This window comes from Anas platyrhynchos, chromosome 29 (genome assembly GCF_047663525.1).
Source record: "Anas platyrhynchos isolate ZD024472 breed Pekin duck chromosome 29, IASCAAS_PekinDuck_T2T, whole genome shotgun sequence".
Lineage (NCBI taxonomy): Eukaryota > Metazoa > Chordata > Aves > Anseriformes > Anatidae > Anas > Anas platyrhynchos.
In genome coordinates, this window is record NC_092615.1 from 68,180 (window position 1) to 336,159 (window position 267,980).

General features: G+C 54.5%; 20 protein-coding genes across 49 annotated transcripts in view; 8 read left to right on the plus strand and 12 right to left on the minus strand.

Annotated features, from left to right (window-relative positions):
- Window positions 1-3,103: 3,103 nt before the first annotated feature.
- LOC101804703 (scaffold attachment factor B1) lies at window positions 3,104-19,412 on the minus strand. 7 transcript variants are annotated; one of them, XM_038169277.2, is made up of 21 exons: window positions 18,939-19,412; window positions 18,042-18,129; window positions 16,981-17,045; window positions 16,614-16,892; window positions 15,434-15,496; window positions 14,749-14,776; window positions 13,313-13,811; window positions 12,845-12,894; window positions 12,036-12,136; window positions 11,180-11,329; window positions 10,983-11,083; window positions 9,954-10,093; window positions 9,158-9,246; window positions 8,469-8,605; window positions 7,525-7,818; window positions 6,552-6,689; window positions 5,737-5,776; window positions 4,811-4,932; window positions 3,983-4,095; window positions 3,719-3,785; window positions 3,104-3,499 (listed from the first exon to the last, which is right to left on the minus strand). In XM_038169277.2, the coding sequence occupies exons 1-21, from the start codon at window positions 19,125-19,127 to the stop codon at window positions 3,373-3,375; spliced, it is 2,880 nt and encodes a 959-aa protein (XP_038025205.2). In that variant the 5' UTR covers window positions 19,128-19,412; the 3' UTR covers window positions 3,104-3,372. The 7 variants fall into 7 exon arrangements, 6 of the variants coding, with proteins under 6 accessions (XP_038025205.2, XP_038025206.2, XP_038025210.2 ...); XM_038169278.2 differs by having other exon boundaries at window positions 5,737-5,773; window positions 18,939-19,263; XM_038169282.2 differs by lacking the exon at window positions 18,939-19,412 and adding an exon at window positions 18,736-18,932.
- LOC101803767 (scaffold attachment factor B1) lies at window positions 19,340-36,595 on the plus strand. The gene is made up of 21 exons (XM_072029299.1): window positions 19,340-19,848; window positions 20,655-20,739; window positions 22,241-22,305; window positions 22,391-22,601; window positions 23,300-23,358; window positions 24,014-24,041; window positions 24,940-25,438; window positions 25,861-25,910; window positions 28,178-28,278; window positions 29,296-29,445; window positions 29,538-29,614; window positions 30,591-30,730; window positions 31,064-31,155; window positions 31,540-31,646; window positions 32,267-32,560; window positions 32,841-32,978; window positions 33,500-33,542; window positions 34,801-34,922; window positions 35,662-35,774; window positions 35,894-35,945; window positions 36,230-36,595. The coding sequence occupies exons 1-21, from the start codon at window positions 19,660-19,662 to the stop codon at window positions 36,357-36,359; spliced, it is 2,745 nt and encodes a 914-aa protein (XP_071885400.1). The 5' UTR covers window positions 19,340-19,659; the 3' UTR covers window positions 36,360-36,595.
- A 1,141-nt stretch (window positions 36,596-37,736) lies between these two features.
- On the minus strand, window positions 37,737-41,123 carry MICOS13 (mitochondrial contact site and cristae organizing system subunit 13). Its single transcript, XM_027472589.3, has 4 exons — window positions 40,974-41,123; window positions 39,803-39,959; window positions 39,015-39,066; window positions 37,737-37,957 (listed from the first exon to the last, which is right to left on the minus strand). Exons 1-4 carry the CDS (start codon window positions 41,000-41,002, stop codon window positions 37,860-37,862), a joined length of 336 nt encoding a protein of 111 aa, XP_027328390.1. The 5' UTR covers window positions 41,003-41,123; the 3' UTR covers window positions 37,737-37,859.
- On the plus strand, window positions 41,062-49,292 carry HSD11B1L (hydroxysteroid 11-beta dehydrogenase 1 like). Of its 2 annotated transcripts, XM_027472582.3 has the most exons (8): window positions 41,065-41,137; window positions 42,955-43,128; window positions 43,765-43,895; window positions 44,911-45,022; window positions 46,699-46,790; window positions 47,409-47,502; window positions 48,089-48,254; window positions 48,544-49,292. In XM_027472582.3, exons 2-8 carry the CDS (start codon window positions 43,044-43,046, stop codon window positions 48,728-48,730), a joined length of 867 nt encoding a protein of 288 aa, XP_027328383.3. In that variant the 5' UTR covers window positions 41,065-41,137; window positions 42,955-43,043; the 3' UTR covers window positions 48,731-49,292. The 2 variants fall into 2 exon arrangements, with proteins under 2 accessions (XP_071885401.1, XP_027328383.3); XM_072029300.1 differs by lacking the exon at window positions 42,955-43,128 and having other exon boundaries at window positions 41,062-41,137.
- Window positions 49,293-49,954: 662 nt separating this feature from the next.
- CELF5 (CUGBP Elav-like family member 5) lies at window positions 49,955-88,283 on the minus strand. Of its 4 annotated transcripts, none has more exons than XM_027472567.3 (13): window positions 87,995-88,283; window positions 81,511-81,593; window positions 70,915-70,966; window positions 62,432-62,560; window positions 61,767-61,846; window positions 60,484-60,630; window positions 56,492-56,636; window positions 55,684-55,830; window positions 55,113-55,175; window positions 54,949-55,029; window positions 53,729-53,872; window positions 53,453-53,617; window positions 49,955-51,596 (listed from the first exon to the last, which is right to left on the minus strand). In XM_027472567.3, exons 1-12 carry the CDS (start codon window positions 88,281-88,283, stop codon window positions 53,490-53,492), a joined length of 1,488 nt encoding a protein of 495 aa, XP_027328368.2. In that variant the 3' UTR covers window positions 49,955-51,596; window positions 53,453-53,489. The 4 variants fall into 4 exon arrangements, with proteins under 4 accessions (XP_027328368.2, XP_027328367.1, XP_012954947.2 ...); XM_027472566.2 differs by having other exon boundaries at window positions 70,918-70,966; window positions 87,995-88,139; XM_013099493.5 differs by lacking the exon at window positions 87,995-88,283 and adding an exon at window positions 85,268-85,438.
- Window positions 88,284-90,954: 2,671 nt separating this feature from the next.
- On the minus strand, window positions 90,955-94,820 carry LOC106017109 (SUB1 regulator of transcription). Its single transcript, XM_021272418.4, is given in 4 exon segments — window positions 90,955-91,596; window positions 93,451-93,566; window positions 93,788-93,909; window positions 94,809-94,820. Coding segments are annotated over 4 exon segments (330 nt in total). The 3' UTR covers window positions 90,955-91,516.
- Window positions 94,821-98,537: 3,717 nt separating this feature from the next.
- Window positions 98,538-106,200, minus strand: NCLN (nicalin). 3 transcript variants are annotated; one of them, XM_027472561.3, is made up of 16 exons: window positions 105,933-106,200; window positions 104,038-104,228; window positions 103,659-103,803; window positions 102,969-103,063; window positions 102,698-102,778; window positions 102,425-102,528; window positions 101,907-101,995; window positions 101,599-101,738; window positions 100,992-101,170; window positions 100,693-100,780; window positions 100,566-100,604; window positions 100,290-100,453; window positions 99,627-99,680; window positions 99,462-99,540; window positions 98,966-99,065; window positions 98,538-98,779 (listed from the first exon to the last, which is right to left on the minus strand). In XM_027472561.3, the coding sequence occupies exons 1-15, from the start codon at window positions 106,111-106,113 to the stop codon at window positions 99,006-99,008; spliced, it is 1,689 nt and encodes a 562-aa protein (XP_027328362.1). In that variant the 5' UTR covers window positions 106,114-106,200; the 3' UTR covers window positions 98,538-98,779; window positions 98,966-99,005. The 3 variants fall into 3 exon arrangements, with proteins under 3 accessions (XP_027328362.1, XP_027328363.1, XP_027328361.1); XM_027472562.3 differs by having other exon boundaries at window positions 98,538-99,065; window positions 100,290-100,450; XM_027472560.3 differs by having other exon boundaries at window positions 98,538-99,065; window positions 105,933-106,199.
- Window positions 106,201-106,329: 129 nt separating this feature from the next.
- S1PR4 (sphingosine-1-phosphate receptor 4) lies at window positions 106,330-110,303 on the minus strand. Its single transcript, XM_005019523.6, has 2 exons — window positions 110,168-110,303; window positions 106,330-109,402 (listed from the first exon to the last, which is right to left on the minus strand). The coding sequence occupies exon 2, from the start codon at window positions 109,221-109,223 to the stop codon at window positions 107,997-107,999; it is 1,227 nt and encodes a 408-aa protein (XP_005019580.1). The 5' UTR covers window positions 109,224-109,402; window positions 110,168-110,303; the 3' UTR covers window positions 106,330-107,996.
- A 5,009-nt stretch (window positions 110,304-115,312) lies between these two features.
- Window positions 115,313-117,358, plus strand: LOC101802752 (mast cell protease 1A). Its single transcript, XM_013099492.5, has 5 exons — window positions 115,313-115,466; window positions 115,557-115,701; window positions 115,893-116,028; window positions 116,317-116,568; window positions 116,884-117,358. Exons 1-5 carry the CDS (start codon window positions 115,406-115,408, stop codon window positions 117,016-117,018), a joined length of 729 nt encoding a protein of 242 aa, XP_012954946.3. The 5' UTR covers window positions 115,313-115,405; the 3' UTR covers window positions 117,019-117,358.
- A 141-nt stretch (window positions 117,359-117,499) lies between these two features.
- On the plus strand, window positions 117,500-123,169 carry LOC101802373 (granzyme G). The gene is made up of 5 exons (XM_005019522.6): window positions 117,500-120,246; window positions 120,355-120,502; window positions 121,372-121,513; window positions 121,669-121,902; window positions 122,475-123,169. Exons 1-5 carry the CDS (start codon window positions 120,060-120,062, stop codon window positions 122,610-122,612), a joined length of 849 nt encoding a protein of 282 aa, XP_005019579.2. The 5' UTR covers window positions 117,500-120,059; the 3' UTR covers window positions 122,613-123,169.
- Window positions 123,170-130,587: 7,418 nt separating this feature from the next.
- On the minus strand, window positions 130,588-145,811 carry GNA11 (G protein subunit alpha 11). The gene is made up of 7 exons (XM_027472572.3): window positions 145,564-145,811; window positions 141,410-141,594; window positions 139,633-139,787; window positions 138,929-139,057; window positions 137,488-137,617; window positions 136,515-136,668; window positions 130,588-134,916 (listed from the first exon to the last, which is right to left on the minus strand). Exons 1-7 carry the CDS (start codon window positions 145,697-145,699, stop codon window positions 134,726-134,728), a joined length of 1,080 nt encoding a protein of 359 aa, XP_027328373.1. The 5' UTR covers window positions 145,700-145,811; the 3' UTR covers window positions 130,588-134,725.
- Window positions 145,812-156,483: 10,672 nt separating this feature from the next.
- Window positions 156,484-164,935, plus strand: TLE5 (TLE family member 5, transcriptional modulator). Of its 2 annotated transcripts, none has more exons than XM_027472586.3 (7): window positions 156,484-156,700; window positions 157,118-157,215; window positions 158,387-158,450; window positions 160,945-160,989; window positions 162,370-162,432; window positions 163,266-163,340; window positions 163,893-164,935. In XM_027472586.3, exons 1-7 carry the CDS (start codon window positions 156,674-156,676, stop codon window positions 164,109-164,111), a joined length of 591 nt encoding a protein of 196 aa, XP_027328387.1. In that variant the 5' UTR covers window positions 156,484-156,673; the 3' UTR covers window positions 164,112-164,935. The 2 variants fall into 2 exon arrangements, with proteins under 2 accessions (XP_027328387.1, XP_027328385.1); XM_027472584.3 differs by having other exon boundaries at window positions 156,486-156,700; window positions 163,890-164,935.
- Window positions 164,936-169,352: 4,417 nt separating this feature from the next.
- Window positions 169,353-179,806, plus strand: TLE2 (TLE family member 2, transcriptional corepressor). 7 transcript variants are annotated; one of them, XM_038169294.2, is made up of 20 exons: window positions 169,353-169,382; window positions 169,486-169,583; window positions 169,765-169,828; window positions 170,457-170,501; window positions 172,248-172,310; window positions 172,503-172,577; window positions 173,006-173,195; window positions 174,130-174,146; window positions 174,338-174,439; window positions 174,628-174,672; window positions 175,495-175,644; window positions 176,408-176,537; window positions 177,202-177,362; window positions 177,589-177,665; window positions 177,914-178,163; window positions 178,319-178,566; window positions 178,698-178,845; window positions 178,912-179,062; window positions 179,166-179,242; window positions 179,328-179,806. In XM_038169294.2, exons 1-20 carry the CDS (start codon window positions 169,368-169,370, stop codon window positions 179,433-179,435), a joined length of 2,214 nt encoding a protein of 737 aa, XP_038025222.2. In that variant the 5' UTR covers window positions 169,353-169,367; the 3' UTR covers window positions 179,436-179,806. The 7 variants fall into 7 exon arrangements, 5 of the variants coding, with proteins under 5 accessions (XP_038025222.2, XP_027328356.3, XP_071885222.1 ...); XM_027472555.3 differs by having other exon boundaries at window positions 173,009-173,195; XR_011805240.1 differs by lacking the exon at window positions 179,328-179,806 and having other exon boundaries at window positions 178,319-178,561.
- Window positions 179,807-180,187: 381 nt separating this feature from the next.
- LOC101804149 (transducin-like enhancer protein 1) lies at window positions 180,188-190,106 on the minus strand. Of its 3 annotated transcripts, none has more exons than XM_027472553.3 (21): window positions 189,956-190,105; window positions 189,407-189,524; window positions 188,640-188,788; window positions 187,907-187,970; window positions 187,522-187,566; window positions 185,395-185,457; window positions 185,243-185,284; window positions 184,493-184,688; window positions 184,211-184,227; window positions 183,841-183,945; window positions 183,679-183,723; window positions 183,326-183,481; window positions 182,940-183,069; window positions 182,649-182,833; window positions 182,500-182,576; window positions 182,033-182,282; window positions 181,630-181,877; window positions 181,380-181,527; window positions 181,163-181,313; window positions 180,841-180,917; window positions 180,188-180,688 (listed from the first exon to the last, which is right to left on the minus strand). In XM_027472553.3, the coding sequence occupies exons 2-21, from the start codon at window positions 189,428-189,430 to the stop codon at window positions 180,581-180,583; spliced, it is 2,280 nt and encodes a 759-aa protein (XP_027328354.3). In that variant the 5' UTR covers window positions 189,431-189,524; window positions 189,956-190,105; the 3' UTR covers window positions 180,188-180,580. The 3 variants fall into 3 exon arrangements, with proteins under 3 accessions (XP_027328354.3, XP_027328353.3, XP_071885221.1); XM_027472552.3 differs by having other exon boundaries at window positions 185,210-185,284; XM_072029120.1 differs by lacking the exons at window positions 182,649-182,833; window positions 182,940-183,069 and having other exon boundaries at window positions 185,210-185,284; window positions 189,956-190,106.
- A 6,081-nt stretch (window positions 190,107-196,187) lies between these two features.
- PLPP2 (phospholipid phosphatase 2) lies at window positions 196,188-200,564 on the minus strand. The gene is made up of 6 exons (XM_027472574.3): window positions 200,387-200,564; window positions 198,253-198,404; window positions 197,745-198,022; window positions 197,554-197,611; window positions 197,301-197,477; window positions 196,188-197,121 (listed from the first exon to the last, which is right to left on the minus strand). Exons 1-6 carry the CDS (start codon window positions 200,436-200,438, stop codon window positions 196,984-196,986), a joined length of 855 nt encoding a protein of 284 aa, XP_027328375.1. The 5' UTR covers window positions 200,439-200,564; the 3' UTR covers window positions 196,188-196,983.
- A 3,203-nt stretch (window positions 200,565-203,767) lies between these two features.
- On the minus strand, window positions 203,768-219,777 carry MIER2 (MIER family member 2). Of its 5 annotated transcripts, XM_027472565.3 has the most exons (14): window positions 219,686-219,746; window positions 216,832-216,960; window positions 216,176-216,263; window positions 215,470-215,621; window positions 214,602-214,727; window positions 213,825-213,948; window positions 213,065-213,174; window positions 212,321-212,390; window positions 210,538-210,689; window positions 209,708-209,789; window positions 209,516-209,610; window positions 208,588-208,715; window positions 207,474-207,610; window positions 203,768-206,903 (listed from the first exon to the last, which is right to left on the minus strand). In XM_027472565.3, exons 4-14 carry the CDS (start codon window positions 215,611-215,613, stop codon window positions 206,428-206,430), a joined length of 1,644 nt encoding a protein of 547 aa, XP_027328366.1. In that variant the 5' UTR covers window positions 215,614-215,621; window positions 216,176-216,263; window positions 216,832-216,960; window positions 219,686-219,746; the 3' UTR covers window positions 203,768-206,427. The 5 variants fall into 5 exon arrangements, with proteins under 5 accessions (XP_027328366.1, XP_027328365.3, XP_027328364.1 ...); XM_027472564.3 differs by lacking the exon at window positions 216,832-216,960 and having other exon boundaries at window positions 208,612-208,715; window positions 219,686-219,777; XM_027472563.3 differs by lacking the exon at window positions 216,832-216,960 and having other exon boundaries at window positions 219,686-219,777.
- A 12,413-nt stretch (window positions 219,778-232,190) lies between these two features.
- On the minus strand, window positions 232,191-236,197 carry C2CD4C (C2 calcium dependent domain containing 4C). Of its 2 annotated transcripts, none has more exons than XM_027472308.3 (2): window positions 236,119-236,197; window positions 232,191-235,691 (listed from the first exon to the last, which is right to left on the minus strand). In XM_027472308.3, the coding sequence occupies exon 2, from the start codon at window positions 235,670-235,672 to the stop codon at window positions 234,422-234,424; it is 1,251 nt and encodes a 416-aa protein (XP_027328109.3). In that variant the 5' UTR covers window positions 235,673-235,691; window positions 236,119-236,197; the 3' UTR covers window positions 232,191-234,421. The 2 variants fall into 2 exon arrangements, with proteins under 2 accessions (XP_027328109.3, XP_071885358.1); XM_072029257.1 differs by having other exon boundaries at window positions 236,105-236,137.
- A 3,643-nt stretch (window positions 236,198-239,840) lies between these two features.
- Window positions 239,841-245,336, minus strand: SHC2 (SHC adaptor protein 2). 2 transcript variants are annotated; one of them, XM_072029196.1, is made up of 13 exons: window positions 245,171-245,269; window positions 244,602-245,138; window positions 243,600-243,670; window positions 243,222-243,282; window positions 242,934-243,053; window positions 242,756-242,809; window positions 242,526-242,577; window positions 242,245-242,371; window positions 241,943-242,123; window positions 241,795-241,861; window positions 241,510-241,671; window positions 241,113-241,414; window positions 239,841-241,028 (listed from the first exon to the last, which is right to left on the minus strand). In XM_072029196.1, exons 1-13 carry the CDS (start codon window positions 245,267-245,269, stop codon window positions 240,900-240,902), a joined length of 1,962 nt encoding a protein of 653 aa, XP_071885297.1. In that variant the 3' UTR covers window positions 239,841-240,899. The 2 variants fall into 2 exon arrangements, with proteins under 2 accessions (XP_071885297.1, XP_038025169.2); XM_038169241.2 differs by having other exon boundaries at window positions 244,602-245,336.
- Window positions 245,337-248,804: 3,468 nt separating this feature from the next.
- LOC101801206 (hippocampus abundant transcript 1 protein) lies at window positions 248,805-257,922 on the plus strand. Its single transcript, XM_027472533.3, has 12 exons — window positions 248,805-249,074; window positions 250,772-250,867; window positions 252,039-252,101; window positions 253,196-253,323; window positions 253,801-253,915; window positions 254,485-254,703; window positions 255,200-255,313; window positions 255,639-255,710; window positions 256,116-256,228; window positions 256,389-256,486; window positions 257,054-257,220; window positions 257,306-257,922. Exons 1-12 carry the CDS (start codon window positions 248,991-248,993, stop codon window positions 257,513-257,515), a joined length of 1,479 nt encoding a protein of 492 aa, XP_027328334.1. The 5' UTR covers window positions 248,805-248,990; the 3' UTR covers window positions 257,516-257,922.
- A 39-nt stretch (window positions 257,923-257,961) lies between these two features.
- The window catches only part of MADCAM1 (mucosal vascular addressin cell adhesion molecule 1), a 10,199-nt gene continuing 180 nt past the window's right edge, over window positions 257,962-267,980 (plus strand). The window contains exons 1-6 of one of the 3 annotated variants that reach the window (XM_072029194.1): window positions 257,962-258,100; window positions 262,227-262,323; window positions 265,653-265,919; window positions 266,038-266,352; window positions 266,657-267,322; window positions 267,444-267,980. The exon at window positions 267,444-267,980 is cut by the window's right edge and continues 180 nt beyond it. In XM_072029194.1, coding sequence (XP_071885295.1) covers window positions 265,670-265,919; window positions 266,038-266,352; window positions 266,657-267,322; window positions 267,444-267,568 — 1,356 coding nt within the window. In that variant the 5' untranslated portion in view covers window positions 257,962-258,100; window positions 262,227-262,323; window positions 265,653-265,669 and the 3' untranslated portion in view covers window positions 267,569-267,980. Of the gene's footprint in view, window positions 258,101-262,226; window positions 262,324-262,348; window positions 265,168-265,652; window positions 265,920-266,037; window positions 266,353-266,656; window positions 267,323-267,443 lie in introns of those variants that run through there. The other 2 variants (XM_072029195.1, XM_027472530.3) reach the window with 2 other exon arrangements.

Consider the following 267,980-nt stretch of genomic DNA (forward strand, 5'->3'; position numbering starts at 1 on the left):
ACCCCCGACCCCCCAACCGATCTAACCCTAACCCTAACCCTCTAACCCTAACCCCCCAACCCTAACAACCGACCCCCCAACCCTAACCCCCTAACCCTAACGGATCTAACCCTAACCCTAACCCTCTAACCCTAACCCCCCAACCCTAACAACCAACCCCCCAACCCTAACCCCCTAACCCTAACGGATCTAACCCTAACCCTAACCCTCTAACCCTAAACCCCCAACCCTAACAACCGACCCCCCAACCCTAACCCCCTAACCCTAGCGGATCTAACCCTAACCCTCTAACCCTAACCCCCCAACCCCCTAACCCCCCAACCCTAAGCCCCTAACCCTAACGGATCTAACCCTAACCCTCTAACCCTCTAACCCTAACCCCCTAACGCCCCAACCCTAACCCCCTAACCCTAACGGATCTAACCCTAACCCCCCAACCCTAATAGATCTAACCCTAACCCTAATCCTCTAACCCTAACCCCCCAACCCCTAACCCCCCAAGTACCCAACCCCAACCCCCAAACCCCCTAACCCTAACCCCCCAACCCCCTAACCGCCAACCCTAAACCCCCAACCCTACCCCCCGACCCCCCAACAATAACCCCCTAACCCTAACGGATCTAACTCTAACCCCCCAACCCTAATAGATCTAACCCTAACCCTAATCCTCTAACCCTAACCCCCCAACCCCTAACCCCCCAAGTACCCAACCCCAACCCCCAAACCCCCTAACCCTAACCCCCCAACCCCCTAACCCCCAACCCTAAACCCCCAACCCTAACCCCCGACCCCCCAACCCTAACAGATCTAACCCTAACACTCTAACCCTAACCCCCCAACCCCTAACCCCCCAAGTACCCAACCCCAACCCCCAAACCCCCTAACCCCCCAACCCCCTAACCCCCAACCCTAACCCCCGAACCCCAACCCTAACCCCCTAACCCTAACGGATCTAACCCTAACCCTAACCCTAACCCCATGGACCCCCCCCGGTGCGCCCCGCAAATGCGTCCCCCCGGCAACCGCACCCCGCAAACTTGGTTCCCCCTCATTTTGGTTCCCCCCCCCGGTGCGCCCTGCAAATGTGTCCCCCCGGAAACAGAACCCCGCACACTTGGTTCCCCACTCATTTTGGTTCCCCCCCCCTGTGCGCCCCACAAATGTGTCCCCCCGGAAACAAAACCCCGCACACTTGGTTCCCCCCTCATTTTGGTCCCCCCCCCCCGGTGCGCCCCACAAATGTGTCCCCCCGGAAACAAAACCCCGCACACTTGGTTCCCCCCTCATTTTGGTTCCCCCCCCCCCCGGTGCGCCCCACAAATGTGTCCCCCCGGAAACAGCACCCCGCACACTTGGTTCCCCCCTCATTTTGGTTCCCCCCCGCTGCTCACCTCAAATCCATCCCCCCGGCAACCGCACCCCGCACAGTTGGTTCCCCACTCATTTTGGTCCCGTCCCCCCCCCGTCCCCCCCCCGTCCCCCCCCCCCCCCTTGGGGTCCCCTTAAGCCCCATGGACCCCCCTCCCGGTGCGCCCCACAAATGCGTCCCCCCGGCAACCGCACCCCGCACACTTGGTTCCCCCCTCATTTTGGTTCCCCCCCACCTTTGGGGTCCCCCCACGCCCCATGGACGCGCTAAAATGTGTCCGGGCAGCGCCGCGCTTAAATGTGCCCAGGCGGCGCCGCGCTTAAATGTGTCCGGGCGGCGTCGCGCTAAAATGTGTCCGAGCGGCGCCACGCTTAAATGTGTCCGGAGAGAAACCCGTCAAGGTTAAGTATTATCCTTTGAGGATAGAAGACAAGAAAGGAATTAAAGAGATAATTGCTAAATTTTTACAGTATGGATTATTGATTGAAAGCGAATCAGAATACAATACACCCATATTGCCAATTAAAAAGGTAGATTAAAAAAGCTATAGGTTAGTTCAGGATTTGAGGGCCATAAATAAAATCACTGAGGATATACATCCAGTAGTGGCAAACCCTTATACTTTGCTGACTAAATTAAAGAATAGTCAAGTCTAGTTTACCGTACTGGATTTAAAAGACACCTTCTTCTGCCTGGGCTTAGCCACAGAAAGCCAAAACCTATTTGCCTTTGAATGGGAAAATCCCGATTCAGGCAGAAAGACGCAGCTTACGTGGACATTACTACCTCAAGGATTCAAGAATAGCCCCACTATTTTTGGAAACCAATTAGCAAGGGGACTCGAAACATGGATGCCTCCAGACACTGAAGGTGCTTTGTTACAATATGTAGATGATCTCTTAACAGCTACCGGGACTAAAGGGAGTTGTATTCAATGGACTATAAGTTTTCTTAATTTTCTGGGTTTAAAATGGATATCAAGTCTCTTGACAGAAAGTCCAGCTGGCTCAACAAAGTGTGAGCTATCTGGGATTTGTAATTTCAGGAGGACAACGAGAACTAGGAACTGAACATAAGGAAGTCATTTGCCGGACTCCAAAACCTCAAACGGCAAAGGAGCTACAAACCTTTCTAGGAATGACAGGTTGGTGTTGCCTTTGGATTTACAATTATGGACTAATGGTAAAGCCTCTATGTGATTTGATAAAGATTAACCAGTCAAAGTTAGTCTGGCCTGGAGAAGCACAAAAAATCTTTGAACAACTTAAACAAGAATTGGTGATTTTAAAATATCAAGCAATATTAGTAGACCAAGATGATGTGGAAATTGTGGTCACTAACATCGTAAATCCTGGATGAACCTGTAACCCATGCCTGTATAGAAACAATGGAGACTGTGTATTCTAATCGACCCGATCTTAAGGAAGAACTTTTAGAAGATGCTGATGAATCTTGGTATACCGATGGAAGCAGTTTTGTGAAACAAGGACAACGTAAGGCAGGGTACGCTGTTACCACCACTCAACAGGTAATCGAGTACAGTTGCTGTTATGCGAGCACCTTGAAGCCCCCTGCACTCTGGTAGCAGCATTCTCCCTCCACATCGCCCCCGCTGCCTCTCCCGACCTACAGACAACACTCTCCCCCCACCGCTGCTCACCATTTCCCCAGAAGTAGCTGACTGCACAGCACCTCATCCTGTGCGCCACCAAGGAAGACTACAGGAAGATGGAATTGTTAGCCATAATCTGGTTTTATTGTTTTTGAAAAATGGAATGTTTCACTAAAAGAAACTTTAACTAATACTTGTCCAAGAACACATTCACAACAACAAAATAAACAGCTGATATATTTGGCTACAATATGGCAGCAATCTTGTTTTTTGTAATCACAAATTCAAGGTGACCCTGCTCAATAGAATTCACCACCATTGTCATCTTGTATTAAAAAAATATATATATTTATATATATATATATATAAATATATATTATTTATAGTGCTTTCAGTAGCGGCGGGTAAAACGGCTTTCAGTCAGTCTGTTTGTTCTCTCCTGGCCTGCAAAACCTCCTTGTATTCCACCACTCTGCATCATCTGGCTCTGGTTTCCACCTTGTGTGAAGCCTCCACGCCTAAAACAAGAACAGGCAAATTCAAAATTGGACACAACTAAATACTACTACAAATCTGAGAAAAAGCATTTGCTTGTTGTTTTTTTTTTCTACTTGCAAATCCATACTTGGGTAGAATCTGAAAGTATTATTTTATATTTTTGACACAGAAATTTAGTGTTTTATTCAGATGTCAGCTACTGTGAAACATTCATAAGCAGTCCAAACACAGCTTCTTACCCTGGTATCCCTCCTCGATTCATCACATGGCCTGGTCCTGACTGACCAGGCATGCTTCTATCACCACCTAATTAAAAAAAAAAAGGGGGGGGGGGAGGAGGTATTCATGTTTTCCTATTAAAAAAGCAACATTTTGTTTCCAGAATTGTATTTGCTTTCTTGCCAATGTTGTTAAAGCTCTGTAGGAATTTTAACTACCACTAGAAGTTCAGAAGCAGTAATTCATAGAAAAACCACAATCACACTGGTAAGCAGCAAGTGTACCTTGCCATCTCTCATGATCCCGTCCCATCATTCCTCCATCCACATTTCCCTGCCATGAACGATCTTGATGCCCCTCTAACTTTCGACCATGATCTCCCCAGTCACGTCCATCTCTTAAAAAAATAAAAGAAAGTCTTCTAGGTGTGTCCCTTATCAATTTAACAGCATAGGGTAAGGCCAAATACCATATCCCATAAAAGAGTGTATTAAGGCATTAGTCAAGCTGTATCTATATCCACCCAATCATTGCAGTAAGAACTGTTCAAATTCAAACAATGAGAAACTTGCTGAACAACATCCTCCACACAAAGCCCATCTTTTTCCAATCTACAAACATACTTAGCATCACAATATACTAAAGCACTTACACAGGGAGCAATTCATCAGCCACTATTCCTCTATCTGGTGTATTTACGTAGAACTGAACATTATGCATCTGAAATACACCTAGCTTGACGACTCACTGATTTGAAGACCACTAAGAACAGTCTCAGTCCCCCACTACTGCAGGAAAGAAAATCAATTTCCTTAAAACGTGTTAGTCACAAATGCAACTTTTGTGGGCACTATTGGACCATCTAGCATAGGACTCAATCTTATCTGTAGAGAAGGAAATTTACAAGAGAACCAGTTACCAACTGAGCTACCTGAACAGTACCTCTTCACTAAATTCCTTGCTTATTCAGACGAGAATAGATATTTGAAGAAACTACCTGGAGAAAGTATTCACGCTTGGGAAACTGCTTCCACTGTCACCCCCTTCAAAGGTTTACTGAGAATTAGAATTAAGATTCAGTAAATTGCTTCCCTTATTTCTTACGCACTAACCGGGTTTGTGGAGGTATCCCTCTCCCTTCATTCATTCTTCTGTCAGACCCATAGCCACCCCAACTATCCCGGGAGTCCCGCGAATGACGGTCTGGCCCTCCATGGCGTTCATCTGGGTAATGCTGGAAAGCAAATGGTACAGAGTTCTGGTAAGAATTGATACAGGTTTCATTTATGGTATCAAAATTTCAGCTTCTCAGAGGTTGCAGTTTTATGTGCCAGAAAATAAAAACAGCTGTCTCATGCTTCACTGTTTCCATAGTTGCTACTAGGTACAGTTCACCTGAGGCACTAATTTCGTTTCACAGCACATATTCTACTCCAATTGTTGGTAGGTGAAAGCTTTATATTTGGTTGTGCTGGTGCTCTGTTGTTTTGTTTTTTGAGGCTTAGATTCTGGCTACACGTTTTCTTTTCCCTTTACTAGAATGCCTGCCTCATTTCTGAAGAGAGGAAGGAAGGAAAGTTTTAGTATACCTCTGTGATACCAATGTTCACACTTGTCCTTTTTATAGTCTTCTTGTCGCATCATGGCATCACTTGTTTTCTACATATTGTTTAGATACACATCAGAGAAGGGAATCCTTGCCAACTATGGACACATTACTACAGCATTTACCTCTTTACATACTGCAGTCACCTACGACTGTTAAACAGAGAACTTCTATCACCACATATCATATTCTGGTCTGAAGAAACACCATACTGCAGCTCTAATCACTCAGGATTTTTTCCTCAACTATGGCTAAATGCCCTAGTGACTTATGTTAGCACATTACTAGATTAAGTCAGTTACTGACTGAACACATACTGTTTAATTCTAGTGGCAATTCCATTTAAGAAATGGGTATCACGCACATTGTGCTTCTTCTGCTTTGGGATTACTTTGTTTTTTAAACTGAAGTGATTGTTTGGGTATGACCCACCTGCCCATCTCGATCTGGTATCCCTCGCGAACCTTCTCTTCTTGAAGAAAATAAGAGAAATTTCAGTCAAATCAACATAGCAATCATAGTTCTGGTGTTTGTATGAAGTAGCATGTGGAAATTTATCTTTGTTAGGCTTTGAAACTGAGAACACCGATACTTGTTTGGCTGTAAGATATTTAAATGATTTTTTGTTTCAACAACCTAGCATACAGAGACATCAAAGTAATGCTTACAGTAATATTAGTAAGCAAGTTGTCACTGAGACACGGTCAGGAACCTGAGGGAAGAACACTGTGCCAGGCCTTGAACCAAGGAATAATATAGCGCGAACCAACCAGCATCAGAAATGAGTTACAAGCAAAAGCAAAGTGGAACAGTTCTTGCCAAAGCTCCTTTGAGAATAAACCAGAAGTGTCAGCAGCACTATGCAGAAAGCATTTTTGTAGTCTGTGGAAGTAAAGTCAGTGTAAGCTAGGCTGTGAAGATGAAAGCAGGGAAAGTTTTAAAGCAAAGGAAACTACTAAATCTTTGGCTAATGGATTCACAAATCAGATTTCCATCCACCTTGATAGAAGTTACAGGATCTCCCTCAGCACCACTGCAGACTACAACAGAAATTAGCTTCTAGTATTTAAGCAACCTTTTTTGATATATATTAAGTGAGGGAGACAGAATTGCAAGCATGTATAAACTTAGACACAAGAAATGCAAAAGGCTCATTTGTTTTTATCACTGTTCAAGCCATTAGTAAGCCAGGAAAAGACACCTAACTTCCATAAAGGCATGGAAAGAAGAGCCACCTCCTTACTGACCTGTCCAAAGAATGATCTTGGTATCGGCCACGATCCCTGTGGTCAAAGTCATGGAAGCGGTCCTGACGACCAAATTCAGAGTGGTACCTATCGTCCATTGCCATTCGCTTTGCCTCTGGCCAGTAAGGATCATCTCGCCTGAAAGAAAATACACAAAAGAAGTCTCAAAGCAGTCTTCCTTTCTTGCTCTCTTGAACAAGATCTTGAGATCAAACCTCATTCAATTAAATTATTCAAAAACTTATTTTTGATTTATAATTAAAAACTCTGAACTGTTAAACTGCCATCACATTTCAGTTTCAGAAAGGAAGCTAGTTGCATGAACACCATACAAAAAGTGTAACCTCAGCACAGCTGGACATGAGAGGAGTCTAAGAAGTACCTTTTCCTGCTGGCATCCCTGTTTTAGAGTTTAGAAACACAGAATAACCCAAGCTGGAAAAGACCTTCAAAATCATCAAGTCTAGTTATCCACCTGAACTACCAAGTCCCATAACTAAGCCGTGTCCCTTAGTGTTACGTCTACATGCCTCTTAAAATACCTCCAGGGATGGGGACTCCACCACTTACTTCCCTGGCAACCTGTTCCAATGCCTGACCACCCCCCTCCATGAAGAAATTTTTCCTGATGTCTCATCTAAGCCTCTCTTGGCACAACCTGAGACTGTTCCATCACATTCTATACCCATTTAAGTGAAGGATTTCTATTCTCAGTCACTCGTCTTTGAAAAATAGTTCCCAATTCTTTCAAATCTGCTATAATAACGTTGTGCTTACAGGTACTTAAGTACGACATTTACTTTTTCTAAAGATCAATATCGATCTGTTAACAGCAACAAAATAGAAAGCTTTCAGTTGTAAACCCCAATGACAGTTACAGCAAAAGTATTTTCAAATTAGAGTATTCTAAAGCCTATGTATCTGTAAATGGATGTGGCCAAAAACTTCAGGATCTCTTCCTAGTTGCTATTACCTGCCATCAGGATCATATGGCCTTCTCATTGCAGATCGCCGTTCTTGTTCATAGCGTAGCTGTTCCTGCTGACGTCGCAGCTCTTCCCTCTCTCGCTGGATTCGTTCCTGTTCTCTCCTTCTTTCCTGCTCTATGTGCATTCTTTCTCTCTCCAATCTCTCCCTCTCCAAGCGTTCCCTGTCAAGACGCTGTCGTTGAAATTCAAGTCTTTCCCGCTCTCTCTGGAGCCTCTGTCTTTCATCCCGTTCATGAATGGCTTGAAGCCGTTGTTCTCGTTCTCGCCTCTCTCTCTCTCTAATTAAAAGAGCAGATATTTTGTTTTCAGTCAATTATCTTGAGTCTAGGCTTTATTACTTGTTTTGGGTGTTTTTATTTGTTTGCCTTTTTTTTAAAAAAAAAAAAAAGTTATATTCGTCCCACTAGCTGCTTAAACACAAATGGTGTATACTCAACTAAATCACAGCCACCTGAACAAAAAATTCGTCCATATAGGTTAGAAAAAAAAAAAAAAAAGTAGTAAGTATAAGGATTCTGCATAAGTAACACAGTAGCTACTCTAAGTTAGACGGAAAAAGTTTTCATAAGCATGTCCTAATGCAGAACTGAGGAAGTATTTAGAAAGTAGTTACAAACTTTCAGGGAAAACACCCCTATATGAAAATCCACTTCCAACTGAGTAGAGTAACAGACCTGAAAGTACCTACAGAGCTGTTATTCATCTAGAGTCTCCTTAGATGCACAGACTTAGAGACAACCGGTTTCAGTAATAAAAACCTTCATAATTTGGCATTGCATCTGTTCTAGCAATAATTTAATATCAAATTCATCCGATATACAAATGTGGAAGGTCCTGCACACAACTTATGTTGAAGCCTGTTCAAAAAACATGGTTAAGAGAGGTACAAGTAAATGCCATTCAAAGTTTAGAGAAGTGAAAAACTCACCGTCGCCTCTCTGTTTCTCTGATTTCTCTCTCTCTCTGTCTCTGACGTTCACGTTCTCGCTGTTCTTTGATTTTATCAAACGATAAAATATCTTGTTTCTCTTTGCTCTCAGATTTACGATCCTGGCTTTTCGTACTCTGAGTTAAATCAAAACAGTGCATTAGCCAAACACTTTTAGAGCCCTTGTAGCTACATTTCCTATGCAAAACACCCACCTTATGCCAACGTGAACAAAACAGGCTCTCACACTTGAACAAAACAGGCTCTCACACCTTCCCAAAGGTAAATAATATTGAAATTCCACAGAAAAGTCAGGGAGAAGCACCCAGAATTTGGCTAGAACCTCTAAAGAGTTTAAATATATAGAGATATTAGAGGCACAAGATCTGACTTGCACTGGTGAGAAATAATATACCACTTTAAAGGTCACTGGTCACCATACTGGCTGAAATATATTAACTTCACTTACAAATTACATTTCTACTACCTCAACTACAACAGCAGCAACTGACTATAAAGTGGTGAGATTCAAGTATTTACTTTCACATCATCATCTTAACATTTTGTAAAATGCAATTAAAAGATAGCTGTTCCCAATACGCAAGGCAAAAAAAAAACTTCAATTATTTGCATATAACGTTGGTTTACACTTATTATTATAAAAATACTTCTCTGAAAGCTGTACTTACCCTCTCTTTTGATGCAGAAGTTTTCACACTGATAACTGGCTCTCCTTTGGATTTATCCATTACCACAGTCCTTTCAGTTCCTCGACTTGCTAGAAAACAAAAATATGCCCAAGGAATAAATAATACTCAAGACATTAAAAACTCTTGCAATAGTTTAAAACCATTATGATATGAAGTAGTAAAGAGTTATTTTACTGAGGTTCTTGAATGTCCTATGGAATAACATATTTATGATTTAAATAACTTACTGACGTTTTGCTAAGTTGGGGGTGTGGGCAGTAAACTTTTAAGTAGCACTTTCTACCTGGGATGGCAGTTAGAAGAAAGCAAATTTAAGTTTGTTCTTAGGTCTGCAAAATACATGCTTTCGGGAGCTAGGGGAGCGGACACTGCATCAGCTCTAAACCCAGTGACAGTTCCATAAAATTCACAGATTACGATATGCATCTTTTAAGGCCCACTAACGAAAACTGTGTTGCTAAGCTACTAGCATTCAAAGTTGGAATAAAAAAAAAAGTTCTAAGATATTTTCTGGCATGGCTTTTTTGTCAATCAGGAAAACAAAGTATTGCAAAGTCCATTTCATTCTTTTTACTAAATTATGAATCATGCAGAAGTTGGAAGTTTTCTGACCAGCCACAGTTCTCCATGTTTTAATACTTGTTAGCCAATTAAGGAAACTTTTTTGTATGTGAAATACAGTATAAGCAACTGTGATGAAGCTTTTATCAACTTCTTTTCTTTAAAAATAAAACAAGTATCTTTGAATGTATTTCTGAAGAACCACCAGAATTACCTGATTTGCTTGCCCGTGATCGATCAGAGGGCCCAGCTTTCTGATCATCTTTCTCTTTTCCTTCATCTTTTCCGTCTTTTTCTGATTTCTTAGCATCATCTTTTTTGTCAGTCTTCTCCTCCTTTTTAATACCTACAGACCTACAGACAAACTTTGCTTTAATAGAAATTCTAACAAGTGCTACATAACCATTCTTACTGATCAAGTCAATCACGTAAAAGAAAAAACACTCAAAAACATAGTCCAGTGTTTTCCATGCTGGTGAGCATTTGCAGTATGTCAATGCATACTTGTACGCATGTTTAAGACTAGCAAACAATATTACACTAAAGCTGTCTAGAAGAAAATACAGATGGTCTGAGTATTTGGCATTTGAGTGCCAGAAGTAAAGGCCTCCTGTTCTGCCTATAAGTAACATTCACACTTAGAACAGGGAGAAGAGGGCCCACCCAGGTATAGGTTGATCCCCCCCCCCTTTTTTTTTTTTTTTTGAAACAGTGGAACAGATACCTTTAGCACCTGATACAAAGCAGTCTGCCAAGGCATTTATTTTACCAAGTCTTTTATAGTTTTATGAGAAAACAATGTGTAGTAAAGCAAAATGCCTCTTTCAAAAAAAGCCAAAGCACTTGAAAAACAAGTATTGAAACATTGCTTACTAGAAACAGTCCATCAAAAATACAGACAAGTTACTAGAAAGATTTGTCAGTTTAAAGAACAGGCCAAGTCAGAATCAGATTATGGGACTAACAGTTCTGATAAAAAATACTGGTTAATGTAAAAATAAACCATCTCCTCATGTAACTGACAAATTTTGATAATAAAACCTGAAAAGCTTTGTATTTCTGAACAGAGGGCCAATCAAGATGTGCTTATTGCTAAAGAAGAGCAATTCCAGATTTCCCAGTATTATTACTATTTCAGATGCAGCATGAAGCAAATCAAGACTTATTACAATTACTGTTCCCTTCTGTCACATGGCTGCATTTCAAACGAGTTTTAAACAGGAAAATATAAAGAACACTTTACTTCTCAGATTTGCAATCTGCTGAATGGTGCCTGTCTTTTTCCTTCCTTGCTTCGCCTTCCTTTTTGTCTGCAGGCTTTTTCCCAGCTGGTTCATTTTTTGCCTAGAATTTTAGCCAGAAATATTTTTAATAGAAGACAGGCACTAAACTTACACACTTTTATTTTCATTATACTATCACACAATAGCTACCATTTACCTTTTCCACAGAAATCATTTTTCCATGCAGCTCTGTTCTATGGAGATGACTGATACACTTGGTGGCTTCTTCAGATGTTGACATTGTAACAAAGCCATAACAGCGTGCACCAGGACTGCGAGCATTTGTTACTACTTTTGCACCAACCACCTACAGGGGAAAAAAAAAAATATATAGATAGATACACACATATATATATATACACACACACACATATATATACACGTGTTCTACATTTGCAGCTCCATCACAAAATAAATTTTACCTTATCATTTGAGCAGCTCCATGTATTGGTAATAGTATAGTACCTATCCACTTTTAACAGAGAGGAAACATTCTTGGCACACAATATTCCATTTGTGTTCTAAGACAACAACATTGTTAAGCTTACTTCACATTTTCGCCTGACCTGTATACTGTCCATGATCTGTATCATGTCCATGATGTTCTAGAAGTGCTTCACTAAGGAACACTTGACAGAAATATCAGAATCACAGGATCGTCTACGTTGGAATGGTCCTCTAAGATCATCTAGTTCCACTCCCACCACTCCAGGGGCAGGGACACTTCCTACTAAACCAGGATTCTCAAAGCACCATCCAGTTTGGCCTTGAACAATTCCAAGGATGGGGCATCCACAATTTCCCTGGGCAGCCTGTTCCAGTGCTTTACCTCCCACACCACAAAGAATTTCTTCTTTATATTTATTCTAAATGTAATGCTAACAGTGTTACACCTAAGTCAACAGCAACATGAACACAGCTAAAAAGGTTAAAGATTATTGCACACAAGGTCTGAAAAACTATAAACTAAACACCGATTAAACAATTTGTTAGTTTGCATATCCACTACATACCTTTCCATACTTGCTGAAAAGATTCTTCAAGTCTGTAGCTCTAGTAGATGAAGAAAGTCCACTAACCCACAAATTTCTGCCAGAACCACTACCTGCACGACCTAATTTAAAAAAGAAAAAAAAAAAAAGCCAAACATTGAATAAGGAAAAACACATTTACACAGGAATGCAACAGTGAAAAAGCAACTGCTCTTTAAACTCCACTTTTTCTCTTCATGAACCTTCTTTAAGCACAATTTTAACTCTACCTCTCCCAAGCAATCTTAAAATCACCTAACACATTGCACCCTTCAAAAACTAACTGTTGACCTCCACACCTGACGTGCATTTCAACAGTTTTAATGAGTTTTCATCTACACATTGCCCCCTACATTTCAATCACTTTGGTGAGAACTACAAAGTATTAAACATTAATTCACAACAGAACTTTTTCTACTTTGTCAGTTAGGGACTGAAATTCACGGTTCACCAGAAACACCATACAGAGTATAGCGATTACATATCTTTGACATTTTCTGACAAATACCAGTCTTGTCAGTACCTACCACCATTTCAGAAACCTAGTGGGAGACTCCAGTACAAAAACTACAGTAAAGATATGTGCACACTTACACACTAAAAGGAAACCAAAAATCACAAAAAAAGCAAGTCGAAGTATTTAAAATTGATCATTACAATTGCTCCATTCACTCTTTCATCCATCCACTTATAAAAACTGACTTGAAAGAAATGGTTAGATTTGACAAAAAAAAAATATAAGTCACACGTACTTTTTTTTTTAAAAAAAAAAAACAAACAAAAAAACATACCTTTTTCATCTCTTGAGATTATCTTTGTATCTCTGTCCTCCTCAACAGGGCTAAAGACAAAACATCCCGTTATTCAACCAAGCAAAAGCATAAATAAAATTCTAGATTGCACACTAGAATTTGATACCTACCAGTGAATTATTTCTGAAATACAAGATACCGTTCAAATTTTTTGAAAAACAAGAAAAAATATGGGACTCGTATACTTAAACAGACAATTAATTCTGTTTTGCAGATGACTGAAATTAAAATAATTTAAGAAAACAACCTTTGAAGGTTGAGGAAGGAAAGAAATCAAACCCCCTGCGTTTAAAAAAAGTCTGCACAAGGAGAAATAAAACAGATTCTTTAGGAATAGGCTACAATTTCATGAGTCTTGGTGGCCAATTGAAGGAAACAGCTTATTCGCATCACTTAACGACCAATGAAAAAAGATAGCATCTGGTCTATAACGGAGAAAAAACAAACCTCTTTTTCTGATCACCGCCCTCACTGGTTGAGGACTCTCTAGTAGCAGGGGATTCCTCAGAATTAGCTTTGTCTTCTGTTTTCTTGGCATCTTCTTTGCTATCTTTGCCTTCAGGACCTGCGCCTTTTTCCGCTGTTTCCCCACTAGAGGCTTCCAGGCCTTGGAATCGTTTGCTACTCTGATCGCTTAGGGTCTCTAATACTAAAGATTCAGAGTCCAGTTTCTCTTCCTCTATTGTCTGTTCACTTCTCTCCCCTTTTGCTACAACTAAATGCTTTGCCTCCTTCCTTGACATAGCTTGTGCCGATTTGCTGTCCAAATCTAAAGCATCTTCCTCCAACTGAGCGGCAGCAAGAACATCCTCTTCTTCTGCTAGCCTCTTGCCTGGCACCACGTTACTTGCTTCCTGTGCATGTGGCTGCTCCACTTCGGAAGTTTCTTCGTTAAGTAGTTCAGATTTACAAGTTTCCCCCAAAATGTCGAGTATTTTCTCATTTTCTACGGATTTAACAGGAATAGAATGGCACAAGATTTAATCACCAGGGAAATACAGCAATCACAAATGTGGAACTGGCATGGCTGCCACACTAACACCAAGAGAACTTCTAAGCTACACAGAGATTGGAAAACCCTAGTGTACACAGTGTTAAAAGTGCTATGCTAACTGCAGTCTGACAAACTACCTTATCAGCCCTAAAATGTTAACAGGGAAGAAAAACGTCCCCACAGATTTAACAAAAACCTTCTGGCTGGATCCTTGGTTTTCTTCATGAAATCGTTCAGCTCTGTTTCTTCTCTAGTTAGCTTCCAAAGTCCAAGATGCTTAACTGAATATATCAATGCACTGAGAGTTCAATTTCCGAATTTCTGTGAAATTCTTTTAGCAGACAGTCCAACACGAAAATTGGGCATCTTCTGATGGTGCATGAGTGTGTTCGCAGTCCCAGAATGTGAGTATGATCTGTAGAAAATTCCCATGACGACACTCTATTCCTTCTTCTGAAGTTCAGTCACCAGAATTTATGTTCTGTACCAAAGTTTTATATTACCTGCATTCCTTTATTTATATTCACAGAACTGTAATACAGTGTGATATCACAAGATCTGTTTTATACTCAGAACCTTTGCATCTTTAAGGCTCATTCTTTAAATCCGTTGTAGTTGAGAGCTCTATACAACTATTTCCTCCCATTAAATACAAGTTTTCAAAAAGTAGGTCTCCACAGATCTGGTGATATGACTGGGTTTCCAATCTCTATGATCGTGCATGACCTGGATTGTCCACCATAATATAAGGTACACTATGGTAATGCATTAAAAAATAAACAGGAATACAAAAAGAATTAAATGAAAAATGGAACTGTTTCAAAGCCCTGGACCCTCCCCCCCCAACACAATACACCTATAAAAAAAAATAGGAAAAACACCACAGTACCTGGCTCCAAAGGTAACTCTTCAGTTTCCTGGGGAGAAAAGCAGCAGAGGTAGAAAAATATCAGTATTCAAAAAAAAAAGTCAAGATGTTACTGCTTACTCCCTACACCTTGGAGGAAAGCATTACTATGATCTATAGTATTTCTACTTTGAAATTATTGAATTTTAAATGAATTTCTCACAAGATGGTTTAACATTACTTTTTTTAAGATTTTCATGCTTTATGAAACATTAATATTTCAGTATTTCTCAAATTCAGACACCACAAACTGGAGGTCAGTTTCAAGCAACTACAACACTGATAACATTTGTTTTTTTAAACATACAACACAGTAATCCTTTTACAACCCTACTCACGTTAATATGGGTATATAAATTACCACATGTAAGTGACATAGACCATATTTTATCTTTGTGTTATCCTTCTCTAGGGTGTACTTTACAAAGTCTGCCTTCTGAAAATGGTATTGAAAGAACCACCAGCCTCACTTGAAGCTACAATGTTCTTACTCAGCCATGAATGATCTCGAAATGAGGCCCGTATTTCAGAACAGATCAGTTTCAGCTTTATTGCCAAAACAGGATACATACTCTTGTAACGAAAGTTAAATATAATATAAGGTATCAAGATCATTTATACAATGGATAACAAGACTGGAAGCTGTACATGTACGTACACAATTTACCTTTATTACAGTTAAATCAGATGAAGCAGCATTGAAACTGTTTCCAACATCTTCAGCCTCTACCTTGAAAAACAGAAAGCATGTCATTAGCTATAAAAGAAGAGTATTCCAAACAAAATCTGAATGAGAAATCAAATATTAGAAATTATTTCCTCTGACAACTGTCAAGCAAATCTCTCAGCATGCAAAACAACCAAAGAGGTTAAAAACCTGACTGGTGACTCCCACACATCTTACCCATCCCCACCATATCAATAAGCTTTCCCATTACCCCTGAGATATGTTGGTTGCCTCAAAATCTTTTAAGGTCTTTGATTCTTGCAGCAATATTTATTTTTCTCTCTTATTTACAGCAAGAACATAGAGCCAAGAAGTCTATGTGACTAGATAACCATATTTTTTACTGAGAAAAGAAGAGAAGACTGCAGGAATTGACCTAAACTCTGGCACTTTTGAAACTGAAAAAAACCCTTTTTCATTATTCTCCCTTGGCTTGCGTGAGGGAAAGGGTAAATGACCGGAGATAGAGGGTTGTTTACTTCTGCAGCTTGAAGATTTAAGAGGGAAAAAAATACCCATTTTGGAATTTTATAGTCTAGACTGATGAAACAATGTGTACACACAACAAAGAACTACACTTCCCTATCAGACTGGATACAAATAACTTTCTTTGAGCCTTTTGTTGTATGTTTCAGAAGGTAAACACTTGACTTTGAGGAAAAAGTTTATCTTCTTGCCCCTACGAGCAACTTCATAAAAGCAGTGTAACAAACATAGAAAGCCAATACAAAAATACTTTCAAAACCTAAGTAACCTAAAACCATATCCTAATCAAAAAAATATATATCCAGAATATATCTATGCTGCTCTTTAGCTTAAGTGAAACAAATGCTGCAGCCTTATTTGTCTCACATATCCTCCTACATAAAGATATGAAAATGTGATTGTAAGTATAAAGGGAAGTACTGACTTCAAAGCATTATTAATCTGTACAGTAATACAATGCACACAAACAACATCTAAGCATTTAAAATCAAGAATGGTATTTCCACATATATGTAAAAGAAGAAAAAGCAATGATTATGAGAACCAGTATAGACTCAAATCGCTTCAGCTACATTCTAGCTGGTTATACTATTTAAAAAAAAAAAATGACTCCACACACATAAGAGATGCATACCATCGCTACTGGTATTTCTCTTGATTCTTCTTTAATTTCAGAAAATTGCAGGGATGCCTCCACGTTACGTACAGCATATGCTGTAGGCTGATCTGGAAGTTCTTTCGTTTCTGCATCAGCATTTTCTCTACTGTCAGACAGCGAGTCAAGAACATTATCAGCACTGCAATCCTCTCTGCAATCTACAGCATTGCCATTATCTATTTCAGCTTCATCTAACACACTAATATCCATCATGTCAATATCCTGCAAGTTATCCAAACTTGCTTCGATATCCTCCTGTAAAAAGAAAAGTAGTATATATAATAGTCATTGTAACTTGAAAACAACACCATTATTGCTTCACTTCCAACACAGCTTCACATACCTGTCCATCTCCAGAATCCTCTTCCAGGCCATTGTCTTCAACCCCCTCTTCATCTGGTCTACGTCCTAGCAACATCATTAGAATATAAAAAGGTACAAACATGCATCTTCAACTTACATTTTTCCACCAGAATGCACATTCCATTCAACTTAGTTATCTACTTTTTCTTGTTTTTCCACAACTGACTGACAATTATGACATTATCTTTGCAGTTATGATTACCCATTTTAGTTTGCAAGCAAATATAACATTGGATGCATCAACAAAAATCTGAGTAAAAAAATAGTAAAATGTTTAAGCTTCATCTCAGAAATTTACATTTTATATAAACCAAAATTAAATAATTATAACCTTTCATTTTAAATAACTATTCTGTTCAGCTCTAATATGAAAGCAAGTTTCAACATTACTTGATTACAACAAAAGCTCAAACTGTGCTAACGTAACTAAATTATAGAAAATATAGCAAACTATTTATAGAAAAATAAGCATTATGTGACTATTTCTCACCATCCAGAAATTATGTCTACACATGTCTTTCCCTATGGAAAGCCTTGAAAAAAAAAACTTCCAATACTAATTAAAATCTGGTTTTCTAGGGGAAAAAACAAGACTGCTACTAGCTATGAAACATAAGCACAACAAACTACAGAGGTCATTTTGAATTTGCTAGAAGCTCTGTATTTCTACCTTGGGGGAAGAAAAACAACTTTACACTGTTTCTCAAAAGTAAAGGTACAGTCACGTAAAGAAATAATCATCTATTTTAAAATAAGGCATTATGGCATTAAAGGTCAGAACCAAGGAACAGAAACTTCAGCTGTGTTCCAGCTTTTCCAGAAGACTGGCTTTATCCAAATCTGGCTCAGACAAGTACTATTAGCTACAGCCTTGCAACTGCTAAACATTCAGTGCACAACAGTACCAAAATTATACAGTGTGTTTTTCCAAAAGGCAAAGCAGACTTAAAAATAGATTAGCAAGATTCTGGTTCACGGATAAAATCTAACAGAAAACCCAGTGGGGAGGCAGGTGAATATCTTCTCTAAATCCCCTTGTACCTTTGCTGCTTCTTTTTGAAGTTTTCTTGTTGACAGTTTCTGAAACTACCGGAATTTCATCAGGATTCCCCCCTTCCTCCTCAATAGCCTATTAAGGAAAAAAAATAAGGATAGATATCAAAATAGATATAAAAAATCTATTCTTGTTTCTCGGCTGATTTTATACACTGAACACCAACCAACAGGAAAAAAAAAAAAAGAATTTAACACTTAGAATCAAACAGAAGGAACTTGGATAATAAAGAGACACCAGCTTCAAAGCATTTAGCACACACAAAGTTGTAACGTGCTGGTTAAACACAGAGCAGAAGCTTGGGAAGTAAAGCAATATCCGATCAACTAGGTTGTGGTAGTCAGTGGTACGGAATTCGCAACAATGCACAGGTACGCAAGCACCAGGGTGTCATGACACAGTAAGAGCCTTGGATCCTAGAGACAGCATCCTGTGAAAGATGCCAACGTGCAACTTGCATCCCAAGGATTCTGATTAGGATGCCACTACTCAGAAAAAAATCAATACGCTGCAAAAGGTCCAGTGCACAGACCTGTAACTGCAGGAGCTCAACGGCCGGCAGACAGCCCAGCGCTGCACGGCACTAGAAACACCTGAGCCGAGAGCAGCAGCCCGCACGGTGCTCCGGGAGGGTCTAGGGCCTGGAGCAGGGCTCGCAGCAGAGTCGCCAACGCCACTCACCCCCTCGCTGCCAGCAGCGGCCACGACTCTCCGGGACGCTCGTCCCGTGCCGAACGCTCGCGTCGGGCGCAGCCCCGAAGCGCGCCCGGGACCCGGCCGCAGCCGCTTGGCGCCATTTTCCTCAGCGGTGCCGGGAGGGCCGGGGCCGCGCAGGCGCCGGCTGCGTCTCGCCCTCAGGCGGCCCGCGCGCAGCGCCCGCTCACCTTCCTGAGGCGCTCGGTCAGGACGCTCTTGTTGCCGCCGCTGTCCAAGTTGCGGCGCCGGAGCTCAGCGCGCAGGTCGATGACCCGCAGCTCGCTCAGCCGCCGGGTCTCCGGCTCCGAGCTGGGGCCTCCGGGCCCACCCGGGGCCACAGGCTCGCCCTGTCCGGCCGCTGGCTGGCTCTCCGCCATGGGGCCGTCGTTTCGGCTCGCACGCGCGGAGCGAGGCGGGTTAAAGGCGACGGCAGGCAGCCGGAGTCGCGACACAAAATGGTGGCGGAGAGGGGACGCGCCGAGGAGGAGGGGGGGGGAGGGAGGGAAGCGCAGCCCGCACGCGCGCAGAGCCGAACGCCCGAGCCAGGAGTCTGCGCGCGGAGCCGCGCCCGCCCGGAGCGACGAAGCGACGAGACGCGCAGGCGCGCTGCTCCTCGCCCCGCCCCGCCCTCGCCGCAGGAGCGCGCAGCCGCAGCCCGCCCGGCGCTAGGGCCTCAGGGCCGCGCGAGCCGCCCCGCGCCCGCGCCGCCGCTCACGGCTGCGTCCCGGGCCCCGCCTTCCCCCGCCCCCCCTCTCCTCCGAGCCTGCGCGCAGCGGGCTCCTCTTCCCCCTCCCCTCAGTGCGTCTCGGCTTCCCCACCATTTTGTGCCGCGATCGCAAGGTTAGCTCCCCGCTCGCGCCGCGTCCTCTCGTGCGCTCGGGCTCGAGGCGGGATACCGAAGGGGCCGTGATGGCGGAAAGTCAACCCGCGGCCGGGCTGGGGGACTTAACCACCCTCGGCGGAGCCCCAGCTCTCGGCTCGGAACCCGAAACCCGGCGGCTGAGCGAGCTGCGGGTCATCGACCTGCGCGCTGAGCTCAAGCGCCGCAACCTGGACAGCGGCGGCAACAAGAGCGTCCTGACGGAGCGCCTCAGGAAGGTAGGGCGCGAGCCGGGGGCGGGGGCGCGCTGCTCATCCGGGCCCTTTGTTCCCTGCCTGAGGCCCCCTCAGCGCACGCGCGCTGGCGACGCAGCCTGGCGGCGGGCGGGGGGGGAGGGGGGCGCGGCCGCCGTCGTCTCCTGGCCAGCCGCTACCCTGAGGCGCCGCGGAGTTCGTCCCTGCGTGGGGGCTGCCGGCATCCCTGCCGCGGTGCTGCTTCCTGCTGTCCCGCCGAGCCCACCCGCGGCGTTCCTCGAAGCCGTTCCTTTGACGTGCGGTTCTCTGATCTCGCACCCCAAGCCCGCGGTCTCCCCCTCGCGTCCTTCCCCCGGCCCTTTCTCTTGCGTACTCTGCGCGCCCTTCACCCCGTTCGCCTCCCTGCCGAGGGTGTACCCCTTTTTGACAGACTTCTGCAAGGCCAGAACGGCGTCATTGGTCCTGGTTTCTCTATGGCTTCTAATAGGCACGTTAAAGGGGGAAAAAAAAAAAGTGTAGGAGTTGCTGTAGTGGTTGTTGTCAGTTTTGGTTTTGTTTTGTTTCATTTTTTTTGTTTTTAGATAAAATGCTTATGCGCTGGATAAAGAGCCTTGTTTACAGATGGGGGAGGACTTCGCTCCTGACCCGTAGCTTGACTTGTCCGGGGGGGGTTGTGTTATAGCACCTTATTGCTTGTGTGTCTGATGGCTGATGTGGCTGCCAGACTGCATGATCTGAGCTAGAGAGAGATGCTGATATTTCCTTCTGACACTCTTAAAAGTGCATACCAGCAAACAGTACAATAGATATTGTATTGCTGTCTTCAACAGGCAATTGAGGATGAAGGAGGAGATCCTGATGAAATTCCTGTGACCTCAGAACTGACCAAGAGAATGCCAAAAAGAACTAGCAAAGGTACAGAGTCCAGACAAATACAGCTCCTGTATTTTATTGTAGCTGGAACTTAACAGTACAATGGTCATTCATTTTATTTTGCTGGGTTATGTAAAAAATAAAAGCTTTGTGCCTTTTATTGTGCAGATAATGGTAAAACTCTGTTGCATTAGCAAGCAAGGACAACAATAATAGGACAACTAGGTGTAGTTCCATTAGCACATCTTGAGACCTGTAGACAAGGACTTAAGTTGCAGGTGTTTCTCTACTTGCGACAAGGAATGCAGAATTGTGTTGGAACAGAGCAAGCAGCTCTGATGTGAGCTCTCGTTGAAAGCTCTGCCAATGTATATTAATCTGGGTCCACAACATCCCAGTTACTAATTTCTTTGCCATAACTATGCATGTAGTTTTTCCTTTTTTCGTTGAAGCTCTTGAACCTCCATCATCACAACACGTTTTTAAATGCAAGAAATTACAGTAATTAGGAATAATCAAAAAGCACTGTTGCATAAATAAAAACAAGTATAAATTTTGTTAGTGTCATGCTTCGTTTTATAACTTTATTGTTTTGAAAAACTATTTTAAAATACTCTTTGTTGATTGAAGTATATTTTGCCTCAAGAACTTTAAATATTGATGTTGGTCATGTTACGTATGGCTTATTGTCATTGCTCATAGCCAGTTTTTGAAAGACACTTTCTGAAATTTATTTTTAAGCTGCTTCCTTTAAGGTAACACAGGAGGGGGAAAAAAAAGAGCAGCTGATTTTTAGCAGTGTTACAAATTTGCTGGTGACCAACGTGGCTGAACACAGTCAGTGTGTCCAAGATCTTAAACATGAAGACAAATTTTAAATCAGTTTAATTATTTAATTTCTTATATGAAAAGAGGGAGGTTTTGTAACAACACATCTTTCTGAATGGAACACCTTCCTAGGCAATGCTGCCTTTTTAAGTCTTGGTAGTGTTGTGTCATGAGAGGTGCTTAGCTGTTGAAAAATAGAATAGAATAGAGTAGTTCAGTTGGAAGGGACCTAGAAAGATCATCTAGTCTAACTGCTTGATGACTTCAGGGCTAACCAAAAGCTTAAGCATATTAATGAAGGCATTGTCCAAATGCATCTTGAATACCAATGTGTGAAGCATCAACCACTTCTAGGAAGTGTGTTTCAGTGTTTGACCGCCCTCGGAGTAAAAATAAATTTCCTAATGTCCATTCTGAACCTCCGAAGTGCAGCTTTGAACCGTTCCCACATTTCCTGTCATGGGTGAACAGGGAGAAAGACCAGCACCTGCCCTGCTCGAGATGTTTCACCTAACTGGGCTACTTCAATTTCATGTTTATGCCATGTACTTACAGAGAGTGGTTAGTCTTCACTTACATCCAGACAGACCTGGACTTCTGAATCAGGGTCTTAATGATTATTCATTGAAACAGTATTGACTAAATGATTCAGCAAAGAATTAATGTGTTACAAAATTTAGTCCTAGTTTTCACTTCAGTTACATCTTTTTTTCAGGAAGAAAACCAGAGGAGGAAGGTGCTGAAGACAATGGACTAGAAGAAAACTCCAGAGATGGGCAAGTAAGTGAAACCAGGATTGCATTTACTAAGAATGTGCATTATGTAAAACTCAATAAATAAACACCTACCTTTTCTGTTTCTATAGGAAGATATTGAAGCAAGTCTGGATACCTTACAAGATATTGACATGATGGATATTAGTGTGTTAGATGAAGCTGAAATAGACAACAGCAGTGCTGTAGACTGTGGAGAAGACTATAGTCCTGATAATATTCTTGATTCACTGTCTGATAATAAAGACAATGTTGATGCAGAAATGAAAGAACTTCCAGATCAGCTAACAGAAAATGAGGCAAGTAGAGGTCTTTGAGAATTTTAAGATATTTGCTATGTAGATGGGCACGTGAATGAGTTACTTCCATAAAATATAGGATATGCATATAATGTGGATTCTGTTTCATTTTTAATAGTTCTTGTGTCCTGTGTTTGCTTGGGCCTATTAGAGGTTTAAAATGTTGACAAAGTCACAGCCTGCTTTACCTTGCAGTAACATCTTTCTTTGCTGTGAAAGAAGTGCAGTTAGTCTGGAATTGAAAGTAATGTGTTAGATAAGGGAGATTTTGGGGGCATTTCATTTTTTGGAAAAGTGGAAACCCAAGTCAACTTCACTTCTAGCTTATGTAAGTTAGAAAATACATTTAAAAAATGGAGGGGGGGAGGGAAGAAATTGAAAAAAAAAGTTATGCAAAATAACCAAAGAAACATGAAATCCCAGGCTTCCTTCTAAATCTGAGTAACTTTGAAGTATACAATATTATATTGAAATTAAAGGTAACTGGAAAAAATACTCTCCTGCTAGTATTTAATGATCAAGAATATTTATATGTTAGTCCTCTTGGTAACATTCTTAACTAGCAATCGAGATCTTCTAAGTATTGAAAAATATTTCTCATATTATTGCTGGGGAAAATGGAATTACAGTAGTATTTCTCAGTAAGCTAACCTTGTGTTTTGTAAGGAATTCTATAATTTCTTCTTTAATCTTTTTAGGAAGATTATGATGAAATTGAAAACAATGTAGATTCCTCTTCTTCTGATTTAATTGAAATGAAGGTAAATTGAAAATGCAACCATTTCAGATTGGTTTTTAATGCTATTCACTCTGTGGCCATACTACAAAAAAGAAAATAACGACTAATATGAATTTTTAACAGAATCCAAGCCATTAGTAATCTTGCTTAGAGTACAGCCTGTCAAATGAGTGTTATGTTTGTGTTTTTTTTTTTCCCTACTTTCCAGTCTGCTATCAAGACTTTGACTTTTCTCTCAAATAAAAATATTGTACTGTAAAGGAAACTGTGCCCCCACCAAAACAAAACGTATACCAAAAGTATTCTGATGAAACCATCCTGCTTGGGAGAAGTGATGTTTTAAAAATTAAATATTTATTTCTCCTGCTAATTACATGAAGTAGTATCTGGGTCTGATTTTCACTCTACTTGATGTGGTACATAAGCCCCCTTTTTTTGCTCCTCTTGGTTTAATATTCCCAGTTATGAGGATAATAGTGGATGAAATTTTGGCTTTAATTTGACCAAAACTGCTTATATAAAATATTTATTTCCACTGGATGCTGAAAAGCAACACTAAATGCAGCAGTTGAACCGGTGTATTTTTAAATCTTGGAGTTGGGTTGGGGGGTTGGTATTACTCTCTGTTACAAAATACATACTATAAAATTCTTATTCTGTGTTTATTTCCTGAACAGAAAACGGAGAAACTACACTTGGAGCCAGGTACTGTTAAAGAAAAGCATATTCCTGTCTTTTCAACTAATACTTTTTAAACCATTAACTATTTTAAAACAAACAAACAAACAAACGTATAATTTGCATTATTTTTATGGTGGACAACCCAGATCATGCAGGGTCATAGAGATTGGAAACCCAATCATATCCCCAGATCTGTGAAGTGATGCTTGTCATTTTTGAAATATTTTCAGTGAAATGAAATGGTTTAAAAACCTGTTAAACTACATAAATGGATTTAGAGAAGTTAATCACAGTTTAAGAGTTAAACATTCTACCTGTAAACAGATCTTGTGATATCGCACACACCTTAACTCTTTAGAGAGCAGTGAAAGCAGTAAAAAGCTATTTTAGGGCATTAAAAAGTAAAGATTAGTTACTGGATACAGAAGAAAGAAGAATTTCTTCATGGAAATTTCATACAGATACTTTTCACTTTCTGGACTGCAAACACACTCATGCACCATCAGAAGATGCCCAATTTTCGTGTTGGACTGTCTGCTAAAAGAATTTCACAGAAATTTAAAAATTGAACTCTCAGTGCATTGATATGTTCAGTTAAGCATCTTGGACTTTGGAAGCTAACTAGAGAAGAAACAGAGCTGAACGATTTCATGAAGAAAACCAAGGATCAGCCAGAAGGTTTTTGTTAAATCTGTGGGGACGTTTTTCTTCCCTGTTAACATTTTAGGGCTGATAAGGTAGTTTGTCAGACTGCAGTTAGCATAGCACTTTTAACACTGTGTACACTAGGGTTTTCCAATCTCTGTGTAGCTTAGAAGTTCTCTTGGTGTTAGTGTGGCAGCCATGCCAGTTCCACATTTGTGATTGCTGTATTTCCCTGGTGATTAAATCTTGTGCCATTCTATTCCTGTTAAATCCGTAGAAAATGAGAAAATACTCGACATTTTGGGGGAAACTTGTAAATCTGAACTACTTAACGAAGAAACTTCCGAAGTGGAGCAGCCACATGCACAGGAAGCAAGTAACGTGGTGCCAGGCAAGAGGCTAGCAGAAGAAGAGGATGTTCTTGCTGCCGCTCAGTTGGAGGAAGATGCTTTAGATTTGGACAGCAAATCGGCACAAGCTATGTCAAGGAAGGAGGCAAAGCGTTTAGTTGTAGCAAAAGGGGAGAGAAGTGAACAGACAATAGAGGAAGAGAAACTGGACTCTGAATCTTTAGTATTAGAGACCCTAAGCGATCAGAGTAGCAAACGATTCCAAGGCCTGGAAGCCTCTAGTGGGGAAACAGCGGAAAAAGGCGCAGGTCCTGAAGGCAAAGATAGCAAAGAAGATGCCAAGAAAACAGAAGACAAAGCTAATTCTGAGGAATCCCCTGCTACTAGAGAGTCCTCAACCAGTGAGGGCGGTGATCAGAAAAAGAGGTTTGTTTTTTCTCCGTTATAGACCAGATGCTATCTTTTTTCATTGGTCGTTAAGTGATGCGAATAAGCTGTTTCCTTCAATTGGCCACCAAGACTCATGAAATTGTAGCCTATTCCTAAAGAATCTGTTTTATTTCTCCTTGTGCAGACTTTTTTAAACGCAGGGGGTTTGATTTCTTTCCTTCCTCAACCTTCAAAGGTTGTTTTCTTAAATTACTGTTATTTGTAAACTTCTTCCTAATATAAATCTGTTTAAGAATCTGACCTCCCTTATTTCTTGTCAGATTTCTTAAATCAAGTATATAAAGGTGTGTTTTTGTTTACAACGTATATTCTGGTAGGTATTTAATTTTAGCATTTTTAATAATTTATAGTTAGTCATTATTCTCTCTGACTTGAATAACGGGATGTTTTGTCTTTAGCCCTGTTGAGGAGGACAGAGATACAAAGATAATCTCAAAAGATGAGAAAGGTATGTTTATTTTCAAAAACAACGTTTGAAAAAAATATTGATTGGTGAAGCAGTTTTTGTATTGGACGGAGTGTTTTGGCATGAGAGTGTTGGAATCTGTGCAATTGTTAAATATCATGTTACATTTTTTTCTGAACTTTTAAAAATGCAATTAGAGCAAACATTTTCCTTTTATATAAGGATATCTGTGTCGCACACTTTTGTTTTTTATTATCTTGATCTCCAAAGGTAGATGTTAATACGTGGCAAATATGTCCTTAATTACACTGAAGATACTTACCAACAGCAGTTAGTGAGTTAAGAGCCTTTATTGATTGTTTGGTTTGCTATATACTTGTGATTCTTTATACAATCTTCTGTTTTGTGAAAATAATTTGAAATCTGGTATTCATGTATTTAAATGGCACTGAAACATACAACTTAATGTTGTCTTCCAATTAAATTTATGTTATTAAATCTTTATCCACTCAGATCCTATTTACAGTGCAAATTTGCACAATAAACAAGATGTAAATTTCTTGATCAACAGTGCCAGGTGGGGTCTTGCCTGCTTCTTCTTTTCATCGTACTTCCTTGTTTTAATATGTCAGGCTGCTGAATCTTAGTAGCTCACCCTTCTTTTCTTTTCTCTCTTGCCCATTCAGGGCAGAAAACTTAGCACTGGCTGTTAAATTCTGCTCACCTGATGCTGGCAAGTAGTTCAGTACAACAAGCATGGAATTCCCATAATTTCTTATGACCATCAAGAAATTAATTGAGATCTGTCTACTGAGTGAAAAGAAAGGAATTGTTTGGTTTTTGTTAAGTTTTACAACACAGTATGAGCTCATCGTCAGCTGCTTTTTCCAAGATTCTGGATTATGCTTATCTGTACAAGCTACCAGACCTTGCCATCAGCTCCATTAGGATCTGTTTACCTCTCATCTGAACTCCATCAGGATCTGTTTACCTCTCATCTGTATTGTTTTGTTCTCTTATTTTGGAATATTTAAAGAACCATTGAAAGGACTCTCATTTACCAAAGGACTTAAGGGTTTCTGGGGAGGGGGGATAACTTGGAAAACTCTTCTAGAAGTTTCTAGAAGTCCTCCCTTGTTTTCAGGTCATTCCCTTGGGTCCTATCTCTGGTCACCAGAGAGAAGAAATCAGTGCCTGCCTCTCCACTCCCCCTTGTGAAGAAGTTGTAGACCATGATGAGGTCTCCCCTAAAGCCTCTTATTTTCCTGGCTGAATAATCTAAGTAACTTCAGGCGCTCCTCATATCTCTTCCCCTCTAGATCCCTTACCATCTTTGTTGCCCCAATAATAACAGAATGTTTTTTAAAGATTTTAATTTAAAGATTATTCCCTGGTTTTATTTTGTTTTGTTTCCAATAGTACATTTATCAATAAAAGAAGAATTCAACCAGGAATCAGTGAAATCATGGAAGAGCTGGTCAGACTTGCTTGTCACAATTTATGGAGATGCTCCTGAGTCAGTCACATACCCACATATCTGGGCAATGAGGAACCTTCTCTCACTGTCTAAGATACAATTACGAGTGTCAGAGTTTAACTTGGCCCCTTTTTAATCACTAGGCCATGGATTTTCAAGTACCTACGTGTTTATAATACTGTTTTTCCATTTTGGGTGCCAAACTGGGAAAGTGATCTGTAGTTCTTGCATAGCTGAAGAATAGTTGCATAGTTGAACAATGCTAGGTCTTTTCTGACTCCAGTAACTGAAGTCATATGTGTGTGAACCATTCATACCCCAGCTGTGGAATGCATGTAGGCAGACATTCAGGAAGAGATTTTCTTGCTTTTATGCTGATTTTTTTTGCTTGAGAGGTACAGTTAATCTGCATCCTGCTGTCATTCCTTAAGAATTGAGGAGCTAAAGGCAAGACATGAGCATATGTGGGTACTATCACAGTTCCCACAACCCTAGCAGGTCTTCAGCCTTCTCCTGTAAGTGCAAAGTTACTGGGATCTATCCTAACACATTCTGAACAGCCACAGTGATTTCAGAGATGCTATAGTTCAGTTTCTTTCTCGAGGAATGATCTGACATACCTCTGTTGCACAGAACAAAGCCTGTAGTTCCATTTTAAAGATTCTGGATTTTTAATACTAGTTGCTTTCAGGAATGTGAATTATTGGGAGATGACCGTTACGCTTTACATTTCCTTTGCTCTATGACTTAATAAGATTTGTGGAACTGTTCCTTTTAAAATCTGAAATAATTAGGATTTGAGGTGTGTATGTGTGTTTGTTTTCCTTATTAGGTCGCACTTCCAGCAGTTCTGGTAGAAACTTTTGGGTGAGTGGACTTGCTTCTACTACCAGAGCTACAGATTTGAAGAATCTGTTTAGCAAATATGGCAAGGTAAGGGTCTTCCTGTGTTTGTGTCCTGTCCCCTCCCCTTTAACTGTCTTAAGACTTTATATGATTTTGTCACTACAAATGTCAGTGGGATAACAGGAAAATAGCCTACACAAGTCCATGCCAAATGACTGCTGTTTTATTTTATCTCTTACTTCCAAACAAAAGTAAAAATCTTTTTTCCAGTCCCTATGTAAACAGCCAGTCATTGTTGATGTATTTTTCTGTGTCCTGTGATGTAGTATAGTATCTTTGCTCACTGGAAGTTCACAGTAAACAAAGAACACTTATTTATTAAAGACATACTTAGGACTAAGTTGAGAAAAGTTGGCAAGTTGAATATGAGTCAACGGTGTGGCCCGGCCACCAAAAGAGCCAATTATAGCCTGGGATTCATCAGGCACAGCACTACTAGCCAGTTGAGGGAAGGGATTGTCCTGCTGTGCTTTGGTGTGGCCTCACCTCATGTAGTGTGTGCAGTTTGGGGCACCACGGTATAAGAAGCGCATAAAACTATCAGAGGGTGTCTGCAGGAGAGCAAAGAAGATTGTGAAAGGTCTAGAGGGAAAGATGTGTTAGGAGTGGCTGAGGAACGATGTGTGAGGAGAGGCTCTTCAGCCTAAAGAGACTGAGTGGTGACAACTTTGCAGCCTTACAGCTTCCTCATGAAGGAAATCGGCAGACACCGATCTTCTCTCTGGTAGCCATTAATGCGACCAAGGGAACAGTGTGAAGCTGCATCAGAGGAGGTTCAGTTTGGATAACAGGAAAATGTTTTTCACTGAGAGGGTGTTCGGGTACTGGAACAGGCTTCCCAGGACAGTGGTCATGGCACTGAGCCTGCTGGAGTTTGGGAAGCTTTTGGACATGTTTTTTGATTTTTGGGTGGTCCCCTGCAGGCCCAGGAGTTTGACTTGATGATCCTTATGGGTCCCTTCCAACTCCAGATATTCTACAATTGTACTTGTTAAATGGTGGGCATTCATTACGGTGAGTGTAACATATCTTTATTTTGGAAAGGTGGTTGGTGCAAAAGTGGTCACCAATGCTCGCAGCCCTGGTGCTCGCTGTTACGGCTTTGTTACGATGTCTACAGCTGAGGAAGCAACAAAGTGTATTACTCACCTCCACAAAACAGAGTTACATGGGAAAATTATTTCTGTAGAAAAAGTGAGTATTGATCCTCAAAGATATCTCATTACCATTGCATTGTACAAATAATTGAAACCACAATCTCAGCTGATGTGCAAAATAAATTTCAGGCAAAAAATGAACCTGCTGGGAAGAAGCCAACTGAAAAAAAAGAGAACGAGGTGAAGAAAGAAACAGTCAGTGAGAGGTACTGTTTGAAAAATTCTGTGTTTAGAGGTTTTGCTGTTCTTCAGTTTATGTTGACTTGTCAGGAAAAAATCACAGTAAGAATTTCTGTGACAAAAAGATTTTCTGTGACAAAAAGTACATTTTTCTAACTGTTACTACAAGATTGCTCTTGATGTTCCATGTCTAACTTAGTTGTTTCTGTTACATGCTTTAAGGTAGGCATTGGAAGGGTTGCATTTGCAAGCATACCTTTTCATTTAACCTGTTGTTTGTTTCTTTCTGGTACAGACTGGTGCTTTTGTGTCATAAACCTACAGGATATTTGAAATTTTTGATTGATACGTTGCTGTTTCCTCATTACATTAGAGAACAGGGCTTTATCATGTTGATGTGATCACAGTGAAAGATCAGTTGCCCAAGATCATGTTTCCAGAATGCGTTCCTCTTCAATGTTATGCTATTTCTCACTTCAGAACTACTTAAAGTAGCTGAAAAAAGACACTATAAAAGAGTGAATAAAACACTAATTATCTTTAATAATATTCTTGAGGTGTAACACCTATTAAATGCTAGTTGCTGAGAAGTTTTTGCCTTCATTTCACCTAGTCCTTGGGAAGGCTTGCCTGGGCACTAATGTTAACTTACTGGTGGCTTGGCAGTTGCCCTGCAAAAATGGTTCACGTTTACATTTCATAACTGTCGTGTCTTATAAGAATCTTTGTGGGCATTAAACACGTACTAGTGTGATTTATTTATTTCCGTTTTGCCTCCAGTTGAGATATCTGAATCTCAGCCATGTTTTTATGATAACTGCACAGCATGGTCTGATTGTCTTACATTATGGTGGAAAAAGTTGTAGAAAGAAGTCTGTGGGAATTTAACTATGTCTATCTTAACAAATCAGAATTCTACTTTGTTAATATGTTGCTAGCATCTTCCTTTAATTTTTTCTCTTACTCTGTATCAGTCTAATCTATATCAATATCTATTTATAGACCAGGCAGTATTAAAAGGGATGACAAATCTGACCAAAAGGATGATTCTAAAAAGACTGAAGACAAAGATGAAAAAGAAAAAAAAGATAAAGATGAACTGAAGCCTGGTTCATCAGATCAACCTAAAACTAACAAATCAGGTAAATTGTTTATTATATTTTATTAGAATAAAAGATACGGTTAAATATGAACAATTATAGATAGTTGTTTCCAGAGTCTATCAATATTCTAGAATGATTTCAGGTTCTAACTTGGAAGTCCAGATAGTGTAATGGAAGGCTGTTGACATTTTATCAGCCTTAACAGAAATGCTTGGAAGAGGTGTAGTGAAAAAATGCTTTTTGAAGAGAGATTTCAATGCCTATTTTCACATTGCAGAGGAGGTAGCTTCTAGCATAGAAACATGTGGTTTATGCTATGCAGTTTGACTGTCTTTTTTCCACCTCTTTCTGCTCAACCTCTGGTTTATATAGGAAGTAAAGGAACAGAGAGAACTGTAGTAATGGATAAATCCAAAGGAGAACCTGTTATTAGTGTGAAAACATCAACTGCATCAAAAGACAGAGTAAGTAACGTTTTTGCATAGGAAACATGATGTATAAATTCTCCTTCAAAACAGATAAGGAATCCCACAAAGATACATCTCTCTACACTTGTCTTACTGATCTGTCTAATCAGAGTTTCTATAATCTGGATTTAGATCTTAATTAGTAGAATACTTCTCATACAGCTGATATATGCTCAGCAATGAAATCATGCCAAACTAAATGTGGGAAGGTAAGTACTGTGTTGTTCTGTGTCTGCAGTGTTTAGGAAAAAAAAAAGTTGGGCCCAAGCTTTGAGACATGGTATGTATGAATGGAAACAGAGCATTGAGTACTGCTTGTAATAGTTGTCCTTTTATAAATGTACTCCATTAAGTTTTTCTGTACTTCAATATTAAATACAGAGCATTAAGAGCCAGGATCGCAAATCAGAGAGCAGAGAGAGACAAGGCATTGTGCCATTTGACAAAATTAAAGCACAGCGAAAAATGAGAGAGGCAGAACAGCGCCGGTAAGAGCAACGGTTAAATTGTTTTAAGTGTTGTTTTGTTTTTTCATAGAATTAATGCAATTTTCTTTTAATTAAACTGTCTAAGAGTTTGTTTTATTTATTTTTTTCACTTGTCATTTGTTATATGTGTGTGTATCACATACCTACTGAACTGGGAAGGTATGGATTATTGACTATTAATACTGAGCTTGAATTTGTTTGGGAAGAAAATGCAGTTTCTTTTTTGGTCTTCTTCCATTCTCTAGATTTAGATATTCAGCTCTCCTTAGCTGAGCACCTGTTATAGTAGAGGTGAAATAATCATTCTAAACTTACCACACTGAAATACATAGGGAAAGAACAGGAGAAAGGTTGTCTTCCTCAGAATACTCTCCTGAAATTCTCCTGACCATATAGGATTATTTGCCCCAAAGGTGGGTTTTGTGGGAGTACTAAGATCACTCTCTAAATATAAGTAAGCAGTGCGTACACTGAGTGTCTTCCCTTACTGCCCCACACCCCAGAACTAATTTACAGGAGCTCACACAAGTTTGCAGTCACTCTGGTTTAAACTTTTCCCATTTTTACTTCCTTTATTTGTTGAAGTATCAGATCTGTAACCTTTCATTCTGTTAAAATAGTACACGTGAGCGTCGGGAGAGACAGCAGCATCTGCAAACTATCCGGGAACGTGAGGAAAGGGAGAGGCTTGAGATTGCTCGTGAAAGATTGGAAATTGAAAGGCAGCGTCTTGAACGAGAGCGAATGGAAAGAGAGAGACTGGAGAGAGAACGGATGCACATAGAGCATGAAAGGAGAAGAGAACAAGATCGCATTCAGAGAGAAAGAGAAGAGCTGCGACGCCAGCATGAGCAACTGCGCTATGAACAAGAACGTCGGTCTGCAATGAGAAGACCGTATGACATAGATGGCAGGTAAAGCCAACTAATACAAGTGGTACAAGCAGAGAACGTTTTGCTGCTAGGTTGTGTCTCGTCAGCCTGCGCTATGAAAAACTCTCCATATAGACTCAGCTTCAGTTAATCTGCTGTCATTGACTGCACTGAGATGATAGTGTGTGAAAACCTCCAAATATCCTGATATTTTTCTGCTGCCTTTTTGAACTTATGTGCTCTTGGTTTGCATAGTGTGGAGGGAAGGAACAATATCAAAAGTTATTTAACCTGACTAAAATTAATGTACCTTTTATTTCAGGAGAGATGATCCATACTGGCCAGAAGCAAAACGAATGGCAATGAACGATAGGTACCATTCAGATTTTGGTCGCCAGGATCGCTTCCATGACTTCGATCACAGGGATCGTGGCCGTTATCAAGACCATTCAATAGACAGGTTGTTGTCTTACCTTCACTGTGTTGTTTGAAATCAAGGGGAAAAAAATTATTTGATGTCATATTTTGCTGCTTTTTCTTCACTGTATGTTTATTTTGCATTTCATTATTTTAAGCATAATTTAGTGGCTGTGGACTTCAGCTGTGGTTTAAGCATGATTCAGTGTCTGTGGCCATATGCAACCATGAAGAGATCTGTGCCATGAATTAAACTTTCTGGCAGACTTTGTTCAGAGTGTTATGCTTGTAACACTGTTTGACAGATTTGTAGGATTCTAAAAAAAAAAAAAAAAAAAAAAATCTAAATAATATTGTAGGTACCTAGTGTCTTAGCAGAGAATATTCTGTTTCATACCTTAGAATTAAATGTGTCAGAACTTCTGTATGTTCCTGCTGTTTTTCAGATTTCTCATTTTTCATCTGTAACAACACCAATTTTTTTATCGGTGTGGCTACACACATACTATTATATACTGCTGTATGTTTTACTACCATGGTCTGATTTTAATTGCCTGTTTGTAGGAGAGATGGATCAAGGACAATGATGGGAGATCGGGATGGACAAGTGAGTTGCTTTATAAAGCTACAAAAATAACTTCCTATAAATTGGTTTTCCATAGTGTGATTCAAACCAAAATTTAGTAGTTAATAAGTAAATCATAATGCCAGAAGTATGTATGCATAACAAGGTTGTCTCGTTTTCATTAATAAGAAGAAATGTACTTCAGAAACATGCTATGTAAGATAGTTACTCTAGTACTCAGTAAACAAAACAAGTGAAGTATGTCAAACTAGATTATAGAAGAGAGAGCTATAGAGAAGGCAAAAGTACAGGAACACAAAATTTACAAGGTAGTATGGAATGCTCAACTGCCCTTCACTGATGGCTAAGTGTCAGATTGGAGATTCAGAGAGACCTGGACAGGCAGGAGAATTCAGCAAAGAATTTTATTCAACAAGAAGAAATAAAGTCCTGCCACTGAAGAGGAATAATGCTGTGTACCAGTGCAGGCTGAGGACCAACCAGCTGGAAAACAGCTCTGCAGAGCAGGACTTCAGACATCCTGGTAGACAACAAGCTGGTTGTGAGACAGCAGTGCATCCTCACAGCAAAGGTCAGTAGCATCCTGGGCTACATCAGGAAGAATGTTGCCACAGTAGGTCAAGAGAGGTGATCATTCCTCTCTCTTTAGCACCGGTGACTCTCTTTAGCACCGGTGAGGCCACATTTAGAGTACTGTGTCCCAGTACTGAGTCCCCACAACAAGAAAGAACAGAACTTGATGGAGCAAATGCAGCACAGGGTCACAAAGGTGATTAAAGGCCTGAAGCATCTTTCCTGTGAGGAGAGGCTGATAGAGCTGGGACTGCTCAGTCTGGAGAACAGAAGATCCAGGGGGTATCTTCCAGTAGTAGTTGCTACCTAATGGGAGGCTATGGAGAAGATGAAGCCAGGCTGTTCTCAGTAGTGCCTAATGGAAGACAAGAGTCAACAGGCATATGGAAACACGTAAAATTTCATCTGAAGGAAAAAGGAGACACAAAAAAACCACCTTATTTAAACTGTGAACGTGGTCTAACACTGGAACAGGTTGCATAGGGAAGTTGTAAAGGCTCTAGCTGTGGAGATACTCAAAACCCAAGGATGGTCCTGGACAGCCTGCTTTGGCTGACCCTTTCTGAGTTAGGAAGGTTAGACTAGATGGTCTCAGGAAATGCCTTGCATCCTAAACGATTCTGAGATTGAACAATTATGGCCAAGCAATTTTCAAGAACTATAGAGTCAGTTAGGGGCACTCATATAAATGTTCTTTGCTTTTTAGCATTATCCAGATGAGCGCCACGGAGGACCAGACCGTCACTCACGAGACTCTCGGGAAAGTTGGGGTAGCTATGGATCTGACAGAAGAATGAGTGAAAGTAGAGGGATACCCCCACAGTCACGGTCAGTACATTTAACTGAAAATATTTTTTTCTTGTGCATCTAGTGAATATTTTCGTATGTGAAAGTGTAATGTGGTTTATGAAAGTACAATTCTTTTTTTCCAAGATCCACTCCTGAGTTTGTTCTCTTTTGGAGGGGACTACAATTGAGTAGCTCTCTCAGCTTGCCTTGTATATTGAAATACGTATCTTGGCATGATTTTTTTAAAGTAACTTCTTGTCTGAAATTCCTCATGTTTTCAATTAATTTTACTTAACATTTCTGTCAAAGCTTGACATTTTTAGGGTAGTGGTTCTTGCAAGGTTTGTAGTTGCTGACAGCACCATCCTGTCAGATGTTTGAAAAGAACACCAGTCAAGGAAATGCTTACAGGATGGGGAAAGGGTGTTATTGTGTGTATTGTGGATTTTTTAATAAACACTATGAGTAAGCCAGCTTACAGAAAACACCATAAACAAATTGACTGGTCAAAACCACGATCTAGGATTGTTTGGAGGAAACGAGGACACCAGCTTAGCATAAACCCGATGGAAAAAAAAATCTGTTTTCATATTTGTCCTCAGAGAGATTGGGACTAAAGGTTTATTACTGAGATTAGTCTAAATAGATAATATAAGATTGGCATATACTTTGGTAAATTATTTGAATAAATTTGTGACGTAAGTGTTTTCACTTGAATTTATTTTGTGTGCTCTACCTACCTACTGTGAAAAGGTATGATTTTTAATACTTTTTGCAGGGATGGACGTGACTGGGGAGATCATGGTCGAAAGTTTGAAGGACATCAAGATCGTTCATGGCAGAGCAGTGTGGATGGAGGAATGATAGGACGGGATCATGAGAGATGGCAAGGTATGCTTCTTGCACAACAGCTCATTAGGTGTAGTACTTACAGCAGAAAATACAGGCATTATCCTTGGAGATGAAGTAAAATTTACCGTGGATTAAAAGGAATTACTTTTTTTTTTAAGGTGGAGGTAGAGGGAGACCTGGCCATGTGATGCATCGTGGAGGAATGTCAGGGTAAGAAGTTTAAAAAGAGCAAAGCATTTCTTCATGTTAGTTCTTTTCCTTTTTAAGGTGTATCTCTTGTATTTAACTTAACCAAAAAAAAGCATTTTATGAGAACATCAGTTATCTAATTTATTTAAATCTCAAGGAATAATAAAGTATTCCTGTGGTTCTTACATCGTACATCTTGAAGAGAACAAAATTGCACAAGAAGTATTAAAAAAAAGCCACTCACTATTTCAATCTGACTACTGGAGTCAGAAGAAAAAAATAAAAACTTCTGAATCACTTTCTAGGCGTGGAGGTTTCATCCAAGGTGGCAACCAAAGTCAGATGATGCATGGAGGAGGAATGCAAGGAGAAGGATTTGCTGGCCAGGAGAGAGCAAGCAGACCCAACGATCCCCGTTTCAACCGTCGCTATTGAATGTTTTAATTTTTAATGCAAGGTGGCAACTGAAATGAATTTGTCACCCAGGGTTACTGTTAATTGTAACTTAAGGGTTACTGTAAGTGTATTTTTTTTAAAGCTGCTGCCGTATTATGTCACTCAATCCAATGTGAACTCATTTGTTTTTGTAATGTGTTGTTCATATCCCATTTTAAATGTCTGTTAATGAAGCATTCCATTTTCCATAAATAAAAAAAAAGGTTTACAATTAATTGTTTTGTTTCAGTAGTCTGTGGAAAACTAATTTATTTAGCTATATGTTAAACGATGTAATTTTCTTTCAAAGATTAAAGAGTAGAATGCCTTACAGGCCTCCCTTTGCAGTTTCAGTAGCAGACAGCTCCCAGAAATACACTGAAATAGAGTGTTGCTTTATAAGTTTTAAAATCAACTAGCATACACACCAGCACGACAAAATTAATACATATTGCAGTTTGAGCAATCTGCCACTGCAAAACTGATTTAAAGATCCTGTAGGTGAAGAAGGCCATCCAGCCTGTATGCTCAGCAAAGGAATCCAATTCATATTGTCTTACCTACTTTTATTTCTATAGGTCACAAACCAGACTTGGCAAAACATTTGACTTAAACTCACCAATTTTGTGAAAGGATGAGTTGTTTACTGAATATATTCATTGCCATTAAGATGTAGTAAGAGGATTATACGTGGACTAGGTCAGATCAGAAAGCTCTTCCCACTCAGTATTCTTTCCCTTCTAGTGGCAGATACTTACAGCAAAGTATGTCAGGATAGAGTACATACAGAGCAATCCTATTGTTACTGAATTGGGTGATAAGCTCCCAGTTTGTGGCACTCCAAGGTTTACTGACCTTTGGCTTCCACCTAGACAGTTAGGTTTAAGAGCCACTGACAGATCTAGCCTCTAGGAATTAGCTTAAGCACTTTTTAAAGCTATTTATACCTTAACCAACTCTGAAATCCCTGGGCAGAAAGTTTCATCATAAAACAATTTTTAAAAGGGAAAAAAAAAAATCCTACAAATCCCTTTTCCTTCTTGTGTTTTAAATCTGCTGCCTGATCTGAGTAAGCATTTGTCCTATTCTGTTAACACCCTGTGTTTTCTGCCTTGTTCTTTTGTCTTAGCTCAGTCTGCTACTAGCAGACAAAAACAACATGGCCATGTCGGCACACCAGTGTGAGAGAAATGCTGCCTCCACTGCCAAGATCAGGTGCAATCTGTGTCCCTCTCTTGGGAGCATAGCTGCAGAGGCTGTACCTCAGCATACAGCCAACACTTCAGTACAACTGATCTGTGATCTCTGCTGAAGTGTCTAATTAGTAAGGCACAACACAATCATTAAGGTGCATGCTAAAACCAACCCAAACAGAAATGGATGTTCCACAGTCTTTTATTGTAGCCCTTGCATGGCTGAGCTGCCATCTAGAGGGATGGACTACATATCATCCCAAGAAGAACACATCATAGAGAGAGCCATGAATCCTGGAGAATGTTTTCATTTGACAAGATCCTTCATATACTTCCAGCCTTCCATAGTGTATTCACAGGCCCTGGTGGGAGCTACAGATAAAGCAGACATGACTGTCTGCACTCCTGCAAAGAAAGCAGAGAATTATTTTCCCAGGAAGAGTATCATTCAAGCCATAATTCCCAATGTTACTCTAGCATCACAGATCTCTTTAAAGACAGAGATAAAGATCTAGCTTTTTCTGAGAAGCTCAAGCACCTGAGGCCTGAGTAATCCTTGGTTCAAATGCAGTTTTATTGTCTCAGTATCATGTGACAGAGAAATTCCAGCTTCAGGACCAGTATAAGGGATAGACAATTTCAAGGTTAAAACAAGGAACTGATACTCATCTAAGTTCAACTTCACTTCTGGTCTTGCCACAGGCTCCACATGTGATTTTGGGTATGTCACAGTGTTTGTGGCTGTTTCCTCACAGTTAATTAAGACTTTGCTGCACCATAGGAACTATAAATTATTTGGTATTTATAACATGCATTGGACTTGAAACGTGATCTCTAAAATCCTAGTAATTACAGGAATACTCATCCCCTCCCAAAAGTCAGAAATGGAGTTCAGACACTAGTATATGAAGAGTTCATAAAAGATTCACCTTTTTCAAGAGTAAGCCATGATTTATTTTTTATGCTCTAGTTTCCCTGATCACTATTACCACCACTGATGACCTCATGTTACTGGTCCATAAACTCTTTGTCTATTTATTGTTGGAGCCACAGACCCCCACCCCGATACTTTACTGAAACATTAAATCTTACATTCTGGGATACAAGAGAGTACCTTGGAGCACTGGCAGTACCCACCAGTAGGCAAGCAAGCTATGTAGGTAAAAGAAGTATTAGCTCCTCCAGTTAGAAAAGGCAAAGAGGTTTATGGGCACACATTTTCCTCTTGATTTCACAATTGGAAATTAAGATAATGAGATTAAATGAACTGCACAAAGTCACTCAGTGTGCTAGTTGTGGAACCTGAAGCAGAATACACATCCCTAGTCCAAGATCCAGTGCTCCCTCTACCAGACTACACAATCATCCCCTTCTTGATAATTCGCTTAAGGATGGCAGTACTGAGATAAGCTGCATCACTGTTGGTCCTCTGCCCCTTTCACAGTTTAACGAAAAATTTTACCTTTATTCCAGGAATCAGAGGGGGAAAAGTCAATTTTTGGAGTGGGCGGGAGCTAGAAAGAGAAAGACAAAATATCAGCACTTGGAGGTTTCACTTATAAGAAAAGCCACATCACCTTGGAAAAGCTTCATGTCCTCAAATCTTGAACATATTTCAGTGCTTGCTGTCTCTAAGTCTCAAAAAGCATCAGACATGTGCCCTAAAGCCTAGACTTTTTTCTTTCCTACAGTGTAAAGTAGAGGCAGAAGGCAGTACTTAACATTTGAGTACTCTGAAAAATCACCTCCGTAAATAAATAAATAATTACTTATTCCTTAAGTATTTCCCATATTGGAAACTATAATAAGCAAATACTTTTCCAACTTTCAGCAAAGGCTTGTCCTGAGGATTTTTACAACTAAGAATTAGTTAAAGACAAGGGTTTCTTCAGGCAATTTAAATTCAACTTGACTGTTAGCAGTCAGACAAATCAGAAGAAGAATCTTTTCTTTAATTTTTTAAAAGTATGTAGGATCCTTCAATAAAAAGCCTACTGAAATATCTCCCAGATCAAGCATGTAGTCTCTCCTCTTTGACCCTGCATAAGCTAGTTACCTTGTCTGCTTTCAAATGACATCAACAAAGAATTTTCTCCCCTAATCCTCTTCAAAGACTTCTTAGTGTGAAATTCAGATTAAACAGCAAAACTTCTGCCAACATCACTGAACCTGAATATCATCCCAATGTTTTCTCCTCCTTATTCAGAGAATATCCAATTTGCTGACAGTGTTTATCTGCATGGTCCTTACCTCCCAGCCTACGTAACTTGTCCATTCTTTGATAGCTGGAGGCAGTACTGTTTGAGCTTTTTTGAGGGCTTCAGCACCTTCTGCACCACTGCCCAGCAACCCCTGATCATATGCCACATATACAGCAGCTCCAGCCAAGCTTCCTTTGATGATAAACCTGAAAGAATCAAAAGCAGCAACATTTCAGTTCATATTAGGAGTATTGTTGCATCTCTCTCAGCAGGTTGTGACTGTAAAACGGAGGGGATCAATAAAGAAATCAAAGGTCACAAATGCTTTCCTCTGAGGTCTTACTTCAGACAAAAAGCAGCAGACAAGTATCTGGCTATCATCCTTTTTTTTTTTTTTTCCCTAAACCAAGTAGTCCCTATCAACTGTGAGAAAGCATATTGTTTGCTTTTTTATCAGCAAGAATTTTTAAGAATAAAAAATGTGGAAGCATCAAAAATCTCTAAGTATGAGCCGCTTTTCTAAGTATGAGAACCACTGGCTTAGACCCTTGATAAAAGAGACAATAGGATTCAGCACATTAATTATGGGGTTCTTGCCGTCTTGTTAATAAGTAATCTGATTAATTTGATAGGTACCAACATCTTACTTATCTCATTACAATCTGGGTAACATTTAGCCAAGCCTACACGGCCAAGGCTTTTCAAGCTTCCCAGCAGAGCACTTGCTGTCCTAACACTACAGTTTTACAGCTGTGGTGGCACCCCACAAAAGATGCGAATACTTGACCCTTATTTATTTTTTCATTATTGATGAAAGATCTGAGAAGAGCACCTTTTCCAGGTTCATAGACAAGAGCGCTATCTCCTCTAAATAAAATAAAAATATACAAAGCTACTGCACACCTGGGGAGGAGGGGAAGAACCTCGCCAGATCGCAGCAACGCAACAGAACTTATGATAGACACAGACACTGGGAGAGGCAGGAGTCAATACTTAAACCCACGTATCCGCAAGTACTTGGGGGAAGAAGGGCTTCCCCACCGAGGATTTCCCGTTCGCTCCCCAACGCGCCCTTCCAGGCCTCCCCCCGCGCCCCGGCCGGCCGCACAGACCACAAAGCGTCCCCTCAGCACACGGCGCCCCAGGGTCTCAGACCGGCCGCGGGGCTCCTGCCGAGCGCAGCGGCTGCCTGGGCCAGGCCGGGCCGGGCCGGCACTCACCGGGCGGCGGGCAGCAGGCGGGCGGCCATGGCTGCGCCAAGGGCAGGGCGCCGGGCCCGGGGCCGCCGGGAGCCGGGCACGTGGCCGGGCCGCCCCTCCCCCGGGGGGCGGGCGGGGGAGGCGCGAGGGGGGTCACGTGGTGCCTGCGCCTGGGTCCCCGCGCCGTAAGTTGGGGGCGGGAAGCTGCGGGGCGGGGGCTGCAGGGGGCTGCCGGGGCGCCGGGGCGCCGGGGCCGGGGCCGGGGCCGGGGCCGGGGCCGGGGCCGGGGCCGGGGCCGGGGCCGGGGCCGGGGCCGGGGCCGGGGCCGGGGCCGGGGACCACCAGAGCCCAATGCGAAAAGTTTTGTGAACGGACAGAACGAACTGAAGCTATGTTTAGTTAGATGGAGGGAAGAGCAGGGAGTTTGTCCCTCCGGTGCTGCCTTCCTGGCTAATTAACGAGCCAGCCTCGTCTGTGAGGCCGCGCGGAGCTGTCCCGGAGCGCGATTAGCCCCGGCCTGGAGGCTGAGCCTGAGCAGAGCAGGCGAGGGACCCACAGCATGCACAGGGCCCTGCGCATGTGAACGGCCGAGCCCAGTACATGCACCCAAACTGAAACAAGGAAAGAAAGACGGAGATGACAGAACCACAGCGTGTCAGGGACTGAAAGGAACCTTGAAAGATCACCCAGTCCAGTCCTCCTGCCGGAGCAGGAGCACCTGTATCAGGTCACACAGAAACTCATCCGGGTGGGTTTTGAATGTCTCCGGAGAAGGAGACTCCACAGCCCCCCAGGCAGCCTGTTCCAGTGCTCCTTCACCCTCAGTGTGACAAAGTTTCCTCTCACATTTAAGCGGAACCTCCTTTGTTCCAGCTTGCACCCATTGCCCCTTGTCTCATCATCGGCTGTCACCCAGAAGAGCCTGTCTCCGTCCTCCTGACACTCGCACTTTACTGATTTAGAAGCATTAATAAGGTCACCCCTCAGCCTCCTCCAAGCTAAGGAGACTCCCTCAGCCTCTCCTCATAAGGGAGATGCTCTGCTCCCTTAATCATCCTCATGACTGCTGGACTCTCTCACGCAGTTCCCTGTCCTTCTTGAACTGAGGGGCCCAGAACTGGACACAATATTCTGAGTCTTAGAGAGTTTTGTTGACCGACTTTGATGGGAACAGTTACAGCCACTCTCAAGGCCTCCAGACACATCCGTGTGCAGCCACAGAATCCCTGCCTCCCATGACAGTTGCCCTGTTTGCAGTTTTTCATTTTTTCATGCTGCGCAGTCACACCCATAAGCAGTCTCTTGCCGGGCTTCACCCCCAGCCTGTTTGCATGGAAGTTCATCCAGGTCTTCAGCATCAATGCTTGTAGCAAGGCTTCAGCCTGTTATTCCTGTCTGCTGCTTCATTTCTGCAGTGTGCAATAGGATGTGCCAGTTATCCTGAAGCACTGGTTTTATGTGGTGAATATTCTCAGCTATGAGCATAATAATTCTTTCATTAATTAAACATTCTGTAAGATTAGATGCAAGTTTTTGTTTGTTTTCTTTCTACAGAGAGAACTCTTACTGTATAGAGGCTGTCTCAGTTCAGAGAGCTGTGGAAATTGACAGCAAAAGGCCTCTTTCTTAGAATCAGATGTATTTTCTTTGTATTTTCTTTGTCTTTCCTTTATTTCCCTTTTTTAAAGAAATTGAGCTCCAAACCCTTTAGTCTTTGCAAATGCCTGCATAAAATTGGCATAACCAAGTTTGTATTTCCTGGGCAAATTCAAACCATTTGCAGGACTGTGGTGTCTTCTCCCTTCTGTGGGGAAACAGCAACTTTGCAGCACCTTATTCAAGGGTTAAAAGTCAATCTTCCTCCCATCTTTCATTCTCAGCAAAGGTGACTGGCTGTCAGTGGAGAGACACCTCAGGTGTCTCTTTCAGTTCCACACAGTGCCTCACATATGTAAATTCCTTTTTTTTTTTTTTGTCATGCAAAATCTTTTGTCTCTTGCAGGTTGGCTGACAGCATCAGAGGAAGGAGATTACAGTATTTTGGCTGCAGTGCTCAGCTTTGAGGCTTCGTTCTTTACAACTTTGAGGGATATGAGGCCACTTGGAAAAGTGCTTTGTGCTACAGGGATTATAGCTGTACTTCTAGCTTTCTTCTGGAAAGACACTTTTAACCCAGGTAGACTCACCACAGGGTTCAGTCCAAACTAGAATATAAAATGTGTAAGAGAAGATACTCTATTTCCAAACTGACTGGTGGTCTTTTTCTGCCCATGGTTTACCCGAGGTGGAGCCAGGTAGCATGTCAGCTACTGTCTGAGCAGGGTGGGTCAGACTGAGCTTCCTACTCTGTGACTGATAGCGAGCCTGGGGTTGCCAGGATGAAGGAAGGAACTGTCTGTTACATATCAGAAGAGCTAGGCTGAGCTGACTGCTATGTGCCAGGGCTCATGAGCTAGGTGAGCTTTCCTGTGACCCAGTCCAAAACAGGTCAAGGTGGCTCGCTACTTGACATGAAATGGCTGGTTATCTGATGACTAGCTTTTTGCTACAGGCACCTGGCAGAAGGGAAAAGTAGCTCATTCTTCAAAGGTTAGGTGATCCTTGATTATTTTCACTCTAGCATCAGAAGGCATTGTTAATCTCATGGCTTCTTTGGGATAGTCCTGCTTCATTACTAGTTATGGAAAAGCACTGAGTCTTTTGAGAACACACACACACCTTCCTACTTTAGAGCTCTGCCATTAGCCAGGGGCAGCTGCTCTGCTGCTTCCTTTACTTCTATACCTTGTTTTTCATTTTTCCCATGAATAAGAGAGCCTTTCTGGTGCCCGTGTTCTCCTGACTGGAGCCAGTGCTGGGATTGGAGAGCAGATGGCATACCATTATGCCAGATTTGGTGCTGAAATTCTTCTGACTGCTAGGAGGGAAGCTGTGCTGCAGAAGGTAAGAACTTCCTTGTTTGAGGGAAAACATGAGAGTTTTGGACTTTTGCACACACATGCATGCACACACAAACAAATGTTGGCATTTTCCTATGCAACTGTTTTACTCACCAATTGAATTACTGTAAGAAATTTTTAACACTTTCTGGAAAAAAAAAAAAAAAGGTGTATCAGCAGTACATTTTGAGCCTGATTCACTGTTAGTGTCCTCTACCATTCTATCTGTCACCTGGATGGGTTGCTCTGTCTGTGTTATCATACGCCCATGTCTGCTGCAATATACCTTTTTCTTACCAGAGGGCATACTGGGGAGAGGTAATCTAGAAGGAAAATGTTATTTAGAAGGGAGTTTGGCCTGTATGGGAACATGGATATATGTTGTCTAAACTACAGTTCCTATGAGATACTGTGTACCTCTTCGGTGTCCAAGCAATTCTGTTTGTATCTTTTTTGTTAAAGACTACAAACTTTTTGTAATAATGTTTGAACAGCTCAAATAGATGAGACTCCTTTATCTGTAGTATATAAAATGAGACAAAATTGAGAGGTCTCTTTCAGACTGTGGGGATAAGTGACTTGACTGGAAAGTTCTGCATTATGAAATGATGCAAAAGGAAGGTCAGGGACAGTGAGCATCGTACGCATTAGGACACTTCCTAAAGCCTGGCAGGCGTTATTTCAGCAGATAGCTAGATGTACCATTCGCACCTTCACATACTCATCACACTTCTGAAGATTGTCTTTTTGGATGATTCTTGATCCTTTTCCAAGATTTATAGAATCTGCATCTTGCTAAGAGTAACCTCTGTTTAAGTGGGTAGATGAAGTCTTGATGTAAAATGAGCCCTCTGCAGGCTGAATAGTGTTAGATTTAGAATTAAAGTGTGTGTCTTTGTCTAGAATTGACTGTTACTGACTGTAGTGTGGGGAGAAAAAAAGGTTCCTTACAGTGCCCTTCTGTTCTTTCCCCTCCCACCCCATTTTGTTTAATCTCTGGGGGAGTGTTGTTTTTCAAGGTGATGGAGAAATGCCTGACACTTGGAGCAAAGAAAGTCTTTTATGTTCCGGCCGATATGTCTTCCCCTTCAGAGCCTGAAAAGGTGGTTCAGTTTGCTGTCCAAAAACTGGGTAAGCAGAAGAAAAATGGCAGATACAGAAGAGTGGAAACAAACTTTGCTGGTTGTTTCAGTTTATACCATGTTCCTTTGTTCAGCAAAGGTGTAGATGACACCTTGCCCTGGTCACCCTTCAGGGATTATAGTTCTCAAGCCATATCTTGCTTTATACTGACATCCAGGTTTGAGGAAACTGATTAGAAATAAATCTGATAACAGTCCTCATCCCAGCTCCTCTGGCCTTGCCAATCTTGGCTTCTCTTTGATAACCCTGGAGTCAAGAGATGTGGCTTTCTGTAATTTACCTGAGTTCAGGAAGCTATGAAAGGTGAGGTGTCATAATTTTTCAGATGTTCACCGCTTGCCTGGTCAGAACCAAGCCAGAACCCAGGAGGGGTTCTGATTGTGATCTTAATTCTGTTCTGGCTTCATCTTTGGCATCTCTCAGGCTCTCAGATACACAGATAACTCACATTCCAGTAGGAGCTTCCTGCTTCAGCTTCCACATGTCCCTCACTGAGGGGAGTGTTTAGGAAGAGAGGATGTGGCATTTGTAAACACCAGTCTGGGAGTGGCTGACTTTTCAGTTGCTTTTCGTGAGGAGGACTCTTCAGGCAGCATATACAAATGTATTTTGCTAGAGGAGAAAAATATGCAAAAAATATTTGCTCAAAGTACTTTGCTGAAACCATGCCCTCGTAGCAACAGCTACAGTACCTCATACATTCACTATACATGAGCAGGTACCAGCTGCACACACCCAGCCCTGAGCAGACACAGCGTCTTGTGTTGAGAGAAACAGAAACTAGGAGGTCTGAAAGCAGTGACCTGTTCCTTTAGCAAAGCTGAGTCCAAGACTTCATAGGAGGTTCTTATTTTAACCCATTCGCACATCTCATACTCGCAGAGATTCTCAGCCACTCGTTCTTTTGTACTAACAGGCAACAAGATGTGTATGACCAAGTACCCTCTCCAGGCTTACTACTGGTGATAAAAAGGACAAGGAATACCAGCTGTAGAGTCCTCATCATGTTTCCTGGGTTTTGGTTGGTGATCACATGCTGCTTTTTGATTGTCTTTCTTGCCCTGTAAGAGTGATTATAATCATTCACCTCTCCACCCCATCTTATTAGGTTAAGGCTGTTATTAGGCAACATTTTCTATTATACTCACTGTCCGTTTGTCCATTGCCTGAGTGTCTTAATTACTTCATTATTTTTTTGGTTTTCTTGCTGTGAGTGTCTTAAGAAATTGTCTTAAAGTGTGCTGCAATCTGGATGACCTGCCAATCCAGCAGCCATCAATATATTATCATTCTTAGGCCTTTTGCTATTCCTGCTGGTGTTTTCACACATACACATTCTCATACCAATCTTAATTTTTCTGTTATAATTCTCTGTACTTAAAACTTTAAAAATAGAGCGCACCACTGGAATTAAATTCCAAGTCTGCATTACCCTGAAATATCATTACAGAAAGCATCTGTTAAAGAAAAGGAGCTTTCATTCCAGTTCTACCCTTGAAAAGCAGGCACAGCTGCTGTCAGATGGACGTGTTTAATGTCTCCATGCTGAAGCATTTTCCAGCCTCCTCAGGGGCTGGTTCAGCCCTCCTGCTGGCATTTCTGAGTTCCTCAGTGACTGACTGGGGACAGCCACCCTATTTCACTGTTTTTTCTCCTGTACACAGGGGGACTGGATTACCTAGTGTTAAACCACATTGGCAATTCCCCTTTCCAGATGTGGAATGGAGATGTGGAATACACCCACTGGCTCATGCAGGTGAGGATTCCCAGCAGGAAGAGCTCATCTGGAACTGAGTGAGTCTAACCTCCTGGGACAACTTCAAGAGGCTTAAAGACAAATTCAAGCCTGTGGCAATAGTTTAGAACAAACCTTTTATTTCATTTGTGTGTCAAGTCAAATGGTTTGTCACTGGACTAGGTGTTTTGCTTAGTTATGCTGGTGTATATATGTGCAGAAGAATGTCTAGGAAAAACTTAAATTCTTCTCTCTTTCATTCTGTCCTTCTTATCTCCCATTAGCCCAGAACTGTTAGAAATTGCTATGGTAGGTATAGGCAGTTGCACAATGTGGAGTAAAGAATGACATACAGAGAAATCAGGGACAGATAATTATCTCTTGTCAAGACATTTGTATGTTATAGCCCAGGAATAACCTTCATTCTGACTCTTCTCCATTGCATTTTCTGGAATCTGAAAGGTTTACATATGCACTACCTAGCCCTGTTCTCACAGAGATGATTCTTTCCTCCTGATGTTTGAAATCGCAAATCCAAGCCATGCTCCATTTAATATGAACACTGAGTTAGCTTTCTGGCTCATGATGACCTTCTCTCCAAACAATCTTGCTCCTTCCATGACTACTTTATCATTTTAGGTGAATTTCTTTAGTTATGTGGCCCTTGCAACAGCAGCTCTTCCCACCCTGGAGAAGAATAAAGGCTCTCTGGTGGTCGTCTCTTCCCTCACAGGTTAGTGTTTGTAACTGGCACAAGTGCTGTTCTTGTCAAAACCATGTTTCCCAGCACACACTGTTTCTCTGTGTCCTTCAACAGATGTTCAAGCTGTGCTTTTTCTAATATTAAGCAGGATGGTGGCTGGCTGGGCTTCTTGCTTTCTGGAAGACCTTCTCTGTGTTGCATCTTTTTGTATTCCCTTGTAATTTTTCTCTTTACTTAGCATGCACCCTGATCTACTTGTTTGGCTCCAGTCCCTCACACCCAGGCCCATTTCCTGCTTTTCTGACACAGCATTAAAACCTTCCTGCTGCTCTAAGGCCTTCTGGCTTTGGCCAGCCTAAATAGCAGTCTGCCAAGTAGCTGTACCTACTCTACGGGATGGAAAGGCAGGAAAAAGCCTTCAGTGTGTCTGCTCAAGGGCACTGCATTCACCACAGCTGTGGTCCTTCCCTGCAACCTAATGTGCTTGGGTGACTGGGAACTACCATGGCTAGATATACCACCATGTGACCCAGTCCCTGTGGTTACATGAAATGGGGCGCCATCCATCCTACAACCACTTTCCTGGTCTTTTCCATTCTCTTCTTCTCCTTTCCAGGGAAAATACCCACTCCCTTCACCACTTCTTACTCTGCCACCAAGTTTGCTTTGGATGGATTCTTCAGCTCACTGCGCCATGAACTCATCATGCAGAAGAGAAACGTATCTGTCACACTGTGCATCCTGGGCCTGATTGATACTGATACGGCATTAGAGAAAACCAGGTATGTATTTGGAGGAGGGTATGAGTCTGCAAGGGAGTGTCTGCAGGAACACATCCCTTGAAAGCATGCAAAGAAGTGCAAACAACTGTATTTAAGATGGTGTGGGCATCTGTTTGGATGTGCTTGAAAACTAACAAGAAGAGTACATCTGCTTGGATACATCATATGGGTTGTGTGTGTCCACCTCTGCGTGGAACATGAACATGCGGAACCATGTGGTAGTCATTCTGCATAGTTAAAACCACAACAGGGACTAGCTTTGAGTGATTCTCTGATTCTTTCTTTCCAGGGGTAAAGTGTACCTAACTGCTTCTCCTGCTGCTGAAGCAGCACTCGCCATCATCCAAGCGGGTGCCACCAAGGTGCAGGAGGTTTTCTACCCGTGGTGGCTGCAGTACACATGCAGCCTCTGGGTTTTGTTCCCCTGCCACCGGAATCAGGTTTTACAGAGTTACTATAACTACAGCAGCCCTTGAAGGCTGCACAGTCTCAGTCTCCTCTCCTGTACTACACCCCTTCTAATTATAGTCACCCCTGTCCCACTAAGCATTCCAGTCAACCATCACTATCAGTTGGGAGCAAGACAGCAGTGGTGGAAAAGTAAGCTTAGCTCATTTCATAAGACTCTGCTTGAACTCCCTTTCATCCTTTGAGGTGCAAAAACCTGTGGCTTTTTGAGTCAGCCCCATTGTCCGGTCCCTGCTTCTGTGCATGCAAAACTCCAGCATGGTTGACACAGGTGAATCTGGAGCTGGGAGTGTTTTCTGAGTGATTTGGGCAAAGTGTGCGTTTGTTTTTTCATCCCCACTGTACCTATTCCCTCACTGGAAGGACTCAATCCTTTAGCCTGTTCTTCCTTCCCTCACCCCTCTGTCTTTTCCATCTGCTTTTTGTCTCCAAGATGCTCTTATTTAGCCCCTTTACTCACGATTGTCCCATCGAGGAGGAACAGCAGTGTCTGGAAGCCATGCAAGGCTGGTTACTAACCTGTGTTTTCAAAGGTGTTAAAACTAGAATAAAACTTAGGTTTATGGCTTTTTCCTCGTCTACTTCACTAATTCGGATACGGATTGTCTGTTACTAGTACACCAAATCTTGGGTGTTGAGAAAGCTGCTTTGGTTCGCTGCCGGTGGCAACAGAGGAGCGCTGGGAGCGGGGGGGCCCGGGAGCGGGGCCGAGCCCGGCGGATGCGGGGCCTGAACCCCCGCGGGGCGGGGGGCGGCGAGAGAACGGCGCTGAAGGGGGCGCCCGGAGCGGGGGCCGGGGGAGGCCCCGCCCCCTCGGAGCGGGCCGGGCGAGCGGCAGCGCCGGATTGGCTGAGCCGGAGGGATATGCAAATCGGCCGCGGCCGGGAGCTTCTCCGGTCGGCGGGAGGCCCGGAAGCCCCGCCCCCTGCCTCGATTGGCGGGCGGCTCCTCCAACCGCCAACCGCCACGGCCTCGGGGCCGACGGCCCGGAGCCGGGGGGGGCGCGGCTGGAGCGGCTCGCGGCAGGGAGAAGCTTCGGGAAGCGGCACCGGGCGCCGGGGCTGGCGGCGGCTGGGCGGAAACCGCGCGCGGGGCCGAGGGGAGCGGGAAACGGCGCCGGCCTGCGGGAGCAGCGGGCCCGGCCGCGGGGCGTGCGGTGCCGTGAGCGGTTGTCTTCGGGTGTAAGCACTGGGTGAGAGCGGGTGCAGCCAACACACGGAGTAAAACCCAAGTGACTTAGGAAGTAAAACTTTTATTAAATAAATTTAAGATTTTTTTAGACCAGAGCAAGGCATTGGACATTGATGAAGCTTGTATCACGCCTGTACCGGTGTACAGTCACATCAGTAACTGTGATGGAAGAAATTGTAAATGCTTGTTTTAAACGAGCTTGACCTAGCATTTCCAAAATCCCCCCTTTTTTTTCTTCCCATTTTGCATTTGTTGGTCGTTTTATTTTTTTTTGTTCAAAATTAGGTTAAACTTCATGAAATTAATTGTAGCAGAAATAAAGTACATTATACAAATCACATACATAATAGATGTTAAGTATAAAAATGGTATTTACAATAAGTAAACATGGACTATAGAAACACACAGACTCCCACAGCTTCATCCATCTCTCTTGTAAACTCTCAGCATTAGATACAGAGGGGTGGTTCAGGAGATCTGAAGGTACTTAAAGAACTATGCCACAGACATCTGAACAAAGGGAAACTGGAGGAGGATGAGAGGTGGCCGAGGTCCTCTCAAGTCCCTGGATCTCTCTTCAGGATCAATTGCATCAACCTTTCTCCACCAACCCTCTGTTCACATTTGAACACAGACATGCACATACATACACACAGAAATGTTCTTGACACCTTATCAAATTCTGGAATAATGAAGCTATTTATTCAGGAGGGTTTTTGTTTGTTTGTTTGTTTGTTTTTCTTCTTCCTTCTTTCCTCCTTATTTTAATAGAAACTAGAAAAGACTGAAGTCATTAAAGGGTTTTGCCTTGTCAGTATGGCCCGCACACGCTCAGGGATCTTTTTTAAGCTCTGAATTACGTTCTGTGCTTAAGTGTATGTATATATGTGTGTGTATATATATTCTGCATAATCCCTCCCTTGGAGGGAGTGGTGGGGGAAAAAAAAATGACAACCACCTTTCAACATACTATCCTTGTGTGTGCTTGCGAAAGCTTTGCAGAGGGTGCAAGAGGTGAGTCTTCTTGCCAAATTTAGATGGAGAATATGTCCTGCGTGGTCTGTGAATCAAAAATGCCTGCTAGCCAGCTTTAGGCCACTTCCAATACATGGAAGCAGCGTGTGGCCCCTGGGAGGTTTCTGTCACTATTTTGGAGATGGCATTTGCTCACACTTTCATCTTCTCCCTTGATCAAAAAAATGCCGTTACCACGAAGAGCTATGAAGTTGGGCCAGTACAATGTGTGGGGAGGCAGTACAGTTCTTGTAGGTAAAAGGGTTGATTTCCTGTGCTTTCAGCCTAATTGAGGAGTGCTCACGATAGGCTTTGGCACCAAATTCCAGGAGCTTGGTCTGCAGAAGCCCTTGGAAGGGTAAGACAGAAGCTCTTGAGATCCTTAACCAGGCTGGTGCTAAGGTTGGTGGGTGAGTGACTTGAGCTGAGCAGCTGGCTGTGCCCTAATCCTGGAGGTATGTGGTTCTCTTTCTCCTTGCTTCTTGTTAATGTTGAGTAGAGAGATGTGCTCTCTCTCTTGCTCTCTGTCCATCCAGGCATCCTCTCAAAATGTTCAGGTCTATTTGCAGTGCCTCCTGAGAAGACACTGCTGCAGAGGTAAACCCTTAGCTTCCAGCCCCTCTTGCAAGGAGTCAGTCTCTGAATGGAAAAATTTGGTCCTGTGAGTCACTTCAAAAACAAACAAAAAAGAGACTGTTTAATACTTATATTTATCTAGGAAAGGGGCAGGAGATGGGGTGGGTGGGAGGAACAAAGCTGAAGTTCCATATGCCACAGCAGTAACCTAGAGACACACCAGTGGGTTTTCTTGGTCCATGCACTCCAAGCACATCCCAAGAGGAAGAGCTTTGGGTTCCCAGGGGCTGCTCATTTTCTGGTCCCTTTTGCTATACACCACATTAGTAGCAAATATGTGAGTCTGTTGTGGCAAGAATCTTGCTGCTGGGCAGATACTGATTCTTCTCTTCAATTTCCATGATTTTAGGAAGGAGGGCAGAAGGAGGATGGGGTGAGTAAGTGGGGAGCAGAGGAAGGAAAGAGGTGGCATCAAAAGAGTTGATAAATTGACAGGCCTGTCTGTAAATCAACTTGAAGGCTAAATTCTTCCTATAGCTTTCCCTTCACCTGAATAGAAAGGGAGGAGGGAGGGAATTGGGAGATTAGGAGGACATCTGTGCAAACGTCAGGCTTTGAGTTGCTGCTGCTTAAATGTAGAGGAAGATGACCCCAATTAGATGGGATCAAGATCGGCCCCCTCTTGCTCCCAGTCTGTTGGCTCGCGGGAACTAGCTCTATGACAGCCAGCTCTCACATCAGGCAGCTCTTCTGTGGCCCTTCAGAGCATCACCTGGGGCTCATAAGCATCTCTTGATGATGTGGCTACCAGAGAAGGATTAACAGATCCCTCAAGGCTCAGCTGACATTGTAGCAACCATTGAGTGCAGCTGTGTAGCTATGGGGATAGGCACTGCAGACCACAATACAGGCTTAGCTGTGCTCCAGACTCTTTCCATAGGCGTTAATTTCACAGGAGATAAAAGAAATAGGAGCTAGCTGTCATGAGTACACTGAACTGTTTCCAGACATAGCCCTCTCTTGCCCCAATTCTAGTTTATTGTCCCCACCTGAGACAGGAGCACTTGGTTTCTCTGTGGTAACTGCTGTACTGGGACTGCCCTGAACAAAGCAGAAAATCATTGTGTGACTGCATCGGGAGGCAATTGTCTTCTGAACAGTTTTTCTGTGATCCTTACAAGGCATGGGATTGTCCCTTCTTACCCATGAAGCATTGTCTCCAGGTGAATTTCAGGGCACATGCAACAGGTGAGAATAGACCTATTGGATTTTAAGACCTTTTTAGGAAGATTAATAGTTTATGGGATGTGGCAGAAAGTAAACTGAAGCCTTACTTAGACTACAGGCAGGTAATCTGAACCCATCTGGCTAACAGGGACCTGACTGTACTGATAGGTCTTGCCTAGCCTCACCTGTGTCCTCTGCCCATGGGTCCCGGAGCCTCACTTCAGCTCAGGCCTGTGCCTTCAGTCCTTGTCTGATCTGTGTGTCACAGATGTGAGAGTTTCCACCTTAGCCATAGCTGTGAACATGCCCAGTCATGCAGCTGGACCTCAACCCCTGGATCGTCTTCCTATCTTGATGTTGGATTTGTCTAATACATTTGCTTGGCAATCACTGGACTACGTCTGACCCTCTTTACCAGTCCTGATAGCGATACTGGGCTGCAGATTAACTACCTAGCTTGGCCTTGGCTTTGCCTTATTGCCACAAACTTGCCTGATGATCTTGGCTCTTGTTGAACCCAGCTATTGTCTCCAGGCTTGTCCTGGTCACTTGCTCAAGTACTGTAGGCCTGGGCCCTGGCAGGAAAGGTCTCTACATTGCCATCTGCACCACTGTGTTCAGCTCCTGGCTCCCCACTCCTCAGGGAGAAGCCAGCTCTTGCTGCCCCCACCAGCAACGGCCAGCACCATGTAGGAACTGGACTGTGATGGTGCTAGATTTACCTGTGCTGCAGAAGCAACTCCTGATTGTTCACTCCTGTCAGTAGGGATGGTTAGCATCCTTGGGTCGTTTCAACTGGACCTTCAAACGTTTCATGCCAATCTGGAAGCCATTCATGGCCTGAATAGCAGTTTGTGCACTGGATGGGTTGTCAAAGCTTACAAAACCTGAAGGACAGGACACAGACACAGATAGTAGTAGCACTGCTGGTTCCATGCTCAATGCATGTATGTCCTAGTTATGTCATGCTCCCTTTGCCTCAGGGCAATAGCACTCACCAAAACATTTGCTCTGGTTGGTGGCACGATCCATGAACACCTTGGAGGAGATGATATTGCCAAAGGGTAGGAACATCTGCATCAATTCATTGTCTCCAAACTCCTGAGGGAGATGGTAGATGAAGAGATTGCAGCCTTCAGGACCTGCAGGCATGAGGGTAATGGAGAGAGACAAAGTACACAGACAGCCCCCAAAGGGACAGGGAAAAGGGCTCAACTCAGAGCACAGCACTGATAGAGAACCCCAGCACTGCCTCTTTTTGTCTTGACCTCCCCTTGCTTGTCTCAGTTACTGGATCAAGGGTACAGAGAGCTCTCCAAAACCATCTGGGAGGCAATATAGAGAGCTAAAGGTTCTGGAGAGCAGACTCACTTTCAGAGCTTGCCCAGTTCCCACCTGGAGTGCTGGAAATGACAACTCTCTGTGAGCATACGGGTGCTGTTGTACTGGAAGGGAATCAGCTGAGGTAACAGCTCCATGTTCATAGCTTCCCCAGGCTTGCTCAGCACTGCCCCAAGCAGTAGATAGCTCTATGTGAAAGCTGCAACTCCTCCCTGCCGACAGCCATGCAGTGGTTGCATTCAACCCTTGAGTCACAGCCCAAACTGGAAATCTCCTGGATTGCCACACGTCCTACTTATGGGCTAACCTGGTCCTGCCAACTGCTTCACTTGGTCCATGTGAGTGTGATAAGCACGGGGAGCTGTTCCCTTGCCAACACCTGCTGTGCGAAGCAGGAGCAGACAGAGAATTCACTTGCCTTCAAGTTCTGTCCAGGCCAGTTTTGAAATAAGCTGAAAAACAAACCCTGATGCTAGGAAGACCAAGGAGAGAGGACAATACATTGGAGACACTGGATTGACTGATACCAATGTGGTATCTGGCATCAGCAAAAATAAAGTGTCCTTCTCCCCAGCCCGTGTAGGGAAGGTGCTGACTTTCCTTTGCTAACCGTTGGTGCCAAAGCTTGGTGGTCTAGTGATTCTTGCCTGCATTGTATGAGGCAGCATCTGGCCAGGGATAAGCTCAGAAAGTTAGCATTGACCAGCAGCTTGTCTCTTCCAGTCCACTCACTGCAGAGACAAGGCCGGTTCTGTAACCCAGATCCAATATAAATGATGAAAGATTTGTGCTGCTTCCTTTCCATCAGCTCTGGGTGCAGGAGCTGAGCACAACCCCCAGCCCCATCCTGCACACGCATTCCCACCCTAATCCTCACCTTCACGCTGCTGCTGCAGAATGGGAGGTGGCTGAGGGATGCTCTGAGCGATGGGAGTGATGGAGGTGGTTGGATACACAGCTGTATTCCAAGGAGACAGAACAGTTTACCTGAGGATCTTATCAGCCGCACAAGGGCTCAAGGAAGACAAGGGAAGCTGGTACCTGCATACTGCTGAACTCCTGTAAAGGCTGGGTGCAAAGTCTCTGCTACCGAGGGACTCTGGGCTGCAAAGAAGAACATAATCAGACACACAGCTAAGGGAATCTCAGACATAGGCTCCAGTGAATCTCAGTTTCTCTTTGGAAGGGGGCTAGAATCATAGAATCATTAAGGTTGGAAAAGACCTCCAAGATCATCTGGTCCAGTTGTCTCCCTACCACCAATATTACCCACCAAACCACATTCCTAAGCACCACATCCAACCTTTCCTTAAACACCCCCAGGGACCATGACTCTACTACCTCCCTGGGCAACCCATTCCAATGCCTGACCACTTTTTCTGAGAAAAAAATTCTCCTGATTTCCAACCTGACCTCCCCTGGCGCAACTTGAAGCCATTCCCTCTTATCACATCACTAGTTATCTGCAAGAAGAAGCTGACCCCCAGCTCCCCACAACTCCCTTCCAGGTAGTTACTTTGAGGTAGAAAACGTGTTTGGTGCGGGAATCCAGAAAAAAGAAGCTAACTGCAGTTGCAAAGGTCTCTGGATGTTTTCTTCCTGTGCTCCATACCTGAGTATGGTACAAAGCCATTGGTGTAAACCGTTTCCAAGGTTGGGTGGCCACTTGCGAATGGTACCACACTAGTAAATCCATTTGAAATGGGTGCCACCAGTCCGGGCACACCTGTTGTTCCCAGGAGAGGAGGTGAATGTAGCCCTGCAGAGCAAGAAAGGAGATACCATGTGAGACAAGGTCCCGCAAAGCCTGTGCTCCCTCATATCTGCCTGTCAAGACTGCTGTGTATGAAGCTCTTACTTCTAGTTGGCACTTGCAGGTGTCAGATAATAGCACTGGAGCTTTCACAAAATTCGAGGCAGCACTGGTAAGAAGAGTGTGTACAGCATTGCTAGTTCTGGCTGCTGTCAGAGCTTTGGGTTACAACACTTTTAATCCAGGTTTGTATAGCAGCTAGAGTGCTACAGCCCTGTTCTTGACAAGTGTTCAAACCCAATGTGCATTACGACTGATATTGTTATTGGGGATGATGATAACGAGTAACAGCACTGCTGTACTCAGTCAGGTGCGATCCTGGGAACTTGGTCATCCTTTACTATAATATACTGAAGGGACCAACTGTTCCAGAGAGGAATGTAAGCTAAACACACAAGGCTGTCAGGGAGGGTGCAGGAAGTTGTGCAGAACTAAGTACTACCACCTGCAGTGGCTCACTGTTAGAAAATAAGGGGAATAATGCAGAGGCTGATCCCAGAAGACTGTGGTAACTTTTTACCTGCGTGAGCACCATGCTTAGTGCTGGAGCAGTGGGCTTAGCAGTAGGCAAAGGTCTTGCTGCGTCCTGGCCCACGCCAGGCCTCACCTGATGTCTGTGCAATAGGAGTGGCTGGCAGCCCGTTGAGACTGACGGCACCAATCTGCTGGATGTGGCACGGGGAAAAGGCGACGCCGGGACTCAGGTAGCTGCCGTGGGAGGTGGAGAGGACGGTCGTCTGCTGCTGCATCAGCTGCAAAGCAGGGCCACGGGCCGTCAAAGCCCTGCGCAGCCAGGGCCAGGCACCACTCCGGGCCTCGGGTCACCCTGGGCCTCGCGCGCTTGGGGCCAGCTGGCCGCTGGGCTCCCGCTGTGTGCCCCAGAGCTGCCCACATCCCAGCAGGCCCTGGCAGTACCAGCTGCCTTGCAGCCCTTGGAGCCCCGTGACGACCAGGTGCAGCCCCAGGCCAGCACTCCTCAGCCAGCAGCCGGGGGCGGTGTCACACAGCAAGGCACAGGGAAGGTGATGTGGCCCTCCCTGCTCAGGGAGCTCCACAGTAAGGAGAGATGGGGAAGGGGCGCTCAGCCCCCTCTCTCAGCACTGCCTCTTTTCCTGGGGCTGTGCCAAGTGTTAAATAACCCAAGGGACTCGAGAAGCGCAGCCCAAACCCCTCTCCTTTTGCCCAGCTTCTCCAATGGGCTGTGAGACACAGCACCCATTCTGGTAGACGCACAACCCAATGTCTGCCCAGGTCACGCAGGACGTGCGATTCCCTAAGCTTGGCAGCCTGCACCTGGGACTGGAGGCTGGCTGCTCTTCTGGGTCCTGTAACACAGCTGACTGTGCAGAGGTGTGTGCTGCAAAAGAAGGGGACTAAGTTTGGGCATGGGGATAGAAGGAAGACAAGAAAAGTCCTTCTTGTCCTGTTTGGCCATGAACTACTGCCATGGGGCGTAAGACTAAATCAGACTATTCTCAGGGTGCGGCAGCAACAAAGATTATCTTCTGGATGCAAAATGATCTAGACCCCTTTATAAGCCCTGTCTTCACTGTCAGGCAAGATGAGCTGGGGATGCATAGGTGCAATGCTCTGGAAACTACTGTTCCACAGAAGGAGCTGGGGTGGCACATAGCAAAAACAAGAAAAACACAAATCATCTTTATGTTAACTACAAGTGTATCCCACTGCCTCCTTTGCAACATTAATCTACCACACTCATGTAACCTGCCACCTCTACAAGTGGCTGAGTCTGCCAGCCTGGTTCAGGTCTCAGCTGGAGGACCTGGTAACTGACAAGTTCACATCTAGCTGAACCTTCTCTTCATTTCCTCCATACCACAGTTATTACTGGTGCAGGAAAAAAAGAAAAAGAAAAAAAAAAGAGTAATTGCCTAGTTCCATGTCATTGCTGTCTCTCTATGTTGACACAAGCAAAGCAGCTGGGGTGGAACTGGCTGCACAGGGTGGCGTAGGTTCGGGGGAGAGCCCTGTGGTGCCTCCTCCTGCCTGGGGGGTTGAGGCAGCCACCCAAGCTCACCATGCAGCAGTTTCTGCACTGACAGCAAAGGGGTTCACTACCACTTGCCCCCAGAAAGCAGGTGCCCTGGAATCATTTCATCTGTTAGCATCCACGTTGTCTTTGGAGTGATTCCCCTGAGGCAGGACTGAACTCACATTACTGGGAACCACTCACCTGGGGCCACAGCAAAACGCGATCTTCCTGAGAGCGTTGAAGTCCTGCTAAAGAAGGCATCCCTTTGACAAACAGCCTGCACATATTCCTAGTCCTATCTTTACACTTTCTCCATTTAAGCACGCAGAAACCAATGCATTTCTTACCTACTAGATGAATATTGATTTTTTTTTTCTCATTAATGCCTGGTCTTTGCCAGGTTCTAGCTGGAACAAGACCTGCAATCAAATGCAAATGCACCAAACTAGCATGCTGAAATAGTTTTCATTATATGAATCAAATTACTTTAATGAGCCATAATAACCATAAAAAGGTGTGTGTGTGTAAACAAACTATGTTTTGTGTTTAGAACTAACTGATTTATGAACTACAAGAAATATTCAACCACTGTATACAGTTCGTAAATTGCACTCACTGCTTCTTCAGGCCTCTTCTGTATTGACATTTTTTTTCAGTTTCCCAACTGATTTCATCTGAACTAATCACTGAATTCAACTTGTCGAGTAAACTGAAGGAAATATTCACTTTTCACTTGCAGAAGAGACACCTGGGATCAAAATCTGGTTCTAGCATTTAAACAAACTGTTTTCAGCTGCTCAGCCAGTCCTATTGCCCGGATAAAGATGCAAATTTTTCTTTAAAATTCTATCAGCTAACATGCACTGTTTGCCTATTTTTTAATTAATCTTATTTGAAAATCAGAATAACTTTAGACCTAATATAGCCTGGGATGACACTTGCGAAGAAACAATCAGGTGTGAAGTCAGTGCCTTAGAAAGAAGCAGAGAGAACCCAAACCAGTGGAAAGTAAAATGTAAAGGAAGAAAGGTATTGAAAGAGTGGGAGACAGGCTGAGTCCTGAATAAAGAATGAAGGCAAAACAGTCACAGAACAGGAAGGTTGGTAAAGAAGCAGAGACAAAGCAACAAATTCACAGACACAACTGAGGAGAAAGAAGATGCAGAGAAGCAAGCAGCTCAGCTGAGGACTGACTCTGTTGTCATCAGCAGGCTTTTCTGAAGATTGGAGGACATTTAAAAACTGAGTCCAGAAGACCTTGCTGCTTTCCCACCTTACACAGTGTGGGCCATAAGATAAAAAAGTACTTTCTGCCATTAATCTCAGCGTGCAGCCTATTCCTGCTTCCTTCACCACCACACCATGCACAAGTCAGCACCACCTCTGTGATGCCAGAAGATACACCAGAATGTTCATGCCAGAGCTGTCCCACAGCTGAGCAGACATACAACCTTGGATGTGTGATGTAGATGGTTTGTGGACATCAGAGCCAGATAGAAAAGACTGGCCCTGGCAAGAGACAGCAGTGTCCATTCGGAGAGGGCTCTCCCCTCCAACCAATTTATCTGCTGGCAGCCTTGGTGCTCGACATGGTATAACCACACTCAGCCCCATTTCACAAGAAGAATCAAACAGTCTCTGCTAGACAACAGGGAAACAAATCCAGTAGCCACTGAAGCCACAGGTGAAAGATGTGTCCACGTATATGTGGGAAGATAGTTATTTGTCACCCAGGGAAACAGTAGCAGCACTGACTGTCTTTGTTTGACACAAGCATCTCTCATACCTTGAGCAATTTCTGAGCCCCTTTGCATGGGCTTTATACTTGGTAGCAGAGAGACTTAACTGATGGTCACCAATACCTGAAAGATGCTCCACCACAGCTGATCAGGGACTTGTTGACTTTGGGACATACCTCAAACATCAGTGGAAATCCCTACCATCACCACAAGGCATTGAGGTTCCCAAACTGAGATTCAAAAAAATGTCAGTCTTGCCAGAGAAGAAGTCAGACAGCTGCAACACCTCTGACCCTCTGCTCACCACCACTCCCTCTCCAGCATTGTGCAAACACCACAGTCATGCTAGCTGAGAGAGAAAACCCTGGGAGCCAAGCACAGCACTAGGGGAAGATTAGGGCCCTCCTGAGAATTTCAGCAGAGAAGGAAATGCTTGAGGTTGTGCCCAGGGCTCTCGTGGTTCCTCAAAAGTGAAAGTGAGACACACATTTGTGCCATGGACCCTGAAAAGTTTACAAGTTGGCAGGCTGCCCTGTCTGGCAGACACCACCCAGGAATCATGCCTCTGAGCTGTCCACAAAACAAGACAGGACACTGGATCAGGCTCGACCTGTTCCCAGACACCTCCGCCAGTCTACACCACATCAGAGAAATACAGCCTCATTTTAAGAAGGTTCCACATCTCTCCTGTCACCCCTTCCAGGCTGTGCTGCTGACTGAGAGACTGAAGCCAGGAACAACTCTCGGTGCTGGGAAGCTTTCACACATTTGTTCTAGAGATCTGCCTGTGGTCTCCCAGCCCAGGTATGGTGTTGCCCCACAGCCAAGAGGGCAGCCTTCCCCCCCACACACACGCGTGATACTCACAGCCTGCGCATAGGCGCTGTATGGGCTGAACGGCAAGGTGAGAGATGGAGTGAATATCCCCAGCTGCCCCACCATTTGCTGCATACGACGGAGGGTCCTCTCCTTATCTGTGTCAGCAAACTTCACCACTAGACTGGAGGAGGCGCCCTAGGCACAGAGAGAGACAGAGAAAGGAGGCAGGGGGAGAGGAGGCTGGGGGACAGCCAGAGTCAGCAGTCAAAGTGGGACGGGGCATAGCAGGCAGCAGAGAGGAGTGGGAAGAGGAGCAGAAGAGCAAATATTGGAGTGAAAGTGCTCAGGAGCTGCCTGGAACATGTGCCACACCCTTCCCCATCCATCCATCCATCCATGCAACCTTCCCTGTCCCACCCTTCCCCTCGCACACAACTTTGCACAGCTGCAGCTTGCAGACATCCCTGGCTGCCTTCACTGTGAGCTTGGTTGGACAGGTAGAGCAGTTCCCAGCAGCTGAAAATAGCCCTGCTGCAGCAATGCACTGTTCTGTCCACACATTGCTCCAATCCTGGTTAGAGATTCATAGGATCACAGAATATCCTGAGTTGGAAGACACCCACAAGGATAATCGAGTCCAACTCCTGGGTCTGCAGGGGACCACCCAAAAATCAGACCACGTGTCTGAGAGCGTTGTCCAAAACGCTTCTTGACCCCCGGCAGGCTTGGTGCTGTGACCACTGCCCTGGGGAGCCTGTTCCAGTGCCCAACCGCCCTCTCGGTGAAAAACCTTTTTCTGATATCCAACCTGAATTGTGAGAGACAACTGCAGCTCCGCATGCATGAGAGGGCACAGCTGTGGTTACACAATCCCACACTATGCACAAGGCATTCCCACCTACTCCCAGCCTATCCCGGAGGCCTCCTCCGACACCTACGTGGGAGAAGGCCAGGGAGTATGCTCAGCACTGAAGTCCTGACTTCACACTGCTGAAGCCCTAGGTTGTACCTTACTCTGATCTGAACTACTCTGGGTAGCTGTTTCCAAGACAGATTCATGGCTTGGTCCTTGGCTCTCTTTTATTTAGCCTTTACAGATAAAAGTACTGTCGCCACCAGTCTGGGCAAACATAGACACACACCAGCCCAGGAGACAGGATGTTTCCCAAAGGCAAGAGCACAGATGTGCACACATGCACCCAGCCTACACAATCGTATGAGCTGCAAACTGCAGTTGAACCTGTCATAGTTGTGGACAAAGGGAGTTCCCTGCAACAGGGCGATGGGAAGGAGAATTAGGAAGCAGGTAGGTACCCTGGCCTCATACTCACGGGCATTGTCTGGCTGCCATGGAGTGCGTGGATTGCTGCCTGAGCCTCTGTATGAGATGAGAACTTTACAAAAGCACAGCCTGGAAAGGGACAGAAAGAGCACAGGAAACGCAGTGATGGGACTGCTGTGACAGTGCCCTCTGCATAGCCACACAAGAGACAGTATCCGAGTCTCAGGCAGGGCAAAGGAAAGCCACCCTGAGAAAGTGGGGAACAAAAGGATGACCACGTACTCTATCCTGAAAAAAACAGGAAGGGTTTCAAATTGTTGTTTCAATGATGCACCCTAGATATGATGCCACTATCTCCACCTCTGCCCCTGATTACCTCTTCCCCAAACTCTCTGCACTCCCTGTTGTGGGTACAAACATTTCAAACTGCAGACCCAGACTGAGCCAACAGGCTCACGAACAATTCTGGTAACTCAGCTACTCACTGCTCTCTGCTTCCCCTCCTTTCATCTAGATCTCTGCCCATCTTCCCCAGTCTTTCCTTGCAGCAGACAGCTCTTCCTGCCTTTCTCCCTATGCCTGTCTGGATTACAGGTTCCCATAAAGATGTAGTGAGGGAAGAAGCGCCCCAGTGGAAAGGAGGCACTATTTGTGAGGCAGGTGAGCACTACCTGAAGAGCAGGGAGGAAGGGTACGACACCGAGGGGTTCACACCTTTGCTGTTACCATCAGGTCCACGCAGCACTGTACATTCATCAATGACCCCAAACGGTTCAAAGAGCCGGAGCACGTCATCCTCAGACTGCTGCTTATTTAACATGCCCACAAAGAGCTTCCTGTCCCCTAGGGGCAAACAGAAACATCAACCTTCTATGAGGCACACAGTCCAAAGCAGGGAAGCTAAAGCACAAAGCAGCCTCGTGTTGAAAACATGCCTGGGATGGAAATGTTTTGGTGTTGACTGAAATGCATCTCAGGCTAAGTCTGCTGGATCTTCCTGAGCTCCTCACACATGCAAAGGTTTCTGTGGCTTCCCCTGTCCTCCCCTCCCTGAAGAAAAGCAAAAGAGTAATAATTTCCTGTTCATCAGCCCTTTCCTTTGGATGATCCAGTGCAAATGGTAATAAGAAAAGCTGCCTGGGCAATTATACTTTTATTATACAATATCTGAAGCTCAAGAAGGTACTTCAGGAAATACAGCAGACCATCCCAGGCAGGGTGAATAAATACAGAACCCTTGGCTTCTGTTTCCCTATATCCAAGATCACCACTTCCACAGCTGCTACATACCTAAGCATCTTCACTTTAATTTGCTCTTCCCAGCCCCAGTCTAACCAGTGTGTCTCCCCAGCTGTCCTCTAAGACATGGAATAAATGAGTCCCTGTTTGTCTCAAAACAGGATCAGCCGAATGCAAGACAGTCAGGTGAGAGTCAACAAACAGCTCCATGTTTCCCACCTACCTCCCTCTAAAGGCATTTTGTACCCAGGTCACACTGGGGAGCCAGGGGAGAGGCTGGCCAACACATCCAAGACTTGTGTGCAGGGTCTTTCTGGGTTCTTCCACCAGAAGGGAGCAGCAATGATTATGATTTCGTTGGGATTGGCAAATGTGGAGGCGGCATGCAGGGCTTTCTCCCCCTATCCATCAGTCCACACAGGGGCCCATCACACAGCCTGATGCCATTCATTCAAGCACAAACACACCAGTGGCTGGGGCAACATCCTCCACAGATTGTTGGGAACAGCTATTAAAATCTCAGCCCCACTGCCAGCCTGATTTATACTTTTGCAAGATGGTTGTGTCAACTTAAGAGTTAACATTATCCCACTGCTTCAGACATGCACAGGGAGACATAACCCACAGGAGCGAACATGTCAGGATGCAGCTTGGGAGGAGCAGTGAGGGAGGATTCCTTATTGTTAGTGACAGGATCGGAGGGGCTGGCTTCAAACAAAACCAATGTAATGTGACACATGTCAGGGAAAATAGCAAGGAAGCCGTTATCTGTTTGAGTGCAATGACCTGAAAAACAACAGGTCTTGAAGCTACAACACTAGAGCAGGCTGCAGGGGTGGTGGTGTCTGTGTATGGCCGAACGTCACACTGCAGGGAAAGCCCCAGCTCAGAGCACGACTCCCTCCCAGGTGCATGAGCACACTGCCTTCCCGCTCCCCTCCTACGCCACGCACTTGGGAAGACGTGCAAGAAGTGTCCACGTGTCATTGCTTCCTTGCAGAAAAGCACGTGCATGTGCACAATGTTCACGGACAAGCACATGGGAATGGAAGGCTCATGCATGGGGCAGGAACATGCCTGCACACGGACCCACGCCCAGCAAATACACTCATAGAGAGACCTCCTCAGCAAGCAGAATGGTTGTGCAGACAGATGCACTCTTCCACCATGCAGACAGCACAGCAAACCACTTTCATGGCTGCAACATCCTGCTGAACCCAAGCACAAGCTCATGCAGGCACAGTACTCCTCTGGGCACTAGATATACATGCAACACAGATGCCACTTGGATCCACCGTGGGTAAAGGGCTGAGTCTAAGGCTCTTATGCAGTCCTGAACACATACTCAGGATTTATATCACTGGAAGTGGCTGAAATATATGGTCCAGTGTATTGTTAAAAGGCCAAATTACCCAGCTTCCCATTTTCGTAATTCCCTGAATAACTAAACCTGTGGGAATTTCATCACCTTCTATTTTTCTTCCTATTCTTTCTACATTCCTCCCTGCACCTGCATAGCAGTGGTTGCGTTTTGGAGCAGTTCAGTTGATCGAGTCCATCCACAATTTAGTGCTCTGGCAACACCCAGGCACAGGAGCTAATAGACCAGGTGCCATACAGCTGCATTAGCAATACAACAGCATCTGCCCCCACCCAAGGGTCAGATAAATGGTTCTAGTTTTGGCTGATGACTAAGTTGGTGCAAACACCTGGCAGTTACCACAGTCACACAAAGCTTAAGACTCCACCAAGCAGCAGTTTAACAGATGCAAGAGACCACAGCTTTGCAAGGGAGGCACTGAACAAAAAGGAACCTCATCAACTTGTAATCCAGACAACATTAAACCATGAACTGCTGTTTTCTCCTTCAGAGGGCCTTGAAATTTCCAGGACAATTCTTGTGGTTTCATCCTCATACTGTTTCTGTCACACCAAAAGCATTTTTCTTAACCCTGTACTTTGAGAAAGATCCGCTGAAATAGCATAACCTGGTCTCAGTCCTTGCAGCTTTGCTGCAAGTCTTCTGTTGTTTGATAGAGCTTGCTGAGAGAATGCTTTGGAAGTCCTGTTTTTATTTGGGTATTTCAGCTTTTCTTTTTTTTTGAGTTTGGAAGAAAAAAAATACCAGCTTTTCTGCCTATGCATAACAGCTTAAAACTGTGATTAAAAAAAAAAAAAAAGAAACACATCCGCTGGTTTTGAATCTCTTCTGAATGCTCTGAATGGCAATATTAGAAGGGGGTGGAATCACTGACAATATAAGAGAAGGCTTTTCTTCACCGTTATTCTCATTTCGTACAGCCTAGTTCTAGATCGCATGTACGGAAAGAATCCAGACTTGTGCCCCTAGGAAGTAGTGATGGGACCTGCTAACAGGCTCCTCTGCTGCTGAATCTCACCGATGTGTTGGAACCCAACGACCCTTCCAGTGCCCTCTTGCTCTGGGCAGCTTCCAAGCAGGGCCATTCCCCTACCAATGACCAAGCTGCCTCATCTCTGCAACTGGGGTGAAATCCTGTAAGCTCTCTCACCTGATGTTTGCTGCCATCACTCCCAGTGATGTAGATCCCAAATCAGCTGTCATCTTTAAGTGACAGCGGTGGTCACTGGCTCCCCAGCAGGGACTCTGGCAGCACTGCAAGAATTTCACTCCCCGACTTATAACAACAGCACACCCTCCTCCTGTAATTTGTCCTCCATTTCTCTCCAGATCTTGTTTTTCACCTTCTGATTGGCAATTTCCCATGCTGTCCAGCAAGCAGGAAAATTGTCTCTGATCCCTGGCTGTTGAGTTCCCATGGAAACGTGCTCAGCGCAGGCAGGCAGCAGCAGGAGGCGGGTGAGTGCAGAGCAGGTCGGGATGATGATACCATGGGAACAGCCAAGGGGTTAAGGCTGAATGCTTCAGCCACGAGAGGGAGGGCACGCAAGCACTGGCCACTGCTCCCGTTTAAACCCAGCGGATTTGTGCCATCTGGCCAGCAGCTGTCGGCAGCAAGGACCAGGGAGAGGGAGGCAGCCCGCTCAAGCGGTTGGTTGTGGATGGGATGGGTCCTGCAGCAAATCTCCTCGGGTATGCAGCGAGCTTTCTGTACTAATGCAGTGCTAATGGGCTTGGGCTAGCTGTCAGATCAACTCAGTGCAGCGGAGTGCTCCAGGTCTCACAAGAAGCTCAGACAACCTCCTCTGCCCCCTCACTTCATCTCTTCTTGGCCCTCTAGGGTTCACATCAGAGGCAGAAGAGAAAGGAGGAAGGAGTTGACAAAGCCTGTACCAGAATGACAGGTCCTCCTCTGAATTCATGCAGGCGGCATCTTTTTCCTAGCAAATTCCTTCTGCAGGGTGTAGTAACACTGAGCATCCAGATATCCCCACAACAACCTTTCCAGGGCTTGGCCACATCTGCCACTTCGGCACAAGGAATACCATCCCTTAGATCAGGAGACAAATGATGGTGCTCCAATGTCATGTACTTAATTCAGCATGCTTCATTTGAGAGGTGTGAGCCCCTGGAGAGGATAAAGGAAGTTCCTTTCAAGAGTAATGCAGAGCAGAGCTTCATAGATGCATACAGCCATTCCATTGTCCAAGTTGTTCTGCCCTGCCCCAGTCTTTCTTTTACCTCCTGCCAGCATGGTTACAGGGAATGGCTCTTTCCAAATCTGCAAACTTCCTCAGCCACTTCTCTGACAAGAGGAGCATCACAACGGAAACCTTTGGAAATAGCAACCTGATTTAGACAAATGTAGGATGCTGTCTTGACGCTGCTTCCACCACACGGAGAACTCCATTTTTTTGTTGTTGTGGATCCTGCAGGAACCACTGTTTTCTGAGCCCTGCAATGAAACTGGAACGAAGCAAGGCACATGGGCTGGAGGGAGGCAGGTGTTCAGACTCCAAAGGACTGCTTTTCCCTATAATAAGCCCCCCATCTGTCTGCATGGTTTTCCAGACACGAGTTCTCTTGGATATGCAGCCTCTAAGAAGCAATCCAGGAGCCAAAGCTGGGCTCCGCTCTGTTGCTGGGAAGCAGAGTCGATGCCCTGACACCTGAAGTCATCACAGACTGTGGCACTTTCCATAAGCTTAGAGATTTCAGAGCCCACTGCATTTACCAAAAGCATGCCTCCCTGTCCTGTCTCCCTGTGTTCACCCATGCTTTTTTTTTTGCTCTGCTACTCCTCTCCTCCAGCCTACCACAGCATGGCTGGCAAACAACAACTGCTGTGATTCCAGAAGTGGATGCATTTTTGTGGTGAGCAAAGGAAACAAGATTTCTGTCACGTGCAAGGTGTGTGCCCTCTGGGATGAAATTTACTAAGGCAATGGCACACTCCAGCTGTGAGAAAGCTAGCAGGAAACAGTGCCTTGGCTACCATCTTTCCCTTTATCCTTTTCACCTGGAGACTGCTGTTTTTCTGTCCCTAAAAGGTTCAGTGCCCAGAGGGTCAGCAGTTTGGGGATGTCATCCATCATGCACTGCCTGCAAGAACAATCTGAGGCACCACAATGACTCTCAGCTTCTCTGGTAAAGCAGATTTCAGTACTTTGGCTGCATCTGACTAGGATTTCACTTGAAGGAATACCAGCTTTAATAGGCCACAGCCTAGCTGAGTCATGGGTGGCTCCAGCGGCAGAGCTTCACCAGTATGATTGCAGATTATGACCTGCTGAAGAGTCATGCGTTTTCCTAGTCCCTGCTGCTTCCCTAACAAAATCCTCTGCTTATAAACATGAGCTTCTGTGCTGGCATTTCCAGATAGGAAATTAGCTCCTCTTATCTCCATGGGCATTAGATGGCAAAGCTCAAGGATGCCTTGGTTAGGCTCAGCCAAGTTTCTTGACGAAGTGTGAAGAGAAAGCTGAGCAGGAATGCAAAGTCCAAGCATTTCAGAAGCCAAAGTATAATGGGGTTTGATGGGGAAAAGCTATGCTAAAGGTAGCAGCTCTGCAGAGGTAAGACGTGTGTTCAGAGCACAGCAGGGCATTCCAGGGCCAAGCTGTCTCATTTCCACACTTAGCCATTAGCCCAGCTAATTACCAGCCCTGTCAACAGGCAGGCAGTGGCAATGGATGCAGCACAGGAGCTGCCCATCTGCCTTTCTCTAGGCTGTAGGACGCACAGGCCTCAGCACAAAAGTCTCCCAGAGACAGGTCCAGGGTTCCCTGGCAAATCCGCATCAATAGCTGCGTCCCAGAACTGCGGTCAGACACAAGGTGGAAGTTACTGGGAATGGGGACAGAAATGAAGACCTGGGAAAATGAAGACTGCTGCCTCTCAAATGACAGTAAGACAGACAGACAGACTTCCCAACGCTTCACTAAGAACGGCTGTTTCTGAGATTCCCACTTGGGAAAACAGCGATCCCTAGGGAGATGGGCAGCAAAGGGAGAGTTTGGTCCAAAAAGACCATTTTTTCTCCTACCACGAAAAACCTCAGCAGGATGAAAACAGGAAGAAAGCCTTTTTGAATGAGAAGAAGGAGTGCTGAAAAAATGGTAAATTCTTCTTAGTTGCTTTTTCCTTGAAAGACAAAAAAATTGCCACTTTTGTACCAATTTTGTGGGAAGGGGAAAATAAATCTTTCTTTTTGGCATGGTGAAATAGAAACACATTTTTTGAAGTTAATGTATACTTTTTGCCCAGCTCTGCTAGATTAGGCGGCATCTGAAATACTTTGCGGCGAATGTTGCTAATAATATAACAATAAAAATTAATTCAAAAATCACTAAGGTTTTTGTTTGTTTGCTTGTTTTTCCTCCCTTAGAAATAAAGCTCATCTTGCTGTAGGGAAAGCAAAAAATAATTGGCAGACTAAGATCATCTTACTCATGCTGTATAGTGGCTTTTCACTAGAGAACTGATCAAAGGATGCCGATTGAGCTACTTGTAGAATAATGGGACATGAGCTGCAAGGAACAGAATGAAACACTTGTTATCATTATTACTGGATCCGTTACTGTTCTATACTTCTGTCTGTGTCCCACAGACACAGACAGGTGCACAGCCCTGTCCAGAGGACGTCGCTGGACTTCACACATGCACCAAGCCCCAGCACCCCCACCCCACCCCTGCAGCAGACCCATGCAGGGTCTGCCCTTGGGAGGGAAGGCCAGAGCAAGGACAGGATGACGGACTGGGGAATCTGCAGGAAGGTGCCGGACTACAGGACAGGGCATCACTCACATTAGGCTGGACTAGAAAGTGTCAACAATCAGAGTCAGTTCCTCTGCCTGCTGTGTTGCTGTGCAGCAGCTGGCAGCCTGGGGGGAAGAGCTCACTGCGTGCTGGCTCTCCGGGGCACCACAGCATTTTCGGCATCCAAAAGCCGTGTAAGCAAGGAAGCCCAGACAGCACTAAGCAGTTCCTCTCAGAGGCAGCAGATTTTATCTACGGAGTCTTTCCCACGTTGCTGTCATGGAAACATTTCCTGTCTGAAAATGCTCAGAGAAATGTGCAGCAGTGCTCTGTGTGTGTGTCTGCATCCCTTACTAACAACTTTTGAATCTGTTGACCTGTTTCAGCTCTCTTTCACAAAGGAGAAAGGCATCAGAGATGTTAAGTTCCAACACGTTTTGTGACACTAAACAGAGCTGCGTATAAAAGAGAAGCCATGGCTCTTTTCAAAAGAAACATATCCATAGGTGCAATGGCCGGGATTTTCAGCATAGACAAAGGGAATAAAAATGGCCAGTTTTCAGTAGAAGTCAGATGTCTAATCCCTCAAGTAAGTATGAAAACCTACAGATTCTATTTGGAAAAAATGATCTGACTTAAACAGGTAAACATTTTTTTAAAGGAGGATCACACAGACATAAATACACATGTTTGTATACAATATTACAAAATATATCTCATGTTTCTGCTGGTGCAACAAACCAAAGTCACTACAAGCTGCTTGGAAATGACACCTGAAAATCCAAAACAAAAGGATTCCAAATCTAAACACAGCATGCAGGATATGCTGCCCTACAGGAACAAAGAGACTCAGAAACATTCTCCCCACCAAGAAACTGCTTTCAGAGGCAGTGCCAACAGCACAAGGAATGGAGAGGCAGATGCAGGAATGAAAGAAGGGGAAAAGAAACGTACCAGTAAGACGAGGAAAAGCAGCAAAATGAGTTCATGTATTTGGGAAGAGCTGGAGCTGCAAACCTTCTCCACCTGAAGGAGGCATCTGAGCTGCTGTAAGCTCCCCATTACTTTAAGAAAGATTCTCCAGTTCTCAGTCTTCCAGCTCTGCACTATTCAGTATATGCTGCTCTAAACAAGCTGGCCCCCTGCAGGCTGCCAGCACCTCCATCTCAGGCTTAAACTCAGGATCCTTTTCCTTCAGAGACATTTCCACATGCTATTTTTTGCAACAGCATTTGGACCATGGCAGTGTGATGGGGGCCGCTGCAATACTGAGAGTGGAGGGGCTGAGAAAGTCCAACAGTGATGGGGGAGGCAGAGGGGTGAGCTGCAGATAGGAGAATCAGCCACAGAGCACCAAAGCTGAACAAGTTAAACGGCCAGCACAGCTGCACTGATCTGGCTTTTATTGGGCTGAAACCCAATAAAAGCAAGAAAGGAAATAACAGGAAACCTCTTCCCAACTGCTTACACCTTCAAGGACTCCATGCCACACACAAATGTGCATGCCTGCTTCAGCAACCCCCTGGGGCAGACAGTGCCAGGCTAACAGCACCCCCCAAGGACTGGGAAGAGCGGTCAGCCACGCTACGGCCCGTACAGCTTGGGGTGGTCTCAGCTGCCCGCTGAGCCAAGCTGAAAAGTCCTCACTAAAGCCTATTCCTCACCTCTCCCTCCCATCCACCCCCCAAATCCCTGACACATACAAACATCCATTCATACAGAATGCTGAAGGGGAAGGCCAGGTCAGGACTCTGTCTCTCTGCTTCATCCCCCTCACAACCACAAAGCCACCAAAGGAGAAACAAGGAGAGATGACAACTACCTCCACGGCTCTCGCTGTCTGCAGGTTTCACCTGAATCGGGCGTGCCATCTGCAATGAAAAAGAAATGCAGAGGGTTAGAGTTTGGCCCATCTGCCTGGCACATGGTGCTGATGACACTGGTGCCAGAGCTCCCCTTTCTGCCTGCTGTGTGGGATAGGAGAGTATCAGAAAGGAACAACGGCATTGTGATGGCAACCAGAACCCTTGGCAAATGGACCAGGTAGATTTCAGATATCTCACAAGGAAACCAGGCACTTCTCCCTGCTCAGCTGATGGCCTGCAGGGAACAGCTCTCCTAGAGATGTTCACCATGCACAAACCTTCATTTCCTCCAGACACAGCTAATGGCAAAGAAAGGACTCCAATGAAGCAGGTCATCATCATGAGACTGGGGCCTGCAGGATGGTTAGGGTGGCCTCAGGTCGGACCGTGCCTGGAAGCTCTTGCGATGCCTGCTCTGATTCAGTGCAGGCATGTTCACCTCACCTAATTGAGCCACTCACTTTCTTAGCAGGAAGGAACAAAGAATGCCTCTGAACAGCAAGCTGGCATGCTATATTTCCCCCTCCCCAGCCCTCCTGCAGTCAGAGCAAGCTCTGTGCCCCAGGCCGGCACTAGAGAAAGGCAGTGCTGCTCTCCAGCTGTGTCTCCTGACCACAGAAGGAATGTTATGGTTGAAAGTGACAAAAGATCCTTACACATGGTTGTGGAGAACAGCCGCTTACCTCCCTTGCACCCATTAGTGTCATCAGCAATAATCCAGCCATAAGCAACGAGCCAGAGCAAGCCCACCTGATATAAGCCCTCTCCAGGTAAAACAGACGGACGCTTCTACCCAGGAGCAGCTGGATTAAGTAACTCACAGCTTTAACTGACTGAACTGCAAAGCAGGGCAAAACTTGTCAGCTAGATGGTATGGTACCGTCTCTTCCCAGAAAGGGAAGCGACAAACCGTAGCCTCTTCCACAGGCTATCAAGATCTACCTGAGCCAGAAGTCCTCCAAGGAACAGTGTACAAAGCAGATTTCCACATTCACAGCTCATCTCATGCCATGTCTCTATCAGCATCATTCACAAAGGCTGACAGTGACTTGAACCAGCAACATTCAGAATACCAAAATAATCAGGAGTATTGCAGGCTAGACCTGCACAGAAGTTGCAGGTCCAGCAATATTCTGCCCCCTCTCTTAGGAAACACCCTCTGGAAAAACAGCAACAGAACAGAAAAATGAAAACAAGCCATAAGTAACAAACTGAAATGTGATTAGAAGCCAACACACAAAAAGTGCACTACTGTGAGGCTCCAGGGGGTGGCTGAGCCACACCTGCCAGGAAACCGAGGTAGAGACTATATCCACAGCAGCTGGAGGCAACCTGTCAAGTAACTCAGCAGCTTACAGGTGATGCCAGCCAGCAGGTAATGGGCTGCTGTGCACAGCTGCCAAAGCCTGACTGCTGGGCATGGCAGAGCCTGGGGCTGTTAGCTGGCTTCCCCTGACCGGTGGATCTCAGGCAGGATGAGGAGCCCAAGCTGGGATCAACCCCAAGTTACCCTGCCCAAGCCCCATGGAGCGATACGGGGCTGCAGGGGCTGCCTGGCAGTACCCAGAAGAAAGGCCAAGCTGCCACCACGCTGCACCCTGGCAGAGAGCAGCACTGACTTCAGCCCCATTTCGCAGGATGTGCTGTGTCAGCCAGGGAAGAAGGAGAGGCTGAGGGTACCCTTCCTGCTCGGGATCAACTGCATGGACCTGCAGAGCTCGCGACATCGTGCTGTGCTGCCAGGTGGCCCCAGCCGGTGCAGCTCTGGCACTCACCGGCCTCTGGGCTCTGCCTTTTTCAGCCTGTGAGCTGAATGGGATGCGAGGCAGGTTTCAGGAAGTGGTGAGACATGGCTGCAGAAACCCCCAGAATTTGTCACTGAGATACAGTGGCCCTAATGGCCACTCACATCCTTTGGTTATAAGCCTGCACAAGACTTGGCCAGGGTGTTTGGGCAGCAGGCTGGGTGAGAGAGGGCCGGCAGCCCAGATGTGTGCTGAGCCAAGAGGAGTGGCGGGCCACCTCCCTCCTCACTGCTCCCGCAGCTCTGAGAAGTAGCCTTGTCTCTACCCAGAAAGCAAAACCAGGATTAAGCTAAACAGATGGGGAGGGAGATGGAGGGGCAGACTCAGATCACATCTCCTGTGTGAAGCAAATCCATCTGGGGGGAGGAAAGGAGGGAGAGAGGGAGCAAGGGGTGCTGCTGAATCAAGAACACAGCACCCCCACAAGAGCACAGGGGCAGCCGGGGCTGCCAACCTGGGGCAAGGAGGTGGAAAGCATTGGGGTGGGGAGATGGGGGGGCTTGGTACCTGGGGACAGCTTGCCCATCCCCTCCCCCAAAAGGGCCATCACTCCAATTCCTGCACCTTGGGTAAAAGAGCTGTTGTCATAGCGACGGTTATTCACCACATGGAGCCTGACATTTGTGGTTACCTTGGAAACCAGCTCTTGGGGCATTCCCTCTGCTTTGCAGAAAAGAGACATTTCAGTAAGATCTCTGGGGAGGGGGCCCCTCCACCCATCTGTCCACCCCTTCACTTCCCTGCCCCCTGCCTGTGCCCAGGGCTGGCCCTGCGGGGTCACAGGCAGGCAGCAGGGCCCTGCCACAACGGCTGCAAGGCAGCAGAGGCTGCTGAAGCGCAGGTTTGCACCAGTGCCAGCCTGGGAGCAGTGTCTGCATGTGGCGACCCAAGGCAGCGCAGCAGCCTAGGGAGAGAGCAAGCACACAGCCTGACCCGCACCCTGCAGGCTGATCCGTGCCCCTGCGCTGCGGCCACAGCCTCTCTCTTGACTACGAGACCAGCACCTCGGCAGGGTGCAGGAAGACTCGCCCGCTGCCCGCATCAGACCAAGCCCTCAGTTGTGGGAGGCACATTTCCAGAGACCTTGCAAGCTCCAGGGGCCTGAGAACCAGTCACTGATCTGAAGTCTGGTCTCTGGGCTGGTCCTCATCTGCCCTGAAAGTTGTGGGTAGAGAGGAGAAAACAAGAAAATTGTCCAGATGCTGAGGCTGGAGGAGAGCAGCAGGATTCCCTGCTGCTACCTGAAATGAGAACTCTTCCAAAGGCAGGAGGGGCAGGCATGATCCTCCTTGCAGGGACTGGGGCACGCAGAGGCTGCCACAAACAGGACACCACCACAGCTTTAATCCTTCTAAGTCCCATTTTGCCACTGAAGGTGAACCAAAATATCAAAGGCCTCTCAAGCAGAGATGTGAGCCTACAAATGTAAAGGGAGTCCACAGCTGCTTTATCTCGATACCACAGGTCACGAGGCCTTGAAGCATCTCTGTGGCAAGCAAGACTTGGACAAAGAGCTCAGTGCTCTCCAGGGTCTCAATACACAGAAAGGATGGTCAAATGTTACCTCTTCCATTTGAGGAAGGAACCCAGGAATGGGACAGCAGGGAGGACATGCTTTTACTCCGAACAGCCAAACTCCCGAAGTGCAAATTCTTTTGTCCTCTAGTCATTATCTCAGGCTGCTCAGTAATCAGAGACACCCGAGTCTAAGAAAGATGTATTTGTACAGGCCCAACTGGCTCCAGCGTCACAAACTGAGGCAGATTGTGCATGCTTCAAATCCCAAGTGCTAAACAGATGCACGTGCCCAGACATGCATGAATATAACCCCCAAGCACACATACGTGAACACGTATGTGGCACATAGGAAGAACAAATGATTTATGAGGCTGTGCCTGCCTTGCAAGCTGAGCTTAATTTTTCTCGTTGAATTATTTAGTTGAGCATTATAATTTAACCTATTTGTTCATTTCCGTAGAATACCACATTACATTTAGCACACACTGTCAGGCGCGCGTGGGCCAGTTGCACCCCGAGTCCCTCTCCCCCACACCTTGCCTACCTGCTATTCAGGACAGACCAAGAGCTGTCAGCCCCGTGGTCTGCTGGACCCATGGAAGCTTCCTGGCCCACACACAGCAAGAGACCCCCAGCGAGCCACACACAAGAGGGGGGCAAAGCACCCACTGCTGCCTTTGGCTTCTCCCTCACATTTGGCCCCCACCCAAGGTAGAGGCACCCCTTGCCATGCTCCCTCCAACAGCCCCTGCAGAGCAATGTCTGCCTGCATTACTCTCCTCCTCACACACAAGCAGCCTTTGCAACTTGTGTGCTTCGGGGTTACTGGTGGGAAGCAACTAGATGGTCGTGTGGGGGCACAAAGCTACCCTGAGCACAGAAGCCAGGCTTTTTGATGCTACGAAGCACAGCAACCTTATTTCCTACGTAGCCCTCAGGGAGCAGGGATGAGAACCCTGCTGGAAAGAGAGCCACCGCAGGCCAGAGGAGCCTGGAGCTTCCTGGTGAAGCAGTAGCAATGGGTGCCCTTGCTGAAGAGTGTCTGGACTACATCCCACCCGACCCTTGGCATCTGGTCAGCAGAGAAATTGTGCTCCGTTTCAGCTTCCTCCCTCATTTCATAGAAATGCTTCCAGCCTTGTAGCACTCTTGGGAAAATTCCTCATCCTGCTGAGGTCAGAGGAAGCTTCCCTACTTATTTCACTGAGGCAGAAACATGCTGTTTCTCTCCCCCCTGCCTTGGCCTCCCCAAAGCCCCCTCTGGGTGGTCTGGCTCCCCACATTTACAGCAACACCCAGCATGAGCTGTCATCTCAGCAGTCTGGTAGCCACACTCCCCAAGGAGGAACAGTGATTGCTACCTCTTGCTACTCTAGTTTTCAGACTGCAAAAGCTGGAGAGAAGACAACCCTCACAGACGGCAGGGCAAGCCTCTCTATTAATTAGGAGTCAAGCGATGTAAGTGATGTAGAATAGCCCCCCAGGTGCAATGAGGAACCTCATATTGTTAAGTGGGTCAGAGGCAGAGCAGAGGAAACACACAATGCAGGCTGGCTCCTCTGGGACTTCAGGAAACAAAAGGCATCCAAGGCCATTGTCAGAATTAGGTCCTGAGATCTTAGGCTTTGCAAGTTGTGGCCTCAGCCTCCGCGAGCCAGTTAAAAATGCCCTGACTGACTGATCCAAACCAATTCTAGCGGTGCAGAGCAGACAAAGCTAAATGCTGATTTGCTCATTTGCACTCTGCACGTGGTTGGGAACACAAGCAGTGATGGACTGGTGCCAGTCTCAGTGCTCAAGTCTCCTGCTTGCATCTTCCAATGATGTCCTGATGTCTCAGTCCTACCCAGAAAGACCATCCTTCAGGGAGAAAGGTAAGTGGTCTCACACAGACCAACAAGCAGCTTTCCGGAACAACTGCAAAGGCTGTTTAAGATATTCACCCCATCCAATTCCATTCTGAAGGGGACAAGGGTAACGATGAGGTGGAAGAATCCAAAGTACGTGATGATGAAGGTCAATGCAGAAAATCTGTGGCAGAAACAAAATGCAATCTCGAGTCCAAACCACAAAGCTGCTGCCCACGTGGTTATGGCCTTATGTTTTCAGATGAACAAGGAAGACTGCTGGATTTCACCCCACTATTTTATGCCACTTGTGCTTCTTTATTAGTAAGAGCTAGTAAACTCCAACCAATCTCACAAGCTTCTTGGGGGGTATTTTCCCTAACTGCAGCACAGAGGACAAATCAGGCTGAGCAGGAGAGCTATCTCCCCCTCCCTCTCAAAGCCGAATGCATGCAGAAATCAGCCAGCAGCCACCTGAGCGTATGGGCCACAATACACATGGACGGGCTGTGTTACTTCTTGGGTTGTCTGCTGTGCTGTTCCTTCTCCCTTAACACAATTAGTCATCCTTGTTCCCACTCCAGCTAGTGCTGCTCTGGGAGCAAGGCAAGAAGCTTACTGCCGTGACTCAAAGCCTTTGGATCTTCTTGACAGTTCTATGGAAGTGACATTGATGCATTAGCATCAGACAACCAGAGCGGACGCCAGCCCAGTATAGCAATTACAGCCCCTACCTCGTGCATGACTTTGGCAGACACATCAGTTCAGTCTCTCGGGAGCCCATGGTCAGTCTGTTCTCACAGGGCTCCTTCCTTGATGCTTCAGCGCATTGCACCAAGGAGGACATTAGATGATCATCCCTGTTGCCCTAATCTCTTCTTGTCACTTGTGATCAGTGTCACCGAAGGTCAAAGGTCCTTTAAGGTGAGAAGAAAGTGCCAAATTCCTCAAATCCTTTTCTACAGGTGCTAGGACACCAAGAAAACAAACACTTGGAATACAATGCAGTCACTGGTCACAGACAATACAGGTTCACAAGGGTGAAGTCCCATTTAACTTATTTCTTTTTATGACAAGGTTACCCACCTGGCTGACCAAGGGAAACCAGCTGATGTAATCTTTTTGGATTACAGCAAAGCTTTTGATAATATTTCTCAAAGTTTCATTCTGGACAAAATGCCCAGCATACAGCTACATAAACACATAACGCGACCAGTGAACACTTGGCTGATGGGTTAGGCTCAAAGGGTTCTGGTAAATGGGGTTACATCAGGCTGATGGCCAGAAGAAGAAGCTATTTCAGAAATACCACTCCAGACTGGTTTGACACCAGGATTTGTGCAGAAGAGAAGGAAAGGGGAGAATGAGATGCTTTGACCTCTCTACCAAAACCCCTCCAGTTGCCCGCGTTCCCTTGTATGGTCACTCACTGTGGATCCTGACAGCCCATAGTGAGCTCTCATTGCTGGCAGCACAGCAGACAGCCTGCCCACAGGGATGCCCTCCACTCAGTTGCTGTCTCTGCATTAATCCTTATGCCCAACCATGTGAGTTACTGCTGCTGCATCTCAACCCCTGGTGCATTCCCAGAGTTTTGCTTTGTTCTAACGCTGCTGCTGTCCGTAATTTTCCATTCCTGTGTCCCTGTATTCCCAAGTCCTCACTGCAACCATGAGTTCTCCCCACAGTGTAGCCATATCTGAGTACCCCCACTGCTGCTCTTAAACTGCCCACATTTCCAGCTTGGATCAATACCAATTTCTGCCACTTACTTGCCTACCTTTCAGCAAGCCCTTCTTTGTTCTGCATAGAAATAAAACTGTAACTGTATCTTGCCAGAAAAAATACTTTTTTTTTTTTTTTTAAAATCCTCCCTCCCCTTCTCTCCCTCTATTCTTCTTTCCCTTCTTCAGCAGCAATTTTATGTAATTTGCAACTGTCTAGCTGCAAATGAAAAGAGACACAAAGCATTTCTGTGAAATATTGAAAAGCTGGCTGCTTTTCCCTCAAATTTCACTTAGCAAGAGGCTTTAACTTGGTGTGTGATCACTGCATGTCATTAATAACCTCTCCAGTTCCTTTCAGAACTCAGCAAAGTGAAGGTACAATCACGAATCAAAGGCATGGTTTATTGAGATATAATATCGTTTCACTGAGCTAGGGAGGAATGTGCCAGGGAGCAGTGAGAAGGTGAAACACTGCACTGCTAGGCTGGCTGGCAGCTGGAGAGGACAACAGATTTAGGAAGGAGCGTGAGGGCTTGATTTTCTCTCTGCATTTCAGATCCAAAGAATTCGCCTCTGTTCAGCGTCCATGGGCTGTGTGTCTTTCCCCAAGCCCTGTAGACTTAGGCCACAAAGGAAGATGGTTTCTGTTTTGCTACGCCGGCAGATCTCCCTCCATCTCTTTTGAGTCTTTGGAGAGAGTCAAACTGCTTTACTGGGACTGATTCAAACTTAACTGTGCAGTTCCCCAAGCCATTCTCAGGGAACACAAAGCAGGACCTTTCCACGTGCACGATGCCAAGAGCACTCTGCAGGGCAGGGAGGCAGCTGCTGGGCAGGGAATTGGCTGTGAGGTTGGCACTGTGCACGCTGCACAGCACGGGTCGCTGCTCCTTGTAGCTTGTTGCGCCTACCAGCAGTGTTCTGGGCAAACCTGCCTTGCTGCACAGCACTCCTTCGGTGTGTGAACCCTTCAGGTTCACAAGTTGCTGGCCCCATCCAAGGGCCCACACCACAGTGTCTGGGAACAGGCTCCCTGTCTGCACAGCCAAGAGGCTGAGCATTCTTCCTGATCTCCCCAGCTGTCAGCAAGGGCAGAGATCTTTAGCATCCTTTTAAACTCCTTAGCAAGGCTGGGTGATCAGACACTTCTGCTTATTCAGTGATGACAACCTTCACCTCTCTTTTCTAGGAAGCTCCATCATTCCTTCCCCAAGAAAAGATCTGCACACATTTGTTACTTCATAACTGGCCTGACAGCAATTCACCAGCTCTGACGGCAACACAGGTGTTTTGTACTCTGAACACAAGTTTCAGATAATGCAATACCAGCTGACAGTCTTCTCGCTTTATGCCCTGAGTACACCAACACCTTACAAAAGGGGGGGTAAACTGAAAATCTGTCTACTTTCAGAAAAAGATGTTAATTCTCACTGTCCAAAATAAGCTCTTTGGGGTTTAACTTTTGCATTCTATTGAACTACCACACACCCAACAGCCCTCAATTTAAAGATAAACAGATGAAATGTGTTTCATCAGCGCAAAGAGAGCTTGATCCCCAAATGAAAGAACTTGCCAGAAACACCATAAAAGCCTGTAGAGACCATGCTTACTCCTACTGATTTATGTAGGAAACCTACAGTAATCAGCAACCACGTAAAACGTCAGCACAGTCACACTGCAGGTATGGCTCTGCGGGAACAATGTGGCAGTGTTCCCAGATGTGCTGACAACCCTAGCATCCAAACCCAGAGGGCATAGGCAATACACCCATGGGCACAGGCGCCAACCCACTGACAGGCTTGGAAGGAGAACCCAGAAACTCTCCTCCAGTTCCCCTACCGAGCTGCCTGAGCACAGTCTAAGGACCCATAAGAAACCATATCAAAGCACTTCCATAAGTCTGTTATTACCAAATGTCCAGTCTAGGTTAAGAAATTCATTTGTTTCTGTTCAGATTTATAAACTGTTGAGATCAACTCTACCCACATCAGGATGGACATCTGATTTATCCTGGTAGTAAGCATCTCTGAACAACCACTTAAATGACCAAAGAGAATCCTACGTTCTTGGTCACACAGGGAATTCCCAAAAGAGAAATTAAATGTGAAGTGGTATATTGTCAGCCTGAAGAAAGACAGATCCAAATACAGCACAGCTCATCTTCATCTTAATCGTGAAGCTTAATTACAGCACATTACTCATTAACTGTCTAAAGACTCACATGTTTGAAAGCACTTAGCTAGCACACACCTCTTACCACTTGATAAGCAGTTTCTTACGTCTCCCATAACATAAAAAGCCTTTAGATCACCACATCCCAGATAAATGTGCTTTGCATTGATGCTTTAAATGCCACCCCATGCAGGACAAATAATAAAGAACATAGTGAAACACGCAACTAATTCCGAATGTAGACATGCAACAAAACTGAGATTGCCTTGAATCCCCCGAGCCTCACAGGAATAATCTGTCAGGGCCCCTCTACTGATACGAGACAGGGACGTACCCATCTCTTCCCCAGTGTGTTACAGCACTGTTTCAGGACTCATCACGCTGCTCCTCCAACCTTCAACTTGTTATAAGACTGCCCAGGACCACCACACACAGAAGATTACATTGCTTTAGCTCAACGGCTGGTCTTTTCCCTCTCACAAAATTAACTCAATTAGTATTTGAGTACCTTGTAACCTGTAGGCTTCCCCCTCGCTGCCTTGAGGTAACAGAATCTTTACTGGTTGAGGTTAAGTGGTAGTCAAGTTAGGTTCTTTGTCCAGCCCTCAAATGCCAACACAGGCCCATGCAAAAAGGGAGTACAAGTAAACAAACATGAAAATATTTGTGTGTGGAGGGGCGCTGGGAGAGGTAAGGGAAGCTGTCTAGACCAAGACAAAAGAGGAAATGTTATGGTTGATAATTCCTTCCCCCCTCTCCAGAGACCCCTGGTTTACATTAATTATCCCGTTGCCTTGAGCACTCAGGGCCTCGTGTGAGCTTCTGTCTCCAAGTATCCAGTGCCTCCACCTACTCAGCTACAAACGAATCTCTCCAATGCATTTGCTCAGCCCCCTCAGCACAGCAAGGGAACTGCCCAGCCAAAGCCCTCACAGCACACCAAAGCAGGAATGGCAACAACTCAAAAGCTCCTCTCACTGTGCCAGCAGGTCCCAGGGAAGCAGAAGGCTTGCCTGCAATGAGGGGCCTGATCCACTCTACCTCATCACCTGGGATCCCAACTGTACTTTGCTCCCAACACCAGCTGTAGAGTGAGGAGGACTCAGGAATAAGCCACAGGTAGCTCAGCACACCTGGAAGAAAAGGGGCTGGTACCTTGCTGGGCACATGCACTGCACCCCAAAGCATCAAAGCTCCTTAGTGCCAGCAACAGATAGCTGGAGAAGCCACGTCACACCACAGAGACCAAAGAGCAGCACAGAAACAGGCTTGGCTGGACTTACATGGGGCAGCCTTGGCAAGGCAGATAAAAAGCAGCAGCTCTGAAGAGCAGCTCTGTACTTTGGCTCTCCCCTCCCTGTTCTAACCCTCAAACCATACTCCTCTTTCACAAGCCATTTTCCACCCTCGCTCCCTCCCCCACAAACCCCCTGTTTGCCAGCCCACGGTATGAACTCCAGGCACAATTCACTGGGACTTACCCCTGGCAAAGTCTTCTGTTCGTGTAATGCTGTCTGGGCTTTGATGGCAGAGTCTCTGGCACAGTATGTGAGGAATGCACAACCTGCAGTTGGACACAGTAAGCATCGAGTTAGATGTGCAGTTGCAGATGCAAACCAATGCATTGTTTCTCTTTGGTAACAGCAGGTGACCAAGGTACATGAACTACACACATGCTGGCCTGTTCCAGCAGACCTGCATCCCAACTGTTCTGCTAAGGTGAAGCGCGCAGGACAGCCCTCACGTGAACCTTGACTGCTTTCTTATTTTAGTTAGCATCTTAGTGGATGGAGAGGGAGAGGTTTGCTGATTAAAGGGGCACACATTACCAAGTCTGGATGTATCGCCAACTCTAGGGAAACAGGCAAAGAAACAACAGTAAAGGTCTTACAGGCCTCCTCCAAGGTCTGTTTAAGTTGTGGATACTAGTCCCAGTGAATGAACTAAGTTTGAAACTGGTGTTGAGAAAGGTGAGAAACAACAGGAGAACAAAATGCAGGCTAACATTACCTGTGGGAGAAACAGCCCAAAAGACAAAGATCATAAGGGAGGCAGGGACCGCTATGATTACTGATACCAAACAAAATAACCAAGAAAAGTGGAAAAGCATCCAAGATTTTAGGCTGATACAAAGAGCCACAATCCAGATCCAGGCAATCACAGAAAGCCACAGAAGGAGAGGCTTGGCTCTCTGTGCCATACTTACACCTATACAGTGTGTGCACACATCAGTATACGTACCCATGGCAAGATCTGACCCAACATCTTAGCCTAAAACTGGAACTATCGCGGTAGAGGAGGAACTGTAGCCCCTCCAGGAAAAAGAGGGATCATCTTTGGGTGCTCTGATGCTAAGAACAATCAAATGAAACCAAACAAAGGAAAAAGTTGGCTGGTTATCAAGAAACATTTCCTAGCAGAGGGAGGATTTATTAGACTGTGGAATGATCTCCCCTGGGAGGTGCCAGGAGCTCTGTCACTTGAGTTGTTTCAGATGAGGCTGGGCAAAGCGCTGGAGAATAAACTCAAATGCTAGAACACATCTGACCCCCTCACTCACACCCCTCCAACTCCCTGTGGCATTTCACATCCTAAGCAAAGGCAAGACACGTCCCTTCAGCTTGTTACCGAATGTCAGCATGGATACAGTCGTGTCAGGGTTGCAGAGGCATCGTTAGAGCCCAGAGAATCCTGTTCTTTTGCCCTCGCTTTCTCATGCCTTGCTTGACGTTCTCCAAAGCCTCTTTAGCTCCCTTTGGATCCAGTAGTGAAGACAGGAGAAGGCCTGCCTGGATCTCTCCCCCCGCCTCAGAGGAGCTCCATGGTACAGAACATTTTTAGGCCACGGGGAAGCCAGCTGCTCAGGACAATGCCAATCCACGGCAACAAGATTATGTTATTCTTTTACCCCAGCTCCCATCAGTTGCTGCAGCTGAGCAATTCTTACCTGTCCTCATAGCTCCTGCTAGAATCCCCCCTCCACAAACATCACAGGAGTATTAGATATTTCAAACAAATCATTAAAGCTCCTTATTGGACAGGTTTTGAACTGAGAATGCTGCACCAAGGCAAATATGGGATCACCAGCTAATTTAACAAATGCAACAGGAACAGAGAACATGCAGGTAAACTTTACTTCTCATGGCAGAGGCAGCTAGCCCTACCATGGGGGAGAAGCACCCCTTTGCTTTCTCTCTCCCCTCTCAGACAGCCGTGATGTCAAGCATGAGGAAAAGCCTCAAAAGCACCTGTATAACCAGAGAGACCAAGCCCATTTTTAACAGATTTGGAGGCCCGGTCACCATAGTTCCAAACACAGATGCTGGTCTGTTTGCTTCCAGCTGCTGCACTGAGATAATCAAGGTGAGATTTAGCACATAAAACTCTCAAGTCAGGAGCTGTGAATTAGCAATTTATCAGATTTGTATGAATTGGTACCACATCCACACATAATGATGACAACATCCTTGCCTCAGCCTGACAGAGCCACCCGGACACAGAGAAGAGTGCCCTTCTTTTATCAGCAATCTACTCAACAGTGGGAAGACATCCACGGAGCTGCAACAGGGCCCAAGCCACTCTCACTTCCACGTTTCCTGCTTTAGTTAACAGCAAATTCAGGTCACTGGCCGACAGGCTCACGCCACCCTGGGCACTTGTAACGCCCGGCCCGTTGTGCCTGCTGAGACAGTGTTAGAAATGCCTGGGGCTGCCAGGAGCTTCAGAATCACTGGCTGTTTCCAACATGCTCACGCCAGACAGAAACAGAGAGAGCGGAGCCTCGGCCTCTGAAACAGCGAACCCACCGGCTCCAGCACTCGCTGCGTCAGACAGAGCTGGGGAGCCTGACCAAACCCACCAGGGGCTGAGTGCTGTTTCACGGTGGAACACACGGCACGACAGGTCTGACGCCCACTCACCAGCTGTGCCATAAGTCGCCAAAGGCTCCACAACATGCCAGAGGGAAAAGGATGAGGCAGAGAGCCCCAGGACTTTGCCAGCCATCCTTTGGCAGCAGAAACAGCACCAGGGGCTGCTCCAAAGGATCACAAAAGCCTTCCAAAGAGCTACCAGCCAGGAAATGCCTTTCCCACCTTCCCAGACGTCAAACACAGACCATCCAACTGAAAATCCTGGTGTAGGTTGTCAGCTCCCTTTGAAACAAGAGACACGGCGTGCTGCTACTGCACAGACACTGCACAGGAAGTCACCCTGTCCTCCAGCACGAGTGTTTGTTAGTGACAATACTCTGCTCTGCCATCCTCTGGCACCTGCCCTCCCTCAGCTCCTCTGTGCATGTGACCATGAGTAATTAGTTCATTAAAATGGAAAAATTCATTAAAATCTTGCAAAAAGATAAACGGACAGGGAGGATGGACTTTACCAGTTGCTGGCCTTCAGGGACTTGTCTGCCAGCCTGCAGCACAGGAAAAATCATGGAAGACAGCAAAAACAACCAGAGGGCTGGAATTTAAGGAGGCTGAACACTGAAAGAAAACAGGACTCAAAAGTCAGCAGGGAACCCACTCCACAGGTCTTCCCTGGCTGTGTGCTTGGGTGTATGCCTATCCTACACCTGTAACTGAATGCAGGTGGTGTCCCATGAATTACAGGCTTCTTCTTGGGACTACACCACACGTCGGTGCCAGGCCTCCCAGAATGAGCTACCACCTAGATGGACAGACCTGCCCTGTGATCACATTTTGCTTCTGCTTTCAAGAGGCAATGGGGTACGCTGCCTTCGGCTGACTCCAGAAGAGGCTGCATGGTTTGCGTGGGTGCTGCCCTCCGAAGGCTGTGTGTGGGTCAAGGTGCCTCACACTATTACCTACCCATCCTACTCCCACCAGCTCCAGAAGGGTTTTCAGCTCCCTGCAAGCAAAACCCAGCCTTTCTCCACTTGCAAGACATTGCAGCAAAAACATAGTATGTGCCAGACTCTCCCTACAAACCACACATTGACTCTGGGATTTGCAGTTCCTTCAGATCCTAAGCATTACTCTAGACATCATCAGTCTAAAGCCTTGAGTAAGAAAAGGCTGTCAGTTTGCAGAAGAGAGGGTTTTCCAGATTCAACTTAGAATTTAAAATCTCGTCAAATACTTCAGCAAGGGAAGCAGGGAGTCAGCAGGGAGCTTATCTACAAGCCTACAGAAGCTGAGTCAAAATTCAGCTGCTAGCAAGGCACAGGACACTGAGATTGTTATTGCATCCTTGCCCTTTGGAAAAGTCACCCACCTGTCCCCTGATGCCCTGTGAGAGGGTTGCTCCTGCCACTGCGATTTCCCAGCAGTTCAGTTCCATATCTCATACTACGGAGTCTCTCGGCTTCCTCTCTTGTGGCACTGCAAAGAAATCCATGCAGGAGAGCACAGCAGACACTCTTGTAGGAACTGCATTCTGCCCAATCCTGGAACCTGAGGCCAAAAAATTCCACTTGATTCTCCCTGATCAGTCTCCTCTGACCCATTGCAGAAGCCTGTTCAAATGCCTCCCTCTTCTTTACGTGAAAATATTAGCTTTACAAGAAACACAGCCATTAAAATGCAAATACATCTGTGATTAACATAAACGGAAACACTGCCTCATGAATGCTATTAGGAGACTGGAATAGCATCAACTACCAATAGCCAGGTTCCTGAGGCCATTAACAGTCAGGCACTAACAAAGCCACTTCATAACTCTGTTTGTTTCTGCTACACCTGTAAGATCTTCCTCCACCTCCAGAGGATTCTTCAGTTCTCAGCCCACGTACAAGACAGTCCACAGGGGACAGCTCTCGGACTCCACAGTCCAATTCACACCTTCATGCCCCCAGCCAGCCCTTTCCGTCTTTCCATCCTCCCTGGGGACGGGAGGAGCTGCTCAACTCCCAGTGTTAAGCTGCAAGGGATTGCAAGAGGAGTTGTTGGTCTTTACTGGTAGTGCTGGCTTCTCAGACAAGTGTTTTTCCCCATTTTGTAAAAGAAAAAGAAAAAGCAGATGGAAGATGCACGCAAGCTCTCAATCACTCCTTGCTGCAGATCAGGGAATGGGGGGAAAGAAAACTTAATCTGCTGTTTCAACTGCCCCAGAAAGATTCTGTATGGTGCAGGGATGAGTGTGTAAGATTTGCCAAAGCCTTCCACAGCCCAGGGGCTGCGAAGCCCTGACCAGGCCCTGTGACAGTGCTTCCCCTGCTGCCGGCACCCTGCAGGCCTGCTGATACCACAGGGAGCAGAGCAGCTCCTCGCCAGCTTAGCCTTCTTGCATGCAGCCTGCACTGAGACTCAGTAAGATGGGAGGGGAAGTCTGGGGCCAGGGATGCCTGGACTGTGGGTCGAACTTGTTCACTGGATATTAAACCCCTCTGCATCCTTGTGGAGGAATGACATGCATGGCTGAGTCCCTGCACATAACCCAAGCCAGCAGGAAAGGAATCCCACTCTTTCCATTTGTACAAAACAGAGGGACCAAAAGAAATGGAAGATGTGTGGAGATGGCTGTACAGCAGCCACCAGAAGAACCTGCACATCCGAATGGCCTTCTCTAGCCAGAACAGAGAACAATGCCTGACCAACACCCGCACCCACTCAAAAACATCAAAACCAAAGGAACATTTATTTTGCTGCATGAACCCTGCATTTAGCAAGTTCCTCTCACACCGATGCAGCTAATACCAGTGCTGCCCCCTCTAACTCCCCATCTCCAGAATCTGCCTCCTGCCTGGAGCACGACCTCAGAGCACACAGCCTGTACTGAATAAGCAACCGCAATGAAACGTGTGATCACCTCTTGCCTTGGGCCCATTCTCTTCCTGCTGGGTTTGGAACCTGGCTGCTCGTTGTCAGACGGTACCAGGTTCAGGCTTGGTCCCACACACACACCAACACGCGAGCACACGACATTTTGGTCCTCCAGTCCCAAGTCAAACTTGCTTCTTCAGCTAAATTCAAACCAGCCCAACTCTGACAGGCTTCAATGAGGAACTTTGTCCTTTTATGCTGGGGCTAGATTTGACTTTTTGTTTGGAAATAAACTCATTTTTCTGTCGTCCCCTTCTCTCTCTGCTCAGTTTGGAAGTACTGGACTAGCCATGGCACCCACAATTTGGGTTGTTTTTTTGCATTTTGTCTGTTGATTTTTTTTTTAAGTTTTCACCGCAACATGAAACCAAAGGCATCAGGACTGAATGCAACTCCCCCCCCTCTGGTGGGCACTGCCACACAGCCCCATCACAAATCATCTTAAGGCACAGAGGCCCAGGCCAAGCACTGACAGCTGTATGGGCACTTACTGTAGGTTACCTGCAGGCTCTGCACGTACCAGGAAGCGGTGCTGAGATCGCTCTATCAGATCTCACAGCAAGCGGGCTCTGTGAATTCCCATTCATTGCTGGAGCAGCAGCGATCCCAAGATCCTGAACGCCTGCTACGGGTGGGCTGGAACTGCTCCACAGAGGGAGCTGACATACTGAACGCGACAGCTATTCAAAATACAGCTTTCAGACGCAACAATGAAGGTAGCTAAACAACCTCCTCAAACTTTCCAGCATACACTAAAGCTCTCCCAGCGACCCAGTGCTCTGGAAGGCCCCTTCTCTCTGCCAGCCGCCCCCGTGAGCGGCAGCTCTGGCCGCTTCCATTCTTTGTCACGCAGACTTCGGCTCCGTGGCACCGTACCGCGGCCGGGGAGGGGGTCCGAGAGCACGGCGAGCGCTGCTGCCCCTTTCCCGAGGGCTCCTCCGAGGGCTCCCGGTGCGGGCCTCGGCGACCCCGGCCCGCTCGGCGGCGCTTTTGTCACGGCGGCCCCGCTCCGGGGCGCCGGGGGTCGTCGGGGCCTCCGGGGGCCCGGCGGGAGGGAGGCGGCGCGGGCCGGGCCGGGGCTCGGGGCCGCCCCCGGGGCAGCGGGCGGGGGGCGCCGAGCCCCGGGGACGGGGGCGCGGGGGCAGAACCGGGGCGCGGGGAGCCGGCGGCGGCCGCTCACCCTTGTGCATGCCGGTGTAGCGGTCCTTGAGCACGGTGAGCTCGTAGATCTTGCCGAACTGCTCGAAGAGCGGCTTCAGGTCCTTCTCCTCCAGGTTGCGCGGGATCTGCCCCACGAACAGCTTGATGGCGTCCAGGTCCTTCATGCCGCCGGGCTGCGCGGGGGGCTCCGCGCCGCCGCTGCTGCTCATGGGGGAGGCTCGGCGCGGCGGCGGCGGCGGCGGCGGGGCGGGCGGGAGCGGCGGCGGCGGCGGCTGCCTCCTCGCCTCGCCCTCGCGGAGTCTGGCCATGCCCCGCGCCCGGCGCGGCTGCGGGCGGGCGGCCGGGGGAGGCAGCGCGGCTGGGAACGGCCCCGCCGCCAGCGCCGCCGCCGCGGCGCCACAAAGGAGCGCTCGGCAGCGACCCCTGCGGGCCCGCGGCGGCGGCGGCGAGGGGCCGGGGCCCCTCGGCCGGGGGAGCCGCGCGGCTGCGGGCGGCTGCCGCGGAGGAACCGGGGGGCCCCGCTCCGCCCGCGGCCCCCGGGCCCAGCCCCCGCAGCCCGCGGGAGAGCTCCCGGCAGCCGCGGGCGGGCCCGGGGCTCTCGGCAGGAGCTCCCACAGGAGCCGGGGCCGCTCCCGGGACGGCCTGCCCCGGGCTCTCGGGGAACGAGGCGGCGCCGTTCCCGGCGGAAGGGGAGCTCGCTCCGTGCTGCCGGCGGGGGAGGCGGGCCGCGACCCCCTGCCTCCGCGCTCGTCTTCGGAAATCGGCAGCGAGCCCCCTTCCTCTCGGTGCCTCGGCACGGGGGGCTGCAGGCGAAGCAACTGCTTGAAGCAGAAAATTGCCGGAGTGCAGCGGGGCAGCGAGCACCACCCCGAGCACCTGTCCCGAGGCTGAGCTGCAACAGCCCCCCCCCGGCCCCTTCCTGACAACCCCTGGCCAGGTCCCTCTGTCCCAGGCCGACCCAGACAAAAGCCCCCTGCTCCTGGAAAGCTCAGCTGCTACCCGCAGCCTGGCAGCAGTATTTCCAGCCAGGTCCTGTTCAGGCTGCAGTGGATGGTCTGAAGCAGCTGGCACGTCCTTGTTTCAGCAGCCATTGTTGCTGCCAGGGGCAGATCTGCCTCCTTGCATCACCACGGGGACTGCTCTCCCACCAGCTCCTCCAGCTCACACAGATGCTGTGAGGCAGCAGAGGACATTAGCTGTCTAAGCACATTCAGGTGGCCCAGGCCTTCTCATCATTGCTCCCATCTCTGCTACACCAGGGTGATGCTCAGGCACCCGACACCCGAGGCTTTTGCTCCACGAGGAACAGCTGCCCTCACTGGCGCAGTCGCAGGGATGCAGTCGCAGGGATGCAGCCCAGGCCCAAGGCTTCACAAAGGAGCAGGGTGCAGGCACAGTGTGGCCTCTCTCCTCCACCTTGCTCTGCATCTCTGCCAGCAGCTCCCAGTACTCTTGTCCTGGATCCTGAGGGTGGATGGAAGCAGTGGGCAGAGGAGGAGGGACCTGCTATCCAACACATGCACCCGGTGCAACAACAGCTCAGTGCTCCCAAACACAGCAGCCCAACTCAAATTCCCCTCATGCCTGCTCCTCACATCCTATCCTCCCTCCTTCCTGCCCTCTCCCCACAGTGCCCTACATACTAGCTCACACAGCTCAAATACTGCCCAGATATTATGCCTGATTTTACAAAAAGAAGTCTGAAAATACCCCAGCAATAGTTTGGTATCTGAAGAAAATATCAGTTCCTTCGTGTCACTTGAAGGTTTCTGCTCTGGAGTAAGAGGTTCTGCAGAGAAAACTGCTTCAAAACAGACAGATTGACAGTGTAAGAGAAAGACAAGCAAAAGAATACAACTTACTGCTGTAACCTTTCATCCTCTCATTTACCAAGACTTTGTTGGTTACTTTTGGTTGGGGTAACAGATATCCAATGAATCTCGCATTAACTTTTTAACATTTTAACTTTCCGACAAACCAAAAATTAACTATTTTGTGACTTTATGAAAGTTTACAAAGTTCTTTATCTTCCCATTACATTTAGCCTCTGAAGAGTGTATTACGGCATTATATCAGTGATACTCCCTGGGAATAAGCTTGCAGCACAAACAACCTGCCTCTGCGCCACTGTAGTACACTGGTGCTCTCGCACTACTGGAGTCAAAGAAATACAACGCTGAGCTAGAGACTAGCTGAATGCAGGATCAGAGGGGAACGCCTCAGTCATTAAGTCTGCCCATTTCCACCCCACCCACGCAGCTACAGGACCAAGCCCTTCAAAATTTAGTTAAGAGACAATTTTATGGGGAAAGATTTTTTTTTGCTCTCTTGCTCTCCCTAGCAAAAGTTCAGCAGTTACAAGCTCAGCATTTAGGAAAGCTTATTTTCAATTCACAGCTCTACCCCGCATCTTCCACACAATCCTGAGCTGTTGCAGCCCCAGCACCTCTACAGAGCAAGGGCCTTAGTACCTCCTACTTCAATGAGGTGTTGCAAGTGTCAGATGGATATATTTAAGAGTAGGAAGTATTCGGATACTATGGAAACCAGGGCAAGGGAAGAACCTAAAATAGATGGAAGACGCAAGCTGTTGCAAAGTCTGGAAAAGTCTTGCTGAGGAAGGCTGTGCTTGCCACAGCCGATATCAGAGTGTGAACCGTTCAGAGCTCAAGGAGAAAACACCCTCTTTCTACTCTTTCCATAGCTTGTAATTTTTCCTCTTTCCATCTTAGGCTTTTAATTTCCCCTCTGTTTAATAAGCCTCCTACTTACAAGCTCCTTTGAATGATTTACATCCTAGCTTGCCTTTCCCATGGCCTGGAGTAGACTGCCGTCTGACTGCAGGATTATTGGGACTATGTCATAAGAATAAACACTAAAGAGCACTCTCTTGAAAGAGAAATACGACAGCAACCTACAAACAATGGTGCCTGAAACAAGGAGTTAAGTTGCCAGCCTGTGAAATGCTACCTCTCCTTCTTATAATGCAAACACATTTATTGTACATATTCAACCTCTACAAACAAACCAGTTGCTGAAGTATAACAACTGCTGCACTCAAAAAAAAAGAAAAAGTCACACAAACACAGAAAGCACTTGGAATAGCCAAAACAGCATGTGGAAGAAACACAGAAGATGCCAACATGAAGTATACAAAAGCCATCTTACTCAACACCCAACCAAGTGGAAGACAGTAACAGATGCGGAGCAGTCAAAGCACTCCACAGGGCAGACTGCCAGCCATCCACCCCTGGAAAGCCAGGCTGGAGTTATGGTTCCCTCACTGGCACAGACCTCAAGGCTGCTTGAGACCAGAAGTGCTTCAGTCTTACTTCACAGCACTGGCTCTGGTTCCACCTGCTCCTTACAAGCTACTTCTTGAAAATAAGAAGAGTCTCTGGCCTTTTCAGCATTACCACCGCCTTAATGACAAAGCCCCAGCCAGGCGAGGGAAAAACTCCGGGCAGGAATTCTTGGCCCTAGGATTCTCAGTGCATTCAAGGGGAAAGAAACTGATTGAAGGTGTCCAACATTCTTCGTCTTAGAATATCTTGACTGCAGCATCAATATGAGGAATGATTTCCTTCAGCCGGTTCCACTGTTCTGCAGACAGGGTGATCCCTAGAAATAGAGGAAAAAGAGGTTTCAGAGCAGGTAAGGGGTAAGCACCAAGTAGCACCCCCATACTGGCTCCTTCAGACTAGCTGCAAAAGGGAAAGCTGGAATCTGAGATAGAGGCCCAGACCAGAAACAGAGGTAGCCTTCTGAGCATGGTAGTTGTATCTGTGCTTCAGCACCCGCATCAAGAAGCACCCAGTGCTATCACAGAAACACAATGTCAGAACGTAAGCTCATGTTGCCTTTCAGGGAGTCCCACAGCCCCTTAAGAGTCTGTTCCCTAGAAGAATACCCACTGATATGAGCTGGAAAGGGATTCTAGGAAAGTCTTACTTCACCCAGTTCAGACGCCATCCTTTCCACTGCCCAAAGGGAGTGCCGGCTGTAGCTCTATTTAGAAAGCCTGCTGCTAACAAGAAATTGGTACTATAGCTTCAACACTAGAGAAGAATTGGCTTCTTTTTAGATCCAGTAGAGATAAGGTCTTCATCTCCCTTAGGAAACAAAGATGGTGGAATTGCTGAGTGTGTTCCAGCAAGATATTACCGGCTTGTTCCTTTTGGATCTGTTAAGAAGTACATTAAAGAACTAGGGCCTGAGCTTTATTAATTTCTCTAGATAAAAGTCAGGGGCCAAGAACTGAGAAAAAAATAGCAGAGGCATTACTTAAATGAAGAATATTTCTTCACGATTTCTGTTGTAACAGGTCTTCTGTCTTATTTTGCAGCTGTGCTTCTTCCAGCCTGGAAGGAGCCCACAATGCTCCTCTCCTTCTCTGCTCCAAAGGCACAGAAAGCCTTCATGGCTCTGCTTCCAACTTTCATTACAGCATACCCTCTTTGTGAGTAATTCATAGCTTTAACTTCTCTGAAGAAAATTAATTTCTGTAAGGAAAAACACGTTTAGTGGTTGTGAAGCAAACCAAGCTGAAAGTCATCTGCCTTGACACAAAAATCAATAGCAAGGGCCAAAAAGTTCCTCAAGGAATCCCACATTATCTGAATCTTTGCTGAGTGCTACAGCACACGTGGCAAGAGAGAAGAGTGACCTAACAGCCTGGAGCCTGTGAACTTTGAGGCAAGCTGGCAAGTCATCGTCAAAGTCTCAAAGCAAAAGGCCTCCACTAAACAGTGACTCATCAGTTAAAGAGCTCTGAAGAAAAATGTGTTTTCTCTGTTGCAGCTCCCTTTGCTTGCATTGCCTGCTCAGGTTGCACTGCTGCAATGAGCCACCAAGTTGTGCCACTCTATTGCATCATCAAATACCTTGCCAGGAAAAGGCACACCTAACCCAGTGACATGGAAGTCTCAGCAGGGATCCAGGAGAGTCTTAACATTTCCACCTCCATGTGGAAGGGGAAGGATGGATTTGTTTCTGAGAGGCTCTCCTTGCCAAACACAGCTCCACCATCGGATTACAGGCAAACCTACAAAATGCCACCTTTCTGTCCTCAGCATCATCAATGCCAAAAGAGAAGTTTGTCTGTTAGCAGTAGGACACTAGGACTAGTAGGCAGCAGAGGCAGTGATTTCAGCCTCCTCCACCACACAGTTCTGCCCCTGCCAACAGCCCAAGAAGGGACTGTTGATGAGAGGTGGAACCAGAGTCCTTAACAGCAGCTGCCAGCACCTCTCCTCATAGCAGTCATGCCAACCTCGAGATCTCACTAGAGGCTTGTACTCACCCCTGCTTTGTGCTTTCTTCAGCTTTTGCCACGCAGACTGAGAAAGCTCTAAACGCTCTGAGCTGTTTGCTCAGCACCCCAGCCCCTCAGCATGGCACACACAGATCTCCCTAGTGCTGAGAAGGCAATGCTAAGCCAGAGGCAGAACCACCGCCTAAAGAAGGTAGCTGTACCTTTCCTCCCCAGCTTCATGTCTCCCTCCTTGTCCACACAGAACTCCCTGATGTCCACGAGGACCTTCCCCTTGAAGCGGGACACTCGGACGTATCGCATCTTCCCAGTCTGCAGGTGTACAGAACCAGCATTAAGCCCAGCTCCATGACAAGCTCCTCGGCAGCCCGGAGGGCTCTGGGTTATTCACAGCACGAGGAGTGGTGGAGGAACAGCAGGCAGCCAAGGCGCGCCCCAGGAAGTCAGCCCAGCTAGGAAACACTCCGTCCCAGCACAGGAGGTGCCGGCAGGGAGCCCCGGACGAGGGGCAGGAAGGTGCATTCTGGAGCCAGGCCCTGCGTCCCCTCTTCTTTGCTGTCTTAACCCTGGGGCTTTGCTGTCACCCCCGGAGGTCTGGCCTCACTTTTTGGCCTTTTCTCTGCCTTAGAAGACATCTCTTTCTTTCCTTCTTTCCTTCTTTTCTAGAAAGAGGGACCACCAGCTGCAACAGCCACGGCGAAGGAGCCGCAGCCCTTCGTCCCGTAGCCAGCGCACACCGCGGCTGCCGCGCGCCCCCCCACGACCCGAGGGAGGCCGGGCCCGGGGCCGCCCCCGGCGGTGAAGCGGCGGCCGGGCGGCTTCCCCCGCGCCCCGGAGCGGTGGCCGCGGTGACCTCCCCCCCGCCCCCGTCCTCCCCCGGGCCGCTCGACCCCACTCTCCCCCCCGGCAGCGCCCGGCCCGGCCCCTCTCGCCCCCGGCGGAGCGCAGCGCCCGCAGCCGCCCGCCCGCTCCCGGGCCGCCGGGAGGGGCCGGCCGGGAGCGCCCCGCTGCAGCGGCCGCCGAGGGGCCCGGCCGGCGGGGCCGGGGCTCGGGCCGGGGGCGGAGGGGCCGCAGCAGGCGGAGCCTCCCCGGGCGGCCGCAGGGATCGGGCGCGGCGGCCTCCCGCTCAGCTGCCCCACGGAGCGGGCCGGCCCTCGCCCCGCCGAGCTGCCTGGGAACAGCCGGGAACCGGGGATTTGCTCGCTTCGGGGTGCCAGCAGCTGGCTCGGGCTCTGTAAGGTTTTCTGTCAAACTCTGTTACTGGTGGCAGCGTAGAAGGGATGCCGGCCGCCTGCCTCTAAGCACGTGCGTGTCCTCTCTTTCTGCAGGGTGTCCGTTCCCCCCCGTTTTGTATATAGCCCAGCTTTTTAAGTTTCCAGCACCGCATCGTTCTCCAACAAATCTGTTCGTCAAACCTACTCACACTTGGTTTATTTTTCCAAATGAAAAAGGGACAAAGAAGGAAATGAAAAATGCTAAAATATTTAGATACCATTACATTTATAATCAGAAAAATGTTAATAAACTGAATTGACTCTGCTATTCGTTTTTAAATACTCACCTCAATATACATTTGTTCTTGAGGACACACGAGAGATAAATGAGTTAACATTACTAGATAAATCAACACTTTTTCCTGAGCTGCAAACGTTTCAGATTACAACTTTTGAAGTTGCTATCCAATAACTACAAGTGAAAACTAAGCAAATCAAAGGGAGCAAGTAAGAGTCCACACTTCAACACCCAGAGGCCTAATCTACTGGGACACATGGTAGCACCCCCATTATTTCAGATCAGGAAGTCAAACTGCACAGCTCTTAAATGTGCTTAAAAGCTTGGCCATGAGGTGTTGGAGCAGCTCTGTTTTGGTTTGTGTTATGAACACGAGCAAGTGTGATTTAAAAAACAAACAAAACAACAACAAAAAAATCACCCAAACCCAATGCCCACAATAATTTGGGGGTAGTTGTGATTTTAAAGGTTTAAAATAGATTGTAGTTACTCTTCCAGCCACAGGTAGTGGGGTACCTAGATCCATTTTGACTTCAAGGTCCTTCCTCTTAGCACTCTGTGAGTACAGGGGTGGAACTCATATTGCACAGCAGTACTTATAGCAGGGAACCTCTCTGATTTGGGAGACAAATTACAGGAGTCCAAACTACTCACATGTAATCCCTAGTGCCTCAGGTAGGGGGGAGAGAAGTGGACAGAAAGAATGAAACAGCTTCAGTGTTTAAATCCTGTTGGAAACGCAAATTTCTGCAAACCACACACTTTGACAGCATCAGTACAACAGGTGAAGTCAGATAGTAAAGAATACTGGTTTATGGCTAGGAAGGTAATTGCTAGCTAGTTGTGTATATGCAGACGTGTACTTTCATGCTTCTTCCTTCCAGGCCAAGGAAACTCATGATAAAAGGATAGGTAAAAATAGGGGTGTGAGGATCTGCTACACAGAGCTCCTGTGTAATGTGGTGAACTTTATTGTACCAGAACAGCTGCTGCATTTCTGCCTCTGTGTGTCACGTTGGTAACAGGAGGAATGGGATGTGCTGCAGTATGCATCAGCACCATTATTCTTGTTCTTTTAAAACCTAGCAGAATAGTAGGGGCTATTTACATGCTTCTCTGTCAACTTCCCAAAGGAAACATAGCAACATTGGAACTAAGTTCACTCCCAGGATGGGCACTCTGTTCCAGCTACGATAAAGTTGGAATTTGACCATCTCAGATTTGAGTATAGAATGTTTCAACATATACACACTTTGATCAGAAGCATAAACCCTTATCTGTATCAGGAAATACTTTCTATGGCAGTCAGGTAACTATAATGAAACACGTCTAATTACGGGATAAATTACCCTCGTGCATGACAGGACAATGCACTGTCCCAACTGCCCCTGAAGTTTATGAACTTTCTCCATTTACCTCTTTCAACCTTTCTCTTACACAGATGCCACTGGCTTCTGGCACTGCACCAGAAGAGTTATTTTACTGTTTAAGCCACAAGGAGATAAAGCGTTTCCTTTAATGCTACAGCCCTGCCAAGGACATAGCTGGAAAACTGAAGGTTGATAGTCTCCACTGCAAGGAAGGAATGCTCTGGGCCTGTTCTGCCTCTAAAATTTACAAGTAGTGGCAACTGAAAGTGCATCAAGTTGAGCTGAAGCAGGATCGCTAATAATTTTGGCTTTCTTATTTGTTTCTATTGAAGTAATAGAGTTTCATTAAGCTTGGTTAAGCAATATGCTGGACTGGAGGGGACACACCCTGTCCAAGAGTAACATGCTAGAAACATACAATACAGCTGGAGGCCTCTGGTATCACTTCCAGCTGTTCAGAACCTAGAGAGAAGCTCTCCAGATATCCACTGCACCGTGTGTGTTCTATACCTACACAGTCCAGATCTACACCTTTCCAGAGCACAGTACGTACAGTCCCTCAGTGCAGAGCATAACGATCAGTGGAACACAACCAAAGCTCATCTTCTAGCCACCCAAGAACAAGCAACCACTTTCTGAAGTCATTATAAATTCATTTGGCAGAGAAGCATCACAAATGCTTCATACATGCAGAGAGACACATTTCAACAGCACAAAAAAAAAAAAAAAAAAAAAAAAAAACATGCTAGAAAAAAGGCAAGTTTTCCTGTAGGGCTGATATTTCAGGAGTGCTTGATACCATGCCACCTGCTGATATTACAGGGAGCCACAGACAATAGCATGCTCTCCTTGAGAAGAAAAGACCCTTTAAAGTACAAGTTGCTATGCATTAGCAGAAAGCATGCACAATGGGGCAAAGGTACTCCAAAGAGACTACAGCAAAAGAAACAAAGATGGATGGAAACCCATGCTTTTGTCATCCCCCCCTACAGACAATGGCACATGTGTAATGGCCTTAAAAAAAAAACAAAAACACTTCAAGGAGCATGCACACAGCAGCTGTGGTGCACACAAGGATGCACAGCTTTAATTTTCCTTGCGTAAAAAAAAAAAGTGACGCCATCATTCAAATCCACAAGAGCTTTCAGCCTCTGTAAGAAATGCTACTTTAAATAAAAGCAGTTGTTTAAAATAAAGAAAAAAAAATAAGTAGTCGACATAGCTTGTCATAGCTTTCTGCATATGAGGAAGCAAACTAAAGAAAGGTCTCAAGGAGACATTGTTGAGTGGCAGGACAGTGGTCTTCATTCAGTCCACCCTCTAGAACTACAGCTAGCCTAAGACTTGTAGTCAAAAATCTTGATACATTCCAGAAGAACCTGGGGGTAAACGAAGTACAGCACTGCCCAGAAAGCATACCCACTTCTCACCAGAACCTGGTAAGAAGTACCGTCCTGCTTCTCTCAGTCAGCAGAATGCAAGAAAAGCTTAAACTTCAGATGACAGCAGTGCTGGAGCAACTGGCTACCTGGCCCTCAACAGCTTCACGCAGCACTCACAACGAGACTGCCAATGCTTCTGGACAGCGAGAGCTAACTACAGACAAGGCTTGGCCGAGTATAAATGTAAAAGAGTGAGTTCCAAGATAGGATCTCATGGTTACAGTCCTCAAAACTGACACTTAAAATGACATTCATAAAACTTGTGTGTTTTGTTTGTTTGTTTTGTTTTCTAATAGCCAAGTGACCTGCCTCCCTTTTTACATACTAGCGGCAGAGTATGAAAGGAGACAGTGACAAGCACTTTGGAAATTTGTGTATACATGCAGGCCAGGAACCGTGTTTTCAGAAATAACAGAGCTGAAAAATGTGAAATGAGACCCTGAGATGCAGGTGGACACAGCAAAACAGCCCAAAACCCAGAACCATCTGGAAGCGTAAACTGAGGAACAATAATTAACCAGAGCTCAGCTTGAACTGTGCTGCTCTTGCTATTAATAAAACCAGCTTGACTAAATACATGAAACACCACAAAACATGGTCCTGCAGCATTTGGGACTGTAGAACACCTCTTAAAAACCATGCAAGAGTTTAGCACAGAGTGGTGGCAGCAGCAAACTGTTCAAGGGCAAGCTTTAAGAGAAATCAAGTACACAGCAAAATGCATCCTCCAATAGAGGCAGGACAATATGTCCTGGTAAGAACCCTACTGCAGGAACCCGTTTTAACACTCTTTCCTCATTCCCTCTATAACAGTCAAAACTGTTTACAGTGCACCTCTGAAAAGGGAATGAGTTATTGCACTGTCTAAACAAAATGCAAAAAGATGCTTGCTGGAGATACGGCTTGCTCAGCACACCTTCCTAAAGCCAGGCAGCAAACTTAAGGAAGAGGTGCCATAAGAAAACATACTAATAGCATTCTCTTTAATTTGCATATGCACATTTTCTTTTCTTTTAAGCAAGTGCTCTGAGTCCTTGTTTGCTGGGCAGAGGTAATACATCTGCTCTGTAGTTTCAGCTTCCAAGTTGGCTGTACGGCACGTATGTCCTTGAATGTGCTGGACTTTGTTCTACCCTCATAAAAGCTGCTCAGCATCAGCTGTTCAGCATTTAAACAACTGCACAAACGTCTGAAGTCTGAGCTTCTCCCTTGCAAAAAAGCAAAGTAAAACAGGCATGGTGCAAGTAAGTGGAAAAAAAGCACCTGAAAGGTGCACAGGAGTTGAAATTTCATTTTCTTTCTGCCTTCCTCCCCTCTCTAGAGTAGTAAAGAGGAGAGAGAGGAACAGAAACAGCAGGATTCACTGGAAGGCAGAAGGTTCCTGATGGGCTCACCGATGGCTCAGTGCTGCTGTAAGGATCATGACTTGTTGCTTCACTGCTGCTTGGTTTTAAGGGATAATCTCTGTATCATCTTGTAAAGGAGGCCAAAATGCTGGAAACGGAAGGAAAATAAGTAGCCGTGAGTCCTTTTAAGTTTTAATAAAAATTACTCTGTTCTACACAAGGATTGAAAGTTTAATAGAAGGCTTAAAACAGTAATAATGCACAAATGCAATTCCTCATTTGCATCATCTACAAGCACTCTCAATGTGAGGACAGAATGGGACTTAGTTAATTAAGAGGAATAAGGAATCACTATAACAAAGCCAGTTAACTGAGGTTGTACAGAAAATGGTGGCTTACAAAAATGTTTGTGCCACCTGTACCACTGATGCTAGTAGTTTCAAGAATATAACAGTGAACCAAGCAAACACTGAGATTCCCAGTCACTGTGGCTAATTGGATTTAAGAGGAAAATAAAGTTCATTTCCTGCTTCTTTTCTCCTACCTGCACTGCAACGTAGGCAACACCAAGGTAGGCTGCAATACAGACAGCCAGGAGGAGGTCAAAGATTGCTGGCTTCACCCTGCCATAAAGAAACAACACATGAAATTGCTACAACAGTTACTGCCACAGAGACAGACCACAGCCCAACGTGCCCAAGGGCCATACCTGTACGCATTCATCACCTGTTTCAGCTGGTCATAGAAAACAAACTCTGGGTCCCTGTGGAAAGCAGAAATTCTTCAGGACACATTGCATTTCTAGACAGTGCAGTAAGAACAGCCCAGACCTCTGCTCCCAGTAAGTTAACCCAATGACAGACAGGTGGTATGATCTCGCCTAACCGTTTGGAACTTATTTTTGTCGTCAGGTTTTTGTTTTTATAGAGGTAGAAGCCCAAGGATGAGATTCTGAACATGCTGATCGTTTAAGAGGCACACAGACAACGCCTTGCTAGGTTCATGAAACTGCCTTAACCGAAGCAGGTTAGACAGGAAGGAAGCTGCCTCTTCACAAAGAAAGCTTTCTAAGGGACCTTAGTTCTTTCCTGCAAAGAGAAGCAGCACTCAGAGCGGAAAGGGTGGAACCAAAGCAGGGAAAAAACAAGTTCTTCAGATGGAGGGAACTGCTGAGGCTTGTTACTGTGTTGAATGATAAAGAGCTTTCTCTAGCAAAACAGAGCACAAACCAGAACTGACAGGAGAGCAGAAAGAAGCAATCACTTCTAGCCATATACCAAGAAGTCAGAAAAGCCGCAGCTCAGAGTCAAGACTCGTTGGAGGGAGGGGTGAGTTTACATGCCCCAGCTGGTTCTTTCATCTCTCTTCTTACCGTTTGTCTGCCTTTACATGATGCTGTTTGACATCTTTCAGGTAGCGACCCATATAATATTCTAAGGTGCTGAGAAAGGTGCTGTCTTTATCAATCAGCTGAGCAGCCCTGGGCTGACTGCTCAGCCAGTCCATCACTGATTCAAGTTGCTCCTGCTGGATCTGCTGCAGAAAAATATCACCAAAGAAAGGGAGTTCATCACATGTGCTGAGACCAGAACTCTCCCAAGCTCCTACTCCCTCCTCTCCACAGGTTACAAAAACACGCTGTGCTTACCATCTGATCTGTGAAGATCTGCAGATCTGCAGGTGCTCCCTGCAAGGGAAAAAAGAGGCTGCCAGTGAGAGCAAGCCTCGCTGGGCAGGACAAGCCTGGCTAGCACTGCAGGATGGGCAGCTCTTACCTTGTCTGTCAAGTTGTAGATGACCCTTGTCAAAGCCTCAGCAATGATCCTAGTGTTCCTGGTTAGTGCCTTAGTGTCTACTCGTGCCCTAAAGAAAAAGGGGGGATTATGCACTTGTCAATAGGACCAGCTTCCTCCAGCCACCACCCTTTTGAACTGTGTTATGCATAAGACTTAATCCAGAGCCTAACTCCCCATGTTTTCTCCCCCATCCTGTGACTGTCAGAACAGTACCACCACAAGGCCAATTTGCTTTTAGGGGCGGGATTTCAGCTGCAGCCTTCCCCAAGGCCTCTAACCTCCTGTCCATGATGCTGTTGCGCAGACTGTCCCGGTGGCTCTCCAAATGGGAGATGGTGAACGCTGGCAAGCGTCGAATCGCAAAACGCTCGTGTTCCCATGCCAGCATGTCCTCAGCCAAGTTTATCTTCTTGTGCACCATGGAAAACTTCACTTCTGGGAACTGGCTGGCAACAACCTGAGGGAAAGGCCAAGCCATTCAAGGGTGTCATGCTTTCCACTGCACTATCCCATCTTGGACAGTCCAATCCATCTATACCCAATTCTTTTTTATTTTTTGGCTACCAACGGTAAATATACTTGACCTGTAAGATGCAGCTAATGTCATTAAAAAAAATGTCTTAATGTCACTACAGAAATCATCTGGGTAGCTTTTGCAAGCCACAACCCATAAGGAAGCACAGCAGGAAATGCAGATCTACTGTGCTTCATTCAGCACTGTGGTGTGACGATGCTTTCGCTCCAAATCAAGTGACCGGAAGCAACATACAAAATATTTCAGCGGCGCGCTCTTTGGTCATGTCTTACTCCCTTTCTATCACAGAGAGCTGCAGCTCCCCATGGTTAAGTCCCAAGTTCCCACCTGCCCAACATGCTTTTCATTACCAGCTCCAGTTCTCTCAGAAACGCATGCTGTAAGGTCCCTTCTTTGGGAGGCTTGGAGACATGAAGATGAAGGCTATTGCCTCGGCCTAGAGTGTCAAGGCAGAGAACAAACGCTACATTGTCCTGCAACAGGCTGGAATCTGCAACAGAAAAATCCAAGAACTTTCAGGCTATGCTTTGTGCTCGGAGTTTCATAGAGACACACACACGGCCCTGCACAAGAGGATTCTGGCATATGAGACACTTATCACAATGATATTAAGAGGCCTTGCCAGGGAACATACTGGAATGTCAGCTCCTTAACTCACCAGTGTGGTCCAAATTGTCTTCCAGCCATCGCTTGGTTCCTTGATAATTAAACTTGCCACCTCCAGATGCAAAGAATAGTAAGTTATACCTGCCCATCAAAGACAACGGGAAAGTGTTAGCACATGACACTTCATGGCTACAGAACTGATTTATTCAGACTTAGAGGTGGGGTGAAATCACAACAGTTAGCACCCAACATCCAAGGCAAACTGCCCATTAAAAAATGTTTCCTACATGCCACATAGGAAGGTAGTGGCAAGACAGGGGCAAAGTAGAGGAGTTCCCAGTGCTTGAGGATGGAATCTAGTTCTCACATCATTCCCTCCACTTTCCCCTACAGTTATGTAGATCTACCTTAAAGAAACCAAAGGAAAGAGCTCAGCCTTTAACAACTGCTGTGCTTGGAAGACAGCAAAACAGGGAAGGAAGTAAACGACTGCTACGGGTCTAGAGAAAAAGCCCTTCTTTACCTGATCTCAGCTACATACATTCAACCAAGAAGAGGGCAATGGCTTACCCAGCATGAGTTCGTCTGTAAGTGTAAAGCCGTGAGAACAGCCTGGCTAATTCCAGCAGCACTGAAATACCACTGCCATTGGAGTCAGCACCGTGTGACAGCCACTGCAGGACAAAGCGGGACAAAAAGTAGCAACCCTGCCTTTAACACACCACCACGCCCCACTTAGAACTACCCCTGGTCCTTAAGACCAAGAAAAAAAAATAAACAGGGTCTGAGGCCACAGGGGAAAAAGGCACAGACAGGAAGAGAGCTGCAGGAAAAAATACTCACTGGGGCCACTCCGAAGGAATCATAGTGCGCAACTATCACAACAGTGGGTAGATCTTCTCCACCCAGCCCCGTCAGCCTTCCCTGCGGAGGAATGGGATCAGCGTCACTCGGCATCTCCCCTTGCATGACTCTCCAGTGGTCTCAGTTCTGAGATACTTCAGACACTGGAGGAGAATCCCCTGACTTCCCCCATTAGTCCAAATGCCTGATGAGGTCTCTGTAAAGGTGGCGTCACACCAGTATCTCCAGTTTGGATCTATTCAGAACTCACCTCTACGCTGGGTATAAGCCAGTCATTGATGGCTTTGCTCTGAGCCCCACTGGTCACCATCTGGAAGCCATTGGCAGTTGCAGTGTGCAGCAAAACTAGAACAAAAAAGACAGGTACAGCTGGGGAAGTTTTGTCCCTTTATCTTCCTTGTTAACCGAGCACTGGAGAGATTAGTTTTAAGGCACTTTATCCCTGTCACTTGTGTTTATGTACCAATGTGGGATCCTGGTGACCTTACACTTTCATTCTGTTCTGAAATCCCCATGTTTCAAACTAGCTAAACCAAAAACTTTTCTCCAACAGACTTAAAGCTCATCATGATCAGCAGGCCACTAATACTGTAGTGGGGAACACAAGGAAGCACTGAAGTGACTTGTGGTCAGACAAAAAGCTTCAGCTTTTGTCCACAACTGTAGTCACTTAACACCTTCAGTGTTGTTTTCAACTTGAGTCTTGCTTTCTGTCTTACTTGCAACAGCGTGAAGTTGCACTCCCATGCAACTACACTTCCAGAATAAGACACTCTTACACGATGTTTTTATTCCAGTAGACCTCAGAGAACTTTAACAAAGACAGAATAAACATAAAGGTAACAGAATGCTGGGCTATGGTGCATACAATACAGAAGATTGCTCCTGCAGGTCGGATCAGGACCGTCTTCCTGTAAACTTTTCCCCCACTAGAACTCACCTTCCGCAGCTGAGGCAGATCCCTGTGATGCAGAAGCAGCCCGTGTTTGTTCATAGATAGATAGCAGCTCTTCATCTTCCACTGCAAAGTAGACTGGCACAATGGTTTCCATAGCAAGCATTTCTGGCTCTATCTCCATGAATTGCTGAGGATTTAAGCGAGACAAAAAAATTAGTATCTGCTAAACGTGCAAGAGAGCAGAGAAACAAAATCAGAGAGAAAGGTCAGTTTCAAAATCAGAATGTGATCTGCCATGCATTACAACAGGAACTTTCAGTCCTGCAGCAATCCAAGCCTCCCCCCCCCCTCAAATACATCTCCAACCAGAAGAGAAAAGGAACATTGTTGTTGTTTCTGTTTGTTTGTTTGTTTGATTTACCCTTACGACATCCTGTGGGACAGAAGAAATAGACCGTGGCAAGATGATCACCACAGCCCCAGCTGACTGGCGAAGAGCCTTCTGGTACTGCTCATACGAGAAATCCACCAGCCGCATCATGACACAGCGGCGGCTGAGCACATCCGCTTCTACTGTGCGGGCCTCCGTGTTAAGCACGGCACTCCTGGTGCCTGCAGAGAGAAAGCAGGGGGAGGTTTAGGAAGCGATTTCATCACATCCCCTTTGCTGTGCCTAGCTCCTTCTCAAAACAGTCTTGGTCACAGCCCAACAAACTTCAGAGCAGCTAGGATCTGCAGCAAGCTAAGTTCATCTCTTCCCCTTGTCCAAGGGGGACAACAGGTCTGTCTTTTCTGTCTGTGAAAGGACACAACAAAGCCACCCCACATCCATTCAAAGGGATGTTCTCGATCATCCACCAGAATGCCTCCGTAACAGACAAAATCAAAACTGCCTCCTGCTCTCAACTTCAGCATCTTGAGTCACCCACGTAACAGTACAGTACTTGACACAACAGCAGGCCAGAAGCTTGCCAGCAGCTCCAGCGTTTTGGAAGAGAGGACCACAAGAGAAGAGCGTCTGGTATAGTCAGGCATGTTCAAAGCTACCCTACAATTTAAAATGCTCTGAACCACTTTCTTCTCCCGCAATCCTGGCACCTACATTGAAGACTTCATCACACTGAGGTCATAAACAGGCAAGGTAAGATAAGGTGCTCCAGAAGGCATCTCAGACTACGCCAAAGCAGGCAGCCACTAACAGCTAGGTTTAAATGTAGCTCAGCAGGACTCTAACGCTAGTTTGATCTCATCAAAGGTCAAATCAGCTAAACCAAGAAAGGACTTGTACTTCCACTGCATGGTATCAGTGAGGGCCACACACACAAAGAGGTAACGCACACTGAAGTCTCCACACAGAGCTCACACTCCACGAAACAAACAAGTATTAATTACAAGCCCCTCAGACCACAGGAACAATTCATAATATGGATAACTACTCCATCATCCCCAAACAACGATGCCTAAACAATGCAAACTGTGATTCAGTGATGTTCTCAACAACGGAGCTTTCAAAATGTGGACACAGTCAGAGATACTGTGATGGCAGAACCCAGAAATAATTTCAGATATTCAGAAGTAGAATCTGTTGTATTCACAAAGCGTGCGGGCACGGCTTGCATTTCATAACTTCTGCTGATGTTTAATCTTACGAAGCCCTGAAAGATCTAGAGACTGAGCATAAAATAAACATGTGCCTGCAATTCTCAACTGTCATCAGGAGTCTGAAACTTAGGCCACAGAACAGCCACCACGGAAGAGCCACTCACAGGCAGAATGCGTGCCCCGACACAGAACAAACGTCTGCAGAAGACTCAGATAAAATGCTTGGTTCTGAGCTGGCAAGGACGAGGGGGTGGGGGCTGAGAGTTACGGCACTGCCGAGATTCCCAGAGCAGGTCACGGCTCGGACTCGAGGGAAGGCCTCGCACAAGCGGCAGGCCACATACAGCCAGAAGAACCGGAGGCCGAGGCCAACACGAGGGAAGAACCGCAGGAGGCCTCCCCAGCAGGCGGCGCTGCAGCCGCGAGGCGCAGCTGGGACGGACGAGGCGCAGCGGAACCGGCCCGGGCACGGAGCCGCGGGCGAGGGAAGAAAGCGGAGCTCGCGGCCCAGCCCCCGGCCGCACGAGATGGCCGCGGCCGCTCTGCCCGCAGCGGCGGCGCGGGGCTCAGCCCCCGGACCGGAGCCTGCGGGGACCGAGCGGGGCCGGGCGGCGAGGCTGAGCCGCGCCGGGACCCCCCCAGGCCTCCTCCTACCCCCGCCCCCCCCGCGGCGCCTCCCCTCTCCCCGTGGCGGAGGAGCGGGCCCCGCCTCACCGTAGGGCTGCCCGCCCAGCTCGTACTGCTGCATGCGGTACACCGTGAACTCGTGGGCGGCCTCGGCGGCGGGCGGCGGGCCCAGCAGCAGGAGCACGGCGGGCACGAAGAGCAGGAAGCTGAGCGGCAGGCACGAGGCCTTCAGCACCGACTCCAGCACCTCGCCCGCCTCCTCCAGCATCGCCGCGGCCCCGGCCCCCGCCCGCCGCTGCGGCCCCGGCACGCACGGCCCGGCACGGAGCGGCGTGACGTCACGCCACACGCACGGAGCGCCGTGACGCCACGCGCACCGCCCGGCCGCGGGGCGCGCCGGGAGCTGTAGTTCGGGGACACGGGGGCGGCCTGCAGGGGGCCTCCGCCCGCCCCGGGCCTTCCCAGCCCGGCCTCCCGCGGCGGGACCCGGCCCCCTGCAGCCCGCGGGCCCGGGCGGCGCCTGGCGGACGAAAATAAAGGCGGAGCGAGCGGGGCTTTCAGCACGGTTTATTGCGGACGGAGGGGCCTGCTTTCCCCCGGCCGGGAGGAGGAACGGGGGCAGCCGCGGGGAGCGGGGCGAGCCCCCGGCGGGCGCGGGGCCGTTCCGGGGCCGTTCCGGGGCCGGGCGTTTTTCCGGGCCTGGTCTCGCCCTCCCGGTGCCGGCGGCGCTGCTCGGCCGGGCCCAGCCCAGCGCCCAGCTCTGCGGCGGCAGAGGGAGAGGGGTGACCGCTGTGAGCCCGGCTTCCCGGGGCCCTTCCTTCTCTAATGTTGATGACCCCCAGGACAGAGCGTGGGTTATTCCCCTTTTCCAGATGCGGGAGAGCTCCGAGCTGCTGGGATTCCTTTCCCCAGCTGTGCTGAACTTCACAGGGCTTGGGGCAGGCTCCACCCCACTCTGCCCTCAAGGTGATGACACAGTTCCAGGCCGTTGAAGTGATTCTTGCAAATCTGTTCTGTTGCAAAATGTTCTTTTTCAGAAAGGTTCTTGGAAGGATGCAGCCTTTTTGTCCCAGAAAGGAAGAGGAAACGAATCATGCTGCTTACGTTCAGGTGTAATCCAGACCCCACAGGAGACAATAGGACACAAAGGCATCTGGAAGCTGCTGCTCAGCCTCCTGGCAGTGCCTACTGTAATGGGCACCGCCGCTGTGCAAGGAACTTGGTTTTGCTGGAGCACGACCCACATGGCACTGCAGCTGCTCTGCTCTTACCCAAAGGGTTTGGCCAGATGCCATGGTGGCACCAGACACCAGAGTCATCATCCTGTCGTACCTCCCGTTGCACACAGTGGTGCTAGGGCTGTCAGTGCAGGTGCAGACCCGTGCCCAGAGGCACAGCAGAGCTCTTCTTGCTTCCAGGCCAGAAACAGTCACAGCGCTTGGCTGGGCACAGTGCCCACCTCTGCACTCCTGCGAGGGATGAGGCTGCTGCTGCTGCCCTTTGCCGGTCCTGTGAGAGGTTTGTGCTGCACAGCAGGTGGGCACGTGGCTCCTGGCCAGGGACCTCTGAGGTGACCCCAGCCATGCACATTTTCACTTGCAAACCCAGTTCCTGACTCCCTGCGAAGACATCGAGCCCACATTCCTTTCCAGCAGCTGTGCCCACTGCAGTGACTCCAGAGTCTATAAGCTACAGGAGAAGACTCAGGTGTCACCTCCAGCCCTGCATGACATGCTGGGGCAGCACTAACAGCCTAGCCTGACCCTAAAGGGTTGGGGCAGTCTAGATGGGGGTAGCCATCCCATCCCTCATCGTGTCTTGGGGCAAAATTGGGGCAGGTACAGCACCTATGTCCGTGCACACACAGAGCAGGGCCCACCTGGAAGCTGGGCACAGCAGTTGTCTCAGCATGGCATCGATCCCAGACCATGCCCATATCCCATTGGGGCAGCAATGACTGTTCCCATGCTGCACCCACAACGAAGCAACGTCCTGGTCAAAAGGGGCTGGGAAGCCTGGCCACGGTTAACAGCTGAAGTGAGGCAGCACCCGGTGAGCCCAAGCTGAACATCAGACAGTTCTGACAGGCCAGAACCAGCAGCGTGAAGTCCTGGTGGGCTGTCTGGCCATCTCTTCTCTCCCCATGGCCTCTCAGAGGCTGGGGAGGTTGCTCATCATGCTGGAGTTGCTGGAGAGAGGTGCTCTGGGCCGGGCATTCAGAGCCACAGAGCTGCGGAAGCTCTCCCGGTAGCGCAGGGAGCTCTCTGTGGATGAGCCAGAGTTGATGTCTGTGATGACCAGGCAGTCCCCAGGCTTGCAAAGCCCAACCCTGAGGCAGCAGCAGCACAGCAGGCTTCCCACAGCACGGCGCACCTCCACGCTGCGGAGGGAGTAAATGATGGGGTTAACGCCCGAGTTGAGCATGGCCAGAGCCAAGGTCCAGTCCAGGCTGTGGAGGAGTCTGCAGGTTTGTGTCTCACAGAACACATCAAAGAGCATCAGGGCAAAGAGAGGGCTCCAGCAAATGATGAAGGCACCCAGGATCATCAGCACAGTCTTGAGCAAGCGCAGGGATCGTTTGCGGCTGTGCCGAGAAGTGGTTTGCTTAGAACTGGCCTGGACCAGCTGGAAGATGGAGATGTAGAGGCCGATGATCCCCAGGAGGATGATGCTGAACATGACCACAGAGAAGAGGATGTAGTTCTTGGAGTAGAGAGGCAGGAGAACAGAGCAGGCATTGAAGTCGCACAGACAGTTCCAGCCCAGCAGCGGAAGCAGCCCAATAATGAAGGCCAGAAGCCAGCAGGAGATAATGAGCCCGCGCAAGCGCAGGGTCTTGCTGGCTTCGTTCTCAGCAATTGGCCTTACCATGGCACTGTAGCGCTCAATGGCCGTCACAAGCAAGCTGAAGGTGGAAGCAGCCAGCGCGATGAAGAGGATGCCTTCCCGGAGGAACCAGAGCTGAGGTGAAAGCTGGAAGGTCTTCTTGCCTGAGAGGCAGAGATTAGAAAGGTAGGCAACGCCTGCAAGCAGGTCGCTCACGGTGATGCTGGCAATGCAGGAGTAGACCCAGCGCCGGGCTCGCAGGCACCGCAGGATGGCCAGCAGCACGAGCAGGTTCTCCAGGATGATGATGCAGCTGATGATGACAAAGGTTGTGCGGATGAGGCCCATGCCCTCGTCCCGGGACTGCCGGTTGGTCAGCTTTCCTGTGAAGTTATAGTGCTGCAGGATGATGTTCACATTCCTCATGGCAGCCAGCTGCAAGCAGGAACCTTTCCTGTCGAGGAGGTCCAATCTGAGCTCAGGATATTGAGCAGAGCCCAGTGGAAAGGGGAAGGAGCGATTCACCAGCCAGCTCAGCCCTGGGCCATCCATCTTCCAAGCCTATGTCAGCAGCCGAGGGATGCACAACGGAGCAAGGGTCGAAGTGGCGTTGGGAGCAGGGCAGACCTTCTGTTTGAGGGCTGGAGGCAGGTGTGAGTCTGCCCCTGAGGCCAGCAGCTCTGCCCAGCGTGGAGATGAGAGTTAGACCCCTGTCTGCCAGCCCTGCGGCACTGAAAGAGCAATGGGAGAGAAGGGTGAGGTGTTTTGTAAGGCCACGCGTGAGCATGGGCTTCCTGTTGTTTAATAAAGTTTCCTGTTGTGAACTAGAGTATTGACATGGTCTCTGGCAGCTGTCAACATTTCTCAGTAAGGAGAAATGAGAGGGTGGGATCCGTTGGTTTGATCAAAGCCAAACGCTAGCAGGAGCACCCAGACAGCCGAGGCACTAACAGCTTTGCCTTTTGTGGCGTGAAATTCACTCCTGAGCCTGGCTGAGAGCAACTGCCCCATCATCGAGTGCCCTGCGCACCACCCGTGCCCAGACTCATCCTTCTCCAAGAGGAAGCTCCATGCTCCCATGCAATCTTCTGGGCTCCCAAGTCCTGTCCTATCGAAGCAGCAAGTCCAGGCACCTGGGTGTTTGAAGCTGGGGCTCAGCTACTCCCAGCTCAAAGGAAACCAGCTGGTCAAAGCCTTACTTGTGCCCTGGTGCTGCACACTCCACCTTCTGCTCTCCAAGCATCTGCTAGAGATGGGTCAGGGTCTTCCCACTGCCTAGGTCCATGCAGGGAAACTGAGGCACAAAGCTGCTGCCTCTTGCCTCGCGTTGCAGAAGGGGCATGGTGCCATGGCTGGGACCAGAAGCCCGGGGTCCTGACCTGACTGCAGCATTAACATCTACCACTGATCATTCCCTATGTCTGCAAAACCTGACTGGAGATGTGTTCTTGCAACACGTTATTCCCAGCCCAGCTGTTGTTTGCCTCGTGACTCACCTGTCACGGCTGGCCCGAGGCTCTCGCTGCAGGAGGGAGGCTCAGCAGCCAGCAGTGCTCTCCAGCTGCTCGTCCAAGGCCCAGCACAGAGTAGGTAGTGGGGAGAGCTCCTTGTATGAAATAAGTGAGATTTCCACCTACCGAAGTGAAAAAAGGGAAGTTACAACATCAACCACATTTCTCTGGCAGGATGGACCCACCCAACAGATGCAAAGAGACATAGAGAAAAGAGCATCTTTCAGCTCAAGATCATGGCAGAAGCTTTGCCCTGCTGTCTGCTTTCACCTTTGTTCTCACTCTAGACTGGCACAAAGTCAGGGAGAGGCCCCCAGTTTTCTGCTTTCTGCTTTCTCCCACTGGCATGGCGAGCAGGGATCCTGGGAGCCAGCCCCTGCTTGAGGAACAGAGAGGTCCTAGCCTGGGTCATGACATGGGCAAGTGGAAAATGCAAAGGGGGCTCCTGCTGCAGGAACTCGTGCAAGCAAGAATGGTTCTCATTGAGAGCTGAGGGCTCGGTCCTCCATGGTGGCCCTTTCTGCTGGCAGTTTGGGCTTTTCTGTCAGCAGAGGTCAGAGCACAGCACTGTATAGGCTGCTGCAGGGAAGGTTAACAGCCCAGCCAGACCCAGTACAATAAGCTCACGCTGATAAAGTCAGCAGACCCCAAGCTTGAGGGAGCAGAAATCAGCAGGAAGGCTGGGCTGTGAGCACAGTGCAGGCCAGAGGAGAGGAGTTCAAGGGCACACCTTCAGCACCCAGAGCTCACTCCCAAAGGGGCTGGACAGACACTCCCAGCACAGCACTGGAATCAAAAGGGCCAATGCGACTCTTGTACATCCTTCCGCGTCGTTCTTGCTTCAGGTTGGGCCTCCAGCAAACACGTCTGCTCCTGTAGGCAGAGGACAGTTGGCAGGAAATCCCTAAAAAGATCCCAAGGGTCCAGAGCAGCTTCTCCAATAGCTGTCAGAATTAGCAGCCTTAGAAAGGAGATGGCTGGCAGGAGTGAGCTCTTTGCCAGGGAGATCTGCAGAGAGCATGGTGCAGGTGGGAGGCAAATGGTTTTGATGGCAGGAGGCAGATGAGCACTGGGAAGGCTCCGTGCACCCTCCAAAGGGATGCTGGGCACGCTCAACCAGCCAAATATCACAGGCTTGTCCTTGTGCCCCTTCCACGAGCACGCCAGGTGCTACACGAAAAGCAGGGCTGATTACTTTGTAAAGAGATGTTCCAGTAAAATAAAACCCCATTCCTTGCTCTGCCCTAGCCTCTGGCTTGTTCGGCCTTTTAGTAGAAGAGGGGACCAGGTACCTGTGAAGCTCGCCACGGTTCTACAGCACGTCCGCAATAGGTAACTGTCTCTGGGAAGATGCTGGAGCTGCACCCCAGCACCCGTGGGTCCCCTTGCCCCATGCGGCTGGTCCGCAGCAGGGCCTTGCACAAACCCAGCCCCCGTGCCTGCCACAGAGCTGCTGCTCCCAGCCCCCACAGGGATGTCCCCAGCTTTGCTTGAGGGCACTGAGGCTCCCCCTCAGCAGGGCACCACTGGGGGACAAGTTCCTGTTGTTCTGCAGTGGCTCCCCGTTGCTATCTGCACAGGCACCAGCTGAGCTTCATCTTGATACGTCTCCTTCACTGCCGTTTCAGTTCAGATGTTCTTTCCTTGAAATGAAGGGGCAGAGGAGGGACATGCTGTCCTGCAACATTTGTCATCTCTTTCCTGCAGATCGAGACCACAAGTTACTTGAATCTGCCTGATAGCTGCCAAGTGCTGGCCTTGGAAGGACCGGGGAGGTGCAGGGGCCAGCAGCCACCTCCTGGACCCTCTGCCAGAGCTGTGGCCATGCAGGTGTCCTCAGATGCTGAGATGAAGCAGCTCCATAAAAGAAGCCGCAAAGCCCTCTGCAGCCTGCAGGAAGGCAAGAGTGCCATTGCAGACAGGGGCACCCAGAGATGAGCAGCTTGCAGCATGGCAGGGCACCTGGGCACTCTTGCCCTGCTCCCAGGAGGGTGTCAGGCTCCAGGACAGCTCTGGAGATGGAGGGGTGGGGGGTCTGGCTGCAGCAGCCACAGCCACACCCCACCTCCCTTTGGTGCTGCTCACTGTCCTGTCCCAATGCCCTGAGAAACATCAGTGGGAGCAGCTGTGCAAGGGTTCCCTGCACCAGGCCAGGTTCAGGCAGCTCAGCATCATGCTTAGCTGCTGCATCATGCTGCTTCAGCTCAGCATCACATGCAGGAAAGAGGCCAAGAAGAAGGCAAGAAAGCAACCCTTTCCCTGGCCAGCCTCTGGCAGCATCAGGCAGTCAGCAGATGATGCATCCGGACCACTGCAATTAACAGTTGTCAACAGATTTATCATTCACAAAATCTCTCTCATACCTGTCTAAACTTATTTATATGTTTGACCTTCAAGCTCTACCCAGTGGCAGGTACAGCCTGCTGACTCCAATGCAAGCTACTTGTGTAGGCAGCGTGACAGAAGTAGTTTTATTTACCAAGTAATTTTTAAAAGCTGGACCTTACACATTTCTAATTTTTGCCCAGCCAAACTCCATGCAACTGATGGAAAAAAGAACCATGGAAAGAGAGACGCAAATGCATTTTGAACAGAGAAGCGTTAGGGCAAAGCTGGAGGTGCTGTAGGGGACAGCAGGTTACATCACTGGGCAGGCATCACAGGCTGCAACTCCTGCACTTGAGTTCTGATCAGCCCTGGGGGAGTGACAGCAAGCTACGAATGCAAGATAAAACATCAATGATTTCAGTTGAGGTTTTCCTGCAGTGCTGCTGCACAGCCCCGATTAAAACTTGTATTTACAGACATTCTGATTAAGTGGGTGAAGCTCTGTGGGGAGCTCTGTCCCCCAGCCTCCCTCCCCACACACATCCTGTCCCCACTGCATGGCCTGGTGGGGCACCAGCCAGGGCGTCCAACCACCCCCAGGTGTTTTTCTGCTCCAGGAAGGGTGGAGTTGTGCCGCTTCAGATATGACTGATTGCTCCTGACGGTTGGTTGCAGATGCTTGCTCTGGTCTCTTGCAGCAGGTCATCCTCCCGGTGGCACATCCCATCCCTAGTGCAGCGGGGTACTGCCAGGAGCTGGGGAGGGAGCCACAGCAGGGCCCCCCAGCTGGGAGACACCGAGCCCAAGAGACCAGCCCTTAGGCAGGATCGTCTCAGCCACAGTTGTTGTTCACTGAAATTCAGTGGGTGGGTCTCTGTAGGAATAGAGTTCACTGCAGTGAGCCTCTGCATTTGAAGGAAAACAAGAACATGAAAGAGAAAGTTTTGCTATCGTCTTGTCTTGACCACATTAATGACCTTAAAAGGCAAAGTTTGGTTGATTTTTTTTTTTCTTTAAGTGGTTTTTCTTTAAAAGCTTGACTTTCCTAAAAGCAAAAAACTTTAAGCAGAAAGCAAACAGCTGCATAAAACGCTTCTCCACTCAAAAACCTTGCCTGGGAGTCACCCCAGTGACCCACATCACCCGTGGACCAGCTCAGCCCATCTCCCACGGTGTCACACCTTTCTCTCCTCTGTGCCGGGTTTGTGATTGTGACCCCTTGGATGATTCACAACGCAAGGCCCCGGGCATTTCCAACCCTCATGTCCCGTGGGGCGGCAGCTTCAGAGCCACGCGTCCCCCAGCACCCCTCCCTCCAGTGTGAGCTCGCTCGCACAGCTGCCACCTCCCAAGCCCTGCCCCAGCCACTGCGCGAGGGAACGGCCGGGGAGGGCTCGGGGCAAACAGTGGGGCACAGCAGGGTGCTGGCAGGCGCGCAGCCCAGGCTCCACACAGAGGAAACGGGGCTGGTCTGACACCCAAGGTGGTGGCAGTCCCTCTGGTCTGCCTGCCCCTGAGCCTCAGACGCTTTTGTGTTGGAGCAAAGGTCGAGAGTTCTTGAAAGCCTGTGAGCATGGAAAAGACACCTTCAGTGACTGGCGCTCCTTGCTCTTTATCTCCCATGTCGATAAAGATCTTTTCTTTAGCATCTAATTTTCTCTCATGCCCCTTCCAGTAAAGGGTCCTGTTATGACTACAGAATGCAACATGCAATCTCTTCTCAGCAGAGCAGGCACTTCACACAGAATTAACCCTAACAGATTTATGCCTTGCACACAATAGCCCAGGCAAGCTCCAGGGAGCATGGAACAATGCAACAAAGTGGGACAACCTCACAGGAGGGGAAAATGAAGGTAGTTAAGGGCTAGGAAGAGCAATCAGGAAGGACAACTTTAAACAATGCAGGACTGTATGGCAGAGTTCTCTCCGAGATTGCAGCCTGTGAGTCAGGCAGTTCTTCATGCAAGTCATAGGCTCAGCTGCCATCATAGGACACACTTGGAAAGCTGAAGGCCAGAAGGAAACTGCCCACAGCCACCAGCCGAGGCCATGAAAGAGCCAGAAGTAGGAAGAACATAGGTGTCCTGAGCATCAGGCCCATGCCTCTCATACAGTGATTTGGTCACCTCTTTGAACAAGGGTCACCTGTGGCAGTCTGATGACGGTCTCTATTGAGGACTACAGCCAGGAAGGGGTGAGTGCAGCATGACTGGTGCTCAGCTGAGCATTTAGCCAAATCACCCCTTGCTAGGGGCAAGCTGAAGACAGCAATTGCAGCATGGTTTGCAGGTGATTTCAGGCCAGGGAACGAGGGGAGCAGTGAATCCAGAGCAGGATGGATGAAGCCTCCTGAACAGGTGTGCTAGTGGCCAGACCAGCTGCAGAGGCAGCACCTGCAGTCATTGAACTGGACAAGAAAGTGTGAAACGACCTGACCCCTCCTGGAGCACGTGCCAGGAGCTAGAGGAGGTGCAGTAGGAGACAGCCTGATTGACAGAGCTGGAGGACACCATGCTTTGAAACAGCCAGATGTGATCTGTCCTGCAACCAAACTGGGGAAGAAATGCTAAATCACACCCTGGAGATCCCCTTGGACACCTCTCCCGGCTGGCACCACTGTGGCTTTGGCACCATTCTGCACTCTGCCCTGGCCTTTCTGTCTTGCATATCGCTCACTGATCACAGCCTCTGAACACGCAGGCATGTGAGCAGGCCAGGCAGCAGAGATGCAGATAGACCGTCAGGGTTACTGCACTGCTCTGATTAGCACAATCAGGCCATCGCACATGGTTTCCTGGCTGCTGGTACAGCTGGTCCCAGGGTATAAAGCCAGCCCTTGGGCACAGGGATGCTAAGACTTCCACATAGCCTGGCAGCAGCACCCAGTGGTGGGAGATGTGCCAGTCCCAGCTGCTCCTGGCCCTGCTGCTGCTGTTCTGCCCGTGGGCTGATACCAGTAAGCTGGGGTACTGCGAGGGTCTGTGCAGGAGGCTGCTGGTCTGGGCTGTGGCCTCAGCAGCTCACTCTGCAGTGGGATGTCTTTCAGGTGCTCTATGGGGTCAGATTGTGGGAGGCCATGAGGCTCAGCCCCACTCCCACCCTTACATGGCATACCTGAAGATAGGGAAGTTCGCCTGCGGAGGCTTCCTGGTGGCCCCTGACTGGGTGATGACAGCTGCACACTGCATGGGGTGAGTACCTTGTACAGGAGCTTTGCCCACCTCTTTCTCCCCTAACCAGAGAGGTCCATCACTAGAGTCATCTTGGAGCTGGTTCCTCTTTCTCCTGCACCTAGCAGCTCTCTCCACCTGCCTGAGAAAGGGCAGGGAAGCAAGTGTGACCCAGCCTCTTTTCCTCCTCTCTCTTCTGCTGCCGTGGTCAGGAATGCCACAGTCATCCTGGGGGCTCACAACATCTATGAACCAGAAACAACGCAACAGGTCCGTGGAGTTCTCAGATACCACCGGCACCCTGAGTACGACCCCAGAACCGTGTCTAACGACATCATGCTGCTCAAGGCAAGGCAGGCCTGCAGGGTGGAGGTGGGCTGTGGGCATAGCAGGGGCTGAGCAGAGCACCATCATGCTGTTGGCTTCTCCTGCAAGCCATCACCTTCTTCTGCCATGGGTGCTGGATTGGGAGGGACCCAGGAGGGAAGCATGGGCAGGGCTTGTGTCTCATGCCATCTTCGCAGCACCTCACCAGTACTTGCGGTGCTGTACGCCCCTCTGCACCTCCTCTGTCTCTGCGGGTGGAGTGTCCTCCAGCTGCTCACAGCCTTCTCCAAAAGCTTTGCTCTCTCCCAGCTGACAGCAAAGGCCACACTCAACAGCTACGTCAAAACCATCCCCCTGCCCAAGACCAGCGGCTACCTCCCCACAGGCACCAAGTGCAGCATAGCTGGTTGGGGCCTGATCGACAAGGACCAGGAAACCAGCAAGCTCTTTGAAACCAAAGTCACCATCTACAGCCGCAGGAAGTGCATCCACTTCTATCCACACCTCAATGCTGGCATGGTGTGTGCCGGCAGCTTCCACGAGCTGAGGGACTCCAGCCAGGTACAGCTGAGGGGCTCAGCCACAGGGCAGGGGGCTGCTTGCAGTGGGGGCTGCTCCTGGCACAGGCTCGGTAGGACGCCAGGAGAGGTGACTAGAATGCAGTTCCTGTGCCCGCGTGGATGGGCTCCCGGGATGCCCCTGGCATCCTGATCCATGTGCGGTCCCGGGGGCAGAGCCCCAGCTTGCCTACTGTGGGCAGCTCCTGCATCGGGGCAAGCAGGAGCAGGCTGACTCTAATGGCAGAGGCTGGGCAGGAGGGCTGAGGTAGGACCTGATCCCACAGTGGCTTTGACAACTGGTCTCATCTGTCCTCAGGGTGATTCTGGTGGGCCCCTGGTGTGCAATAAGGTGGCACGAGGCATCGTTTCCTTCGGGCATGACAACCCCCCCGGGGTCTATACCCGCATCTCCAACTACCTGCCCTGGATCAAGAAAACCATGAAGAAGTAACAGCAACACCAGCGCAGCCCTGGGGACATCCTGGTTTCCTTCCTGCCCCTACCAAAGGCTCAGCTCCCTCTCCTTTCCTTGGGAACCCAAGTGCCCCGATGTATGCCCGCAAGGGCCCGTTTCTTTGTTCTGAGACTGCTGTCCCACTGTCTGCCTGTGCCAGGAAGCCAGTTTGGTGCCACATTAAGTCAGCCTGGCAGAAAGGAGGATAGTCCCAGGTGGCACCAGAAAGGGGCAGTACCACTGGGGATCCCATTGCCTTCAGAGACATCCCTGTCCCTGCTTAAACCTCGCTGCACTTGAAACACCCACAGTAAACTCAGAGCTGCCTTTTTTAGCATATCTGTCTCCTCCTTCCTTGCACCTTGTCCCGGGGAGGAGGGAGGGCTGGGCCAGGTCAGCAGTCAGCCTGCTGGGACAGAGGCAGCAGGAGCTCTGCAACCACCAGGTTGCTACCAGGCTGGGAGAAAAAGAGCTGCAGCTGCTGCTCCTGGAGCTATGGCGAGACTGCCGTAGGGAGCGATATGGCCAAGCTGCAAGTGGGGCGGGTGGGGGCTCACTGCAGGTGGGCAGGTTTTCCTGTGAGGGGCTCCCAGCGGGCCTCAGCCAGGGAGAGTGGCCACGCACAGCTCAGGGCCCTGTGCTAGCTCGCTCAAACAGTGCTTGCATAGGGGATCTGCTTCCCCTGCCCATTGCGGGGCAGTGATGGCAGAGAGCTGGGAGGCGAGGGGAAGCGATGTGCACACACCCCATTCACCAAGTTCAACAATGTCATGAGCCCTCCAGCGGCCAGTCCTCAGTCTTCCTCCTCTAGAGCAGCTGCATGATGCCCTGAGTAGAGACATGCAGACTCTGAAATGATCATTCTCAAAGTGTTAGTAAAGGACCTGAGTCTGCAAAGGCACCCAACTCCGTGCTGCTGTCTCCTTGCTTCCCAGGCCAGCTATTGCAGGATAGCCTGACCCTTTCCCTGGGGAAAATCAGGGTGAGTTCTTGCTGGGAGCTATCAGCATGGAGCTTGTGGGCACATTCCTGCCCCTCTCAGCAAAACAAGCTCAGCCCTCGCAGCATAGACTGCTGTAGCAGCAGCACAAAACCAAAAGGTCTCACAGCTCTCAGCCAGGCGACACTTGGAGCTCAGCTTCTGCTCCCCACAGAAGATGCACCATCCTCAGACAGCCCCTGCATGGGAGTCTGACCACTCTGCACTACGTTTCCCTGAGCCTCAGGCTTCTCTTTAATTCCAGACACCATTTTTGATGGTGTCTCTACAGAGATAGAAGAGGGCCAGGCACTCTCCTGGAGGAGATGACGCCAGGCAGGACAGTGCTCCAGTAAACAAATACACTGCGCCAATCCCTAGCGCAAGATGCCAGACGTCTATGCAAGTTCCAGGGGAGATCAGGCTGGTTTGCAGAGGGGAAACCCAGTGGGAAATTTTGAACATACAGAAACTGTGTGCAATGCAAGGAAACAGGATGCTTGCCTTGTACTCATAGCCTTTCCCAGCTTTCCACTTAGCCACTTATGTCAGAGGGAGGAGATAGCCTCAATACGCCTGTGGTCCAGCCGCAGCTGCGTGCTCTCATGCTCCCTCTGCCCCTGCCTGGGGCAAAAGGAGATGATGCCACTTTTGTCTTCAGCCCACACCATTCTGGGGAAACTCAGAATGGTCCACGGTTTGGGCTTCTGCTAACAGCTGCTATCAACCAGTAGATCTGCAAGTGAAAAGGCTGCAACTGCTTATCTTCGGAGTACAAATCTTTGTCACGTCAGGGTTTTCCTTGAAGCTCCAGCTGCTGCAGTCTTTGCACGAGAATGGCAGCTTTCAGATTAAAAAAGGGTTTTGCCCTGCAGCACTGGGGGTAGGAGGGAAGGTGAATTTACTGGCAGCCAGCGAGGATGCATCAGTCCCATTTCGTCACAGCCCAAAGAAGGAACTTCTGGTGGGGCAAGTGAACGGGCATGCCAGCGTGGTGTGGGCGAGCGGTGGGGGTGCCCCAGAGACCAGCCCCCAGTCTGTCCTCCCCACGGTGCCAGGAGCAGCAGGTGCAGCCCTGGCTGGGGTGGACTTGGACACGACACCTCCCCGAGAGCCAGTGGGCAGTGAAGAGGCAGCATCCCAAACACACATCCCTCCCCCTCACCCACCCTCAACAGACCAGAGGCAAAGGCAGCCCTGGCTCCAGGCAGCATCCTCCGGTCTTCTCTCCTACCAGCCAGCAAAGGAGCAGTGACCCCCCAGTTCAGCGGGAAACAATCACACTTAGGTTAAGGTACAGTAAGGTAGCTGGAAGAGACCTTCAAAGATCATCTAGTCCAACTGCCTGACCACTTCAGAACTAACCAGCAGTTAAAGCATATTATTCAAATGCCTCTTGAACCCTGGACAGCCATGGGGCATCAGGCTTGCTAGGAAGCCAGCTGCAGTGTTTGACCACCTAAACTGGAAAAAGCATTTTCTGGAAAGAAACACTTAAAAGGGGGTCTTTTGCCATACAAAACAGAGCTCCAGATCAGCAGCTGGGGCAGAGCAGAGACCTTGTGGTGCTAGCAGCAGTCATGCTGTTGTGGGCCAGGCTTGTGAAGCTGCTCAAACAGCTCCTTGCCCCAGGCAGCCATAGCCAGGGCAGCAGTATGGACACACGCACACCAGTTTTGCGAAGACTGTTCCTTAAACCAGGACTACACCTGCTGAAAAGCAGCAGGAGGGTTTTCAACTGCCTCCTTGGAATTGGTGCATCAAGTAAAACGAATCTTTTTTTTTTTTTTTTTTTTGCAAAGCTTATGATAAAATCAAAAGACTACGCAAGAGCACAACAACAAATACAAGCTGCAATGTAACGGTATGCTGGCAGGCAAAGTGACAGGGTGGGTGCACTCCTTCCAGCTTGGAGGCAATGGGTTAATACTGGCTCTGGGTCCAGACAGGTGTCAGACGCCTCGAATCAGTCCCAAGCTGAAGGTGGGTTGATGCCCAAGGCTGACTGAATTCCCCCCTCAGATTGCTGAGGTGTGCAGTTTGCAGAGAGATTAATCAGATGAGTCTGACCTCTGCGGTTTCCTGGAGCCTAGTCTCAGGGTATAAAAACTTCCTGGGAGCAGGAAGAGACCCCAGTTGCAGCCTCACCTCCAAGGCATCCACCGAAGCCGAGCACGCTGCGATGGAGCACCTGCAGAAGCTCCTGCTCGCCCTCCTGTTGGTGGCATGTCCTCCGGCCAAAGCCAGTGAGTAGAGCGGGCACAGTGTGGGGCGAGGGCTGGGGAAGGCAGAGTCTCGGCCAGAGTGTACGGCAGCCCCTCCTGGCCCCTCATCCTCAGCCCAACACATTGCAGGTCATGCCTGGAACCGGATGGCAGGAGCAGGCAGAGCCAAGGCCCCCGCCAGACCCTACATGGCTTATCTGGAAGGGAAGAACGGCCACTTCTGCGGGGGCTTCCTGGTGGCCCCCAGCTGGGTGATGACAGCAGCTCAGTGTTTCAGGTAAGATTTCTCTGCACAGCACGTGGCACACTGAGGTTGCTGGGCTGCCATGATCCTAGACGGAGGTCTGATAGCTTCCTTCAGCAACAAAGCCTTTTCTAGCCTGGAGCGAGGCCGCACTGCAGGGACAGGATGGGCTGGCACCCAGCAACTTGGCTCTGTCTGCGGTTCCTCCTCAAGCCGCCCAGCCCTGCAGCCTCCCCAGCACACACTTGGATGCTTATCTTTCTTTTTTCCCCCTCTGTGGTCCATTCCTAGATGTGAACAGTCAGAAATTGGGCCAGCTTCTCCCCTTGCTGCCACTGACCTGCTGGCTTAGCAGGGGTGGCTGGTGCCAGGCTCTGCCCTTTCTGCCACCACTGACCTGCCAGGCTGCTGTACAATTCAATGGTCTCATCGGTGAGCTGCTTTCCCAGCTCTCTTCCATCCCTCCAGCTCAAGGAGCTGGGGCAGTGGCAGGCAGAAGGGGCCCAGCTACTCACACACGTGCTCTGGGTATCGGTACTGGCAGCTCTGCCCCCAGGCCCCAGGCCTGAAGGGCAGAAAGGAGCATCAGAAGAATCTGGCCTGGCTGAGGGCTGTCCCCTACCCCAGATCTTTCCCCACTTTCCAAAGGCAGCCCCTGCTGCCAATGGTCCTTGTGAGTATTAGCCGAAATTAGTTGATCTTGAGATCCAGAGGCAAAGTAACCCATGGCATGCAGAGCCCCACTCTGTCAGCCAGTGATGCACTCTGCCCCCTGGCTGGGTGGGCTCACCTGCAGGACTCCTTGCTCTCACAAGTCTTCAAAGCCCAATCCATGCCCCCAGGCTATGCCTTGGTATCACCAAGACAAAGTCAATGACATACACTGTGCTCATTCTCACTAGCCACAAACCTTTGACTGTCATCCTTGGAGCCCACAACATTCAGAGAAGAGAGGAAAGCTGGCAAATGTTTGAAGTCCAGAGGTATCACCGCCATCCAGACTTCACCAATCGCATGCAGGGAAATGACATCCTCCTGCTGAAGGTAACTGCCCACCCGTAGCGCCTGTGTGGTCCTGTCTGCCCGAACTCACTACGTGCAGGGCTGAGCTGTGACACTGGAGTGGGAGGGGACATCCTTCAGCACAACCCATTTACAGACAAAATACTTATTTCTATATTTTCTGTCTCCTTGCCCAGCTGAAAGGCAATGCTACCAGCAACAGCTACGTTAGGACCATTTCCTTCCAAAAAATAAAGGCCTCTGGAGGGACGGTGTGCAGCATAGCTGGCTGGGGCCACAAGGCACCCACTGCGACATTCCACGAAGCCAACGTCACCATCCACAAACAAAGGGACTGCCTAACCATGTACCCTGGACTTGCCAACAACTTGATCTGTGCCAACAGTGGATCTGCTGGGGTGCCTGAAGAGGTCAGTTGGACATGGGGAGTGGATGGCTGCAGGGCAGGACTCAGACAGGTCCTAGGCACAACATGGTTTGGGCTAAAACCTCCACTGAAGAGGTGCTGTCTAAAATTGCTTGTCATTGTCAGCCCCCCCAGTCAGTCCACAGTTCTTCACCAGCATCCCACTCTTGCTGTCCTGGCACAGGAGCTAAAGAGGTGCTGTGGGTCTTGATTTCCAGGGATCTAACCCTCACAGGGGCACCACTCTTGTGCACAACACCCAGGATTCTCCACAACAGGACAACAGCTTGGCTGAAGAGGGGTTTGCCCTAAATTTCAGAGCTGGGCTGAATGCATTTTGTAGTGCTGTGCAGCCAATAGAAGGGTGGAGATGAAGTGATGCTTCAGGCTATACTATTTGTCACTGTGCTGGTCCCAGACAGAACTTACAGGTCCTGTTTGGACCCAGAGCTGTCCACACCCACAGAGAGTCCCAAATTCTCCAGGAAAGCTCTGTCCTCATATCTGCAGCCTCCCTGTTCTTTGCAAATGCACCCACCTTCCCCCCAATCAACACTGATCTCTCTTATTTTATAGGGTGATACTGGGGGACCACTTGTCTGCAACAACAAAGCCTATGGTATCTTCTCCTATCAGTACAAGAACCGGATTGGCTTCTACACACACATTGCTCCCTACCTTCCCTGGGTTAACAGCATCATGAAGTCGGCGTGACTCCACACAACCCAGCTGCTGCCCTGGAAAGCTCATGCACCAGGGCTCACACTCACCTGCTGCTGCTTCTTTTCTCCCTGGGAAGCTTCTTCCACCGGTCCTCGTGGATGTGGCAAGGAGTTCTCTCCAGCAAAGCAGGGGGCTTTGTGCAGAATTTGCACCTTGACTGAGCCTGTTCACCGTGCGAGCTAGGGAGCACCCACGTGCACCACGCACCTTCCCTGCTCCGGGCTGCCCTTTGGCCAAACCACTTGTGGCTCCAGTGAGAGCAGCAGGGCAGGCCCAAGTGAGGTGACCGCAGCTACTGGGACATGTTCCTGGGGGATCCAAAGAGCAACCTCCTCCCCACCCCTGGCATTCGTGATGCCTGGATCACCCTTGCCCATGCCCTGGGGTTACAGGGTTGTCCCAGCTCCAGGGGGAACAACACTTTCAGCTCCCGCTTCACTACTGATGCTGTCCCCTACCTCTGAAACTCGCTGCCTCATTTCTTCCCTCTTGCTGTAGCTCCACTGTTGTAAAAATACATAAAAACAATAAACTGCATGTGCATTTGAGAGCCTTCTATGATTTGAATTTGTATTAGTCTGGGTCCAGTCCTGAACAGCTCAGAAGAAAGTAATGGCCCAAAGTGCTGAATCCCAAGCTGAAAGTTTCTACCTAACCAGTAGCCTCCATTTTCTGTCCCACCTAAACCCACCGAAGAGGTGTCAAGCCTGGCATTCAGGGCAGGGACAGCCTCTTTGCCCTCTCTCAGCAGTGCAGAGGGCTTGGTCAAAACTGAAGAAGTCAATGAGTGATCTTCCAGCAGGAGATCATCTCCCCCATGTGATGCCACGTGAGCAGGCAGGAAAGGGGAGAGGGCACAGAGCACCAGGAGTGCCTGGGCTGCAGGACTGCTCACACCATGTCCCTGCTGGTGCCCTGGGGGTGGATGAGCCTTCCCCATGCCAGGGCAGCCCTGTGATAAGCCTCACCAGTGGCCGCTTCTTAGGCGGAGGACAGCACGAGCACCAGAGCCAGCTGGAGTTCAGCTACCCGAAATCCAGGATGCAGGGTTTCAGAGAAGAGGAGGCACAGAGGCTTCCTGGAAACCATGACGCCTGCCCAGCCTACCCGGAAGCAGAGGACCCTGCGGGGGTGCTGCCTTGTTTCCCACCTCATTTCCCACCCTCCCAGGGCATGGAGCAGGACAGAGAAAGCAGGGAGAAGGGTGGTGGTTTGAGAGAAGAAGAACCCCACACACCTGGCATGCTCAGAGGGCTGACTGCCCACCAAAATCAAAATTCCACGTTTTCTGGGTACCACAGGGGTGCAGAAGAGATCTAAACCTCTTGCTGTTCCACGTGGGTACCACCAGCCCATCCCAAGAGGCAATAACACCGAGCATGGGCACCAGCTAGCCGCACAGATTCATTTAGGAGCGAAGGCTGTGGTCCCAGTTAAAGCCAGACGCTGTGGGCAGCGAGAGCATCAACCCTCACTGTCAGCAAGAGGACAATGCAGCATTGCACAGCACTGAGCACAGCTGGGCCTTGAGAATAGACTGTAAGACACTGCTGCAATACGTAGTTTTATCTCAGATCTCTGCCTGTCCATAAAAGGATAAAGTCAATCTGTAGCTATAAAGGAAACGGAACTGGGAGCCCTGCTCCTGTCCCCGTGCTTTAACCATATTGTCACCCTTCTCTTCCTACAAGCCCCTATAATTTGTGATAACATCCAACCACTGTACTGAGGCACAAACTCCACAGAAGCAGCCCCCATTTCAGTGTTTCAGGAAAGAAATCACACCCAGAGATTCAAGAGATTTGTATGCCTGGTTGTACTGGAAACAAGAGTGAAAGGTACAGGTATTAGATCATCAGCAACCCATAAAATCACGGGGGTTTCTCTGCTACATATTACAGTATTGGCCAAGGGCCCTGGTGATAGTAATGCTGCCATGCTCAGTGCTGTGAGTGTGTGCAGCAGAACCAGTCCTCCCTCTGAGGATGCTGAAGAAACATGACAAAAGATGAGAGAGGCTTGGGTTGCTGGTGGCAGCTCTGGTTGCTGTGGCTGGGCCCAGGCAGGTGCCCACCAGAGAAGTCCTGGCAAGTTCCCTGCCGCATGCAGGTGTCCCTCAAGGCACTTCTAGACATTTGAATCCTTTTAGTGAAGTTGGCAGCAAAGAGAAGAACCACCAAAGCTTGGTGCTCAGCAAACGGTTTCTCAGAATCACAGAACTGTAGGGGTTGAAAGGGACCTCAAGAGCTCACCGGGTCCAACCCCCCTGCCAAAGCAGTTCCGTAGAGCAGGCTGCCCAGGTGGGAGTCCAGATGGGCCTTGAATATCTCCAGAGAAGGAGACCCCACAGCCTCCCTGGGCAGCCTGTCCCAGAGCTCCGTCACCCTCACCAGGAAGAATTTCTTTCACATGCTGGTGCGGAACTGCCTGGGCTCCATTTTTTGGCCATTGCCCCATGTCCTGTCCCCACAGACCACTGAAAAGAGGTTGGCCAAATCCCAATGTCTCCAATGTTTTTTCCAATACTTCATAGTTTTGGACAAAACTTAAAGACCCCCCCCTCTTCTGAAACTGAGCTTACAAATATTACATCTGAAGGATATTGATCTGGACATCTGGCAAGTGACTTAGCAAGAGGATGAAAAGAAATTAACTTTCTGTCCGGTGCTTGGGATTTCACTGACAAAAATAAAATAGAAGAGACAAGGAAAAGCCCGAACTTCCAGGTCCCACTATATTTTCAAGTTTACTTCACAACAGCTGATCTGGAAAAAACATTTTGGTACATCCCCAGCCATAATGTGCCTCTTGTGACCGAAACAGCAATCTTGTCCAAGTCACAAAGCCAGGAGCTGTGTCCCGGGCCCTGGACACCCCCAAGGAACATGAAGGTCCCCAGCAGCTGGTGGCAGGGACTAAGCGGGCAACCCTGACCCGCAGTCACAGGCACCTTCCAGCCCGGCTGCTCGCTGCCCCAGCAAGGAGAGGGGTGGGTGAGGTGGCAGCTCCCCGGTGCCAGCGGGCGCAGAGCCCCCCAGCCTCTCACAAAGCTCAAAAGGCAGAAATAAAATCGCAAATACTTTTTAAGAGAAGACTTGAGATCGCAGAAGTGCAGGCTCTTCCTACCAGTAAAAATTGTCAGCAAAACTCTTCAATTCTCTACAGAATTGCAGGAAAAAAAAAAAAAATCTGTGAGGCAGCTTTTTGAGGAGGCCCTCGCCCAGACGCAGCGATGCACGCGTGGTGCACCGAGACCTGAGGGGGGCTGAGGGGGAGCTGAGGGCCCCCCACCAGCGCCTGCCTCTCCTCGGAGCTGAGGTCACTGCCATTGCTGGGCGGTGAGGGAAGACGTGATAGAAGTGACGGATATGGCACGTTTTACACAGACAAAGGGCAGTCCAAGACCTACAGCTCTGAGTTCCGAGTATGAAAACACCAGCTCCATTCACTTGCCTCTCCCCCACCACGTGGCTTTCCAGACGTACTGGTTTTGACTGGGATTCAAAGTGAGACAGTGGTCAAAGTTCAAAGTATGTCCAAGCAGGGCAGGGGGGAGAGGAGAGCTCTGTGGTAATCTTCTATTCAGACTGATTTCCTGTGCTGTTAGGAGGGCTGGTTCCTCTCCTCACTTTGCTGCAGACAGCATGCAGCCACTTCAGGCTCAGAGCTGGGAGGCACAGGAACCCGTTGAGCATTGTGCTGCAATGACACCACAGGCCACAACAGGAGAAAATCTGAGCCTACACACATCCGCAGAGCAAACACTTCACTTACACTCCTCAGTGGCGCGGCTTTGCTCTGGCCTGAACTCGTGCTGTGCTCTTGAGGGATTTCAGCTGGGACAGGAGAGCCCTGGCCCTCCAGGCACAGAAGGAACTTGAGTTAATGAGATAAATGCAATGCAAGCCTGGCTGGGGCATGGAGCGGGGTTTTCAGTCAAGTGGTGTGGCTGGTCTAGTAACAGGAAAAGCAATCAGCTGAAGAAATTAAGGGAAACTGGGAGGGGGAGGGGGTTGAAGGGGCCAAACCTGCCTCTCTGTTGCTAGAAGTACTGCGGTAGTTTTGTATCACGCAGATTTCAAACATGGCAAAATTACCATTCTTCTAACTGCACAGAGAGAAGGGACAAAAAAACAGGCCTGGGTAAAGCACAGGAACCCAGCATACTTCATCAGATTAGAACAGACAAATGACATTCTAAAATCAAAGACTAGGGGTTTAGAAAACTACCAGTGAGAGCATCTGTCTTTGTGAACTCCAACTTCAAAAAAGTTTTGAGCAAGCTTAATTTTACCAACCACCCCTTATTCTTAAATCATCTTAACCCTGTACATACTTTAATTAACAGTCTACAACAAAAGTTTCCTGACTGCAGAAATACAATGCCCAAGTTTTTAAAATGTAGCAGCAAGCTTGAAGTTCTCGTGTTAACACACAACCCGATATGTTTTATTTTTCAAGATACACCTCTGGGGAGCGCTCATTTTTCCTTATGCTCACCTGTGCATAAAGGTAACTGGTTAGGCCCCGTACAGCACCTGCAGAAACCCTGAATACAAAGAAGTTACCATTCCCGGTACTTTCCAAAGCTTGTAATTCAAAAACTTGTCTGGGCTCCCCCGCCGTTTTGTGACTGAGGAGCCCCCAGCCCCCAAGGTACCGCACTCCTGGCTGCGGGTGCTGGCTCCAGGCAGGGAACAGGCGCTGGGGGTTCTCCACGCACACGCTGCCCTCTTCAGGTTCGCAGCTGCTCTCCAAGGTTCTCAGAAACTCCTGAACTGACCCAGCCTTACATCTAAAAATCCTTTTCAACAAAGCAGAAGACTGCAGCTTGGAATTAAGGGAAGCATCTGTCCAGTGTGAGCAGAATAAAATGTCATTTGAGCTTTATAAAGCAGCACCGATGCCAGGGTTCTGCGCCCAGATGGGAAAGGCATCCATTTCCCCTGGATTTCTTTACAGCATTTAACCTGATCTGAATCAAGTGATGCAAAGCATAAGCTGAGCTGGGATGTTCCTAAACAGAAACGTCAACGATGTCCTCACCCGACAGCTGCAGTGAGGCTCCTTGAAGAGCAGAGGCAATCAGCCATTCGCAGCATTTGAGACTGAAAGGCTGAGCCCCTGGGAGGGAGGAGAGACCAGCATTTCAAATGCATCATGCAAATGCCTTTCTTTCATGGCCAGGAGCTACATGTCCACACCTGAGATGAAGGCAGGAGCAATTGTCAGAGCAGTGCAGGAGTGGTGAGCAGCCGCAGCTGATAGCACCCAGCTGGGCACACGGAACAGCCCCAGGCTGCAGCCGCAGCCCCTGCTAAGCCACAACCTCCCTCTGCCATCCGGAGCACCCAGCAGCTTTCACGCAGCCCAAACACCAGCTGGTCAGCTCTGGGAGCCGCGAACAGTGCTCTGAAGCCTTGAGTTCTCAACCCAGGGTAGTACAGAGGTCAGAAAAGTTGCTCAAAGGGGCTAAAACTCCTTGTCAGACTGTGCCACAGAAGATAAAATAGCAAAACCAAGCTAGACATGACTGGTATGTCCGAGTCCACAGGCAAGAGTTCATTTTAGAAATTGCTTATGGTGTTATTTTTTGCTGGGAAGCTACTGAGGTATCACGCAGAGGAAACTACACTTACAATTCATTTTCAGCCACGTTTATAAACCAAAGGGAAGGAAGAAGCTTCTGTCCAAGGTGATTTTTACAAACTTTCTTTTCCATCTTTTTTTTTCCCCATCAGTTCTTTCTGCTTTGGTTGTAGGGACACAGTCACTATAGCTCTTTTAATTAAACAGACAAACTTTTCTCCACCTGTATTCCAAAGCACTACCGTCCAAAACCAGTTACTGCGGTATTTATTCAAATGCCCTTGCTCCACAACAGCCTGGTTTCTGTTACGGAGCGACCCTTGGCCATCCTGTACTTTCCTCGAGCTCTCTGGAACTCACCACAGTGGCTGCAAGGCCTGAGAGAAGCAAGCAGTGAGACTGGAGGCAGGACCCAGCAGCCTTCAGAAGACAAGAGCAGGCACTAAAGGCCAGGGGTGCTGGACCGGGGCGGGCTGGGCAGGGCAGAGGAAGCTGAAGCACAGGCAGGAGGCTTCATTGCAGCTTTATAAAGCTCAGATGATGTCTTATTCTTCTCACACTGGACAGATGCTTTCCTAGCTTTCCCAGGGAAGCAGATGTAATGGAGGAATGAGCTTTCTCTTGCAGGGATGATGGCTGTCCAAGAACAAGGGAAACCCTGCTTTCTCTTTCTCTGCCCTCTTATTCTGCGTGTTTTGGGTATGAAAAAGACAGAAACCGATTTAATGCCTGAAGCCCACCTGTGTTCAGCATCCCAGGGAGCTGCTGTGCTGTGGGCAGTGACATCTAATGGCCAGGCCTGGAGCGGCTGGAAGCAGAACTCCGCTCCTGGGGCTGCCGGAGCTTTCCAGAACGCCTGCCTGGCTGCCGGCCCCATCCCAACGGCTCACTTTTCCCCGATGCCCTGCGAACAGCTGCTGGACAGGGCTGCATCCTCACCCTACTGGGCTCCCCAGGGCCCCGCAGCGCAGGCCGGGTGCTCCCAGCCCACGGACACGGCTGCCGCAGCCGCTCAGCCCAGGGGTACAGAGGAGGTGAGGGGCTCACAGCTGTGCAGGAGGAGTTGACCCCGGCTGCATTTGAGAGGCCCTTGGGAAAGGCAGCAACTGTGAGCAAGCCGCGGGGATCGCACTGCCTGCGGCTGCTCCAGCTGCCTCTTTCCCTTGGCTGTGCCAGGCCCAGCAGGGACCTCCCCACAGCAGCGGTGCTGAGCAGGCTCCACAGCCACAGCAAGCGCAGTGTGCCCGCACGCGTGGCACAGCTGGAGGCTGCTGAGGCCACAGCACAAGGCCTCTCACCCTCAGCTGGGGATGTTGGGCATTCGTTCCAAGTCCTTCAGCCCCTTCGAGGAAGGGGTCAGTTGTTACTATGCACAGAGCACGTTATATAGACCCTTTGCAAAGAACGGTTCTATGTATGACCCCATGAGGAAAGAAAAAACACTTTCAGCTACTATTTCATCATGCTGCCCAGGTGGTAAGAACACAGAGCTACCAAGAAAAGCATTGTACACTCACCCTTAATTAGGAAACACAAAACGAAACCACACACAAATGCCTGGCAGTATCACAGCCAGAGACTGGTGTGGTCTTCCTCAGTCAAGATGAAGCACAGACCCCAGGCTACCCAGCACCTGCAGCTTCCCTCGTGCATTAAGTTACAGGGAAGGGAGTAGAACATCCTTGCTTGCAGCTTCCTGAAAACCCAGGTAACCTTACACAGAGGAAGTTATATTTCCACCCACTCCCAGATTATTTAATCTGAAATTTCTGTAGAATACTGCCGGGGAAGGAGAAGTAATTTCCAGCAATTCCATCCCAGGAAATCACTTCATGAAAGCTTTTACAGTCATCCATCTCTGGACTCCTAAAGGGAGAAAACTAAGCAGTGTTTAATGTTTCAGACCTTGCTTCTAGCAATGAGAACTGGAAGCAGGTGTGATCCCACTGAAGTTTCTCCTATAGGCAATACATACCCTTTAAGAACTGTGCTTGAAAGGGGCTGACACTACAATAAAAGGTACCAGCAAACACTGACAACTCCACAATTGCACTGCAAAAATCCTATATGTCTAGTTGCCACCATGGCGTCTCTATATTTTAAAACCCTTCTCAGCCATTCTCCAAAACTGAGAACTATTATTTGTACAGCATGCTGTATATTACATATTATACTGCATATTATACTTCGTATTTGCCAAAGCAGATTTTGCTTCTGCGCCTCAGAGTCCTGATTTTCTGAGCAGGACCAACCCTGTCAGCTAGGTCAGTGTGCTTCACGCTGAGATGCCCTGCAGGGCACTGGAATTGTCCAGCCAAACAGAAAGAGGGGAAGAAGAGGAAGAGGAGTGAAGAAGAAATACATGCACGATTACCACGGCTTTTAGGAACAAAATTTATTCCAATTTCAAACAGAGAATTTATTTCAGGAGAAAGATATGAAAATCAATTTCCATCAGATATTTCTGTAGTAAGGGTTGGTGCCCAGCAGTCAGAGTTGGATCATTCCAAGAAACAATCACACTCCTAGACTGGAATGAGACAGTTTGGAGCCTGAATAGAACCTGACACTGGGCATCGTATTCAGAAACTCCTTTACCCTACCCTCTTCCCTTCCCCCACCCCAACACGCACAACAATACATGCATTGCAAATGACAAGGTTTAAAAACAGCATTTTATATAGTATCTTTTTAAATAGGATAATGTTTAAATTGTCTTAAATCAGGATCCTATAATATACAAGTATAACCAAATAATTTCCACCACATTGGCACTTGTAAAGAGTCTCTGGCACTACTAAAGAAGGGGCATTGGCACAAACCATACTTTTTTTTTTTAAAAAAAAAAAAAAAAAAAAAGGGTGCTGCATAACACACTTTATCTCTGCTGGACTTTAACAACCCGGGCTCTGTACAGTACAATACAATGGTCAGCACACTCTGGAAGGTTTTTGTTTTTTGTTTTTTCCTTCTGTGTGTGAGAGTGTGTTCTGTTTTTTAAAAAACCAATAAAACACATGAAGAAAAACCATAGTTGAACGCAAGGCCAACATTGCTAGGAAGCAACAACAACAGACCAAAGAATCCAGCTCCAGGAAAAGGGGAGACGGGCAGGAGGGGCTGGAGCGATCTGACACGCCAAAGCAGGAAGGAACTGCTGGCTCACCAGGTGGCCAATCCACACAGAACGGTGCAAAGAAATGGGATGGTCCTCTCCTCACTGACTTCAAGTTTCAAACTGGTTCAAAGTACATTGGTTTCTTCAGCAGAACAAAAATAAAAAGTGCACAAGGAGCAGAGGTTAGCCAAGAGACCACTTCCTCAGACTCAGACTTCAGATTCCCTAAAAGAACCCAATGCCACCTCTTGTCTGAGCTCAATCCGTTACCTTGACCCATGGAAAGTTCTGACTGGCCTCACTTTCCGAAAAGATGATATAGGCAAATTGGTTTAAGGTTTGGCACTTTCTCTAGGGCAGGCGTTTGCCAAAGGGCCAGCCAACAGAGATGTGAACCAGTTCTGCAGGAACACTTCACTGGCCAAGCTGGAGGCACACGAGCTACTACTTGCTAGAAGCATGTGCCAGCACTGGCGTCTCCTCACACACAGCACAGACTGCAGACAACTCCAAATTACGTGTGTAAGTCTGACCCATTCCTCCCCTAACTGAAAGCAAGGTTTCGGGAACACAGGAGTCAGCCATCGCATAACATTTGTCCTTCCCCTTTGCAGTGATAATCATCACACCGGGCCAGTTACTGGGCCAACAGCTACACCAAGCACCTGGTCAGCAAGGTACAGCACACGCCTAAATCTTGTGCTGCCAGCCTCCCACAGTTCTCTACCACATTGCAGATCCACTCTGCAAGAGACAGAGAAGCAAAGATCCCTCCCCCTCTGCCAGGGCAACAGCTCTTGGAGGAGGAGAGCACTCAAAACCAAAAAGTTACTGATTCAAGTGGGAAGTACCACCATCATTCATCTTGGAAAATACTTCTGGCAAGTTATTTCCAAGAGCCTCTATTTCTCTGTGCCAGGCCCATTGCTGGCAATAGTTGTAGTGTGAACCATTTACATGAGGATCAAGGAAGCAGAAGAGGCTGGTGCTGCCATCTGCTTCAGATGAACAGCATTTAGAATACACGTAGATGACTATAAACTCCTCTTTATAGGACAGTCTCTACAAAATGGACCATTTTGGCATAAAGACAAAAAAAAATGCAATAAAATTGATGCAAAACTGTCTGACACATGGGAATCCCTCTCGTTTCTCCCAAATGTTAAATGGAGTCCAGAGCATGGCTAAAGAGGTGCTGTATTCCCCTCAGCATCACCACTCTGTCAGACTGGCTCTTCAACTGTTGGTCCCATGGCTGCTGTTCCAGCTTAAGCTCTCTGATCGCACTTGGCAGAGCTTGCTTTCTTCTGTAGTGCTCTGAGACATGCAGAGGCTTCCCTCAGCTATTCTGGACAAGAAGGGCCTAAAACCAGAATTACTCAAAATAACATCCCTCCAGATTTTAGTGTTCTAGATCAAAGCATCTTAAGGATCTTGGACAGTAAAGATCTACTCTTACATGATGTGTAAAACACTGATGTAGTGCTCTGTCTACAAAAGAGACAAAATATCAACAGCCCCCTTCAACAGTGCAGTCCATTTAATCTTTATCTACCGGCAGCCTACTAACCTTCAAGGGGGCAAACTGGTTGATCCAGAGAATTTGGACCCAACGCTACTTTCTGGAATTGAAATAGAAGCATTAGTGATAGCTAAAACACACAGGTCCAGAGGTGGGTCAGGTCTGTTTCCTACTCACTCCTTGTCTCGCCTCTGCAGTTGTCATCCAGGCTAGCGTTATTCATCACGTTTCTCCACTTGCCTTGGTGCCTGGAAAAAGCTGTCTAATGTGCAAAGGCTCCACTTCCTTCTGCTTAGTGGATGGAGTTTTATTTGGCATCTAGAATCCAGAATTACTTCCACCCCTACCTTCCACTCACACCGGCAAACCCTGCTGCCTCTGCCTCTACTCTCCAGCTAAACGAAAGTGCAACCACAGTAGGGCTTTCTGGATTCCATAGCAGCCACATGCTCCAGCCACGACTACTATAACTCGATTATCACATGCACCCTGGAGCAAATATGTGTGCAAGTCCTCCAGAGAGGATCCATACTTCTCTGAAGAGAAACACAGCAGCATGTGCCTCGGGGGAATGCATAAACAGGAAAGAGAAAGTTGCCACTCCCTCCAAGAGCTATCCACAACCTTTTTAAGTAAGAACTCTACCTACGTCCTGAAGTCTGTGACCCACCAGCTCTGGTCCTCCCTAAAAATCTGCAAGCTGGACAGGACTGAGGAGTTCTTACAAATCCATTCAACACACCGGCACGAAATGCAATAAACAAGGCTTGTTTGCTACTAGCAGCAAGAAAAAAACTAGAGGGTGGCACAAGACTAAGATTTTCAATCCAGCCAAAATCTGATGTTTAATTGCCACTATTACTTAGTGTGCTTTTGACATTTGCTGCATAGAGAAGTTGCTCACTTGATGTCACGTACTCTGCTCAACAGAATGGAGAGTTACTCCCCGCAAACTGAGCCTCATGTGTGCGCACATGCGCTTGTGGTGTGGGGGGATGTGTGTATGTGCGTGAAAAAAATTAAAATAAAATAAAAGAACAATTACAGTCAGGCACTTCCCCAGGCTCAGCAGCTATTGCTCCAAGAGCATCCATCATTTGTAGTCCATGAGCAAAATACAGCAACATGTAGCAAACTACATATAGAACATCAATAATTTAAAAAAAAAAAAATCACAGTCTCCATACCTTTGATAATTGAAGAAAAAATAGCTCAGAACTAGAACATATAAAGAATGGAAAAGTGATGGCTTTTTTTTTGTTTGTTTGTTTTGCCTTTTTTTTTTTTTTGCACAACAGTTGGAGAACAATTGTTCTTCCCCAACATTTCATCACAGTGAACCATGGAGCGTGTCCTGGGGAAGGGAAGGGAAAGGGTGGGAGGGAAGCAAGCAGGATTAGCAAATTACACCAGAGGCACCCTATAGCACGAGGCACAGGGACCAGTAGCAATCCACACTCCCACAGTCCAGTGAATTCACAATCTTGGCTGGAAAGTTATTTTTTCTACATACACCATGGGAATGAAAAGGAAAAAAAGTGGCTAAGCAACAAAGGAAAGCTTGAGATGAGACTGCCTTAGCTGTTTGGCAAAAATTAAGAAGTGAGCAAGGTGCTGAAGAAATGAGGCATATCCCCGTTAACTGTGAAATAAAAGCAATTTGTTAAAAGTATGAAATCAGCTACTCTGTGGACAGAGACATGAGACTCCAGGATAACACTGAGCACTTGCCACTCCACAGATCAGACAATTTGCAATCATTACATCATCAAAAATTAAAACTTTTTTCCTGTCATGTTTAAAATTTCTTTTTTTTTTTTTTTCCCCTGTCTTTTCTTCACAATGAATCCTCTCTAGGGCCAAGAACAGAGCAGGTCAAACCAGGTTGTATTCCTTCAGGTTGAGCTGTAGGATGGTGTCCTTGACAGCTGCAAAGACGAAACGGATGTTTTCTGTGTCTGTGGCACATGTGAAGTGAGAATAGATGATTTTATCGCTGTCTGGATTTAAATCCACAAACATCTTGAGAATGAACTCACGGGCTGCCTGTGCATCCCTCTGCGGGCCTGCAGCAAACAAAGAACAGTTAACAGAGTTGTGCTAAGCACATCCCCTGGTGTGAGCCACCAGATTACTACTGGTACACTTTTTCTTATGGGTTCCATGGCTATAAAGAAGAAATTATGATCACTTATTGCATAAGAGTCCTAGAACCTGAAATATTTTATGCTCTTCACTTACCTAGACCAAAATCTTTTTCTGACATTGAGAGTTCTGACAGACACCAATGCATTACTTCAGACTGCACTTAGAAACACAGAATTTGGTATAACCCTGTTCGTGCTGCTTCCGTTAGATAACAGATACTTGATACATGTAACACAATTACCTCCTCTGGTGTTAGGATCTATATTTCTCCTTAATATATAAATGGGTCTTATGCTCTGAAGGACACAACTATGCTAGGCGAACAAAGGTCATCTTCAGCCAACTCTGTAGTCTGGCTGGTCAACTGAAAGGAGGTATGAAGTGGAAATTCTTGTCGCTATTTACTTCATATTGCTGACAGTTCCTCAGAAAAGTCACCTTTTCTGAGTCACCACACTGATATTCCTTTCAGCGTTCTCACATTCTTCATGGCAAGGCCCATTTCGTGAGAGGTGATCTGATGGGCTACCTCCCACTCGTGAGCCATGCAGCATTCCTGGAACAGCTACAGCAATTACCAAGATGAAAAAGGTGAAAGTATATGGCACTTCCTAAAGTTGCTATCTTGTCTCCAGCTGTTGAATTATATTAGAAATAAGCGCTATTCGACCAATAGCCATAGGCAGACTGTGCAAAAAAGGCATGTTTTCCACCACTGCTGATTTCTGAGTGCCTGTGCTCTCAGACAGCAGGGGGCATGAGACTACAGAAGTGGGAGAACAACTGGTAAGAAGCAATTGCATTTGTCATTTAAAGGAAGCAAGCTGTTTGCAAAACAGCAATTCTGCCTTCACCATTTTAAGTATGTAACAACAGAGTTAATACATGACAGCACGGAAAGAAGTGTGTTGCCTGACCTCATGCTCCGCTACGTTCATTTATTTTCAACCCTGCACAGATGTACTACCAGAAGTGTAGAGCTGGAAACGTCATTTTGGCTAAGGAATTTTGTTTCAGATGGGAATTTCTGTTTCACATAGATATTGGTTTTCTACAGCTGCATACAGCTCCCTATTAGGAACTGAATGCTACCTGAGGTTTTTCAGCACCAACATGTGAACAGCTATTTGACCAGTCAGGTTCTCAAAATGAGGACTCAAATTGTCTCTTGACTATAGGGTTAAGATGCCCAGTATGCCAGTGAATTAGCACGTTTATAAAATAGGTTACATGCACAAGCATCCAGGTAGTCAAGTTCCATTATTTAAAGCACATATTAATGGAAAATAATTTTCAATTAATCATCTAGGAGAGGTTCATTAGATCAGATCTCTGTTATCTACGTATGATCAGGACATTTTTGTGACATCTGCTCATTGTAGGTATTCCTTTTGAAATTAGGAGTTTTTACCCCCATCTCTAGATCTGAGTTTCTTTAAAAAAAAAAAAATCCAACCAAACCACCCCCACTTCTCCTTCTAAATTTAGTGTTCCTCCTTAAAAGCCACTCACTCACCATCAAACTCTGGGAAATAGTCAACAAGATGGGAGTACAGGATCTTGTCTTCCAACAGATCCTTCTTGTTCAGGAAGAGGATAACAGATGAGTTTTGGAACCAGGGATAAGTGATAATGGTTCGAAAGAGAGCTTTACTCTCTTCCATCCGGTTCTGAAATAAGAAAGAGCAAGCAGTTTTCACAGATGAGGATCAAGATGCCTTTCTGCTATTTGCACGCGTAGACAGATCTGCATTGATCTAGCATCTCAGATACTGTACGCAGAATACTTTGGTCCCAAGTAAATTCTGGATCAAACTGATCAGGTAAACAGAGAGCAAATGCAATGTCTAATGGATTCAAGTTTCATTTCATTGGCAAGCCGTTAATATTAATGGACTTTTACAAATCATTTTACACTTTGTGCAGTTGCATGAGAAGACTGGCCATGGTAGTTTGTGAGATACTACCTGTTTTATCTAGTAGAAAAGAATAACTATATTCACCTTATGCAATTTTTGTTAATCCCTTAGCAGGCATAAAACTCAGTATTGCATCTTCCAAGAGACCAGTCACTATCTAATAAGACAGCAGACACAGCACAAAGTAATTCAGGTGAGGAAAAGAGGAACACGGGAACAGGTAATTTCATGATCACCCCTTCACATAGCACAGTACCTTCCAAGACACACAGGACTCCGCAATCGCAGAGTATTTCTGTATCATTTGAGAAGTACAGATAATTTGAAGGTACCATGAAGGTACCTTCAAATTTGAAGGTACATGAAGGTACATTTGAAGGTACATGAAGGTACCATGCTCCGCCCTCAGGGACATCATCATCCATTGAGGCTCATGTTCTCTTCATAGGAAGAACTGAAGGCCAAAACCAACAATTCTTGCTAATCCAGCACTTTGGTACTGACCTCCAAGAAGGCAGAAAGACCCCCTTTCCCGCCACCCTCCTGTAGGGCTCCCACTCTTTGGCTTACCTCATTATCAGACTCCACCAGAACTTGGTCATATTCACTAAGTGCTACTAAAAACATGATGGAAGTCACATTTTCAAAGCAATGGATCCACTTCCTTCGTTCTGATCTTTGACCTCCAACATCCACCATTCTAAGGAAGAGAAATACATACAGTGTCACAGAAGTAGCTGCAATTCTCCATCTGAATGCAGAGGACCAGCACACAATGAGAACCAACGCCACTCTTCACCATTCAAGATAACCTGGCACGGGGATGTAATAACACGCGCTTGCTAACAAAGCCATGAAGTTTACAAAGTATCCTGTTCCAGAAACATGTCCATCTCTTGAATTTGATAGAACAATGTAGTATCATATTCAAATTCCAAGTATCAGCATTACCATTTTAGTTGCACTCTACTCTGGTTTGTTAAATAGCAGTCTTGGATCTGAAAAGACAAATCTTTCAAAACTCTGGTCTGTCACATTAGCAAATTTGTTTTTTCTATTAAAGCACCTGCTTGTCTCAGAATTTCTCACAGAGCATACTTTAGTAACACAACTTTTCTTAGAACATGCTGTGTAACACTTACACACCTCAGCTTCTCAGTTCTAAGTACCACCTGGACAGTACGCTAAGGTTATTTTGAAACCTTTTACCTATTTCATAGGTCAGCAAACCAAAACAGGAAAAGTAACTTTTTTGTAAACCTGTAATTGAAAGGATTAAGGGACAGGATGAAGGCTTCTTTATTCCTCCCTTGTATTATCACTACTGTGGTAGACAAAGGAAGGGAGTAGTAGAGAAGCAGAAAAAAATTGCTTTGCAATTGAAAAGCATGTCGTTGTGCCCTTGTATGCCATGCTCACTTCCCAGCTTAAGCCTCCAAACAACCATGTATTGCTGCAGCAGCAGAGGCAGCAAGTTTTGGAGCCCTAGTCCGAGGGCACAGAAAACCATCTCTGAGGGCTGATCACATATAGGCATCACGTATAGTTTGCACAAGCAGCCTCTACTTGAAGGAGAAATTAACAGTAGAAGTTGCTTGAGCAAAGCATTTTGAGTCAAGCACCACCAAGAACAAGCTCACCACCACCACCCTGGCCACTCGCTGGCTTAAGCTACTGACAGTTCTCTCAGCTGCATTACAAGACACCACTTCAGCCCCAGGTGCCAGCAAGGTAATCCTTCCCAGGAAGGACAGCGATTCCTGATAAATGGTTAGATGTGCTCTAAAAATTCACCTTCTGTAAGGAAAAGCTCCAAGCCGAAACATCAACTTAAGCTACAACAAATGCTAACACCGTTCCCCTCAGCAGGTACTTCACAACACCACAGCACATACGTTCACTCAAGCCTCTCAACTCTGCATCGGGACACTCCAAATCAATCCAGAACTCATCTCTCCTGAACCTGTGTCATTCCTCTCAGTTCAGTGTGACACGAATACACCTTCCGTACCTGAAGATAATATTCTCTAGGTCAAAGGGGTATTCTATGATACCGGTTGTAGGAACTCTAACGCGTAGCACATCTTGCTGAGTTGGTAGATACCCTGGAGTAGCAATACGATCCACGTCGCTAAGATAGCTAAAAGAAGCACAATTGAAAAAGAAAAAAAAGAAAAACTACCTTAGGTTGCAGCACAAATACACAAATTTAAACACTGTTACATTAAGTCTTTGCCTAGCAAGAAAGTCACTTGAGCCATTTCCAAAATGCAATGTGAAAAATAACAAAATATATCTTTGGGGAACAGTAATTCACCTGCCATCCCTTTTGGAGGATAAACAGGTACATTAAGAACAACTTTATCAACTCTGTGTAGGTGTGTGGAAAACAGTCTTTACTACAGAAAAGGTTTAAGTACAGTGGATGCTTATGTTTCAGAATCGAGTTTCACCTAAGGCTCTGTTATTGAAGAATTTATGTATACAATCTATGTAGCCAGCAGAGACCATGCAACTTGTTTAAAACACATAGCAAGACTCATATGCCTCAGTGAGAAAGTACTATGTATTTTAAAGTAACTATGTCATGGAATCCACTGCAGCGTTCTCATCCTCTGAAACAAACTCTAGACTTCAAAATAAAAAAACGGATAGTTTTTATTTGTGATAGCATCGCTAGCATCTACCAGTACTCACCAGTGGTTAAGTACTTACTATTTAGCTGAGTCAGAAAGCTGATATTCTCTTCTCCTGTCATAACACTCTTGTATTCCAGGGTCATTCCACAATGTTTTAATTGCACTTACGTAGGGCTGCTCAAATGTCATGACCTTTTCTACATCCACTTCCCTGATCAGGACTGCATTGGCCTGAAGATTGAAAAGCAAAAACCAAAGCAAAAGAACTCTCAGATGAACTAAGTCCCTGTATTATGACTTCAAGGATCCACGCGCTGGCTGCAAAGACCAGAGGAACAATGGTAAACTATACACCTGAGACATCAGAGCTCCAGTTTCCCTAGATTGGTATTACATGGAGAATTTAGACTTCAATACGGTTGGGGTGGGGGTTATTTGTTTTTATAGCAGATGTCAGCAAAGTTCCACCAAAGAATCACAGAATAAAATGCAAAATGGCAGCAGGCTTCACCTATCAAGATGCTACACACCGTTAGATCTCTGTGTTTTGAAACAGCTTCCAAGGCAGAACATCCACTGGAAAGAACCCGACTGCCCAGCTTCGGAGGAGGCTAAACTACATTTGGACAACAGGCTGTTACGCTGGGTTTCTTTCTTTCTTTTTTTTTGTTGTTTTGTTTTGTTTTAGCATACTTCAGCCACAGTCCCTTTTGAGAGAGAAAATAAAAACAGCCACTCTACAATCTATAAGCAAAGGAAGGACTACAACCATCACAGCTGCCCTGGCATCCATGAAGTTACTATCCGTGCAAGTTTGCTTTCTGAAATTTTTGGTGCACTTGCAAGAGGAAAGAGCTTCTGCCTATACTAGAAAAAATAAAAAATAAAGCCAAGTTCTGCACTTTTCGTAAGTGAAAGGTGACAGACTATAGCTATCAAAGTGCCTCTGCCATGCCTCAGGGAAAGCACAAGTAAGGCAAGCTTCCTTGCACCCTGCCTGCTCTCAGCACTGATGCTGCAGAGCCTCCCTGAAGGCAGAAAAGGTTTTCAGACTTGGGGACTCCCAGTGTGACACCCAGTCCCTATGAACAGTTAGTAAAAATCAGCTCCACGCTACTGTGTGACAGAACAGATTAAACATGATTCCACTTAAAAATATTAGGACATGAAGCATTAAAGAAACAAAACTCCAAAAACCTAGCCTCTTTGTGCACCCTCAACACCCCCCTGCAAATAACTAAAATTAAGACCAGATTTTGCTGAAAAAAATTATCCCTGAACCCAAGGTAGGTAAGTCAAACCATAGAAACCTGACTCAAGCTGAAGCTGAGACCAAAACTCAAGAAAGTTAGTACCTTTGGTCAATGCTTATCAGAAGACCTGATAGCTTGCAGTAACAGCGATAACTTGAAACGAAGGTGTCCAGCATGTACGGTTAGCTTCCAGTTCAGAAGCAACTAGCAATTCATAGTGAAAACCCAGCACACCTACAAATGCTGAACCCTTGAAATAAGTAAACAGAGCCCATCTTCCTACCTCGTGTTCCAGTTCCTTGCTCCCACCACCCACTACGTGCAAACCATCCTGAGAACAACTTAATTTGGACAAACAATGATTCTTTCCCCCAGGCAGAAAGTTGCTTTATCCCTCAACACAACCTAGTAAATGGAGTCAGATATCAGCAACATATCATGAAGAGCTGTCCTTCTGCACACACGCCAAAAAAAAAGGGTAGAAGAATTCAGGGAGGTTGAGACTGCAGTGCAGAAGGGCACAAACAAGCAGGAACTTACCCGTCAGAACCCAGAACTCCCACTATCTAAAAACACGTGCAAAAATTGTGAGAAACTCACCTTGTTCTGTTCATATTTGTACAGAATCTTCAGGGTTTCCATGGCCCTGATCATGGACTGCATGGCAGTGAAGATGTTTTGATATACCAGCTTGGTAAAACCCTTTTTGTCCTCTTCAGAGTAGCCTGAGCCATGAATTATACGCATTTGCTTAATGAACGTGCTTTTTCCACTCTCTCCAGTGCCTACAGAACGCAAGAGAGAGAATTAATAACCGTTTCAAGCAAGGTTTGCTACAGAAGACAGCAAGCTTACATCCCAGCACACCCCAAGGTCCCTACTGCTGTACCCAAGAACCTGCTGCCCATCCAGGTGCTTTTCTAGGGACTTTTGGAGCAGCAAAAGACATCCTGGATGGCCCTGCTCGTCCCCACTGCAAACCCAGGAGCACGGCAGGCAGACGGCTCGTCCTTTACAGCAGCCTCCAAAAGCACCTTGGGTACTTATTCCAAATCTCACGTTACAGCCACTCCCCTGGGGCCTGCGTCAGGAGGCCCGTGCCCGTCACACCTGAGCTGTTCCCAGATCCCAGCGAGATGCTGCAGCCCCAGATGTGCTCCCGAGCTGGGAAATGCCGGGCTGGCAGCAACCGGCCCGGGGGAAGCTTCTTTGCATGGCGGGGAGCGCGCTGCCTTCCCCTGCTGTTTGGCACCTGCTGCTCTTGGCCATAGGGATTACACCTCTACGCAGAAAGGGGTCGAACACAACAGGAAAGTCAGCTCCAAGGGAGAAGAGACCCCACCATGGGACTCGCTCGCCCAACTGTCGTGAACAACCCAGTTGATGCATCTGCCAAGTCACTCACGCTACCATGCAATGAAACACGGTGCCTGCTCTTCAGGGCTGAAACGATGACCCTCGCCACGGCAAGACAGAAAGCTGGGGGCAATGCTCTGCCACAGAAACCTCCGAGGCCGCTCACAGCCTTTGAACATTGCCGGGTTCAGAGCAGCGACTGAGAGCACAAGGAGGGATGCTGCTCGCAGCTGCCCAGCCCTGGGCCACCGGCAGACTGCCTGGCGCAACCTCAGGCTTCTCGCCCTGGAGGAGCTGGGGCCAGAAGAGCAGGCGGAGGGCAGGGCGGGCGTCGGTGCCAGCCCCTGCTACGCCTGCCTCCCGCAGCCCACCGGGCAGCCCCCGCTCCTGCTGGCACGGCCCCAGAGAAGCCTCATTTAACTGCTGAAGGCCGACAGCTCGTGGGAACAGCAGGAACTTCATGATGTGGTATGTAGAAGGGGAAACGCCATGGGAGGAAGGGCTCGTGCCCTCACACAGGCTCGCTACGCCCCCCTCAGCGGGCGTCAGGGCAATGCCTGCAGGACACGCAGCTCCCGGCACTGCTGCCCAGGGGCGTGCGGCCTCGGCCCAGGTGCCACTGGAGTCCTGCGCAACTCATCCACCTCCGCTGGTGCGCCTGCTGGGAGCTCTGCTCGAGCCTGCACAGTTTGCCATCGCCGTGCAGCGCCTGCAACTCGAGAGGCAGCTGAGCGGGTCACTGGGAAGGAGAACTAGCGCCTGCCCCCCAGTAAGGGACAAACCCTTTCTGTCTCCAGGCCCAAAGCCCCGGCAGAGCCCAGTGCTTCCCCAGGGAGCCGCCAGGCACTCGCCTCGCACCAGGGCCTCGCGCAGCACCGCGCAGTCGCTACTCACGAGTGCGTCCTCAGTTACTCACATCTATAGTGCCAGGCTAAAAGGCAAACAAATAAATATGCTCAAATAAAGGCAGCCAGCACACAAATAGAAGCAGCATGTTTAAAATCAACTCTCCCCATCTCCAAGAACTGACAGATTTTTTGTCAGCCTCGTTAATAAGTAATAATAAATAACGCTAATTTCTAACACCGTTAGCACGCAGCAAAGCGTCCCCATCTCAGACAGAAAGCTGCACCACAAAGGGGGGGAAAACTGGAAACTGAAATCTTCTGTGGTTAAGCACACTGTGGTGAGAAATACTTCCTTGTCTTTTACCACAGCGACCAAAGCAGAGAAAAGAAAAAAGTGGTGCCTCAAAGCTCTCTGATAATGAAAACATAAAACAAACCTCGGTCCTAGGCATTTACCGGGCTTCAGAGCTTGAAAGCCCAAATGCAGACTCAGCCTGTCGCTCCATCACCATCCGCACTAACACTATTACTATTTTATTCTATTTTTCTTTTTAAAGGCGAGTCCTGCTTTTGTCTAGACCATAAACAATACCGAGCAGCACTACACCAAACCTTGTAAGCTCCAATGAGCGTGGCCTCCTGCATTTATCAGTACAATAACCTCATTTTTTGGTGTGACAATGGGGAGACAAGGAGATCGTTTGAACTCGTCATTTCTTGTGTCAACGCGCAAAAGCAACAGTTTCCCATAAATTACTAATGCCCCCCAATACCTGTCAGACACCTGTAAATACATTTATTCAGCCAACGGTATCCCAGGCTTAATTGCAAGAAAATCCAGGGTAATTTTATAGAAAGCATCCTTCCCCCTTGTCAACGCAGTAAAAAGACCGATGACTGCCCTACACCAGAGGCCAAGGTACAATACCTCAAATTCAAATTTCTTATTGCCGGGTTCATCACTGAACAGCAGCATTATTCTTCACTGCAAGTTTCTGTTTTAGGCTTTGGACTGTAACTAGGTGTAGAAGGAAAAATTAACAAGGCTTCTACAACGCAGGAACTCCCCCCATGCACACATCTCTTTTCACAGTTCGGAGTATTTGGAAAAGCCCCTCTCACAGGTACAATTGCTAACGGTTGTGAACAGAAGAACTCCACGTAATAACAAGATGGAAGAAATCCACAAACCCCTGCACATGGCGGTTACATCGAGAGACAGAACACCCATCACTGGCCACGACTTCAGGTGGGCAACGTGCAGTGCTGCGCCCAGTGCCGGGCAGCCAGCAAGCACAAAGGAAGGCTCGTCTTTCCAATCACCTCCCACAACCAGGAGCATCGCTATCTCACGTAGGTTTTATTTTATCTTATTTTTGTTTGTTTGTAAATCTAATACTGAATTTTATTTAACTGTATCTTCCATGAAAAAAAAAAAAAAAAAGTTTTCTTGAGCAACTTTAATTTCTTTTCTGAAGTGAGATCTTTTGCTCCAGTGGGATCTTCTTAACCCAGATGAAGCCTATGGCTCCAACCTATTTTGAAACAACTGCTTCTTTGGGATTGCTCTAAGGAAACACGAAAGCATGAGACCCATTGCCCAGCTTGCAAGAACCTTGCAGAAATGGACGTAGCATCTTCAAAGCTCACAAACTTCAAGCCACTGCTTTTTACCTTTCAGCTAAAGAACAGCAACGCGTTAACTGCCAGGGTTATCTTCACACCTCGTGAGGCTCCAGTTCATGGTACGAAGGAAAGGCCTGGCTTTCACGTAACCATCACCACCGTGCAACACGGCAGGCTTAGAGATATCCAAAGGACTGGGCAGGCAAGGCCTCACCTCACTTACGTGGAATTTTACACCTGCTTTTCCATAAGAATCAACCCAATTCCTCACCTGTGCCAGAGGGGCTCGCCCACCGACTGCAGACCCGAAGCCAACAACCTCCGCCCGCCAGAGCCACCTCGCATCTCGGGGCGGCGTTCGGCCAAGAGGCAGCATTCAAACACCGGCGGCGCTGAGCCACGGTACCCCCGGAAAGCTCTCGCTCCGGTTCGACTCAGGGGCCGCAGGGACGCGAACACCGCGCTCGCTCCCGAAGAAAGCCCCCCGAGAGCCCCGCGGGCCGCCCCCGCACACCCTCCCGGCCCCCGGCAGCCGCCCGCCCGCGCTCCCCGCTTCGCCCCTCCCCGGCCCCCGGTGCCCCCCGTTCCTCCGCGGCCCGGCCGCCGCCGCTCGAGGCCGCGCTCCCTCGCGGGCCGCCCCCACGTGCGCGCACCTCGCACCTGCCCGCGGCGCGGCCTCCCCCCGCCTCGAAGCCGCCGGCGGCAGGGAGCGAGCGGGGAGCGCCGGGCGGCCAAAGGGCGGCCCCGGCCCCGGCCCCGAGCCGCCCCGGGCGCCGGGCGGGGACGGCCGCCGGCTGCCGCCGCTCCCCGCCACGCCCGCGCCGCCGCCCGGAGCTGTCAAGCGGCGGCGCCGCCGCCCGGGCCCCGCGGTGGCGGCCGAGCGCGGAGGCCCCGCGGGCCGGGCCGGGCCCCGCCGCTCCTCACCCAGCAGCAGCAGCTTCAGCTCGCGGCGGGCGTCGCGCTTGTCCCTCCGCAGCTGCTTCTCGATCTCGGCGTTGATGCGCTTCGACTCCTTCACCTCGTCGCTCAGGCAACAGGCCATCATGGACTCCAGAGTCATGGTCCCGCCGCCGCCGGGACGCCCCCGCCCGCCCGGCGCCCGCCGCCGCCGCCGCCTTCCGCGCGGCCGGGACCCCGGTCCGGCCCGGCCCCACCGCCCCCTGCCCGCCCCCCCCTCCCTCCCTCCGCGGCACCCGCCCGGCCCCGGCCCCTGCGGCCGGGCCTCGCAGCAGCAGCGCCGCGGCCGCCGCCCCCCCCCCTCGGCGCGCTGCCCTCGCCCGGCCGCGCCGCCCGCCCGCCGCTCCCTCCCCGCGCGGCCCCGCCGAGCCAGCGACGAGCCGGCGCAACCCAACCCGCTGCCGCCGAAAACAAGCGCTGACTGACAGCCGCCCGCGCCAATGGGAGAGGCGGAGCGGGGCGGGGCGGGGCCGGCGCGGCCGGGGGGGCGGGGCTCCGCTGCGACCGGAGCGCAAGCTTGGTTGGCCGCGAGGGGGGGGCGGGCCCCGCGCCGCGCGATCCCAGGGCGGGGCGGGGCCGCGGGGCATTGTGGGCCGGTGGCGGACCGGGCGCGGAGCGGGCGGCCATGGCGGGGCGGGCCCCGGCCCGGGCCCCGCGGCTCGTTCGCGGCTCTCTCGGCGCTGCCGGGCCCCGCGCCCCGCCCGCAGCCAGGCGCGTTCCCCCCGAGCTGCGGCCCGCTTCCCGGCCTCCCGTCGCCGGCGGAGCTCGTCCCGTGGCGCCGCCTTCCTCCCCTCGGCCGGGGGGGGCCCCGCTGCGGCCCGGCTGCCAGCGCCCCCCCGCCCTGCCCCTGTGGGCCCGAAGGGGCCCTGCGCCCGCCTCAGGCCTCTGTTCCCGGGAGGAGCGGGGCAGGCCCGGTGAGGCCTCGGCGCGTTCCTCTTCCCGAGGCGGGCAGATGCACGCACAGCTTCCCCGATACGAAGCCTCTCTGAGCACTTCTCTCCCTGCTAGTGTTGGTTTCTCTTGTCCCGCCTGGTGTTGCTGTGTCCCAAGCGCAGCCTCCCCAGCCCCTCAGGTTACACAGGCTTTCACTCTTTCTGCAGGTGCTCCTGCTGGCGTTTCAGAGCATTTATGGACCCCCAGCTCCAACACTGCCCGTCCTGTCTGTAATGCATTCCCTCACGCCCTGGGCTGGAGTCACTCATCTCTCTCAGACAACTCTGCCTGAAGGACTGCATGTAACCAGCTTTTTGCAGGACTAGAAGAGTGTGATACAGCTGTTAGGTATCTGCCTGCCTGGTGTGTGCTGCAGCTTGCTAGTCCCCATCTCGTGGCAGTCTGGCTGAGGCACAAGCACTGTGTATTCATAGTCCTCAGGTTCCGTTTTCCACCTGAATTCCACCTGGTCCTTTGATATCTTGGCCTCACATAAGAAGAGATTCTACTTTTTTTTTTTTTTTTTTTTTGCCTTCTCTTCATAGTTTGGCCTTTCACAGAATTGATACTTGCCTCTTGTTCTTAAGATCTCTTACTTTCTATTCCAGATACATCTAGCAGATGAGAGACTGCTCAGTGAATGTTACTCCCTCATTACTGGTCTCTCGTGAATGAGGTGAAGGTATTCTGCTTTGGCAGATGAATGTTATTCTACAGACAGAGATGTTCTAGACATCCAGAATCCAAGTTACAGTGAGCTCCAGAGGCAGAAAGACTTAATTTTCTATATCCTCTCCAACTTTGCTCTCTGACTTCAGGCAAGTCACTTAACTGCTTTGCATGTCCTCAGGTTGTGAGTGCAAGATGCACAGTGTGTCCCAGGAGGTGCTGAAGTTACCTAGTGAGGATTTCTAGGCTGCTTTGAACTGCGAGGTGCTATGTGCTAGAGGCTATTGTTTTGGTTCCCTTCCCCTGAGCACAGTCAAATCTAAAAGCCAAAAGATACTGAAGAAGTTTTCACAGCCTGCCAAAAGAAAAAGAAAATTTGCATCCATCCTCTGGACCACTTGCTTAGTTCTTGCGGACAGATGTCCGTTGTGATGAATCCTGCTCAAACCGTCAATGTAAGAATGTCAGAAATGCTGGTCCTCACGCAATGACAGTCTGCCCACTTCCTCCTTTTCCACCTTAATGGAAAAGTTTCAGTGCTCAGGAACTCACCTAAAAAGCAGGAGACCTGGATTTTCCCTCAGCTTGGTCACCGCTCTACCGTGCAAGTCCCTAACCCCCAGTCTGCATTTCCCTGCCCCACCTGCATTGCTGTATCTGTGAATGGTCGTTCCTTTCACTACCTTTCTCTCCACTCTCCCTTCCCTGGCAGCCCACCACAGCTGCTCTTGTCAGCAAATGTCAAAGGCTTCCAGGTATCCAGGCCTGGCCTGAAGAAATTCCAGGCCCCTGCTGCCGCGCACCCTCCAGTAGTATTGGCTTCTGACTAGAAACTGCTTGTCTGAGCAGAGGAGCTCCTGCCAATCTGCCTAGTCCCGCCTCTATTTTCTAGCAGGCTAGCAAGGGCGTGGGATCCTCATGCTTTTTGTGGCTTCATAAGTTCTACATGAATGACTTAATGAGCAGCGTTTCCCAGGAAGATGATCCTGAACATGTCAATCCGCTTCAGAGCAGCTATCTTCATGAGCCGTATTTGCAGCAGTTAACATTAAGCACAGTGACAACCCCCCATTCATTTATAGAGAGGAAAGTCCCAGCCCTTGTAATATCCAATAAAAAGGATATTCTGTCACTTGGCCCGTCAGGATGTGAGCACACCTTGCTGTAAAAAATTGCAGATGTCTCAAAGTCCTATTTTCTTTCTCCTTTCTGGTCCCGTTTTTAGGTGCTTTTTAGTTCCATGTGCTTGGAAGTGAGGGGAAGGGAGCAAGAATATCCCAGCTGCATTTTGCTGCAGCTGCTCAATCAACAACTTAATCGAGGAAAAATTTAATGGCTTAAGGAAGCAGATTGCAACCAGACCATGAGAACTGCTCCTTCCGTAGCACAGGGACCAGGTGCTCTGAGCACAGGATCCCCAGCTCAGCCAGGCACAGACTGATAGGCACATGCCCCTGTCAGTGCATACTTTGCTGAATCAGTGCCCTGATTACATCGTCTGCTTTGCTATTATTTTATAAGTTGAATATTCGTTTCCTTTAGCTGTGGGAAAAAAAAAAAAAAAAAAAAAAAGCAACCATCTAGTTGCTAAAAACCCTCTCTCAGATGAGCTTTCAGCTCTCATCAGAGGCAGAGACGCGGTGCGAGGTTACAGGTCTCCCTGGGGCGATGTTTTCTGGCCGGGCAGATGAAGCTGCATCCCGGAGGTGTTCCACACGTGGGGCTCCGCTCCTCGGCCTCTCCCCAGCTGAGCCCGGCGCCCCCTCCCAGGCCGCGGGGCGGTTGCAGCTCTGCGGGGAGCAGCCGGGAGGGCGGGGGCCGGGAGCTGGCGGCGGCTCTGGGCTGGCAGGAACGGCCCGGAGCGCAGCGAGCTCCGAACGGGAAGCACGGAGGGAAGGCGGCCGCGGAGCCGCCCCCGGACTGGCGGCGGGCACCGGCCGGGAACCCGCGACGGAGCGACCGCGACCGCGACCGGGGCCGGGGCCGGGGCCGGGGCTCCCCCCGAGGCCGGCGGCGGGCGGGGCCGGGCCCGCGGCGCCCGGCAGGGGGCAGCAGCGCCGCGCCAGGCCGCGGGCAGCCCGGGTGGGCCGGGGGGCGGCCGGGGCTCGGGGGGCGGGGAGGGGGGGCCCCCGGGCAGGAGGCTCCGTGCGCCCCGCTCCGCCCCGCTCCGCTGCTCGGCCGCTGCCGTTTCCAGGGGAAGGGCTCCCGAGCCTCTCCCCGGGCCGCTCCCCGTCTTCTCTCCTCCTTCCCCAGGTTTCCGGCGCCCCCCCCGCAGCAGCCGCGGCTCCGTCGCCGCCCGGGGGGAGCGGCAGCGGCCGGGCGCTGCCCCCCGGTGCTGTAAACGTCGGGCCTGTGGCTGCCAGCCCAAGCTCTGCCCCTCACACGGAGGTTTCTCGACTGCTCCTTGCGCTTCCTCGCCGCTGTCAGCCGCCCGCTTCACGCACCTAAAATCACAGCGGCAGCACCAGCCTCGCGTTAGCCACGATCCCCTCCCGGCAGCTCCTTCCCTGTGCTGCAGCGCCCAGGCCTGACCGCACCACCCGGGAGGTCAGAAGCTTAACAAATGCCTGCGAAGTGCGCGAGGCCTCCTCCCACAGCCCGGGCATGCCGAGCGTTATCGCCAAGCAGGTGCCAAATGTTTCGCCTCCCCCCCCCCCAATTATTTTTGCAAGCTCTTGAGCTGCCTGTCACAGGAAGATGTCACAAGGAGACTTGAGTTCTCTGAAAGGGAGGGAAAGGTGCCCAGATCAAACACGCTGACAAATGCAGCCTGTGACAGCAATTGCTGGATTACAGTTTTTAAAACCTTATGTTTCGCATCTGGTTTATCGTGGCTGTTGTAGGTGGGCTCAGAGCATGGTAAATCAGGATAACAAACCTACGTTTACCGTGATCCTTTCATCTCCTAGTATTCCAAAGCACATCATTTAATTGCACTCAACCTGCACATAGATTTCATAAATAAAGGAATGATGAATTAGCACAGCTGCTGCAGCATTCACTGGAGTTACTAAGACACAATCTCCTTGTGCAATCAATCCAGCCTCATGCTTCAATGTTTTGTCATAAATTGAGGTCAGGAAGAAATGTTCTCCCTACCTGGAATGCAGCGCTGCTGAACTAGCTGAGTACAGGAAGACACTTAAGGATGTAGTAATCTGTCTTCCCGGAGCGTATCTCAGAGACCACTGCAAACATTCATTTGTTGGAGCTTCTGTGCAGTCAGTGAGCACTGATCCTGCACAGGGGCAGGAGGGCTGAGATGTAGGGTACATGCAAGAGGTTATCTGCGGGATGGTAGGCAGGAGGAAAGCCCAGATGATCCCTTCTGCCCTTAAAATCTGTATTTCATTGCTCCATTTGTCCAGTGAGGGAAGCAGATGCAGAGGGGGGTGAGGGCCCTTGTGTGCCCCTGGCTGAAGCTGAAGTCCCAGCCCCTGCCGACCCCTGCCAGAACCAGGCTCCTCCAGACATCTCCAGTGTGGGTGCAAAGGGGTTTGGGTGCCGCTTCTGGAAAGCAGTCACCCGCTCCAGCGCCCCAGAAGCCTGCTCATGGTCACAGGCCGAGGTGAATTCCCCTGAACCTTCTCTTGGTGTTCCAGCCCCAAACCTCCTGTTTGACTCTGTTACGTGCCTCAGGGACGCCGCTTGAGCTAAGCCCCTTGCTGGACCTTGATGTTGTCCCAGCCCTGGCTTGGGAGCAGCAACTCCAGGTATGCTTGCCGTGTGCTTCCTCGCTGTGCCTCAGCTGCAAAATCCCTTTCCTGCCTCCTGTGAAGAGTGCGAACCATTCCTTGCACCTCGTCTGGCAAAAAGGATGATAATTACTCCTAATCATTCTGCAGCAAAAACAAAGGCCACAGCAGAAGGGGGGCAGCCACCACAAGGAATGGAGCCCAGTTATTCCAAGTCACCAATAAAAACAGATCAAAGAGGGCAGAAATGTTTTACCAACTGTAGAAATCCTGCATGAAGCAAGGCTCCTCCTCGGAGCGCGCCCCTCCTGCCCACCGGCCACCCCTGGCTGGATGCACACATCCATGCAGCAGTTCCTCGTTTTCCCTTCTTGGTTTGCCGAGACTTCGGGCGAAGCCTTTGGGCAGCGCAGGCCCTGCTGCAGCCGGGTTGGGGCCTGGCCCAGGGCACAGGTAACGCAGCTGGGGCCCCAGCGGTCCCAGCACAGTTGCAGCATGGGCTGCATGGGGACGGCTGGCAGGAGATCCCAGGAGATCCCCCGGGATCCCAGCCTCCCTGTCCCAGTGCCAACCCTGGTGCCCCAGGAGGCGCAGCCCCCTCCTGTGGGCAGTCCCCTGCTGACTGGGCCGGCAGACGGCTGGTAGCAAGAAAGGGCAGAAAGAGAAGCCTCAGTGTAGTCCTAGACTGAAGAAAAACACAGAATTAACCCCTGCAGCTTCAAAGCACTGGCAACAGGGAAACTTTGCACAAGGCTTTTACTCCTTGCACAAGCCGTGGCAGTCAGAGCCCTTGGCGAGCAAAGCGCAGCTGAGAAGGGAAGGGTGAGCTGGCCCACAGGGTCTGGCCCCACGCTGCAGCGTGCATTGCTCAGATTTCTCGGCCCTGATGCTGCAAAGCACTTGTGCATGTGGCCAGATTAAGTGTCGGGACTCAGGAGTGGCCCTGAAGGGGAAAATCGAAAAGCCTTCCTTGTCTCAGGTCCTGAATTGCTGCTGGGCCTTTTTTATTTCTTCCTCTTTAATTCTGGGCTAAAAAAAAAAAAAAAAAAAAAAGACTTTTTTTTTTTTTTTTTCCTCCCCAGGATAAAAGTAGGATCTTATATCTTGCATTTCCATTGCAGTGACAGCATGACTTTCACCTTGTGTCCAGAGCTTCAGAGAAGAAAGTCTCTTTGCAGCCTCTCTCCTTGAACCAGCGCTGGAGCGGGATATAACATCTGAATAATTTACAAAGGCTCTTCATTAAGGAGATTTATTTTTGGCAGCTTTGTTAGATTGGTTCGCTTGAGAGCTCCTGCACATGCTCAGGGCCCCCTCCCTGCCCTGGAGCATCCCCCTTGCCTGCACCATGGCACCCCCCTGCGTACCAAGCTGTGTTTAAAGCAAGATCCCCCATCCTTCACTGCTGTGCCCAGGCCCGTCTCATCCTGGCTGATACCTGCAGGCCCACTGCTTGGGCAAGGTTATAACCCCCCCTTTTTTGGAGGCAGGTATGTTGGCCAGCTGGAGATAGCCCATTAAAGTGCCATTTACTGGGCACAAGCGAGTTTGTGTTCCTCGGGACTGGGATTTGCCAAGATTATACCATAAATTAGAGTGTTTCCTGGAAGAAAGCAAGGAGAGGGAAAAAAAAAAAAAAAAAAAAAAAAAAGGAACATTTTGTAGCCAACATAAAAGCCAATAAAGGAACATTTCATTTTCCGCTTGGAAGGGAGCACCAGCACGCTGTTACAGGCAGGCAGAAAGGCCGAGCAGGGCAACGCATGCTTCTGCGGGGACGGGAGGAAGCTGAAATGCTCCTTCCCTTCACCTGCTCCCGCTGGAGCTGCCCAGGAGCTGGTGCTGGGCTGCCCCGCCGTGCCCAGCCCCAGGCACGCAGCGTTTGATGGCATCGCATGCACTGCCTGAGCTGGCGAGCTGCTGCGGAGCACTGGCGTCCTGGGAGGAGTCCTTCTGCCTCTGCTTCCGCAGGTTCAGTCCGCTCCCACAATTATCCCTGCTGTTTAAAGAAGTTCATAAGCCACAGGAACAGCCCAGTCTTATTTGCATCAAGGACAAATGCATTGTGACTCTGGCAGCACCCCCGTTAGGAATACCTGTCCTTTCAGATTCTTCCACGGCACCTTTGCTGCTTTATCGCAACAGGAAAAAAAATCAATTTAAAATTAATTGTAACACCTAGTGGAGTGCTGAAGGGGCAAGCAGGCAGAGGAGAGCAACGCTGCTGGCTTGGTGGCACCCCTGCATGGGACCTACAGCCTGGAGGGGCGAGGGATGCACCTTTGGCCCCAGTGTCCTTCCTCGTCCCACTCAAGGCACTGATGAGGCAAGGCACTGGCTCTGGAGACTTTGCCTCGAGGTTTATCCCACCCCTGTACCACGACCACCCCCTGCAATATCCTGGATGGGAAGAAAAGAGCAGAGAGCAGCCCCTCTGCCAGCACAGCACGTAGGCTCAGCCTCCAGCACCTCCAGCACAGGCGAGCGCTCTGCCCCGTGGGAGAAGCAACCCTGACATGTTTCGGGCCGTCTCTCCTTACCCGCGTGCTGCGTGGGGCAGCTGGCGTTGTGGCTGAGGCCTCCGGCAGCTCAGGGAATGCACACAATCTGTTCTTCCAAACTAGCACCAAATGTGAGCCTCCCACCCCACGTGCGTGCTCCAAGGGGTTATTTAGGAGCAGGAGCACCTTCCCCACGCAAACAAAGCAGGAGCAAAATGAGGAGGGAGGCAGCAGCCCTGCAAGAGGCTCCCAACCACGAGGCGCTGCCCTCGGGACGTGGTGCCCAGCGCAGGTCCCTGGGGTGCTCGCAGAGCTGCAGCTGCACCAGCACTGCCGCTGCGGAGCGTGGGAGCCAGCCCCCAGCCCTGGCTTCCAGCACGTGATTTAAAGCAGAGTATTTGCATTCTGCAAGATTCCTCCGCACTCAACATTATCACCCGTGTAAGAGGCATGTAATGCCTGTAAGGGAGCGGGGACTGTCACCTAGGCTGTGCTAGGGCCTGACAAGGGAACCCTCCAAAGCACGTACCCGAACTGCCACTCCTCCGAGGGCTGAACCACCCTGAACCTGCACCATTCTCTCATTCCTCCACCTCGCTGGGGGACAGCAGTGGCCTGGGCTGGGTCCTGCACACACCGATGGGAAACTGCATCTTGCTGCCCTTGTGCCGAGCCCTCACCAGGGTGCCTCCTTTTCTCTGCATGGAAAATGGGGGCCAAAGATGCTGGCTTGCTGGGGAGGACCATCCACCCTGTTTTCCAGACCTTATTCTGCAGGGACGTAAAGCCTGCCTGCACTATTAATAATCCTTGGCATGGAGCTGTCACAGTTTTCACTAATATGGAGATGTCGAAGGGAAAAAGCTACTGCACAATATGCAGGAGCTGTCACAATAACTCAGCTGCTATATTGTTCTCTTTAAAAATAAATAGCACAACAGCCCAGCCTGCGTTGCTGGAGTCATGACGTGTAGGGTTTTATTTTTAATCAGAAAATGTACTGATTTTTAAAGATAGACACAGAGCAGCATCTGAAATTGATGAAGACTCCCTGAATGCTCACACACACCAGCCGTGTTCCTCATTCTTGCCTGTTATTCTCAGGCTGGGTTCCAAGGACCCGATCCTGCTTCAGCTTGGGCACATTTGTCCGTGTGGCTTTGCAAGAGGCCACGCGGCAACAAAGTCCCTCCAGGAATAAAGCCCGTGGCTGCATTCCCTACTGGCCTGCTCTGCGTGGGAATGCATTTTGTTCCCCAGGGCATGAGCTGCAGGGGCTGCTCCCCGGGCAGCAGGTTTAGGACCCAAGTTTGCAACTGGAGCACTTTTCACTGGAGACAAGAGGTTTGTCTGGGGCCGGTTGCAGGCGGTGGCTCTGGATCACAACGGCTGCAGGTCCTGACCTCCTCACCCCATGCTCCAGTCCAGGCCGCTGGGGGTCTCCTGGGCAGCCTTCCCTGCAGTGCTGGGCCGGCGACACAGCGAGTGTGGGTCTGAAGGGCTCCCACAAGGTCTCCTCTTTACACACGCACCTGCCCCACATCCAAACCTGTCTCCCGCCCACGTGCACTGGGACTTTTTGTCTAGGCAGAGCCTGATTTCCCTTTCCGCCGTGCCCTGCAGAGATTGCTCGGCTTGCTGGCACCACTGCCTCTGCCTGCGGTGGTCCAGGACAGTCCTGGTGCATGCTGCGACTGCAGAGAACTCTGCTGGCAGAGGCACCGCCTGCTTGCTTTCCACCAGCTCTGCCCTGGGCATGGTCATTTCCAGCAAAGAAACGTAGAGACAGTCTGTTATCCAGGGGATCCTTGGGGCTCTGAAACTCAGAAGAGGCTCAGTGGCCTGGGGTTTATTTTATAGGTGGGTGGCCACTAATCTCTCTGAAAATGCCCAGGGACTGGCACAGCTCGTATGGAAAGCGAACTGCTGCTGTGGGGAGGAGCAGGCTGGCAAGACCGGGACTGAGCCACCCCAGTGACGGCCCCTGGCCCAGCACGGGCAGCACGTCCCAGCGGCCGGCAGGGACATGGGCGGCTTGCAGGCTGTGGAGACAAAGCTCTTCTGCTGGTCCTGGTTCCACACCGTGACCCTCCTGTAGGCAAGGTTTGTCCGTTCACAAAGAGCTTTCCTGGGGCCTTGTCTGAGGCCGTGGAAGGAATTATTCCACAAGGTAAGTGCCAGGACAAACACGGCACCTTCCTGCCCAGGGCAGCGGGCTGCCTTTGCCTTCCCTCGTGCTAAGCCAAGGCAGGGACGAAGCGAAGCAAACCCAAAGCCCTGCGTACACAAACCCAGCTCTCCCGCTTGAGAAGATGTGAAAACGAGCCGAGCGTGGTGGCGTTCCCCCCATTGCCCCCACGGGGCGGACGGGGCTCGGATCCCACGGTGCCAGCCCGAACCTGCACGAGCCCGGGGAGCTGGCTTCGTGGGCAGCGTGGCGGCCCCGGCCCCTTCCCCCAGCACAGGGGCAGCCCAGTAGCTGCCGGGGCGATCGGTACCGCCCGGCCCGGGGCTCTGCTGAGCGGGACGGCCGCGAGAGGCACGAAGCCGCCCGCAGAGCAAACCCCGGGGTGCGGGGCTCTGCCCCGGGAGCCCCCGCCCGGCCTCCCCCCTTCCCTCCCTCCCCAGCCCCGGCTCCGAGCAGCGGCCGCGGCCTGGGCGGTGGCGGGCACCGGGCCCGGGGCCCTGCAGCCCGGCGAGGCGGGGGGCGGGGGGGTGGGGCGGGGGGCTCCGTCCGACACCGCGGGCACCGGGGGCGGTCAGGGCCCGGCCGGGACGCGGGGCAGGGACCTCGAGCCCGCAGCCGCCGCTGGGGAAGGCCCGGCCCGGCCCGCGCCGCCTCCCCGCCGGGGTTGGGGGGAGGGGGCTCGGGGCGCCCGCTCCGGCCGCGGCGCTCCCGGGGCTCGGGGCTCGGGGTCCGGCGCCCGCTCGGGGCCCGCGGCCGGCGGCAGCGCGCGGCGGGGGCGGGGACGGGGCCGGGCGGGGGCGGGGGCGGCCGTGGGCCCGCCCGGGCCGGGGAGGCGGCGGCGGCGGCGGCAGGTGGTGCCGAGCAGCCGCAGGACGGAGCGGAGCCGCAGCCGCCATTAGACAATAGGCGCCGGCGGCGGGGCGGGAGCGGCGCGGGGCGAGCGGCGCGGCCGGGGGGGGGCGGCCGCGGGGCCGGGCCCGGCGCGGACAAAGGCGGCGGCGGCGGCGGGCGCGGGACCGGCACCGGGACCGGCACCGAGAGCGGGAGCGGGAGCTGGGCCGCTCGGCGCGGGGGCCGAGCCGCAGCCTGACATGATGTTTCCACAAAGCCGGCACTCGGTACGGCGCGGCCGGGCGCGGGAGCCCCCGCGGGGCCGGGCCCGGGGCCGCTGCGGGGCGGGGCGGGGCCGGGCACCGGGGGGCCGCGGGCCGGGCCTCGAGAGCCGCCCCCGTGCCCCGGCGGGGCGGCCCCGGCGCCTTCACCCCCCCCCCCCCCCCCTCTCCTCCTCCTCCTCCTCCTCTTCCTCTCCCCCCCGGCCCGGGCAGCCGAGCGGGTCCCGGGGAGGGCGGGGGGGGGGGGGGCGAGCCTCGGGCGGGTGACCTTGGGCTCGGCCCCTTGCCCTCGGGCGCCGCCGCCCCCGGTCCCCCGCCGGTCTCGGTCCCCCCCCCCGGCGGCGGGGCGCCTCTGCCGGCTGGGGGCAGCGCCGCGCGCCCCCCGCCCCGCTGGGTGCCCAGCGCCGTCTCGTGTCGTTCAAGGGCTCCTCTCACCTGCCGCAGCAGCTGAAGTTCACCACCTCCGACTCCTGCGACCGCATCAAGGACGAGTTCCAGCTCCTGCAGGCCCAGTACCACAGGTACGTGCGGCTCGGGGGTGCCCGGAGAGCTCCCGGCGCTGCCCTGCGCGGAGCCAACCGGGGCACCCGCACGGACCCGGCTGCGGCTTGGGCTGTGAGGCCGGAGGAGCTGCCTGCGGGACGGCGTTTGTGCCCGGGCAGGAGCCGGCCGAGCAGAGCGTGAGGTCCTCCTGCCCCGGCCAGGCCTCTCCTCTGAGCGCAGCCCAGCCGGGGCTGTGTGGAGGCTTGCCAGGCCTCCCGCGTCTGGCTGGGAGCTTTCCTCGGTTCTTCTCGCTGGCTGCCGTTCCTGGGCTGCGAATGCTGCAGGGAGCGCTTAAATCCAAATGCTTCCGCTTCTCCACATGTGCGTGTGGAAATGCTTCTGCTGGCCCAAACGCTGGCTGCTGGGGGCCGTCGCTTCCTGCGCGTGCTTCAGACGCACACGGGCTTCGGGTCCGGCAGCGCGGTGCCCTTGTGCCTGTGGGCAGCGGGGGCCCAGGAGCAGGCTCGCTGCAGGGGATGCTTCCCCCCTCTGCGGGACTCGACCTGCTCGCAGAGAGGCAGGTTTTGTGCAGGTGAAGCTGTTTCTCGTTTGAAACATAAAACCACTGCACATGCTGGCTGCAGCTGCTTGGCAGGGGAGCTGGAGATTTGTGAAGTGCGAGGAGCAGCGGTGTTTCCTCGTAAGGGTGCAAAGAACCCGGGGGAGAGAGAAAACCCTTTCTTCTGGAGGGTTGTGCTGCACCTGGGCCTCCCTGTGCCACCTGGAAAAGGCCCTGATGCAGCTCAGGAAATGAAGTCAGGCCATCTCTGGCGTGTAGCAGGCAGGCCTCTGCTAGACAGTGTCCCCTGCTGCTGGTATCAGCCGAGGAAACCCAAACGACTGCGGCCGCTGCTTCCCTGCGCCAGGCAGAGCCGTGCAGTCAGTGCCTGGCTGCAGGGCAGCCTTGTGCCGCTTCTCCCGAGTGGGATTGCGGCGGATGCTGGAGCTGGGAGCGGGCTCTGCTGCAGCAGCTGCCGTACGGATGAGACACGGCTGAGCCCAGACCTGCCGCGGGTGCTGGGGTCGTGGTGCCTGCGGAGCCTGCCTGGCTGGGATGGGCTGTGCGGGGCTGCAGGATGCGACTGCTCCATGCTGAGCAGCTCGCTCACGTCCTGCTTGTGGTTTTCTGACTGTTTTCTGGCTTTTCAGCTTGAAGTTGGAATGCGACAAGCTAGCCAGCGAGAAATCAGAGATGCAGCGTCACTACGTCATGGTAAGGGCCTGCCCTGGCAGCGCGTGGGTGGCACGGGTGGGGATGCCAGCAGGGAGCAGGTGCTGCTGCCCGGGTTTTGTTGGCAGAGGCTTTGCCCTCGGAGCAGTGGGTCTGCAGACTGGGCTGGCGTTGGCTTTCCTGAAAGCAGGGCTCCTTGTGCCTCGTGTTTTCTACGTGTGGTGGGCTGCTGAAGTGCAGGGAAGTAGCAGAGTTGTTGGACACAGAAAAGGGATGGGCCCAGTTGGTGGTGGCAGGGTGCCTGCACCCGACAGCCCAGTATTCCTGTGGCAGCCAGGGAGCACCGGGACCGTCCTGGTGATGGGGCAAGGGGGTTCCTGAGCCAGGAGGCTGCACTTCACCTCCATCCGCAGCCCACAGGTGGAGGAGCTGGGGCAGCTTCATCATCCACCCCTGGGGAAGCAGCAGTGGTTCCTCTCTGCAGAGCAGGAGCAAAAAGAGGTCGGGGTGGCTTGGGAGGTACCTGAGCCCTAAGTGCTGCTCAGTAAAGGCAACCTGATGCTTGAGGGCAGCATGGAAGCCAGGTCATTGCCGACAGCGTGACCTTGCTGCCTGCGCCTGGGAACATGGGGGTCCTGTAGCAGGGAGGGGGCTGCAGGAGGCTCCTGGCAAGAGCAGGATGGGGTCTGTGTGCCGGGAGGTCACAGGGTGGGGGTCTGCAGCCAGCTGCCACATGGGAGCCCAGCCCTGCACACCTCCTCACATGCCCAGCAGCCCCACAGCGCCGTCGGGCAGAGCGCCTGCACGTGTGGCCCCGCGCAGCGTGTGCAGCCCCCGGGGCAGTGCCAGGACAAGGCAGAAATGTTGCTACACGGGGGTGGCAGGCTCAGCTGACTCTCAGGAGAAATCCTCTGTGAAGGAGCCATGTCCCTGCTGGCATGGTGACTGTTTGGCTGCTGGGCAGCGCCACTGTCCCCCCGCGTGGAGAGCAGCCCCTGGCAGCACCGGAGGGTGAGGCAGGGCAAGGCTGTGCTGTCCCCTTCCTATCAAGGAGTTAACAGGAGGCTGCGATGCTGCCCATAAAGATGAGGTGGTGCCTGCTTGCCAGCTGCTGCACCTGCCCTGGAAGGAAGAGATAAGACGTAGAAATTAATGCAGCAGCTCTTCAGAGGAGAGTTACGAATTTAAAACCAGAAATGGTGTGGGCAGCCTCTCCGATCTCCTGCGCTGTCTGCATGTCCACACCCTGAGGCTGCAGTGAGCCAGGCGCCCTTGGGATGGGGCTGCGGAGAGCTGGTCCCTGCTGTCCGTACAGGTGTGGGGAAGCCTGGCTCTTAATGCTGCCCCCTTCTCAACAATGAATGATTGCTTCCTGGGCCTCGCAGCCTGCACGGAGACTCTCACACAGCCGCATCTGGAGATGAAATTTATTTGTTTTTCCCTGTAATGCCATCAGTCACCAGCACTAGTAGAGGCGACCGCCCATGGTGCAGAGAGGAGGGTTGCTGCTGGCAGTGCTGAGCTTGAGGCTTCACAGGGTCCTGCCCCGGCACAGGGCTGCTTTGCTCCCTGCACTGCATGCAGGAAGCAAAGAGGGGTTTCTGTGCCTCTGCAAAGCTGCTACAGCTGCTCCAGTTCTTGAATAAGCCACAATTAGCAGCGTGGGGGTCGGGCTCATGCTTCCTGCTCAGTCTCCAGAATGCAAAGAAGCCTCGAGAGCCGGCAGCGGTGCGGGAGCAGACAGAAATAGCCATGATGGCAAGCCAGGCGCTTCTCCGGCTCGTGCAGTTGGTACCGAAGTGACAGTGATCTTCCCTCTTTGAATCAAACGAGCGCAGATGGGGATTTTCTTTCCCTTCTGAAAAATCAGGAGGAGGAGAGGGGCTGAGGGAGGAAACTCCTAAACTCTCAAACAGCCTTAAAAACAGCTTCTTCTAGGGGCCAGGAATCAACTTGTCTTGCCAATAGATTGCTCTGTAGCTACCTGTTGCTGGTAGGGGCCAGGGGGAGCTTTTATTTTTGTGTGTGGTTTTGTGTGTTTCTTTCCACGCAGCTTTTCCCAAACAGCTGGAGCTGTGTGCAGCTGGACGCCTTGCTTGCTTGCTTGCTGGACCCCAGTGGTGATCTCTTCCATTTGCTGCTGAAGCAGCCACGTGGGTGTTAGGACACTGGCCAGGTGTGGCTTGGAGAGCCAGACTGCCTCTGTCGTCCGCGGAGCCCTGAGCCTGCTGGCATGTTTGGAGGCTCTCGCTGTGCTGCAGGGTCTCTGTGAGGGTGTTGGATGGGGCCCAGACGATTCCCAGGTCCTGTCCGCAGCAGCGAGCAGAGCCCCCTGGGCTTGGGTGCCTGGCCTTGGACGTGGGGGGGGGTTGCTGCCTGCAGCTGCCTTTGGTTGCCTCGGCTCTCCTTCCATCCTTGCCCAGCTGTTGTAAAGACACTGATAGGAAAGCAGCGGTGGCTCCCAGCACTGATGCATGGAGCCCCTCTCTCGGGTAGAGATTTGACCTTTTTTGTTCTTTTCTGCCCTGCTCTGCAGTATTACGAGATGTCCTACGGGCTGAATATTGAAATGCACAAACAGGTAGGGGAAGGCATTTCCAAGTGCTTTAATTCCTGGGGAGGGTGGGCTGTCTGCCGGGCTTTGTCCCCATCACTTCAGTGGTATTTCAAGAACTGGAAATGCCATGAGCCTGTAAAATGTCAAAGCTGCTTTTGGGATTGCCAGCTCCTGGGTGGGGGAGAACATTCACGTTTTGCCCCCTTGACCTTAAAAACATGTTTTCTTGTTGGGAGGAAAATTAATTGACCTGGCAAAAAGCTGCCTTTGCAAAACCTTCCAGAAGGTGGGGAGCCTGCCTGGGGATGCTGCGGGTCTGGGTGCCCCGAGCCAGGCTGCATGGGGACGTGGAGCCTCAATTCAATGAGCGATGCCTCCCCCTCCCCCGGCCCTGCAGGTGCCCCAGGAGGCTGCTGCCCTCCGAGCCAGCGGCGTTCCCTTTGGTGTGGTTCCTTGTGTGATGTTGGAGCTGCCGAGAGCCTCCTCGTGATGGAAGGAGGCTCTGCTGCAGCCCGGATGAGTTCGTTCATTACCCTCGCTGGTGGTTAAGTTGTTAATTATCCCCAGTGGCTAATTACCTGTGCTGTTAACAACATGAGCCTCCTTCAGCTTCCAGTCACAGTCATCTGTATATGCCCTGGCTCAGCTAAAAGCCTCTTAGCACAGTTCTGCTCCCTGCAAACGCACGTAGAGCCTCCAATCCCATCGCCCTGTTCGCTAAGCCCGTGGGACGGGCTGCACTGGGAGGGAAACCTGCAGCTTGCTGAGAGGCTTTGAACCATCACTGCCATCCCACGAGGTTTCCCAGCCCATGTCAGTGCTTGCCTAAACCCTCTGGCTCCCCGTTCCTTTTGAATCTGGTGGAAAGCGAGTTGCAAAGGGCCAAGAGCTTCACTCTTCCCCAGCAGAAAACCTTTAATGCCCCCAAACCCTGGCACCTGCTTGGCTGAGGTTACCGCAGGAGCTGCCTCCGGCCCCATCATCTCGGCGTAGGCTCGGTGTTACCCGCTCAGCTGGGGGGCAGGGGGAGGAGGGGGGCGGCTGGAGGTGCCCAGCAGCTGGCCTGGGGGGCAGAGCCAAGGCTGCAGCAGCGTGCCTGCCTGCCTGCCTCTGCACGGTGCGCACAGCTCCATGCATCCCCCACCTGGGTCTGTAATAAATTTTCTCTCTGGTTGCTCCTGACTTCATTAATTTAATACCAGGGGAAGAGAATATTGAAAACTTGCTCTTTGCAGTCAGCAGCGTGGATTTATTTAACTGTTTGGGGGGGCTGGGGCTTTGGGGTGAGGTGTCCCCATGCAAACCAGGACGCTGCCGGGCTCTCTGACTTGGGGGAGGCAGTGCACAGGGTGGGTGCCGCAGGGTCCCCTGATGCCATTCCTCTCTGTTTTTCCCACCCTCCAGGCTGAAATCGTCAAGAGGCTCAACGGGATTTGCGCACAGGTCCTTCCCTACCTCTCACAGGAGGTAACTGCCTGGCAAGGGGGTGTTGGTTCCAGGGAGCGGGGCCCAGCACACACGGACCCCAGCTCCTCGCACCCCTGCCCTGTGGGATCAGCCCTTCTGAAGAGGTTTGGCCCCAAGTCCGAGCAGGCCCCCAGGCCGCGCTGTCTGTCTGTCCCCTTGGTGCAGCCACGGCCGGGCTGTGTTTGCGCCGCTCCCACGACTCCCAGTTCAGCTGCTTGTAGCTGGTGCTGGAAGCAATGGGCAGCGAACTGGGGAGGAGGGCACTAAAAAGCACCTCCATGCAGCTCCTCTGGACTGAGCTGCTCTGCCCCACTAACTGTCCTGGCTGATGGGCTCCTCCCACCCCCCTGAGGAATGAATTGGGAGGGGGGTGCTGCAGCACCCTCGGTGCCGGCTGTCCCCAGCCACCCCGAGGCTGAGCGCTTCCTCGTGCTCTGGTGAGGAGCTGTGGGGTGGGGGCTGTGGGGTGGGGGCTGTGTTTCTAGGTCTGGATTAGCTCTGGGGCTGGGGAGTAGACTGAGCTGCTGTCCCCTGCCTGCTTTGGGTGAAGACAGAGGCTGGCTGATCAGATCAGAGCTGGCTAATAACTAAGCCACGACTAAACCTGTTGTATCTTAATGCAGCACGTTCCCCCTCCCCAGCCCCGTCCTTCTGCCGAGATGGAAAGAAAAAGCCACTTGCTGGAGTGAAAGGGCCAGGCCTGGTAGTAGGGGACCATGTGGGGTTGAGCAGCCTCCGTGTGTGTGTGTGTGTGCGTGCCAGCCCTGCTGGGTCCCTGTTCTCCTTCCCTTCCATGTCTGAAATGACCCCAAATTCCTCTGTTCTCCCTCCAGCATCAGCAGCAAGTCTTGGGAGCCATTGAACGAGCCAAGCAGGTGACAGCACCAGAACTGAACTCCATCATCCGTGTACGTGGTGCATGTGTACGTGGTTTGGGGGGAGGGGGGCTGGTTTTGGTACCTTGGGCCTCCGTGGCAGAGCTGAGGCCCCGTGGGATGGCAGCTCCGCGTGCTGGGACAGCCCTGCTGGCGTGGGCTGGCTTTAGCCAGGCTCTTCGGGATGTGGCTTGGCTTTGCGGGGGGTGTGGGCTCCTGCCGCATCCCACAGGTTGTAAAGAGAGGCTTTGGTTTGGGGCAGGATCTGCAGCAGCTCCTGGGTGTGAAAACACCATCTGCTCGTGGTCAAGGCTGGGAGGGGTTTAACCACGTCCTTGGGGAGTGCCGGTGGCCGAGCTGGGCCTCCTAGGGCTGGGGACTCGGTGCTGAGCCTTCTCAGGAGGCTGCTGCAGCCCGAGGAGGCTGGGCTGTGCCCCCCCGGCGCTGGGTGCCGGTGCTCTGGGTTGAGCCCAGCCCCTGGCACAGGCTCTGCTGAGGCAGCAGGACTGGGGGGGACGCCGGGGCCCCTTGAAATGACGACTCCCCGCTCCCCTCCCCCTGTCCGCCCCTCGTTCCCTACAGCAGCAGCTCCAAGCGCACCAGCTCTCACAGCTCCAAGCCCTGGCGCTGCCTCTGACTCCGCTGCCCGTGGGGCTGCAGCCCCCGTCCCTCCCCGCTGTCAGCGCCGGCTCCGGCCTCCTCTCGCTCTCGGCCCTGGGCTCCCAGGGGCACCTGACCAAGGAGGACAAGAACGGCCATGACGGGGATGCCCACCAAGATGACGATGGGGAGAAGTCGGATTAGAGAGAAGGGGCCGGGGCTGGGGGGTCAATGCCAGATGCAGCATCCGCGGGCGGTGGTGGGGCCGGGGGGCGCCCCACCGCTGGGCAGCCCCCGCGGCACCGCCATGGCAGCCACTGCGTGGCCCCCCCTCCCCGCCGTGCCCGGCCTGGCTCTGACTTGGGCTTCTCCGGGGGTGCCACGGCCCCTGCCTGCTGCTCCCCCTCGGTATTTAACGATGACCCTCGTTCCTACCGGTTTCTGCACAACCCCCTGCTGGGACCCCTGCCCCACCGCCCCCCACCCCACCCCAGGCGCTCCCCATCTCCTTGCGTCTCCGGCCCCTGCGCTCGCACCGGCCGGTCCTTGCTGTTCTGCATGTCTCTGTTTTTAACCAGTCCCGCAGCACCACCGCAGTTCCCTGCGTCCAGCCACCGGGTGTTCTCCTCGCGCTGCTCCTTGGCCTCGGGCTGGGGGGGGTCCCTCTGCCTGCTCCCCTCGGCAGAGCACTGGCTGCCGGGGGGCTGGGGTCTGGGACTGGCCGAGGGGCAGGTGGGCGCCTGGGAGCTCCCTTGGTCCCTTCCCTGCACTCCCCCATAGAGGATACAGCAGCTTTCTCTGTTCTTATCTCCGTGCGCTAGCGTGTCTTCTAAAAAAAAAAAAAAACAAAAATGGAACAAAAAAAATAAAATTAAATAATAATCTGGTGTTTGTATATAGTCCTTTAGAAAGATCTTGTTTTGCTTTTTGTGTTTAATCACTTGACCTATAATAAGAGGAACTGAAAATGCTGTATCAAGGACGTACAAGCTGTGCCTTTCAAATAAAGAAATAAGAAGGTTGGTTAAGACGGTGACGTGTTGCCTGTTTTCTTGCCGCTTTGGGATGACTTAAAAGGACTTCTCTGTGCCCCAACTTCCCACCCCCGCACCCGAAGCCAGCCCCAGCCAGGGGGTTCCCCACTAGGGATGGGGGCTGGAGGCGACACCCCTGGTTCTGGCTTCTCTCCAGGTCTTGTTTCAGCAGCTGCTGGCAGGAGGAGGACGATTTCTGCGCCTTTCGCTCCTGGCCGTGCTGGGCTGGGGCCTGCTGGAGCAGGGCAGAGGGTGCCAGGACAGCAGCACCTGAGGGGGGAGAGGCAGCCAGGGGCAGGCACCCCGCATGGTGCGGGGGCTGCCGCGGGGCTGCTGCCACCCACACGTGGTGTTCCTGTCCCCCAGGGCCGCAGGGGATGCTGCTGCTGCTGCTGCTGCGGTCTCGCCCCTTGGGAGAGTCTGGCCTGCGTTGCCCTGGGGCTGAGGTTGCTGTAATGGAATTGGCTCTTAATAATTAGAGCCCGGCCTCTGGCTCGGCAGCCTGCTCTGCCCTGATAACATCTTCCTCTATCTCTCCCAGGCCAGCTGGAGTGGGAAAATTCTCTCCCCCAGGAGGAGGCTGTGGGGCTCGGTGCCTCGTGGTGCTGTGGGATGGGGCCCTGTGGGGTCCGGGGGGCGGCGGCCGCAGCGCCTCATCCCGATGGCACCCAGCAAAGACTGGGATGAGCGCCCGAGGGGGAGATTTGCTGGGATTTGCTGAACCAGCTCAGGCCTGGCACACCAAGGGCTGAGGGAAGGCACACGGAGCTGCCCCAATGCCCAATGGGGGCTGCTGGGGCTGCAGCCCCGGCCCTGTGCCCCTGGCCCTGCTCCCCTCCTGGGGCTGGTGCGGCCGTGCAGCACCTCGGATGGGGTACAGGACCAGGCGGCTGTGGGGTCAGGACTGTGCTCTCGTCAGCCAAATGCTGACACCTGGACAGCACGAACATGGAGCAGGATGCAGCTGAGGCCCGGGGGGCAGGCTCCTGACACGGGCTTGAGAACCACACGGGGGTCTCTGAGGTCTGGCTGCGGGCAGGGGCTCAGCCCCGTCCCTGCTGCCCTGCGTGGGCCCGGAGCAGAGCTGCTGCTGCGTGGCACAAGCTGGCCGGGCCTCAGCACTGCAGCAGGGGCAGGAGCCACACGTGGCTGGCCTGGCGTTTGCCCCAGCCCCTGGGCTGTGCGGGGCGAGCTCCAGGAGCTGGCAAAGCAGCACCAGTAGCTGGAGCCTGACCCCAGGTCCCGCAGCTGCTCCGAGGGCCTCGCCAAAGCCGAGCAAGCAGGATTCCCGTGTGAAAGGGCAACACAGCTTCGGGCCAGGGGCTGCTGCGGAACGGCAGTTGCTAAAACCATCTCTGCTCTGTAAGTGCTGCTGAAAATCCCGCTGGGAACGTGCTGGCTGCAGGGGGGGGCTGAAGCTTTTCAAGCGCTTTCACCTCGAGGTCACTGGTTCAGACTCAGCCTGGGGGCAGGGAGCACAGTAAGTGGATGTTATTCCTGATGGATGTGCAAGGGAGGAGGATTTAGGAGAAATTGGTCTGGGGCATTTTCAGGCTGGAGACTTCAGAGGAACAGACGTCCCTGTTGTTAGAGCTAATTAGCAGCCTTGGTTTGGTGGGCAAGGGGTCGAACAAACCACGAGGCTGCTGGCTGAACATCCTCAGCTGCCGGCAGGCTGGGAGCTGCTCCTAACAGGGCTGCGGGCATTTCCTTGCTCCCTGCGGGAGGCTAACTTGCTTCAAAGCATACAGACAGAGCTTTCGGGCTCTCCAAATCCCCTGCAGATGCTGAATCTTGTGCTCCACTCCTGAATCGTGCTGGCGTCACAGTCGAGGCATTTCTCTGGGCAGCGGGTGGCACCCTGATATCCACCTCCCCCCCCCCCCCCACGGCTGACCAGTGCCGTGGTTCCCCATGCTCCCAGCCTGGCTCTGCACCCACTGTATCAGCTTCTGGATTGCCCAGGGAAGTCATTTCTTGAGGCACCATACCAGACCTGGGCTCAAATCTGTCCCGCCCCATACCCGCAGCAGAAAAAAATACTAATAAAACACACAAAAGGGTTAAAAATCCCCCCTTGACTCTCCCAGTAGACACAAACTTGAGGAAGCAGCATTGGTGTCCAGACAGGCTATTCCACCTTGGAACCGCCCCATCACCAGAGCCGCACGCCGGTCCTGCCTTGGCAGAAGAGGCTCAAGGCACATGAGCAGCAGGCGCTGCGGGGCCCCCAAAGCACTGCCGATTGAGGCTGATTGAAGATTGGCTCCTGGCAGAGAAACCACTTCTGAGGACGTGGTACAAGAGCGGGAGGTGATGTGTGCAGAGTGGCTGTGAGCCAGCCCTCCTGGCACAGGGATCCTTAGAAAAGCTCCATGAAGCCCTGGCTCAGCTGGGGAGGGGACAGGGGACAACGTCGGGGCTGCCCCCGGAACCTGCTGGGGCAGAACCTGCTGGGGCAGAGCCCTGTGCCCTGCCAGTGGGGCAGCCCAGCGCTCGGTCCTGGCTTGACATCGATTCCTGCTCGCAGCTCTCAGGGGCTGAGCAGGACCCTGCTGTCTCGCATCACTTCCCCTACCACCTGCCTGTCACTGGAGAGGTGATAAAATGGCATCTTTCCTCCTTGACGAGGTGAGCTGCTGCCAGTTTCTCGCTGGGTCAAGCAGGTGTCCTCACCTTTTTGCCTCTCAGTCCATCCTCCACAGCTTCTTCCTCGAGGCCAGATCCCTGGCGTCACTGCAGTAACAGCGGGAATTGCCTCGATCGCATCCCCCCCTCCCGGCTCCCACCCTCCTCATTTTTCAGCACAGCTTTGCTTGAAACAATGGCACAGCCTGCAAGCCAGGAATGCTTTGCAGCGTGGCGGAGCAGGGCCTCCTTCCCAATTCATCACTAATGCAGGAACGCCAAGCCCTTCCTGGCTGCAGCGAGCACGAGATAAAAGCTAAAAGAGGCATCAATAATTAAAAACCACTCAAAGCCGGTAAGTGCAAACAGGAGCCAACGCGCAAATCGAAAGCAGCGCCAGAGACGGGAGTCTGTCAGCTGCCGGCCTGCTTTAAGGGCTCCCAAATCTCTGCGGCGTCCCCGCAGCCGTGTGGTGACAAAAGGGCCCCCCCTCCACTCAGGGCAGTGCCGGGCCCCCCCCCCCCCTCCCCCCCGAGCTGCCCCGGGGTCAGGGCCCCGCATCGCAGGGCACGGCCCCAGGATCCCCGGAGCGGGGAGCGGGGAGCCCCCAGTCCTGGGAGCGGAGCCCCCGCCCCCCCCCAGCACAGGCTCGGCTCCTGCTGCCCCCCCCCCCCCCCCGCGGTTCCCCCGCTCCCCCCGTGCTCAGCCCAGGACCGGCCCCCGCCGGTGCCGGCCGCAGCCGTGATGCGAAGCGCGGCGCTGCCGGGCCCAGCGGGGAACACCCGGCCCCGGGCTCAGCTGCGGCACCCCCGGTTCCGCCGCCCCCGGGAGCCCCCGGGCGGCCGCGGGGAGGGAGGGGGGGAAGCGGCGCTCCCCTGCCTCGACTCCCCCGGGGCGGCTCCCGCCCGGCACCGCCCCGAGGGGGGCTCCGGGCGGCTCCGGGCCGGGGGGGGGCCGGGGGGGCCGGGCCCGGCTCGGAACGGCCCCGGCGGGTGCGAGGCGCCCCCGGGCTCAGCCCCCGCCGCGCTCCCGCCGCCGGCCCCACGTTACTTTGAGTGGCAGCCGCCGCCCGCCGCAAGGCCTTGTGGGCCGCGAGGCCCGGCCCGCCCGGCCCGCCCGCGCCGGAGGCCCCGCGCCCGGCGGCGCTGGGCCGCGGCCCCCCGGTCCTGAGCGGCGCCACCACCGCGGGCCCCTGGCGGGCGGCGGGAGGGACGGGCGGGCCCCGAGGGGCGGCCGCGCCCCGCGAGCGAAGGGAGAAAGACTACGGCTCCCAGCGTGCCCCGCGGCGCCCCGGCTGGGGCTCCGGCGGCTCGCCCGCTTCCGATTGGCTTCCCCGGGACGCGCGTCACGAACCCATGTGGGAGCGGGACGGAGCGATTGGCCGGGTGCTCCCGCGGCCGCAGCCAATGGCGAGCGCGGTCCCCGCCGCGGCGGGCTGCGAGGCTGCTTAAGGTGGCGCGGGGCCGCCCCCTCCCGGGGCCCCACCGGCGCCCCCCGCGGGGCCGCGCCACCTTAAGCGCGCCTCGGCCGGGCGGCGGCGGCTCCGCCGAGCGGGGACCCCCCGCGCCCCCCCCCAACCCCCCGCCCCTCCCCCCCCTCCGCCCCATGGGGGCCCCGCCGCCGGCCCCGGGCAGCCCCCCCCGACCCCCCCCGACGCCCCCCGGCCCCCCCCGGCCCCCGCCCGCCGGCCGCGCCCCGCCCGGCCCCGGCCCCGCCGGCCCCCGCCCACCCGCGGCGCAGGCGGCGGAGCCGGGGCTGCCCCCGGCGGCGGCGGCGGGGCGGGGGCGGCGCCCCCAGGATGTTCCCGCAGCCCGTGAGTAGCGGGGCCGGGCGGCGCGGGGGCGGCGCGGGGGCGGCGGGGCCGGGCCGGGGGCGGCCTCACGCAGCGGCCGGGGCCGGTGTCGGTGTGTCCGCAGCCCCCCGCCCCCCCCTCCCGGCCCCCCAAGTTCTCGGTCCCGGAGACCTGCGAGCGGCTGAAGGAGGAGTTCCGCCTGCTGCAGGCGCAGTGCCACAGGTCGGGGGCGGCGGCGGAGCGGGTCGGGGTCCCAGGGGCAGCGCCACCGGGGGGGAGCCCCGCGGGGCAGGGAGGAGGGGGGGGGGCGCGGAGCTCCCCGGGCCCGGGGGATGGGGGGGGATCAAGGGGGGGGTCGGGGGGCCGGGGGCTCGTGAGCGAGGCCGCGGCCCCCCCTCTGCAGCCTGAAGCTGGAGTGCGAGAAGCTGCTGAGCGAGAGGACGGAGCTGCAGCGGCACTGCGTGATGGTGAGCGCCCCGAGGCTGCCCCGGGGGGGCCGGGGGCTTCCCCGCCCCCCCCCTGCCGGGGGCGCCTCGCTGGGGCTCTCCTGGGCGCTGCCCCGGGGGGGGGCAGGGGCCGGGCGGTGTTGGTCGCGGTTCCCGGTGGCAGCTGCTGCTCCGTGCCGCCTGAGCCCGGAGCTGTGCCCGGGGGGGGCGTTTCTTTTTGTTTATTTATTCGAATTTCGGGGCTCTCGCGAGCCCCCTGTCCTGCTTCTCCCAGGGAGGGGCTCTGGGAGCTGCGGGGGGCTGGAGCTGCAGGCAGGGCGGGCTGGGGGGGGCTGTGGGAAGGAGGGGAAGAGGCTGGGAGCTGCAGGACAGAGCAGAATTCCCGCTCCTTCAGCACTTGGCACACCGGAGGGCCCGGTCGTACGTAACCCATCCCCATCCCATCCCCTAGGTCCCAGCCCCCTGCCCGGGCGACGACAGCCCCTTCTCTGGGGCCGGGGTGCCCGCAGGGGGGGAGCTGCGTCGGGGCGGCTGCACCGGGCTCACGGCACAGCGAGGGGGGTGGCGACAGGAGGGCCGGGGCAGGGCCGGGGGGGGAGGGGGGGGGCTGGCAGCTCCTGAGCTGGCTCTGCTGTGACTTTGCTTTCAGTACTACGAGATGTCCTACGGGCTGAACATCGAAATGCACAAGCAGGTAAGCAGGGAGGAGAGCAGGAGGGGGGGGGGGGAGGCTGCCGGGAGCACGGTGACTGCCCCGTCCCTGCAGCACCGGGGGGCACGGCACAGCTCTGAGCAAGGGTCTGGCCTGCAGAGGGGTTGAGCGCTGTCAGGTCATGCAGCGCTGAGTTCTGCAGGTGCCTTGGGACAGGGCTTGCTCCCCGCCATCCCAAAGCACTTCTGAAAGTGTGGCTGTGGATCCCAAATCCCCGTGCAGGCGCCTCCCCGCTGCAGCTCCCTGGGGCCCCAGGCTCAGGAGGGAGCGTGGAGGAAGCAGCAAGAGCTGGAGCCCAGAGGCAACTGGATTGTCTTTCTTTTCTTTTCTCTTTTCTTTTTTTTTTTTTTAATCCCCTTTTCCTTTCCTGAAGCCAGAGGAGTATTTTCACCCTTCCCTGGTTCCCCTTTTGTTCCAGCGTTAATTTGCTTTCCCTCTTCAGATTTATCAATCCAGTCATCACGGGCTCTCTGCCAGGGAAATTAGTTTGGACCAATGCCTGACAAAGTGGCAAGTCAACTGCCATATTCCTCCAGCTGGCTCAGCCCCTCCGAGTTTGCTCCTTTTGTTAGCAGGAAGGCTCACAGAGCCCTCGAGCACGTTCCTGCTGGCCCCGTGCGCTCCGAGCTCCGGCGGGGCAGGGAGCCAGAGGTGGCCTGGTCGCACGGGGCCAGGCAGCTGGGGAGGGTGAGCCCCCTGCCCTGAGTCGACTCCAGGCCCTGCCTGGGCAGGGGGTGTCTGGAGCCGGGGGTCCCTGTCTCCTGGGACCCCTGGTGCAGGGGGTAAAGGGCGGGGGCTGGAGCAGCAGCTGTGGGGACCTGGGGGTGACCTGGGTGCTGGGGGGGCAGCCTGTGCCCTCCCTGGGGCGCAGGCAGCCTCGGGGAGCAGCCTGTAAATGTTCCCTTTGTTCTCTGCGGCTTTGTGCCTGGTTTGACCTCTCTGCAAGGCTGTCAGAGATTGTAGGAAACCTGAGATGAGAAAACACTTCAGAGCAGCCAATCCCTCTGCTGGCGAGAGCCAGGCTGGGTTCGTGGGCTGGGAGGGGAGGGTCAGGTTTTCCCTGGGAAACGTGGCTGGGGGGCCTGGCTGGAGGCTTCGGCCCCTTCCCCAGGAAAGGCTCTTTGCTGTGGGGGGGCTGGGGGCTTCCCTGGCTGGGGAAGGTGCCCCAGGCCCTCCGCATTGCTCTGCTGCTGCCCGCTGGGACAGGGGCAGCCGAGGCGCGGGCGGGTGTCCCAGTAGTGCCTGTGGGGTCCCCTGGAGAGGGGGTGGGGGTGGCAGGGGGGGCCCGGCATCGCTGTGTGAATTCTGTGCCCCCCCCGCTCCCCTCTGGCACCGAGCCCGGTGCTCGGGGAGAGGAAGCAGGATGCTGGTGGCCCCGCGCCAGCGCTGGCGGCTCTCCCTGCCAGCCTGCGGCAGCCCGCGAAGCCACGCCGGGCTGGGGCTCAGCGCAGCCAGCTGGATGCGAGGGGCTGAGCGCGGAGCTCGGCTTGGCCCGGCTCCACAGGCGTTTGGGAGTCGGGTTCCCTCCCGTGTGTCCGGGAGGACCTGGCAGCTGGGGGGGGTCCCGCAGCCCTGGCGGCGGCCCTCCCTTGGCAGCAGCTCAGGAAATCCCTGCGGGGAGGATTTGCGCAGGGGCAGCCTGTGTCCCCAGGGTGCTCGGCCACCCCGCTGGGGGGCTGGAGGGGCTGACAGCCCTGTGGCTGTGCTGAAAGCTGCCTCCTCTTGCAGGCGGAGATCGTCAAGAGGCTGCATGCCATCTGTGCACAGATCCTACCGCTCCTGGCGCAGGAGGTGAGTGGGGGGCGTGCACCCAAAGGGCGAACCTGGGCCAGGCCGAGCGCGGGTGGGCAGCGAGGGGAATCTGCAGCACCCAGGCTGAACAGGGGGCTGCAGAGCCCCAGGGCGGCTGGGCGGGACGCGGGGCCGTGCGGTGCCCCAGCCGGCAGCGCCGAGCGCCCTCCCTCCCCGTGCTCTTGGTCACAGCACCAGCAGCAGGTCCTGCAGGCGGTGGAGCGCGCCAAGCAGGTGACGATGGCGGAGCTCAACAGCATCGTCGGGGTGAGTCGTGCTGCCCGGCTGGTGAGGGAAGGCTCTGTCCTGCTCCAGGCAACGTGCTCTGATGATGGGGGAAGGGCTTCAGTGCTCTGACAAGCCCAGGGCTGGTCTCCAGTGGTGGCTGGGGTTTGCTGCTGGGCAGTGGAGACGGTGGAGAGCCCGCGGGATCATCCCCGGCAACCTGGACCAAAGCAGGGGGAGCCCAGCTCGGGTCCTCTGCCATGTCTCAGGGATCATGTCCACGGGGAGGGGACACCTGCGGTGCCCTGGGTGGGAAGGGGCAGGCGCTGTGACCCCACCATGCAGCCTGGATGGCTGCTCCCTGCCTGGTCCCTGTCTTGCACTCATCTCATCGTGTTGGGGCACCAGGCGTGTCCGGCACACGGCCGCCCCCTCCCAGGACCGAGGACCGTTTGCTCTTTCTTTTCCAGCAGCAGCAGCTACAGCAGCTTTCCCACCACGTCCCCCCCGTGGCACTGACACCGCACCCCTCCAGCGTGCAGCTGCCCAGCCTGGCCGGGGCCAGCGGCGCAGCGGGGCTCCTGGCCCTCTCGGGGGCACTGATGGTGCAGTCGCAGCTGGCTGCCAAGGAGGACAGAGCCCAGGACGGGGAGAGCAGAGGTGAGGGGCCGAGCACAGCTGGATCAGCCCTTCTGAGCTTGGCTGAACCTGTGCAGGGCGGACAGCCCAGAGGTGCCCACGCGTGCCGGGAGGAATTCTGCTGCCTGCTCTGCCTCTTCCCCAGGGCTCCCTGACGCTGGCAGCCGCTCCCTGGGGCCAGGAGGAGCGGCAGGCACTGAGTGACAGACCCAGCTAATTAAGTATCTGCAGCCCTGGGAGGCTGGCTCTGTTTTTGGCCAAGGGAACGGCTGCCTTGCCGTGATGGCTCCCAGGAGCACGCGGGGGGTGGCCGTGTGTGCAGCAGGGTCTGCGCCCGTCCCCTTGGGGACCTGTGTCCTCCTGCAACCCTGGGTGTTCTTAGTGTGAGGGTGCCCCCTCCGAGGGGCAGCTGGGCAGGTGTGAGACCCCTGCCACAGAGAAACGCTTCCTGCTCGCACCAGGTAAGTATCCATAGGCCAAAGTGGAGGCTTTACAGGAAAATCTGTGCTACACCTGTGGGAGAAATCGTGGGAGGCAGGGGGCTGTGGGAGGGCATCCAGAACACACGGCCATGCTGAGAACTTGGTGCTTGCTAAACAGTGCTAATTCCTCGTCCTTCTGGTGCCTCCTCCTATCACGATCACAAAGTGCTTTACAAACATCATCAATATTTAATCATTGTTAAATCAGTTCTGTGAACGCTACTGGCAGGCCCAGGCCAAGTTACCAGCAACACCCAGCACTGCCGGTGCCTTGTTCCCGGAGCGCTCACCAAGGAGCCAGCGCTGGGGGCTTTGTGATGGGTGAATGGGTGCGGGGCAGTGTCCGTGGGCAGTGGGGGTGTGCTGCTGTGGAGGCTGGGGGTGCACGGCCCCACCACTGACAGCGTCTTTCCTTCTCCTGCTCTGCTTTGCCGGTGCCGACCTGTCTGGTCCTGCTGCTGCACGGGCTGCAGAGCACAGCCCCGGCCGAGTAAGTCATGGCAGCACCTCGGGGGGGGCACGGAGCCTGTCCTTAGCCCCCTGGAGCTGCTGCTCCCCCCTCCCCACGGAGCCTCCCCGGGTCACCGCAGGAGGCTGTGGCAGGGCAGCACGCGGTGCCGGCCTTTGAGGCTTGGCTCGTTCCCCCTGTGCCACCCCTCACACCTCCCCTCTGCTGCTCAGAGCGTTTCAGCGTCCCCTCCGGAGAGCCCCCCCACCGAGGAGCGGACGGGGGGCACAGGGCTGAAGCGGAAACGGGAGGAGAGGGACCCGGCTGGGCATGATGTGAGTGCTGCAGAGCGGGTGTGGGGGTGCAGGGGCATCGCTGCCAGCCCTGGGGTGCAGAAATCCTGCAAGGAGACGTGAAAACAGCCAAAAGCCCCCAGGGATGGCGTGGGCAGCCGCCTGCAGGGCTAGAGCTCGTCCAGCCTCACACCCCTGACTGAGCCTTCCTGGGCTTCTCCCCTGTGCAGGATAGCGATGGGGACAAGAGTGACTGCAACCTGGTGGTGGATGAGGTAAGCCCAGGCTGCCGCAGGTACCGAAGCCTTGCTGGATACCAGGCTCAAGCTCTGAGCATTGGGTTCGGGACACTGGTTGCTGAGGTTGGGGCTCGCTGGGCTCCTGTGCTGGAGCAGCCAGCTGGGCCGTGTGCCAGCCCTGCTCGGATGCGTTCCTGCCAGCCGAGGCTGGTTCTGAGCGCGGTGCTGGGGGCTGAGGCTGTGCCAGCCAGAGCTTGGCTTTGCCAGCTGCAGACCTGGCTCCACTTTGCAGCCTCTCGGTGCCTCTCCTGCAGCATCCCGCGGGAAGCCAGGGCGGGCGCCCTGGGGACCTGGGCTCGCTGCTCACGCCGTGGTGGTGGTGGTGGGAGCAGGGGTGCACTGAGGGGACTCGGGGGGGCAGCAGTGCAGCTGCCAGGCCCTGCTGCTGCAGCCTTCCCCAGCCACCCAGGCAGGTACAGCAGTGCTGCAGCCCAGCCCTGATATTCTTGGCAGAGGTGATGTTTTTGGGGACATCCCTTTTCCTCCCAGGGAGGACTGGGGAGGGACAGCACATGTGTGTTTTTTTTTGTTGTTGTTGTTTGTTTGCTTTTTTCCTCCTGTCACTTCCCAAGAAAATATAAGCTCTGGGAGGAACCTCAGCTGGGATTTCTGCAGAAAATGGCACATTAAAAACTGCTCAGTGGTGTAATTGCGGTGATAAAAATCACAGCCCTAATTGAATGGTTATAGGAGTGCAAGAGCTGACGGGCGGCCTCGCCTCTGGAGCTGCTCCTGTCTGCCCTCCCGTGCAGAGGGGCTGCAGCCTCCTGCTCTCTGAAGACCCTTTTCTCTCCCCAGGACCCCCGCTCTGAGTCCAGCAGCCCCGGTCAGGCACCCAGCAGCCAGCTCCCACCAGCCCGGGACGTGCCCCAGAGCCCTGCCTCCGGTGGTGCCTCCGGTGCCTCCAGCCAGAGTGGGACCCCCCTGCGGCTGCAGGACCAGGGGCTGGTAAGGGGCAGCGCTGGGGCAGCGCGGGCTGTGGGGCAGCAGGGCTTGCGATGGGGACGGGGTTGCTCTGCTGTGCTCGATGCTGAGCGTCCCGCACGGGGGGCAGAGGTTGGTGCCGGCGGGAGAGGTTAATCGTCTGCTAGGCGAGGGCCCAGCTCTGCAGGTATTTTCCATCTGGCTGCCTGCAGGATTCCCCAGAGCTGCTCTGAGCAATTGATTTTTTTTATTATTTTTTATTTTTTCCCTTCCCCCATCACCAAGCACCGGCCCAATTCTCAGATTGAAACATCAGCGAGGGGGAGGGCCAGCTCTGTCACCCCTGGCCCTCCCGGCCGCTGCAGGGAGCCCGAAGCGATTCGTCCTTGCCAGCCCTGGGGTCAGGAGCCGGCTGTGGGCGCGGGGAGCAGCGAGCGGCTGCTCCCCAGGACAATCGGATTAGAGCAGACAAAGCGCCCTGAGCAATCTGCCAGCACAGCACGCAGCTTTGCTCTGTTATTAATTTTTTTTTTTTTCTTTTGCTGGTGTCGACAAAATCCCCAGGCAGAAAAAGAAGAAGAAATAGGAGAGGCATGAAAAAAGAGAGGACTGAACTGGCCGTGGGGACGGGAGAGGCTGGTCACTCCCGAGCTGTCCCTGGCCCCCCCCAGGCGAGGGCAATGTCCCGTGGGGAGCAGCGGAGCCGTGCCCAAGGGGCCCCTTTCCGCAGGGGCTTGCTTGGGGCCGTGCTGCCGGCAGCTGAGGCTGCTCTTCCTTTGCCTTGCAGCCGGACCCCCCAGCCTCCACATCCTCCGTGTCCCCTCCGCCCTGTGATGCCCTCACACCTGGCCTGGGGCCGAGCTCAGCTGCGCTCCTCCGGCAGCCTCCAGCCAAGGCGCCGGCCATGGACAGCACCGGTGAGCGCCCGGGGCTGGGCTGAGCGGTTTGGCTCCGTGTTACCAAACCACAGCGAACGTGCGCGCTGGTGCATTGCCACGTCCTGAAAGCACAAGGACGGGGGTTCAGCCGTGGTGGAGATTCACCGGATCCTGGGCCAGTCACGCTCCCTCCTCCTGCCTCGCATCCTTCAGGACGTTTCAGGAGTTGGAGGGCTGAGGGCTGGGGGAGAGCTGGGCCCGTGGCCAGCCAAAGGGCACAGGAGGTGTTAGAAGGAGGACAGATAGCACGGTGGGGGGGGTGAACTAAAGCCAGAGTGGAGATGTTAATCCCTTGGCTGGGCTGGAAAATTACAGAGGTTTAGCAAAAATTGACTTGGAATCGATTTCAGTAAGCCCCAAAGCCCCGGTGGCAGGGACACGGGGGCCTCGTGGCCGTGCTGAGGCCCCAGCAGGATGTGGCCCTCTGCTCTCCGGACCCGTGTGCCAGGCCCGTGGCTGGTGGAGCTCAGGGGCCGTCCCCCTCTGCTGCCCAGGCCCGAGCTTTCCTTCTCCTCCTCCTCCTCCTCCTCCTCCTCCTCTCCCTTCAGGGGCTCTCCCTGGGCTCAGGGCCGGGCACCCTTTCCTTTGGGTGCTGCTCTCCCTCTGTGGGCTGGGCCCAGCGGCCGCGTCTCTTCTCCTGCAGCTCTGCGCAGCCCCCTGAGCATCTCCAGCCCCTTCGCCGCCTCCTTTGGGCTGCTGCCCCACGCCGCCCTCAATGGCGAGCTCACAGCCCCTGGCATGTACGTGGGCATCCACCTCCCGCCGCAGGTCAGCAGCACCGTCATGTACGGACGCTCGCCGATGGTAAGTTACCGAGGGACAGCCCCTTGTGCCTGTCCCCACGGTGCCCACGCAGCTGCAGGGAGCTCAGCAGGGGCTGTCCACGAAGATGGGGTCCCTGCTTGGGGGGGGGGGGGGCTTGGTTTGGGCACTGGAGGCTGCAGTGCCCCCTGAGAAGCCCCCGCTGACTCTGGATGTTTGTGGCTGTGTTCTCGGGAGCCCGCTGCTCAGCCTGTGCCCCTTTGTGCAGGTGGCTTTCGAGTCGCATCCTCACCTGAGGGCTTCCGCGCTCCCAGCGTCGCTCTGCACCGTCCCTGCAGGGAAGCCGTAAGTGTGGCTGCGGCAGCGAGGGGCAGGTGGGGGGTCTCACACCACAGCTGTGGCCAACGCATTTGTTTCATTCCAGCCATTTACTGACAAACAAGGAGCTGGCCATTAGAGCTGACTGCAGCCCTGTTAGCCAGACCGCTGCAGGTGCCCTCTGCCCAGCGGGAGCATGGCTGAGGGGAGAACGCAGCTCCTGCACCCCAGCCACCCTCAGGGATTGCTCACGTCTCCCGTCTGTCCCCCTGCAGTGCCTACTCCTTCCATGTCAGCGCCGACGGGCAGATGCAGCCGGTGCCGTTCCCCCCTGACGCCCTCCTGGGCTCTGGCATCCCCCGGCACGCGCGGCAGCTCCACACCCTGGCCCACGGCGAGGTGGTGTGCGCCGTCACCATCAGCAACTCCACGCGCCACGTCTACACCGGGGGCAAGGGCTGCGTGAAGGTGTGGGACGTGGGGCAGCCGGGCACCAAGACGGCCGTGGCTCAGCTGGACTGCTTGGTATGTGGGGGGCAGCAAGTGTTTTGTTTTTTTTGGGGGGAGGAGGGGAGGGAATGCACCCCTGCTAGCATGGAGGGGGTTCGGTCCCCCCACGCCTGTGATGCTGCAGCCATCGGCTCCTTCTTCCCTTGCTGGTCCCTGTGCTTGCCATCCAGAACCGTGACAACTACATCCGCTCCTGCAAGCTGCTCCCCGACGGCCGCAGCCTGATCGTGGGGGGGGAGGCCAGCACCCTGTCCATCTGGGACCTGGCGGCCCCCACGCCCCGCATCAAGGCCGAGCTCACCTCCTCCGCCCCCGCCTGCTACGCCCTGGCCATCAGCCCCGACGCCAAAGTCTGCTTCTCCTGCTGCAGCGACGGCAACATCGTGGTGTGGGACCTGCAGAACCAGACCATGGTGAGGTGCGTGGGGGTCTGGGGCACAAGGAGAGGTCAGCGAGGGAGGAGATGGCTTCTGGGTGGGGGTGGGGAGCAGACAGACAGCCCTGACAGCAGCAGCCTCGCACAATTTCCTCCGCTACCTACGCCCACAGGCAGTTCCAGGGCCACACGGATGGTGCCAGCTGCATCGACATCTCCAACTATGGCACCAAGCTGTGGACGGGGGGGCTGGACAACACGGTGCGGTGCTGGGACCTGCGGGAAGGGCGGCAGCTGCAGCAGCACGACTTCAGCTCCCAGGTAAGGACCGGGGCTGGATGAGCCCTGTGGGGCTGGGCCCTGCCTGCCTGACCTCCCTGCTCCCAGATCTTCTCCCTGGGGCACTGCCCAACGGGTGAGTGGCTGGCGGTGGGCATGGAGAGCAGCAACGTGGAGATCCTGCACGTGAGCAAGCCCGACAAGTACCAGCTGCACCTCCACGAGAGCTGCGTCCTCTCCCTCAAGTTCGCCGCCTGCGGTAGGTGCCTGCGTGGGCTGGGGGCTGCTTAGTGCAGGCTCCGAGCTGCTGTCGCCCTGCAGATCCACTCCGCCAGCAGACCGGGCTTTGTGTCCTGTCCTAGGGAAGTGGTTTGTGAGCACGGGGAAGGACAACCTGCTCAACGCCTGGCGCACGCCCTATGGTGCCAGCATCTTCCAGGTGAGCTGGGGGAGGCGGAGCGGGGAGGGGGTCTGCACCCACCCTGCCCTCACCCCCGACCCTCATCACTGCTTCCTCTTTCCAGTCCAAAGAGTCCTCCTCCGTGCTGAGCTGTGACATCTCTGTCAATGACAAATTCATTGTCACGGGCTCTGGCGACAAGAAGGCCACGGTGTACGAGGTGGTGTACTGAGGGCCCAGACCCGCCCTGTGCCTGGCTGCGGCAGGAGTGGCTCTGCTGCCCTCCTGCTCCCTCCCCTCTTCTCCCAGCAGCCAGAACCCAGCTGGGGCGGGGGGGGTGACACACTGGGGGGCACAGGGGCTGGGGAGGAGAGATCCAGGCACTCCCCAACCTAGGGGATTTGGCAGGGGTACGACCAGGTGCCTGCCAGCCCTGGAGGCCCAGGGCAAGGGAGAAAGGCCAGAGCTCGGCGTTGCTCCCCTGTTACTGCTACTGATTTAACAGCACCGATTTTCTGCTGCAGAACCAGCTGTAAATTATCAGTAAAGAGATGTATTTAACAGTGTTTTCACTTTCTTCCTAATAAAAAAGGAACAAAAGCACTGTCAGTGTGGTTGCAGGGGGCTGAGCACCACTCCACATCTGATGAAGCAGGGGCTAGGAGGACACAGCCGTGACCTGCTCCTTGTCCCTTGCCCCAGGGGGAGCTGCTTGGGTTGGGGGGCCAGGCCCTAGAGGGGCTGGAAAGCTCCTACCGCAGACTGCACCTGGGCCCACAGCCAGGAGCCCCCAGCCCTGCTGCCCCTGCCCACAGCATGGAGCTGCTCGGCTCAGCCCCACCAGCCCCGGCTGCTCCCAGCTCACCCCCTTCCTCCGCAGCCTGCGGCTGCCTCCAGCGTTGGCCTCACCCCTGGGGTGCTGCCGTATGGAGCTGCCACCGACCCCATCCATCCCCCCTCCCTCCCCCAGATGAGGTCCAGTGATGCTGTTTTGGTTGTTTTTATTATTAAATACACTCGAGAAGGCTCATGGAGCTGAGGATGGAGCACGTCCTCCCCTGCATGGCCCAGAGCCTTCACAACAACAAAAAAGTTACATTAAAAAAAAGGTCCCTTGTCCCCACCCCCAGTCCAGACTTAGAAACAACCCCACAACTAAAGCCCCAAACAAGAAGAAAATCCCCAGGAAGGTCCCTGCAAGCAGCAGCTGCCGCCCAGCCCTGCCTGGCTGCGGGGTCCCCTCCGTCCCTTGCTGCCTGCTCCAGCCCTGGGCTGCCAGCTCCCGGGCGGGCAGCGTCCGTCCGTCAGCCCCCGCGGCTGTCTGTCCGTCTGTGCCTGTGGAGTGGCCCCTTCCAGCGGCTGTCCCCTCTTCAGCACTCAGTAAATGACCTCGTAGACCGTAGCTTTCTTGTCCCCCGAGCCAGTCACGATGAACTGGTCGTCGGTGGAGACATCGCAGCTGAGGACGGAGGAGGTTTCCTTGGACTGCAGAGAGGGGGGGGTATGAGCCACAGCCCCACAGCAAGCTCCCCCGGCCCAAGGGGGCCCTGGAGGGAATAAGCTTGGGTACGGGTCAGTTCAGAGCTTCGGGAGCCCCAGGAGCCCCCCCGCTTCCCCTGTGCAGCTGCTCTGCCCACCTGGAAGATGCTGGCGCCGTACGGGGTGCGCCAGGCGTTGAGCAGGTTGTCCTTCCCCGTGCTCACGAACCACTTCCCTGCAGGAGGGACACAAGGGGCACAGGAGCAGCGCCTCACCAAACCGCCCCGGCTGTGTTCCCACAGCTGAACCCAAGGAGGGGACAAGGTGGCAGTGTCTCAGCCCCCTAAAGGAACGACCCCAGTGTTGGAGGACACAAACTGTGTGTGTGTGGGGGGGGGGGGGGGGGGGAACAACACCATCGACCCACATCCATCACTCACAGCCCTGGGGCCACCAGAGGAGCCGGGAGCAGGCACCTACCGCAGGCGGCGAACTTGAGGGAGAGGACGCAGCTCTCGTGGAGGTGCAGCTGGTACTTGTCGGGCTTGCTCACGTGCAGGATCTCCACGTTGCTGCTCTCCATGCCCACCGCCAGCCACTCACCCGTTGGGCAGTGCCCCAGGGAGAAGATCTGGGAGCAGGGAGGTCAGGCAGGCAGGGCCCAGCCCCGCAGGGCTCATCCAGCCCCGGTCCCTACCTGGGAGCTGAAGTCGTGCTGCTGCAGCTGCCGCCCTTCCCGCAGGTCCCAGCACCGCACCGTGTTGTCCAGCCCCCCCGTCCACAGCTTGGTGCCATCATTGGAGATGTCGATGCAGCTGGCACCATCCGTGTGGCCCTGGAACTGCCTGGGAGGGGGGACACGAAGGGGGTCAGCACACACCCATCAGGGCTGCCCCCTCCTGTGGCCTGGGGGGCGCTCAGTGCCCCCTGCCCACGCAGGCGCTCACCTGACCAGCGTCTGGTTCTGCAGGTCCCACACCACGATGTTGCCGTCGCTGCAGCAGGAGAAGCAGACTTTGGCGTCGGGGCTGATGGCCAGGGCGTAGCAGGCGGGGGCGGAGGAGGTGAGCTCGGCCTTGATGCGGGGCGTGGGGGCCGCCAGGTCCCAGATGGACAGGGTGCTGGCCTCCCCCCCCACGATCAGGCTGCGGCCGTCGGGGAGCAGCTTGCAGGAGCGGATGTAGTTGTCACGGTTCTGGATGGCAAGCACAGGGACCAGCAAGGGAAGAAGGAGCCGATGGCTGCAGCATCACAGGCGTGGGGGGACCGAACCCCCTCCATGCTAGCAGGGGTGCATTCCCTCCCCTCCTCCCCCCAAAAAAAACAAAACACTTGCTGCCCCCCACATACCAAGCAGTCCAGCTGAGCCACGGCCGTCTTGGTGCCCGGCTGCCCCACGTCCCACACCTTCACGCAGCCCTTGCCCCCGGTGTAGACGTGGCGCGTGGAGTTGCTGATGGTGACGGCGCACACCACCTCGCCGTGGGCCAGGGTGTGGAGCTGCCGCGCGTGCCGGGGGATGCCAGAGCCCAGGAGGGCGTCAGGGGGGAACGGCACCGGCTGCATCTGCCCGTCGGCACTGACATGGAAGGAGTAGGCACTGCAGGGGGACAAGAGTAGTGACAAGGTGAGGCTCCAAGCACAGCTGGCACCACACTGGACCCAGGGTGCCTGGCCTATAAGCACCGTTTGAGGACGGATTTGCATGAGGAGCCGGATCAGTGGCATTTGGGCACCTAGGAATGGGTACTCCCAGGGGGCTCAGTCCCAGCAGGACACCCTGATCTCCCACCACCGCCCAGCCCGAGACCACTTACGGCTTCCCCGACGTTCCCACTTGCATTCCGGCTGCCAGCCCCGGGACGCGCATGTGTGGGTGGGGGTCGTAGCCAACCTGGAGGGGACACGGGGTGAGAGCAGCTCCCAGCCCATGGCCCCACGCCCCGCAGGGAGGGGGCTCACGCACCAGGGGGGACTGCCCGTAGCTGCCGGCTCCCACAGCGGCTGCGGCCCCGTTGAGCTGTGGGGACACGAGGTGGAGGCTGGCATAGGCGCCGGCCCCAGCCATGTCCCCGTTGACGGCCGGGTGAGCCATGCCAAAGGTGGCAGAGTAGGGGCTCTGCACTCCCAGTGGGGTCCTCAGGCCCAGGGCTGTGAGGGGAGAGGTGGCACAATGGGACGGGGCCGTGGAGCAGGGCACAGCCCCACAGGACAACGGCTCAGTGCCACTTGCGGGCGCTGCCCAGGCAGGGCTCACCCAGGGGGTCCACCGGGGCCTTGGGGGCAGCAGGGCGGAACTGCTGGGCACTGCTGGAGCCTGGGGTCGCGGCGTCGCCCTGGGACGTGGGGGTGCTGGACTTGAGGCTGGGTGTCCCTGCCTTCTCCACCTGCCAGAGCAGAGCGGGGGGGGTCACACAGGACCCTCCTCCTGCTGGAGGGAGGGCTCCTGAGGTCCCCAGCGAGCTGGTCCCTAGTGCCCAGCCCTGAACCCAGTGGTGCTGCAGGGGACATGGGATGGGGGTCCAACAGGACAGGGGTCCAACAGGGCAGGGGCCCTCCCCATCCCCCAGGCATCACCCCGCACCCCTGCGGGTTTAGGGCAGTGGGGAAGCGAGCCCAAAGGGCAGCAGCGCACGTACGTACCGTGGGCACATCCTTGCTGCGGGACGGGGACGCGCTGCTCGAGGAGGCCATGGAGGTCGGGCTGAGCGGCACAGCCTCCTTCCTCCCCAGTGGCAGCTTTTCCACCCCGTTCTCACGGGACGAGTAGGAGTGGACGCTGTGCGGGGACGAAGGGTCCTGGGCAGGGGCAGGGGAGATGAGCAGAGCGGGGACGGCCCCAGCCACGCTCCAGCAGCGAGCTGGCGGCTGGGAGCCTGGACCCAGGGGATACCACCACTGCCCCGTGTGCCCCCCTTCGCCTGTAATGTCCCCGTACCCTCACCCCGGGCAGGGGGGCAGGCAGCACCCACAGACCCGGCACCCTGTGCACTGACCTCATCGACCACCAGGTTGTCTTCGCTTTTGTCCGCGTCGCTGCCCTGAAACACACGGAAAGGTCGGAGCCAAATGGGCTGGGGCTGCCCAGGGGCCCGGGCAGCTCCTCCCGGCCTGGCGTGGGGATGCGCCGAGCCCACCAGCCCCTTCCCTGCACTCACGTAGTCTGTCACAAAGTCCTTCTCCTCCACCTTCCTCTTCTTGCTGTTGCTCAGGTACTCGGAGATGGCTCGTGCCCGCTCCCCGTTGGGCAGCGCCAGGGAGCTCTGGGCAGGGGGAGCTGTGTTAGGGGCAGGGGGGCAGCACTAGGGGCAGGGGGGCAGCACTAGGGGCAGGGGGCAGTGCTCTGCTCTCAGAGAGCCAGCACCACGCGGGGCTCCCAGCACACAGAGCCCCGGCGCAGCCTCCACACCAGCAGATGAAGGAGCAGGGACAGGGGCGCTGCTCAGGGCTCTGTGACACCGGGACAGGGACCCCCAGGGACCCCGGCACCCCCCTGGTGGGAGGGAAGCGGCTGCGAGCGACACTTACAGGCCCCGGGTCCCGCTCTGTCTCCATGGCGACGCGGCCGAGCAGCAGGACCGGGAGGGAAGCAGGGACACGGCTGTGCCGCACGGCGCCCGCTGCTCCCGCGGGTGCCGGGGCCTTTGGCCCAGCCCCGCGGCGCTGGCACCGCCGCAGCAGGGTCGAGCCTGGCTCGGCCGTCCCCGGCACCCCCGGGAGGTGCCTCTCGGCCGGGGCATCTCACACCAGCCCCCCCGGCCCCCCAAGCCCAGCAGGGCCCCCCCACCCCGGCTCCATCCCGCCGCTCACCCCGGTGCTCAGCGTCGTGGACTCCGCGGTCGTCTTTGGCGAGGAGCTGAGCCTGGGCCCCCAGCGCCCCTGAGAGCGCCAGGAGCCCCGAGGCGCTCCCAAGGCCGGCGAGGCCGGCGGGCTGCATGCCAGAGGGGTGGGGGGTCAGCGGGATGGGGGGCACGTGGTGCGAGAGGTGCTGGGTCTGGAGCTGGTGCTGGAGGGGGGTGGGAGGAGAGAGCAGAGACAAAGGGCCCGGGTCAGGACAGCGGCCAGCAGGGGTTGGGGGCTGAAGGGGGTCAGGCTCCCGGGGCATCCCCAGCCCACCAGGGGTCATCACATCCCACCTGCTGCCACCTCCCACCCTGGGACCGCGGTCCCCTGCCCCAAGACCCCCCACATATCCCTGCCACCACAGCCTCGAGGGAACGAGGGACAGGCAGGGATGGTGCCCCCCCCTCTACACCCACCCAGGGCTGCAGGACACGGCATCGCACCCACGCCCTGCCACCCCATCGCCGTATCACAGTGGTGTCTCTGGGGGCACAGCTGCACCCCCAGCCCCGTTCCCACTGACAGAGCCCCCCCAAACCACCTTGGCTGGGCCCCCCCAACTCAGCTACGGGCAGGGGGCAGGACGGGTCTGCAGCCCTGGGCCGGTGCCAGCTCAGGAGGCGCCGTCACCTGCAGGAGCCCAGCACCCTCCTGGCCAGGGGTGGGGGCAGAGGGTCAACGTACCCCGATGGCCGCGTTCAGGTCGGTCATAGTCACCTGCTTCGCACGCTCCACGGCCTGGACCACTTGCTGCTGGTGCTGGCAGGGAGAGAGGAGAGAGGAGCGAGTCGGCACTGGGCAGCCGGCCCAGCTCCCCAGGGAACTGGGAGAAGCAACCCAAGGGAGGGGGCTGCGGGGGGCTCACCCACCTCCTGAGACAGGAACGGGATGAGCTGGGCGCAGATCACGTTCAGCCGCTTCGCTATCTCCGTCTGCAAGGAGTTGTGGGGGGGGGACACCATCAGGGCAGGGGCAGGGCTGAGACGCCACCAGAGCCCCCTCCCACCAAGGGGCCCCGCTGGCTCCCCAGAGCCGAAACACCCTGAGCAGGACCAGGGAAGCTTCCTAACACCACTGCCTCGAAAAGCAGGAGCCCAGCACCCCGCACGCCCTGCCCCAAAGCCCTGGGACGGATCTGACCTCCTCCAGCCCCCAGGAAAGGCCGGGAGGCCAAGCTCTGCCGGGGCACGGTGCCCCACTGCCCACAGCCAGCGGCAGAGCAGCCCCGGCTGTCCTCCAGCCCAGCAGCAGGGCACAAAGCACAGCGGTGCTTCGTGAACCCTCATGTCTGCATTGCCAAGAGCACTGGGGACGCCCTGGTGCAGGGCTCCAGGTACGGGGCTGCCCCCAGCAGCGCCCTATCCAGAGCAGGGGGACCCCAATGGGGAGGAAGGGAGCACCGTGGGGCTGAGAGGAGAGGGCCCCACGAGGGGACCAGAAGCTGCAGGGCCCCGGTCAGACCCCAGATCTCTCAGCCAAGGACCTTGAGCACATCCAAAGCTGGGGGTGAGGGGGCTGCAGCGCTGCGCGGCCCACACAGGGACACTGAGCCCGGGACACCTTTGTGCCACCCTCCAGCACAGCCACCAACTCATTTCTGCCAGACCCACAGACAGCAGAAACAATCCAGCATCCGCCCTCACTTCCCCTTCCGAGGGAGGAAAAAAGGAGATAGAGAAGAAAGAAAGAGGAGGGGAAAAAAAAGGAAAGAAAAAAAAAAAAAGCAAGCAAGCAAGGAGATTTGGCAGCCGGCAGTTCTGGGAAGGATTTAGCTGTCTCCTGGGGCCGGCAGTGATGGATTCTCTTCCCTAATGCACTGATGGGCAGCAGCTCCTTGGGGAGAGCTGCCTCCAATTCACTCGCACTCGTTAATGTGCAATTTACTGGCACTTTAACGCTCTCAGCATGAAAAATGATCATGCTGTTTGCAGCCCCCCCAGCCACCAGCACCGTCACCTCCCCTCTGGCTGGTGGTAAGCAAGTCCAAGGCCAGGCACATTCGGGGACGTGGTTTTATAAAAAGCTACAGGCCAGTTCCACGCCAAAAACAAAACAACAATAAAAAATTAACATCTCCTGCCCATCCCTGCCTCCAGCATCCCCTGCTGAGCCTGTGGCTGCCTCAAGCACCGTGCCGTGGAGCTGGGCCATCACCCCCAGCCCCATCACCCGCAAAACAAGCCCAGAGCCAACCTGCCCCAGCCCGGGCCAGCACCAGGGGACGCGGGGCTGGGCGACGGCGGCACCGCCCGGGGACCCCCCTGCTTGTGCCAGCACAAAGGAGGCAGCCGCTTCCTGGGAGGCTGCAAGCGCTTGGCCCCGGCCATGGCGCTTCACCAGGCTGGGGGAATGGAGGGCAGGGGGGCACCAGACCCCCCCCGGGGCTCTGACCCCGGCAGCTCCAATGCAGCCCTGCCCCGTGTGATGGCAGAGCGCAGCGGTGTGGGGCCTCCTCACGGCCACGGCCAGCAGCGGGCGGGCAGCCAGCGGCACCGGGGCGAGCATAAACCCAGCCAGGGGATGCCGGCAGGAGGGGAGGACACGGCCGCAGACAGACCCGTGGTGCTCAGGAGATGCCCTCAGTGGGGCCGGCAGCACGGGGCGTGTGAGTGCCCGGCACAGCCCCAGCACCCGCGGGAACGGCCCCAGCACCATGCTGGGGGCCAGGGGCTGACACCCCCGTGCCAGAGCTGGCTCCCACGCAACAGTTGGCTGGAGCACGGGGCCGGGCAGGGAGGGGGCCGGCGGGAGCACGCCTCATCAGGCTCCTCCGCAGCCTTTTTAAAAATAGATGAGAAGAAGCCTTCTGCCTCTGAGCCCAGGAGCAGCTGGTGGCCCAGAGCACGGCTCCGCGAGAGGGGGGGAGGCAGCGAGGGGACGCAGCGAGGGGACGCGTGGCTCCCAGCCCTCCCCCCGCAGGGCACTCCTCAACCCCTGAGGACAACCGGGCACACGAAGGCAGCGAGCAGAGCTCGTCTCCCTGGCACCAAGCCTACCTGTTTGTGCATCTCGATGTTCAGGCCGTAGGACATCTCGTAGTACTGCCAGGAGAGAAGGCAGCGTCAGCGGGCTCGGGGATGGCAAGTCCTCTCCGACGCTGGTGCACGAGCTCAGCCCGACGCCACCGGCGCTGCCGGGCTCCCCAGGGGACCCGCACGGAGGTGGCTTTCGCCTCCCCCTTCCCAAGCTGCTGCAGCTCAAACACCATGGCTTGTTTGGGGGCCAAAGACGGTGCTTTGGAAGCAGGAAGCAGGGCACGGGGCCTGGCCCCACAGCCCAAATACGCGGGGGAGCCGAGGCATCGCGGTGCTGCGCGTCCTTTGATGGCTCAGAGGAGAAACCCCCCAGCAGCCTCGCTCCTTTCAGGTGGAAATCACTAACCATGACATAATGACGCTGGATTTCTGTTTTTTCTGTTGCCAGCTTTTCACATTCTAACTTCAAGCTGTAAAAATAAAGAGAGAGGAGGGAGTGAGCCCCTCTGCGCCCCTCCACCAGGCAAAGGCTCCCGGGCCAGCCATGGCAGAGCCCTCCCCGCACACCGCGTGCTTCAATCTCCTGCTCGCAGGTTGAGCCCCTTCTCCCAGAACAGGCCAAGAAAACCACCTGATGGGGGGTAGGGAAGAGGCTGAGGAGGAAGAGGCGGTGGGCAGTGAGGGGATCCATGTGTCAGGCAACAACCCACAGGGAGCGTTAGTCCCCCTCCCCAGCATCTGCTTCCCAAATGGAGCGAACTACAAAGCCGAGCTGCGTTTCAACCCTTGCTCCAACCGGCTCTGCGGGGAGGGGGCGGCAATCCCGCCCGGCAGCAAGGGGAGCAGAGGGACTGGGGCTCCGCTACACGACAGCTCTGGCATAGCCCAGGAGCCATCTGAGCACCCCCAACCAGCACCACCCCCAGGGCTTTTGGCAGGAGGAGGCCGGCAAGCACAAGCTTCCCCCTCACACAGCATCTTCTCCAGCTACCGCGGCGCTGCCTGGCACAACGGCCCCACGGATGCAGGGAGCCTCCCACTGCCTCCTGCCAGCGCCCAGTGCCGCGGGGAACTGCTGCCTGCCAGCTCCGGGTGAGTGCCCAGTGCCGTGCTGGCACACAGGCTCTGGCAGCTCTCACCTGTGGTATTGGTTCTGCAGGAACTGGAATTCCTCCTTGATGCGGTCCAAGGTCTCGGGGTACGTCAGCTTCAGGGACTGTGGGGTGGCAGGGATGGCGCCGGTAGTGACAGCGGTGCCTGATGCAGCGGAGGGTGCCTGGAGATGGGCCTGGGCACAGGAGGGCACGGCTGGGGTCACAGCTGCTGGCCCGAGCGCCTGGCAGGGCTGGGACTGGGCCAGCACCCCCCGGGCTCACGAGCCCCGAGGGTCCCCACACCCTAGGGAAGGGGCTGCCGGCATAGCGGGGATGGTGGCCCACGCAGGAGGAGGCAGGAGGTATTTCAGCAAAAAGGGGGCACGGCCGGCCACGAAGGGCAATGGCCTTCCACCTGTCCAGTAACGGTTTGGTCACTGGGCCACGAGAGGAGAATTAACAACCGGTGGGATGGGAGGTGTGACCGGGGCGAAGCTCCTGGCCTGCTCCCACCCCTGCCCTGGGCCAGCAGCAGGGCGCGGGGGCCCTGGGGACCGGGCACTGCCCAGCCCCAGTCGCTTCCCATCCGAGTGCCCCACGTCCAGCCCCAGCCAGCCCCGAGCGCGCAGCGAAGCCAAACTCTGGGGCGTGGACACAGGCCCTGGAGGGATGAGGGCCGCAAGCACCCCGGGCACCCCACCACAGGGACAGGCACCGGGCGTGGGCAGGGGGCAGCCCGTGGGGTCCCGGCTCCGGAGCGGGCCCGGGGCCAGGCGCGTGGCGAGGGGACGAGGCCGGGGCCACCCGCTCACCGGGGGCCGGTTTTGAGGGAACATCGTTGGCACCGGCTGGGCCCGGGGTCCCTTCCGCCGCTCTGCACCGCGGGTGCGGGCTCAGGCCCGGGGACGTTTTCCAGCTCCGGCTCCGGCCCTGGGGGAAGGAAGACACCGGGAAATGACCCCGCGGGGGCGCCGAGCCCGAGCCCCGGCCCCGCCGCGCCCCCGGCACCGGCACCCGGCCCCCGCCCCGCCGGCCCCGGCCGCGCCGCGCCCCCCGCCCGCATCCCCGCGGGGACCGGGGGGCCCCCGGCTCCTCCCGGGCGCCCCCGCCCGCCGAGCGCCCCTCGCCCCCCCGCGCCGCCCCCGGCCCCGCCGCCCCCCGCGCCGCGCAGACAATGGCCCCGCCGCAGGTACGGCCGCGGGGAGGGCCCGGCCGCGCCGCCGCCCAGCCCCGAGCGGGGCCGGAGCGCAGCCGGCGGGGGCGCGGGGGGCGGGCACGGAGCGGCCCGGCCCGGCCCGGCGGAGACCGAACCGGAGCGGGACGGGGCGGGACGGGACGGGGCGGACCGGGCCGGGACTCACCGCGCTGCTGGCCCCGGTCCCGGTCCCGGCCGCGCGCCCCTGCGGCGGGGCGGGGCCGGGCCGAACCGAACCGAACCGGGCCGGGCTGAGCCGAACCGGGCCGGGCCCCGGCCCCCTCCCCGCCCGCCGCGGCAGCCGCTCTGCGGAGCGCGATCAATGAACGGGCGCCAGCTCCACGTGGGGCCTGGCCCGTGCGGGCGCTCGCCGAGGCGGCCGGCCAATGGGAGCGCCGCGGGAGCGGCCCGCCCCCACGTGGGGCCCGCCGAGCCGCCTTCCTATTGGGCGCCCGGGCCCGGCCGCCAGGAGAATGTGTCAATCAGCGGGAGAGAGGAGACACGGCGCGGGCGGGGGAGCGGCGCTTAACCCCTGCGGTGCCGGGCGGGCGGCGGCGGGGGCAGCGGGCACCGGGGGGCGCCGGGGGGCACCGGGGCCTCGGCGTCCGCGCCCGGGGGTGGTGGCAGCCCCCGGGCCGCCCCCCGCAGGCCCGGTGCAACTGCCCGGCCGTGGGACCCCCCCGGCCCGCGGAGGGCACGGCCCCGGGCCGGGCCGCAGGGGAGGCCCCGGGAGCGGCCCCGCCGTTCCCCCGCCGCGGCCGGGCCGGGCCGGGCCGCGCTCCCCGGGCTTCCACCGCAGGCTCTGCCCCGGCCTCCGCCCGTTCCTGCCCGGCGGTCGGGGCTTTATCTGCTGAACGCCCCGCCGGCCCGAGCGGCCCCCCCGCGCCCCCGACACCTTTCTTGATCCCGAGCCGGAAAAACCCAAACCCCCCCCGCAGCACCGGGCACGGCTTGGGCAGGGCCCCCCGAGCCCCTCCTCGGTCCCCCCCCGCAGCCCCCGGCTTTCCCTCGGGGTCTCTCTGGCGGTTTTCTCCTTTCGGGGAGCTCGGCGCCTTCTGCCCCTGCTGAACCTCGAGGTGAGAGCGGGCCCGGCCTCCCTGCACCGCAGCTCCGTCCCCTCGCTCCCACCGCCACGGCAGGAAGCAAAGCAAAGCAAAGCAAGGCGCTGCGCAGCCCCTTTCCTTCACTCAGATGATGTTTGTCCAGGGAGATGTTGGCTCTGGCCATCCAGAAGGGAAGCTCCCTCCTGCAGCGCTACAATTTGCTGTTAAATGCACCCCTGGCATCAGCAGCGCGTCCGTCCTGTGCCCAGGGGTGGCCACGTGCAAGCGATGGCATCTGCAGCTTGCCTGCTGCGGGGCCAGCACCAGGCTTTGCGCCTACAACAGGAGGGAAAACCACTCGACAGAAAGCAAATCATCCCCACGGGGCCGTGCAGCCACCCCTCCGTGCACATACACAGGCATGGAGCAGTCAGGAAACAAATGTGGTGATGGAGAAGAAAAGCAACAGCCGAAATGTCACCGTTTGATCTGATTTTCTCCTTTCCCTGTTTACTTGCAGCCATTTTGCTCCTCTGGACCAGCCCCATGATCCCCGAGAACCCCGCTGGGGAGGAGCTGGCGTGATTTCCCCCCTGCCTCGGTTCCCCAACACCACCAGACCCCGACGCACGGCTGTCCGCACCGGTTCATGTGTGGCAGGGAGTGCAGACGGGAACGAGAGCCTGTCCTCGGGGATGGCAGCGTGCCCCAGGCAGGCCCTGGTGGAACACAGCGATAATAATGATCTCAGCAAAACCACTGAAACACAGCGACCGCGCCGAGGCCACCCTGCACGTGCCTGTGGGGCATCAGGGAGCCCTGGGAGCGATCCCGTGCCAGCCCCTCGGGCAGCAAGTGGGGATCGGCAGCACGAGCCCATCCTGCCGGTGCTGTGGGGCTGGGGCTGGGCAGCTCCCGCTGCCCATGTCCATGCCCTCACATGGGGACCTCTGTGCCCTGCTCCATCTGGGTGAGGCAGGGAAGGAGACATCCCCTGCTGGGGCTGGAAGGGGCTGGGGCTGCCCCCATTCTCCCCACAGCCTGCCTTGGCCCTGCACAGAAGACCCCCTGCTCTGCTGAGGGTGCTGGCTAGGGCTGGAGGGTGGCACAAGAGCGGACTCCCAGCCCATATTATATTTTAAAATGTAATAACAGCACGGTGTCTATTTTCGTAGATGGAACAGATCATTTCTGGAAGAAGGCCATAAATCTCAAAGGGAGGGGAAATAATTTGGCCAAGGTCATGTTAAGGCAGCACCAGTGTTAAAGGGAAAAATATTAAAATAACAACAAAAAAAAGCAGCTGAGGGCTTGGAGTGCTGTGCCATTTTGCCCCCAAGCCCCTTCCCCAGTCTGGGAACCCAGTCCCCTCTGCCCCGTCGCTTCCCAGCAGCACCCCCAGAGCAGAGGGAGCTGGGACGGGAGGGGCTGCCTGGGAGAGCCCCAGGGACCCCAGAGAATGGCCCCAGGCAGGGGCCTGGTGCCTGCACCCTCAGCGCAGCCCAGAGTCAGTGCAGGGCATTGATGGAGGGAAGTGCCACAGGCCCGGCCGTGTCCTGCAGGGAGGGGGGGCGCTGGCAGCCCCCCAGTGACCTTCAGAGCACCCGGGCTGGGCAGTGCTGTCGCTGCCTCCCACCCATGCTGAGAGGTGGAAAGGGGGCAAGAGGCAGGCGCTTGAGGGGCGATGGGGTACGGCAGTGCCGAGGCGGGGGCTGCTCGTTTATCTGAGGCTCTGGAGCTGGTCCCAGCCAGCTGCGGGGCAGAGAGGTGTGGGGATGGGGAGAGCCCTGCCAAGGGGCCCCGCATCCTGGGGATCTCCTGGAGCACCCCTCGGGTGGGTGCGAGCACCACCTCCTGCAGCCAGCCAAGGGCCCCGGCCACAGCCGACGGGAACGCTGCCGAGCGGGCACGAGGCCGGAACCCCCCGAGGCCCCCCCCGAGACCCCCCCCCGAGGCCTCGCTGTGCTCCCGATGCTTCCGCCGGGCTCAGCCCCGGCAGGTGCCGTCCCCGAGCGCCGCTCGCCCCCCCCTCGGCTGCTCCCGGGACTCCGCTGCTGCCCTCCCCGCGCCACAGCGGCCGGGGCCGCCGGCTGGAGCCCCCCCGCGGAGCTGCGCCCCCCCCGCTTCCTCCCCCGGCTGCTTCCCGTCCCCCCCCCCCCTTTGCATCGCCGTCCAAGCAGCCTTTGTGGCTCCGAGCGGTGTTTCCAGGGTGCGGGGGGCTCGGGGGTGGGGGAGCTCAGGGGGGAGGGGGGGCAGCGCGGCCCCCGGCAGCCGCGGGCACGGCCCCGGGCGGGCGCCGGGGGAGCAGCGGCTCCGGGCGGCCCCGGCGCGGCTCCGCCGGGCTCTTGCTGCCCTCTGCCGCCCGCAGCCGCTCCCGGCCGGGGCCTGCCGGGGGTGGGGGGCGGGATGGCGGCGGCCCCCAGCCGCAGGGCGCTCCCCGGGGCCTCGCCCAAGCACCGGCCGCTCACCGCCGGGCCCCCGCAGCCCCCCAGGGGCGCCCTGGGCAGCTCGGGGGGGCTCTGCCCAGCTCTGCCCCCGCGGCTGCCCCCAGGCGGGGAGCTGTCACCGCCGGTGCCCGAAGGGACAGCCCCGCACCTTCGCGTCTCGGTCACCTCCCGGCGTCCCCCCGAGCAGCGACCACCTCGTACCTCCCCCCCCCGCCGCGCACACACGCCGCAGGCTCATCTGCTGGCAGCCTCCTCCTTGTGGCTGCCGGCCAGGGAAGGGGATGTTTAGGGGATGAGTAACATCCTTCCTGGCAAGGCTTCTGCCCGCTCCTGGAAGCGTGCTGGGGGCACCGGGAAGCTCAGCCCCTTTGCCTGCCCCTTACCCCAGTCAGCCAGGGAAAGATGCCAAGAGCAGGAGGCAGCCTGGGGCTGGGGCCAGGGCAAAGGGACGCAGATGGAGCCCATTTGCACCATGGAAGGGGCGGAGGAGTCGCAGGTGCCAGGGAGAGGGGAGAGAGGATGCAGCGTGGCAAGGCAGGAGGCACAGGTTGGGGGAGGCAGCCCAGGCTCCCCCCAGAGCAGGGCTGGAAGCCAGAGCCTGGCTCAGCGCTGCCAGAAACGGCTTATTTTGGAAAGGAGGCGTCTTGGCTGAGCGTACAGTGCGTGGAGCTGCTGACGCTGGGGAACAGGACAGCTCTCGGGGAGCAGCCACTGCTCGCAGGCCGATGCTATTCATCTTCAGCCTGGGGCTGAACCTGACCCAGCAGCACCAGGACCAGATCCCTAACTCCTGAGTCACTGCTGTAGAGGGGTTTGGATGCCCCAGCACGATGCCCAGGGCCACAGCTCACCCTTCCCAAAGCCTGAATGTGAAACAGGCTGGTACCAAGCAGGGAGCCCAGAGCTCTCGCCAGCACAGGGCCGGGTACGACACCAAGCCTTGAGCGGGGAAACTGAGGCACACAAGCTGCTGGGAGCCTTTCACCCCACCCACCAGACTCTGCCCCTCCCCAGCTCCGAGGCCAGCACAGGTTTTGCAGCAGCAGCCAGATCTGCTCCATCCCCAGGCCCAAGGAGCCCCTGCGGGGACAGTGCCCCCCAGCAGCCCCACCGCCTCCTGAGCCGGGGGGCACGGGGGGGCAGGCAGGGGCCGGCAGCAGCCTTGTGGCCCCTCACTGTGCCCAGACGTGGCTCGGGAGCTCCTTCTGTCCTCAGGCTGCCAGAGGCTTGGGACGCACTGAGCCAGGCCCAGGGACAGGCAGCATGGGGACGGAGCAGCCGAGCTGCGGGTGCCCCAGCCCAGCCCCGCCGCACACTGCAGCGTTGTGGCCCAGCTGGTTTTTCCAGAGCTGTATCCAAGGGGTGAAATCAGATCTCAAGGGAAGGGAGCAGGCACGTTCCTGGCTGCGCAGAGGAGCTGTCGAGGCAACGCCAGGAGCTGAGGCAGTCGCTGAGCACCACGGCCCCGGCCCCGGCTGCTGCCCTGGGAGCCCCCATGGAGCCCCCACCCAGGGCAGCGATCCCACGACCCCACGGCCTGGGCTGTGCCTTGCTGCCCCGACTCCTTTGTTTGCAGACTGCAGCAGAGATGCCCTGCCCTCGGGCCCTGGCAGTTCCGCTGCATTGTTTTGTGCCATCAGATACGGAGGGAGCAGCCCCAGAGGACTGGGACAGGAACAGGAACGCTGCTGGGGGTAGGACAACTCTCCCAGGGAAGGAAGAGCAGCGCGAAGCAAGGAAGTTTCCCCCACCCAGGGAAGGTGTTTTTTGGTCAGGGCTTGTCTAGACTTGGAGCAACCGCTGCGTAAGCACATTGAGAGCACGCAGCAAGCCCAGGGCGCACATGGCCCCCACTGTGCCCAGCCAGAAGGGACCTGGCTGCACTAACCGGGGATGGAGCTGGTGGTCTCAGGGGGGGCCCTGGGTCCTCCTGGGCCCTGACCACCACTCCTGGGTACAGCAAAGAGCCTGATATGTGCCCAGGCAAAGGGGCCACTGGGCTTCCCTGTGCCACGAGAGCCACAGCTCCCCTTGCCCCACACCAAGCATGAGCCCCATCCCCGTCCCGCACACCCCGGCTTCCACAACAGAGCAGCCCCCAGAGCTGGAGCTGCCGCCTTCCCCCGCCGCACTCCTTCAGCAGCAGCAGGACGCAGGCAGCTCCGAGCCTCCCTTGGCTCCAGCACCCGCAGCCAAGGGAGCTGCAGGCACACAGCGTCACTTTTTCCAAGAGGCTCCATCCACCTTCCCTTCCCCCTGCCGCAGCGCTGGGAAGCACAGAGGCTCCTCTAGGGTCAGGGCAGCGTGGGGCTGGGAGCCACACAGCCACACACAGCAGCCCCAGCCCCCCCCCCAGGCCCAGGACAGGCAGGCAGCATGGGCCCCAGCCCCAGGGCTTCCCCCATCCTGGCACCCTGCTCCTCGCCTCAGCCAGGCCTCGCACAAAGCTCAGGCCCCACACCAGACCCGTGTTGCAGCCCCCAGGTCTTCTACCTCCCGAGAAGCACCTGAGGGTGCTCCTCTGCCCCACTGCCTCTTGGAGGGAGGGGTGGCAGGAGAACAATTCCCCCCCCCTCCCCCAGCAATGTTTTCAACACCTTGACAGGTCCCCCAGCAATCGCTCCAGCTCCATCAGAACACGGCTGCTTCAGTCGGTCCCTGCTGTCCCGTCAATCCCCACTTGAGCCCTGTGTCCCAGCACAACCCCCAGGGGCTCCTCAGCACCCCCCACCCCCACCCCGTGCACAGCAGACACCCCCTGCCGAGGGGCCCTTTGAAGAGGAAGCCCTGAACTCTTCAGCCCATCCACTCCAAGGCCAGAAGCATCCATGGAGCAAGAGAACAGGCCCAAGACAGACATTTTTTAAGGATGATCTAATTTAAAAAACACATTTTTACAAAAACATCATCATGGAAATGCATGTAGTTTAACAAGAGGCCCACAGCTCCAGTGCCAGCTGTAGATCGGAGATGGGGCTGGGATGTGGCCCCCTTCTCACCTTCCCAGGGAGGTAGGAGCCCTGTGCCCAGCTCCACATCCCTCTCCCTCCCCCCCTTTACCACAGAAGATTTCTCCCCTTCCCCCTACCCCCTAAAGGATCAGCTGAAGCTGCAGCAGACAAAGGGTCAGGAGCAGCCCTGCACCCCGAGCCAGGCGCAAGCAGGCGGGCAAGGAGCAGCCTGGGCACCCCGGCCGCTGGCAGCCAGCAGCACTTTTAAAGGTAATCAGGGAGCAGAAGGGCTCTGGCTTGCTCCAATCCTTTCAAAAAAGGCAGTGCAAGCCCAGCAGCTGTCCTCCTCCCCTTGTGCTCATGAGGATTTGTGCTCATAAGGCGGTGTAATTTGACAGGGACAACACGCGTGCAGCACCAGGCAGCCTCAGATGCCCGACGAGTTCGCTCGCTGCTGTTTGCTGGCCCCAAATCCACCCCCCGTGCCGCCCTCCCTCCCCGCCACGCAGCGGGCTGGGAAAGGGGCTGCAGAGCGTGACTCAGGCCGGTGGGACCAGGGCCCCCCCTCCCCACGCTCCCCAGCCCTGCACAGCCCCGGCTTTGCCGTGTGCCGGAGCCGCGGCACAGCTGGGAGCGGGGCTGGGCAGGGCTGGCGGCAGCGAGGAGCCCGCAGGGAGCACGAGGCGCACGGTCCCCCCCCGGCTGAGGCACGGGGCAGCGTCGGCAGTCTGGGGCGCGTGGCCCGCGCGCAGCTCAGGGGGTGCCCCGGTAGCTGTAGTGATTGTGCTCCAAGTCGCTCCTGGTCAGTGGCAGGCTGGGCCTGCGCTCCGGGTCCTGCCTGTCGCATGGCAGGGGCGGCCGGTGCTTGAAGAAGTCAGAGACGTAGCGGACCTGGAAGAGCCGGACAGGGCTGGGGCTTGGGGGCTGCTCCCACACCCCTGTAGGGTGGCGGCCGCCCAGCTCCCCCCACAGCCCCGGGCCCTGGCACCAGCCTCGTGGGGTCCTGCCAGGGCTGCGCGCCCCAAGGCGGGGACACCGCCCCCGTGGGCAGAGGGGAGGGGGATGCTTACAATGAGGACGGCGATGAGAGCGCCCTGGAGCAGCCCTGCCAGCACGTCGCTCCAGTGGTGCTTGTAGTCAGAGACCCTGGTGTAGCCCACGTAGATGGCGAAGGCGATGAGGAAGAACTGGATGGTGGGGCGCAGCAGCCGGGCCCACTTCCCCACCAGCCGTGCCTGCACGTAGAGCTGGGGGGGCGCAGAGCCGTCACCCAGAGCGGGGGCAGCGCCCTGGGGCCCTCCCTCCCCACAGCACCACACTTACCGCCAGGAACATCATGCAGTACATCCCGAAGGAGGAGTGCCCGGAATAGAAGGACAGCCTGGGGGCCGACGGGAGGGGTCAGGCCAAGGGAGGGGGCCGCCAGCCCCCTGCCAGCTCCCTGCCCTGCGGCCCCTCTGGGGCAGCTGCGAGCCCAGGGACCCAGGGACATGTGGCTTGGCCCCACAGCTCACCTGGACTCGGTGACGTCCCTGCCCTCCCCCCGGCAAATGTTCTCCAGCTGCACATAGGTGGAGCAGTTCACCCTGGACCAGTCGGGATTGCAGACAGCCAGGAAGTTGGGCCGCAGGCGGCCGATCATGTACTTGGCCAGGTCGGTGAGGGACTGGCTGATGGCCCCCCCGAAGAGGAAGGTCCCCACCACCTTGTAGAGGGCAGCCAGGTAGTTGTTGAACTCCGACTTGGAGTAGAGGCGCTCCGTGTAGACCAGGTATGCCTCCCCTGATGAGATCTGCAGAGAGCAAGGGCCGAAGGGTGAGGGTCCCAGTTCCAGGGCCATGGGATTCTCTGGCAGGCTGCAGCAGAGGAGCCCCCAGCACTCTCCCAGGGCCTGCCCTCACCCCTCAGGATCCCAGCCCCACGAGCCAGGGGGCTCATCCCCTCAGGGGAACGCCCAGCCCTTTGGCCAGAGGGCCCTGCAGCCCTGCCGGGGGCCTGGAGGGGAGCACGGCGCTTCCTTACAATGAGGACGGTGCAGGTGATGGTGACCCCAGCCATGAGGCCATGAGTGATGGTGTCCGCCTTGTAGGGGTAGCGGATGGAGTCATCATTGCAGTAGAAGCCCCGTTTGTACGGGGAGTTCACCAGCGTCAGGATGACGAAGGGCAGAGATGCTGCAAGGCAGAGAGAAGGAGAGGCCTGGGGTACCTGCGCCTGCAGGCTCCACGCAGGTACCCAGCACATACGGCGTCCCCATCCCACATCCCCCCAGTTCCTGCTCCCCACTGCTGGGGAAGGATCCTGCACCTAGGGCAGCACGCTGGCCCTGCTGCTGATAGGGTGCTATCAGAGCTCGCAGCTGCCTGCAGCACCCAGATACCGCAGCCGATGGCTGCTCTCAGGCACCCCCAGAGCTCCTCCCTGGGCTGCAGACCCAGGGCTGATGATGCACCCACTCCTCACATTCCCTGGGATGTTTCAGCCAAGGAGGTCAGAGCTTCTTAGGGTTAACGAGCACAGGTGTCTTGCAAACCTGTTTTCCACCAGGGAAAGTGCCTTCAGGCCCTCGATGGTCCAGGCAGGACCCTCACGAGGCATGGGCAGAGCCAGAGCCTGGAAGGCGCAGCCCAGCTGGTGGGGGACCCAGCCCCTGCCCACGCTCTCCCTTCCCACAGCCCTGCTCTTGGCGGCCTCTCCCCGCCTCCCGGCAGGGCTCTGCACCGGTGCTGAGACTGGCTGGCTCAGTCCAGCTGAGGAGGCTTTTCCACCCTGTGCACGCCAGCCCTGGCCATGGGCATCTTCAAGCTCTTCCTCTGCACATCCCAGCAACCAAGAGGGGATTCAGGGGCGGTCTCAGCCCCCTGCCACAGCCCTCACCGGCAGCCGACCTCCTGCCCTCGGGGTCACTCGCTGCAGCAGCGCCCGGCCGGGTGCGATGCTCTCCCTGCGGGGACCGGGTGCAGAAAGCCCCTTCCTCCCTGGCCCTGACGTCCACCTTAAGCCTGGGCTTCTTTCCCGGTTCCGCCTTCATAAAGCGATTTCCGCCTGCCCATTGTTTACCCGTCTCCAGGGAAAAGCCCCCACCTTTGTCCCCGGCGGGCACCTTCCCCGCAGCGCTGCGCCACGGGGGTCCCTGTGTGCCCTGGGCCCGCCACCTCGGGCTCATCCGAGTGCACAGAATCCCCCTGCTGCTTCCAGGCCTCCAAATCCACCGTCTCCACGCTCTCCTCAGGCAGAAGCAAAAGCAGCCAAAAAAAAGCTGCGCAAAAGCCAGGCCAAGCCGTAACCGCTGCCGCCCGGCGGAGGAGCCAGGTGCCCGGTGCTTTCAGACGCCTCTGCGAGCGCTTCAAACGTTCGTTTGCTGCTCAGATTAGCTGCCGCTTCTCTTTTTGGATAATTTCAACCCCCGAAAAAGCTCCCCTAAAAATAAAAGGCACCCGCGCACGAGAGAAAAGAGACTCAAACAACAACAGGATCCTGCCCCTCTCCACCGGTGCTTAGAGAGCCCAAGAAAGCAATTCCCCGGTGCAGGAGGCCGAAATTACGACCCGGGCCTTTATTTTTAGCCCATCCGTCTCAATTAGGCGCTTGCCAGCGTCGGTTTTAGAAACGGGCGGAGGCTGCCCGGGAGGAGGCACCGGCAGCGCCCGGCGGGACGGGGCAGCGCGGCGGGGGCTCCGCCGCCCCCCCCGGGACCGGCACCGGCTCCAGCTGCCCCGCGGCCGCCGTCGGACGGCGCTCGGGCTCTGGCAGCCCCCGGCAGCGGGCGCAGCTCGGGGGCTCCGCGGGGCAGGGACCGGGCGCCGAGGGGGCGGGCGGCCGCCGCGGCCCCGGGCCGGCCCCACCGGAGCTTCTCGGGACCGTCCCGGGCGGCGAAGCGGCGAGGGCGAGGCCGATCGCTTCCTCGTCAGGGCAGCGAGCGCCGGCCGCCGTGCCCGCAGTGCGGGGCCAAAGGCCGCCGGGGCCGGGCAGGTGCTCCCCGGGCTGCCCCGGAGCCCGGCCCCCGGGGCCGCCGCAGCACCGCGGGTGGGCGCCGAAAGGGCCCGGGCCCCCCACACCCCCCCACACCCCCGACGCAGCCCCGACGGGCGGGGAGGGGAGGACGCGGCCGCTCCGGTCCCGAGCCCAGCCCCGGGCGGCGCCGCGGGGCCCTTACCGACCACCACGCAGAGCACGTCGAGCGCCACGAAGACCTTCCTGCGCTCCATGACGGTGCCCGGTCGGTGGCGGCCCCGCGGCCCGGCCCCGCGCCTCACATGGCCCGGAACGGCGCGGGCCCGGCCGGGAGGTAAAGTCCGGGCGGCCGGGACGGGGCGGCTCCGGGGCGGGACCGGGCGGCCCCCGCCCGCGGGCTGGGGGCGGGACGGCGGGGCCGGGGGCGCGGGGCGGGGAGCGGGGCCGGGCGCAGGTACGGGGCGCGGGGGGGGGGGGATCCCCGCGGCCGCCTCCGGGCCCCCGGGCGGGGGTCGCCCCCCGGCCCCGTCCGAGGGAGGGGGGCAGGAGCGAGGCCTCACGCGGGAGCGGCGCGCGTCCCGCCGGCCCCGGGCTCCTCTTCTGAGAAGTGGAAAAAAAGAAAAAGAAAAAAAAAAAAAAGAAAAAAAAAAAAAAGAACAAATCAGGGACTGGAAGAATGCAGCCGCAGCGAGGTGCTGGCTGCTGCGGGGCTGCAGCCGCCGGGCTCTGGCGAGGCCGATAAGGAGCTGCCGCAGACGCGGTGCCGGCAGGACGAGGCCCCGGGACGGCGGCGAGGGGCGCTGGAAGCCGAGCACCGGCTCCGAACGCAGGGCACGGCACGAGGCCGTTTGGAGCCGTGATTTAAGGGCTGAGACGCGGCGGGGGCTGCCCGCGCCTCAGACGGGGCCGGGGCAGGGACGGGAGCGGAGGCTCGAGTCCGGTCCCTGCGGTGAGGCCCTGCGGGAGCGGGGACAGCCACAGCCCCCTGGCTGCTCCAGGCCTGGCTCTTGGTTAGGAACGGAAGGAAACATAAATAACACAGAAACCACCCAAATGATCGCTACTGGGCTGCTTTATTTAGGTGCGCCGTGAGTGGCCTGTGGGGAATCTCAACGCTGCGGTCAGAAGCCAGCAGAGCTGGAAACCCTCTCGGGCTGCCCCGGGAGCTCAGGAGAGGAGCAGAGCCCCTCAGCGGCTCCTCTGCTCCTGGCTGCCCCGGCCCGGCCCCGTCCAACCCTCTGGGCTGCCCCGGTCTGCCCTGGTGCCACCGGGCAGGATTCACCCCCCAAATCACCCCCCAAATGCTGGGTGGGGGTTAAGAGCCCCAGGGCAGGAGAGGAGGGGACGCACGGGCAAGGTTTGACCGCGGGGGCACCCAAGTGGCTGCGTGGGGCTGGGGCAGGCAGGATAGGGCCTGGCAGGGCCGTGCACCCGAGGTGCCAGCCCGTGGCTCCACTCTGGCTCGGGGCAGAGCCAGGCCCTGATAAGCGGCCGCTTCCCGGGTGCGCAGCATGGGCGCCGCAGCAGGACTTTGCCCTGCACGGTGCCACGGCTGGCGGATGATGCCAGGCAGCGGCAGCGATGGGGAACCTCCCAGCCCCGCGGGTCTGGCTCCTTGCGGCTCCTCTGCTGCAGGGGTGCCGCGGCCGCAGCAGCCCCAGGGGTCAGGGACCCCCCGCAGCCCCCGCAGCACGGCCCCGGGGAGCTGAGCCCAGCTGCTCCCTGTGCCACTGCTGCCATCGCCCCTGCAGCGAGGAACCCACAGTGCTGCGGAAGCCTATAGGGTGGTTTTGGGCCTTCTTGAGTTGACCCCCCTGGAAAGGTCACTGCTGCCCCCCCCAGCCCTCCCCAGCCTTCCCCAGGGCGTTCATGGGGTGAGCAAAGGGAAGGTGCCCTGGCCTGGGCGTGTGGCGGCAGCGTGCCGCTTGCTCCACCTGCGGACGATGCCCGGCTGACACGTGGCATCCAAAGTCCCACCGGTGAAGCGGCTGCGCCCACCGGGAGCAGTGGGGTGCTGGGCTCCCTGCCCCGGGGGCAGGTCACAGCCACAGGCTGTGGGACATCTCCCTGCAGCAGCGGGTGGGGATTTCTACACCACGGCTGTGGTCCGTCCACCAGGGCTGCTGAGGTCTGCTCAGTCTTTTGGGTCTTCTTAATTTGCTTTCCACTGGCAGCAGTGATTGAGCTGCTCTTCGTCACAGTAATTAAAGATCAGGCTCTGGCTGGAGCTCTTAGCGGAGCCGTGTGTCGTGCTGACTGTTCACTGGGGATTGCTCCCAAAAACCAAGCAGGCGCCCACATCTCCCACCTGTCCTGGAGGTGTTCACCCCAGCCCCCAGCTGGGAAGCCTTTCCCTGAACTACTGAGGTGGGCAGCCCAGAGGAAACACAGAACACTATTTTTCCTGTTTTTGAAGGACAGGCAAAAAAATACAAAAGGCATGTCCATGAAGCCGCTGCTGTCACCAGCATGCGTGCCCAAGCTCATGGCAGAAAGCAGGAACCTCTCCTGACAAGTCCAGAAACTTCAAGACAGTCGAAGTCTCCATTCAGAAAAGCAGACTTGCATGTGTGTGTTTCTGTAATAAATACAGGATCAAATCTGACCCAGATCCAGAATTTCCAGGAGGGAGAAGCGTTTCCGTAGGTGCCCTGCAGTCTCTCTGCTGACTCTCGCTCTCGTCGCCCCGCTGCAGGCGGGGGCTGCGCTTGAGGCTGCGCTGCCGGGAGGGCTGCGGCGCACGGGGCCTGGCGAGCAGAGCGGGGTGCCCCTCTGCTGCCAGCTCTCAGCTGGGCAGGGGGAGGAGACCGGAGAAGGAGAGAGGGCCGAGCCCCCTTCCTGCTCCAGGCTGTGGGACAGAAGACGAGAGCCGACGTTACCGGGCCTGGCACGGGCAGGGCAGTGCTGCAGGTGCCAGGGGGTCCCGGCGGGTCCCGGGGTCCCTCCCCAGCACTGCCTGCGGCTGCTGCCCACCTCCTGCTTCTGGTTTTGGAGCAATCTGTGCTGACCACGGGGCTGACAGCAACGGGCACAGGAGCTGGGGAAGTTTGAGAGGTTTCTGACAAAACAGAGGGGCTTTGTAGTGAGGAATGAACCTTCCTGCAGAAACGCTTCCCTCGCCTCCAGGATGTTATTCCTGGCCGAGGCCGGTGAGACGCGGACGGACGCCTGCCTCCCGGCCCTGCCACCACGGGGCTGTCCCAGCGCTGCCGTTTGCAGAGCCAGGGCACCTGTAAGAGCAGCGAACACCTCAACACCTCCACACGCAGCACTGGGAAGGTAAATTCAGCCAAGGAAGCTGGGCTTCCTCCCCATTTGCGAGGGCAGCCCTGGTGTAGGCACAGGAAGGAAGGAGGGAGCACCCCGAGCCCACCGGGACAGGAGCACGGCCACTGGGCCCCTGCCACGGGAGCACCGTGCCACGGAGCTGGGGCACTGGCACTCCCCCAGACCCTGCCTGTGGGGCACCGGAGCACTCAGCTGGGGCAGAGAGATGGAAAAGGCCAGGACCCCCCCCACCTCTGCCACCCCAACATTCAGGGCTGTGGCACCTCAGTCTCCAAAACCAAGACAGGCTTCCTGCTTGCTTTCAAATTAGGTTTTTAATTAAATAAATAACGGCGAGGGGTCTTCAAGGCAGTATCACTTCACAGTGTAGGGCTTGAGGGTGAGGGGACGAGTCCAGCATTGGGAGCGTCTCAAAGTGAATGTGCTTTGTAAGAAGGAAAAAGAAAACCCCAAGAAAACCAAAACCAAACCTCCCCCCGTGACTCCCCGCCCTGCCCCAGCCCTTTTCACCCCTCTCCCTTACAGTTATGTGGGAAAAGCGCTGCGCTCATGTTGAAAGACCCCATGCGAATCTGTAAACAACACTGAATAATATAAATAAGAGACATTTCTGCCTCCTCCAGCCTCTCCTCTCCCTTCACTGGGGCTTGAAACAAACCAAAGAAAAATGGTTTCAGGAAAAACTAAGAACATTCTTGGCTGATGGAGAGGAGACGCCAAGGCCTGACCCTCCCTGGGAGGGCTGCAGATGCTCTCACCCTGCCACCTCCTCCCCTTCCAGCCAAGCAGCTTCCTCTCTCCCCCAGAAAAGGGGAATCACGGCCTGGGAAGTTCCACTATGGAGCGGGCACTTGTGTTTGCTTTCTGTTTCCAGCAGCTGGGAGCAGCCAGAGGTGAGACCTCCATTCTACAGCACGTTTCACAGAGCAACACCTGGCCACGAGAGCGGTGTCTGGAGCTCGGTGGCTCCTCGCAGGGCTGGCTGGGGACCGAAACAAGCACCCACCCCACTCACGTAGGCAAATGGGTCTGGGGCCTGAAAGGGGGAGATGAGGTCTGATCCTAAGCTACCCCATGAAGCTGTCCGGTGCTGTCTCCAAGCCCCTGCTGCAGGAGTGAGCACAACCTCGCTGGGCCGGGTAAAAGGGGGTCCCAGGCTGATGCCTTTACTCATCTTCCAAATCCACAGAAGCAGCTGCAGGATCAGTGCCTGAAGACCTTTACCAAATTAAGCAAAAAGACTCAACCCGAACCCTTCCCAAGCAGAGAAAATGGCTGGAGGAAGGGAACATCTGCGTTAGAGCCCTGCCCAGCAAGTCAGCAGTGTTCCCTGCATGGAAAAAGGGAATGAGAACACGTGGACATAAGCCAGTGACGAGCCCCAGACCTGGCACATCAGCGGGACGCAGCCCAGCTCCAACTCAGCGCACCCACAGCCGCTCCTCTGAGCCAGCACAGCTCTGCGCAGCCGCTGGCCGCCTCGGTGCCGACCCTCGTCCCCTCCTCAGAACGCCACTGGCAGCAGGGACACACGTTTCTCTCAGAAGAGAGAGATTTTTGGCGACGTTTTAGAAGAACGGAGGCAGGTGGGAAGGGGCAGGGCTGCGCTGGGCACGCTCTGCTGCCTGCCTCTCAGCGCTAGCGGCGGTGTCTGACGCGGGGTGCCCGGGGAGCTGAGGTGCCCGCAGCGTGCGCAGCGCTAGGGAGGAGGCACGGCCCTGCTGTGGTGACTCCGGGGAGACACGGGCTGGAAGCGCCCTCCTGCCAGCACGCACATCACCTGGGGAGGTCAGGCAGCGGCTGCCCCTTCCCAACACCTGCCCAGTGGCAGCTGCTGCTTCTCCACTTCCACAGTTCTAGCTTCAGGCACCCAACAAAGCAAGGGTCAGCTCAGCGATCACCATCCCCTTCTGGCCCTCTCTTCCTGCGTCCAGCTCCTCCTCCTTCCCCAGCTAGTGAATTGTTTGGAAGGAGCTGAGGCGTTACAGAGGTGGCCGCTGCGTTTCGCCCTCCTGAAGTGCAGCAGGGCCAGAAACGATCGAGTTATTCACCGCCAAGAACAAAGGGGGCAGCAGTGCAGCACTGAAGGCCAACATCACTTTGGGTCTAGCACCGCCTCGACTCCCAGCTCCAGATCTCCCTGGCCCAGTTCATGGCAGAGCACCCCAAGGGAAGGCGGGACGGGCTTCAGCATGCACAGCACTGCCGCACCGCACAGCGCCCCTTCCGAGACCCGAAGCTTCAGCCAAAGGACTGGAACAGGCGACACCCCACTGCTGGCAGCAGCGTGGGCAGGGAGCAACGCTCAGCCCCGGGAGGTCTGAAGGCAGGACTGCGAGCGCCTGTTACGGTCCTCAGCTCGGGAGCGCAGGACAGCTGTGAGAAGGGGCCTGGGGAGAAGGACTGCTACTGCAGCACACCGTGCGGGTGAACAGCCACGGCTCCTCACCTTCCTTTGGCGTCGCCATGCCCGTCTCCACTGGTGAGCAGCCCTGCAGCCCAGGCAGACTGTGCTCCATGCTGACTTCCTAAGCCCTTGGACCTCCAGACTGCATCCTCTGCCCCAGCCCCAAAGTGCCTGCGACACATCCCTGTTCTCAACACATTTTTGCACTCAGACCGTTGCACTGGAGCCAGAGGACACCTCCCTGGTCCTGGGGGCAGGGACTCTCCCAACAGCCTGGCAAGACCTGGGGTGACACACGGTCAACAAAACGGGGGGCCGTGGGCCTCCCCCCTCACCCAAGCTGGCCACCAGCTTTGTGTGATTGTGTCGGAACATGCTGGAGCAGAAACGTGTTTGGTTTCACTGTAGCCTTGGACCAAGGAGGATGGAAAGACGGATTCTGACCAACAGCTCCATACTGTCCCTAGAGAACAGTGGAAGTTCCAGGATTTCACTCAGTCAGGTCAAAGTCCTTGGTGGATTTGTGACAGGTTTGTGACTGAAGACTCTCACTGTGACAAGGGCTCTGACCGAGCCACGGGTGCTGGGCAGGCCTGATGAGCAGTCAGAAAACTATTTACATCTCCAATGCCAATGAGGCCAAAATCTGTGACCGATAAGGACACTTGCGCAGGGGCCACCACTGCCTCTGTGTCTCTGTCCAAATCCACAGGGCCAGCAATTAAAGGTAAGCCCTCATTAATGTCTGCAGGGAGAGTGAAGTCCATGGTTATCGTCTCACCAGAGCTTTGCAACGTCTCCTGCTTCTCTGCTAGTCCTGGTCCTGCCGGCGGCAAAGCGTAGAGCCCCGTGTCGGAGGGGGTGACAGGATGCCGTGTGCAGGAAGCCGAGAGCGTGCCTGAGGAGGTCTCCTCGGCGGGGTCGAAGGAACAATTCGTCTCCGAAGGAGTACTGCACTCATAGCCCTGCCCCGACTCGCTCATGCTGCCCAGGCTGCAGGCTGTGCTCTCCACGCTCAGAGGCTCTGCGCACCACAGAGGAGGGAGGTGCACGGACGATGGACAGACAGGGAGGAAGAAAGGGGGGGAGGCAGCAAGTGAAATAAAACTAGAGTCAGTCCATAACGTATAAAAACCAGAATCCAGCTCAATCCCACCTAACCAGAACACCTCTCTCTGATGGCAGCTAACAGGCACAGACTGACTTCTGGTGCTTTAAATCCCCCTCTGGAGGATGTGCCAGTGTCTGCTAATTAAGGCAGGTGCACTGAAAGCAACTGCCTGCCTCCGGTACCCAAAGCTCACACAAATTCTCTTGCTTTGGGAGTGACTTATGCTGTCCCTCCACATCTGAAGCAGGACCAACCCTAAAGGAGCCGGTACTGCTCAGCGCAGGGACAGGCAACCCTCCTTTACCTCCACCACACTGCCCGGGGCTGGCGTTTGACTCAGGGCAGGAAGGGAGCACACCGGCAAGGGGCAGGGAGAAGAGCAGCGGCTGGATAACAGCAACACGAGAAAGGCAAAGGAGGGTCTGTGCTGATGACGGAGGGAGGGGAGCTGTCCCCGTGGCAGACAGAAGAGAAGGCAGTTACCTGTGCTCTCAATTGCTAGCTGATCTTGGCCAAAGTGGGAGTCCAGGCAGCTGGTGGCAGAGGGAATCGGTGGGGAGCTCCGAGAACGACTGGCGTTTTCTACCTCACCCCCATCCAAGTCATTGTCGGCATAATCCCTGTGGGGAAAGACAGACAGAGCTGTGACCACCCGCTGGGCAGAAAGATACAGGCAGGAGAAACAGTGACTGGGATTAAAACCCACCAACAAATAAAGCAGCAGGGCTGTAGAGGCCTCACGAGGAGGAACGTCCATACCCACGGTTAAGTCGGGGTGCCTGAGACCAGCCCACATCAAACCAGAACGGGCTGTGAAGCTTCCCAAACACAGAGCTCTGCCCCCCGGCTCTCTGACTCTCCCATAACAAAACAAATGGCCAAATACTCTCCGCAGGGAGCAGCCAGCTTCATGGGATGATTGCACTGGGTTGTGACAATGTCAGCATGCCAGCAAAGAGCAAGAGACAAAAAAAATATTTTCTACCGTGGGGAAATTTGAGATTTCAGGTATTTTCCTGTCTTGAGTCAGAAAAAAGAAGCTAAGACTTAAACATTTTTCAAGCTCTAACAGCTAATATTTTTAATTGATCCAACTTAAATATTTCATTTTGACCTCTTAAAACATTTCAGTTTCAACCTTTTTGAAAAGTATTTGCTGTAATTAACATATATTTCAAAGCGAAGAATTTGCCTCGAAGGTTATTTGCAGGGAAAGAAATTAATTCTCCAATAATCAGAAACAGGGTATTTTTGTATGTAAAAAAATCCCTTCCCAAAATTGCATCCGACTGAATTACTTTAAGATCAGCCCTGAATCCCTGACCATAGCCTTAATCTTTCTTGTGAACGCATTTATCTGAAAGAAAACACTATTTTCTGACACAAGAAAGTCCACATCCAAGCAAATAACTGCTTAACTGTCCCCTCCCACGCTAACCGTGCATTGTGCTCCGAGAACACCCCATGAACCTCTGCATGCTCCCACCCAAGAAACCTAGAGCAGAAAGCGCCGCCTTTAAAGTAGAGGTGCTTTGCAGCCAGGATCTTCACTGGGAGGTTAATATTACTAATTTTAGTGTGAGAATATTCCACGCACGTGGCTCCAGGGTGGAGGACGTACTTCTTCCTTCCTAAACGAGTCTGCTGAGTGAAGTACTCATAGCGCTCTGACTTTTTCCACATGTAGTAATACTCCACGCACTCGCCCACTGACCGGGTGCGGACCTGAGGAGAAACACCACAGTCAGAGCACCACGCATCCAGACGCGCTTTGTGGAGCAAGGGTTATTCACCCATTTTATCAGCACAGCAAGTGAAGTGCATTACAGCGATTTACATTGCTATGGACACATCTGCACTGCAGAACAGAAGCAGATACCGAGATTTCCGAGGCGGTAACCGGCCAGAGGAGTAACTCCCCATGGTGCACAATTGTTCTCGCAGACCCCGGTGTGGGTTCACACACAGTACATTCATGCAGGACCTTCCTGCACTTCCAGCAGCACGCTTAACACCAAGAGAGCAAACCTGCATCCATTTTCACTGGCCAGTGTCAACATGCCCACAGTGAATCAGTGGTAGGACTGGACTCTCTGGTTCTGCCAACTCCCAGCATAGCAGCATGTCCTGGGGCCCAGTTCTCCCTACGACAGCATCTTTCATTCTAGAGGACCCCAGGGGACTTTACAAAACATCCACATGCTCAACTCACTCATTCACAGAAGTACTGCAAGGGCTGAGAGTTTGGAAAGAACTTTTGAGACTCCAGAAAGGGCTAATCAGTAATTAACTGACATCACTCATGCAGGTCAGTGTTGTTTGTGACTTCTCCCACCTGGAAAATAAGGCAGAGCAGGGCAGTGAACAGCCCATCACCTGCTAGCATGAGTCAACACAAAGCCTGGGATTGGAACTCAGCAGTCCTGAACTTCCTGCATCAGCCAAGGCTCAAAATACACTTCTGGTGCAAATGCACCTGCCTCGTTCCCTTTGTCTTAGTGTGACGCAGGGGTGAACATTCTTACCTTGTTTGCTTGGATAAGATGAAAGTTTTTCCCATGGACCCTGTAGCCATGTTCAAAATTTCTACATTCTTCCTCACTCCAGGCACAAAGCTCATCTACAGCAGAAAGAGGGATTGGAGGAAGCATACAGAATCTGGAGGAGTTACACGTGCCTCAGTGTTCGGAGCGGAATCCAGACATAGGGGTTCTCACCTCTGATAACTTTCACATTGAACCGTAACCTCCGTAATGCCTCTTCTGCATTGAAATTGCATTTAACCAGTTCATACAATGCCTAGAAAACAAAAGAAAGTGACTGACAGCAACACACCGCAAGCAGACCTCTGCATGACTCATGTTTGTCTTGTGAAACTTATTTTTCCCAGGAGCCACTTTTCCACTAACCTAGCGTGGCAGCCAGCATACATCATTCCATTTTTCACAGAACTGCATTACAAACCCTAGGACCGAAACGATGCAGTTCTACCAGCAACTCGAGGGATTACAGGTGTGCTCCCGTGTTTCTGCAGATACTGGGCTTATTGTGAGAATCTGACCTGCCTACCTTAGAGGAAACACAACTGCTCTGGTTTCTTAGTTAGATGTTTGATCTTCTGCCGCCTTCAAAAGACGACAGAGAATTTTATAGAGAACAGATCCAAAATTGTCCTCCTGCAAGCTCTGTCTCAGAGATTTTGGGATACCAAGACAATACAGTCAAAGCTAACTGTCCTTTACTTGCCCTGCCCATTACACATTTTCCACAAGCATCCACAGATGCCTTCCACAAACAGCTTTAGAAGGCAAGTACTAAGCTCGGCAGGGTCTGACCCACTGCAGCCATTTCCTGTCTTCCCAAAAGCAGAGTGAAGACCCTCAGACTCCATTTGGGAGGCACTCTCACTTATCCATGAAGCAGGAGCAGAGGATCACAAAAGTTAGATCCCAGTCTCTTTTCAAGTGGGTCTCATTCAAGATCTCTGAAGGAAGTGCTGCACCACTACACCAGCATCGTTCTAATATCTCTGGCTGCGAGATTTTACCTGTTCGTTGTCCTTCACCATCTCTCCTTCTGGCAGGCTGCTGCTAGACAGCTCATCCCACCGCCGCTTCACTGCACAATATAGGAACTCTTCAACCTCTCTCTCAGGAAGGATATTTGGGTCCCAAAGCAGCTGATCTTCATTTTCATAGGCTAACAGAAAAAAAACAAACAAACAAACAAACAAACAAAAAAATAAGCTAATCAGAGAATCCCACTGCTTTTAAGAAATGCTCTGCGTGTCTGGGCCTGGCAGAGGCAGAAGAAGGGAGAAAATCTTTGCTTGGACTCCTAACCTGGCACTAGGGATGACGAGCATCTGTGTGAAGGTGCTGCATTTTCCCCTCCTGATTTTGGAGGCAGATAAGCTTACTGCTGCTTATACCTCTTTTAGAGCCCTAGGCAAAGGCTCGTCTGGTTTCCGCTTCTTCAGAGGGTTGGCTGACAAGTTTTTTGTTACCATGCTCTCAAAGGCTGTTGCTTTGATTCATCAATCGTGGCAACTTAAAAACCCCATGTTCTAAGGTGTGTTTTCCCACATATAGTAAACAAAAGGACTAGGAAGCAAAGGCAGCTTTGAGCTACAAGCCTGGCCTAGGCTCAAGACCCCCTCTGTCCTAAGCACAAAACTAAGCATCTGCAAGGCTGTCACGTTCCTCTGAGCTGCTCCACCTGGACAAAACAGCAGCAGCACACTGCAGCACTGAGTGGTTCTTGCTCTTGGTCCATGAGAACAAAGCACACAACCATGCAGACAGAGGGTTAAGTAAAATTGCAGCACAGAGGAAAGCAAGAAGAGATTCTGCAATAAAAATAATCAGAAATACAGTGATTTTTCTATTCAGATAACCATAGAATGGCTTGTGTTGGAAGGGACCCTAAAGATCACCTAACTCCAACCCCCTTGACACAGGGAGGTTATTGGGGTCATAATAACATGAGCACCCTATGGGATTTACTTGTTCTTGTATTTCTACAGGCAAAGGAACCCACTCCTTAGCCATGTAAAATCAGAGGAAGTACAGACAGGGCACAGAAGACCACCATCTGGATCTACTGCAAGTTTCCTCTCATTTTGCTCTAATGCAAATGTACAGGCTACGGGAAACAGGCACTAAATCCATGGTCTTCAGTACAGAAGTACTGAGAGTATCGTAAACTTCCTGATTAAGTAACAGTAAAAAGTTCTGAGAACTACAGCAAGAAAATCTGAAATGGTACCTGCAAAACTGATAACTTTTATCTCCTTAAATCATTTGCTTAGTCTGCTAGGTTAAAAGAACTAGGGAGGAAATGAGTCATTTTTAAAGAGGTGGTTTTCTGTTAGCTATCTTCTTCAGAAGTTCAACAAGCTGCTGCCAGAATTACACTAGTTATTAGACAATCTGCAAATCAAGGCAACTCTATCTACTCTGCAGACACGCTATCACATTTGGAACTGATTAGTTCCAGGGAGTACTACATGAAAAACACTTTTTCTACTTCAGGAAGATGTCAAAGAAAAACAAATTAGAGCATCTCCCTCTTTGGCTACAGCTGAGCCCCCTTTCTCCAAACCTGTCATCCCACCAAGCCAGTCTTCACTGTGTGTCTGTAGCTGTGTCACTCGCCAAATTCAGATAAGCTAGTTTAAAAGCTAGCCTAGGTACAGCTGTAAATTTTGATGTCATTACTGAGAGGTGAGAGCCTAGCCATGCAGAGCAGAACTGGAGAACTGAGCCCCTTCAAATGGCCAGGCCAGCAGCCCTACAACCAAACAAGATACGTAAAGCAAGTGGCCTTACCTTTTTCACTGTGCCTGTTCAAGTGGAGGATGGGAACAGTGGCTTGGTACTGAGGTCCAACCATGATCTCCTGAAACACCATCACAGAGAAGTCAGTAAATCGAAATGGAACACACTCCGCATAGGCAATGAAGTGTACCGCATGATTTAAGGGCTATGACACCACGAGGCAAACATATATCAGCAGTCCCCAGTGTCACCATTACTTCTCAGGAGCCTTGACTTACTTTATAGGGTAACTGGAAAGATTTACAACCAACCAGATCATACTTTAGGGACCTTAGGTATTTACACAGTTTTAATGTTAAAGATATATAGCAAATAGCTAGAGCTGGAGATAAAGAAATACTAAAGGTCTCCTGCAACCTTCATAACCAGGATGAATTCGGAAGTCTGCTCCTCTCTTTCATATGATGGTTCCCCCTCAGTAAAACCCACTGGGAACATCGCACAGCAATTCACTTTTACAGGGCTATGGATTGCAGTTCTGATTTACCAAGGCAACAACAGCATTTTCCATATCTGAAGCAGAAAATAGTTTCAGATGCAGATTTCAAGATCACATAAAAAATACGCTTTGCAACCCATGTCTGCCACTGCCTTCCACAAAATGCAAGACTGAGCAAAAGGAAGATAAAGAAAGAAAACTTCTTGGGGAAATAGCACAGTGCTTTGGCGTCATGCTTTCCCCAAATTCAGGCCCATTGCCTCAGCTCCCCTTCTGGATGCACTCTGATCATTTACCTTCTTACACTCGTTGGATGGGATGGAGTCCTCCTCTGAATCCTCAGCCATGGAGGAAGCACATGGAGATGAACAGGGCTCTTTGTCTTCATCAGCAAGAAAGTTGTTTGCTTTGTGGGAAAGGAAGAGATCTGTTGTCATGAAATGGTTTATTCCTACTGCTCTATGTTCCTCCCATCCCTTTATTTTCTGTCTTAAAGTTACTTTCAGCATGGTCCTCAGTGACTACTTACCCATATTTAAAAGCAGAAAATGGAAATAAGACAATTTGCACACTTGCCATGCAGGTGGTGCCAACCAACCTGGAGAACTCACACTCCCTCATTTTGCAAGACAGCAGAAGGAATAAGATCACTTTATACCAAGTCTCCCATTCCCTCTGGCTTCCTGCACATTCTGATGTTTAGGAACTGCCACAACGTATCAGACCAGTAGCACTACCGAATGTATTCACTTGTAGAGGTGTCAGACCCAGCAGATTGTAATTACAACAGGCAGCAAAACAGTTCTCACCTTACCAATGTTGTGAGTTACAGCTAAAGACAATTTGCTCCTGATCCCCCTGCTCATCTACACTCTCTCACGTCCTAACTGGTGCTGGGTGAACCCACTGGCACTCAGGTTTATTTGCAGCCCCAGAAAGAACATGGAAAAACGTAACTCAGGAAACTTAGTGACAAAGTAAAGAAATATGTCCCTGCCCTAACCTGCACAAAACATCTAAGTACAAAACAATTACTTAGAAATTAGCAACACATACAGCCAGGCTGGTTTGGGAATAGGTCTGACGCATCATGGGATGTGACGGATGGAGTCAGATCATCAGCTGAAGACTGTGTCTCCTCCTCTTCTTCCCCTGAAAGCAAATCCTTCGCTATTTGTTCCTTTTAACAACAACAAGAAAGTGAAAAATATTTTAAATTAAAAAAAAAAAAAAGCAGGGGGTGGGTGGGTGTGTGTGAGGCCTACAGTAAAACATTTCTGGCCAAGGGCGGCCACATCCACAGTCCTCCTCACCCTCCCACAGCTTCTTCAAAGACAGATTCTGCCTTGCACTCCCTGCCACCCCTGGATTATCCTCCCTAGAAGCACTCCTATAAGCATCAAGAGGAGAATGGCTTCCTGTGGAAGCCAGAGAGAGAAGGAGCAAAAGGCCTTTTCTGTAGACCCCCACCCAGCGTACAGAGCTCAAAGATCCCATAAGGAAACAACTTTCTACATCAGCTGGCTCAGAAGAAAGACACAAACCTTCCCTGACCATCCACAGACCCACCTACATGCAAAGAATTGTTACCTACGTTCCATAAAGGATTTTTACTGCGTCCTTTTCAAAACAGCTCTCCTTCCCCCAGTCTCCTCTATCCCCTGCACACTCACATTTCTGCCCCCTCGCTGGGACACCAGAACTAGGCAGGCCCTTCCCTGGCATTTTCCAAGCTCCACTGGGGAGAGCTACTACACACCTGAAGCTCTCCGCCAGCTCAGCACCCTACAGCACAGCCTAACAGCACACACCCGAGCTGACAGCTGCTCTTACCTTATCCAGAGTCATATCTGGGAGATTTGGAGTAATATCATTGCTCTCACTGTCCTGCTCAGAGATGGGATCAGATGCCTCATAGCCGTAAAGTGCAAGCAGCTCCTCAAATGGCATTTCACTGTTCTGAGCAAGAGGAAGACAAAGCTTCATCAGGAATGGAACAATCGCCGAGTACAACAGCAGCTGCAGCCAACACACCTGCAGAGGCAGTCAAAGCAGCTCTGCTCTTCTGGGGGCTCTGAATGCCTTGGGTAGTGCTGCACAATGAAGGAGGCATGTCCACCAGGACCCACCACAGCCTGGTCTTAAAGGTATGGACAAGCCTGGAACTTCCACCCCAAACCAATACAGTCAAGGGTATTCTTAGAATGTGTTTATTTTTATACTAGGTTTCATGCTGGTGAAGAGTTGCCAAAGAGCAGAACTGTATTTATACAGAAGGGCTGCAGCAAGTCACTGCATTATTCTTGTGCCAGACCCGAAGAGACAATCTGTGAGGAAGGTGCTTTGTGTTCCTCTGAGGCCTCCCCAAAGACTACCCACTGGAGGACCACATCCATCACCTCCGCAGAATGAACATCACCCGGCAGCTGATGGCTCTTCAGCAGGGTGGCTGAAGGAAGCCCACGTGGTCAGAGCACCTACCTGGCAGACAAAGTCTCCAAAATTTACTGCTGTCACTGGCTGGCAAACCAATCATTTGCTACCCAAATTTAAACCTAAGACCTGTTGACGGGTGGAGCGAAACAGAGCACACAGCCGTCAGAGCAAGCAAGACAGTTTCTCACAAAGATCTATGGTACCAGCACTGGCAAAGAAATCGAGAAAATCCAGCAGGTAATTTCCCTTCCCCTCCCGCCTTTACCTGAGAGGCACTGAAACTCTTCTCCAGCTCTTCTAAGGATTTCTGTTTCTCCTGAGTATCTTCCTCTTCTTCCCTTTCCTCCCGTACACCATAGTTCTGCGACAGGATCTCTGCTAGGTTCAGTCGGTGATCAGCCGAGCCCATTGACACAACTGCAGGGATTAAAGAAGTTGGGTATTGGATCCTCCTGAACCAAATCTTCAGACGTGACAAAGCTCAGGCTGACCCATCCTCGTGCGTGTGCGGCCGTGATAAGGCAGCGGAAGAGATCAGGCAGAAAGGAGTGAGAGGGGCTGGGAAGCACAACCAGCAGAAGTCATTCCGTGAGCACCGCGCTGCAAAGCCTGGCTCCTACATTGCAAGCCCCATGACTGACTGAAAGATGTACCTGAAGGTTTCCTGAGTATTTGTGGTTCTCTCCTGACTGGATTCCCTGATATGACAACATCCGAATGCACACTGCAGCTTTCCCCTGACTCAAGGCACTTTTAGGATAATTACTATTTACTGGGAGAACCAGCATTGGGAGCTTCTGGGAGCTTTGGCATTTTTAAGACTTTTCTTGCCTGTCAAGTGTGATCGGAACCACCCACCAGGTTCCAAACAAGTCGGAAGGAGAAGGGGAGGGGATGGACCGGCTGAGCACAGGAGCCCTGTTTCCTCTGGCAACCAGACCAACGAACAGAAGCACAGACCGTGGCTTTACCTGCGGCACTCTGAAGGCCAGGCTCTCCAGGACACAGGCTGTGGGCTGGGTACGGCACCACCCTCGGACTCTGCCTGCCCACCGAAGCCTTCAAGGAAAGAGAAGAACATGGCTGAGACAACTCTCCATTTTTAAAGGGTAACGCACCTCCAGCCGCTTAACCCCTCCAGCAAACGCAATTACTTTAGTTTCAAAGCAAAAGTTAATAAACCCACACAGGGTAGCACTGGAAACCGCTGTGCAAAAAGAGCTCTGGCCAGGTTTATTTAACAGCTCTCCCTCAGCTCCTCTCTTCGGGGATCATCACCTTTCCCTCGGTCTCTAAGCGCATGTGGCAGCGTTTCCAGTTTACCTTCAGTTTTCCACTAATAATTTATCCCTTCACCAGTTTAAGACCGCAGGTCTTTACGGCTTACATCTTACCTAAAAGAAGGATTCTGACCCTAAGCCATCATTCTAAGCACACCCATGCCTCGCTGCTTCGAACACCGCGTTTTTATCAACGGCACGCCAGCTGCCCCCAGTGCCTCGCCGCATCCAGGAGGCTCAGAGGGGTCAGCAAGGAAACTCAGAGCTGAGCGGGCAGTGAGGGGGGCTGGAAGGAGCAGAGGTGAGGTGGAAAGAGGATGAGACAGGTAGACACCGAGAGGAGGCACCTGCTTTCTGGCATGCGGTGCTCGGTCAGAAGTTTAGGCAGCAACAGGGGCTGAGGCCTGGACAACAAGCCCGAACATCTGCAGCTCCTTGGGCTGATGCAGCTGGAAATGCTGTTCATCAAGTTCAGCCTAGGTAGGGAGCAAGGAGGTAATTAGGCAATGCCTCTGAGCTGACCGAGAGCCTCTGACTGCAGCAGGAGCTCCGAGCGCCGGTCCCCCTGGCAGCACTGACACCTCCTCACGGCCCTCAGCCACCTCCCGCTGCTCCCCTCTCAGGCAGGGGCAGCCAGGACATCCCCAGTGCTTCTGCACGAGGCTCTGAGAACTCAAGGAAATACAGCACAGGTTCAAATCCCAACGGATTCTCTACCAACAGAGCAAGGTGTACACCAAAAAAGCCACCCTGGACTTTGGGCTCTGAATTAGTGCCTTCGGGTGTTTCAACGCGCGTTGCAAATTCTGTAACAACTCAGAGCTGGTTGGTTGCGAGATGTAATTACTGCCACGACGCCGGTCTGGAAGGCATCAGAAGATGCTCCCACATGAGAGAAAGAGATAGAGAGGGAGGGAGGGCGAGGATCTTGAAAGCGGCCATGGAATTCTTGCTCCTTCCTCTTCCCAGATGTTGAAGAGATGCCTCCAGTCCCAGCTGAAGCGAGCTTTAACTCACCGTCCCCGGTGCCTGGTCATTAGCAGCGGGACAGCCCCTCTGGAGACCACCTCGTCAGGCTGCAGACGGAGCCCAAAAGCCACACGAGCCAAGAAGAGAAGGGAGGAGGAGTTCCTGGCTAGCAAAAGATGAGGATGGAAAGGGCTCGGCCAACCTCCGTGGGGACAGCCGCGCCAGGAGATGGATTCCCACCTCAGGAGGTGACAGCGCCTCTCTTCTGGGCCCTGCTGGGATGTGACCACACACAAAGCCCTCTTGGAGAAATCCTCCCAAGCAAATAATCCCATTTTCATGAAAAGGGCATGGGTGTGGATTACGCGCCCTCCCTTTTGCCTCGAGTGATCTGCAGAGCTCTTCCCTGAGACCACGACCGCTACATCGATCGCGCCTCCCTGCCGCCAGGATCGATACGGGGCTGCACGCTACGGACTGGGGAAACACAGGCCGAAACTGTCAGCCGTGGAAGGGCTGGCTTGAGAACATGTCAAGAACACCTCAGCATCAATGAGATCTTGTGTCAAAGATCAGTGCTGGAATGAGGACTAACAGCCAGGACGCTGGGATAACAAGCCCCGAACTACTCAGGAGTTTATTTCCCCAGAGCAGCACCACAGCTCCAGGACAAGCAGGAACTGCTGAGAGGCACCACAAAGCCATCAGCGCTGCTGGGTTTGCATCGAGGAAAGAAGAAACAAGTGGCAGACAGAGACAGCGGCCCACTTGTACACCCGAATTTAAACGTGTGACACTGAACCAACCCCCAAATCATTCACAAATCCAGAAGACCGCGACGGGGACGGACAAGGCAGAGGAGCAGGGGAAAGCCAAGAGCACTGCACGCGTTGGAAGGACAGCAGGAGCACTGAGGAGGCGCTACCGGGCGTCCCCCCACCACGGGGGCTCTCAGACGAGGTCACAGCAGTGAATTCGGTTACCTGGAGGGTGCCCCCGATGCTGGGGAGCAGCGCCTCCATGTCTGCGGGTCACTCAGCCTCGGGGAGCAGCCACGCGCTCCCTGCTGCTGCTTCCCTTCCTCCGCTCCCTGCTTCTCAGGCACCCGCACAACTTTCCTCTCCCAGAAGTTACACCGGTGTCGGCCGTTTGCCCGCTCTTGTCTTTGCCTTTCGGGTGAGTTCAGCTCTCCCTTCTCAGCTCTGGACTCGAGCTTTGAGCACAGGAGACGCAGCGACGGCCGCACCTCGGGCAGCGCTGCGGAGGAAGGGCCCGAGCTCCTCGCACGCCCAGGGCCGCGTCCCAGCCCTGCCACACGAAGCCCTCCAGGCTGAAGCGTCTCTCGCAAGAAAGCGAGGAAAAAGAGAGAGGGTTTCCCTTCCCAGCCCTCCTGTTTGAACAGCTACAGCGATCTCCTCAGCCAGTTTGGTAGGAGCATCAGGGTCTCTGAGTGAAGCTGTCCTCACTCCTTTGCCCCATCCGTGCCACATGACACAGATTCGTGTCCTGCGAGCCCCGGCTGGAGCCAGGGGGAAGAGGCAGGGGCAGAAAGGTGCGGAAAGGTTCGTCCTGCAGCCCCCACGCCTGAAAGAGCAAAAAAATCAGCGAAGGACAGGACGCGGGGGGGGTCTCCTGCGCCGCTCACGAGGCCAAGGCTCCGCGGCCCAACCTCGCCCGGGACCCCCGGGCTGAGGCGAGCAGAGGGGAGCCCCCGCCCGCGGAGCACCCCGAAAACGGAGCCGTGCTCGGGGGGCTCCCCGCGCCCCCGGCGGGGCCCTGCGGGCAGCAGCGGGGCCGGTTCGGGGGTGCCCGGCCACGGGAGGGGGGGGGGCGGGATCGCAACGGCCGGGGCAGGAGGGGCCCCGCTCGGGCCCCGCAGGCCGGTGCCGGGGGCGGAGGCGGGACCCGGTCCCCCCGGAGCCGCCCCCCCGGGACCCCCCGCCCCGCCCCGCCCGCCCCAAAGCCCCGGGGCCGCGGCTCCGCTCTCTGCCGCCGGACCCCGCCCGTGCGGCCCCGCCCGGCCCCGGCCCCGGCCCCGCTCCCGCCCGGCGGCTCCGCGGCGTCCCCGCAGCCCCCCCCAGCCCGCCGGGCCCAGCGCCGGGCCCTCCGCGGCGCCGCTCCCCGGGCCCCGGCCGGCCGCGGGTGGAGCGAGAAGGCCCCGGCCCGGCTCCGGCTCCGGTCCCGGTCCCGGTCCCGGTCCCGGCTCCCCCCCCCCGGCGGCTCCGCGCTCACCTCCGCCATGGCCGGGCGCGAGCGGCGGCGGCGGCGGGGGGGGGCGGGGCGGGGGAGCCGCGGGGCCCGGATGCGGCGGCGGCCGCTGATTGGCTGCGGCGCCGCGAGGGCGGGGGAGCGGCGGGGGCGCGGCGGGGCGGGGGGCGGGGGTCAGGGGGCGGGGGGCGCCGGGGCCGGGGCCGGGGCCGGCGGCGCCTCCCGGGAGCCCCAGGCCTGGCTGCGGGGGCGGCCCCCCGGTGACGGTCCCGGTCCCGGTCCCGGTGGCAGCCGCCGCTCGCCCCGGGCTCGGCGCAGCGCCCCGCGGCTCGGTTCTGGTTCGAGGCCGCGGACCGGAGGCTCGGGCAGCTGCCGCCCGGCTGGGCCGGCCCCGAGCCGCAGCACCGAGCGCCCCCCGGGCCGGGCCCGCGGCCTCGGTGGCACCGGGCGGCCCCGGGGATGGAGCCGCCGGGCCCGGCCGACCCCAGGGCTGCACCGGGGGGGTCCCCGCCGGGCACCCGGCGCTTGGCGCTGGGCTCCGCTCCCGCCGCTGAGGCCGGGCCCCCGGGCAGCGCCCTGCCCCGCACGGCTCCGTGCCTGTGCTCAGGGCAGAGCGGCCTCGGCAGCCTCGCCCCCCCGAGAGCTTTCCCCTGAGCTCGCTGCCTCCCGCCTGGCTCTTAAGACCGCGTCTGGACGCGCCATCGCCACAAAAGGCAGAGAAGCCCGGACTTGGGGTCAGGACGGGGGAATTGGGGCTGTTCTGGGGCAGCTCTCAGACCCTCCGCCTGTTTGCGATGTTCTCTGGGAGCAGCCCTGCTGCTCGGCCAGGGGGGGAGGTGAGGCTCAAGCAGCCCCGCTCCGAGGCGGCTGAAGCTGCCGCGTGTGCCCCTGGTACGGGTCCTGCTGCGGGGCCCTTGCCCGCACCCATCCCGTGTGCTCCCCGTCCCCAACACAGGCGAGAGGCCGCAGGCTCCTGTGCGAGCCCAAGTTCGTGCTGCCATCAGCTCTCCCTCAGCCTTGCGAAGGGCCCTGCACTGTCCCAGAAGGTGGGAGGGAAGGGCTCTCTGCAGCACACTGCTCCTGACTCCACAGCAGTTGCCCCGCGCCACCCAGTGCGCGAGCTCCATGCCAGAAGCACAGTTCCAGTGACCTGGATCCGTGTCAGTGCCAGCTTCTGGTGCTCTGTTTAATGACTGTGATGACAACTGCCAGGCTGACGCTCTCCAAGCGGCTGCGCTTGCCTGGGGGAATGGCAAAACCCTTCTAAACGCTTCCTTTGCCCAGGACGTTCATTTCTGTCCTCAGAATTAGCAGGTGCGGTAACTCCCCCTTCAGCCAGCACCCCAAAAGTGGCACACAACCAGCCCACGGCACCAGGCTGCAGAGCCCTTGAACCTCCCAGCACCCAGGTTTACTGCTCTGCGGACGAGGACAGCAAAACGGAGGGCAAGAGGTGCTGGGTGAAGCCAGGGGCGATTTGGCTGCAGAACCAGGCAGAGCTGACCGTGCCCTCCTTGCCCTCCTCTGCCTTGTGAGCCGTGCTTCTTCTCAGGCGAGGTCTGCAGCTCTGAGACAAAGAAAATACTTCCACACTTCACATGTCAGCAAAGGAACATTTTGGCCTGAAGGTGTTGTAGGTGTAGAAGAGTTTACACGGGTTCAAAAAGCAGTTTTGGTGGGACAAAGCTGTATGAACACGGGCGAGGCCTGGCCCCTGCCCTGGGAGAGGGGACGCTGCGCCTCGCCGCGGGGTGCGTGGGACAGCCAGGGAGGGTGCTGCAGCCTGCCTTCAGGCTCTCTGCGCTTCTGGCAATAGTAGTTAGGAATTAAGCCTTAGAGGAGCACCAGTTGTCACGAATGCTAGATGGAGCTGTGCTACTCACAAAGAACCTCCTCATTTAGGCTTTCAGGCAAGCGTTTGGACTCGGGGAACCTGCAGCACCTGGGGACTGCTGGCACTGCCAGCCCCGAGTGGGGTGCAGGGAGGACAGAAGGGACCCCGAGGATGGGTGCAGCGTGGGTCCTCTCCCTGCACACCCCGACCAGGGCAGCAGCACCCGAGGCACAGCTCAAGGGAGGGCCAAGCGGGCAGAGTCCCCCCCCAGCACCGGGGCTCGCAGCCCCCCAGCCCCTGCCAGCCCCAGCCTCCCTGTGCCTCTGCTGGAAAGACACGCGGGGGGCGAGCTCCTGCCCCCTGATTTCCCTACCTGGTTGCCCCCATGGCGTGGCTGTGCAGGTAACGAACACAACTGCTTCCTGCAAAGGAGAACAGAGGCAATGCTGCAGGTCACAGAGGTGATGTGGAGAGGTGTGCAGGGATGCGGAGGCACCCAAACCCTCCAAGCCCCCACTCTGGTTTTACTCACAGCAGCATCGGGGGGCTGTGAGCATCCTCTGGGCTCCAGCGAGCAGGATCTGGCCCCAAACCTGTCTCTGAAGAAAGGAGGTGGCGACAAGGCTGGCAAGAAGCTCCGGCCATGCCAGCAAGGGCGCAGAGACCCGCTGGTGTCTGGGGGCAGTGGAGGGGGGCCCTGCCCCCCAGGACACCCGTGCACTTGCCTGTCCCCAACGCCCCGTGAAGTGAAAGCGGGACCAGGGCTGGTGGCAGCCTGCAGAGGGGCAGCGGGTGGCGGGGGGGGCTGCCCCCAGCACAACCCTGCCCCCTCCTCTTCCTCCCGCTCCGCTGGCAGCCCGGCCCCATCCATCTCGCAGCTGAAACCCAATTATGGCCCATCGCCCGCGGCGGCTGCGGCCTCGAGACGCCCGTTGCATTAGCTCCAGGAGCAGTGATGGGAGCCCTGCTGGAGCCCTGCTGGAGCCCTGCTGGAGCCCTGCCGGCCTCTGCTCTGCGGGGGGGGGGGCGCAGCCACCCCCCCACCTCCCCACTGCCCCCAGCTCTGGCCCTGCTTGGGGCAGCTCTGCTCCCAGCTGTGGTCAATCCGTCTGCCTGCCTGCCTTGGGACGCTGGAGGATGGATGGACAGCCACCTGCACTGTCGGGGGGCTTGGGCTGAAGAGGGGGGCTAGGGGTTGGGATGGGCACAGGACCCTCTGCCAATAGCAGCCAGATCCTGGCCTGCTGCTGGCTGGGAGCTCGAGGCGCATTTTGAGCCACCCCTGAGAACCTCTGTGTGCCTGGCTGAGCCCCGCCAGCCCCCAGGAGCTGCCCCAGGGGTGGCCAGGACCCCCCCCAGCCGTGGCCACCCAGCACCGGCAGGAGACAGCAGCAGCCTGGAGCCCGCTGATTTCTGAAGTTTAATTAACCCCGTCTCCCTCCTGCACAGCCTTCCCTTCCTCTGCTCAAATGCCACAAATGATCCTATGCAGATGCTAATCTGCAGAAGAAGGAAAAAAAAAAGATTCCACATTTAATTGCAGACCATAAAGACATTACAGGGTCATTAAAACACCATGAATATGGAAATGAAATCCACAGGCATCCATGCAGATAATGGCAGGGAGAAGGGAGCCGCAGGTGAAGATGGAAGGTGGCGAGGTCGGATCCATCTCAGGGCATCATTAACCCTGCTCCCACATCCGTGGTGTCACGGCCTCGCACCACGGCCCTGCGGATGCAAGGAGGGTGCCGGGACCCCCGGGCTGTGGGACCCCTGCCCCTGGCTGGCAGTGGCTGGGACAGTGAGAGCTCATTAACAGCTGGTGGGAGCTGCTGAGCAGGAAAAATTAACAGGGGCCTCGCTAATTGGAGCTGAGCCACTGGGAACCAGGGCTGTACAGGGTGTCCGGGTGCCTGGCAGGGCTCTGACAGTCCACAGGGACCAGGGGTGCCTTGGGCTGAGTGGTAGGGTCCCAATTTATGGGGCTGGAGCTGGGGGTTTCCAATGGCCGGGTGGGTTGGCAGAGCTTTGGGGCTGTTCACCAGGCCTGGGGCACTGCCTGTGCTGCCCTCGAGGCCCCTTCGGGCACCCCAAGGAAGGGCGCAGGGCTCCGGGCCCAGCCCTTTGCTGGGGGGCTGCTGCCAGCCTGGGTGCAGGCAGAGCAGGGAGCAGCGGGAGGACGAGGCAGGAGAAGCCGGGGTGCTCCGAAACCACCCTCGGTTTCTGCTGCCAGCATCCTGGCCCTGCCAGGCAGATGCAGCCCAATGGGAGGGAGCGGCAGGGAAGGCACTGGGACAGCTCTGTCCTCTCCGTCCCCTCCGTCCCCCAGCCCAGCAGGAGCAGCCAGAGCCCCACTGCTCTCCCAGGCCACAGCTCCTGCCTCTGGGAAGAGGGGGAGGAGGAGACGAGCAGATTAGAGCTCTCTCTGCATCGCCACGCGCTGAGCTGCAGAGCGAAATGTCAGCTCGCGCCCGACACAGCGCGGGGGGAGCGAGGAGCCCCCGGAGCCGCTCGCCCAGGCTGTGCCTCGCGAGGTGCTGGCAGCGGGACGGGCACCCACGGGCCCTGGGAGAGGAGGGGAGCAGGGAGAGTGTGGCCAGCCCTGGGGTGCTGCTGGCCCTGCCGCTCTCGTCCCAGCTGGCTCCATCCCAGCCCCAGCCCCAGAAACTTTCCTTCTCCGGTTCCCATGGAAACGAGGAATTTTCTTCTCCCCAAAGTTGAGCTGTCTGCTGGGGCTGTGGGGCCAGCAGTGGGCAGGGATGTGCAGTGGTGGGGCAGGCAGCGGGCAATGCCGGGACCCACCTGCCCCTGCTGAGCCCCCCAGCACCACCCTTTGGTGGAAGCTCTTGATTGGAGCCCAAGGAACCCCCCCCGCTGCCGGAGCCCCCATCCCACGGCCGCAGCCCCGTGCCGGGGGATCAAGCTCTGTGGCTGGGCAGGGGATGAGGAGCAGGCGCAGCTGAGTCCAGCGGCGGTCAGGGCCCTGTGAACTGTGCTCTGTGCAGCACCTGGATGATGGCATGGGTCCCACGTCTGTACTGAGGGGAGGGGACGGCCTCACTGCCCACTGGCCCCCAGGGAACGCCGCGGCTGTGTCCCGTGGGTGGAGGCACCGGGCCTGGGCCACTGGGCTCTCAGCGGCTCAACGCCAGGAGCTTTTTCAAGAAATAAATGTGGAGGAGACAGCTTTTGACAACAATGACTAAAACTCAGCTCTAGCAAAATTTAACTCCAAACAGGGGAATGTTCCAGGCGCTGCCGTTAGCTGTCGGCAAAAATAAACCTGCAGGTTAAACACAGCCTTTTCCTCCTGGGTGCACACGTGCGAGATGGAGAGGAGCTTCCTCCCAGGGAGGCGACAAAGCCCCCGAAATCCAGTGCAGAGCCAGGGCGTACAGCACAGGGCGCAGAGCGGCCCCCGCAGCCCTGTCCTCACGGCCGGGGAGCTGCCGGCCCCGCCCGGCCACCGCGTTACCGGCCCCGCGGCCCCGCGCACGGCGCCGGGGGGGGGGGGGGCAGCCTCCCGCAGCCGTCGCCCTCCCCGTGGGAGGTGCGAGATTTCACGCTTCGCTGCTTCGCCCCCGCGCCGCCGCCCGCCGCCCTCCCGCCCCCGGCCGGGGGTCCCCGGTACCGCAGCGCCCGGTGCCAGCCCCGGGGGGCGACGCCGGCGGAGCTGCTCCCCCTCCGCCTGCCCCCGCCCCGCACCCCGTGTCGGTGCGGCAGCGCAGCTCCTCCCGGCGTGGGGCTCAGCCCCCGACCCAACGGCCCCACGGCCCGGCCCTGCCCTGCCCCGCCGGGACGTGTCCCCAGGCCCGGGGACGGGGTCCCCTGAGCCCCTCGGCACCGAGGGCAGTAGCGGGGCTGGGGCTGCCTCGTCCTCCCCACCACTGGCGGCCGGCACACGCACGTTCCTCCTGCAGGAGCCAGGAGGGAGATGAGAGCATCGGGGTGGCAGCAGGGGATGGCTTGTCCCCTCCTGGGGACCCACTCCTCCGCCCACCATCCCTGGCGCGCCTCCAAGCCGCGCACCCCCTTCTCCTGGGCCCAGCGCCTTCCCTCTGCTGCCACTAGCGATGGGTTTTTAATTAGTGCTCCTCTGTATATTCAGATAGCAGAAGCCCAGAATGGAAATGTACAGGTGTCCCCTTGATCCGGTTTCCATGGTTGCTGCATCGAGGTGGGGGCTACAGCTTTTTTTTTATTATTTAATAATTTTATTAAAGTGGCTTCTATCCGTGGCAAAGCAGGGAAGGGGGAGAACGTGGGGGAATAAAAAATGCTAGATGAGAAGGCCACATTCCCGCGGCTGGGCTTATTTGCTGTCATTCTTTTTGTCTTATTAGCAAGCATCGGTTTCCAAGATGCTCGAAGTCAAAGAGCTCGGTAACGAGATCCCAGCCCTCCGCGGTGCGCAGCCGCAGCAGCTCCGTGCGAGCACCCGCGGGGCCGCGCTGCCCGTCCGAGGAGGCACCCGCAGCAGGGGGAGCCGAGCGGGACGGCACCAGGCACCGCTGGGGCCAGAGACGGCTCTGCCTGCCCATCCCCGGCCCTTAGCCCCAGCCCCAGCCCCTTCTCCACACCCCACCGTGTCCCCATCCCCGCTTCCCAGTCCCCATCCCCACCAGGTCCCCGTTCACCCCAGCCCCACGCTCACCCCCCCTGGGACGCCCTCACCGGCCACGGTGCTGCTGGCTCAGGGCAGCGGGCACCCCGGCGCTGGGTGCCAGGATGGCAGCCAACTCCAGAAATTTCCTCCTGTCATCCGCACCAAATTAGTCTTGGTTCCCTCTGATGAGCTCAGCCCAGTGTATAAACTGGCACATTTGTTAGAATTAGAAGATTTAGCCCCAATCCCTGTGCAAGCAGTCAAAATCCACTGTTTGGGGATGAGGGGGCAGCTTTTGTGCAACAGGGGTTAAAAATAACCCAGAGACAGCACGGGCCGCAGGATGAAGCGGCGGCTCGGCTTGCCAAACGCGTGGAAGAAATCCCCTCTCCTCCTCGTGCTGGCAGCATCCCGCGCTGTGGCAGGCAAACACACACGCGCCGATCCACAGACCTATTAGTCACCAGTAAATGTTCTTTTCTTTCCCAATTTGTTTCCCTTAAGCTCGATGTTTTCCTCTCCTGCTGCCCCGGCCTCGTTAGGTTGCAATTAAAACCAGGAATCAAAGCTGCACGGTGCAATTAGCACCACGCGCAGGACGCGGGATGCCACGGGAAGGCAGGCGGCCGCTGTTCGTGCTCGGAGCTCCCCGTCCTCCTGCGCGGCTCCGGGGCTCGCGAGGGCCGGAGCTCGGCCCGGGGGCACGGCACACGCGGGACGAGCAGCGGCCGGCGCCGTCCGCCAAGGTCGCTCCCTTGCTCGGAGCCCCACCAGCCCCGCGCCTGGGAGCTGCGCTCTGGTACATCCACTCCTGAAACGAGATTAATTCTCCCAGCTGCAGGGATCGTTAAACACACGGAGCAGCTCGGGAGGGAAGGGAACAGACTGGCGGCTCAGAGCCTCTGCAGCGGATTCAATCTCCTTCCTGGAGGCCGATCCTGCCGAGCCCCCGGGCTTGTGCTGCATCTCCCAGGGACGGGGCAGCGGCCAGGCAGGACCCGGAGCCGCCACCGCCCTGGCTCCCGTCCCCGGCCCACCTCGGGGTGCAGGGGATGGACCCGTGCCTCCGGCGCCCCGCTCCCTGGCGGGCGAGCGCAGCGCCAGGCGCCGTGCCCGGCTCCGGCACAAAGGCTCGGCGGCACCGCCCGGCCGGGGGCATTGTCGGTGCCCCGCGAGGTGCGGCGGCGGCCGCGAGCCAGCGGCAGGGGCAGAGCTGGCACGGAGGGGCCCGATCCCGCATCGCCCCCAGGCCGAGCCGCGGAGCTGCCGCCCGGGACGGGTCCGGCACAGCGGCCGTGCCTGCACAGGGCGCAAAGCGGCCGAGCTTCACCCGCGGGCTGGGGAGGGGGCAGGGACCCAGAGCCGTCAGAGACCCCGCGCCCCCGGAGCTGCCCCCACCCCTCCTCCCTGCTGACAGGGGCACAGCCCACGCGGACGCAGCCCCGTCGTTTGAAACGGCGAGTAACAAGTGAGCACAGGCAGCAGAGGTAGCGAAGCATATGGCAGGTGCTGGAGTTTATTCCTGTCGGTGAGTGTCAGCAGCGACAGACGGCCGGGGGCGGCGCAGCGAGAGCTGTTGGTAGCGCCCGTGCCACTCAGCCCCGTGGCCGCCGCAGCTGTGGTGACGATGGGGACCCTGATGGCCCTGCCACATGCTGCCGGGGGCGTCCCGCGTGCCACAGGAGCGCTGAGCGGCGACGCTCCCGGGGTGCCCAGCATCTGCACCAGCCTCTGCACCGAGCAGGGCGAGCGGCCGCTCCTCACCCCCGCTGCCACCCCCCGGTCCCGGCGGGTGCAGGGAGGGCCCCGGTGGCACCGAGGTAGCCGGGCCCGAGCGAGCAGCCTGGCGGGTGGGCCTGATCCCACCACCCAATGCCCCTGTGGCTGCAGGAAGGCAGCCAGCGGCAGTGGGAAGAAAACAGAGTGCTCCAAAACCACGCGGACAGCAGCGTGGGGCAGGATCCCCCCGAGCTGTACCCCGGGATGGGGCCAGGCCAGAGGGGCTGCAGCACAGGGCGCTCCCGGGGCTTGCAGCGGTGCCTGGTGGGGTGGGCGCTGAGCTGGTCCCCACGGGGTCAGGACAGGGCAGGACCAGAGCAGCCTCTCCCACCGCAACTGCCAAAAGGCCGGCGATGCTCGGTGGGAGGGCAGGCAGGATGTGAACAGCTTCCTCCTGCCCCTAGAGCCTAAGCCTCCGTCTGCTCAGACACGGAGCGAGCAGCAGCGTGAGCAGGGCTGGGAAAGGGAGCGGGGCTGAGGCGCCGGCAAGCAGAGCCAGGAAATCCAGAATCCAGGCTGACACTTCGTCTTTAACTCCTACTGTTGTGACAAACAGCGGCGCAGGCAGCTCTGTTTAAGGACACTCCGCCAGCATCAACTTCGCGTTTCTTGGCTCCTCACTGGTGTCTGGGCGCTGTGCTTCCACAGGGTGGCCAGAGCCCCACTGCGCCCCTCGGAGGAGCCCAGCAGCGCTCGGTGCCTCACCCGCAGGCTGTTCCTGCCACAGCTAGCATCTCAGCACTCCCCTGCATCGCTACTGAGCCTCAGTTTCCCCTTTGGGACTTGGGGACCCAGGCGGGGTAAGAAGCGAGGCAGGAGCAGCCCTGCCTCCCAGCGGTGGGGCTGGAAAGGCTGAGCCTGTTCCCCCCGCCAGCATCGTCCACAGCCCATCCCAGGCAGCCCAGGGACAGCCCCAGCACACGCTTGGCCAAGCACCATCTTTCCCCTGGCACAGGTGAAATAAATACTCGCTGAGCAGCACATCACCTGCTGCTCCACTCCGCCCTGCTCCTGGTCCTGCTAATTGCAGCGTTCTCACTTCACACTGATGGGCTTGATAAGATTAGTGATTACAGAAATCTCATACGGCAATTGGATTGAATTGGGAGCTGTGTGAAGGAAATTGGACTGAGCTGCAAATAGGAATTAATTATAACCTGGCAGCGGTGAGAGTCGAGGGTTCGCGTATATCTGTCTGTGTATTTACACGTTGCCTGGTGCCACCTCTGGTTTTGTCCTGGCTGCGAGGGGTGCGATGGGGCGATGCGGCCCCACCTCCGCCCCACAGGCTCACGGCCGGGACAAGCTCAGCAGCCCCCGGGCCGCCACGAGCGTGCAGGGGGTGGGCGTGGGGGGGCTGCCCGCTCGCCCCCCGCTGCAGCCGGCCGTGGCCGCGGCACCTCCCGGGGCGAGCGCTGCCCGCGGCTCCCGGCCCTCCCCGCTCCGCCGCCTGGCAGCGGGCGCCGTTCTCTCTGCATCGCCATGGCAATGCCAGGCGAGCTCCGCGCGGCGCGGCCACCGCGGTCCCTGGGCACTGCCCGCGCCGCTGGAGGCGGCCCCGCTCCCGGCTCCCGGCCGCAGGCAGGGCCCCGGCGGCCACGGGGCGGCCGCTGCCCCGCGAGGAGCCCGCGGCAGGAGATGCGTCCCCCTGCCCGAAATGTGGGGGGCGGGTGGGGGGAGAGCCAAGCTCTGACTGCCCCCCCCGCGCCAGCTCGACCCCTGCCAGCACCCCCGCAGCACCAGGAGCCCTCCCAGCTCCGGCTCCCCCCCCAGCACCAGCCCCCCCCCAGCACCCCACGCCGGAGCTGTAATGCTGGCAGAGGCTGCGGGCACCGCGCAGAGATCAGCCAGCGGCCCCAAATTGCTGTATCGATCGGTGCCTGTCTGCACTGATATTAAAGTGTTTGCCAGCAGCTGCTGGCGTTTAACAAATCCTCCCGTCTGCTTTGTTTATGCCATTTTTTTCCCTCCCACCTGGGCCTACTTGATGCTTTGGACATGCTGCAAACATTTCACAGGTAGCCTTTAAAACTCCAGCAGGCAGCTGGAAAAGAGGAGGTCACTGGAGACAGAGAGGAGAGGTCGGGAGAAATCCCTCGCACTGCAGAGCAGCCACGGCGCTTTCCTTTCCCCCTCGCCTCCCGAGGGACGCGTTCTCCCTGAGCACAGCCCCTGGGGCTTCGCCTGTCCCGCAGCTCCGCGTGTCCAGGCCCCGGGTCCGAGCCCCGTGCTCGTGTTCATCCCAGGCCCCCCCAGCCCACGTAGCCGGGGCGGCACCTCCTGCCCGCTCCCCGCCTTCCTGGGGCAGGATCCGTGCCCTGGCCCCAGGTGCTTGTTGTGCTGCCAGCCTCAAAGCGCGAGAGCAAAGATCACCCGGAACAGCAAAATCACCCGGGCGTGAGCCGGTGGCACCGGCAGCGCCGCCAGCCCCGGGGACCCCCCAGCGGCTGCTGCTCCCGTGCTGCTCCCTCGCAGCGCCGCGGGGCCGAACGGAGCCGCCCGGTGTCCGCGTCCCCGGGGCCTGAGGAGCGCGGTCTGCCTCGGGCAGGCGTGGGACCCCGCGGGCAGCTCCCTCCGGCTTCGTGTCTGGCCCGGAGCGGCTGCGAGGCCGTGCGGGACCCGGTTCACCTCCGCTCCCCCCCCCGGTAGCAGCGGGAGCCTCGCCCCCCGCCCCCCGCCCCCCGAGGACGGATGCTCGCAATAAGGCGAGGAGCGAGCGTGCCGCAGGGAGCCCGATGCTCGCCTGCAGCCGGGGCGTGCTCGGGGGGGGCTGCGCCGTGCCCCGCGCCCGCGGCCCCCCCGGGACGGTGCCGGTCCCGCAGCGGCAGCACGGAGCCGAGGAGCGACCCCGGTGGGGCCGGGGCAGCCCCGCGGCCCCCGCAGAGGGACCGGGCGGCCGAGGGGTTGCCAAGCAACGGGAAGAAGCTTTGGGGTTTGGTTTTCTTTCTTTTTTTTTTTTTTCTTTTTTTGTGTGTGTGGTGTGGTTTTTTTGGACCAAATGGTAAATCAGCAGCTGCATCAGAGCAGGGTGGGGGCTGTGGAGCTGCCCGGTGGCACTCGGGGCTCCCCCAGCCCTGACAGCACCCAGACACCTGCAGGAGAAAAGCGATCGGTGGGGCTCGGCTCAGCCTTGCCCCAGCCAAGGGCCCAGAGCATCGGCCCCAGCACCCCCCTGCACCCCCCCTCGGCCCCCGGCAGCCTCCAGCACAGAGCCCAGTGCCCGACCCCAGCTCGGGGCCAGTCCCGACTGCTGGAAGCTGCGTTTGTCTCCCCCACAACTCGGTTACTAATTCAGAGCTACATCTTCCCCCACACGACGTCCCCCTGAGCCCTTCTGACTGTTTGCTCTACATGTTGAATACTTTCCAGGGATTTCTGGTGTTTTGAGGCTGACCCATCCACATCTAGCTCAGCCTAACTTAATCAGCCGCCTTTTATTGCTGACTGCTGTAGCTTTTACACCTCTAGAAAAAGAACTACTTAAATTTCCTGGCACCTGCCATGCTCTCGCCGTGCTGCTTTCTCTGCTCTGTGGGGGCCGGAGGAGAGAGGGCGGATCTGTGTAGTGCTCCTATTCTTTATTTCTACTAAAAATGACAAATTATTAGAGTGGTGGAAATTAGAAAAATGGCATTTAGGTAACAGACAAACCTCCCTCTTTTCTTTCATGGCCTCTGGTTAAAAGCAGATTTAGAGATGGAAGGCAGGGGAAAAAATAAGCTGGAAAGTCTGTTGGACGCACACGGCTGGGCGGGGGGCTCCCCGAGGGGCAGATCCAGCGCAGGGGCTGGGGGCTGAGCTGTGAAGGACTCAGAGCAGGGCTGCGGAGCTGCGAACCCAGCACGGGGGCTTCCCCCTCGGTGCTGCTGTGGGGCTGGTGCCAGGACAGCCCCATCGGAACAGCGCTGTGTGCCCAGCCCAGGCTGACGGGCTCGGGGAGAGGAGCGGCTGCCCCCGTGATACTGCCATTGGCACCCCTATGGCACGGGTGGGGACAAGAGCTGGAGCTCCCCATCACCACATCCTCCCCGGAGGACTGCTCCCGCTGCTGCCTGGGGATGTTGGGGGGTCCCCAAAGCACCTGCAGCTCCGCAGGACAGAGCTGGTGGGGAGAGGCAGCATCATGAGGAGAGGTCACTGCTGCATGGCTGGGGCTCTGCAGGGGCCCTGCCCTGCTTCCCCACCGCTCCCCATCACGGGGGACCTGGCACAGGCCCGAGGTGGTGCTGGTGGCTCGGCCCTGGAACTGCCCAGCAGCTGCGACCATGGAAAGCAAGGGAACACCAAGAGCTGGGGTACCACCCGCATCTGGTTTAGAAATGCCTTTATTGCACTAGAAAGGGGAAGTCATCTGTAAACAAACATTCCATTCAGGTATTAATATATTTTTTTCACTCCAAAAAATGCGTCATTAAATCCAGCCACAGAAATATCAAAGCAGGAACATTAGAAAAGAGCTACAGGGAGGAAGGACCCCGCCATGCCATGCTCCTGGCCCCACATCCACCCACCCGGCACAGCACGGCACAGCCCGGGGCTCAGCACCACGCTCTGGCAAGGCAGCCCCGGGACAGGCAGGGGGGATGGCACCAGCTGCTGGGCCCTTGGGTCTTCCCCTGGGGCCAGCCCCAAGCCAAGGAGCAGTCCTGGGCCCTGCTCTCAGCCTCCCCCCCTCCCCAGAGCCAAAGGCACCCAGCACAGCTCTGCCGAGGGGTGGCCGTGGCACCTCCAGCCCTTCGTGGGCACTGAAACGTTCGCACCGGTCCTGTCCCCGGCCCCTGGGTGCCCCCAGATGTGCCTCATGGTGCCCTGGGGTCCCCACCAGCCCTGGTGCAGGAGGTTCCCCCCCCAGGTCCCATCCCAGCCCTCACAGCCCCCTGCTCGCCCCCCGGCTGGGCCCAGGCCCCGCAGGGCAGGAGGGAGGGCGGGGGCGGGCGCCCCTTGGTCGGGGCTGGGGCAGGAAGCAGCAGGTGGGAAATCCCCTGCGACAGGGCTGCGCCTGCTCCTCACGTCCTGCACGGTTTGTTTTCATCCACAAGCTCGAAAAACAGCCACGGTCACCCCAAATCCCCCCGACATGCAAACATCACGCTATCAGAACCATGCCTCGCGTACCTGGAACATATTTACAGACAGAAGTAAAACGCGCTGGGAAAGATCAGCCTCAGATATAAATAGCCAACACTGAAATCTGCCATCTGCTGCAAAGGACAAGGAAGGAACATCAACCGCCACCAACAGAGGTTAACACAGAGGGACACGTGTGTGCGTGTGTCCACGCGTGCTGGGACGGGGCAGAGGAGCGCTGCTATTTCTGCTCCCTTCCACGAAAACATGCAGGAACCCAATGCGATAGGCAACACCACACCAACAACAACGAGGTGGCTGTTCTACCCACCCGCAGACACCCCAGCCTGCATTTCCCCCTCCCGGTGTCCCTGGCCGGGTGGGACAGGACGGGGTGGGGGCAGCGATGGGGGCGCCCACTCCCCCGGGGAGAGCTGCAGGGCCAGCACAGACCCTTTTGGGGTCCAGGTCCCCCTAGGGCTACATCTCCCCCTCCCAGGGGGTGCAGACACTCACAAGCCCCCAAGCACCCGCAGGTGGGTGGGCAGCAAAGGGGAAGGGAGCTCATGCCTCCGCCTGCTGCCCTTCCCCAGTGCCACCCAGGTGCATGGCCACCAGTGCTCAGCAACTGCTGGGACACCCACCCGGTACCCGTGCCCACCCGTGCGCCCGGGCAGGGGGTGCTGGGCCCCCACCTGGCAGCGCCAGCCCCTGGCAGCCCCTGCCTGGGTTTGGGCAGACCCAAATGCCCCTAAAGCTCCTGGAGCTGTCACCCATGGGGGGGGGTCAGCAGCGGACGGCATCGCTCAAGGCAGGAAGGCATCCCCAGAGGCTGCGGGTGTTGGGCAGAGACAACCTGCGTGCCCTGCGCAGGCCCAGGAAGGGTCCAGGAAAGGCTCAGAAAGACCACGGGTCCCAGCCAGTCCCCGGGCTGCCTCCCAGGACCCCCAGGCTGGGTCTTGGGTCACCGCTGCAGTATTTTCCCTGCAGTCTCCAAGACTACGAACTTGACTTTTAAATTAAAGTCGAGATCCACGCCATCGCCTCGCTCCGGGAGCTGAGGCTTTGAGGGAAGCAGCAATAAGTACGCTACGGGGATCTACCCACCTCCGAGCTGCGTGCCGGCCAGCTGGAGACCGCAGAACCCAGGGAGGGAAGAGCCCAGCAGGGGACATCCATCCTTCCCGATGGGGACAGGGCCTGCGGCTCCCGCTGGGCACCAGGAGCCGCAGCCCCGGGAGTGGAGCTGGGAGGGGACGGAGGGGAGAGGCTGCGGCTGCCGTGGGGGGGCTGACGCTGGCAGCACCCCACGGTGGGACCACTCCCAGGGACCCGGCCCTCCGTACCCGAGACCCGCCACGGCCCCGGCCCTCCTCTGGGGGGGCCCCTCTGAACCCTCCGCCAGAGGGGCCAGGGCTGGCCCCAGCCCTCCCGCGCCCCAGCCCCACGGGTGAGCTCCCTCCGGGGCTGCCTACAGGCCGGCCAGGAGGGTGGTGAGCGGGAGCTCCTTCTCCCCCAGCAGCGTGTCCCGCTTCAGGCTGCTGCCCTTGTTGACCACCTTCAGCTTCAGGGACAGCTTCCTGACGTGGCCAGGGCCCAGCCCGTCGAAGAAGAAGTCCTCGTTGAAGCTGGGGTTGCGGCTGTTCTTGACGATGGTGCTGCGCTGCTTCTGCAGCTTCCCGGGGTTGAGGCACAGCGAGACGCAGCAGTTGATGCTGCGCACGTCGACCAGGGCATCGTAGAGGTCCTCGGCAGAGATGAGCCGCACGCGGAGACGGGCGTTGGAGGGGTCGTAGTCGGCGGCCAGGCGCAGGCTGCCACCCCGGCTGAGGCGCAGGCTGTGCTCGCGGTTTCGGCCCTGCGGCAGGTCCAGGGCTGCCGGCGGCTGCCCCCCCGCCGGGGCGCTCCTGGCGCGGCGCTGGGCGCTGGGGCTGGTGTCGGCCGAGCTGTCGTCGGTGGACAGCGAGCTGTTGCGGGCCACCGAGTGCTTCAGCTTGATGACCTTGGACTGGCTCTCCTGGCTGAAGATCTTCAGCAGGGAGACGGAGCGGGAGAGCAGTGGGGAGCCGAAGGGCGAGGACTCGGCCGAGGAGCACGTGTCGCTCTCGCCGCCGCTGAAGTAGCGGCCAGGGTGCATGAGGGCTGCCCCCAGGTCGGCGGGCGCCCGGGACCCGCTCTCACCATTGAGCTTGGCCCTGCGCTGGGCACTGGGGGAGGTGGCCGGCGAGGGGCAGAGGCTGCTGTGCTCGCTGTGGAAGAGCGATTCTTTACGCCGCGTGTGGGGGCTCTCCACCAGCGTGGCGAAGCCGTAGGAGGTCTGCGCCTTGGGCACGTAGGGCAGCGACATGGCCGTCTGCGCCTGCGGGTCCGCGTTGGTGCCGAAGCCCCCCTCAGCCGTCCAGTCCTCGGCGCTCTCGATCTGGATGATGTGCCGGCCGGTTGCCTTCGGCCGGGGCCGGCTGGGCGGCCGGGGGCTGCGCGGGGGCTTGCGCCCCGCCAGGTCCTGCTCTGAGGTGGAGGGACCCACGGCTGGCGGCGCAGGGGGCTCGGAGCCCTCGGCCTCAGCGGGCGCCGCGCTCAGCTTGGGCGGGATGAAGAAGTCGGGGATCTTGTCGGGGGTGAGGACGTTGCTGTAGCGGGAACCCCGCGGGGACTCCTCGGGCCCCGCGCCCCGGGAGCCGCCGTTCTCCGCCACGCCGCGCAGCCGCTCCAGGAGCCACATCTCGCCGCCGGCTGCGGGGCTGGAAGAGACCCGATGGGAAGCGCCGTTACCGGGGGCCGGGCAGCGGCACGCCGGGAGCCGCCAGCCCGGCGCGCGACGGGGACGAAGCTGGGGAAGGATCCGGCCGCACCGGGGGCACCGGGACCCGCCGGTCCCAGGGGAGGGACGGGGACGAGAGAGACGGGGGGGAACCGCGCCGACACCGCGACCGGCACCCGGCAGCCCGGGGGTGGGGACGGGGGTGGGGAGGGAGCCGCCGCGCCGCGCCGACGGGCACCGGGACGCACCGGGACCCGCCGGACCCCGCAGCGCACGGCGGAGCCGACGGGACGGGACGGGACGGGACGGGACGGGACGGGACGGGACGGGACGGGACGGGACGGGACGGGACGGGGACACCCGCCCCACCGGGAAGTTGCCGATCACCGTTACCGGAGCCACCGCACCTGGACCGGAGCCGCCGCCGCCGCCGCAGCCTGCCGGGCGCGGACGCGCTTTTATAGGGCCGGGGCGGCCCCGCGCTCCCCGCCGCGCCGCCGCCGTATTCCTCCGAGCGCGGCGCCCCCGCTTTTCCTCGCGCCGCGCCGGGCCCCCCCCCCCCCCCCCCCGAGCTGCTGCGCGGGGCCGCGGCGGGCAGGGGTCAGCCCGCAGGGGGCGGGCGGCGGGGCCGACCCCCGTCGGCCGCCCCGGGCACGGTCCCCGCTCCGACCCCCGGCAGCCTCCAGACCGGGGAGCGGGACCCCCGGCAGCCCGACCCCCGGGACCCTCCCACCGTGTGCCCGCGGGGACGCCGGGACCGGGCCGGGACCCCCGAGCCGGCAGCAGCCCCGCTATGCCCCCGGTCCCCCCTGCCCTGGGCCAAGCCAGGAGCCCCCCGAGGATGGAGCCCCCGGGTATCGCGGCGCGCTCCCCCCCCACCCCCCCGAGCTCTCGAGCTCATCAAAGCGCCGAACAAAGCCAACAGCACTCCAAGGAGCTCAGAGCTCAAGGACCCGCTGAGAGCATCAAGTGGTTTAATGCCGTGGAGGGAGGCTCGGGGGGGGGGCAGCGCCGCAAGGCACACATTTGGCTGACACCTGGCAGGGGGGCGCGGGGCAGGACACGGCCCGGTGGTGCTGGGAGCACCGGGGGCGAAACGTCAGGGGGTCCTGGGAGCATCGCTGCGGGCCCAGAGCAGCCGAGCGGGCAGGCGACCTTCAGGCCAGGGCACCCCGTGGGTTTATAGCCCTGGGGACGGTGGTGCTCCAGGCAGGATGGGGACAGCGTTTGTTCCTCCTGGGTGCCTGCCCCGTGGTGCTGCCAGGCTGCGGGGAAGGCTCCGTTCTCCTCGCGACCAGCCCACGACAGCAAAGGGCTTGATGTAATCACCAGAAACGAAGGCCCGGCTCGGTGATCTCACTCAGCGCAGGTTGCTGCAGCCAAGCACTGTGCGAGAGGTGGGAGGTCTCGGCTCCCTCCGCATCCTGCCTCTGAGCTGATGAAAAGAGAAGGATGCGCCGAGCCCAGCAAGGGCCGGCAGCCTGCTCTGGCTGCGCCTGGGAGAGGCGGGGAGGGAGAAGGTGCCCCGGGGCTGGGAGAGCAGCCGTCCCCTCCCTGGCTGCTTGCTGCTTTCTGCGCTGCCCGGTGTCTCTGCTGGGCTCTCCCCCACGTGAGGCCTCTCCCAGCACCCTGGGGTGCTCCCTGCAGGGCAGGCACCACGGCTTCAGAGATCCTCGGGGCATCGCCCTGCTTGGTGGGGAGCAGTGGCGCTGGCAAAGCAGTGGCCTTCACCTAAGGGGAGCTTGGCACAAATCTGGGAGAAGCCACAGGGACGTGGCAAGCAGGGTGTGGGGGGGCAGGAGTGGGGCTGGGCGGGGGCTTCTCACTGAGGAGGGGGGATGGCAGCGTTATGGCTGGACCAGGGGTTGGCACTGCACGGCATCCAGTCCGGGGTCTGGGTGGGGAGCAGAGGGTGAAGAAAGAGAGGGAGAGGATGAGGAAGCTCAAGGAAAAGGGAGGTGGTGAACAAAGGCTGGTGTTTACCTTTCCTCCACCCATGTGCAACAGGAGGTAAATAAGGTGCAGAAATGGTTGAGTTCCCCAGAGATAACAAAGAGCGCTGGAGCTGGGCCAGCCCTGCCCACACACTTGGCCTGGGGCCAGCGGTCCCTGGGGTGTGGAGGGGGAGCAGGGAGCTGAGCTGCTGCACTGAGCCCACCTGGTCCTGGTGCACGGCCGGGGCAAGAGCAGGGCGGCAGCGATGGGCAAAGCCCCGGAGAGCTCGAGTGCCCCGGGTCTCAGCGCGGGGGCAGCGGGAGTGCCCCGTGCACACAGCAGGAGCTGGCACTGGGGCACGTGGCGGGGGCGTGGGGTGTGCCCAGGCACCCGTGCTGGCAGCCAGCCCTGCTCCGATGGGGCTCGGGACTAGCGCTCGCCTCCAGCGCCGCGTTGCCACAGTCACTGCGCGCAGAGGGAGGTGCCAGACCACAGCCAGAAGTGGGCAGAGAACAAATGCTGGCAGGCCAGGAGAAAACAATTCTCCAGCGCCTCCAAAGCAAGCTCTGGACCAGCGGGCAGCACTGCGCAGAGCAAGGCTGGGTGGGGGCCCTCTCCCCTCCTGCCTCCTCCGTGGGGCTGGGACCACGCAGCTCCCTGTGGCTGCAGGGGGGGGGGAACCACGAGGCCCCATCTGGGACTCCAGAGCTGCCTTCCCCGAGCAGCGTGATGGGGGCCGTGGGGATGGGCGAGGGTTAGTGAGGCGGGCGGGGGTCCCTCGGGCTGGGCTGGAGGGCGCTGGAGGGGAGCAGCATCCAGCAAGGCCTGGGCACGGTGCAGTGGGGGAGGGATGCCCGGCTGGGGACAGACAGGGCTGGGGACAGACAGGGCTGGGGACAGACAGGGCTGGGGATGCGCCTGGCAGAGCTGACAGTGTGCTACCATCTGCTGGAGGCTGGGAAGCAGAGCCCCGTGTCCCCCCCCCAGCCGCGGGGAGCCCCCAGGGACAGCAGCATGGCCCCGGCCCCCCCAGCCCAGCCCAGCAGTGGGGCTGCTCCGGGGGTGCAGAGCGCACAGAAAGAAATCCAATTTCAGCTGCGGCCCTCCCGGGAACTGGTGCTCCAATTGCATTATTCATGTCCATACGTAACTCAATAAAGGCCTCATATTTAATTGTTTTTTGTTTCAAGAGCGCTGCCGCTGCGTGGCTCCCAGCCCACCTCCCCACACCGCAGGGTCCTGCCTCTGTGCCGGGCCTGGGGGGCTCAGGGGGTCCGTGCAGTGATCGGCCTGGACAACCTCAATCCAGGTGGGTAAATACCCCCAAAACCACTGTGCCAGCCCTGCCGGTGCCTCCTCGCAGCCTCTCTGGCAGCCGAAGGGCCGGGTGCGGAGCGGCGGCAGCTGGTGCGCGGCGCAGGCTTGTTCCTCGCAGCAGAGAAGCGAGCAGGGGCTCTCGCTGCCTTTTCCTGCCTCTGCTATTGAGGGAACAGTGCAATTATCTTTGCAGACGCATTACTACATGACAAAAAATAGCAGCCGAGATGGAAGCGCTGCGTCCCTGTAGATATTTGACTATCAATGGAAAATTACACATTCATTACCAGGCTTTATTTAGGCACTGACTTTATTCATTGACTCACCCAGCTCCCCGCCGGCCCCTCAGCCGGAGGACGTCCCCTGAGGGGTGACCCCACTCCCCTGGGGCTGCCAGCTCCAGCTCTGGGCACAGTGAGCGGGGGGTGACCGGTGGGGCCCCGTGGATGTCAGTGCTGGAGCCAGCCCGGAGCCTGGCCTGGAGCCCGCTGCGGCCCCGCCGTGCCCGGGGTTTGCAGCCAGAGGCCCACTGGGGCCGGGGCTCCGTGGCCGTGGGGGACCCGACCCCCCATCAGCCCTGCTCTGCCCCTGGCTCCGAAAGCCTTGCATGCCTCCCGCAGCCCCTGGGCTCCAGCAGGGCTCCTGGTGCCTTTGCCAATCCCAGCCAAAAGCCTTTTTTATCTCCCAGCTCAGCCCCGCAGGACCCAGCCCCCCGCAGCCCAGCCCTGGAAGCACACCCCAGGGCTCGGAGGCGACGCGTGCCCACGGGCAGCTGCAGGGTGCGGCCACCGAGGTGCGACCGGCCGGGAGCTGGCGGTGATGGAGAAGCTGCCCTGGCACCCGCTCTGTGCCTGGGGGCAGCACGAACAGCCGGGGCCTTGCTCATTTCCAGGTTTAATTAGAAACGTATCCCAAACAACAAACCCCAGAGACGCCCGAGGAGGGACCGTGAATGCCATAAAAACCTGCCAAAGCTGCACCTGGGGGGTCCCAGGGCTGGGGACGCCTCTTCCCCCACCACCCCAGCATCACAGGCTCAGCTTTGCCCCACACTCGGTCCTGCGCCCCCCCCGGGGGCTGAGCAGGGCTGCAGGGGCTCCTCGGGTGCTGCGGCACAGCCACTCCTGGTGAGAAGGCGACTGGAAGCACGAGACCCACAGGAAAATCCAGAAGCACCGGCTCCAGGAGGTGCTTGTGCCCAGCCCCACCGGGCAGAGCCCAACAGGGACACAGTCCTGACAGGTGGGGGGGCCCCCAATGTCCTGGCAGAGAGCGGGGACCGAGGCAGGACTTGGGTCCTGAGCAGCAGCGCTGGCGAGAGGCACGGCTCTCTGCGCGGGGGCCGCTGCCCCAGCAGCCCCCTGCACACCTGCACACACTCACACACACGCTCACACACACGCTCACACACACGTGCACACGCATGCTCACACACGTGCACACAAGCACACGCACACACACTCAGCCTGCTCGCCCCATCGCACCACAGGAGCCCAGGGATGAGGCTCCCAGCAGCAGCCACCCCTCTTTTCTCCACGTCCCTTGTGCCAGGACGTCTCCAGCTGCGGGGTGCTGGGCTGGGGGTGTCAGGGGTGGGGGGCACATGGGCACTGCCTGGCCCAGGACTGGGGCAGCCCCATGGGCAGAACCTGACAGCTTCACCCCAGCACGTCCCTGCGCTGTCCCCAGCCGCTGAGCACAATCAATGTCCGGGTGTGCGCGGGGCAGGGGGCCCCGTGTGGGTGACGGAGGGGAGGCAGCGGGGATGGGGGGACAAGGGACGGACAGCGGGGCCCTTGGAGGTGGGCACCACGAGGCCCCTGAAGACAGGCACAAGCAGAGGGGGGGTGCAGAAGGGGCCTCCCTCGGCTTTGCCCCGGGCTGGAGCGAGTCTGGTGCCAGGGGGGCGGGCCGGGGGCTCACGTACCCCCCAGCATCACTGCTTCCTGCGGACAACCTGGCGGAGGTGCAGCTCGCTCTCTGCGGCCACGATGGGCTGCTCGTTCTGCCGGTGGTGGCTGATGAGGTGGCTGATGCTCTCAAAGAGCACGTCCTTGGTCCTGACCTGGGGCCGGGGGCAGAGCAGCCCTGAAGCCCCAGGCAGCTGCCCCCCGCCCCATCGCCCCCGTCCCGGCCCCCCTGCCCTTACCACGCCCTCGGGATCCACCAGCAGCAGGTGCTTGGGCTGCCCGCAGTGCATGCCCGTCAGCACGTACTGCCCCGGGTTGGTGATGCTGTCCCGCACCAGGAAATCCCCGTCCATCTGCAGGAGCTTCTCAGCGTCCCGCCGGCTCATCTTCCCGTGGTACCACGGCTCCCGCCTCAGCTGCTCCTCCGTGGGGGCGATGGGAGCTTTCCGCGTGGGGGGGCTCGGCCACTGGTCCTCAACTGGGGGGCTGCCGCCTCCCCCTGCCATGCACTCGTGGAGCTTCAGGGCATCTTCAAAAGGCCCTGCGGGAGCCAGGACGGGGCCGTCGGGGCCGTCACCGCTCTGGGACACGATGCCAGGCCTCAGCACGGCCCCCGGCCCCAGCCCGGCAGCTTACTCATATCGAAGAGGTCCTTTTTGGGACTCTCCTCCGGTGCTCCGCAGGCGGCATCCGGCTCCCGCGTGTCCAGGCTCTGCGTGTTCACGTACATGTGCTCCTCGTAGTCCCGCGGCCCCAGGGGGTGCCCGTCCGCCTGCAGGTACCCGTCGCAGGGCTGGCCTGCGGGGACCGGGCATCACCGCCGGGTGGAGCAGGGTCCCCCCCGCAGCCCCCATGGGACCCCGCCTGCCCCGACACCCCCAGCACCCTCCTGCGGCCGCAGCCCCCCACGGCAGTACCCACCCTGGCTCTCCAGGTCCCAGGGTGGTCCCAGCTGGCTGCTCTGCTCTCTCCTGGGTGCTAAACCGCCCTGGGGAGAGAAGACAGCGAGGGCATCGGGGGGGCAGCCCCGGCCCCTCACTGCAGGGCCGGCAGCGGCCCCAAAGCTCACCTGGCTGGCGGGGCTGGAGCTGGGGGGCTGGACGCGGACGTGGCCCAGGAGCGTGCCGTGCCGGAGCCGGGAGTCGACGAGCCCCCCCGGGGGTGGCTCCTTGCCCGGGATGCTGTTATAGTAGTCGTGCTCGCCCATCTCATCGTCCTCCCCCCACGCCGACTCCTCCATCCCCAGCACCCTGCACAGGACGTGGTGGGAGCAGAGGTGGCTTGGGGACACCCTGCCCAGCCCGGCCCCAATCCTGGCAAGGACAGGGACGCCCGGATCGGCCCCGGCGCCCAGGCCAGCCACAACCCTACCTGTCCGGGGGCACCACCACCTTGGGGGGGCTGTGCAGGTACTGCTTGAAGCGCAGCTCGAAGGCCTGTCCCACCGTGTTGATGACGCTCTGCGCCAGCCCGTCGCAGCACTCCAGGATGTGGCAAGCTGCGGGCAGACGGACGGACGGACGGACAGATCGAGGCTTCCCCCGTGTCCCCAGCAGCCCCTCGGATAGCCCCAAGCTGCCCCTCGCCCCCCACTGAGGGACACCGCCCCCAGCCCAGCTCATCCCTCCGCCGTGCCCCGGGGCCAGCGTCACCTCTCTGGTTGATGGGGTCCTTGGCGACGTAGGCAACGTAGTCCGTGGTGTCCTGGGGGCACAGAGGGTGCTCAGGGCCCGCACCCCCCCATCGCATGGCGAGGGGGGCCAGGGCTTCCGGGGGGGCTCAGCCCCAGGGACCGTGTTGTCCCCCCGTTGTGGCTCAGGGCAGCCCCACGGCCCCGCTCCCCAAGCGGGGAGCCAAGGAGGGGCTGTGGCAAGAGCCTCACCGTGTCCCCGCCGGAGGCGAAGGAGATGGACTGCATGTGGTGGTTGGCGATGATCTGTGGGCACGGCCACCGTGGGGTTACTGGGGGGGCTGCCAGCCCCCGCCTGGCAGCGGGAGCTGAGGCTGGAGGCAGGGGGCTGGGATGGGGCCGGGGGCCGCGTTCTGTGCCCGGCTCTCACCTGGCGCGTGGTGGGGATCATGAGGTTCAGGCCATCAACGGAGATGTTGACGGCAATGCTCATGCCTGCGAAGCGGAGGTTGCTCTTGCCCAGGATGGAGAAGAGGGCTTTGTTGGGAGCCTGACGGGGGAGAGGAGGGTGGGGGCGATGCAGCCCCCCAGGACCAGGCTTCCTGGGGTGGAGGAGGCAGAGGGGGTGCCCGAGAGACCCCAGGCTCTGCGCTGCCATCAGAGCCAGCAGCCCTGGCCCTGGGGGAGCAGAGAAGGACGGGCCCGGGAGGAGACTCACCTTCTTCTTCCAGATGCCCTTCACGCCCGGCACTGCCTCGTACAGTCTGTTGATGGCTTCCCTGCAAGCCCCGAGCCCCACAGCATTATCGCTGCAGACCCCAGCCCCTTCCCAGCTGCCTCCCCTCCCCACAGCTCTGGGGGCCACCAGTCCCAGGCGCCTGCAGCATCCCCCAGCCTCCCCTGGTGTCATGGGGCCGCGGTTCGTCCTCCCAGCTGGGGCCACCTCCCTTCTCCTCTTTCCTCCCATCGATCTGCGGCAGAGCCCTTTGCCGCATCGCTGCCCCTGGCCCAGCGTGAGGCGTGCGGGGCCCCCCCAGCCTCGGCCCCGTCCCCCCGCCTCCACAGGGCCTGGGTGGGGGCGGCGGCGGGGCCCCACCTGGTGACCTGTGTCCGGGTGTTGAAGTCGAGGGACCTCATGGAGCGCAGCACCTCGATGCACCCCATGTACTGCAGGGAGGGAGGGAACGGAGGTCAGAGCAGACTGCGGCTGCCGTCACCAGCCCCGCGCAGGCGAGGGAGAGGAGAGCAGAGGAGCTGGGTGCCAGGGACAAGGCCCCCGTCGGCACCAGCTCCAGGGCTCTCATGCACAGCACCATTTTGCTCCCCACCCCAACATGTCCAGCTGCCCCGCTGCGTGCCCAGACCCTGCGCTGAGACCCAGCAAACTCATCCGGGTGCCAGGGCTCCAACCGCCCGGACAGGGGCTGGTGGCGGCCGTGTCCCAGGGCTGTGTCCCCTGGCCTGGCAAGTCCCCAGCCCGACCCGGCCCCGTGCCATCCTTCGCAAGCCAAGACAGACAACGCGGGCAGCGTGATGGGGCTGCTACGTGATGGCAAAAGGGGCCGCAGGCCGTGTGGGTGCGTCCGCTGCCAGCCCCGGCATCCCTCCGTGGGAGTCAGGGCACCCCCACAATGCTGGCCCCAGCACCCCACCGCCTGCCCCCTGTGGCTTTGTACAGGAGGGGGTGGCTGCCAGGGTCCCACCCCGTGCCCGCAGCCTCTGGACAAGGCAGAGGATTGCCGGCTCTGCCCTCAGCCCAGCCTTGAGCAGTGAGCCTGGTCCAGAGCCAGGCTTGCAGCTGCAGCCAAGGCTGCCAGCGGCCTCTGGGCCCCCCGAGCGTTTCCAGGGCCCTGAGCTGAGGATGGAGGCTGGAGGGAGGCCGGGCATCGGGATCCTGCCGGGCATCGGGGTCCCGCTGGGCATTGGGGTCCCACCGGGCATTGCCCAGCTCGCAGGATGCCAGCCACAGGGGAGCAGCACCGCGGGGCTCCAGGGGGTCCCCCGGGACGGGCATCGCGGGACGCGTGCCCTGGGTGCCCGGGGGCGAGGGGGGGGCTCCCGGGAGCCCCCGGGGCGCAGCGGGGCCGGCGGCACTTACCCTGACGATGTAGGAGACGCCGGGCCCCAGCACCCGCTCGTCGGGGTGCAGCCAGCCCTGCGCCGGTTTGCTGATGAAGCTGCCCTTGCGGTTCCAGTCCTCGCCGCCCGGCCGGGCCCCCTCCGCCCGCGCCGCCTTCCTGGCGGCCCCGGCCCCGGCGCGGAGCCGGCTGAGCCCCGGCAGCGAGCAGGGCGCCGAGCAGCCGGGCTCGCAGGCGCCCAGCACCGCCGCCAGGCTGGACGGGGCCCCCCCGGGCTCCGCGGCGCCCCCCGGCCGGGCCGGCGAGGAGAGCTCCTTGCTGGAGCCCGAGGGGCTGCGGCTGAGGAAGCCGCCGGGGCCGGGGAACTTCCACTGGGGCATCCTGGGCAGCAGCATGCAGAACGTGGTGCCGGCCTCCGGCTCCTCGCCCGCCGCCGGGCACGGCTGCGCCAGCCCCGGGGCGGGAGCCGGCACCGGCACCGGCACCGGGGCCGGCATGGGGGCGGCCCTCAGCGGCTCGTCGCGGAACCGGTCATACTTGGGCTCGGGGAGCATCCCCTGCCCCGCTCCGCCCGGCGCTCCGCCGCCGCCGCCGCCGCCGCCGCCCGGGGCGAGCGCCCCGCTCCGCTCCGCGCCGCCGCCGCCCGCCCCCCGCCCGCTCCCCCGGGGCCGCCGAGCGCTGATGTCATGGAGCGAGCGCTCCGCCGCCCGCCCCCGGCCCCCCCGAGCATCCCCGAGCATCCCCGCCTCCCGCCCGCCCCTGCGGCCCCCGCCCGCCCCGCTCCGGCCCCCCCCGCATCCCCCCCTCTCCCCCGCGCCCCACTGCGGTGGGACCCCCAAAAGGGGCAGGGGTCGTCCCCGCGCCCGCTCCCGCTTGGGGCCGGCCGGGCTCTTCCCTGCACAGCCCAGGGCACCTGCGCCAGCCGCCAGAGCCCCAGGCACGGCTTTGTGCTGGGGGGGCTCCCCGTGTGCCCCCCGCACGCAGCCCCACCAGGACGGAGCCGCTCGCGCTCTGCCCCGCTCCGACCCCGCTGGCTGCAGCCCCCCGGGCTCGCCGGGCAGCCACCACCGCCACCACCGGGTCCCGGGCTCACCGCGGGGCGAGCCGGGCAGGGAGGGGTGCACGGCTCACGCGTGGCAATCGGCTCGAGCGGCGAGCAGGAGGCTTCTGGAAAGGACCAGCAGCCCCCGGCCGACGCCTTCAGCTGCAACAGGGACATTTTGTCCACTTTTCTACATCTTCATCATCAGGAAGCGTTTGCGGGGCGCCTGGGGCTGCCTGGGGGGTGGGGGGCTGCGGGAGGCTGTGCTGCACAATGGGGCTGGCCTATTTCTGCGCCTCGCAGCCCAGTGGTCTTATTCACTCTGATTTTGTCTGCCTCCAAAGCCAGGTCTGGCTCCCGCTTGTTTATATCTGTCTGGAGGGCTCAGGCAGTAAAAAGCACAATCATTTTCTTGCTTCTCTGCCAGCATCTGCAGCAAGCAGGGAAAGAGAGAGAGAAAAAAAAAATCTTAAAGGGACTTTCTGACCTCAAAACAATCAAGTAACATTCCCCTCCTCCAGCCTCAGGGCTGCTGCTTTTTTCCAGGGATTCAAAGGACTCAGACCTCTTGTCGAGCCTGGCATCAGCCCACGACATCCACCCACAGCACAGGCAGAGGGACACGAGCCCCGTCTACACGAGGCAGTGGGGCACCGCGCCACGCCGGGGGCTCTCGGCATGACTCTCATACATCGGGGACCGAGCCCAGAGCCGCCTCTTCGCTTTGAGAGCACCCTTGGCTGCTGTTTTCTCTCCTCTGCCTTTCCATTTGCATGGCTGGAAAGTTCCTTTGCTGTGGATGCCGCCCGCCTGCTCCAGCCTAGGGCATGGGGCCGTGGGGGTCCTCAGCCCCCACCTGCAGCTGCTTGGCTGCCTCTGTGCCCCGGGGGCTTCGCCTGCGTGCAGCCCACCCCAGCCCACCCCAGCCAAGCCATAATGCCCAGCTCTGCCCCCCCAGCCCCGTGTTCCCACTGAGCCTCTCGAGGGTTTGCTCCGACCCGCTCTGCCTGTGCGGGATGCTCTGCGGTAAAGGGGCCCGGCGGCCGCCCTGCCCTCAGCCCTGCACAAACACAACCCGAGCCTCCCCCGGGGCCTGCAGTGCCCTGGGCAACGCGCGGCCGCCTTTGTCTTGCCTTCTCCTTGCTGTCTCCTGCTCCCTGGCAGGTGACGGGGTGAAAGCCAGTAATTGCTCTAAGTGCAATCAATAAATCAAGGTAATAGAATTACATTTGCTGTTGCCATATTAGGAACCACTTCTCTTCTCTCAGCCTCTCTCCGCCCTCCTTGTTTTTGTTTTTAAACTGCTGCACAGCGCTGCAACAAGCTGGGCTCCTGCGTGCTCCTGGGGTGGCTGCAGCCCGGACCCAGCAGGGCTCGGTCCCCACAGGGCTCGGTCCCCACGGGTCCCCACACACGCTCCTGGCACACGCGAGGGCCCGTGAAGGTCACCAGCATTTTACCGCATGCCCCGTGCAGAGTGCTGTGGGGACGGGGGGAGCACGGGGGGAGCACGGGGGGAGCACAGGGGGCACGCCAGCCTGGCGCTGCAGCAGTGGAGGAACAATCACCCCGCAGAGCTGCGGCTGGGCCCTGGGGTTCGGAGCTGCCGCACCGCAGCCAGCACAGCCCCATGCAGCCAGCACAGCCCCCACAGCCCCCACACAGCTGCAGCCCACGGGGGCTCAGGCTGCTCCCCTCTCCTGGACAGGTCCCCGGTGGCCAGGGGATCATTTTCATCTCGTTTCCAGCTGGTCTCAGGCTCTGGGGAGTTAGCTTCACATCAAGGGCTTTCCCTCAGGCTGCTTTTAATCATTACTTGAAGGCAACCCTCCAGGAGCCAGGACTGGACCATAACCCTGTGCTGGCACAAGGGAGCATCTCGTCACCCCACAGCCCCGTGGGGAGGGTCCTGCCCTGCCTTGGGGCCATCCTGGCCACCACGTCCAGCGCTGGGGACAAGCCTTGGGGGACAGGCCAGGGCTCTGAGCAGGCAGGGCTGATTTCCACTTCTCAGGGGACATGGCTGCAGCCTTTGTGATGGCAGAGCTGCTGGGTGAGTGTCCTGAGAGCACCCCCAGGGCCGTGCCGCTGCGGGACGTGTGCCCCGCACCGCTCCCATTGCCCCAGAACAGGAGCGGTGCGGGGGCGACTGGGAGGAGCGGTGCCAGCACCCCGCTCTGCCACTGCCCGCGATTTGCATAACTTTGCTGAGCCGTGCCTAATGAATCTCCTTACACCTCTGGCACCGCATTAGGGGAATCGACATAAAGCACTCCCCAGTCCATGAAGGATTAATTAGGAGAGGAGGACACGTGCACACACGGCCAAACACGCAAGCGGCAGTGCCGATCCCCGGCAGCACTGAGCCCAGGCCCGTGGCTGTCGCTGCGTCCCCGAATCCCCAGCAGTGGGCTCGGGGTGAGCGGGGCTGGCACCCTGCGACCCCCCGGGGAGGGCTGCAAGCGCCAAGCACACGGTGCCGAGGGCTGCGACCACGGGACACGGAGCGGGGCTGGGCGTGCTCAGGGACGGGTCTGCAGCCCCGCATGGCAGCGAGCCACGGGCACGAGGGGCACACGGCCGGGGGCTCCGGGCAGGGCTGGAGCCGTGCAAGGCCGGGGCGTGGGGCACGGGGCGTGGGGCAGGGTCAGTGTGTGGGGCACGGTGCTTGTGGGGCACGGGTGGTGTCAGACATGGTGCTTGTGGGGCACGGTGCATTGTACAAGCTGGGGGGCACCCGGAGGGGCGAGCCCTGCGGGACGCCGAGCCCCACCGGACGGGCAGCAGGGGCCGTGCCGGGAGCCGCCCCCGCTCCGCTTCCCCGGTGGGCGCAGGGGGAACGCGAGGCCGTCGCCCCCCGTCCTCCCTGCGGCCCCCACGCAAAATGGCGGCCGCCGGCGGTCACGGGGGGGGAGGCGGGGACACCTCCCGGCATGCCCCGCGGCCCCGCCCGACGCATCCCGTCGTGCCTCGCGCCGCCCCCTTTGCGGGTGCCGCGGCGTCACGGCCCCGGCGGGACGGCCCCGCCCCCTCGCCGCTGCCGGCCAATCGGCAGGCGGGCTGCGGGCCGAGCAGCCAATGGGGCGCGGGGGCGCGGCGCGTGGCAGCGGACGCCGGAAGCGCTCGGTGCCGCCATCGTGCGGGAGGCGGGGGCGCGGCCGCGGGGCGGGGCGGGGCGGGGCGGGGTGGGCGGGGCCTGCGGGCCGGGCCGGGCCGGGCCTCCCTCGGCCTCCGCCGCCCTCCGCCGCCAGCCCCGGGCCCGGAGCTTTCCCCCTCCCCCGCCGCCCCCGCGGGGCCCGGCCGGTCCCGCCGCAGGGAGGATGGGGCAGCCGCGGCGGCCGGGGAACGGCAGCGGCCCGGCGGCGCCATGACCGGCGAGAAGAAGAAGAAGAAGCGGCTCAACCGCAGCGTGCTGCTGGCCAAGAAGATCGTCATCCGCGACGGGGCCGGCGTGAGTGGCGGCGGCCGCGGCCGGGAGCGGGGCCGGGAGCGGGGCCGGGGCCGGGAGCGGGGCCGGGGGGCTCCCCGCCTGCCGCCGGGCCCCGGCGTGGCCCCGAGGCCGCCCCGCGCCGCCCGCCCGCGGCCGGGAGCCGGCGGGGCCGGTGCTCGGTAGCGCCCCGCGCAGGGCGAGCTGCCCCCGGCCCGCCTGGAGAGCCCCGGGCCTGCTCGGTGCGGGGGCAGCTGCCCGGCGGGGTGCGGCCGGGACCGGGACCGGGACCGGGCTGGGCTCGGTGCCTGCCTTCCCCCCCACAGCGCGGTCGGTGCCGTGCCAGAGGCGGGTGGAGCGGGGCGGGAGGGGGGAGGGGGGCGCCGCTGCCCTCCGCAGAGCGGTGGAGGAGCGAGGGGGTGACGGCCCCGTGCCTCATCACCGGCCCCGCGCCTCCCCCCGCTGGGGGTCGCCTCCTGCTGACGGCCGCCCCCGGGCAGGGAGCCCCCCGTGCCGGAGCTGCTGCCTCGTTTCGGAGGCAGCCGGTTCCGAGGCCGTTCTCACGGATCCCGTGCCCGGTGTCTCGGCACAGCGCCTTCCTTCCCTCGCGGCCTCCCCCGGGCTCCCCGTGTGGCGGCAGCGGGGGGGCTGTGGGCACCGGGGGGTTGGGCTGGGGGAGACGCTGCCCCTCACCTGCCAGGTTCCTGGAACTCCTGCCCCGGGTGCCCCTCAGCAGGGAGTGCAGGAGGTGAGGTAGGGGTAAAGGCGCAGGTTGGTCTGGCGCAGGGAGCGATTTCTGTATCGCCAGCACAGTGGAGGAGCGCCAGGTGGTTGTGAGCACGTTAATGGAAAAGCTCCTTCCCTGGGCCTGGAAGAAACGCCCCTGGATGTGAGGTTTGCGGTACCAGATCCAGGATCCATTTGGGTCTGGGATTTGTGCGGCTGATGGGAGTTTGTTTTTACCTCCTGGGTACCCTGCAAGTCACGGGGAGCTGTCTGAATTGCTGAGGTGGTTTCATCAGCAATGCATCAGGGCAAGGACGCGCCTCTCGCTGAGTTCAAACCATCGGGGCTAACACGAGGAGTTGGTTCCCTTCGAGCAGCACGCTGTGCTCCTGAACATCTGCTCTGTGCAGTTTCCCGATGTCATTCACATGCAACCGGGGGGCTTTCCTCCAGCTCCTTGTGAGCCAGGGACTGCAGGCGTGTTTGCACGGCCACAGGAACAGCCGAGGGGAGGACAAATGCTGCCCCAGAAGTGCTGTGAGACCCTTAAGGAATGAAAGTTAGGCAAGGCCTGAGGGGTTCTGTGTTGTTTTCGTTTGTTTTTTAACTGATCCGAGGGCTTTGCCTTTCCCACCGTGCCAGGCACCTCCTAAATGCCTGGAATCTCTGCAAGTGCTGCTTCAAAATAGGCGTGGTGGAGGGGTGGAAGGACGGTGGCTTCAGTCACCTTTAGGGAAAGCTCAATGGTGTCAAAGGCGCTAATTCTTAGGAGGGGTGGGGAGGAAGAAACAGAAACACAAAAGCAGTTGGCTTTTAGGAGAGGCAGGGACTGGTAGAGCCCAGGAGGGGGAGGCTGCAGCGGGCGTTTGTCTTGGCCGGTCGCGAATCACCTCGAGGATACCCGAGGTCAGAGCTGGCGTTCAGGTGCCCAGCCACACGTCTCGAGCCCCAGCCCAGGATGTGTGCGTTGTTTAACGATGAGCTTTGTTTTGCAGCGACAGGGGATCGGAGAGCCCAGCGTGTACCATGCCGTGGTGGTGATTTTCCTGGAGTTCTTTGCCTGGGGCTTGCTGACCACTCCGATGCTAACGGTGAGTGCGTCTCCGTGGGGGCACTGCTGACGTGAGACCACCTTGGGATGCCGAGGGTGGAGGTAGGGATGCAGGCACTGGGAGTTAGGAAGTACAGATCAAGGTGTAGTGGATTTTTTTTTCCTGTTGGAGTTACAGTTGTGTTTTTTTTCTTAATGGTTCTGAGTAATTCTATCCTTATTTCTTATTGCTTTACTCCAAGTTAAGCAGGAGTTTGACTTCTGAAAGCTTTTGGAGGATTTCAAGAAAGGAGGGCTGTCAAATCTGAAAAGCCTGAAATTACTAGAACTTGCTTGTAATGTACTGCTGTTTATCACATTTTTAGGTATTTCAAAAGCAAAAGTGCATGTGGGAGCTTAATGAAAGCAAGCTGAGCAAGGCGTTGACTTCTTAACCAAAGACTGTGCCCCGTGCCCTATGCTGGCACTCCGCATCCCCTGCCTCTGGTTTTTGTTGAACCACTGCCACAGCCTGGGCTGCTGAGCACAGAGCTGATTTCCCTGCAGTTCCCGACCATGTCAGGTTGTGCTCCCTTCGTGAGGTCCCATCAGTGACTGGCTCAGGACTTAACAGCTGTGGTTAGCAGCAGCAAAGGCAGCTCCGCAGTTGAGCACAAAGTTAGGCTTTGGTTAAGGAGCTGGAAACTTCCGAGTGGGCAACCTCAGGAAAACTGCTCAGCTTCCTGAATTTGTTTTGTGGTGGTGGTGTGGCAGCTCGTGCTCAAGTCTAATGCGCCATGCACGTTTTTGAGCTGACCTCTGATACCTGGGTAACTACAGAAAAGGAGTCTTTGCTTATGTGTAGAGGTGTGTAATGGTAGCTTAGTAGAAAATGCAAATCAGACAGGTGGTACAAAAGTGGGAGAGAAGAACAGAAAAGTTTTGTGGTCTCATGTAGTAAACAGTGGGAAATCAGATGGAACAGGGATGGAGAAAGGCATGTTTCCAACAAGCTTAGCTTTGCCCACGCATTCTGGTATACTTTACAGACCAGAGAGGTGAGGTAGAGCTCCACGTGGAGACGCAGCAGCGGGGCTCTCATAGGGTGCTCCCTGCTGTGCTCTTCCAGGCTTCTGGCTGTCAGGTGCCTGCAGAAGTGGGTCGGTACCGTGTACAAGTTGCCAGCTTGCTCTTTCTCTTTTTTTTTTTTTTTTTTTTTTTCTCACCCCTAGGTCTTACACCAGACTTTTCCTCAGCATACGTTCCTGATGAATGGCCTGATTCATGGAGTCAAGGTAAAAAATTTTCCTTCCACTCTTACAGGCACCTGTAATGAAGTCTAACCAGTGCCTGGGCTTGCATTTAGTCTGAGATGAGTGTGAGGAGGGACAAGTCATAATCCATGTCATTTGTTGATGTCAACTTGTGTTGACAGTGTGGATTGTTCACTGCCGATCCTAATGGAAAAGGAAGAGTTGATAGAGCAGGAAGATTGGGTAGCTCGTGTAGCTGATTGACAGCATTGTGTGCTGTTTGGTAGTGTGGGTCTGGGGCTGTAGCAGCTGTGTGTTTCAGCAGAAGGTATTCTAAATCAGCATGAGATCAACCTTGTAACCATACTGCAGAGAATCACAAAACAAAAAATCAATGGAATGTGAACTAAGCTGGCCTCGCTGGGCTCTCTCCGAGCAAAGCAGGAGTGTGCTGTGGTACAGCAGGTGGACACAGTGGTTTGAACGAGGCAGGCATTCCCAGAGCAGAATTCAAGGCAACCACATTGACCAGGTGGTAGCCACGTGTTCTGACTCAGGAGTATGGCAAGACAGGTTTCTGGGCACTGCTTCAGGCAGAAGGATCTCAAAAATGGCTTCAGAGAGGTTTCCTTGGAGGTGAGTTTGGCACGTAAAGGCTCTTCCCTGCCCGCTTCAGGTCTGAAAGACGTTGAAAGGCATTAAGCACAAATAAAATTGTTCAATGGCCTTGGCCAGGTCTGTCTTATCTCCAGCTATGAGAGAAAGCTTTCCCTAGAACCGTAGCAGATGTTAATGCGATGGAGCTGTGCCAGCATCTTTTTAGGTACTGGCAGGGTGACTCCCTGCTGCACGAGTGTGCATGGGAAGACCACAGCTGCAGGCTGAGCAGCTGCAGAGAGCGGGAAGTGATTGGGGTATTTAGCAGCATCTAGCTGATAGAGGATTTGTTTCCCATTAAAAGGATGCGAGCAGTTTAATGAACTGTTATGTTTTGGTAACGTTGCCTGCTTGTAGAAAATAGGAATGGATTGTCTCCTCTTATTTTTATCTCCAGATTAAATCTTCAAAAGCTCTTGCTGTCAACAATCGGAATTTGACTAGGGGGTTTCTCTCTGTCATTCTGTCTCTTTTTTTAGGGTTTGCTTTCTTTTCTAAGTGCCCCACTGATTGGTGCTCTCTCTGATGTCTGGGGCAGGAAATCCTTCCTCCTCCTCACTGTCTTCTTTACATGTGCGCCAATTCCCCTTATGAAGATCAGTCCATGGTGAGTTTGCTCTTGTTACAACCGAGAGGTTCTTAGAAGAAGAGAGAGCGTGAAGCTGGGTGATGGAGGATTTGCTGGTGTTGCATTTGGGGGTGAGCTGGCAGTGGCTGTCCGATGGAGAAGGAGCCTGGGCACGTCCCCGTTCCTCAGCCTGGAGAATGATTCACGTGCCCAGTTCCACCGGAGGGTTCAGTTTCAGGAGGAAGTCTTTCTTACCTCACCTGCTGTCTGTTCTCCTAAGGGGTGTGTTATGGCTATCAAGGAATGTTTCCTTCCTGTGCCGTGCCATAAAATAGGGGGAAAACAGGCCATAAAACTTCATAGGCTGCAAGACTGAAGCTCGGTGTTACTGAACCCTTTGTGATGCAATGAAATAGGATGGACAGAAGGAAGAATACGTGAGAGGCAGTAAATCAGCAGGTGTAGACTTCACCAAGTGTTTGGTCTCTAACTTTGCCTTGGTAACGTCTCTTTCAGGTGGTATTTTGCTGTCATTTCCATGTCTGGAGTCTTTGCTGTCACGTTTTCTGTGATTTTTGCCTACGTTGCTGATATCACACAGGAGCATGAGCGCAGCACGGCGTATGGCTTGGTAAGGAGCCAGAGAACGGGCTTGCCTCTCAAAGGAAATACTTGGGGCTTCATGGTTAGGAGCGGTATAAAACTAGGCTGGGATACTTACTGACAACAAGCCTGAGCACCGTATCTGCTGCAAGATGATAGGCACGTCACTGATAACACTGATAATACAGTCTCCCTGTTCTCATTTCTCTGTGACTGAGCACAGGGAGTGAGCTAATTCCTCCAAGATTTGAATCCTAGTCCTATCATTGCCTGGCCTTCAAACCACCCTGGTCTGTCAGCTTCTTTGCACCACAGAAGAGGTCAGGCTGTGATGCCAGCATGTGTACAAGCAGCCTGTGATCATGCCCTTCCTATGTTGAAAGTACTGGATATGAATTGTTAGGATAGTTTTAATTGCCCTTTGCTAGAACTTACCCTAGATTGCACCAAGAGAACGTGCCATCTTCCTGTGTGCAGGAGTCCCGGTCCACCTGGATTATCTCCATCAAAGATGTCAAAATTAACACCCTCGGGTTACTGTGGAGGAGAAAATAGGCTCTACTAGGAATAGGCTGTATTAATTTTTCGTGCTTCCAGGTGTCAGCCACATTTGCTGCTAGTCTGGTCACAAGCCCAGCCATCGGTGCATACCTTTCCCAAGCCTATGGTGATACCCTGGTGGTTGTGCTGGCTTCAGGTGTTGCTTTGCTGGATATTGGTTTCATCCTACTGGCTGTGCCAGAATCCCTGCCAGAAGAAATGCGCCCAGTCTCCTGGGGAGCTCCAATCTCTTGGGAACAAGCAGACCCATTTGCTGTAAGTAATCTTGCTGCTGATTTTCTCCACTCTGGTAATATTTATAGGTGCTTTAGTTCTGCTATTTCTCTCAAATGAAAGATGAATTCCACAGAAGGTGAAGGTAAACACTCTGTTGACAGAGTTAAAGTGACAGCAGACTGCACACATCTAAAGCTGTCTGGCAGCTTCTAACTGACCTTGTGTAGCTACAGAACATCTAAGAGCAGCTCCAGAAGTCTTGCAAAAATTCCTCATTCCAGGGTGTAGGTTGATGTAATTTTAATATCTGGTCTGGTGTGCTGTGACTGTGTTCACATATTCACCTGAGATGCCGGGCGATCTTTGCTGTTTATGAGCACGAGGTGTTTATGGGGGGCTCTTCTAAATGAGCAGGTCTGGTCTGGTTCAGGCGTTCACTTCTTGGATATAAGGTGGTAGCTTAAACACTTCTACTTTCTCTGTACCTGGAAAATAAGTAATGGTTTTAACTTTTTTTTCCTCCCCTTTTCTATAGTCCTTGAGGAAAGTGGGTCAGGATTCTACTGTGCTGCTCATCTGCATCACCGTCTTTCTCTCCTACCTTCCTGAAGCTGGCCAGTACTCCAGTTTTTTCCTGTACTTGCGACAGGTCAGTCTCTTGTGATAAGGGAAGGCTCCGAATGCAGAAACCTGGCCTAGAAATATTGTCTGAGCTGCATGTACACAAGAACCTAATCTTAGCAAATAGCTTGGTAAAGCTGAAACCATAATTAATAGTGACATGTTCCAGCTTTCCTAAAAAATGTGACCACTCTGTAGGCATTTTATTTCGGTGAGGTAATGGAACGTACGGTTGTTTAATGTTTAAGTGTCTGATAAGACGTGTCAATAAATGTTAGTGACATTGGTGGAGTGGCTTCCGTTGCATGGTACAAATGTCTTGCCTGAAAAGTCCCTTTTTGGCCCTTCTACAGGTCATTGGTTTTTCCTCTGAGACTGTGGCAGCCTTTATTGGTGTAGTTGGAATTCTCTCTATACTGGCTCAGGTGAGAAGCGATGTCTGTCTGTGCCCTAACAGTCTGGTTGTGAGAGTGTCCTAAGCTTCTGATAATGGGGGCAGGTGACTTCTCAAAATCCCTGTGGCCACTCAGACATCGTCAGTGCCACACGCAGGTACCTGTGGTCCCTCTGTTCTCGTCTTTTGGACGTAGCTCTTGTTGCTGAATAATGAACTGTGGTGAACTGTGAAGTGGCCCCGCATTGCTCTGTGAAACTCCATAGATTTTGCTCTGACTGCCATAAAAAGGACTGGGCTGGTTTCTATTAGAATGGAGGAGTGCCTGTGCGTGACAGATGGCAGCAAGAGTTCCCTGATTCCTGTCCTCTTGTCTTCCGGCATTGTCATCTCTCTGCACTTACTCTGAAAGCACCTGTCTTTCTCTTACTTCCAGACAGTAGTGTTGGGAATTCTCATGCGTTCGATAGGAAATAAAAACACCATCCTGCTGGGACTAGGATTCCAGATCCTGCAGCTTGCCTGGTATGGCTTCGGATCACAGCCTTGGTAAGCATTTGCCCGCGCTGGTTTACTGGCGTGTGCAGGTTTCTCCCTCGGTGCCAGGTCCCTGTCCCCCACCAGAGGGAGATGCTGCTCCGCCTGCGGTGCTGGTCTGCAGCTGCTGGTCGGGAGCCTGCCTCCTGACCGCGGCCTCTTTCTCTCCAAGGATGATGTGGGCAGCAGGGGCTGTGGCTGCCATGTCCAGCATCACCTTCCCGGCCATCAGCGCCATGGTGTCCAGGAATGCAGACCCTGACCAACAGGGTAAGTACCTGATGATTTGTCTGATGGGCAAGCTCATCCAGCAGCACTTCAGATCACAAGTGTTCTACTTGGCATCGGTGGTGGCGGGGCGGGCAGCAGTGTTTGTGCCAGCTGCAGACTCTCTCTTTTTACTCGGTGGCAATGACACTGCCTGGTGCTTGGCCGTAGCTGGTGCTTTGGGAGGGAGTTCTTGAATAATGCATGCAGATGTTCAGGGTCGCCTGGCAGGGGTAGAGAGGAGACTGCTGTTTGATCATTCACCTGCTTCCATTTTGACCCTGAGCCCTCCGCCCTGGCTGCGTTAAACTCCAACTCAGCTTGAAGTTCTGCTGATGTGCCCTCCTCGTTCGATTTATTGTAGAAAGTGACAAGCACAGCATTACTTGTTTTTTGTGAAACCTGGTATTGTGCTAATCTAATTGCCGGCTCACCGCTTCATCTGTAGAGTGTGTGACAATCTAGACCTGAATGTTTGGTACTGTCTTTAAGTAAGCAAGCATCCTTAAATAAAATAAGTATCCTCAGAAAGCTGGAGGCAAATCTGTTTTTTCCTCACTCTGTCCCCAGGTGTAGTGCAGGGGATGATCACTGGAATTCGGGGTCTGTGTAATGGCCTGGGGCCAGCTCTCTATGGCTTTGTCTTCTATCTCTTCCACGTTGAGTTGAATGAAATGGCTGAGGTGGAAACTTTGGGTAAGGCCTCCAAACCTAACATGGCCAACCCGACGGATGAGGTAACCGCTTCGGCTTTCATTCGTTTTGTTGGGCTGCTTCTGTCCTTGCTCTAAGCGTTAACCATTTCTCTGTTTTGCCCTACAGAGCAGCATTATCCCGGGGCCTCCCTTCCTGTTTGGGGCCTGTTCTGTCCTCCTGTCGCTCCTGGTGGCCTTGTTCATCCCGGAACACAACCTTGCACTGAGATCAGGCAGCCACAAGAAACACAGTAACGGCGCCCAGACCCATGCCCACAGCCCACAGGCTGGAGGCTCGGATGGCAAGGAGCCCCTGCTGGAGGACAGCAGCGTATGAGGTTGGGAGGGAAGGACCTGGCTTGCGTCTCAACTCCAGATCGAGGATGGACTTAGCCGGTTGGGGCCTGGGGAGAGAGGGTGGGAGGCGAGAAGAAACGAGGTAACAGACTGTACCACTAACAGCTCATGTGAAGGGAAAGGGTTTCCCTTCAAGCCAAATACACCCAGCTGGTGCAAAAATGGAATTGTATCATCTGGGGCGGATGGAAAGGGGAGATACGGAACTGCTCCGCATGAAGGGATAGCTGTTCAAAGCAAACCTGCCCTTGTTGTGAACACTGAACTTCACGGTGTGACCTGCCAAATCCTCAGCTCGCCAGTGAAAAATTAAGGAGCTAGCATTGTCTTTGTTCTAATGTGAACTAACTCATGTGCCAGCCAGAATAAAACAAGGCATCTGTTACATGCCCCCATCCCCTTATGTAACTGGTACTTGCTGCTGATCCCATCACAGCTGAGCTGGCCAACCTCAGCACGGGAGAGGCTGGGAAGCTGTTCCGCAGTGTGAGCAGCCCATGCTCCGGTAATACACCAGTAACAACTGTGCGTGTGTGGAGGAAGATTGCACAGCCAACAGCTGCAAGTAGGTCCTCGCTCCTTCGGCATGTGTTGAATTTGCCCGTTCTGGTCCAAGCGATGCTTAGACAAGAATTTGGTTTTGTTCTTAATTCCCAAGACGGAAGGGGCAGATGATAGCGAATTTTATGAATTACAAATGCTTAGATGGTCAACAACATTTGTATTTCTGGTTGGCGGGTTTGCTTGGCTTGGTTTTTGTTACGGTGACGTAACATTTGTCTGTCTCTACCTCCAGAGGTGGTAGGTAGAAGGATTTTTTGGAAACCTTTTTGTGGAACTGGAAAATAGTTCTTGGAAAGGTTGGAGGAACAAGCAAACTCTGCTAAGCACTTTGTTAAAGCGTGGCTTCCTGAGAGAAACGTCAGAGAGGTAGCTGTTGAGCACTTTTTATGAAGCATGTTGATTTTTTTTTTTTTTTTTTCCCCAGACTCTTGCCATCTTGATATTAAATAATGAGTGTGGTTTGTTTTTCTTGGTCCAAAAGAGCCTGTTGATGATTGCAATTGGTTTGAACTTGCAGGTTTGGATTCCACGTAGCATTTCTGAGCCTGCTCTGAAGGCTTTCATTTTGTTGAAAGATGAAGTTGCAACCTCTGCTGCAGGGTTCAGCTCAGCTTAGAAAGAGCAGCAGATACTTGAACTTGAGTGCTATGGAAGGAGCTAAGGCAAACGTGCAGGGAAACTTTGGTTGTTTATAGATACAGAGATACTGAAGTGGGCAGAAAACAGTTGTTCTCATTTGAGTGAGATCAGAGGTAATGGCATTGAGCAGTCAGTGGGGAAGTAAAGGCCAAACTGGGAACACTTAAGAAATTAGTTGCTAAGGGAATTGAGGGTACAGTGGCCAAAAATAGTCCTGTCTCGTCATGGGATCTGTGTAACAGCTGCCAAGTTCTCTGGTGGCGATCGATCCTCTGTAGGTTCAGGACAGGTAATTTAAAGGAGGAAGGCCAGAAGGGAGCCCTGACTTCATGTCTCGGTTCTTTGCAAATGGGTGATCGTGGCTGGTGCTGCGCCTGTGCAGCGCTGACCACAGATGCCATTTGCCTCTGGGTTTAATGAAGAATGTCAGCTGGACAACCCTGAAGATCTCGGTGCCCTGAGAGCAGGCACGAGCGTGGGGAGCAGCGCTGTCAGTTCCCTTCTGCTGGGCTGCCTGCCCCAGGAACGTGCAGGGGACACGAGCCCCGGGGTGTTTTCAGCTTCTGACCTCTTCCATGAGCTGTCAGAGGGAGCCCGTTACTGCCGGCCCTGGACAGATGGAGACCTGCAATTTTTGTGTATGTCCCTTAAAAGCCTGTCAGATACTCACAGTGTAGAATCCCTGCTTGCATAGACTGGGCTGAATTAATAGCGTATCGTCTGCGTACCAATTGTCTGGACCAGTTGGTCACCGGAGGCAGACGTTCAGGTGAAGTCATTCCTGTTTTGTTTATCACTAAGCGTGGCTGGTACCCAGATCCTGCAGTCAGAGCGGTGAGAGCAGGTTATGTCCGAGCAGCTCCCTCGGACACCGAGGGTTTGCTTACGTGGATCCACTTCCAGGGCTGGAGAACAGAGCTAGCAGAAGGTCTCAGTGCGTGCTGGGTGCTCCAGTGTTCAGCTCGGTGTGGTGATGCCCCTCATCTCCAGACCCACCTGGGATGGGCTGCACTGCGTGTGCGCAGCTCACTCCCAAAGAATGCCCAGTCACATGAGCTGGGCAACAACCCCACCTCTACTGCTCACAGAAATAGCTTTGTTAGGCTGCAGTATCACCGAGTAAATCTGGCGATTCATTTATTTGCACTGCATTAAAATGAACTGAAGTAGTTTTGTCCCTCACATGCAAACGAAGTGGAATGAGACTGAATCGTTACCTCACGCGCACTGAGGCACTCAGCTTCACGGGTACAATATAGCAGAACGTTACAAAAAAGACGAGCGTAATTTATATATTATAAAGTATATAGATATATATTTTTAAAAGTCCTTTCCTTTATTTAATAGTTTATCGAGACAGATGCGTTTCTAATCTCATTCCCTTTGGCACCACTGCTGCTGCCGGCAGCGCCTCGGCTCCCGTTCCCTTCGGGCAGCAGAACGGAGCGGGCGAGCTCCACTCCTTGGTCCTCTGTCACCACGAGATATCGGAGTTCCCAGCGGTGCTGACATCCTCAGCACGTGAGTAGCTGGCCTGAGGTGCTCTGGGACGCTTCTTCAGCCCCCAAACCTGGGGCCAGAAGATGCTGCAGGTCCCCGAGGCGTCTCTCAGCTGCAGGCTGCCTGCTGGAGAGGCTCCACCACCGAGGTCTCTTCACCTGCCTCTGCAGCACAGGAGCGCCGCAGGGACTGTCCCGTAGTGCCAGGTAGCGGGGTGGAGGTGAGCTGAGCACCTGCCCTTTGCTGGGGCAGCACGGGGCCGGCTCACATGGGGGAAGCTGTGTCCTGAGCGCCCCGAGCCCGTGGTGCTGAGCACCTGCGCTGGAGGTGGGGCTGCCCGTGGCAGCGGGGCTGCTTGCCCTCCCCAGAGATGTCACTTGCGTGGGCGCTGTGAGTGGGCAGGGATTTGTTTCCATGTTTCTGGAGTTCCTTTCCCTTGGTTTGGTGGGGGCCCCGTAGCCCCCCGCGACTCCACTCCCTGTTAGGAGCAGGGACGTGACGCAGGGACGTGAGCCACCCTTCGGCCTTGTGAGTGAGAGGAGGGCTCGGGCCAGGCTGCGGCAGAGCTGAAGTTACTGGACCCGAATGAAGAATCTCTAATTCTGAAGGGCTGGTAATTCCACAGCGTTGCGTGGGGAGACTGGAACACGTGTACAGAGCACTCAGCATTGCCAAGTTTTGTTACTTTATATGAAAATGCAACTTTTTTAAAAGCCTTTTCTGAAAATCCCTTTGATCTGCGGTGTGATGCCTGAGCCTGGCTGTTCAGCGGCAGCACCCGACTGGCTGCAGGGAGCTGTAATTCAGGTCAGTAACAGCAATGCCCCAAACACAAGGCAAAAACGGGCTTAATTGCCCTTTGTCTGCAGCAGCACAGCTAATGGCAGCAGCTCAAGGGAGTTTAAAAATTGATCTTGTTGCATTAAACAAACAACGCACTAAACCACTGCTTTCCCTACTGCCGTTACTTTTGCAAATTAGTAACTTTTTACTTGTTTTTATTCTTTTCTTTGCACTTGAATGGCTGCTAACGTTTTATCATCTCTATAAAGTGGGGGCATGTGGCAAGCCCGTGTTCACCTAAGAATGGCTCTCTCTGAAGTTTGTTTACGATCACGTGCGTTTCTGTATCTTTTTTAAGCTAACAATGAAATGTGTTTATTTTAGTTCAAATTGTGTTTAGAACTGGCTAATCTCTCCCTCGGATGGATTATTTATTAAACTGCTTCTTTCCTGTTGTGTTGAAGCTCTCTGTTCTGATCAGTTTCCCCCGCCGGTGTTACCAGATGCCTTTTTGAGTCAGCCTCGTGCTTCTGAGCAGGACTTGTCTCAGCCCCCGGGGCTGTGCCGAAGGGATGGCTGCAAGCGCCTGCACCCGCGGCCGTGTCGCTCTCATCTCTCCTCAGTGGGCACAACTTGTCCAGTTATTTTCACCAATTTCTTATAGATATTCTGGAAAAAAAGTACTTGCAATCAATTCAAATTCACCCCGATGCTAGCGCAGCTCTCCGGATCTTCCTTAGAGCACGAGAACCACGCTGTCCTCACGGCTCTCCCTGCCTTGGTGCCCCAGACCAGGCGCTCTGAGCCATGGCCCCGCTGCTCATCTCGCCGTGGGTGTGAGCAAAACCCAGGAGTTCTCCAGGCAGCACGTGCAGGCAATATTTGCAGTGCAGGGCCCCCTTTGGGATGTGGAGGGGGGAGGAAAATGCTCCACAAGTGCAGTCGGGGCTGGGGCTGGCGGCTTGGGCAGGCAGGGGCTTGCTCTCAGGTTTGGGTGAGCCCCAAGGGCTGCTGCAGCCCCGTGCTCAGCCTCCATCCCTCGCTCCTGCCCTGAGCCGTTATCGGGGAGCGCCCCCGGACCCAGGTGGGGGCTGCAGCATGCAGTTATTAGCATCCCAGACCCCATTGTCTTCATTTCCAGGCAGGCTTAATTTAGATCTTATCTTCCTCATTTAAGGGGTGGTGGTTTATTTATTTTTTTACAGTGCTTGAGGACGGTGCTGCTGTGAACAATGTCACAAGAAGGATGAGCAGATCCAGTCAGACCTTGGATGGGATGTGCTGCTGGATGGCCGATATCCTGTAATGAGCTGGAAATGCAATTAATCTGCTGTAAAATGTAGTGCCTTTTGTATTTGTTTCCTCTGTGCTTTTGAGCTTATTGTAGTTTTTTTTTTTCCTACCTTTATGGGGGGGGGCAGACCTCAGCTTGACACAGCATCAGTGCACTGGAGGAAAAAGGAAGGCGTGCATAGTGCAAGTACAGCCTAGAATTCAGAACAGCTTTTTCTGTTTTCTCTCTTATCTCTTCTTCTTTTTTTTCCTTGTATCGGGTGTTGGTGAGTGCTGGTGCTGACGGCTCGGCGGCGCGGTGGTATCCTGTGCTGGGGGCCAGCGCCCGTCCCGCTGCCGTCGCTCCGTCGCTCTGCCGAGCTGTTTTGAAGTTTGTTTCCTGAAAAACGCCTCCAGGACGAGTCTCACCGAGCGAGAGTCCTCCCGGCTGTCAGGAAGGCGTGTGCTCAGCATCCAGGAGGAAAGTTTGAGCAGTTTCTTGAAAGTCATCGTTCCCTTTGCGCTGACCCTAAAGGTTTCCTGTTTCTTGGAAGTCCCAAAGTGCCTCAGCCTGCTCTGCCCGCCCGGTGTCTGTAACTCGCAGATCTCGCTCTCTTCTTTTGCCTTTTCTGGGGGGAGGCAGCTTTGTTCTCAACAGATGAAAAGCGTCACTCGTGTGCGCTTCCAGCCTGGGGAAAAAATCCCTCGAGTCCCGCAGAAGGGGGGAGCCCCTTCCTTCCTCCAGCACCCACCCTGTCCCTGCCCGGCAGCTCCCGGCCCCGCTGCCCCCCTGCCCGTGGCTCCGAGCACTTCGCAAGTCCTGCGGCTCTGGTGGGCCGCTGTGCTCATGGGGTTGTGCAGGCCTGGCCCTTCCCTCCCCGGCTGCCTGCTGCAGCCCTTGCCACCCTCTGTTCCTCTTCACCTCCTGGAGAAGTTTCCTTTCTCTCTTGCTCTCGAGCACCAAAGAGCATCTTCCTGGGCAGCAGAAATGCCTGGAAATAACCACAGCAGCATCCCCGGGGCTCTGGGGAAAAAGGATGAGGAGGTGGTTTCCCAGCGTGGGCGCTGCCTGGGGCACTCACTCATCCTTTGTGCTGCTGGGCGAGGGGTGCCCAAAGGGACGACTCCCCCACGGTCTGGGGGGAGCGTGGGCGAGGGCAGTGAGCACCCACGGCTCCCCCAGGGCCGGGCAATGGCAGGGGCCACAGGTGGCTGAGGGGATGTGGGTTTAGGACACGGAGGGCCCAGCGAGGTGCCTTAACACACCCAAACCTTGTGCTGGTGGCTCTGGGCTGCGAGGGCAGGAGTGAGGAGACTCCAGCACCGCTGTGGGTGTCCCTGCAGCACCCCCGGCATCGCTGCTGGGAAGAGCCCGGCTGGCGCGAGGAGCAGCCCTGCCCAGGGCTCGCCCCACTGAGGGGACCCAGGGTCAGAGGCCCCCATCTGTGGACCACGGCAGCTGCTGGAAGCTCTGGGAAGTGGCTCTGTTAACACAGGATGGAAGGAACAAAACCCCAGAGCCATTAATCACTGTGGCTTCAGCTGAATGTGCATATTCTGGTGGCAGCTGTTTACAGAGCACTTCCCCTGCCAGTGGGAGGCCTCCAGAACACGCCCGCTGGTTAATTGCCTCGGTCCCAAAAGGACGAGTGGCGTGCCCCGTGCCTGGAGCCACTTCTCAGGAGTGTTCCCACAGGGGAAGCGGCGGGTTCCCGTGGTTCCCGCACAGACTTTCCACCCCCTGCAAGGGGAGGTGTGGGGGGAGCGGGGGCATGCCCCCCTTTGGCACCTTCCCCAGCCGCCAGCCTGGTGGGATGGGATGGGCCCAGCTGGGCCCGACTCTGCCCGAGGAGCTGGGTAAGGACGAGGAGGCGATGCCAGGCCTGCCCTGGGAGCAAGGAGAGCTGCCGAGGGTGGGTAACGCCAAGCCAACATCCACATGAAAACACTTCTTCCTTCTGACCCATAAAACCATCTTTCCCACGGACACCTACTTTTGTCCCTAAAAACAACAACTGGGAATAAATGCTGAGTGCAGCCCCTTGGGCTGGGTGCCTCTTCTCCACGCCCGGGGGCTGCGCCTTCACAAGTTCACATCTCGGCCCCGAGCGCGGCGTTGGCTCCGTGTTTGGGACCGAGGGGCTGAGACGGGCTCTGGGGGACAAGCGGCTCTCTGAGCTCAGCAGGGCCCTGCTGGCCCCAGGCAGCGCAGGGTTGGTTTGGGGCTGTGGGGGCAGTGGAAAGCCAAGCACCCTGTGTCACCCCGCTCACCTGGCTGGCCCCCGGGCGATTTATTTCAGCTCCTGTTCCTGCCTGGAGCACCCCTGGGTGTCTGGGGTGAGCTGGGGCGGGAAGGCAGCCTGTCCTCCCCCTGCATGCAGCCTCTCGGCACAGAAGGAATCAAATCCCCGTGTTCTGGGGGGTTCCTGCTTGCTGGAACATGGGGCACCTGGTGGCACCCGGGCAGCCCGCACCGCGGCCAGATGGGGTGCGGGGAGAGCCGGGCAAGGGCCAGGTCCGGGTGAGTCTCAGGGCACCGCCGCCTGCCTGAAGCTGCCGGGGGGTGCGATGCAGCAGGAGCCCCACAGGTCTCCTGGGCAAGGGGCTGCAGAGCTGGGTGGGAGCTGAACTTTGAACAAAACGAGAAACCCCCTCTGGAAATACCCCGCTGGCGGGAAGGCCGGGGGCGGTTCTTGCAGGGCTTTAAGAAGGGCTGGGGACGGGGCTGGCAGCCAGAAGGGGACAGCCCCAGCCGGCAGCACTTGCTCCCCGACGAGAGGGAAGGAAGGAAAACCTCGGCTTGCTGCTGCCCGGCCCCGCGGGCGATGGAAGCGGTTCCTCTCCTCCTCCTCAGCGCACTGTGGGGCTGCAGCGGTGAGTGCCCGGGAGCCGTGCCGGTCCCTCGCCTGCTGGCCCAGGGCTCTGCTCCATGTGCCACCAGCAGAGCTCCTCTCCTTGCTCCTCACCCCTGCACCCAGAGCTGTGGTGCCCGTGGCTGCTGTGTGTGTGACGGTGTGGTTCTGCTCCTCTGTGCTGCCAGGGGAGCAGCAGCGCTCCCTGGATGAAAACTGAGGCGAGAAGGGGTGCCAGGGCTCATCACAAAACGGCTGGCAGGTCTCGGTGGTGGAGTCTGACCTGGCTGCGATGCCTGCGCTGTGGTGCCCTGGCTGGCTCCTGCTGCAGGAGCGTTGGCTGTGATGAGCCGCCCCTACGAGCTGTGCCCCCCACAGCCATGGGAAGGGCATTGGGTGGTGCCCGAGTGCGACTGTTCAGCAAACAGGGAGCCAAAACTGTGTCTGCTTCGCTTTCTGTGTCTGTTCCCCTTGCTAACGCCCCACGGTTCCTCTTCCTTCTCCCAGGACGACCGCTCGCCGAGATGGTGGTGGAGCCACGGGAGCCGCTGGTGCGGTACGGGGACGCGGTGCAGCTGAACTGCTCGCTGCCCTGCACGGGCGCCATGGTGCAGTGGAAGGGGCTGGACACCAACCTGGGCAGCATCGACTTCTTCCCCACCCACAGCGTCCTGCACATCAACAGCGCCGAGGTGGCCACGGAAGGCACCAAGATCTGCCAGGGCACCTGCGGCGAGGAGCACTACCAGAAATCCGTCAACCTGAAGGTTTACTGTAAGCACCCCTACCCCTTCCCCCAGCACCCCCCCTGCACTGCCCTGAACTCCCCAGGGCCGTGGGAAGCGGGGCCGAGGGTCACTTTTTGCGCTCCCCGCGGTGGTTCCCCTCGCAGCCCTCCCGGACACGCTGCAGCTCGATGCTCAGCCACCTGCCCTGGTGCCGGGTCAGCCCGCCACGCTGCGCTGCTCGGCCCGGCGCGTGTACCCCCTCATGGGGCTGGAGGTCACCTGGTACCGGGGGGACCAAGAGCTGCAGAGGGATGACCCTGATGCAACGGAGACCGATGAGGAGCTGTTCGACATCGAGGCCACGCTGCGGGTAGCGGGGGAGGACGTGGTGGAGGGCGTGCTGTTCAGGTGCAAGCTGACACTGACTGTCAGGACGGAGACCTTCACCCGCGAGGCGTCGGTGGCTGTGAGCACAGGGGGTGAGTGCCGGGGCTGGAGCTGGGGGCCCTGCAGTGCCCTGTCTGCTGGAGCCCACCCCCACCGACAGGCACTGCTTGAAAGCACTGCAGGAGGGTGACAGCACTCCTTGCCGTGCTGCACTGCCGGTCCCCCGGCCCCGCTGCTGTGCTGGAGGCGCCGCTCTGCTGCTGCTCCCTGCCCAAGGGTGCTGTGCTCGGGGGGGGAGGCGGCCAGGGCAGGCGGAGGGGGCATCGCCACGGGGATAACGCGAGGGATGGGCACTGCCGCGGCTCTAAGGCTGCCCGGGACCCTCTGTGTTCGCAGCTGTGGCAGAGCAGCCGGCGGCCGCGGTCACCTCCACAGAGAGCCCCCGCACCACAACAACCACGATGGGGAGCCTCAGCACCACCAGGCCTGTGCCCACCACGGCGCTGTCCCCAGAGCCGGGTGACCCCACACGTGATCCCACCTCAGCCCTGACCACTGCATCGCAGGAGCCCAAGACCACCTCAGAGCAGGCTGCTGCTACTGAACCCCCCCCAGAGGAGCGCTCCACTCCTCAGGCCCCCGTGGTGGGCAGCCCCTCCGCACGTCCGGCCACTGCCACGGTTCCCAGCTCCAGCCCCACGAGCCCCCCAGCCGGGGGCCTGGCCGAGGCAGAGGGCACGGCTGCGGGTGGCACCAGCCGGGGCTCCCACGCAGTGGGGATGGGGACAGCACCCGCCTGCAGCCTGCGGATCTGGTCGCTGCCTCCCAACGGGACGCGGGGCAGGGCCCTGAGCATCGGGTGCCACGCGCAGTGTGCTCACAATGCCACCGTCCGCTGGCTGCGCACCCCCGTGGCCCTGTCGCAGTACCGGGAGGAGGTGGCGGGCAGCGGCTCCACGCTGCAGCTGGACCACGCTGAGCCCCGGCACCAGGGTCACTACCAGTGCATCCTGCAGGGCCACCACTCCCAGGCGGTCAGCCTGCAGCTGGTGGTCTCGGACGGTGAGTGCGGCTCCGCGGCCCCTGCATTGCCCCCCACGCACATCCCCCTGCGCTGGGGCTTTGGGGCATTACACTCAGCCCCGGGTGCCTGCGTCTACCCGTCCTCCTTGTGCCTTTGCAGATGTGTTCAGCGCTGACCCTGCCATAGCCATGGGGACAACGATGTCACTCCTGGGACTGATAGTGACCGGCATCGTATCTCGTCGCCTGTGGAAGCGATTCAAGTCGCAGTATGAACTGTCCTAAGAGCGGGGACTGCCTGTCACTGCCCCATCACTGCACCAGTCCCTGCTGTCGTCCTGCCCGCTGCGGGGCTCTCCCGGCGGCAGGAAGCCGAGCTCCGACGGAGCCGGGCAGCCCGGCCCCAGCAATGGGACCGCAGGAGCTGGTGGGGTGCAGGGTGCTGCCCTGAGACCCCACAATGAGCAGCCCCGGGCCCGGGGGGAGCTGCCCCTGCACCTCTCTGAGTACGGCCGCCCCTGCGCTCCCTCGCCCCAGGCAGGCCCTGGAGGCCGGCAGGGGAGCAGGGCCGGGACCTGGGACCTGCGAGCGGCTGCCGCTCCTCGGGGGCCTCCCTGCGCCCAGCGGTGCCCGCAGTACCAACGGGGCTGCGATGCACGAGGCGGTGGCGTCCCCACAGCCCCGCGGCTCCAGCCGA

Bases quoted from the DNA above. Each gene is read 5' to 3' on its own strand.
- LOC101804703 (XM_038169277.2), bottom strand. From the start codon at position 19,127: ATGGCGGAGAGCCAGCCAGCGGCCGGACAGGGCGAGCCTGTGGCCCCG. The intron at 9,247-9,953 runs GTAATTCTGGTG...TTTGTTTTCTAG, and splicing joins ATCACGGGCAAGCAAATCAG to CAAGTCGAGGAACTGAAAGG. The intron at 7,819-8,468 runs GTGAGTTTTTCA...TCTTTTAATTAG, and splicing joins AGAGAAACAGAGAGGCGACG to AGAGAGAGAGAGGCGAGAAC.
- LOC101803767 (XM_072029299.1), top strand. From the start codon at position 19,660: ATGGCGGAAAGTCAACCCGCGGCCGGGCTGGGGGACTTAACCACCCTC. The intron at 23,359-24,013 runs GTAAATTGAAAA...TTTCCTGAACAG, and splicing joins CTGATTTAATTGAAATGAAG to AAAACGGAGAAACTACACTT. The intron at 31,156-31,539 runs GTAAGTAACGTT...TATTAAATACAG, and splicing joins CAACTGCATCAAAAGACAGA to AGCATTAAGAGCCAGGATCG.
- MICOS13 (XM_027472589.3), bottom strand. From the start codon at position 41,002: ATGGCCGCCCGCCTGCTGCCCGCCGCCCG. The intron at 39,960-40,973 runs GTGAGTGCCGGC...TGATTCTTTCAG, and splicing joins CGCCTGCTGCCCGCCGCCCG to GTTTATCATCAAAGGAAGCT. The intron at 39,067-39,802 runs GTAAGGACCATG...TTCTCTTTCTAG, and splicing joins CAAGTTACGTAGGCTGGGAG to CTCCCGCCCACTCCAAAAAT.
- HSD11B1L (XM_027472582.3), top strand. From the start codon at position 43,044: ATGAGGCCACTTGGAAAAGTGCTTTGTGCTACAGGGATTATAGCTGTA. The intron at 47,503-48,088 runs GTTAGTGTTTGT...TCTCCTTTCCAG, and splicing joins GGTCGTCTCTTCCCTCACAG to GGAAAATACCCACTCCCTTC. The intron at 48,255-48,543 runs GTATGTATTTGG...CTTTCTTTCCAG, and splicing joins ACGGCATTAGAGAAAACCAG to GGGTAAAGTGTACCTAACTG.
- CELF5 (XM_027472567.3), bottom strand. From the start codon at position 88,283: ATGGCCAGACTCCGCGAGGGCGAGGCGAGGAGGCAGCCGCCGCCGCCG. The intron at 60,631-61,766 runs GTGAGTATGAGG...CTCTGTGCCTAG, and splicing joins ATGGCAGCCAGACAATGCCC to GGCGCCTCCTCCAGTCTAGT. The intron at 53,873-54,948 runs GTGAGGATTAGG...TCATGCCTGCAG, and splicing joins TCTGCAGCAGCAGCGTGAAG to GTCCTGAAGGCTGCAATCTC.
- NCLN (XM_027472561.3), bottom strand. From the start codon at position 106,113: ATGCTGGAGGAGGCGGGCGAGGTGCTGGAGTCGGTGCTGAAGGCCTCG. The intron at 103,064-103,658 runs GTGAGTTCTAGT...TTTTTGTTCTAG, and splicing joins ATCTGCCTCAGCTGCGGAAG to TTTTGCTGCACACTGCAACT. The intron at 99,681-100,289 runs GTAAGAAGAGAG...TGCTTTCCACAG, and splicing joins CATGTAAAGGCAGACAAACG to GGACCCAGAGTTTGTTTTCT.
- S1PR4 (XM_005019523.6), bottom strand. From the start codon at position 109,223: ATGGATGGCCCAGGGCTGAGCTGGCTGGTGAATCGCTCCTTCCCCTTT.
- LOC101802752 (XM_013099492.5), top strand. From the start codon at position 115,406: ATGTGCCAGTCCCAGCTGCTCCTGGCCCTGCTGCTGCTGTTCTGCCCG. The intron at 115,467-115,556 runs GTAAGCTGGGGT...GATGTCTTTCAG, and splicing joins CTGCCCGTGGGCTGATACCA to GTGCTCTATGGGGTCAGATT. The intron at 116,569-116,883 runs GTACAGCTGAGG...ATCTGTCCTCAG, and splicing joins AGCTGAGGGACTCCAGCCAG to GGTGATTCTGGTGGGCCCCT.
- LOC101802373 (XM_005019522.6), top strand. From the start codon at position 120,060: ATGAGTCTGACCTCTGCGGTTTCCTGGAGCCTAGTCTCAGGGTATAAA. The intron at 120,247-120,354 runs GTGAGTAGAGCG...AACACATTGCAG, and splicing joins ATGTCCTCCGGCCAAAGCCA to GTCATGCCTGGAACCGGATG. The intron at 121,903-122,474 runs GTCAGTTGGACA...CTTATTTTATAG, and splicing joins CTGCTGGGGTGCCTGAAGAG to GGTGATACTGGGGGACCACT.
- GNA11 (XM_027472572.3), bottom strand. From the start codon at position 145,699: ATGACTCTGGAGTCCATGATGGCCTGTTGCCTGAGCGACGAGGTGAAG. The intron at 139,058-139,632 runs GTAAGTACTTAA...TGCTTCTTTTAG, and splicing joins CTTTCTGACTCAGCTAAATA to CTATCTTAGCGACGTGGATC. The intron at 134,917-136,514 runs GTGAGTGAGTGG...TGTTTGCTGCAG, and splicing joins CTATTTCCCAGAGTTTGATG to GCCCGCAGAGGGATGCACAG.
- TLE5 (XM_027472584.3), top strand. From the start codon at position 156,674: ATGATGTTTCCACAAAGCCGGCACTCG. The intron at 156,701-157,117 runs GTACGGCGCGGC...GTGTCGTTCAAG, and splicing joins TTCCACAAAGCCGGCACTCG to GGCTCCTCTCACCTGCCGCA. The intron at 162,433-163,265 runs GTAACTGCCTGG...TTCTCCCTCCAG, and splicing joins TTCCCTACCTCTCACAGGAG to CATCAGCAGCAAGTCTTGGG.
- TLE2 (XM_038169294.2), top strand. The intron at 170,502-172,247 runs GTAAGCAGGGAG...CTCCTCTTGCAG, and splicing joins ACATCGAAATGCACAAGCAG to GCGGAGATCGTCAAGAGGCT. The intron at 179,063-179,165 runs GTAGGTGCCTGC...GTCCTGTCCTAG, and splicing joins CCTCAAGTTCGCCGCCTGCG to GGAAGTGGTTTGTGAGCACG.
- LOC101804149 (XM_027472552.3), bottom strand. From the start codon at position 189,430: ATGTTCCCTCAAAACCGGCCCCCG. The intron at 184,689-185,209 runs GTACGTTGACCC...ACCCCCCTCCAG, and splicing joins ACCTGAACGCGGCCATCGGG to CACCAGCTCCAGACCCAGCA. The intron at 181,878-182,032 runs GTATGTGGGGGG...CTTGCCATCCAG, and splicing joins TGGCTCAGCTGGACTGCTTG to AACCGTGACAACTACATCCG.
- PLPP2 (XM_027472574.3), bottom strand. From the start codon at position 200,438: ATGGAGCGCAGGAAGGTCTTCGTGGCGCTCGACGTGCTCTGCGTGGTG. The intron at 198,023-198,252 runs GTAAGGAAGCGC...TGCTCTCTGCAG, and splicing joins TCACCTGCACCGTCCTCATT to ATCTCATCAGGGGAGGCATA. The intron at 197,122-197,300 runs GTAAGCATCCCC...CGGCTCTTCCAG, and splicing joins CTCTCATCGCCGTCCTCATT to GTCCGCTACGTCTCTGACTT.
- MIER2 (XM_027472563.3), bottom strand. The intron at 213,175-213,824 runs GTATGTGTTGCT...TTTCCCACAAAG, and splicing joins ATTCCCAAACCAGCCTGGCT to CAAACAACTTTCTTGCTGAT. The intron at 209,611-209,707 runs GTGAGAACCCCT...TTTCTGCTGTAG, and splicing joins CAATGTGAAAGTTATCAGAG to ATGAGCTTTGTGCCTGGAGT.
- C2CD4C (XM_027472308.3), bottom strand. From the start codon at position 235,672: ATGTGGCTCCTGGAGCGGCTGCGCGGCGTGGCGGAGAACGGCGGCTCC.
- SHC2 (XM_038169241.2), bottom strand. From the start codon at position 245,321: ATGCTCGGGGATGCTCGGGGGGGCCGGGGGCGGGCGGCGGAGCGCTCG. The intron at 243,283-243,599 runs GTGGGGCCCCGC...CGGGGCTTGCAG, and splicing joins ACCCGGACACAGGTCACCAG to GGAAGCCATCAACAGACTGT. The intron at 241,415-241,509 runs GTAAGCTGCCGG...TGGCTCCCGCAG, and splicing joins AAAGGACCTCTTCGATATGA to GGCCTTTTGAAGATGCCCTG.
- LOC101801206 (XM_027472533.3), top strand. From the start codon at position 248,991: ATGACCGGCGAGAAGAAGAAGAAGAAGCGGCTCAACCGCAGCGTGCTG. The intron at 249,075-250,771 runs GTGAGTGGCGGC...TTTGTTTTGCAG, and splicing joins TCATCCGCGACGGGGCCGGC to CGACAGGGGATCGGAGAGCC. The intron at 255,711-256,115 runs GTGAGAAGCGAT...TCTTACTTCCAG, and splicing joins TTCTCTCTATACTGGCTCAG to ACAGTAGTGTTGGGAATTCT.